The sequence below is a fragment of the Nyctereutes procyonoides genome, unplaced genomic scaffold, assembly GCF_905146905.1.
Source record: "Nyctereutes procyonoides isolate TBG_1078 unplaced genomic scaffold, NYPRO_anot_genome, whole genome shotgun sequence".
NCBI classification, from domain to species: Eukaryota; Metazoa; Chordata; class Mammalia; order Carnivora; family Canidae; genus Nyctereutes; species Nyctereutes procyonoides.
In genome coordinates this window covers 4,827,663-5,116,020 of record NW_026575160.1, presented here as the reverse complement: position 1 = coordinate 5,116,020, position 288,358 = coordinate 4,827,663, and the positions used below count along the sequence as shown (strand labels likewise).

The window sequence follows — 288,358 nt, the reverse complement described above, 5'->3', positions numbered from 1 at the left end:
AAGGACAAGTGTCTATCACCTTTTGCTGACTCAGTAATAACCTGAGAATCTTGGAGGCCAACAGAGGAAGAACAGGATAGTGTGATTCCAAAATCCCCAGCACACCCCCTCAGGAAAAATCCCTGATCTAAATGACCTAGTAGTCTTCTCATCCACTGTACCCACAGGAAAATTTTACAGAGGATAGTTTACTTTGGCAGCATTCTTGACTTTTGTGCAGATCTCTTCTGGCATTACACATTGCCCTCGACATTTCCCACTACCCAGAACCCCTCCTTCCTGGACAGGCATTGGGTAATAAAGCCTTACTTCAGCAACTTTTGCTCTTCTTAAGATATTTGTGATTAATATTTCCACTTGAGCTTCTGTGTTTAACAATGGAAGGCTGGAGATTTCAAAGCTCTAAAGGTTCCAGGTACTAACAAGTGGGCTTTCACCTACTTCTTAAAAATCACCTGTTCTATCTACCTGAAAAACCTGCATCTGTTATCATATTGATGTCACTTTCTTCCCATTGCATTAATCCTAAGGGACACTTAGTAATTTTATTTGCATTAATCATGTATCTTTAGTATCCTAAGAAAAGTGTCAGAGTAAAGCAATGTGCCTCTAAAGAGCAAGTTTAGTTTGATCTGCTTTTATATTTGTATTTTGCAAATATCCTGTATAAGTCATCCAATAATCATAGATAATCATGTCTATTGGTTCAGGCATGTTAATACCAATCTAAAATCTTCATAAAAATTCCTTGAAAATTTGTTTTAAAACTTTCAAATTCTAAAATATAGTAACTAATCATCTTTTCGTGTTTGTTTTGTGGTAACGTCTTCACAAAGGACAATTGCAGAGACAAGCCCTATAGGGGAATGCTTTATGTGACTTGAAATTCTGAAATCCTCAAATTTTTGTCGTCTGGAAGTCTTCTTTAAAAACAATGGCAGGGGTGCCTGGGTGACTCAGTTTGTTAAGCATTTACCTTCAGCTCAGGTCATGGTCTCAATGTCCTGGGACTGAGCCTTGCATAAGGCTCTCTCGGTTCAGTGGGAAGTCTGCTTTTCCCTCTCCCTACTCATGCTCTTTCTCTCTCAAATAAATAAATAAAATCTTTTAAAAAAAAAAAAGGCAATGGCAGCTCCTTCAAGAACAATGCTCCACTACAAACTACTAATTCATTTTTCAGATTCTGTAAGTTTATTGCTAAGTAGCAAGAGCAAGTATTTCAGGGAGAACACTAAGGTCAAGTATCCGCTAAATGTCTTATCAGCTAAAATGAGGACTTAAGGTAATTTAAAATGACAAACCACTGTGAGTAAAGTGTCCTTTTGCATTTTCATTCTTTCCACCAGTGAAGATTTCTCCCAGCTAATGTGGACAATCAGATCTGTTGTCATAATTGCAAAACTGGGGCGATTTATTATTTTATTTCATTTCTTGCATCAGACCGTTAACATGAAGAATTCACAAATGCACCCACCTACCCAAAACTGATGGGTTTTTTTTTTAGCCTCCTTTTAAGCCAATTACTGTAAAAAGATTTCTCTAAAGAACCTGAAAGTGATCTTTACAGGTTGTGAAAATGTACACACCCTTTTGTAATTTTATCAGGGAATCGTAGCATGGGGCAGCTCAAACAAAGCAGGGCTCTTTAGCGTCAGCTGCCTTCACTTAGGCGCACGAGGAACAGGATACCAGCCCATATCCGTCTCCTTCCAGGTGGGTGTTGGCTCACTGTAAGCAGATGGTGGGTTTATGATTCTAATGTATTACATATTTCTCAATAGACAAATATTTGCACTGGACCAGAATAAATAAGAAAAACATTCGTCAGCTTAGTTTCAAAGACTATCTGAAGTTTTAGGACACCTCAGCACTTAAACTGGTGTAGGAAGTGGCTGAATGTGCCATGAGTCCTTTCTTTCCTTTCTCTTGGTTTAAATCCTGCCCTAACCAATAAGGGAAAACAGAAAGCAGAAAGGTATTGAGATATATTTGGATTTCTCCCATTTGGAGAGCTCTTTGAAGTATACAGTAAAAGCATACTTTAGCTCTAATAAAAGGACATTAGTCAACTTCCCAAAGAGTGTGACCATTCTAATTTTCTTTGTCTAATGAGTATGTTGTTTCATGAGATGCCTGGGTGGGCTCAGCGATTGAACGTCTGCCTTCGGCCCAGGGCGTGATCCTGGAGTCCCGGGATAGAGTCCCACATTGGGCTCCCTGCATGGAGCCTGCTTCTCCCTCTGCCTGTGTCTCTGCCTCTCTGTGTGTGTGTCTCTCATGAATAAATAAGTAAAATCTTTAAAAAAAAAATGTTTTTTTCTTTCCACAGTATGACATGGTCATATTTTATCTTAAATGTGAATGCACTGATGAAGGAATGAGTAAGTGTTCAACAAGTTTAACAGATTATTAGTCTCACATTACGCCTTTACAACACAAGAATGCGTACCTGTCACTTCCATGTGGGCCTGGCTTTTTTGCTTTTGTTTTTCATTACTTATTGAAAGGGTATTTAATTTGGCTTCCCTGCTGAGCTAGAAAGAGCTGTCCCACTGTAGGGGGAATGAGACAGATGGATTTCAATAGGATGATGACATTATGGAAAACAAATAATCTTCTCCAAAGCAACAACAAAAGAAAAGCAAGAGTCAGCCACTGGAATAAAAATTAATTTCACAAATGCAGTAAATTTCAAGTCCTCTCAAATGTGGTATTCTGACTTTTGAAAATGAGTAACAGTGGGAAAGTTTATTTAAATGTATACTCCTCCAAAAAGCAAAATAATTTGGCCCATAAAACCTATCCAACATGACTAGAAAATTAGATTTAAGAAGGAAGATAATTTGATTCATCTGAATTTCTCTACAAGGAAAAAGCAATCCAAGTGAGATACAATTTCCAAGTGGCTTCTTGCATTTCCCTTCAGAAAGAAGGTCCAGAGGAATGCAGTAATTGGATCTTCCAATCGTCCAAATGTGGCCTGAAATGGCTACTACTAGAACCAAAAATCTCAGCATTCACTGGGAGAAGGCAATGTGGTGAGAGGCTGAGGAAGGTGGAAGAAAAGAGAAAGTCAAGGATGGGTATCTGGGAAAGACTCTGAAAATACTAGGAGAGAGAAACACGCACATTTCCCCCACCCTCCTCTCATTCTCTCTCTCTATTTGCTACAATTTTGAGAGAATTAAGGAGAAAAGATAATTTAAAATTTGAGGCTATCAGTTATTACACGAATCTCCATTAATGTTTTTTAAGAAGTGCAAGTAAGAATGGAAATCATTTTTAATTACTTTTGTGGGATGAAGCCTTTTAAGACCTGGGAGTTATCTTATTAGAATAATTACTGTGATCAAATATTCTGTTTAATTATGATTCATAATCTATGAGCTATTACGTTTAAAGCATAGATATTAGGGCACCTGGTGACTCAGTTAAGCATCAGAGTCTTGGTTTTGGTTCAGGTCATGATCTCAGGGTCTGGGGATGGAGCCCTGAATGGGGTGGAGTGGGGTGGGGGGGAGGGTGTATCAGCACAGAGTCTGTTTTAAATTCTCTCTGCCCCTCCCTGCACTTCCCTCTACCCTGACCCTCTCATGTGCTCACACAACTCTCTCTTGCTAAAATAAATATATCTTTAAAAAAAATAAAGCATAGATATTAGAACTTACCTGTCTTAAGTAAGTAAAAAATACATATATTCTTTGGTTATTGAAAGCCCTCTAGTATCTCAGATTTCCATCATGCCTAAATAAATGGGCAGTTCTCTCCCTACAACTTGGACTCTCAGGAGAACTCCGCAGAATGGATACCTCTCTCAAAATATTTTCCTTTTTTGTTACTTCAACTCTTCATACTGCAGATTTTCCACTTGCCTTTCTGGCCAATCCTTCTTCATATCCTCCTGTGTGCTCTAAACAACTTTCAAGCTTTGAAAGCACTAGGAGTCCATACCAGGCTCTCCTTTATTTTTTTATCCACATCTCTCTGTAAGTTACCTCATCTAATACTATTTTTAAAAAATCTGCCAGTAAGCTGATGACTTGCAAATTTCACTTCCAGCCCTGATCTCTCCACTGAACGCCAGACTCATATACACAACTGTATGCTTGACATATCCTCTGTAAAAAACAGACAAGACAAAACAAAACAAAACAAAAAAAAGTTATCTCAAATGTTGACACATCTCAAACTAAAACCCTTGTTTTCCACCCAATCCTCCAACTCAGCTGCTTCTCCATTTCTTTGAATGGCACCATCTTAATGGTTACCATCAAAACCTTCCCAGGGTTTTAGGGAAGTCATCCATAATTGTTCGTCATCTCCCACAGCCAACCCTTCAACAAGTTCTATTGATTGCACTGCTAAGATATATTTCTTTCTAAATGACCTTTCCTCTATCCCAATGTCACCCCCTAGGCCTATTTGCTATAATCTTTCACATAAACTACTACAGTGGCATCTTACTATTTTTCTTGATCCAGGTTTTCCTTTTGTAAGTTAATTAACCCCCTTTACTATTTAACCTATAATAACCTTTTTAAAAACTGGAACTAAGGTATCCCACTCCCTGACATAAAACCACTTAATGGCTTTCCAGTGGGACTGTGGCTGTGCATACTGAAATAAGAAAACCCAAATCAAATGGGCTTAGACAACAAAGGGAATTTGTTGATTGACATTTTAAAAATGTAGAAGTAAAGCAGCTCAAAAATCTCATCAAAGTTCTACTTTCTGCATTCTTCTGCTGTCCCCAGTGGTCAATGTCGCCCAATAATAGCTCATAAGAAGCCTGTAAGACACAATCAGGAAAGCAGATTTTCTTGTTTAGGTCTTAAAAGAAGAAAGAAGTGTCCAGTGGTTTGCCCTATTGTGGTCTCTTGGGTCACAAGCCCACCCTCGAAACACTAACTATGACCAGAGGATTGGAATAAGCTGATTGGCCTCAGCCAATGAAGGCCCCTTCATGGAGCTGGAGATGAGGTTAGCTTCCTGCTGACATACAAGAGTAATGCATGAAGATGGATATGAGCCAGAAATTCAGGATGCCTTAGTTCAGGCTGCTATAACAGAACACCACAGACTGGGTGACTTAAACAACAGTCATTCATATTTCACAGCCTGGAGGCTGGAAGTCTGACATCAGAGTGACAGTGTGGTTGGATTCTTGGTTAAGGTCTCTTCCGGGTTTATAGACAGCTGTCTTCTCCTTGTATCTTCACAAGATATTGAAGGAGGGAGAGAAAGAAAGGGAGAGTAAGAGAGAGAGATATGGGGGGCGGGAGGCCACTCTTGAGTCTCTTTTCTAAGGGCACTAATTCCACTCTTAAGAGTTCCATTCTCATGACCACATGGCCTCCCCAAAACCACTCCTCCAAATAGCATCATTCTTGGAAGTTAAGATTTCTACATATGGATTAAGGGGACACGGACATTTAGTCCATAAGAAGGGGAAAATGGAAGTTAGGTAGGCAGTCACCAGTGTCCACAATTCATCACCTATAAGATACTAATGATCCCTTTCCCTTCTTCTGGCCTTCTCTCTAGCACTCTTTTTTTTTTTCTTTAATTTTTTTTATTGGAGTTCAATTTGCCAACATATAGCATAACACCCAGTGCTCATCCTGCCAAATACCACCCTCAGTGCCCATCACCCAGTCACCCCAACCCCTGCCCAATTCCCCTTCCACTATCCCTTGTTCATTTCCCAGTTAGGTGTCTCTCATGTTTCGTCACCCTCACTGATATTTTCACTCATTTTCTCTCCTTTCCCTTTATTCCCTTTCACTATTATTTATATTCCCCAAATGAATGAGAACATATAATGTTTGTCCTTTTCCGACTGACTTATTTCACTCAGCATAATACCCTCCAGGCCTCTCCACATCGAAGCAAAGGGTATTTGTCATTTCTAATGGCTGAGTAATATTCCATTGTATACATAGACCACGTCTTCTTTATCCATTCATCTTTCGATGGACACTGAGGCTCCTTCCACAGTTTGGCTATTGTGGACATGGCTGCTAGAAACATCGGGGTGCAGGTGTCCCGGCGTATCACTGCATCTGTATCTTTGGGGTAAATCCCCAGCAATGCAATTGCTGGGCTGTAGGGCAGATCTATTTTTAACTCTTTGAGGAACCTCCGCACAGTTTTCCAGAGTGGCTGCACCAGTTCACATTCCCACCAACAGTGCAAGAGGGTTCCCCTTTCTCCCCATCCGCTCCAACATTTGTGGTTTCCTGCCTTGTTAATTTTCCCCATTCTCACTGGTGTGAGGTGGTATCTCATTGTGGTTTTGATTTGTATTTCCCTGATGGCCAGTGATGTGGAGTATTTTCTCATGTGCTTGTTGGCCATGTCTATGTCTTCCTCTGTGAAATTTCTGTTCATGTCTTTTGCCCATTTCATGATTGGATTGTTTGTTTCTTTGCTGTTGAGTTTCATAAGTTCTTTATAGATCTTGGATACCCTTTATCTGATATGTCATTTGCAAATATCTTCTCCCGTTCTGTAGGTTCTCCACCACTCTTGTACCAGTGTTCCTCTCACTCACCCCAGGTACACTGACCCTTTTGTTTCCATCTCATGCCAAGAAGCTCATTGGCACCTCAGATTATTTGCACTCACTGCTCCTGCTGAAAACACCCTTCTGGCAGCGCTTCCTGTAGCCGATTCCTTCTGTTCCTCTGATCTTAATTCAGAGCACTGTCTCTTTTGCTATGGTGTATTTCATAAAGTGTGACAGCTGTACAAATCACCTCTCTAACCTTAGGGGTCTTAGAAATCACTAAATTTCTGAGAGATCTCTTCACAGTCACGTAATGACTTAAAAGTTCAGTCTATCTTTAATTCTGGAATTTATATATTATTAACTGAAATAGAGGCTTCAAATAATTTCAAAATAGTTATTTGCCATTTTTCCCTTTGAAAGGAAAGGAAACTCTCGGAGAGCATAAAAGGAACCAATATTGAAAACTTGCTTCCTCTCAGACAAGAAATCCTATTATTTCAGCAACAACCCCACTAAAAGAAGACATATAAACTAACACATTTGGAGCTATTGAGCCAAGACATGTTTGCAATAGCCAGAGCAGATGCAATAACCCTGTTTACAGGTGGACATGTTGCCATCTGATCAGAAGTTTTGTCTAAATGCATCCTAACTCTCACTATACTATGAACATTCCTTTTATGAATATCAAGAATTTAGACTGATCCATTGTAGTGTATAAAATCATTAAAACTTTTAGGAAGATGATTAAATTTTGAAAATTAGATACTGTGGATGAAAACAATCTGCAATACTTAGCACATTTACTACTATAATAATTATAAAACTATAAATTGGTACAAAAGCTTGCAAACATGCTGTGATATTTTGGAAAAAGCTGAAGTTATGATAATTGATTTAGAGGAAAATAAATTTTACAAGCATAATATCAACATGAAATGAGATACCAGAAACCTTTGATGCAAGAGATGCCTTTAATTGCAGAAGAGGGAAGTAATGAGCAACATGAGCAGTTATCCTAGTAAATTTCACTGGGTCTTGGGTATATATACCTATGAGACCCCATTCCAGCAGAGCCCCAATTAATATTGATTACCAAGTGTCTAAATGATGACAGTTCTTGGAGTAAAAATACATATATTTGCAAGCCAACAATGGAACACTAAAGCTGGCCTCATTTTAGAGCCCACTAGATCTTTGAGTCTTTGACTATTCAGCTTTGCATCGCTCCAGCCATTTAAAATGGTTCTTGAGCTGTTATTTTCTTGTGTACATATCCCATTGCTGCAACAAGTGCATTTCCCAGATTCTAGCATCTGTTAGGTTGAAAATATAAAAGAAAGTGTAACGTGCATTTTACCAAAATAGGATATAATCTATTATAAGAAAGCACTCTCTCTCTCTCTCTTTCTCTCTTTCTCTCTCTCTCTTTCTCTCTGTGAAAACAATGAAAAATGTTGTTAATCCAACTATAACACATGATCAATTGTAAAAAGCATTCCCCTTTCAAGCTATCCAGGTGCCCCAGGCGTCTTAACCATCTTAAGGTATCTTTACTCATATGTCTGGCATCTGATGCTAGTTCCACCTGGGACCTCAGCTGGTCTGTCAGCCAGAAAAGTGTATGTATGTCTCCTTGTGGTCTGCCACTGTGCACTAGTGGGGGTATCCTCACATATAGTGGCTGGGTTCCCAGAGCAAGCACCGCAGGAGAATCAGGCAGCAATTGCATTGCTTTCATGATCTTTCTTCGGAAGTCACATAAAGTCACAGAGCACCACCAGATTTACGAAGGGCAAACACAGAGCCCACATTTTAATGGGAGGAATGTAAAGTCACATTGAAAGAAGAACAAGTGAAATGGGAGCTGTTGTCACAAGCTGTTTGGAAAATACTGTCTGCCAGAGAGAGTGAAACAAAGTAAGAGAGACAGAGACAAACATTAAGACAACCTGAAAGACAAACACTTCTTATGGCACAGCCATGCACCCCAACATCTGGGAGAGCCACCTAATGACATTTGGAAATGTCAAGCAACCACTGCCCTGGTACGGAATCTCACTCAGAACTGTCAAAAGATTATTACATTCATATACTTGGAAAGAGAACAGATGCTAACAAAATTTTCAAAGTTGCTTTTCAAACTAAGCCTAGCAAAGCTAAGAAGTAAAGTTGTTTTGATATCTATAGATATTCAGGGCCTATCATAAACTAGGCAAGGAGAGAAATTCAATAGAGCTAATGTGTGCCTAGAAAAGGAAGCTAAAACACCTCTGGTCATAAGGGTTCTGATTTTTTTTTTAAATATTAAATTAAAGAATCTATATGATTGGGCGGCCCCGGTGGCTCAGCAGTTTAGCACCGCGTTCAGCCCAGGGCATGATCCTGGAGACCCGGGATCAAGTCCCACGTCAGGCTCCCTGCATGGAGCCTGCTTCTCCCTCTGCCTGTGTCTCTGCCTCTCTTTCTCTCTCATGAATAAATAAAATCTTAAAAAAAAATCTATATGATTTAAAAAGTTATCTTCTTGTGCATTTATATGCAAGATGCTCTAGTAGACTATTTACTTTTTTATATCTTATCTTTGAAACATTATGAGATTTGTATAATTGATCCCATTTTATAGGTAAGAAAGCTGAGCCTTGAGAGGCTGATCCCTAATTCTATGCACTTTCCCTTACTACTCAATGCTTTTGACTTGACTTATCTTGTAGAGGACATTTAAAGTACCAAATACACACTTCTGAGCAGAGTTTGAAACAGGGAAATAGAATTCAAAGTATTGTAGAAAGCTTTATATTTTTAACATGCCAAAACTTTCAAAAGAGGGCATCGAATGTCCCAGTCAACAAGCAGCTCAATGGGCCTTTGGAGGAACATGATTTGAAAGGGACCCATCACACAAAGCCTAACTTGACTGAAAGGATTTTTGTGAGGAGTGTGAACCAAGAGAGGAATGTGATGAACTCCAAACAAACAGAAAACAGACATCTTCAGGGAATATCATAAAATGACAAAACATTAATTTTTGAACAAAAAAACATAAATATTCATAAATAGTTTCAGAAATCATTAGGGACAAATGAATAAGAGAAATATAAATCTGAACCTGACTGTGCTAATTAGCTAGAAAAATAAGTAAAGATGTTGAATGCCTCTGAAGTTTCTCAGTGCCATTTAAAAATCAACAGTGACAGTAAATATTTCAAAAGTTTTAACGTGGCAGACTCTTTTTAAGAGGCCCACTTTTTTCTTTATTTTTTAACTTCTTAAACTGTAACCTGAACCCTCCTTAGAGAGATAGCTAGATTCGCATTTTCTCACAGTCTGATTGATGTGTCCTTCCAGATTTCTGTCAGATAATAAATTATTTTATTGAGCTAGTGAAACTTCTTTTATGGAGAAAGCTCTCTTTCCAGACAACGGAATAAAGGTATTATTTTGTGATTTACTACTTAAACTGGAAGGAATCTTGGGTGTTTTTTAAAAACACGTGTCACAGCACAAAACAAAAGATAGAACTGAACGTTAAAAAAAAAAAATCTAATCCTGATACTCCCATCTAAGTAGTGCATTAAGCTCTCCTACAGTGTTGGCTACTATCTAACATCTTACTCAAGAAATTAGGGGAAATATTTCATTCTTATGTTACAAAATGCAAACAACTCACAGGAACAGTCCATAGCAGAAAATGTAAAAGCAAATTGAGAGATTAAGCTACATTCTTCCCACAAATAATCCAGTTCTGAGTATTTAAGGGAGGAAAGCCATTTGTTGAAGCCTCTCTCAGTAACAGTTTACATAATACCATTGTATAACAAAAGGCCAGATTTACCTAGGCTATTAATTGCACAGATTTAGAAATCTCTACATGAAAGTAATTTTATGCTGCATGAGCATGCACGCACACACACACACAGTAGAGAAACAAGAGGGTGCACTCTTTCTCTTTTAGATTTTGAGAGAGCACATGCACATGGCACACATGGTACACATGAGGGGAAGCAGGGGCAGCAGGGGCAGCGGGAGAGGGAGCAGCAGACTCCCTGTTGAGCAGGAACCCAATTCAGGGCTCCATCCCAGGACCCTGGGATCATGACCTTAGCCCAAGGCAGACTGCTTAACTGAGCCACCCAGGAGGTCCTCTTCTTCTCTCTTTCAAGCATCTTTATATATTACCTAAAGTTAGCTACTGGTGATTTATATCCTATTCAAAAGCTTTTATATCGGTTACATGATTTTTTAAGCTTTAGGTTCAAAATCTAGAATAACCAATTAAGAATGTATTTGGGGCGCACGAGTGGCTCAGTTGGTTAAGTGTCTGCCTTAGGCTCACCTCATGATCCCAGAGTCCTGGGATCCAGTTCCACATCGATGAGGAGCCTGCTTCTCCCTCTGTCCCTCCCCCTGCTCATTCTCTCTCTCTCTCTCTCTCAAATAAATAATAAATAAATAAATAAATAAATAAATAAATAAATAAATAAATAAAATCTTTTTAAAAAGAATGTGTTTGTTTGTTTTACCACTTGACCATAATGCTATCATTTGGAGAGGGCAGGGAACAACATTTAAAATATTGCTGCAGCCAGCAAGAGGTCACCAGATCTGTCTTTGTCATTTCACTTTGGTTCATCTGACCCAGGAATGGATGGACTGGAAAAAACCACCAGAGGCCAATCCACTGCCTCCTGGTTTATGTAAGTGCTCTGGCTACTATAACCTAGTCCCTACAAAGAGAGATAATTTTAGATCTTGATACTTGATGAAGGTTCACCCCTATAAATGATGGCTAGTCAAAGGGCCACACTTGACCATTTTCAACGTACCTTCAAAAATAGGAAACATGTTCTCTTTGGAAAATGAACATCATTATTCATTTGCACCCAAGGATTTAAATTCAAATCCATTATTAAGAAGGGTATACTTTGAGCCATTTTTTCAAGCTTTGATTTGGAACTATAACTGGGACTCAAGGGGAAGGTTAACTAGTTAGTTAGCAGAAGCCTATCCTCATATGCTGAGCACAGCTTCAGAGAAGCCTAAGAACTATTAGAAAAAATTTTTTTACAAGGAACAACTATATATACATAAAGATATGGAAAATCCCCTTGGATTAGAAATAGTGCCAGGCTTCCCAATCCAAAACCTACAAATAGTTTTTTGTTGATTTTGTTTTCTGCCTTCAGACCTCTCAGAGCCTCAATAGTTAGTAGACTGATCAAGATTGTTAAATTGGTTAAAAGACCTGGAACTCTTCTCAGATTCTCAGTGAATGAAATGCCTCATTCATACTGTACAACATGAAATAGACTAGTTAAAAAGAAAGTAGTTTATTTTCAAGATTAGATAATTGTATCCTGCTATGAAATGGATAGAGAATGTATAAAAATGGTCTGTTTTTAATTTATGAGATAAACTATATAAGAAGCATTTATCTCAACCTACTAAGTTTTATGTTAAACTGCTCAAGTTTTTAATTAGTTTGTCGTCTTTTTTTTTTAAGCTTTTTATTTTAATATTTATTCATGAGAGACAAAGAGAGAGAGAGGCAGAGACAGAAGCAGGCTTCATGCAGGGAACCTGATGTGGGACTTGATCCCAGATCTCCAGGATCACACCCTGGGCTGAAGGCAGCACTAAACTGCTGAGCCACCCAGGTTGTCTTTAAAAAAAAAAAAAAAAAAAAAAAAAAAAAAAAGATTTTATTTATTTGAGAGATGGAGAGTGAGAGAAGGCACAAGCAGGGGCAAGGGACAGAGAAAGGGAGAAGCAGACCCCCCTGCTGAGCAGGGAGCCTGATGCAGGGCTCGATCCAGAGTCCTGAGATCATGACTCGAGCTGAAGGCAGACGTTTAACTGGCTGAGCCACTCAGGCACCCCTAGTTTGTTGTCTTAAATAGGTTAATGTTCCCACTTGAAATCTTATTTACACCATTTTTTGGCATAGACTCACTTTTCCAAAAACATATCAAAGTTTAATGTCAAACTCGCCAGATATTTATTATGATGAAGTCCAAGTTAATGATAATTGACAGTGTGACTTCACGGCAAAACAAAGGCACTGTTCCAAAGTGGTATTTACCATTTATACAGTTGCATTACAGAAAGTGTTCAACCGAAAGTTAACCTTCTTTTCCTTCGACTGTATGTAAAAGCTCAGATTCATCAATGGCCAAGAGTTGGATTGAAAAAACAAAAATGGACCAGAGACAAACAGTGGTATGTAAAAATGATGCTCTCACCTTGGGAGTCATGAAGCTACTCTAGAGCTTTCCAGAAATAACTCACAGACTAAAATAAACTTGGGACAAATGTCATTGGGTCTTAACATCAAGGCAAACTACAACCCTCCTTAAAAGGTCAAATTTGAAGTGCCTGCCTAAGTGGCTCCACTGCCAGGTGTTAATTAACAACATAATCTGATTCTTGGCTTGGGGCACCTGGGTGGCTCAATTGGTTAAGTGTCCAACTCTTGATTTCAGCTCAGGTCATGATCTTGGGATCCTGGGGTCAAGCCCCACATCGGGCTCCACACACAGCGCAGTCTGCCTGAGATTCCCACTCTCCCATTCCCTCTGCCCCTCCCCGTGTTCGAGTGTTCTCTCTCTCTCTCTCTGTCTCAAATAAATAAATAAAATATTTTTTAAAAATCTGAATTTTGGCTTAAATAAAGGACAATTTACAGGAATGTTCCCTCACTGCTTTTTTTATGGTCACAACTTTGGCTTTTTTCAGCAATTCTTGGCAATGTGTGCTATAGTCAAGCACCCATATTTTGAGTGGTGCTGGACTCAAATCCTAGTTCAGCCATCTTTTAACCTATGTTAGGGTTTTTTGTTGTTTTTTAAACCTAGATTAGTTTAGATAAGTCATCTAATTTGTCTCAAGGCTTCTGCTTCTTTATGTAAGAAATAATAATACCCACCTGACATATTGCTGCAAGGGAGAGAAACAGTAATAGTAAAGCACCTAGCTCAGAGCCTAACAAGTGTTTGATTATGATGATTATTTATTCAATAAATGTTTATCCAATATTACCAATGCTACCATTTATAATCTACAAAGAATCATGAGTCATTCAAATGGAACTGAATCCCAACCTAATATTTATATATTTAGAGCTCTTCACTCCAACAATCCAGTGTAAAAAGGGGGAATATTGTACTCACCTACCAATAGTAGGTATATTTTCTGCCAGCCTGTCCATGTACTCCAGCACACACTGTCTACATATGAGGGATTCATAGAATATTTACACTTTCACATTTGTGTCATTTAATAATTGTTTGAAGCTAGGAGCCCACATTTTCTATGTGCAGGTTCAGCCTCCTTCCCTGCCCCCCTGCCCTGTATATTTTGGTATATAAACAAAAACTCAGCCTTTAGAATCAGACAAAGGTTTGATCCATTGCTCCAACATTTACTAGATATGAAATCTTAGGCAAATTACTGACTTCTAAGAACTTATTCACCTCATCTATAAAATTGGAATAATGATTGCCTTATAACAGTATTGTGAGGATTGGAAACAAATAATTGTATGTTCCTGGCACAGAGTTGACTCTCAATGGATGGGAATAATATCATTACAGTTCTTTGTGTTATTTCTGCCTAATTCTAAGCTTAAATCCTAAGCTGAGCTATTTCAGTCTTTGCAAAGATAAAGATCTCATTCTGAACTCCCAGTTTGGGAGAATAAAGTGTATGTGCTTCTCTTCTTTCTCTTCCTAAGTATAGCTAAAAACTATGGATGTTATATTTTAAAAAGAGAAAGAGACTGAGAGAGACAGAGAGAGACCAAGAGAAACAGAGACCAAGACTCTAAAGACAGAAAGAAGAAAACAAAACAGATAGAGACCTCAGGACCCAAGGAATGGCACTGAATTGGGCTCCCTGGGTTTTCTTTTTGCTTCAAACACCCGAAACTTGGGATTGAAGAAGTTGGCAACCTGAAACAACTAATGAATGCAGACAAAACAAACTCCAAGAAAAACCTGCTCTTCTAGTCAAAAGACCAGGAAAGGTACAACCTAGCAAGACAGCAAACTTTTAGACAATAACCACTCTTCTTTAACCAAACAGTATGAGAAAATTTGTAGCTTCCCTATTACCAATGTCAGCAAAGGCTAAGCTAAGCCAAAACTTCCACCACTATCTGGTGATAATGTGATGTCTCTCCCAGGTGTGATGGTGTCAAGAAGACCAAGTGGGAAGTGAGGACTTTCACCCATCTTCCCATCTTTCCACCCTTGGGTTGTCAGTAAAGGCTATGTAGGGAAGAATAATGAGGCACTCTTTCCTTCCCCATGCAGGAGGAAGTCAGTGGGAAGGACTGAAGTCCCACTCCTACACAGCCATAACAAGGTACTCAAACCCAGAGGTTGTGTTAACAGAAGTTGAGCAGAAAATGTGGATTTCTATCACCACTGAGCAGTAAGGAGATGGTTCCCCAATTCCCTCATCCATATGGTATCAGATGTTCCACTAATAAAACAGATTTAAATAAGACCCAGAATCTCATAGCATAATATCAAAACTATCCAAGATCCATTAGAAAAATAAAAATACTCATCATAGCAAGAACCAAGAAAATCTCAACTTGAATGGGAAAAAAAAGACAATCAATAGATGTCAATAGTACAATGACACTAATGTTGGAATTATCAGACAAGGAGTTTAAAACAATCATCATAAAGATACTTCAATAAATGAAAAGATACTTGAAATAAATGAAAAAAAATTGGTAAGTCTCAGCAAAGAAACAGACATGAAGAGATTTTTGAATGGAAAAATGCAACTGAATTCTAAAAAAAAAGTGGATGGACTCAATAGCAGAATAGAGAGAAACAGGAAAATCAGTAAACTTGAAGAGAGAGGGTAAAAAAATCACTTAACCTAAACAACAGAGAATAAATATGCTGATATGCTGAAAAAAAATAAATGAACACAGTCTCAGGGACCTGTGGGATTATAGCAAAAGATTTAACATTCATGTCACCAAGATCTTGAAAGGAAAGGAAAGGAAAAAGACTTTTGGGACTGAAAGTCTTTGAAAAAATAATAGATGACAAATTTCAATTTGGCAATAGATATAAACCTACAGAACCCAAACAGGATAAACCCAAAGATATCCATACCAAGACAAATGATAATGAAACTTCTGAAAACTAAAGACAAAGTCTTGATAACAGAGAAATGACACATTATCGTGTCTATTTGTAGGAGTAAAACAATTGAAATAACAGCAGATTTTATCAGAAATCCTGGAAGCCAGAGGAAGGGAACATTTTTTAAATGTTGAAAGGAAAAATTATGAACCAGGAATCCTGTATTCCATGAGATATTCTTCAGGAATTAAACGGAAGTCAAGATATTCTCCAGTAAAGGAAACTTGAGAATTTTTTGCTAGTACCTACTCTAAAAGAATGGCTAAAGAAAACCATTGAAACAATGCAAATGTTAAAAGAGTGAATCTAGGAACTTCAAAAAGGAAGGAAGAATATAAAGAGTAAGAATATGGATAAATGCAAGGGATGTGCTTTCTTCTCTTGAGCTTTCCCAATTACGTTTAATGCTCAAAGAAAAAAATTATAATATATCATGTGGTGCTCAAGATATGTAGAGGAAATATGTTAAGACTACTATATTAAAAAAAAAGATAAAGGGATGTAAAGTTTGTACCCTTTACTCAAATTGGTGAAATACTAATGGCAGTAAAATGTTATGTATAGATAACTTAATGCCTAGAGCTACAACTAGAAAATATAAACAGATACACTCAGAAATACTATAGATATCTCAAAATGGAATTCTAAAATGTTTAAGGAGCTAAAAATAGAACTACCCAGGGCGGCTCCCGTGGCCCAGCAGTTTAGCGCCACCTTCACCCGAGGTGTGATCCTGGAGACCCAGGATCAAGTCCCATCAGGCTCCCTGCATGGAGCCTGCTTGCTTCTCCCTCTGCCTGTGTCTCTGCCTCTCTCTCTCTCTCTGTCTGTCATTAATAAATAAATAAAATCTTTAAAAAAAAAAAAAAAGAAGTACCCTATAATCTGGCAGTTGTACTAGTAGGTATTTACCCAAAGGATACAAAAACACTGATCTGAAGGGATACATGCACCCCCATATTTAAAGCAGCATTATTAGCAATAGTCAAACTATGGAGAGCAGCCAAATGTCCATCAACTGATGAATGGATAAAGAAGATGTGGTATGTATGGAATATTATTTAGCCATCAGAAAGAATGAAATTTTGCCATCTTGCAACTATGTGGATAGAGCTAGAGTATATCGTACAAACAAGAAATAAGGTAGTGAGAGAAAGACCATATGATTTCACTCGTATGTGGAATTTAAGAAAAAACAGATTAACATAGGGAAAAGTGAAAAAAAGAGAGAGAAATTAAAGCAACCATAAGAGACTCTTAATTATAGAGAACAAACTGAAGGTTGATGGATGGAGGTGGGTGGGGGATGAGCTATGTAGGTGATGGGCATTAAGGAGGGCACATTTGTGATGAGCATTGGCTATTATATGTTAAAGTGATGAATCACTAAATTCTACACTTAAACCAACTTTACCGTATATGTTAACTAGAACTGAAATAAAAAATTGAAATAAAAATTTTTAAATGTTTAAGTAACCTACAGGAAGACAGAGGGAAAAAAATCTTATTCTGTTTAGTTGGGTAAAAATTGCTAGTGGCATAGTCATGTTGTTCATCAATACAAAGCTGTTCCCCAACTTCAACCTCCCTCTACTGTGATTATTGATTCTAACACGTGGGTCTATAATCAGTGGGCTCCACTAATAGCCACTACCATCCTGTTGGCTTCGGGGTTATTACTCAATGTCTAGTATTTTTTCTGAAAGGTAACACTTCATAATGACCAATTTTTGTAAAATTTTTAGTGTGTTAGTGGTGTCGAGTTATTTCAACTGTATAGAACATACATTAACACCACTGTTTTCTCACAGAATATTTATTTTTCTATTTTCAGCTTCATGGTCATAAACTGCTCTTTCCAAATCAGATGTCATTAATGTCTCCCACTATTAATGGGAACTACCACAAAGGATGTTGACAGATCAATGCAAACCAATCACCATGATGAAAAATATAACTCAATGACAAGTACCCCTAGCAGTAATTCAACACATTTGTGAAACAAAGTCACAGCCATCAGCATAGCTCTGGATATCTGAAGAGATAGAGTGACACCACCCTTTTGAGTTATAATTTTCGTGACGTCAAGTGAGGTAAAGATAGCTGTCCTACTTTCTCAAACAATGATTTTGAGAGTCACATGGTAGGATGTACATAAAAGAACTTTATGCACACAGAAGCATACTGGAAATGCGTAAGTAGCCCTACCTTTCTAGGAATAGGCTTCATATTATCCTATTAACTAAGTGGTAGTCTCATTCTATAAAATATCATTCTATAAAATATTTATATATAATATATAAAACATGATAAAACATGTTGTTACACTAGTGCAAGACTTCCTAAAGCTTGTTGCATGGAATGTTAATAGATATTATGCAAATAATAACAACAATAAAACCCCTTGCAAATTTTAGTTGATCAGATAGTTTGAAAAAATGTTTGGTTCAGTGAAGTTAAAAGACCTCTTTCCCATGGAACTTCATAATGCCTTTAATATGCAAATGAGCAACACGCCTAGGGTACTGTATAATGCAGTGACTTCTAAGCTTATTTGACTACAAAATCGTTTTCCTAGGGAACATCTCTTGACAATAATGTCCACTGAGTATCATTAGGAAACAGAGCCCTAATAAAAATTGGGGGGTTTCCTGCAACTTGCTGAATGAAGCACAACCAATTCAGCATGTGCCTTGCAGCTGGAATTCTAAACATCAGACACACAGGAAGAAGCCAGAGTAGCTAATGCTGATTCCAGCTGGTTAATTACTTTTCTAATAACATTAAGCTAAACACAGCTTCTGGGCAGCAGATATTTTAAAGACAAGCCCCTTTTTTTTCCCCCTAGGTTTTAAAGTAAAAACATAGATAAGCTGGGATCCCTGGGTGGCGCAGCGGTTTAGCGCCTGCCTTTGGCCCAGAGCGCGATCCTGGAGACCCGGGATCGGATCCCATGTCGGGCTCCCGGTGCATGGAGCCTGCTTCTCTCTCTGCCTATGTCTCTGCCTCTCTCTCTCTCTCTCTGTGACTATCATAAATAAATAAATAATAATAATAAAAAAAAACATAGATAAGCTTATGTCTTTTAGTCAAAATCTATCTACCCACATCACAGAGTTGCTCTCCCTTTTCTCCCAACCCTGAACCCATATTCTATGATCTCCTGTTCTAGTTCTTTTGCTAATCTATTCAACATTTAAGATCCTAAATTTTCTGGGACACAACTGGGCATCCTAGTGAAAGACAGCATGTCACAGTAAATATGAACTCACAAGACTCTGGATTCGAGTCCTAGGTTCAGCACCCACAATATACAACTTGGTGGCCTTAGGCAAGTTATTTCACTTTCCCTGGCCTCAATTTCCTCCAAGTAAGTAGAATAAAATAGGTATCCTTACTATTCAAATTTAGAAAATGAATACATTAGAATAAATCCTTTCCTATCCAAACTCTCACTATTGCTGTCTGAAAATCAGGAACCAAATTGATTTCCATAATATGATATCCCTTGTTATCCAACTTTGCTACTCAAATGCTAAGTAAATTTGATAGCTAGGAGTATTTGTGGTACCTACTTCATAGAGTCATTGTGATGATTGAAATAGTGAATATTTGTAAAGCACTTTGAGACTGACACATAGTATTTCCTAGTTCTGTTGTCCCAACCAATACAACATAAAAATCCCATGAGTACTAATGATAGACCTCCTCTAGGCAATTTATTTTTACTTAACAGAGGCTCTTGGTACTTTAATCCTTTTACTAAAGGACAATCCTCAAATTGTATTTATATGTTCACTTGTTTTTACCAGGGGATCTTTTTTAAGAAGGAAAAAGAACATGGGGTATGAATCAGGAGACTTCTTTTTTAGTCAAACTAATTTGTCGCAGGGATCCCTGGGTGGCTCGGTGATTTAGCGCCTGCCTTCGGCCCAGGGCCTGATCCTGGAGACCTGGGATCGAGTCCCACCTCCGGCTCCCTGCATGGAGCCTACTTCTCCCTCTGCCTGTGTCTCTGTCTCCCTTTCTCTCTCTCTCTCTCTCTCTCTCTCTCTGTGTCTCATGAATAAATAAATACAATCTCAAAAGAAAAACTAATTTCTCGCAAAGTACTAGTCATAAAATGTTAGGCAGGGATGTATCTTGTTTCAATTTCTTCTCCAGAAAAATGGAACAAATACCTAGACTTCTTACCTCATAGAGTCGACAGAGAAAATGAATGTAAAAGTGTTCTGGAAATGATAACATGTAACACTTAGGAAAGAGACTGCTTTTTGCTCTACTTAGGCCACTATTTATTCCATTTGTGGGATATGACCTCAGGATTAGGATACTAAAACACATACGAAACCCACAGTCATGAACAAATCCATTTATGAGTGTATTTCACACTGTAACACACTGCTGGTTGTACCATAGGACATGTTGGAAACAATATTCACTCAAGCCATAAATACTTTATTGAACATCTACTAGGTACCAGGAGCTGTGCTTGGTACAACTGTAGTTGAATCATGGAGTAAGTGACTCATTACATAGAGAAACAGATGGTCATGTGAATTTTCCCTCTCACCTACCACATTGCTGATACTTATCAAGTCACTTATATTCTTTGCTCCAGCCTCCTTCTTTGTAAAAATGGCCTCTTGTTTCCTGAGAGTAGGACTATTCATAGGATCATGTTACTAAAGTGTGTGTGTTTCCTCAAAAGGAAAAGTATAACTGAAAACCAGTCTAGTTATCAGTAAAGTACCAGGGGACTGATTTCCAACTGTAAATGCCTGCTTTGTTGTTCATTCATTTTCTTCCCTCAGAAATTTAATAAACTTTATCTAAAGGTCAGGAGTTCTTCCTGAATAGCAGCACCAAAGGTATTTGTATAGTATTTAATATTTAGCCAACCCTTTACAATCTTACTGTTTATCTTCCTCCTAGCAACCCAAATTAGTTCACTACTATCATATTCTTCTTAGAAATGAAGAAGCTGGGCCTCATGGCCTACACAATTGATCAAGCATAACCATCAATGTTATCCTTACCCTATCAGTCAAGTGAGAAGGAAGCATCAAGTAGGACATTTTTAGCTTTTTAAAATTTTTTATCCCCAAAGTATTAATGACTAGGCAAAGAAGATTTAATCCTACCAGGGGAAAAAAAAGCTCAGATAGAATATGAATCTAGTGCCATACAATTAAAAAAATGGTTGTGTTATTTAATATAAAAGAAATTCTTCTTTCCCTATTTTCAATACCTTTTTCCCCTTGCTCCAGCTATCTGCTAAATTATCCATGAAATATGCTCTCAGCTTATCTCATACTAGTGTGAAATTGTGGAGAAAAAAGAGAGAGAGAGAGAGAGAAATAAAACCCCAGGAAACAAAAAACTTATGTTAAAAACACATAGGCAGGGATCCCTGGGTGGCGCAGTGGTTTGGCGCCTGCCTTTGGCCCAGGGCGCGACCCTGGAGATCCGGGATCGAATCCCACTTCGGGCTCCCGGTGCATGGAGCCTGCTTCTCCCTCTGCCTGTGTCTCTGCCTCTCTCTCTCTCTCTCTGTGACTATCATAAATAAATAAAAATTAAAAAAAATTTAAAAAAACACATAGGCAAAGTCACTAAGAGTGAATTGCAAGTGCCTCTGCTGTGTGATTTGTCTCATTCAAAAACAATCTGTTCTTTGGAAGAAAGATTGGTTAGCTGTCTGGGAGCATTTATAAGTCATGCTCTGCCCCCAGCTCTGCCCTCTGCCCTTGTTTTATACATTCTAATTGTGTCTTACCCCATTCACAACTTGTACTTCATCAACACAGAGATTGTGCAAGTTACCTTGATTTGGGCTGAGTGGATTTTTGTCATTTATGATAAATGAATCTTTTCCTTATCCAGTTCCCAACTTCAAGTAGGCAGAAAAAAACACCCCTTATTTGAAAGGATACAAAATAAATCACATCAAGTTTCATTAGCTACCCTCTCCTTCCCCACATTTCTTCCTGCTGCAAAAGAAGTCCACTCCTTGGCAAGGAAAACCCTTCCACCAAAGTACCTCCACTGCTTCCCTATGGCTGTTTTCAGTCTTTATTTCCCATCACCCCTCAGACACACTATATGTAACATCAATAAAAATTAAATTCTAGGGACATCCGGGTGGCTCAGTCAATTAAGTGTCCAACGCTTAATTTCAGCTCAGGTATTGATCTCAGAGTTAGGAGTTTAAACTCCATGTTGGGCTCCATACTGGGCATGAAGTCCACTTAAAAAAAAAAAAAAAGTCCACTTTAAAAAAAAAAAGTTAAATTCTAGAAGCTAAGTTTTCCAGAATTTCTGTCATGCTTAACAGTTGGGAATTGAGAACTTTTCTTCCCAAGGTTTATAGGATCTCTCCATATATTTCTCTCTCAAAGCTTCCAGATTATTCCTAATGTTATTTATCTATGCAATAAATGTTGTCAATAAAGATAGTGTAACTAGAGAATGGTAATAGTTTTAAAAGGGTAAGGAGGAGGGAGTCTGTTGCTTGGGATAATATGAAACATTTGCAAAGGCCCTGCTATGTTCCAGGGGCTGTACATTAGAGATGTAATCTCATTTTTCCCTTCTAAAACACTCTGTAAAGTAGCTGCTATTTTATCCCTAGTTTACCATGAGAAAACTGAACTACGGAAAGATCAGTAACTTACCCATGGTCCTTCAGTTAATAACAAGGATTCAAACTCCTGTGTCCCATGCTCTTAACATGGCATCACACTGTCCTGTAGGACTGCACTCCATCCAGGCTGATGCAGGGCACTGACGATCACAGTTCAACATAGAGAAGTTTTTACAGTTACTTACATGTTTATGTTTTAAAAATTACCAGTAAGTTTTCACTCCCACAGTATATCTTGCATACTGTTGGTAAGCATCCCTGAAATTCTGTCATTAAAATCTGTGGTTGTTTGTACACGTCTCTTTCCTCCCGCATCCCTGTCTTATACAGTAAATTCCCTGGGAGTAGGTCTTATGTCTCCTTCTTCTCTATACCTCCCTGAGCAACCTAGCACAATGCCACACATGCAATTAAATACAAAAGTCAATTTCTATGTGCAAAGGCTCAAATTAAACGCTCTTTGAGTCTTAATGGAAGTTTATTCTCAAGCATCCTAAAGAGGCATAGAGGGTGACAACGTGAAATTAATATCAGCCTAGGCAGGAACAGGCTTATCAGGTGACTGATCACTGCAGAGCAAGGATCCTGAGGCAGTGCTGCAGGGATACAAGACAGGCTGGGCCTGCTGAAGTGGGGAGTGACGTGACTTTCAGGGAGAACTTGACAGGCTCTACCATTCCTAGGACTAACCCTGGGAACAACACACTCTCTCCAACAGCCACCCAGAATTCTCCTCCGCCCTTTAATCTAAAGAATTAGTTCACACAAACGTTACAGTGCTTTTGCCCAGCGTTCTCTGTTCCATGGAGACAGGATGTAGTGCCTTCTGCTGCAACAGGAAATTTCGACAGCCCCTTGGTGTACCTCTGGCTTTGTCTCCTACTCTCCTTTCCTAGTGCACTCAGCTCCACCCAGATGGCCTCCTCCACTCCATGGACACTCCTTCCTCAGCACTTTGTCCTGGCTCTTGCCTCTGCCAATACCCTTACTTTTTATTCTGGGAAGTCTTCCCTAAACACCTGATTTAAAATTGCAGATGCCCACCAATGCTCCATGTCCCTTTCCTTGTTTTATTTTTCTCTTTCCTATTTACCTCCATCTAACACACTGTATGTTTGGCTAACTTATTTTATTTATTACCTGCCTTTCTGCACTAGAAATTCATGAGAGCAAGAATGTTGCTGTTCTAATCACTACTGAATTCCTATGCTTATAAAAGTACCTGGGAATGGTAGCACATCACAATTACTTTTTGATTGAATAAAGTTTCCATCACTTTTATTAATGATTCATTATCACCAAAAATACTTATGTACTTGATATGTACATATATAAACAGAGTCATACACACATATGAATATGTATATATATATATGTATGTATGTAGATATCTATACACTACATGTGTACTCCTGGATAGTATATTAGATATATTAAAAACATGGTAGTATTAAACATTGAGTGTTATTGGAATAAAGATACACATCCCAGGAAATGTTCTAACTCACTCTATGTTCCATTAGCTTACTTTCTTAGATGTTTACACTGGGGCACACGTATCCTGGATGTTATCACTTCTCATTCTGAGAATAAATATATAAAAGCAGGAAACCTTCTTCTACTCTACCAGAAAGAATTAGATAGTTTTGTCATTTTACCCACCCCAAATAAGGCCTCTATGTGGGTACCCATCTGCTGTGCAGTACATTTGTAATTACCACCTGGCTCATCCCAGGCTTGCTGCCAGCAGCCCTCCTCACCTGCTTCCCTTCCTTAGTCTCCCTCTCATCAATCAATGAGTAAAGCCTAGGGCTGGACCTTAAATAAAGACACTCCCTCATCACCATGGCAATAATCACTCCCTAGACAATACTCTCCATACTGTCCCACTGGATCCTCTTTTCCATCAAGCAAATACTGAGTAAAAAGTAATCACAAGAGCTTGCATGAGCATAAATCAATTCAGACCTGGATATAGCAGGATACCAGGTTGGTTTTACACCCTGCTCATCTCCAAATGACAGTTCCAGACAGTGCCAAGTAGTTCGGGAAAAGTGATTTTGATTCAAGATAGAGAGCTAGAACAGAGCTCAGCTGAAACTAGGACCCTGGGGAAAAAGGACTAGAAAATACCACCCGTGGCCAAGAAAGACAGGAAAATAATGGTCTTTGCAGAGACCTGGTAAAGGAAGTCAAAATAAAATGTAGTCTTGAGAAAAAGCAAAGTTCTTGGCCTGTCTGAGGTGTGGGTATGGTAATGAAGTTTACACTATCCCCATTGTGGTAGAATCTTCTAAAGGAGAATAACATAAAAATTACCCTCACCAAAGATACTACTCAGGCACCTGCCACACATAAACTCAAAGTTCCTCTATAGAAACTTATCTACAGGGTAGTCCGGGTGGGTCAGTGGTTTAGCTCCACCTTCAGCCCAAGGTGTGATCCTGGAGACCTGGGATTGAGTCCCACGTCAGGCTCCCTGGATGGAGGCTGCTTCTCCCTCTGCCTGTGTCTCTGCCTCTCTCTCTCTCTCTCTCTCTCTCTCTCTGTGTGTGTGTGTGTGTGTGTGTGACTCTCATGAATAAATAAAATCTGAAAGAAAAAGAAAGAAGAAAGAAAGAAACAAAGAAAGAAAGAAAGAAAGAAAGAAAGAAAGAAAGAAAGAAAGAAACTAACTTATCTACAACCCAGCCATTGGATTCATGTGGAAAGATAATCCCAATGGAAGATGAGTTCACAAGTAAAGAATACAGTCTCCTTCAAGGAATGGTCCCACAAGAGAAAGTCAACAAGGAAAACAAATAAGAGGTCTGCTTAGCACTGCCAATTCAAATAAGTAGGTTTAAAATTGTTAAAGAAATATTTAAAAGGAAAGAAACAGTAATGATATAATGCTATAAACAGATGGATTGATAAAGAACTCAATTAAACTTCTAGAAATGAGAGATAACATCATTTAAAAATAATCAGACCATACCATATCCATGACCTGGGGTGGTGAAAGTGAAATATCATCCTGGTGCTCTCCAAGAGAACCTGATGTGAGTCCATATGCATTCTATTTTTAAAAAATGTCAAGATGTCAAAGGGCAGCACTCTGCCCCAATTCTAGCAATAAGAAAGTATGATACTTCTCTTCAGAGCTCCAGTGGCATGATACTGACAGGAATGGCATAGGAGATCCTGACTCAGCTCTGAGTTTACACAACTACTTGTTGTAACATAGTACTCTCTCTAGTGAACTCTTTGGAAGAGGAGTTCTGAGGACAGCAGGTTTAGCTGCTGAGACAGATGCTGAGGGTACAAAGAGGGCCCAGGGATTTTTTGGGTTTTACTGGTGGGTGGAAGAAGCATTGTCTTATTTCTCCTCCTTTTGCAATAAGCACTGAGTACAGATATGACCCTGGAATTACTTTTTTCTTGGACTTTAGATAACACAGCCTAAACAATGCAATTTGTAGCCATATCTTCGATGCTGACCTGTGATTGGTAAGAAACTATTAAACTCTTTATATTTAACCAGCCCCTGGCAATAAGCTAGCATAAAGTTGTCCCCTGGGCACCACTTTTGCATTGGGAATATCCTCCTTCTGAGCATAATACACCTCTATTGCATTATCTTTTAACCTGAGATGTTCCTTCAGAATGGCTTGCAAAAGGGATAATGGCCACAAAATCAGAAACTCAGAATGATGTGCAAAGCTCCCTGTGAAAGCTGTCATTTTTTTAAAAGATTGTGAGCTAGTTCAATCTGTAGCTCTACTAAAACCTGAAGTGCTTCCTAGTGACAGGATTTCAGAGGATATACCATTGTTTCCAGTACGATATGCTTTGGGGATTCTTTTTTTTAAGTTTAGTCTTTCTTTTTCTATTTGTTTTTGTTTTTATTGAAGTTTGATTTGCCAACATATAGTATAACACCCAGTATCTCCCTCTCTAATTTTTCTCACTCAGTTCCCCTCCTTTCCCTTATAATCCCTTTCACTTTTCTTATATTCCCTATATGAGTGAAACCATATAAAGATTGTCCTTCTCCGACTGACTTACTTCACTCAGCATAATACCCTCCAGTTCCATCCACATTGAAGCAAATGGTGGTTATTCATTCTTTCTAGTGGCTGAGTAATATCCCATTGTATACATAGACCACATCTTCTTTATCCATTCATCTGTCAAAGGACATCATGGCTCCTTCCACAGTTTGGCTATTGTAGACATTGCTGTTATAAACATTGGGGTGCAGGTCCCAGCATTTCACTACACCTGTATCTTTGGGGTAAATCCCCAATAGCACAATTACTGGGTCATAGGGTAGTTCCATTTTTAACTCTTTGAGGAACATTCACACAGTTTTCCAGAGTGGCTGTACCAGTTCACATTCCACCGACAGTGTAAGGGGGTTCCCCCTTTCTCCACATCCTCTCCAACATTTGTTGTTTCCTGTCTTGTTAATTTACTCCATTCTCACTGGTGTGAGGTGGTATCTCATTGTGGTTTTGATTTGTATTTCCCTCATGGAAAGTGATGCGGAGCATTTTCTCACATGCTTGTTGGCCATGTGTATGTCTTCATCGGTGAAATTTCTGATCATGTCTTTTGCCCATTTCATGATTGGGTTGTTTGTTTCTTGGGTGTTGAGTTTAATAAGTTCTTTATAGATCTTGGATACTAGTCCTTTATCTGATAGGTCATTTGCAAATATCTTCTCCTATTCTGTAGGTTGTCTTTTAGTTTTGTTGACTGTTTCTTTTGCTGTGCAAAAGTTTTTATCCTGATTAAGTTCCAATAGTTCATTTTTGCTTTTGTTTCCTTTGCCTTCATAGATGTATCTTGCAAGAAGTTACTGTGGCCAAGCTCAAAAAGGGTGTTGCCTGTGTTCTCCTCTAGGATTTTGATAGATTCTTGTCTCACATTTAGATCTTTCAACCATTTTGAGCTTATCTTTGTGTATGGTGTAAGAGAATGGTCCAGTTTCATTCTTCTGCCTGTGGATGTCCAATTTTCCCAACACCATTTATTGAATAAACTTTTTTTTCAGATTTTATTTATTTATTCATGAGAGACACAGAGAGAGAGGTAGAGACAGGCAGAGAGAGAAGCAGGCTCCATGCAGGGAGCCCGAAGTGGGACTAGATCCCGCGACCCCAGGATCACGCCCTGGGCCGAAGGCAGGCACTCAACCACTGAGCCACCCAGGCATCCCTGGACTATCCTTTTTCGAATAAATATTCTTTCCTGCTTGTGAATATTAGTTGACCACAGAGTTGAGTGCCCATTTATGGGTTCAAGTTGAGTCTTTCTTGCATCACATGCCAAAATAAATATTTTATTACTTCATACTAGATCTCTGGTTTAATCTAGCTCAGAACATGTAGTTAATCAACAAAGAGAGGCAATTTTGCCAAAATTCAGCAAGGTATACTGTTTGAAATGGTTGCAAAAATAACACCCCAAACCAATAAAAATAAAAATTTAATTCTACCTATGGGAGTAATTTTGCAGAAAAAAAACTCTTTATTAAAATTCATGTGTTAGTTTAGTAGTCACAGAGCAACCATTTTACGCCCTTTTATCCACTTTTCCATAGTCCAGTAGTACTAAACTATCAGATGACTCCAATAGGGAAATTATGCAGGAGAAGCTTATGATAAACATTGACAAATGAAGCCACAAGGGGGAAATGTTCTAACCACAGCACCCAATTTACTACCAAGAATCAAGAGAATATTCAACATAGGATGAATGGCCAATTACATTTTGAGAAAATTGTGCTGGTGTCAGCACCTTAAAATTTCAGAAATCACTGCTATGGTTATTAATAATAATTTAAGACATACACTAAAATGTATGATTTCAGAAGTTGTAATTATTTCCACAGATTTTTTTTTTCTTTATTCCCTTTCCCCGTCTTCAGAAGGCCATTAATCCCAGTTTCCTAAACTAATCTGAGCTGTAGATGATACAAATTTTGGTCATGTTACATAAAAGCCTTTCTGCAATCACTGTGAAGAAATGAAGATTTTCATTTAAGAGCAGTATAAGGTGAGCCTGAATAGGACTAGTGAAATGAATCCGATAAGACTCATCTTTAAGTCGTAAATAAGATGCCCATGTAGTCATCTGCATTTTTAAAAATTCCTATCCATAGTTTGGTGCTTAAAAAACAAAAACTATCATAATACTAATTCTGGTATTTTAAACAAAAGACCTGAATGATTCCATATGAAAATCTCTTTATAGGATATCTGCATTTCGTGCCCTGGAGACACTCAAAATCCCTTAAACTATACTTACAACCTCAGGAAATCGACCAAATTTATCAAATGGCTGAACATTTACAGTAATTAGTTGATAGGATTTCTTATACTTAGAGATTTTCATTTGGCATACCAACATAAAATAAGAATAATAGAAAACTGGTTTAACTGTAATTAAGACACACTTCTAAAATCACATCTTCAATATTCACTGAATTAGAACCCATTTTTTCCCATTGTGCCCAGTTGAAAAGAATAGAAATAATGAACAAATGTGGTATTTCCTATAAGCACAGATTAGGAAAAATGCAACGTGACGAACACCACAAAATCTAGTCTTAAAATGATGACGAGGTTTAAAGAAATCTGGAAGAAAGTAAATGTTCTCTGTTTGCTTTCAGGGCTGACTTACTGCTGAGGACTAGGAGAATAAAGTTATTACAGAATGAGTCACCTGGAAAACACAGGCAAACAGAAGAAGACTGAGAACATAAGTACGTGTTACTCTTTCATTGGTACTTTAAGGATAAAACATAAAAAATCAGACAGCGCAACGTGTCCCAAAAAGATCAACTTGTGAAAGCAGTAAGTGATTATATTTCTTTAAATCATCATTAGTGAAGGGTTGTTTTTTTCTTGAAAACCTCAAAATTATCCAAACTCAGATTTTGAGACCAATTATTCCATTTGGAGAAACAATATAACAGAATTAATTGGTATATAAAAGACACATACAAGCACACTCAAGGCAAATCTGGAATCATACAAAAAGATGCCAAGAAAGTTCAATTTTATGCCCACTTATATATTCATTTATATGCACCACAAAGTTGAAGTTTTGGGAAATTACTTATTAGTATTTGACAGTTGAGAAAATTATAAACATAATAGGACTTTCTTTTTGATCCCACTTGTTTAATAGTAGAGTGTTTTCTGCTGTAGGTGAAAATACTAAAATTTACAGGTTTTTTACTCACTAAAGAAAACTTCACTAACTTTGAAGCATTATATCATAGGCTAGAGTATACCATGTGTTTTATTTACCAAGCAAATATTGATACGTAATGTTTTGTTGTTTCCATATTACACTTATATTCATTTGCCACTGTCCCTTACAAAACACATGCCACATCAATGCACAGAGAGCCAGATCATAAGATAGAAAACTCAAGTCATGACCACAGACAATGTGTCTGTTCACTCTGGATAGGAAAAATAACGGTAAATAGTTTTTGAAGGAGAAAAGTTTAAAAAATTACCAAAAGAAATATCCTAGAACTGAAGTCAGGGTAATGCTATCTCAGAAGGCAGGATTAGGCTTTTAAAAAATCACTTGCATAAGGAGGAATGACAGCTTCGGACGGCATCTCTGCTTGTTCAGGACTCCACCCGCAGAAGTGTATTTGTCATGTAACAATATTGACTCTAGGGTCAGACTCCAACTGCTAAGGACACGTCTCCTTAATGAATTTGAACTCCTTTCATATATGGCCAAAGAAGTTACTAGAACCAAATATATATTTTTAAATTACTCCTGTTTCCACCCTATTCAAACTCATCAGTAGCATATCACTTCCACAGGAGAGTCTAATTATTTATGAGATTATTCATATCAATTGGGAATGAACTTCAATTCAACATAATAGGATGATATTAGTGTTTCCTTTATACACACTCAATTTCAAAAAGATTAGAATTCATAGGGAAAGCATTCACCCACGCTGTATACATTTTAAATTACTTTTTATGTCTTCTTCCCTATAAAGCACATCTCTACCATGATCTAAAATGATTTTGGAATGTGGATCTTTATTCAGGTAAAACAAGAGACTTTAATGCCTAGAAGACTAAGGATTCCTTCCAGTTTAGTACAAAGTATAAAATTCCTGATAACCAGGAAGAAATGTTAGACTCTGCTATAAAACAAGTACGAGAGCTAAATGCAAAATTTCTAAAGCTGCGGGCTCCTTGAGATGGCTAATAGACATATGAACACTCGAGCAAGAGTATTTAAGCTGGGGTTTATGGATTCCTCAAAGGAGAAACATGTGTGAGCATTTTTCCTACAGAGCACATTGATAGATTTCATCATCTAGACAATATGATTATTACCCAAATTATACTACTTCCGAGAGTAAAAGGGGATATTTTTAATTATTATACTCAGCAACAGGCCTAAAATGAGACGTTTCTGGACAAAGTGGGACATATAATCACTTATTCATGACCCAAGAAGATAATACACTTCTACATCAGAGAATTTGGCTTTTCAATATTTCAACCCATGCTACTCATGAATTTTGACTTAAAGCAACTAATTTGACCCAATCAGATGTCTTCTCCAAGTGTCTGGCTACAAGTCAGACAGCTCTGGAAACCATTCAAATGCTTTAAAGCAGTGGGTACCCTTCTCCAGCCCTAAACTATCTCACCTGCATTACATGCAGGTTGACTCCTGCTCATAGGTCCTGCTACACTTGGATTCGGGACATAGCACTGTCTTGGATGTCCTCATACTCTTTTCTGTCTGCTTCTTTCTTTGCCCTACAAGCACTTTTTTTCCTCACCTTCCTATAAGACTCAGTGTAGAGCCTTCTGCTCTAGACTTTCCCTTGAGAAATACATCTAACGGTACAACTTTAAATTAATATGTCAATAACTACTTTGCAGCTTTTGATGCATATCATAGTCCCAAACGTTAGACCCAGGAACCTTTGACCATGTAAGAGGTTAATCTGCTCCCTCTTTGCTGGCCCCAAGAAAGAATGGAAATAGGAATAAAATTGTTGAAGTTCCTCAGATCTCAATATTCCTCAGATCAGGATTAAGATTTCTAAGTGTGAAGTTGAAGATTAAGTTTTGAGTTATTGAGATAACTTTTATGTGTTTGCTATTTAGGTGTTTATAAGATATGAGAAAAGCTAATATTTTAAAGAATCTGAATATTAGTCTATGAATAATTAAAAATAAGCTAGAATTAGAATCTTAATTGAAAACATATTTGACTATTTGTAACATTAAATGGTTAATAGAAATGAAATTAATATTCAATAATTTCTGTTCATGATTTTATAAGAATTGGTAAAGTGCTTAAAAAGGTTTTGCTCATTATGTCTGCACATCTGCCCTGTTGGTCATTTTAAAAGTTTAAGAGAATTAGAGGTACTGGTTTTAAATTTGTAAATTATAGTTAAAAGTATTTGAGAGAGTTCCATTAACAAAGTTTGTAAAAGGGGTTATTGATCAACTGAGTTTAAATCTGTTGAAACAAAAGAATCGATTTGTGATCTTTAATTGAGTCTATTGAAGTCCATAGGTTAAATCTAATCCGGTAAATTTAACCTACTGAAATTAATTCTTAAACCTGATTTAGGGAAAGTGAGCCTTAAATTTTTACCTTTAACACACTGAATAGCAATTAAACCCCAAAAGTGGGAAACAATTTTTTTAAGACTTTATTTATTTATTCATGAGAGACACAGAGAGAGAGGCAGAGACATGGGCAGAGGACCCCCGGATCATGCCCTGAGCTGAAGGCAGGAGCTCAACCACTGAGCCACCCAGGTGTCCCAGGAAATAATTATTTTTGTACACAAAAGCCCCCATCAAACATCAAGATAAACTAAAATGGCAATCAACTCATCCTATTAGTCAAAACACTAATGCTATATGTCTATTTCTCTAAGCTAGAGTTTAGGGAAAGCTTCTTCATTCAGCAATCTGATCTGCAGTTAGATAAATATTTTGAAAAGCTTCTGTTAGAGACAAAGTCCTTGCGGACAAGAAGCTATTCTCATTTTCCTCCACATAAAGCTCATTATTATTCTGTTTGGGGAGGTTAACATTTGCTTACAGTTTTCTCTCTTTACTTTCTGACATCAGAAGGCAGCTTGGTAGACTGAAAGGAATATTGGATTAACCATCAGCAATTATGGAGGCTTTCTGTCATCCCTCCATTCATCAGTTTTGAATCATTGAGTCAATTGCAATCATACATCTTAATTTACTTTCATTATTTCTAAAAGAATCATGTCTGACGAGGTTGTTATGATGACAAATTCATTTTTCCAATAGTGCGTCTTGAAAGTCTAAGCCCTGTGATAGGCTATAATCAAAGAAGAATCAAAGATTCTGCTGTCATGGAATTCACAGACTTAACATTACATAATGGAGTTAATGGGCTGAGACCTAACTGATTGTAATGCAGAGAAGCAAGTAATACATTCTATAATAATAACTGATATTTCGGAACCCTTACTACACGCTATGTAGCATTCGAAGCACTCTACCTCAATTGTTTCATATTATCTTCCACAGAAAGTAGAAAGCAAGTCTTGCTATCTATCTCCATTTTACAAGCAAGACAACTAAAACACAGAAAGTTTAAATAATTTGCAGGGGTTGGTTAGTAGAGAATGCAATAATCATAAAGCTGGATTTGAACTTAAACCAATCTGAATCTACAACTGGCCCTCTTTACCACCACAGGACATTTCCTTCCAAGGGTGAAATCTAAACTCCTTCTAATGACATCCAAGGACACAGGTATTTAGCCTCAAAACACCTTTCTGAACCTATTGTCCATGAGTTACCAGGATAGATCTCACTTTAGTAGGTCAGTCCCGTTAAATATCCAACAAATAAATGAACAAACAAAAAATATCCAACAAACATATTTTGCAAATTCTTTAACCTTTCCTCCATCTGGAAATCTTGCTTTCCACTATCAATGTAAACATTATAGTGGATATCAATCTCTACCTTCTCTTTAAAATAACAACAGCTGATTACTTGTCCCTTACTATATGATATTTAGTGAGTTTTTATCTTCATTTTTCAGTCAGATCATAAGTAACCTTAGAACAGGGGCAATGTCTTCAACTTCTTTGAGTTTTTCCATGACATGGCTTAACGCTCTGAATGACAATTGTCTATATATATGTCTGGCAACCTCAATAACTGACCATTTCCTTTTCACCTTTTTATCTTTAATGCCTGGCATACTATTTGCTACACAAGTACATTCAATGACTATTTGGTGAAGAAATAAAAGAATGTGCAAATAAATAAAATAATATAGTCAAGTTCCCAGTGCCTACTGGATATTCAATAATTGCTAGTTATTGTTATAAGTCTCTAAATTCTGAAAAATATAACATAATCTACTTTGAAATCTGCATGAATAAAAGCCTCTGAAAGTGTGATGACATAAATGTATAAAACACAAAGGTACAGAGTACCCTTAATTAAACTATCTTTAGCGTTATTGGTACTATGTGTAGTTTGACATACATTGTCAAACATTGTTGACAAACATTATCTTATATAACACATTATGAAATCTTACTTGGGGAATCAAAATGGTTATTTATTGGAGCACCTGGGTGGTTCAGTTGGTTGAGTCTGACTTTTGATCTCAGCTCAGGTCTTGATCTCAGAGTTATGAGTTCAAGCCCCAAGCTGGACTCCATGCTGTGTGGAGCCTATTTAAAAAACTAAAACAATTTACTAACAACAGATTTTCACCAAATCTAAAACACTGATTACATGACATCACTGTTAAAAGTAATGACATTTAATAACATATAAGAAACTTGTACCATTTACAAAACCCTCATTGTTCCACACCAAGAAAGCTATGCATGCCAATCATAGCTTTCATCATCATCATGATGTGTATAGGGTATATTCTAATAATTACTTCCTCCCTGTCATACCTTAGTACAACAAGTACTGGCTATTTATTGACACAAGATCAGGCATAGGAATAAAGTTGAACAATTACAATACCATTGTAATTAATTATAACAAACCCGAGACATTTTTCTTTTTTTTTTTTATTTTTTTTATTTATTTTATTTTTTTTTATAAATTAATTTTTATTGGTGTTCAATTTACCAACATACAGAATAACACCCAGTGCTCATCCCGTCAAGTGTCCCCCTCCGTGCCCGTCACCCATTCACCCCCACCCCCCGCCCTCCTCCCCTTCCACCACCCCTAGTTCATTTCCCAGAGTTAGAAGTCTTTATGTTCTGTGTCCCTTTCTGATATCTCCCACACATTTCTTCTCCCTTCCCTTATATTCCCCTTCACTATTATTCATATTCCCCAAATGAGTGAGAACATACACTGTTTGTCCTTCTCCGACTGACTTACTTCACTCAGCCCGAGACATTTTTCATTACCAAATGTATGGACTGAAGTATTCTCTCAAACTTCAGATGTTTAAATCATAATCCCCAGTACTTCAGAATATGACTATATTTGGAGATAGGGTCTTTAGGAAGGAAATTAAGGTAAAATAAATCATTACAATGGGCCCTAATCCAAGATAACTGGTGTCCTTATAAGAGGAAATTAGGACATAGGTACAGAGGAAGGCCATGTGAAGATGTAGGGAGAAGACAGCTTCAAGAAGCCAAGGAGAGGCTTCAGAACAGTCATATATGGTAATAGCATCCTTGTTTTATAGAAAAGGAAATCAAAGAAGTAAATGGCATCTCTGCTTGTCCAATGAGCATGCACCAGGATGCAGGACTCAGACTGAAATCTTGTGACCCCAAATCCTGCCCACTTTCCACTCTGAGCAGGTGATGGACTAGAGGACACCTGAGCTTTGGTCCCAGCAATGCCCTAAAGGAATTGTTGGACCTTCAGCATCATTAACTTTTTAACATATTTGTTTCTTCATCTGCACAGCTGAGGGGATTGAGTTGAATATTCTAAGGGGTGAATAGACTAAGGGTTTATATAAAAGCCTTTTCAGTTTTAATGTTTATCTCAAATCATTGTCTTCAAACATTTTTTTTAAGATTTATTTATTGAGATCCCATGACCCTGAGATCATGACCTGAGTAGAAATCAAGAGTCAGAAGATCAATCTACTGAGCCAACCAGTTTTCATTTAAACTTCTAAAGAAGGGATCCCTGGGTGGCGCAGTGGTTTAGCGCCCGCCTTTGGCCCAGGGCGTGATCCTGGAGACCCGGGATCAAATCCCACGTCGGGCTCCCGGTGCATGGAGCCTGCTTCTCCCTCTGCCTATGTCTCTGCCTCTCTCTCTCTCTCTGTGACTATCATAAATAAATATAAAAAAAATTTTTTTAAAAATAATAAACTTCTAAAGAAATTACCTCTGTAAACTCCGTTAGTAAGGGAAAGAAAATTCAGTATTTTGGGAACCACTACTTTGCCCATTGGAATTTTGGCTTTATCAAAAAATATGTATACTTAAAAATGTTTTGAAATATTATAATCTTAACTCATTTTATTTTTTTATGATAGTCACACACACACACAGAGAGAGAGGGGCAGAGACATAGGCAGAAGGAGAAGCAGGCTCCATGCGCCGGGAGCCCGACGTGGGATTCAATCCCGGGTCCCCAGGATCGCGCCCTGGGCCAAAGGCAGGCGCTAAACCGCTGCACCACCCAGGGATCCCTTAACTCATTTTAAAAGTAGGGTTTGTATACAATTAGTTAATTTTCTGTGCCTAAAGATTTATCCATTCGAGCTTTTAAGGATTACATATAGCTTCATGAACAAAACTCAAGATTGAAATTTTTTACAGAAAATCAGAGTTCAGTCCTAAAATCTTTAGTGAATGATTGTATGATCTTGAGTGAAAAAACAAGTTGCAGACCTGTTTCGCGGTCTGAAAAATGAGGTGAATGGCTTCCTGCATGCCTTGCAGAAAAGTTTGCTGTTAAATGAGAGAGTATCTGTGAATTCCTTATGAACTTTTTCAAGGGAAGTTGCTGTATATATTCAACTACAGTGTATTTAACAGAAACTCACATTATTAGGTGTCTTTTTTCAATAACTTCCTCAGCTTTGAAATACTCCGTGAATGCTTGACTTGTAATCTCTTCGTAGCCATTGTGAGTGTACATTTTGTTTGCCAGGAAGAGGAAGTGAATGGTAAAAAATAATTTGTACTACAATGGAGGGTGGCAGGTCAAATGGCTGGAGAAGTTAGAATTGTGAATCATCTCGTGTGTTCTCAACTAAATAAAGGCAATCTGCCCAAAGGGGAGGGGAAAAAAATCTATAAACCACACGCTCCATCCAATCATGTAAAGACAAATCAGCCTTCAGACGAATCAAATATCTTCATTTAAAGCTTACCTGGATTTGGCACTCTGCCCATCTTTTCCCAAGTCTCTTCACAATATATTTTCACAAACAGTCAAAAACATGCATACTGAAAAGCATACCCTGTACAATGTTATTTTTAAAAACAAAGAATTCTTGGCCCAGGGAAGATCGTTCCTGGGGAAAAGGAAAGTTCCTTTCGGAGTTTGCAACATGTAAATACGGGATTAGTGGGTGGGATTGAGGTGTGCTCCGTGCATAAATAGAGGCTTGGGTTGAGCTAGCACACTAGGAGGCTTGGACTGCTTTGAGGCCGGCTGGCTCATACGGACAGGTGGGTGGGGAAAGCAGGTAAGACTCCTAACAAGACTGTTTACAAGGCACTTGCTAGAGTGAGTTTTGGGCTCAGATTACTGTGTAAAGTTTCAGGAATCAACAGAGAGAGAAGGGCCAGGTAGTTCCCAGGACAACGAAATGGGATTTGCAGAACGAATAATGGAATTTCCATCAACAGCTTATTAGGGCCTTTCTTTGGCCAGACCTGGAAGAGGGTTGTGTTCCTGAGCTGTTTCAAGGTAATACTTTCTCTCTCTAGAAATAAGTGGTTTAAGAGTGGGTGAATTCTAATTAAGGGTGCTCAGGCCTAGGACAGGACCCAGTGTCTTCTATTACTGTGTACTGCTCACCATTTAAAGCTCTGCTTCTCACCCACTGGCTAGAGCCCAGACCCACAGGACTGGCAAATCTCAGATCAGACTGCCCACTAGGAACTGCAATTCACAATTCTACTGCAAATCAGAAAAATAATTATCTTTCTGCAACCCTTGTAAAGATATTCTTGTTGCATCTTCAGTCTTGAAATTCATGGGCTGGGCAGTAAGAGGAGAGATCTGGCTGCTTTCCTGAAGCATTTCAACAGGGGCAGGGAAACTTCCTGCAAGTTCATTCCCTACTAAAGATAAGATTAGACATACAGTGACCAGTAAAAAGTACTGGTTTCAAAGAGGTTGTGCATGTGTCCAAATTCTCACTATCTCCCATGATTAGCATTCTGTTTTGAGGTGGTTTATGCAGGACCCTTGCAGAGCAGAAGCTACTTATTATAAAAAGTTGATGGAATGAATCTCAGAACGTGAGCCCGCAGTAGTATATCTATACAGCAGGAGTGACATTAGGCTTCAGTGAGTCATCCTGCCATAAAATACATACATTATGTCAATTGTTCCAGCTGGTATTCTGCAGAGCTATGACAGGGGTCATGCAACAAGAACCATCAATGAACCAGATAGATAAAAATGCTCTACCACCGATTCACAATTTTTTCTAACATAGAGGCTATTGCTATAAATAAAAGACAAAATCGAATGTTTATTGATATATTCCAAGTAGTTATTTGCCAAGATATGTTTCTGAATCAACTGATATTTTACAAGTACAATTATTCTCATATCAAAGTTCTTTTTTTTTTTTTTCTTTTCTATGTTAAAAAAAAAAGTCTTTGTACTAACAAGGCTGGGAACTGTTGACCTATGTAGATATTCTTATCTGAGTAGAAAATGAAGAAAGTATATCCTTGCTTTTTGTTTATGTCTTTTTTGAAGCAGACATTTTGTGGCTACACACCATGATTTGGATAGATAATAATTGGTTAGTTTAAGCCAAGGCATCACCTGGATTTATAACTTAAAATGCTTTTTTTAAAAAACAGCTAATGCTTAGTAAAGATTCCCACTCAAGCCATCAGAACATGAGAAACTTCCCCCCCCCTTAAAAAATATTAAGTATTAATAGTCCATCCTGCTTCCTTTGCAGTTTATTGAGACCTACACCAGTATCAGTGAGGTATTTGTTAAGCAATTTCAATCTTTGTCTTTACTGGAATCTCCAATTCTGCATGTGATGGATAACCATAGTGATTTGCTAGTGCAACTCCATTCACTAATTAGCTCCCTCCCTTGCTCACTCCTGGATCTTACCTATAATGTTCACTTTCCTGTTTATAGGCATCTGCTTTGTATTAGTATAACTTTCCTAAGGAATTAACTTCAGTCTGGTTATACTATGCATACTTATACTATGCAGTCTTAGGAAAATTCTGTGGAAGGAAGGTTTTCATACCAGCTGCATGTTTTCTGTCTCAGCTAACTGGAAGGGGAAAAAAAATTAACAAAGAGACACACACAGAGTTGATTTCTGTGTTATGAGCCCCACAGAATGGTTTTTGTGCACTAAAATATATACCCACAGTCACCTAACTATCCAGGCCCATGGACAGAGTCAAAGAATTGTTTCAGGAGACTGAACTTGCATAGACATATTTTAGTCAATTCAGAAGTAATAAACGGAATTTGAGTAAATGTCACACAAGGGAGAGAGTTATATGGATACAAATTTTCAGTTAAGTGACAAAGATGGCAGGTTTTAATTTAAATAAGGATTAATTTTACTTAGATCTAATTCTCTAAGGGCAATATCTCCATTTTAATAGAAGGTGAAAGAAATATGTACGTTTAGGGTAATTGTTTCAGGATGGGAAAATGGGAGCCAGCACAGCAAAATGACAAGATCCAGAGGACTCAATTCTGTACCCATCTCCCAAGCCCTCATCTCCCTGAATTTCAGATTCTCCATCTATAAAATGAGGCATGGGGAGTAGAAATGGAGGTGGTAACACCTAAGGCACCTCCCAGTACTAAAATGTTTGAAATTTAAAATTTTGGGATGCTTGTGTGGCTCAGTGATTGGGCATCTGCCTTCGGCTCAGGGAGTGATCCCAGAGTCCCCAGATCGAGTCCCACATCGGGCTCCCTGCACGGAGCCTGCTTCTCCCTCTGCCTATGTCTCTGCCTCTCTCGCTATCTATATACCTATTTCTATACTGTAGGTTTCTATCTATGGATAGTTATATCAGTATATTTACATCTACATAGGTCTATTGATAGACGGATGCAGAAGTTGATAGATACTTATACTATGCAGTCTTAGGAAAATTGTGTGGAAGGAAGGTTTTCATACCAGCTGCGTATTTTCTATCTCAGCTAAGCCTCAAGTTCTTTATATGTCAGGGTTGTGATGTAGTCTGAGGGTTCTAATGGCCACTAATTCCCTTTTGTGTTACTGACATTTTGCCTGTTTGTTTTCCATATCAGATTTGCCATGGAGAAGATCTCGGTGTCAGCATTTTTGCTCCTCGTCGCCCTCTCTTACACTCTGGCCAAAGATATCACAGTTAAATCAGGAGCAAAGAAAGATACCAAGGACTCAGCCCCCAAACTGCCCCAGACCCTCTCCAGAGGTAGGAGTCAGCCTCCAGTTGGCTTCCAACACTGCCTCATTGAGACGCTGAGACTTGTGTGCCAAAAATATTTTTTAATGTGTTTCTTCTAAATTTATCAAAGTTTATAATTGCTTCTACTTTCTCTAGAGGGTTTTGCATTCAGTTAGTATCCAGTATATATTTATCCCAGTCTTTACAACTGCTTTTCAACAGCTTTAGCCTGAAATTGTAATAGCTTTAAATATACTGGTTCATTTTGTTCTAGGTTGGGGTGATCAGCTCATCTGGACTCAGACTTATGAAGAAGCTTTATACAAATCCAAGACAAGGTAAAGACGAGGGCTACAGAGTTCTCTTGCAGCTCACAAGAGCACCATCTAGTGATAAGTAGCTATACATGAAATCTTACTCATTAAAATTACCCAATCTCTCTTTTGTCTCTTACAGCAACAAACCCTTAATGATTATCCATCACCTGGATGAATGCCCACACAGTCAAGGTAATCTGTTTTTTTAACTATACTTTTCCTTATAGGCTTTTAGCTATAGGGCCAAGATTCGGGTCTCTCTCGTGCCTGGCACAGTTAAATAAAACAGAATATCTAAAAATAAAACAGAATATATAGTAAAAACATAGTTTAAAGTAACTTCAAATATTTCCATACTTTGTGTTAACAGCTGGTGCACATTTCAAAAAACAAAAACAAACTTTAAGATTCATCCTTGACTTCTTGCTTTCTCTTATATCCCATGTCTACTCCATCAGCAAATAGCACTGCTTTACCTTCCAAATATATCCAAAGCCAGCCCCAGCTTCATGGACGTGCAAGCTGTGCAGGCATCCAAGGCCCAGTGCCTGGAAGGTTCCTCTGCTAGATTTAAATCTCTGGTTGGTGCTGTCTTAAAATACATAATCATTTTTGAAGAAGAGGCTCCATAATTCTGTTTTTCCTGGGCTCCATATATTATGTAGGTCTCGCCCAAATCCAACCACTTCCTATTGTCATTTCTACTGCCCTGATCCAAACCACGGTCACATCTTGTCTAGGATACTGTGAAGCCACCTAAGTGGTCACCCTCAGTGAGTTCTCCATCCAAAGTCAAAGGGAGGCTGTTAAACATAAATCAGATCCTTTCACTCATGTGCTCAAGCCACTCATGTGGCTTCTTATCACAAGTAAATTAAATCTAGGGCAGCCCAGGTGGCTCAGCAGTTTAGCACCGGCTTCAGCCGAGGGCCTGATCCTGAAGACCCGGGATTGAGTCCCACATCAGGCTCCCAGCATGGAGCCTGCTTCTCCCTCTCTCTGCCTGTGTCTCTGCCTCTCTCTCTTTCTCTGTGTCTCATGAGGAATAAATAAATAAAAATCTTAAAAAAGAGAGAGGAAAAAAAAGTAAATTAAATCTAAATTCTGGATCATGGTCTACAAGGCTGGACATAATCCAGCCCCTGGCTATCTTTGCTTTCTTACCATTCTTCCTTTGGTTTTTCTCCACTCCATCTAGCCTGGCCTTTGTGCTTTTCTTCCAGGACCTAAATGCATCCTGCCTCAGGGCTATTGCTCTTGCTCCATCTAGTATGGCATACCCCATAAATCTTAGAACGGATTCTTTTCTCCTTTAACGTCACCTTCTCTGATAGGTCTACCCTGACCATTCTATGGCTCCTAAACCTCTTGCCTTTCTTCGGTTCTTTTTCAAAGTACATATCTCCATCTGAAGTTATTAGATTATGTATTTACTTGTTTATGGTCTTTGTCCCACATAAGCATTTGAGCTCTAGGAAGACAACACATTACCTTTCTTTTTTTTTTTTTTTTTCCACTGCTATACTCCCAAGTGCATAGAACAGGGTGTACCACATAGGAATCTCTCAATAAATATGGGTTGGAAAAAAATGGGTGGATGAATGAATGAATGAATGAATGAGTGAATGGCAAGCAGCAAAGGTAGTCACTGGCCTAGATACTACTTCACTAATTGTTTCTTCAAAAGGCAAAGTTAGTATATTAAATATACAGTTCATCATAAAATATAACAGAGAACAATGGCTTCAACCAGCAATGAGATGGATACTTCATGATTCTTTTGTATTTTCTAGCTTTAAAGAAAGTGTTTGCTGAAAATAAAGAAATCCAGAAATTGGCAGAGCAGTTTGTCCTCCTCAATCTAGTTGTAAGTTCACTTTTCATCATCACTGACCTTTCTCCATGGCTCATTATTTGAAATGGATGATTCATTTTTCCTGTGCATATTAGTCCCACTGCACTGACTGGGGTCTATCCCAAGGATCACATCTCACAGATTACAAAGAAAAAAAAATATTTTATTCATAATCTATTTTGCACAGCTATTCTTTTATTTAGTAATTAATCATTTTAGGCTATCTGAAAAATAGGCTCCTGTGGTCAGGGCTTTCTCTGTTGCTATACTAATGGGAAGGTTTTTGTCTTTACAAATCTATTCCCAGGCCCCTTCCTCTACAGTCTTGAGGTTGTACACCCCTTCTTAGGCCTTGTCCCCTCTCTCCCTGGGAGTGACAGTTTCCCGGCTGTCTAAAGCACATCACTGCACATGGGCTTTAGCCTCATGCATTCCCACCTTACTTCATCATCAACACCCTTCCTGATGGCTGACACTTCTGTCTGCATGTTCTTTCTACTCAGATACAAACAGGTTCCACTTTCCTTCCAAAAGGAAACAAGCAAACAATAAACAACTCACAAGATGACCTAACCCTATGTCTTCTCCCTCCCTCCCTCCCTTCCCCTTCACCTCCCTCCTTCTCTCTCTCTCTACCTCTTCACAAGTTGACAAAGGTTGACTTCTTCAAAGAGCATTCACATCAGTATCTCTTTCCATAGGCTTCTCTTCCTCTTCCTACCTTTTAATATTAGTGACTTGGTGAATCTCTACTTGACTTCTTAATATTTTATATTCTTTTTAATATTTTATATTCTCTATGAACAATTTCATCCACAGCTGCCTTTAATCAATGCCCATGCATGGTTAATTCCCACATCTTACCCAAACAGGCAACAATTTCCCACTTGTGTGTGCCACTGTGGTCCAGATATTGCATTATTAGCTTAATCTCAACATGTCCAACAATTAATTTATTAGCTTGGTGCAGGATTTGCAAATAGCTCAATTTTATTACGTGTTTCACTGAAAGTTTCATTCAAGACTGTGTTCTCCTCCAGGCCTCCAGTAGTCAAAAAATGCTGTTGTTCTAATGTCTCAATATTCTTGCTATCGGCCACTTCCATATAAAGTGAGGCCCACTATTTAGTGTAAGAATTTCTCTTTGCCTGATTTACTACAGTATTACTAAATGGCTCACTGCCTACAAAATAAATCCCAGCTAATCCCACATAGCTTTCAGAGTAATGATTCTAAAAACCAAACTGGGATTATGGTACTTCTAAATCCCTCCAGTGATTTTGATCTATTTCTGAACACGAGCAAACACTGGCATGGTGTGCAAGACCTCTCATGAGCCGGCCCTGGAAGCAGTTCTCCAGCATTTTCTTTCTCCACTGCATCATACATCCCTATATTTCAATCCTTCCTAAACTCATGGTCATACCAGAAAGTGCTATGCCTTTCCTTTACCTTTGTGCCATCTCTACCACTGCCTGGAGTAACCTAATTTTTCACATATCTGACTCCTATTCATTTTTTAAGATTCCCACTTCAGAGAGTCTTAGTGAAACTTGCATACAAACTTAGATGCCCTGCTCTGGTCATCTAACCTGCCCGCTGCACCTACTGGTCTTCCTTCATAACACCACACCAACTAGATCCTCAATATTCATTTTCCTACCTGTATCTCTCAAGTGACGTGCATTCCTTAAAGATAAGTGCCATAAGATAGGCCTGTTTGTTTCTGTAATTTCTTTGAAAATGACTGGTTTTCATTGTTCTATTTCCTCCTATCTCATCCAAGATGTAACTTCCCAAATGCTGTAACTCGCTCTATAGTCTCCCTTCTTGAACATTTTTTGCTCTTCATCATATTCATTCACTCGCTCTCTACCTCAAGTTCTGCATTAGTTTGCTCTAGCTTATTTACTACTTCATGTGTATAGCTTGCCTCCCCATCTGGGTCATAAACTCCCTGTGGAAGAGATGTGCCTTACAGCATCTCAAGAAGCCCAGCCCAGTAATGGCCACATTTCTGTATTAATGAGTTTGAAAATAACTAAAGAATAAACAAACTAAAAGCTGTCTTTTCTTTTAATCTTAGTATGAAACAACTGATAAACACCTTTCTCCTGACGGCCAGTATGTCCCCAGGATCATATTTGTAGGTAAGTAAAGATGGCAATGAGATCAAGCACAGTGATAATTGCCCAAGTGCTGCACTCCCTCTCTCACCTGCCACTCCATTTTGGCCATGGCCATTGTCACACCTTAGCCAGGGGTCTAACATTCCTTTACATTTCTCAACATTTCATCATTAGAAAATTCAAACGTATACCTATTTACAGGTTTGTTTCTCATCTGCTAATGTAAATGTACCGTGCCCTGTCACAAATACATCTGAGAAGAAAGCACTCTACTAACTGTTTAAATGTATTACTCATTTTCCTGAATACATCACCAGGTCTATAAATTCATATTTTTCTTTCAACTTGTATGTTGGATTTTTTTTCTGACATTTTTTGATAATTTTTTTTTGGGGGGGGGCACATTAGGAATATGGCTGGAAAAAATCAGAAGAGCCATGCTCCTTCCAGCCACTGGTACTTTTCATATGCTGTTCCCTCCACTGGCAAGCTTTTCCTGCTTACCTCATACACCTTGCCATTGCCTAATTAACTCCCCAGTCATCACTGTCATTCACTGACTGGACACAATCCACACTATGTGCTCTTGTGGCACCATGCTCCTCTCAGTAGGCACTCTCTCCTCAGTTATAATTTTGTATTTATCAGGTGATTGTTCAGTATCTATTTCCCCCATAGGACTACAGCTCTTTGTGGCTGGGCCTGTGTCTATTTCTTCTGACCATCATAGTTTCATCATGACCCTGTGGTAGGCTGGCAATAAATACTTGTTAAATGATTAGACACATGAATTGAGATTGGCTTTGAGCCAAGTTATAGTGATTCAAGGACAATGTAGAAATAAATCTATCACATGGCAGAGCTCACACTCATCAACTGGTTCACCTATGTAATCCATCCAAGTTCACACTAAATGCACATAACAGAGGAAAGAAACAAGTGAAGGATAAAAATGAGGAAGGCTGACCTCAAGCTAATTTTATAGATTCAGTTTTGTTAGGATTTAGAAAATCTAGAACACTTAATTTGGGACTTTATAGGTCATCCAGTTACACTGTGTGCAGTTCTTTTCATAGCATTATTCCTGTCTCAGGGCATTTTAACCCACATTCAATTCCTTCCAAAAGAACCAACTCAGCTCAGGAATGTAGACACTGGCTACAGGTTAGAATCACCCAGAAGATTTTAAAAATCAACAGCCCAGGCCACACCTAAAACCAATTATATCCAAATCTTGCAGGGTGGGAGGCTGGATGTCTTTCTTAAAGCTTTCTAGGTGGTTCCACTGTGCTGCCTGTGGTATTGTGAGCCAAAGATTGGGCAGTTAAAAAGCTTTTCTTATGTTAATTTATTACAAAGAGTAGACCCTGTGTTTATATCCTCTGCACGTAGCAGAAGTATAATAGGTTTTAAGTCTTTGTTGAACAAATAAATGTCTGCTTTTTGTAATTAATGTCAATTGGGCCCATTCCAACATTCTGAAATGACAGATTGTCCACTTAAGTACCAGTGGCAGAATTTGCATACAAGCAGCTGGTTCTCCCGTGCCTACATCTAGTTTTCAGGACATGCACCTTAGGCCCCTTCAATCCTCTCTCACGAGCCAAGGTTTCTAGACCTGTGTAGATCCTAGTAGCTCCCTTTTTGATACACCTTATGTTTAAAATGCCTTCTTTTCTCATTAGTTGATAGCTTCAAATTAAATATAAAACATGGAAAAAAGGATTTAAACCTCTAGGGACATATGTTTACAAAGGGAAAGACTCCTAAATCTTTTTTAAATGCAGCTAGATAACAATATAATGAAAAAAGAGGGGCCCTACAGGCTTGTTTGACCTTTGATGTTCTTAAGGGTTTGCATTCTTCTATTCATTAAAAACCACCCTTGGTTTTGAAAACTAGCATTGGATGTGGGTTTCTAATTATCTAGGTTGTTCTTGGTAACAGGTTGCAATTACGACATAATCATTTCAAAAGTTTGAAATAATTCTTTAGCAGAGAAAGCCAGTGTTTTCACCAAGGTACCCAACCCATACCTCCCTGCCAGTATGGATAATTCTGTTTTCAGGTTGCTATAGATAGGACAGCAGGGTTCATAACCTTTCCCACAAATAGCATTGCACAGCTGTCAAGTGCTCCAGGCCTTGCTTTGGGTACTGGCAGCCAGGCCGGGTTGCAGAGTAGATAGACTAGAACTCCACAAGGCAGATCACACGCTGTGTTCTTTACATTGGCCGTGGATAAGTACCTGGGCTTCCTCATGCAACAGAGCTTACTCGGGAACAGAAACTCCATTCAATAACATATCAGATAAAGGGCTAGTTTCCAAAATCTATAAAGAACTTATTAAACTCAACACCAAAGAAACAAACAATCCAATCATGAAATGGGCAAAAGACATGAAGAGAAATCTCACAGAGGAAGACATAGACATGGCCAACATGCACATGAGAAAATGCTCTACATCACTTGCCATCAGGGAAATACAAATCAAAACCACAATGAGATACCACCTCACACCAGTGAGAATGGGGAAAATTAATAAGGCAGGAAACAACAAATGTTGGAGAGGATGCGGAGAAAAGGGAACCCTCTTACACTGTTGGTGGGAATGTGAACTGGTGCAGCCACTCTGGAAAACTGTGTGGAGGTTCCTCAAAGAATTAAAAATAGACCTGCCCTACGACCCAGCAATTGCACTGTTAGGGATTTACCCCGAAGATTCAGATGCAATGAAACGCCGGGGCACCTGCACCCCGATGTTTCTAGCAGCCATGTCCACAATAGCCAAACTGTGGAAGGAGCCTCGGTGCATCTGTTTGTTTTTTTCTTTATAGACCCATCCCTGACAGTTAGAGCTGACATCACTGGAAGATACTCAAATCGTCTCTACGCTTATGAACCTTCAGATATAGCTCTACGTAAGTGTCCCCTCCTTGACATGGCTCTTTGCTGTTGTGCTACGAGTGGAGTCCATGATGAGGAAGAAGAAAGCTCTGCTCAGACACACAGGATGTTTGGCCTTAACTAGCCTTGTGCTCTCTGGCAAATCATATTCACCTTGGTCTCATTTATTTAAATCTCAGTGAAAGACTCTTTAGATTGGGTATCTTTTCCTCTAGGAGGATTCTATGATCCTATTTCCTGCTTTTCCTTAGACACCCGATCATACAAACTCCTTCTACCATAGAATCAAGTGCAAGAGTAACTGTACTATTATAACAGGAATCTGCATGCCTTAAACACTTTCTCCGAATAATGAAAGTGAAATAATGTAGTCCAGTTTGTTGATATTGAGTTTAGGTTCAATTTTAAAGATCAGAAGGAAAGATTTTTCCCAATAGTTGGTAAGATACTCACTTTCCCTGGAGTTGCCATAAAATGGAAAGAAAAAAAAAATGTTAAGAGACTCAGGACAAAGCACCTCAAAGGGAGACTGTACCTAGTTATGGCATCTAATTAGTCCTTCTGGGAAGAAAATTGGGTTTTGTCCTAAGAACCAATTCTGCACAATGACTGGAGGCTGCCTAGAACTGTACTGCCCAACATGGAAGCCATGAGCTACACATAACTCTTTAATATTACATTAATTAAAATTTAAAATTCAGTTCATTAGGCATAGTAACCACAGTTTAAGGACACAATGCACAGGCACTAAATATTTTTCATTATCACAGATATATCTATTGAGCGGCACTGACCTAGAACATTATGCCGGGGAAGACTTGAGGCTGCATCTGGGCAGCAGCCAAGATTATCCTAGGCCATTAGCGATGCCTCCAGGGGGTGCAGGGAGGACCAAGGAAGCACATTTCACGTACTGGCCATTCTCAATATATATTTCTTAATAAGACTTTGGATTCCTTAAAGGCAGGTATCCTGCACAGGTGATATTACAGTGCTTTGTAGAAAAGACATGTAATAAATATTGGAAGACAATTGGCTTGTGTAATAAAAGCTAATTCACCTACTTTTAGAAAAAAATTTAGGGATCCCTGGGTGGCGCAGCAGTTTGGCGCCTGCCTTTGGCCCAGGGCGCGATCCTGGAGACCCGGGATCGAATCCCACGTCGGGCTCCCGGTGCATGGAGCCTGCTTCTCCCTCTGCCTGTGTCTCTGCCTGTCTCTCTCTCTCTGTATGTCTATCATAAAAAAAAAAAAAAATTATAACAAATTTACCAATTGTTCACCCTATCATGAAATAGCACCCCATTCAACAATGAATAAATATCTACGTTTAGGGCTTACTAAAGCTATCAGTATAATTTCTGGTGACATCTTTGTTAACTGTGGCAACCTTTTTCCCATTAGTGCTCGACAACATGAAGAAAGCTCTGAAGTTGCTAAAGACTGAATTGTAGAGAAAAAAAAGTCTGCAAACTTTTTTCTGTGTCCAGCCCTGAGACTTGGAACCAGAGGAGATCCTAGAAGACTTTGGAAAATGTAGGAACAGTGATGGACATCTAATTAGATTATGGTTATTGTTACAACAGATATTTTTTTAAAATCTTGTTTCAACTGTACATGTATGAAAATAATACTGCATACTACCATAGGAAGTCATGCTTTTTTAAAATAAATAAATCCTTTTGGGGGTGTTCAAACTGTTATTCCCCCCCCCCAACTTTGTCCTTCAGAGAAAAGCTATTATTTCGGACACATGAAGTATTCGAAGACAAACTCAACAGGATTAGTGAAGACCAGAAAAAGTTCTCATCTCACTTCACTATTCGCTCACTCAGTGACTAAAAGTAGACATGAGCTAATTCAACAGAAGTATCAAAACAGAATTTGTGTGACTGTAAAAGAATATGTAGAAAGGTGTCCCAAAAAATTAGGTACCTAACTGAAGAATTCCCCAACCCCACCTCCCTGACTCTAGCCAGACTCCTAAATACACGCTTACCTTCAAGAATTCAGTTTTAGTTAGATTCTGCACAATTGAACTCTCTCAGAGAAAATCTCTGACAGCTTTCTCCATCAGTGCACTGATTTTGTGAAAAGGTCATTCAAAAAGCATTTGCACCTATGAACGTACCCTCAAAAAATCCTAAGAATTAGCCTTGTAATACATTTGCCCTCTCAAGGTTTTAGAGTACTGCCCTGGAGTAAATTTAGTTGAGTTGTTCCCATCTTCACCAAAAGATGGAGAACAGCAAAGGGCACAGACATCATGTCTATGGAACAGAGATCAGAGATCACTACTTACCTCCGGAGAAGTTGAGAGAGGTAGTGGCATCAAATAGGGGAGCAGCTCTAGCTACTTTCAGTTCTTTATTCTGAATGACAAAAATTAGAACTGTGTATTAATTTCTTAACTACCTATTTATTTAATCTCACATTCACTGTCACATGGAATTTCTTTATCACTCAGACCCCACTGACCTCTTTGGCCTGTAAATGGCTGTGGTGGTCCGTACAATGTTTTAAATATTGATACATTGATTATCTATTGCTTGTCTTGACAAACTTTTTTTTAGAACCATTCTGAATAGATCCTTTGGCATTATTATCTTTTCCAGGGCAGAATATATATTTTAAATTCTCTTTCATAGTACTACCAAAGAGCTATATACTAATAGGTTCTGTGTACATATGGTTGATTTAATAATATACAGATCCTCAGTAAAAATATCAGCAGAGAGATTCATCTCTCTTCTTAAAGTAGGTACACATGTTTAAAAAGGTTAAATATATTTAGAAAGTTCTCTGAGAGCTAATGAAGGGAAAACTAGTATGCATTTATATAAACAAATATTTTGAACGACAACTTCTAAGATATTCAGGTTTCCTCTAGCATACATTAAAATAAAAATTAAAAATGTTTTTTTAATTTGGCTAAGATTAAGTTCTTAAAATTTATTGAATAACAAAGTGTTATTTTAACAACACATATAATTTTTAAGTCATAAATCAATCTCTGGGAAGTCAAATGTTAAGGTTACAAGGAAGTTGAATCTCCCTTAGAAAAGTGTTAAGCAGAGCCACGGTCTTCTCTACTTCTGAAAATTTGTCCTAATGCAGATCAGAAAATCATTCAAGAAAAATATAGAGTTCTGTGAAGATGCTCATGGCAACATTATTTAAACATACTTTAAAAAATGGCAACCACCAAATAAAATGATTACATAGTTTATTAACACAAAGCACACTATGTTGTCATCTCTACACATAAACATTGTGAAGAAACAAAATGAAAGATATTTCCTTGCTGTGCTTTTAATCCCAGGAAGTGTGTGTACCCAGCAGTTAGAATGAGAAGTGAAGATGCAAAGGGAAGAACTTCTGCTCGAAGCTTACGGAATTATTAGCAAAGCCTTTTCTTGTCATTTCACAATCTTTGTGTTCAAATAAATTGAAATAAAAGCATATATTGACTATTTCTCTAGCTACAGAGAACTAGAAGAATGCTGTAAGTCTAAAGAGTTATTTCAAACAATTGAAGAAAAATGTAACACAGTGGAAATCTAAAATTCTGTGAAGCCACTGTGAAAAAAAATATATGACTGTTCCTCAACAAATTAAGCAGAGAATTGCCATACGATTCTGAGTATGTACCCCAAACACCTGAAAGCAGGAAAAGGCTACAGGGCACTCATGTTCATAGCAGCATTATTCACAATAGCCAGGAGGGGGAAGCAACCTAAATGTCCATCAGTGGATGAGTGAATAAACAAAATGCAGCATAAGCAACCAATGGAACATGATTCAGCTTTGAAAAGGAAGGAAATTCTGACACATGCTGCAACATGGACAAACCTTTTGAAAACATTATGCTAAGTGATTGAATAAACCAGTCACATAAGGCAAATACCTGCTTTCCACTCACAGGAGGTATCTGGAATAGTCAGAGTGGTAGTTGTGAGAGCTAACAGTAGAGGGGAAGGGGGTGGGGCTACGGCTGGGGGAAGGAGAGGGAGGGTTACTTTTTACCAGGTACACACTGTCAGCTCTGGAAGATGAAAAACCTAGTGGGGATGATGGTTGGGCCACAATGTGAATGTACTTAATGACACTGAATTACACACTTAAAAATAGTTAAAATGATATTTTGATATTATGACACATCTTATGCTCTGTGTATTTTACCACACCAAAAAGAAAAATAATATTTTATCAGTTTTATCAGAGGTCCCAAGGCTTAGGAGGGAAAAGAGAAAGTAATTTAGAAAAAAGCTGGTAACATAAATCACCTGTGAGTCATTTACATGGATGACCAACATGCCCGGTTATACCATTTTCACCTGCTTGAGGACTGCAGTCTTCAAATGAACATCTACAACTGTTTAACTCTGCTATGGTTTTTTGTTTTTTGTTGTGTTTTTTTTTTTTTTTTTTTTTTTTACTGCTATGGGTTTTTGTGTGTTTCAGGCATTCAGTAATCCTAAATAGCTTCTAAGGTCCTTATATTTAACAGTCACTGGTGAGCACAGGAGCTGGGGTAGGATTAAAAAAAAAAAAAAAAAAAAGCTCTAAGGCAGGAACAGAACCCCCTTCAGTTTGCTCACCAATAAGGCAGGCTTCAAAGTCCAAGTAAAGTGAGCCTGACTTTTTAAAAAGCCATTTGTCAAGTTATGACCTCATAAACGGTAAAAAGCCAGATGCTGAAAGTAAGCGATGGTGGTTTCACCCTCCACGTGATACCACAGTCTATTGTTTGTCGTATATTTTAACTCAGAACTCCCTCCCGCCCTCATTGGAAAATGAATGCCAAAAGCTGATTTTCCAGAGGAGAGTGGATGAGAAGTAGCCTGGCATATGGTAGAAGAGTCTGATTTTTCTCCCCCCTGCCCACTTTCTCAGGAGGTAGGTCAATGACTACAATTACTCAGTTGTGATTGTGACGAACAAGAAGACCTTTGTTCTCTCTCTCTCTTCCTCTCTCTGTCTCTGGGGTTGAGTGGAGGAACAGGGTAAAGGGCATTATTAGGTTGTTCCCTTAAAACTATTTAGAAAACACTGACCAACAACACATACTATAATTGCATTTGGCATAGATAACCAGGTGTAAAAATTAACTGCCAACCCCCCAAATAAGAAGTGCATAGCAACTTTACACAAACCCCCTCACATTTCCAGAAACCTGAAAAACTTGGTCTTTAACTTTGTCAATTCTAACAAAACAATTGACATGTGAATGATCCTATTTGTACAATTATGATGTCTAAAACTTTTCCTATGAAATACTATGAAATAAAAATGTGATTCTAATTTGTTCAGTACCAGCTATAAAATGAAATTGTTTCATATATTTACTTAGTGCATTTTCAAAAGGATGAATAAACTTAAACAGGGTTAAACAAATATTTAAAAAAAAATTGTAGGAGGAGGTTTTTGCCTTAAGGAAACTAAGAACTTGAAACCCCACTTCTGGATTCTTTTCCCTCTCTGCAAGGTTGTACTCAGCAGCATATCACTGAGGTCGAACATGCAGAACTGGTTTTCATACCAAACTTGTTTCCATCAGAGAATCTGAGATGAATTTATGCCACATGAACTCTGATTTGCAGCCTAACATTTTTCCTTTGCATTAGCATTATATTAACTGAAGTTCTACCCTTAACATCAAGTCTGATTGGGCAAATGTTCTAAGAAATATTCCTCTAAATGGAATTTGTAAATAGGGAATAAGAGACATTTAAAAAATAAGTAGAGCTTCTTTTTTAAATCAATGGGAAGTGAAGAGAGAGGAGCTCCAGGGTCTGGAGTATGCATTACAGACATTTGTTGCAATTCAAAGACAGACCCTGATCTGAAACGCCCTCCTTGGACCCTGTGTGTTTACAGGCAACAGTTCTAAGCACATAGACAGTGGCCCTCCTATAATCCTGGGATCAGACTGACTTCTGCAGCCTCATTAGCAGCCACTTGGGATTCAGAATAGGCCATTCCAGTGGGTTTATAATAAACTGTGCAATGTGAGCTGTATCTCTGCACGCAGACACAAAGATCACAGGAGACCTCCCAGACATGGCAGGGCAATGTATCACCTTCAGATCTGCCTGAGGTAACAGAAAGCCTGAATTAATCTAACAAGGCTACTCTTGGTACTTGAAAATGTATTATTTCTTGAGTGGTTAGCCATTCGTTACCACCCATTCTTAGAATCCTATAGTTTAGAAGCTCTAAAGGTTCATGCTTCCCAGGCCCCGCTTTGTAATTGGGTTGACCCAAATAAGGCCACTGCAATTAGAGCAGAAACCACGGCTGTGGAAGAGCTCTTTCCAATATAATCCTTGTACCAAGGAAAGTATTACAAGACATGAGAATCTCATGGGAACTTCAAAATGTGACAAAGCAAACAAAGAAAATACAAAAGGCCTTAAAGACATTATTCAAAAATCGCACTTACTTCGTGTGTCACTTATAATCACATCTTATGGCCTAAGTAGGAACATTGTTAGGGTTGCCCAGAGCTGAATATGCCATGGAAGAAGAACAGAATGTGCCACTCCCTGGCATTAAGATTGTTTTGAGCTCATTATTTCTGAAAAAATTAAAGCAGACACAGGAGTAGCTTTGTAAACAGAGTAGAAGTTAACCCTTCTTTAAGGGAAATTTATGCTTGTAAAGGAAATCTCTATACGGAAGAGGGTTTCCTTCTCTGTACCAGGAAGAGAAGGATAACTCCAAATCACAAGAAATTTAGCACTGCAGAAGTCACTGATTTAAATCTATATGACAAGCCTTACCTTTATTTATAGTGCTTTTTCTGGTAACTCTCATAACTGTCTTTCCTTCAATTCCCACATCCAAATATACACACACCTTGCTTTCTTTGGTTTTTAGCTAAGATAGTATCTAAGATGGTGTCTTGTGCCATCTTGGAGAATTACTCAGTTTGGGGTAATATCTTAGCTATATATAGATATGCATACAGGTTAATAAATATTATGGATGTTAATAAACATGTTTTTCTCTTGTTAATCTGACTCGTATTAGACTGAGTCTAAGACAAGAACTCAAAAAAGGGAAAATTATTTTTCCTCCTTTAAGGTATGATGGGAATTGCAGAATTTGGTTTTCTTAAAAGATAAAGCAGTCTTCCAGAGTCATGGAGATGACACAACCACAGAATGCTCTAAAATTCTATAGATAAACCATTTGTCCTCTTTCTTGGCCTAAAACCCATCAGCATGACAATTACCAATAAAATAGTATATGCTACATAGGATACAATAACTTAATTGTTAGTAACATGAAAGAACTTACATATTTTCCCCCAAATAAATATGAATGACTTCTCTTCTAAAAAAAAAACAATTCTCACTATAGAGAAAATATTAAATACTGAAACACTTCAAGAAAGAATTTGGGGTGGGCTGGCAGGAGACATTAGTGCTGGAAGTTCATTTCTGTGGCTGGATTATACACTCAAACACCGGCACTCAGCTCTAGGTCAGAGAAAACAAAGCGAGAACAGGCACGAGTGGAGGAGCAGGGTCCTCACCTCCCCCCGCCCCACCAACTTACCTAGGTTACTTTCCAATCGTCCTGGACACCTATGAATTCAACCTGAGATTTAAAGAGAGAACAGCTGGAACACTACAGAGAGAAGGGTTTTTGCTTCTAACAAGGTAGGAAGGAGGAAAAATAAAATAAATAAGAATCCAGTGGGGGAGGGGGCCCCCGCGAGGAGCCGGCTAAGGGGGGCGGCGGGAGCCTCCAGGACAGGAAGGCCCAGCCCGGAGAAGTGGGAACTTGAACAATCCACACCGGATTCTCCCCGGAGGGAAAGGTGCTTAGCAGGGAAACCAGGCAGGATCGCAGGAGGGGCCGTGGAGCCCCAGGCTCCCGGGGTCACTAACAGAGGAGGTGCGCCCCGGGGAGAGTGCCCTGCACCCCGCGGGCCGAGCGGGTAAAGGGCTGGAGCAGCAGTGGGCCCGGGAGCAGCTCAGGCGGGGGGTCCGGGGAGGGGGCTCCGGGGAGGGCGATCCCAGCAGCGCAGGCCCCGGAGCCCAGGGCGCGGGGGGACACAGCCCAGGATCCTGCACTCCCCCGGGAACAGGCAGAGGTGGGGAGGGCACAGGACAACCAGGATGCTCCTGCCAGGCCAGTGCGGACTGGGAGACTGTGGTGGTTACTGGGGGAGCTGACTCCAGGGCTGGGGACCTGGACGCTGCCAGTGGTGTTGTTCCTCCTGGTGTCACTCTGTGCCTGGGACGGAGTGGGGCCTCCGGAAAACAGGGGCCTCACGGGGTCAGCAGCTCCCACGGAGCCATGCACCCGGTAGGGGACGGGCAGCTCCCCCAGGTGCACACACCTGAGAATCAGCACAGCAGCCCCTCCCCCAGAAGACCAGCGGGAAGGACAGGAGAAGAGCAAGTTCCTGACCCAGCAGTGCTGGAAAGCTCCAGGACCAAGGGAAAATTGAGAGAATATAGTATACAGAACTAGAGGGTCCCCCCCACTTTTTTTTGTTTTCCTTTTTCCATTACAACTCTTCTTTATATCAGACTAAAAATTTCCAGTATTTTTCTCTTTTCCCACCTTAACTACAATATTTTACCACCTCTTCATTTTTAAGATTCTTCCTTTTTGACTTTCATATTTCTAACAATTACAAGTCCTAGATATATTTTCCACTTCTAGATTCCCTTCAACATACTCAACTTAATTTTGGGATATATACAATATGTGTGTGTTTTGTTTTGTGTTTTTTGTTTTCTCTGCCTCATTTTGTTCTACAATGGTAGAAGTTAATACCTTATAAAACATGATCAGTATACACCTAGAACCAAGTGGTATACTGTGCTGGTTCATTCTGTGAGATTCCTCATTCCTATTCTGCCCCCCTCTTTTATCTCATTTGTGTTTTGGTGGTCAATGTTGGGGCCCCCTACAAGTATTACTGGTTTATATAAATTTGGGACTGAGCATCTTCTAACATAACTTAATATACTCAGAAACAAGAGGATCACCCTCTAGAATCCCTCAGGTAGACTATAGTCCCCCTCCACTACAACTTCATCACCACCACCATCTCCTAGTCCCCCCCCCCTTTTTTTTTTTCATTTTTCTCTTCTTCTTTAGGATTCTTGGCCTTTTCTTTTTTACTACTTTGTTTTAAAATTTGTTTTTTACTTTAGTGGTCTTTTGTTTTATTTCATTCTGATCTTTGCTTTCAATTTCTGGTCTCTGACACCTCGGCAGAATCATCTAGGGTGAAATTTACTTAGGTCATGGTTGATTTCTGTATGAGCCCGCTCATACAGCCACTCTGCACTGAGCAAAATGACTAGAAAGAACTCACCACAAAGAAAGAATCAGAAACAATACTCTCTGCCACAGAGTTACAGAATTTGGATTACAATTCAATGTCAGAAAGCCAATTCAGAAGCACAATTATAAAGCTACTGGTGGCTCTGGAAGAAAGCATATAGGATTGAAGAGACTTCATGACTGCAGAATTTACATCTAATCAGGCCAAAATTAAAAATCAATTAAATGAGATGCAATCCAAACTGGAGGTCCTAACAACAAGGGTTAATTAGGTAGAAGAGTGAGTGACATAGAAGACAAGTTGATGGCAAGGAAGAAAGCTGAGGAAAAAAGAAAAAAATATTAAAAGACCATAGGAAAGGTTAAGGGAAATAAATGACAGCCTCAGAAGGAAAAATCTATGTATAATTGAGGTTCCAGAGGGTGCCAAGAGGGACAGAGGGACAGAAAGCTTATTTGAACAAATCATAGCTGAGAACTTCCCTAATTTGGGGAGGGAAACAGGCATTGAGATCTAAGAGATAGAGAAGTCTCCCCCTAAAATCAATAAAAGACCATTCAGCACCTCAACATTTAATAGTGAAACTTGCAAATTCCAAAGATAAAGAGAAGATTCTTAAAGCAGCAAAAGACAAGAGATCCCTAACTTATATGGGGAGAAATATTAGATTAACAGCAGACCTCTCCACCGAGACCTGGCAGGCCAGAAAGGGCTGGCAGGATATAGGATATATTCAGGGTCCTAAGTGAGAAGAACATGCAGCCAAGAATACTTTATCCAGCAAGGCTCTCATTCAGAATAGAAGGAGAGATAAAGAGCTTCCAAGATAGGCAGAAACTAAAAGAATATGTGACCTCCAAACCAGCTCTGCAAGAAATATTAAGGGGGACTCTGTAAAGGAAAGAGGAAGCCCAAAGAAATAATCCACAAAACAAGGACTGAAAAGGTATTATGATGACACTAATTTCCTATCTTTCAATAGTAACTCTGAACGTGAATGGGCTAAATGATCCCATCAAAAGACGCAGGGTTTCAGACCAGATAAAAAAGCAAGACCCATCTATTTGCTGTCTACAAGAGACTCATTTTAGACCTAAGGACAGCTACAGCCTGAAAATGAAAGGCTGGAGAACCATTTACCATTCAAATGGTCTTCAAAAGAAAGCTGGGGCAGCAATCCTCATATCAGATAAAGTTTATCCCTAAGACTGTAGTAAGAAATGAAAAGGGACACTATATCATACTTAAAGGACCTATCCAATAAGAGGACCTAACAATCATGAATATTTATGCCCCTAATGTGGGAGCTGCCAACTATATCAATCAATTAATAAACAAGGTAAAGACATAGTTAGATAATAATACACTAATACTGGGAGACTTCAACATGACACTTTCTGCAAATGACAGATATTCTAAGCACAACATCTCCAAAGAAACAAGAGCTTTAAATGATACACTGGACCAGACGAATTTCACAGATATTTACAGAAATTTACATCTGAACGCAATTGAATACACATTCTTCTCAAGTGCACATGGAACTTTCTCCAGAATAGACCACATACTGGGTCACAAATCAGGTCTCAACTGATACCAAAAGATTAGGATTGTCGCCTGCATATTTTCAGATCATAATGCTTGAAACTGGAACTCAATCACAAGAAGAAATTTGGAAGAAACTCAAACATGTGGAGGTTAAAGAGCATCCTGCTAAAAGACGAAAGGGTCAACCAGGAAATTAGAGAAGAATTAAAAAGATGCATGGAAACTAATGAAAATGAAGATACAATCATTCAAAATCTTTGGGATATAGCAAAAGCAGTCCTAAGAGGGAAATACATCACAATACAAGCATCCCTCAAAAAATTGGAAAAAAACTCAAATACACATGCTAACCTTGCACTTAGAGGAACTGGAGAAAGAACAGCAAATAAAACCTACACCAAGCAGAAGAAGGGAGTTAATAAAGATTTGAGCAGAACTCAATGAAATTGAGACCAGAAGAACTGTAGAACAGATCAATAGAACCAGGAGTTGGTTCTTTGAAAGAATTATTAAGATAGATAAACCATTAGCCAGCCTTATTAAAAGCAAAAGAGAAAAGACTCTAATTAATAAAATCACGGGGCAGCCCCAGTGGCACAGTGGTTTAGCACCGCCTGCAGCCAGGGCATGATCCTGGAGACTCAGGATTGAGTCCCACATCAGGCTCCCCGCATGGAGCCTGCTTCTCCCTCTGCCTGTGTCTCTGCCTCTGTCTCTCTCTCTGTGTCTCTATGAATAAATGAAATCTTTTAAAAATAAATAAAATAAAATCATGAATGAAAAGGGAGAGATCACAACCAAGGAAATACAAACGATTTTAAAAACATATTATGAACAGCTATACACCAATAAATTAGGCAATCTAGAAGAAATGGATGTATTTCTGGAAAACCACAAACCACCAAAACTGGAACAGGAAGAAATAGAAAACCTGAACAGGCCCATAACCAGGGAGGAAATTGAAGCAGTCATCGAAAACCTCCCAAGATACAAAAGTCCAGGGCCAGATGGCTTCCCAGGGGAATTCTATCAAACGTTTAAAGAAGGAACAATCCCCATTCTACTAAAGCTGTTGGGAAAGATAGAAAGGGATGGAATACTTCCAAACTCATTTTATGAGGCCAGTATCACCTTAATTCCAAAACCAGACAAAGACCCCACCAAGAAGGAGAATTACAGACCAATATCCCTTATGAACACAGAAGCAAAAATTATCAATAAGATACTAGCCAATAGGATCCAACAGTACATTAAGAAGATTATTCACTATGACCATGTGGGATTTATCCCCAGGATGCAAGGCTGGTTCAACACTTGTAAAGCAATCAAAGTGATACATCATATCAACAAGAGAAAAAACAAGAACCATATGATCCTCTCAATAGATGCAGAGAAAGCATTTGACAAAATACAGCATCTATTCCTGATCAAAACCCTTCAGAGTGTAGACATAGAGGGAACATTCCTCAGCATCTTAAAAGCCATCTGTGAAAAGCCCACATCCAATATCATTGTCAATGGGGAAACACTGGGAGCCTTTCCCCTAAGATCAGGAACACGACAGGGATGTCCACTCTCACCACTGCTATTCAACATAGTACTAGAAGTCCTGGCCTCAGCAATCAGACAACAAAAAGAAATAAAAGGCATTCAAATGGACAAAGAAGTCAAACTCTCCCTCTTTGCAGATGACTTGATACTGTACATAGAAAACCCAAAAGACTCCACCCCAAGATTGCTAGAACTCATAAAGCAATTCAGTAATGTGGCAGGATACAAAAATCAATGCCCAGACATCAGTGGCATTTCTATACACTAACAATGAAACTGAAGAAAGAAAGATTAAGGAATCAATCCCATTTACAATTGCACCCAAAAGCATAAGATACCTAGGAATAAATCTACCAAAGAAGTAAAGGATCTATTCCCTAAAAACTACAGAACACTTCTGAAAGAAATTGAGGAAGACACAAAGAGATGGAAAAATATTCCATGCTCATGGATTGGAAGAATTAATGTTGTGAAAATGTCAATGCTACCCAGGGCCATTTACACATTTAAAGCAATCCCTATCAAAATACCATGGAGTTTCTTCAGAGAGTTGGAACAAATCATCTTAAGATTTGTGTGGAATCATAAAAGACCTCGAATAGCCAGGGGGCTATTGAAAAAGAAAACCAGAGCCAGGGGCATCACAATGCCGGATTTCAAGTTGTACTACAAAGCTGTGATCATCACGACAGTGTGGTATTGGCACAGAAACAGTCACATAGATCAATGGAATAGAATAGAGAACCCAGAAATGGGCCCTCAACTCTATGGTCAACAAATATTCGACAAAACAGGAAAGACTATCCACTGGAAAAAGTACAGTCTTTTCAATAAATGGTGCTGGGAAAATTGGACAGCCACATGCAGAAGAATGAAACTAGACCATTCTCTTACACCATATACAAAGATAAACTCAAAATGGATGAAAGATCTAAATGTGAGACAAGAATCCATCAAAATCCTAGAGGAGAACACAAGAAACACCCTTTTTGAACTTGGCCACAGTAACTTCTTACAAGATACATCTATGAAGGCAAGGGAAACAAGCTAAAATAAACTATTAGGACTTAAGATAAAAAAGCTTCTGCACAGTGAAAGAAACAGTCAACAAAACTAAGACAACCAACAGAATGGGAGAAGATATTTGCAAACGACACATCTGATAAAGGGCTAGTATCCAAGATCTATAAAGAACTTATTAAACTCAACAGCCAAGAAACAAACAACCCAATCATGAAATGGGCAAAAGACATGAACAGAAATTTCACCAAAGACACACACATGGCCAAAAGCACAAGAAAATGCTCCGTATCACTGGCCATCAGGGAAATACAAATCAAAACCACAATGAGATACCACCTCACACCAGTGAGAATGGTGAAAAGTAACAAGAAAGGGAACAACAAATGTTGGAGAGGATGTGGAGAAAGGGGAACACTCTTGCACTGTTGGTGGGAATGTGAACTGGTGCAGCCACTCTGGAAAACTGTGTGGAGGTTCCTCAAAGAGTTAAAAATAGAGCTACCCTATGACCGGGCAATTGCACTACTGGGGATTTACCCCAAAGATAGAGATGCAGTGAAACAGCAAGGCATCTGCACCCCAAAATTTATAGCAGCAATGTCCACAAGAGCCAAACTGTGGAAGGAGCCTCGGTGTCCATCGAAAGATGAATGGATAAAGAAGATGTGGTCTATGTATACAATGGAATATTACTCAGCCATCAGAAACGACAAATACCCATCATTTGCTTTGAGGTGGATAGAACTGGAGGGTATTATGCTGAGTGAAGTAAGTCAACTGGAGATGGACAAACATATGGTTTCACTCATATGGAGAATATAAAATATAGTGAAAGGGATCATAGGGGAAAGGAGAGAAAATGAGTGGGAAATATCAGTGAGGGAGACAGAACATGAGACACTTCTAACTCTGAGAAACGAACAAGGGGTAGTGGAAGGGGAAGTGGGTAGGGGGTGTTGGGGTGACTGGGTGATGGGCACTGAGGGGGGCACTTGATGGGATGAGCACTGGGTGATATGCTGTATGTTGGCAAATTGAACTCCAATAAAAAATATACAAAAAAAAAAAAAACCAACAAAGCAATAAAGAATTCCACTTCACTTAATTCGTTTAGCAATTCTACCATTACTTTCTTTTAATCAAAACATTCACACATGATGAAAGGTTTCCATTATTTAATATTTTAACATAATATACAGAACCACAGTACTATTTCAATTTCAAATTATGGGAGCTCACATTCAAATATGCTTGGATTTGACAAGTTGCTGTTACAATACTGAGAAAAGTCATGAAAAAGGTACTTAACAATTTATAAGATAATCAAATATCTTTTTGCTACGTGGGCCAATGCATTAATAGTAACTTGTTTAAAAATGCAGTCTTTTTGGACCTCAAATTATTATAAAAGAATATGAAGAATATATAGCTATACTTTCTGAATTTCTCAGACCCATTCCCTTTCAAAAGCTGAAGGCAAATATTACACATCAGAACATTCGTGAGATCCTTTCTCCTCTGTACTTACCTGTAAAAATCAAAAACTAAACCACACTTTCCTAAGGACATAGCTATTTCTAGGCTACATTAGTGTAATCATAAAAGACTACTAGAACTAAATTATCACTTTTATGTTAACAATTTTCACCACAATACAGCTTTCCTAAAAAGACAGAATAGAACGAGGGATTTTGGATTTCCCTTACTGAATTTAACATAATAGAATCTCATACCTTCTGGCTTTCATAAACTTCAACTCATTTTTTCCAATAGGAACTATCTACACAGCACAGTGCTACATACAATTAATTATTCCAGTGAGATGTATATTTAGATTTACAATAGGATCAACACAATAGTGCCATACAAAGTTCTTCTGCAGGTAAAAATGCTAAGAAAGGCCACAGTGGACAGTGCCAGACACTGTGAGGACAGTAGATTCCAGGTACCACTGAGGTTCAGAGGGGACCACAAGTTTCTAATTTTTTCAGCAATGGGAAAAGAAAAACATTTAGAGAAACATAAGAGTAAAAATATATAATTCCACTGTCAATAATAATGTAACTTTTCAGATACTGCTTCCTTAAACAGGCAAATTAGCTGAACTTTAAGTTAGAGAAAGTGAACAAGATCCGAATATGAAAGATATTCCTTGTTTTCTCATCAAAGGAATGCACTAGGATTAGCACGAGGATCTTTCTGGTTCCTGTATCTGTAGGTCAGCCAAACACCCAGGATCTGGAACAGAAGACAAAAAAAAAAAAGAAGAGAAAGTAAAAGTTTTACCTACTTCTTCAGTGCACCAATAAATATCTGGAACCCCTCAAGTGCTTGGCATCATTTGTTCAGAGAGGAAGATATTTCTTTTTCCCTTTCAAATGTAGTAATTGTCTTAATTTAGATGCTCTGAAAACAATTAACATGAATACTGGCCCTCCAGAGATTTCTGCATCCTCAAATCCCAGGACCTGGGACAAAGTTACCTTATGCGGTAACAGGGACTTTGCAGGCATGACTGGGATAAAGATCTTGTGACAGAGAGTTTATACGGGTGGGCTCATTGATGTAATCACAAGGGTCCTTATAAAAAAAGAGGCAGGAAAAAAACAATGTCCACATCCTGTAGACAGAGAAAGTCCACAGGATGTCAGAAGCAGCAGGAAGCAGAGTCAGAGAGAAGGTGCTGCATAGCTGCCTAGAAGGTGGAGGACAAGGCCATGAGCCATAGAGCACAGGAAGCCTCTAGAGGCTGCAAAGGGCAAGGTGACATGTTCTCCCAGAAAGCCTCCCAGAGGAACCTGCATTTTAAGCTTCTGACCTCTAGCAGTATAAGGTAATAAATATGTGTTGCTTTAAGCAACTCTATTTATGATTGTTAGTGCAGCAAGAGGAACTTAATACAAGAACTGAATTGTCTGGACAATTACTAAAATATCACATTATTTTGATAATTCAGAAACACTGGGTTGAGGAAAATTCAGCAATAACAAAACCCCCACAATAACAAATTTTGCCAACACAGATATTTAAAAAATATTTTAATTCCTACCTCATGGGGATCTATACTTTTAGGAAAGTACTAAGTTGTTAACATGCCATTTGCCAAGCCAGGTTCAATGAAGTGTTAATATATATATATTTTTTAAACTAGGGAAGTGTCCATTCTATTTCTGCTACCTCAAAGTTGATTTACTTAAAATACCCAAAAATTTTTAGACCGAAAATGACAAAATTTTAATGGAACAAAATGAATTTCACATTATATTTTCCATGTTAGATCTGAGCCAGCTTTTTATCTAAATTTGTTGACTTCATAACTACTCATTAGTCCTTTAAACTATTTCTAGAGAATTATGATCAATCCAAAATGTTCTCCATTACCACAGTAAAATCTCTGTGTTACTGTACCATTCACTGTTGGATAAATTATTATTAAAATCCCTAGCCAGGATTCAAAGGACATGGTATATAAATGATAGACCAGGATTCCATGAAAGATCACTAAGTCTTCTTAGCTCTTAAGACACCGAAGACTCATGAGTTTATAGTCTTTAAATAATAATAATAAATAATAAATAAATAAATAATAATAAATTATTATTGTATTATATTATTATTTATTTATTTATTTATTTATTTATTTATTTTAGAGAAAGAGCAAGCCAGAGTGTGTGAGTGAGGAGAGGTGTGAGAGGGAGAGAACCTTCAAGCGACTCCCCGTACTGAGCACAGAGCCTGACATGGGGCTTGATCCCATGACCCATGAAATCATGACTTGAGCCAAAACCAAGAGTCAGACGTTCAACCAACTGCACCACCTGGGTGCCCTTCATGAGTTTATATTCTTAAGAGAATTAATATTTTTAAAAAACAGTAGGGGGAAAGTGAATAGACAGAACAGAGAGGATTTCCAGGGCAGTGAAAATATTACTTAGGATATTAGAATGATAGATACATGTCATTACACAATTATCCAGATCCATAAAATGTACAAAAGTAAACACTAATTGTAAACTATGGACCTTGAGTGATTATGATACGTCAATGTAGGTTCATCAACTGTAACAAATGTCCTACTCTGGTGAGTAATGGCAATAACAGGAGGGACTATGCCTGTGTAAAGACAAGGAATATATGGGAAGTTTACATATACATTTACTGTACTTTTCTCTCAATTTTGCTATGGACCTACAACTGCTCTTAAGAAAATAAATTCCTTAAAAAAAATAGGGACAACTGAAGATAGTGTAACTTGATGACGAGAAAATAGAGCTGCTCAAAAGAATTAAATTCACAAAATAAATTCCAAATATAAAAAGGAAACCACATGGCAAGATCTGGCTATTGGGGGATATGGAGATGGTTCATCCCAGTTTTTCTCCTATCGATATTTTTAAATTTTCATGGAAAAAGATCCTACTTTAACAAGAAACAAAAGAATAATGCACAGAATTGTTTTTAAACAGTATATCAATTTTCTTGAATCAATGTCATAACCAACCCACAAGTAAGACAGCTCTTTTCTGAGAAAACATGAAATGAAAAAACTGTTCAGAATAGAGATGTCAGGGGAGACTTCTTTTAAAAAATGAATATTAGGGATCCCTGGGTGGCGCAGCGGTTTAGCGCCTGCCTTTGGCCCAGGGCGCGATCCTGGAGACCCGGGATCGAATCCCACGTCGGGCTCCCAGTGCATGGAGCCTGCTTCTCCCTCTGCCTATGTCTCTGCCTCTCTCTCTCTCTCTCTGTGTGTGACTATCATAAATTAAAAAAAAAATTTTAAAAAATGAATATTAACTTTGGTCTTTATCTCGACTTTGTTAATACAGCCAAGTGCGAATTTTTCATTCTCAAGGGAAGAAAAGGAAACTGAATAGAATATAATATACCCACATATATAATGTGCTATATATTGACCATACATCATATACATATATGCTATATAGATCAGATATGCAAATGCAGTATATGCATTATATATACAATATTAATTTTTCTAAATATTTTATTTATTCATGAGAGACATAGAGACATACAAAGAGGGAGAAGCAGGCTCCCTGTGGGGAACCTAATTCATGACTTGATCCCAGGACCTTGGGATCATGCCCTGAACTGAAGGCAGACATTGAAATACTGAGCCACACAGGCATCCCCTAAATTTTATTTTCTCCTGTCAGTCATTTCTCACGTCTTAGTCTAGATAGAAGGAACTTGAAGGGCTGAGAAACTGTTCCTTCCCCAGCACTCTAATTTAACCAGCTCATTACTGAAGACCACAAGATGGTCCACGGGTTTGCTGTTACAAGCAATAAACATTCCTGTCTATTCATTTTACATAGCTATAGGATTATCTCCAAGAAATAAAGCACTGTAAGTAGAATGTATGAATTTTTCAAAAATTAATTTTGATACACACTGTCAACTCAGCTATATCAAAAAACATCCAAAGATATCAAGAGCCTCATAAAAACACTGCAAAAGGAATTAGCATTCCTCCAAAACTAACCAACAATGTGAGTGTGGTTTTGCTTACAGACACATATATTACATATCAATGTATTAATATGATATATATATTAGTATTATATAAATATCAATATATATTAGTATTATATAAATATCAAGTAATATAAATAAGAAATTAATACTGTTTATCTGTAAGTTTTGGAAAGCTAGGAATAATGAGGGATGGGCTTGGAAGGCAATTTTTAAAGCATATCTTTATATGTATGTGTCTGTTGTATAATATTTATATTTAATAGTCTGAATGTCCTACCTATTCCAAAATGAAATCTAAAATTTTAATTTATCATAAAACTCTACAAACAGAAGACTCTAGAAATAACTTGGTCTAAACTCATTTCATTTGTTCATTACATTTTACATAATTTAATAGTCAAGCATCTTGCCCTGTATAAAATTAAACCTAGATCCATGAGGTCTTCTGTTTTCAAGCCAGGGCTCCTCTGATTATAATCCTAGTTCTCCATGAGAATATTCATTGATACATTCCAAAAGTTAAGGGCCATGCTAAGGCAAAATGCCATGCCCTCTTGCCATATAAAACAGAAATCCCTATGACAAAAGTGGAAAGATAGTGAGTTATTTGCACCCACCTCTGTAAAGCTGAAGAAGAGGCCAATGCCACCAACAAACCTCAAAACCTCTCCAGCGTATTTTCCTATTATTGGAGCACACAGTGAGCATGGGTGGCTGCTTTTGGCACAGCTCTGTATCAATTAAAAGAAAAAAAAAAAAGGACTTTTATTTCAAAGTACAATTACAGACAGCAGATAAACACTGAACACACCTAAAAATGAGTGACTAGAGTATTATACCCAATTGGGACCTTGGCTGTTTAGTAGTATCCTAAATTCTTAGATGGCTCCAAAGATTCCCAACCCCAGCTTACACTCCCCAAGTAATCACACCCCCTTGAGTGTGGATGGGTTTTGTGAAAACGATACAGTCACTGCAATGTTCACAGGGTGGTTACACAGACATCATCTTAACAGAATGGAGAGATTATCATACTGAACTTTGATGCTGCCATATTACAAGATGGCTGTATAGTTAGAACCTGAGAGCAGCCTCTAGGAACTAAGGAACACCCAGTAAGAAAATGGGACTTCAGCACTACGACCACCAGGAACTGAATTCTGCCAACACCCACTGAGGTTGGCAGAGTACCCCAAGCCTCAGATGAGATTGCAGGCCTGGCCAACACCTTGATTTCACCCAGGTGAGACCTTAAGTGGAGGACCCAACTAAACCATTCTCCTGTTCCTGATTCATAGAAACTGAGACAACACATGTGTCACATAGCACTAAAAAGCTAATAATCCCACAAAAGAGGCCTCATCGAGGGAAAAATCCAGCTCCGGTCTCAGAGAGACAGTGATAGGGGTTTCCCCGGAATATAAACACGTGTGAACTTCCTAGGAGGGTCACACTCCAAGTCTATTCTCATATAGGGGTCTGGCCTGGGGGGCTCCAACTTGTCCATTGCTAGCTCAACTCCCACACAGAAAGAGCAGGAAGTTGTCATGGGGAAGAAGGGAGGGAGTTAGGTCCCTTGTATCCTCCCTGCTGGGGATGTTTAACTGGAGCCCAAAGATTTCAATAGACTACTCTCCTACTACCCTGCTTCAAAACCAAGTTATTTACACAGCTCTTCTGTACCTCTAAGGCTAATCTGCTTATTTTTCTTTCACAACTTGTTCCTGGAGGAATTGAATGGGAAAGGAATTAGGGGTAAAGTACCATAAGCACCTGTGTCTGGCCGTCTCTGGAATATTTAGTACTCTCACAAGAAGATACTTGAGAATAGACAAATGATACAATAGTATACACGGAATATAATATAGGTATATGCAAAGCATTGTAAAAATACAACTCAGCATCAGAAATTCCATTTCTTTCAGGTTAATCATTATTTGTTGTATGTAATACATCTCCAAAAAGTATTTTATATTTTGTACTTACAGCCAGACAGGTGTCGTTTGGGTTAAAACTTCGAAACCCACAGCAGTTTAAATTTCTCTGGATGTCATTTCGAGCACTTGCTGTATTGTTCCAACCAACTTCCAGAAGCTGACCCTAGAAAATGTATTTAATATATATATTAAAATGTGTTACCCCTGCACAAAATGTATAAAACTAGAGCCTGCAACTTTTAATAACCAGTGTACCTTAATAAATAGTCTTTGTAAGATGATTAAAAGTTTTCAAAGGGTAATACCTAAATTTGTAACAAAAAGGAAAGCACCATTTCTATCTCAAGAATGAAAAGGCTTAATTTTTACATGCATTTAAAAAGAAGCACTTAGGGGCAGCCCGGGTGGCTCAGCAGTTTAGTGCCGCCTTCAGCCCAGGGTGTGATCCTGGGGACCCAGGATTGAGTCCCACGTCAGGCTCCCTGCATGGAGCCTGCTTGTCTCTCTGCCTGTGTCTCTGCCTCTCTCATGAATAAATAAATAAAATCTTTAAAAAAAAAAAAAAGAAGCACTTAGTTCAAAAGATTGTTAGACTGAAACAAGACACATTTTCCACTGCCATACACCGAGATGCATATTCTTTTACAGATTAAGAGTTTGGAAAGTGTCACTGCTAGAATGGAATCTCAAACATTTCATTGTATAGTGGTAGGAAAAGACTGGGTGAACATCTTTTACTAGTAGCACTTTTTACCCAGTGAAGAGAAAATTTCATTTCAAGGATGCAAAAAAATAGCAACACCTGATGATGTTTCAGGGCTCCAATCAGTCCCACTAATGCAACCAGTAACAACAGATTTTAGCTGTGAACAGTGAAATGCCATTCTGAGCAAGGAGGAATTATCTTATATCCCAATCATTTCTCCCCCATTTTTCCTACACATACTATGAGGCATAATAAAGTAAAAGAAAAAAAAAATTTGCTTACCTGTTGCTCCTCGTTCAGGGCTAAGCAAGCACATGATACAGAAAACTGGACGATAAATACAAGTAAGAGAATAATCATGTACTGAGAATTCAAGTTAAGGCATTTCTCAATACTCTTAACATAAAATAGAGGTACTGACAATTTCAGAATGTACTAGAAGGAATTCAACCAGAAAACAGAACAAATGGCACCTGGAGAAAGTTCACCGAGAACACAATTATTATTTTCATTAATACACTGTAGATATTTCATAATAAAAAATACTAATATTTAACTAAAAGCTGATCTGTTAAATTTCACTTAGATTAAAATAAAAATTCTTACATATATAAAAGAAATAAATATAGATAAAAAGTATTTAAGGTTTCTTAATATTAAAATCTAAAAACGAATCATTGAAATTCTCAACCACATATTAACCTTCTGGAAAGGATCTAGAGGTCACTGATCAATTCAATTAACTCCAAATTTGCAATATATCAATAGGATTATACTGAATTTGCAGAATACATTCTTCATGATGTGCAAAGGATAAAGTGGGAACATATACAGTAATTTCACCTGGGATGCCTGGGTGGCTCAGTGGTTGAGCGACTGCCTTTGGCTCAGGGTGTGATCTGGGATGGAGTCCCACATCAGGCTCCCTGCATGGAGCCTGCTTCTCCCTCTGCTTATGTCTCTGCTTCTCTCTGTGTGTGTCTCTCATGAATATATAAATAAAATCTTTAAAAAATAAATTAAAATAATAATAATAATTTCACCCTAAGAAACATTCCTAATGTTAAACAAATACACATAGGGCATGCTAAGAGTTACTCCCTGACAATTTTTTATTTTAAGATTTTTATTATTTATTCATGAGAGACAGAGAGAGACCAGCAGAGACACAGGCAGAGGGAGAAGCAGGCTCCACACAGGAAGCCTGATGCGGGACTCCAGGATCTCGCCCTGGGCTGAAGGCAGGCGCTCAACCGCTGAGCCACCCAGGTCCCCTCCCTGACAATTTCCTAATGATAATTCCAAACCAGTTGTAATTATCAAAAGAATAATCAATAAACGTTAAGAACAAACTCAATTGAAGTAAAAATTCTCTTTTAAAAAAGGATACAAAAAAAAGCAACACTTGATGGTGTTTTACCGCTCCAATCAGCCCCACCAATGCAATCAGGAACAGGAAGATGCCCACTGCAATGACCACACCAACCACTCGGAGGCTCGAAATCAGCCCAAAACCAATGCCCCATGCTGCGATTCCAATTAGCAACAGACTAACCAACTGCAAAAACAACCAAATGGGCCAGGGATGGGGCAGGGGGAAGAGAAAGAGGGAAAGAAAATATCAATTTATATAACATCAAGAATACTTCTCAGTATCTTACAAATGACTACTCATACTCAATACTAGAGTACACACAAGATCTTAGTAGATAGTATTGTATTGTATTAACAAATTAATCCTCACTCACGCTTTAAAAAAAAAAACTAATAATCTATGAAATTATTATGAAGCCTCAGAGGTCATCTGGTTTACTAAGCCTAAATAATTTCTACCTAAGCTTTTGAAATCATGGCACATGTAAAACTCCTAGATGCCAATATCTCAGTCCAACTTATTGATTACTTCACATGGAAATCACTTGTGTTTCCTTCAAACACAGGCAGACTGTAACCCCTATGATGCCTTCCTCAGCCCCTGTAAATGGTTCTTCAAAGACAGTTCCATTGTTCCCCTCATCACACTCTCCTTCTGTCGCCAAGCCTTCTCTCCTAGGAGACTGGGAGAACCTTGGGAGGAAAGCCCCATTTCTCGCCTGTCTGTATCCCCAGGACCTATCATGGAACCCGTGCCTTGCAGTCAAAAATTTCTCAAAGTGTTGAAAACAATTGCTTTCGGTGTCACCATGCATCCTATTAGAATTCAGAGAGAGATTATTAAAACTTGTAGGACAATGTGAAACATTTTAGCTATTTTGAGTACAGTGGTATTCTGAGCAAGACAAAACTATTTTATACTCCATATATTTATATACTGGTAAAATAAAACCAAGAGGCAGGATGCATGCCTCAAAGTCAGTCATTACCTGTAAAACAAAGTTATGATTATTTCTTTAGAATAGCAAATAAAGAGCATGCCATGTAAAGATTATGATGAAGTGATAGAAGATAAAGCTGAAACAGGTATGTGGGAGGGCTGGGGGTGACGCTGTCGGACAGGAACCAGGCAGTATCTTCAACTGAGAGTCAACCATTTCCTGGAGTGAGTGGATGACAGTACCATACACAGCTGAAAGGCATCAAAATACCTAAAATATACTTTCTAGCACCATTTCAAGACTCAATAAACATTGTTTCAAAATATAAATCACCATTCACTCCAATGGATTTTTACTCAAATATCTAAGTTTTTATACATGTAATCATAGTGTAGGAACACAAATTTTAAATATTTTAGTATCTCCAACTTCTTACATGTGTACAGATACAAGTAAAACTGAAATATTGACAAATAGAACAACTATTGGTATTTTTTTTTAAGATTTTATTTATTTGAGAGAAAGAGAGCATGCATGGGAGAACGCACAAGCAGAAGCAGAGGGAAGGGCAGAGGGAGGGAGAAGGAGGCTCCCCGCTGAGGAGGGAGCCCGACATAGGGCTCTGGGGCTCAATCCCAGGACGTTGGGATCATGACCTGAGCCGAAGGCAGATTCTCAACCAACTGTGCCACCAGACAACTCCATCTATTTGTATTTTTATCCATTGATTATAAAGCAGATCTTGAGAAGGAAAGAAACTGTCTGTAGCATGACAGAACCAAGTTAGGGAGTTACATGGACTTGGTATTCTCCACTGCAGTTAGTATAACCAGAAACTTTTGTTCTCAGTGGGAGAAGGGAAGAAATTCTCAGAAACTGCCACCCAGAAATTGTTTGGTCCCTCTCATTTTCTTACATGCTCCTTATCAGCAGGTCCATTTGCTTCTGTCTCGTTTCTATCGCTTCACTCTCCATCTTCTCATGACTTCCAGCTATCCTGGGTTGAGAAAAAGTCCTCTGCACCACCAGCAAGCTTATTCCTGACTCTGTGTTATCCAAATATAGCATGTTTCCTTCCACAAGTGAAAGAAGGTAAGAGGATGCGAGGACAGGCCTTCACCTCAGCATCCGCACTGCACCACAGGACCAAATGCTGAAGGTGTTCCATATTTTCAACACATCAGAGTAACTGGCTCTATCAGTCAGGGTTCTCCACAGAAAAAGAACAGGATATGTACTTAGAAATAGAGATTTATTTTAAGGAATTGGGTCATGCAATTGTGGGACCAGCATGTCCAAAATTTGTAGGAGGACAGCAGATTGATAATTCAGGCAGGTCTTCCATGATCCAGTCTTGAAGCACAATTCTGTCTTCCTTAGGAAACCTCAGTTTTTGTTCTTAAGGTTTTCAACTGATTGGATGAGGGATCCCTGGGTGGCGCAGTGGTTTAGCGCCTGCCTTTGGCCCAGGGCGCGATCCTGGAGACCCCGGATCGAATCCCACGTCGGGCTCCCGGTGCATGGATCCTGCTTCTCCCTCTGCCTGTGTCTCTGCCTCTCTCTCTCTCTCTCTCTCTCTCTCTCTCTGTGACTATCATAAATAAATAAAAATTAAAAAAATAATATCTTCAACTGACTGGATGAGGCATACCACAATGGGAGTAATCTGCTTAACTAAAGTCAATTGAGTGTAAATGTTCAGTCTAAAAAATACCTTCAAATCAATAGCTACACTAGCATTCAACCAAACATTTGGGCACCACAGCCTAGCCAAATAGACACACGAAATTAACCAGCACACTTACCAACCTTAATTCCTGAGTCTGATGCTTATTTCTTAATTCAATTAAATTTGGAAGCAGGATTATCACTCTGAGTCTTAGAGCCAAAAAAGATCAGAAGAATGAATAATACAGTAGTTACAATTCTTCTAACCTCATAGTTCAAAAAAAAAATCCTTTTGGGAATCATACCAAATCCTTACTATATTAACGAAATTCTTACAAGTCAAATATTCAACAGCAAATGACTGGTGCCCACTACACACTAAAAGCCAGAGACAAAATATCCCTACTAGAAAAAAGGTTGGCAACTTTCCTCTGTAAAAGGTCAGATATTTATCATTTACCCTTGTGGATCATACAAGAGGCCTCTACCACAACTGTTCAACTATGCTATTGTAACACAAAAGCAACAGCAAACGAATGAGCAGGGCTGTGTTCCAATAACACTTTATTTACAGATACTGAAACTTAAATTCATGTGATTTTAATCACAAAATATTATTCCTCCTTTGATTTTTATTAATCATTTAAAAATATAAAACCATTCTTAGTTGGCAGGTATACAATAACGGGCAGTGGAATGGATGTGGCCCATCAGCCAGTTTGCTGACCCTTGCTCTAGAAGTCAGTGTAGGAGAGAATAAAAAATTATAATGGGACAAAAAATTGCTTTACCAGTATTTTTACAAGATGGGTTGGAGGACAGAATAATCCAAAAAGTCCAGATAAACAGAATAGGCCAAAGACTGCAGAGAAATAGTAAAGGCACAGGTAGTAGGCTGAAAAAAATGAACATACTGTGAATATTACCTTATAGAACAAAAGAAGAGAATATAACTATTATTTATAATAAATATATATAATGAAAGAATATAAAATATTTTGTAAATATTATTATATATAGCAAAAGATGTGACTAAATTAATAATCTTAAAAGGAGGAGCTTATCCTGAATTATCAGGTAGACTCTAAACGTCATCACAAGTATCCTTGTAAGAGAGAAGGAGAGGAAGACACTCAGGGAGGAGACAGCCATGTAACAACACAGGCAGAGGGTGGTATGGCTCCAAGCCAAGGAATGCCAACAGCAGCCGGAAGATAGAAGAGGCAAGGAACAGCTTCTCCCCCAGGGCTCTCAGAGAGAGTGCAACCCTGATGGTACTTTCATTTTGGACTTCTGGTCTCCTCAACTGCAGGAATAAATTTCTATTGTGTTTAAGCCACCATGTTTGTGGTAATCTGTCAAAGAAACCCTAGGAAACTAATACAGAACAATTCACACAGTGAGCCCTGGACAAATCAGGAGCCTCTGTTACAGAAAGCTGTCCTATATTTTACCACTAAGAGAATCCTACCATGCAGCTGAAGTATTCAGGTATCCCTATCAGCACCCTCCTACAAGACCAAATCCTTTATTTACATCTCAACAACATCTCAGCAAAATGAGAAAATTGTCTTCTGCTCTGTTACCAACTTACAGCCTCCTTAATAATGAAAATCTTTTCCCTTTTGAAAAACAGTATCTACAGCTGAAAGAAAGGGATACTTTATCATATCAATAAGAAATTCCAGGTCTCAGATTAGGCATTATGCTATTATTGAAAACAGTATCTAAAGCATACACAAGTTTCTCTGCTCTAATTTTTTTTTTTAAGATTTTATTTATTTACTCATGAGAGACAGAGAGAGAGAGAGAGAGAGGCAGAGGCACAGGCAGAGGGAGAAGCAGGCTCCATGCAGGGAGCCTGATGTGGGACTCGATCCTGGATCCCCAGGTTCATGCCCTAAGCCAAAGGCAGATGCTTAACCGCTGAGCCATCCAGGTGTCCCTGATTATTTTTTTTAAGAGAAAAAAGAGGATACTCCCATCAATAGACCTCTTTGTTAGAAGTATTTTTCACCAAGTTCACTCCACTACGTCTCTACCATTGTTGTCAGTCTATCCTTATCACTAATACCAAGCACTCCTGTAAAAACACTGAAGAAAGTATATCAGTTTCCTATTGTCACTTTAGCAAATTACCACCAGTGTAGTGGCTTAAACAACACAAATTTATCCTGCTGCAATTCTAGAGGTCAGAAGTCCAACATGGGTCTTACTAAGCTAAATCACAATGTCAATAAGGCTGCATTCCTTCTGGAAGCTCTTGGGCCAATCCCTTTCTTTGCTTTTTCCACCTTCTGGAAGACACTTGCATTCCATTGCCTGCAACCACTTCTTCTATCTTCAAAGCCAGCAGCATTGTATATTCAAATCCTAGTGTACAACCTGTTTCCCTAAGCACATCTCTTTCTTTGAGTAGAGCCCTCCTGCATCCCTCTTATAAGGACCTTTGTGATTACATAGGGCTTTCCCAGATAGTCCAGATTAATCGTCCCATCTCCAAATGCCTAATCACATTTCAAAGTTCCTTTTGCTATGTAACATAACAATCCATATCCAAAGATTAGGATGTGCCCTTTTGGGGGCAAAGGGATATTATTCAGCCTACCTTAGAAGGTCCTAGGGTCATGGGCAACTGAGCTACTATAGAATCTTCCTTGCTGCAAATACTTTAAAATATTGAAAAAGATTATAATATTTTATTTAAATATATACCTGAGCACCAAGAAACTATAGGAAAGTCCTATAGGCCAGAAAGGAAGGGGAAATGCAAAGTCAGGACTGTAAGCATACAACTGGTGGGGTGGGGGTGGGGGGGCAGGAGAGCAATAGTTCTGGACGGCAAGGGTAGAAAGGAGTCTCAATCAGAACAGTCCTTGAAGAGGAGGGACTTGAGTTTCAAACCAGGCAGGACTGGGAAGGAGAACTAAGACCCTTACATAACGAGCTTTTCTAGAAAGCTGTATTTTCAGTATTATACAAAAACTACACCACCACCCCCAGGATGATAACAAAGATTTCCAAGTGCCTTCTAAAAGCTTTTTGCAACAAAGAGAAACTCTAAGCTTTGAAAGTCTGGAGTCTAAATGTCTGGAGTCTAAATGTCACTAGCCAGGCATGCAGGAAGCTTCAAGCCAAGCAAGTTAGATAAAAGCTAATCAAAGGCAGTGATGGGATTTAGAGAAGGAAAACTCACAGAAGCAAATCCAAAATGATTCAGGAGGGACATTTGCAAATCCTAGCCCTCACACCATTCCCAAAGAAAAAAGTAAAAATTTTTCTATCAAAAATCACAAAACACATAAGAAAAAAGAAATTTTCCAGTAGAGGGATACAACAGACACAGCAAGAGTTAGAACCCTCAAGACGTTGAGGTAATAGAATTAACCAAATGAGACTAAAATTATGTTTAAACTGACTAAAAAGATAAAAAATAAAAAACAATATAGACAAAAAAAAACTATATTTAAAAATGAGACTTGAATGGCACCTGGGTGGCTCAGTCGGTTAAGCGTCTGTCTTCGGCTCAGGTCATGATCCCAGGGTCCTGGGATCGAGCCCTGCATCAGGCTCCCTACTCAGCATGGAGCCTGCTTCTCCCTCTCCTCTCTGCTCATGCCCTGTCCTGCTTTCTCTCTCAAATAAATAAATAAAAATCTTTTAAAAAAGAGAGAGACGCTTGAAAAAGAGCCAAACAGAGCAAAACCAAAGAAAGTAGAAAGAGAAAGATATTATAGGAAAGATAAATCAAGCTTCCTTTAAAAAAAAAAAAAAGAAAAATATAATAGGCCTTTGACAAAATTACTTTTTTAAGAAAAAGAACATAAGTCCCCAAAATGTCCTTAACTGATGAAGAATAGCTATCAAAAACCCAAAGCAAAAAATCATACTCAATGATAAAACGTGAGAAACATTTCCTTCAAATTTCAGGAGTAAGACCAGGGTGCTATCACGCTTTCTCTTCAGTGTTGCAGTGGAGATCTTAGAAAACTGAGTAAGAATGAAAATTAAAGATGAGGAGGAAACACAGCTGTCATTATTCATATTAATAGGAGTATCCACATGGGAAATCCAAGAGACTGCAAATATTAAAACTGGTAAGAATGAGAAAAGTTACTATAAATAGGAACATTATACAAATGTCAATAACATGCTTATGCACCCCCCCCCAAGACTTTCTAATTTTTTTTTTTTTTTAACAATGTGATTCATAATAGGCCCTGTAAATCTCAGGTACATATAAGTGAATCTAAGAAAAGTATTAGAAGACCTTCATGGGGAAAATTGTGAAATTAATTGAAGAACATAAAAACCTGCATTAGGGACACCAGGGTGGCTCAGAGGTTGAGCATCTGCCTTCAGCTCAGGTTGTGATCCTGGGATTGAGTCTTGCATCAGGCTCCCAGTGGGTAGCCTGCTTCTTCCTGTGCCTATGTCTCTAACTCTGTGTGTCCCTCATGAATAAATAAAAATCTAAAAACACTCCAAAAAACTGCATTAAATAAAGATATATAACATGTTCATGAGTGGAAACATTATAATAAAGCATCAATTCACCTCCAATTTAGCCTACAAATTCAATGTATTGCTAGTCAGTCTCTAAGATATTTTTGGGTGGAACTTGATACAATAATTCATTAATTTTCATGAAAGAAAAAATGTTACCTGTCACCAAAGGGCTAAGAACATTTTTAAGACTAAATAGGCTGAAATAGAGAAAGAAAGAAAGAAAGAAAGAAAGAAAGAAAGAAAGAAAGAAAGAAAGAAAGAAAAAAGAAAGAAAGAAAGAAAGAAAGAAAGAAAAGAAAGAGAAAGAAAGAAAGAAAGAAAGAAAGAAAGAAAGAAAGAAAGAAAGAAAGAAAGAAAGAAAGAAAAAGACAGGCAGTGTCTTCTCCACTCTTTCTTAGCCCAGCTGCAGTGTCACCAGCACCATGCATAAGAAATGCTCTTAGTAGCAAATCAACCTTTGTCAGTGCTTACAACCAACCATCCTGGGCTCTCTCTGTTGTTGCTTTCACCATGCTCTGTAAAACGTGGGCCTACCTGGCTCCACATCTTTTGGACAGGTTATTTCATTTTATATTTTAAGATTGTATTTATTTATTTGAGAGAGTGTGAGAGCAGCAGGAAGGGCAGAGGGAGAGGGTAAAACAGATTCCCCATGAAAAGGGAGCCTGATGTGGGGTTTGATCTCAGGACCCTGTGATCATGACCTGAGCAGAAGGCAGCCTCCTAACTGACTGAGTCACCCAGGTGCCCCTAATTTTTTTTAATTAATAAAATTAAACCTAGAAATAAAACTAAAAAACTAATAAGTTAAAAATCCAAATATCACAATTTATTACAAATGTTCAATAATCAAAATCAAGTAGTTGACACAGATCTAAATAAGCCAACAGTGTAGGCTTTGAAGGTGACAGAATTCCAAATCAGTAGGGAAAGAGGTGACTTTAATTAATAGCTTTGTTGTCAGCCCCGGTGGCTTAGCGGTTTAGCGCCGCCTTCGGCCCAGGGTGTGATCCTGGAGACCCGGGATCGAGTCCCACATCGGGCTCCCTGCATGGAGCCTGCTTCTCCCTCTGCCTCTCTCTCTCTCTCTCTCTCTCTCTCTCTCTCTCTCTCTCATCCTCTGTATCTCAAATAATCTAAAAGAAATAAATAAATAGCCTTGTGACAATTACCTAAGCATTTTGAAAAGAATAGTAGTCCCTACCTCACACCATTGATTTAAACCCTAAATATAAAAGCAAAACTTAAACTTTTCGGACAAAACAGAAAAATGTTTTGACTTTGTAGTTAAAGAAAAACTTCTTACACAAAACCCCCCAAATCAAGGATCATACTAATGTAGTGTTTACTACATGCAAGGAGGTATTCTAAGTGCTTTACATTCAATAACCAATATCATCTTCACAATAACCCTAAGAGGGAGGCAATACTACTGCCTCCATTTTCCAGATAGGGAACATGATGCACAGAGATGTTAAGTAACTTGGCCAAAAGTACATAGTAAGGAAGGGTTAGAATTGGGATATGAGGGATCCCTGGGTGGCGCAGCGGTTTAGCGCCTGCCTTTGGCCCAGGGCGTGATCCTGGAGACCCGGGATCGAATCCCACATCGGGCTCCCGGTGCATGGAGCCTGCTTCTCCATCTGCCTGTGTCTCTGCCTCTCTCTCTCTCTCTCTGTCTCTGTCTCTCTGTGACTATCGTAAATAAATTAAAAAAAAAAAATTAAAAAAAAAGATTTAAAAAAAAAAAAAAAAAAAAAAAGAATTGGGATATGATCCCAGGCTGTATGGCTGCAGATCCTGTGTTCTACCTATCACACTATACACCACATTAAAATTTTCAAATTCTATATAATAAAAATCATCAGACAAATGTAGGAAAGCCTAGAACTAGACGCTATTTCCAGCATATATATATATATATATATATATATATATATATATCCGTTTAAAAGGACAAATCTGGGATCCCTGGGTGGTGCAGCGGTTTGGCGCCTGCCTTTGGCCCAGGGCGCGATCCTGGGGACCCGGGATCGAGTCCCACATCGGGCTCCCGGTGCATGGAGCCTGCTTCTCCCTCCGCCTGTGTCTCTGCCTCTCTGCCTCTCTCTCTCTCTCTCTCTCTCTCTCTCTCTCTCTCTCTGTGACTATCATAAATAAATAAAAATTTAAAAAAATTTTTTAAATAAAAAATAAAATAAATAAATAAAAGGACAAATCCATTTAAAAGGACAAAAAGCACACAGTAAAGTAGCCAAAGGTAATAAGAGACAATTCACCAAAGAATCATCCTAAAGACAATCAATACCTGAAAGATGTTAAATCTCATTATATAACAGAAAAACAAAAATCAGAACAATGGGAAATCATCTCATATGCACCAGAATGGAAAAAATTAAGCCTGATGACACCAAGGATGTGGAGAATTTAGAACTCATTGAAATACAAGCATAAATTTTTATAGCCACTTCATGGAACAAGCTGGCAGCAGCTAGGAAAATTAAAAATATGTATCCCATACTAAGCCAGCAATTCTGCTTCTAGAATAATACCCAAAAGAAATACCCATGTCCCTAACTAGACATCATACGTCAGGATTTTGCTGCAGCCTTGTGTGTCGCAGTAAAAAATGTTCAACAACCTCAGAAACCATAACTATGACATTTGTAAACTCTGATGCGATCACAGAATACAAATGATTTTGATCTTTCTATTAAATCAATAAATTTCAAACAAATGAAGCAAATTACATAAATACGGTAAGACATACCACTTAATTTTTAAACGCACAAAAAGTCACCTTATTTATGTCTTTTAAGGTGGGGGGGGGGGAGGAGAGAGAGAAAGCATCTTAAGCAGGCTCCACACCCTGTGCAGAGCCAGACACCAGGCTCCATCTCATGAATCTCAGATTATGACCTGAGCTGAAATCAAGAGCTCCCTAGGCATCCCAGAAAAGTCACCTTATATTCTTTGTAGTTGACTAATAGGTCAAATTGTCCAAAATATATAAATGTGCATGGAAACAACAGATGTTGATTTTAGGACAGTGACAACTTTTGAGAAGGGGAAAAATGGGAAAGGGGATGGCACGGGCCTTGAACTGTGTTAGATCACCTAACTTCCAAAAAAAAAAAGGGGGGGGGGATATGTGGCAAAACACTGGCATCTGAGGAATCAGCCTGTTGGGTTCACAGGAGTCCACATAATATTTTCCCTGCACATGAAATAGTTCCCTGCACATGAAATCTTGAAAAGCTCCTTTCTCACCACGGCACCAACTCTAAATTCTCCTGCTTTGCTTTCCTCTGTAAATTGATCCAACTTTCCTCATCCAGCCTTTGTTTCCCTTATTCCTCAAACACAGCCACATAAATCAAGATATTCTCATTCATCTCTCAAATATTTCATATTAATTTTCATCTCTGCTTTTTCAAAGACTGTCTACATTCTCTCCTATGATGTGCTCCCATTTAGGAAAAAGGAAGGCTTTCAGACAAAGGTGGTATACACTTGAAGGCAGGAGCCAATGACTGTAATAGCTCTACTCACTTATAACAGAAAGCAAAGCTCTGGATCAATCACATTTGGATGGTCTCACGTGGGAAAAAACCACCACCCTCTCTCTCTCGTACCCAACTCCCAAGCACAAGGCATGTTGACAAACACACAAATACACATTCTCTTTGTAAGGTGGAAGAGAACACAGAGTTAACTGTCCAATCCCAAATAAATTTTGCAGTTATGACCACAACGATAAAACTATCCAAACATAAACTTATTTGAGCTAGTCAATTTTCCAAAAATCCCCAAATTGGTTAGTTTTTTAACAAAATAATTGGGAAAAAATAAATGTTATGTTCTGTGTGGCTAATGTTTCTAATACATTGCAACACAAAGCCCTCAAGTATTCAAAATTAGTTTTTAAAATTAGAAAGAGCACCCAAAGTTTTCTGATATATCTTTAATTAAATTTGCTTATCAGAGTTTCTTTAACTTTTACTGAAAAGAAGCCCTTTAAAGATAGTAATGAAACTATTTCTGAGTAGTGGTAATTATATGTTATGGTTGGTTTGTCATTTTGAAGAGAATAGGGCTATATGAAGTCTTCCAAACTAGTGATCTGAAAATTATTAATGCCAATAAAATTAATTCTAACTGCATAATTCAAAAGCCTAAGTTTGTTACTAGACTTGGTAGACAAAGGAACTGCAAGAATCCTTTGTTCAATAATAACAACAGTTTCCTATGAGACCAATTGTAATAGAAAGTAAATTTAGACCTATGACAAATAGTTTCCTTCCTTTGGGAGACAGAATACTGATAAAAACAGATTATGGATCTGTTAACTCGTTGATAGCAATGTTTTTATGAGCAGGAAGCACCAACCTTTCTTGTTTTTGCTTTAAAACAAAGAGAAAAAAAAAGAAGAAAAAAAAAGAAAAAAGAAAAAAAAACAAAGAAGTGTATCATATAGAAAGAACTTCTAAAATGAGAGATTCTAAGAGCTCTAATGGAAAAAGCACACTTAGAAAAGTATCTATGACTGGCTTTACTTTCCCAAGCAAGTCCTGAGAGGAGAAGGTGGTGGCAGAAGCAACAGTTCACACAGGGATGGATTCTGAGTAAGATTCTTGTAGAAGGGACACAGCAATTGCCAACCAGGGCTCACATAACAGCACAAACTCATAGAATACCAAGACACAAAACTATCTGGCCAGTGATCTGTTCTCTTCCATTTTACAGATGATAAATCTGAGTAGCAAAATTACATGCCCAATGACAGAGGCCAGAACTGTGGCAAACTTTCTGCCTGGTGCATTTTTTTTTCTCCCTGTAGAGCCCTATCATAGTGCATAGCATTATATTTAAGTAATTGTTAACACTGAGATATAATACTAACAACAACATTATAATGCATAAAATGTAGTTCTTCCTTTGTAGCCAGATTCTTGTGGGTTTGCATAGCATCTCTTTAACTTACTCCCTAGGAAACCTCACTGGATCGCCACTTAAAAAAGAACAGTGAAGTCTTCTACTCATAGGACTTTTCTATCAGTTAACTACCAAATGCTAGCTTATTTATTTTGTGCCTTTTATTTTCCTTTTACCAAACCTAGAAATGTTGTCACATACACCTACATTCACACAAAAGGGCACAGTGCACAGCCCAGAGTAAGGGAGCAAGAATTTAAAGTGTTTAACATCACTCTTGCACATAACCTTTTTTTAAAACTAATAAACACGTGTTTGTACACTTAGGGATTCATGCAACGCCATGAGAGAACAAAGAAAAACATACATTGTGCATAATGATCTTTATAATCTAGCTTAGGAGTGTGTTGGAATATTAGGCCACTACACTAAACTTCTAAAATGATGACGTTGCTAGACTATTCTAGAATTAGGAACAAAAGAACCAAATTACTGTCCAAAAGAGGAATGGCCTCTGTAATAGACATATGTTGCCTTGATAACCCAGAATACTCATCTCTTGTAAACCTCAATCACAGTGTTTCCCAGGCCTCATAAGACCATTACTAACAGCAGACACACACAACACAGGCCTATCAATCATGGTTGCTCATCCTCCTATCCACAGTGATTGGTCCATGGAAGGTCCATAAACCAATGGTGTCAATTAGTATGTTCCATTCCATAATACAATAATATTGAAAGAAAAATAAATGGGTTCCTCTGGCATAGCAAGCTATAAGGACAATTAAAATTGAGTTTATCAGTGGCTATCTTGGCACATGGAAAGAGGTGTCTTTAAAAAGAATCTAAGCAGCATCAAGTTGAGCTAGTATATAAAAGAAGCAAGAGAGTTCTGACCTTTTCTGAGACCCCTGATCCAGCCATACTTGACAATCCAACTATTTGGATGTCCTAATTCTATGTATGCTTTCAAAAGTTTGTGCTCTCTTGTCAACACATTCTTTTTAGCTCATCTATGACCCATAAAGAATTCTGATAAATACAAGCTTCATTTCCAATGTGTTTATCATAAATTTTTTAGTATCTTCAAACTTGCAGAGATTTTATCTACCTGTACAATTGAGACCACCTTCCCTACAGAGACTTTTTTTTTTCCCATAGACTGTTAAGTCCTTCACCTTAAATATAGGCTTTTAAAAATATGTGCACTACCTTTTAGATGAAAAGACCTCCCAGAAACTTATCTCTAAGGACAAACAAGAAGGGAAATCTTGTTTCCCAGGGATATGCCCTACACCATCTTCTGTCTGCAAACATCCTCCTAGACTTACCAAATTTAACTCCAGACTAAAATGTACCACAAAGCAAGTCAGTGGTTGCTTGCAGTAGGAGCTGGGGTTGTGCAGCAGAAGAGAGGGATTACAAAGGAGGATAAGCAAACTGTGGGGGGTAATAGATATGTTCAAGGTCTTGAATGTGGTAATGGGGCTCAGAGGTTTATATATATATATATATATATATATATATATACACACACACACACACACACACACATATACATATATATATACATATATATATCAAAACTCACTAAATTTATACTGTAAATATGTATAGCTTATGGTATGTAAACAATCTCAATAAAACCGTTTCAACAAGACACACCTTTCCAAGGAAAAGCATTTTACAGTATCATCCTTCTTCTGGAACGGAACAAATTAAAATGCCTAGAGTTGCCAATGCAATTTGGTGAAAAGGAAGAAAGTTACATAACAGTAGGGCAGGTAAACAATGACAACTGAGACCTTGATAAGATCCTTCAATTATGCCCCTGCTCTGGGCTACCTACTTCTGGACATCTACCTACATGCAAATAATAAAGATTATTTTAAGCAGCAGTAGCTGGGTTTCTATTACCTAGAGCTGGACTCTATTCCTAATATGGTGGTCTTTGGTTTTTGTGGTTTTTTTTGTTTTTTTTTTGTTTGTTTGTTTGTTTGTTTTAAAGCCAGTAAGATCTGCTCATTCCTAGGCTGGGGATCTGTTGTTTCTAATCTTAGAATAAAGTCCAAGTCCCAAGCTAACACATCCAAGGATGTGAAGAGCCTGGATCACTGCTGGAGGTAATTCATTAGCCACTATTCCCCACCTCCAGCCATACTACAAATTCTTCTAATGAGCCTTCTATACTTTAGGTGCCATATAAGCAAGGCACATGTTTTTCTAATATTCCTAGCACCTGGCAAAGTGTCTGGTAGAGAAGAGGTACTCAAAATACACTGCTGAATGAAAGAGCTCATGATATTGCTCATTACTCTTTAAAGACAGATAAATGTTTATTCCCTAATCGATTTAATATTTGAGGGAAAGAAATTTAGCCTAATGTTTCAGATTATCTTTATATATAACCAACAAAAAAGATCTACATTCTTTCATGAAAATCCACATTTCAAAATAAGATGCAAAGAGAAACTTGAATTATCCCTAAAATAGTTCTAATTACTTCTACATTATTTTTTTTTTAGTATCTGAATTGTACCAAAGTGAATTGCTTTGAGGACAAAAGAGGAATATAGAACATTTGAAAAAACTGTATTCAATTTTGTATTAAATTATTTAAAAATGTTTTGTCAGGACAAAAATAGGAGAGAGAAGTTGTGATAGTAGTGGAGGGTAAGAAATTTTACATGGGAATCAGGTTTAGAGGGACTATACCACCAAAATGTACACAAGCATCCACAGACACATAAAGAAAGCAAAGGCCCCAGACTATCTTCCCTGTATATGCTTTAATATTCATCATGAGTAATTACATTTGAATGCTAAACTATCCCTCTGAACTTCTACCTAATGTGAAAAACTGCAGAACAACTCAGGGATGATCAGGCATGTGTTTCTATGATGCCAAATAGCTGGATAGAAATTTGAAAATTCTATAAATAATCTAGATATTGCTAAATGTCCAGACATTTAGTGTTGACGCCAGGACCTCAGTTCCTTGTTTCATTTGAAGAATGAAAATGAAACAAGGAAGCCTGAAACGACTTTGCCACGTATTTTTCTTCCTTATGTTTTCCATGGTGCCAAGCAGATTTGATATTTCATCGGGCACGAAATACATATACATATTACATAACATCTGCTAAGAAGAAATTATATAACAGGAATTAAAAGTAAGGGATCTTGACTTGTCGTGTTCCAAAGATACCAGTTTGAGGTGGCACTCACAGCTGCCAACCAAGTTCAAAAGGCACCCTACCCCTTCCTGCTGTGGAGTTCTGGGATATAAGAAGTGGAGTTATGGGCACAATAGCCCCGCACTGATTCTTTCATTCAGTTAATTCAACATCAACCATATGCCAGGGCTGTATTGGGCACTCAGCAGAGGAAAAGTAATTAGGACCCCATATTATTGAGGGGCAGAGCATTTGTCACATGAAAAGCAGGTTAGCTGCTCTTTCCAATGACTTCACTGACCAATTCAAGGACAAGTCTTAGTCCTCATCTTACTTAGCAGCATTGGAGACAGATGTTCAAATCTGTCTCCATAAAATGACTTGCGCTTGGCTTCTAGGGTACCAACTTCTACAGGTTTTCCTCTTACCTTCTCAGACTCCTTTCCTGGTTCCTTCTTGTTTCCTGAAGCTCTTCCTGAAGTCATTCCATAGATGACTGCACTTCTCCATCTATCCTCACTACCCTGTGGATCTCATCCAGTACTAATTCTAAATACCACTGTCTATGTTGACAGCTCCCAGGATTTAAACATCCAGGTACTCCTTTCCCCTGAACCCCATTGTTGTTAGTCTAACTGCTTTATGACATCTCCATTTGAGTATGTGATTGGCATCACATCTAATACTGAACCCCCCCTCTTCCTCCCAAAGCCTTCTCCACCCACAATCTTCCTATTAATAGAAGATCCATCCTGCCAGTTGCTTAGGCCATAAATCATGAGTAATTCGTGCTTCCTCTCTTTTTCTCATGCCCTGTTCCAATCCACCAGAAAATATGTTGGCCCTACTTTCAAAATACACCTCAGATTGGACTATTTCTCTTACATTGATATCACACTGGTCCACACCCTCCACATCTCTTAATTACTGCAGTAGTCTTATATGTGATCTACTTCCCCTGTTGTCCATTATAACCCATTCTCAATTCAGAAGCTAGACAATCTCTAAGTGAAAAATCAGACCCAAAGCTACCAATAGCTACCCATTTCACTCCATATAGAAACTCTAATCTGTCCAGTGGTCTCAAGGCCCTTCATCATCTGCATCTTACACTTTCTCCGACTCATATCCTACACCATTCCACCCGCTAATCCAGTCTCAGTCACAATGGACTTATTTCTGTCCCTTGCATAAACCAGGAATACTCCTCTTCCTCGATCTTTTCAAAGCTTCATCTCTCTGGAATACTTTTCCTAGATATTTGTCTTTCATCGCCTTCAAATCCTTGTCCCAGGGTTGTCGTCCCAAGCAGGTTAATCCTGACGATATACTAAATACACACTTATCCTCCCTACCCACCCACAGCCTCACTATTTTTCATTCTTCTTGCTCTATTTTTCTCCACAGCACTTTCTTACCTTCTCATCTGATGTGTAATTTACTTATTTGCTTATCGTCTACTCATTCCATACATGTACGACCCATGAAGGCAGCACATTCTGGTTTTGTTTACTGCTCTTGATGCTCAATTAATATTTATTATGGGAATGAAGAAAAGAAATAAAATTATTTAGGTTCATCTTATACTTATTTTGGACTAATAATTACATAGTAGACTAATAATGTAAAAAACCCTAGCCAACTAGGATGTAGAGTACAATTTTATAGAAAGTGGATTTGTTTATAGGAAACATTATTTGAAAACCTGAGAAGTATATGAAAGATTGGCTAACAACAGAGGCTAAAAGTGTATTTCAAGAAACATATTAGATCCTACCAGGGATATATAAAAGTAATGCGTACTTATTATTATTTTCTTTTTTTTTTTTTATTTATGATAGTCGCACAGAGAGAGAGAGAGAGAGAGGCAGAGACACAGGCAGAGGGAGAAGCAGGCTTCATGCACCGGGAGCCCGACGTGGGATTCGATCCCGGGTCTCCAGGACCGCGCCCTGGGCCAAAGGCAGGCACTAAACTGCTGCGCCACCCAGGGATCCCCTTATTATTATTTTCTAACCCAAAGCTGACTTTCAAGTTTTAAAATACTTGGCTGCCTTCTAGATTTAATTTTGAATAAATTATCTTTTTTAAAAATATTTTTTTCATTTTTTTATTTTTTTATTTAGAGAGAACAAGCATGAGGGCAGGGGGATGAACAGAGGGAAAAGGAGAGAGAGAGAATCCCAGACTCCACACTGAGCGTTGAGCCTGATGCAGGGCCCAATCTCACAATCCTGATCATGACCTGAGCTGGAATCAAAAGTCAGATGTTCAGCTGGTTGAGCCACTTAGGCACCATAATCTTTTTATGATTAAATATAATTATTTTATCATTTTTATGAAGTTTTCATTAGGTATGTTTTGCCCCTGGTGAAAAGGGGGCAACTGATTCTATAAATTCAAGGAGTATTTCGAGTATAGCCTCTTTTTTTTTTTAAGATTTATTTATTTATTCATGAGAGAGAGAGAAAGAGAGAGGCAGAAACACAGGCAGAGGGAGAAGCAGGCTCCAAGCAGGGAACCTGACGGGGGACTCGATCCCGGGGCTTCAGGATCAGGCCCTGAGCTGAAAGCAGCGCTAAACCGCTGAGCCACCTGGGCTGCCCCTAGCCTCCGTTTTAAAAAAAAGGATGCTACACACTGAAGGATCCAACAAGGAGAAAGTTATAACTTCTGTGAACAATAACAAAAACAAAGGGGGGGGGTAATGTTTTAGCTAGAGTAAAAAGCAAACACAAAGCTATCTACAATATGGAGAATCGGTATGGTCAAAGGCAAAGACAAAGTAAAACAAAATCTTACAATAGGGACTCTCAGCCCTCGCTGTAATTTAGAATTAGGTAGGAAGTTTGAAAAAGATTTAAAAAAAAATAATCGCATGCCTTCCCTTTCTCCCTGGAATTGACTTAGTCTGGAGTGGTACTCAAGTATCAAGTTTCCCAAGTAAAAATTTAAGGAGGGATCCCTGGGTGGTGCAGAGGTTTGGCACCTGCCTTTGGCCCAGGGAGCGATCCTGGAGACCCGGGATCGAATCCCACGTCGGGCTCCCGGTGCATGGAGCCTGCTTCTCCCTCTGCCTGTGTCTCTGCCTCTCTCTCTCTCTCTGTGTGACTATCATAAATAAATAAAAATTAAAAAAAAATTTAAGGAAATAAGGGGCTGTATCTGAGGAACTTCACAAAGATGGAGCAAGGTGTTCTAGGTTGAGGGCAGGGGATCAGCAAAAACAGACAACAAAGAGCATTTTGTGTGGAGAATTCTCTGTGGCTAAAATATGTAAAGGGCTGCAAATGAGAGGGGCAGATGGTGAAAGATCTTGAAAGGCAGGCTCAAGAATTTGGGTTGATTCTCTAAGAGTTTTCATCTGTTATCACAAATGGGTTTGGATCACTCATTTTACAATGGTAAAAAAAAAAAAATTGGAGTATAAATTCAGGTGAAATGTGACATGAACAAGGAGGATCTAAACCTAACCTACCTTCACCAGTCCTTCAAACGTGTTTGAAGTGATAATGGCCCATTTTTAAACCACTTTAAACTGTATGTACATCAAGCCACTGAAATACACAAATCTCACTTCTCAAATATGGGCTGATATACAATTTTTCCCAAAATGAATTGTTTCATTCTTTGCAATGCCTCATATGTTGTTAAATTTTATGGAAAGTCAATAACCTCACTTCAAGTGAGAAATGGCCTAAATAGCACATTTTTGTTTCTGTTTTTAAATCAAAAGTTGGGAAACATTACAAACATGTTTGGCACAAAGGCAGCCTATAAATATCAGCCCAACAGCATCACATGAAAACTCTCAGGTTCTATAAACAGTGAATCATTTTTAAATCAAAATACAAGAAAATAATTAGCAACCAGTTAAATATTTTAAATTCATTCAGAGTCCGAAGGAGAACACAGAAATAACATAAACCTAACCACACATGAAAATATTAAAAAAGAGTAATTTGAAAAATTATGATCAGATTTTTGAAAAATGACATCAGTGCAATCATTTGAAAGTAACAGCAATAAGTAGATTTTTTTTCTTTGGCTGAAGTACTAGTGTTTCTTTTATTTTCAAGTTAAGACTAAACAAAATTAAAGTTTTCCAACACTCTAATGACCAGAATGGGACTCAAATAAATGTACGGGTTAATCATTCCATATTTATACTTACTATACCTCAGTAATTTTTTCTTACAACTAAAAGATTAATATTACTACTTTGAGGGCATGAACTCCTGCCTCCATAGGGCCCGCCTGAGTAAACAAACACCAGCTAACATTAAGTGCTAGAAATCCCAACAGCTTGTGTTCCTTATCATATGCAGGTTTGTAATTAAGAAATTTAAAATAAACTTTTCTTCTTGAAGTTGTAACAATTTATTTTTTTTCTCTGTAGTGTACCCAAGCATTTATCCATCTTTCCATCTTATCCTAAAACTCATGAGGCAAAAATGAAAAATATCATCACTAGCTTATAAATGGAAAAACTGAAGCTCGAATAAAGTAAGCTGTTTGCCCAGGGTTAAATTCCAAGTAAGTTGTAGAGTTGGTATTCAAAGTTTGGTTTTCTTCTGAACTCAATTATTTCTCTCCCTGTTCACTGTAGAGATTTTTTTTTTTTACCTTTACATATGGTATAGTTTATCTGTTTTAAGACCATACAGTTTCAGATATTCAAATGTAAATTATAAATCTAGGTCTTAGAATGGATGTAAATTAGTATAACTTTTGAGTCTGTATGGAGATTTCTCCCAAAGCAAGAAATAAAAAAAATTAAAAAAAAAAGCAAAGGTATAGGAAAAAAATTCCAAAAATAAAAAAATCATTAAAACAAACTTGGAAAGGATTTAGAAGAATACAGAAAAAGAAACAAACTTCTGAAATGACCCTTCTTATTTTAAGATCACAGTTATTCATGTTCTTTATATTCTCAAAACTATGCATATATATGAATAAGTATTATACATAATATTTAATACCTGTGTTAAAAATCAGTAGTGCAACTCCTAAAAGTCTCTTCTCCTCTGCTCAGGAAGCACATGGACATAAATTATCAATCTTCTAAATGTTAACACATTTTAAAATAACATTTATTTCATATTCTTAAGATTCCCCACAAATCAAAAGTATTTTTAAAAAGTTGTTTGTCACTGTCAAAACATTTCCAATTAAAAGTATTCTAAAATAAATTATTAAACATGAAACAGACCATTTTCCCAAAGTAGTTTTCATTTGTGTTTATATCCTAAGCAATATGAAAAAGAGTCCCGCTCTTTCTACATTTTCCCCAATTTCATTATACCTTTTTCACTCCAACTTCTCTAAGCCACAAAGCTGTCCCCTAGTCCTAAACTGTATGGTACCTACAGTCAGTCATTCCCTCAAATCACATTTAATTGCTCCACTGCATGTATGCAAACTAGATCCTGTTTTCACCAAGCAGGGAGGTATTTGCCTTTGTATGTGTTTATTACTCCCCACAGTTCTTAGCAGAGTATACCCATTAGGCAAATATTTATTGACTGAATAAAGCTCCTGAGGTCATATGGAGAAAAGACAGTAAATTAAAAAAAAAAAAATTTAAAGGCTTCATAAAGCCGTATTGATTTTAAAGCCCAGTTTGGTTCACTGCTGTCTTCCTAAACTGAGAACAATGCCTGTCGTAAATAAAGATTTATTGAGTAAAGAAATGTTCAGCTTCTTTAAATATGCAGAAGTTCTGAAGCCAGTCTTTCTCTTTCTTATAATACCGTGAAGGTGCAAGGAAGAGAATTCTATTTCTCCTCTTCCTACCTTATCTATAAATAGTTTATATTCACTACACTAATTTAAAGTTATTCGGTAGTAGGGATCCTATTGACTAAAAAGCCAAACCATAGATAACAAGAATCAGCTGCCTCTTCGGTTAGTGACCAGAAGTCCACGACAAGTTTGGGGGATGTTCCTTCCAAGCCATCTTAGTGACATGCTTTCTAGCCTGATCCTGAATTCTGCTCTCATCTTAGGTTCATCAGCAGGCCCCCTGAGCATGTGGACAGTCTGGTTTGGAGAGTCCTAAGTTCCTCAAGAAAATTCTTCAACACCAGAGCAGGCCATGGCCTTTACACCTGCCACTCCCATATGCAATCGTGGTTTCACTAACAGTTTTAGAAATGACCTCAGACTCAGTCCTGAAATGCTGTGCATACTTCAAAGGCAGTTACCCTGGTGGGATTGGAACTTGTGAAAGGTCCTTTGTACCTTAGAAAGAAATGTCTCCTAGGTCTTCAGCTTCCACCCTACCCCCAAATACTTCACACTTCTCATCTTAAAAATGTTGAGGGAGAGACCAGGGAAGATATGGAATCTTAGTAACAGCGGCTCAGTTTCAGCATCTATTTAAGACCTGGTCCAACTTTTACCTTCCACTTAGCTCCAATTTAAACTGCCGGCCTTACTTAAGCTTTTTCACAATGTATAAGTCGACAGTAATTCATTTCTTAAAATATCTTTCTTATCTAAAAAGTCCAGGATTTAGAAGGATGCTAACCATTTTATAGCCTTGTGAATTTCTAATTAATTAAGGCTTACTGCATAGCTATTAAGATCAATAGAATACACTTTGAAGGTCAAGTTGGATTAGATATAAAAGTCAAAATGTTTCTTCAGAATCTCCTTTCTCGGGATCCCTGGGTGGCTCAGTGGTTTAGAGCCTGCCTTTGGCCCAGGGCGTGATCCTGGAATCGAGTCCCATGTTGGGCTCCTCGCATGGAGCCTGCTTCTCCCTCTGCCTCTGTCTCTGCCTCTCTCTCTGTGTGTCTCTTGTGAATAAATAAATAAAATCTTAAAAAAAAAAATCTCCTTTCTCCTTGCTTTCCTGATACACAGTAAATACAACTAGAAATGACATACCTTGAAAACAGCTAGACTTAAAAATAACCTGCCTTTAATATATATAGCACATTAATCTGTATATCTAATGCACATTAATTTATATAGACCTCTCTCAGTCAAGTAAGCATGCAAGCAGACATTATGGGGTAAATGCCTGGTGAACAGATGACTAAATCATGGGGTGGGGGCAAAATTCAGGGCACAAAATGGTGAACTTGAAGTTCTAAGCTGGCTATTAGTGCTAATAAAAGAAAATACCTGGAGAATTGGTCAGCACTTAATAATCAATATGATATATATGCTTCAGGTGAGACAAATGTGGATACCGATCTGAAACTTGACATGAGTCTCCAATTACAAGGCCCTGAATCACCAAGTGTTTTACAATTCCCCTCCCCCATGTCTACTATCAGTGACCATGTGATTAGATTCCTAGAACTAGCCAGAGAAACATACTTTATTCCACTGTCTTGCCTTCAAAGCTTTGCCAGCATGTTCATATACAAAAGAACAGTAATGGTAAAACGATCCAGCCTCTCTCTCCTGTTGGTGGACCACAAGGCAGCCTCTCCATTCCAAAGATGTAACCTAAGCTTGCACAGATGGCCTAGCTCTCTGCTAATGCAGGGGAGCTGGGTTTGTTTTCAGGGTGGGTGCTGCAAACCTCCAGGTGTATTTATAGAAGGGAGCAAGACTAGGATGGAGGGATGATGACAGAAGAGGAAGTTTCTTCCACCTGAGAGAGAAGCCTGTGGAAGGATCTGGATCCCCACAGCCTAGGTCCTATTCCCGACTCGCCAACCACCAGCCTTGAAAACTTATTAAGCCCCTTTTTTGGTCTGTTATCTTACGTATACAATGTAGACAATACCCCCTCGCCTCGGACGGCTGTCAGAATGAGGAATGAAATCATGAATGCAAAACCAGGGATGTGACAGGCAATCAATAAACAGCAACCTGCTCCCCCATCCCTCTGTTTGCCCAGAGCTGAGCCTCAAAAATCACACAGACTGTACCTTAAATCTAAAAGCCCCAAGCTTGTTAGCAGAGAAAGAAATGGCTTGGGTGGAGGAGGCTTGCTTATTCACTGGAGGATTTGGCTTAAAATGGAGTTAGGACATTAATAAGACGGGAGACCACATGGGAAAAAGCATCCAGTGTGAGCAAACGGACCACCCCCCCCAAAAAAAAAATTTTTTTTAGATAAATAAAGACAACCCTTTATGTAAGCACGAAACAAACTTCGGAAGCTGCGGATATCCTGTGAACCTACTCGGTGACCTCAGTTCAAGCCACAAGAGCACGGAGAGCTAACCGAGATGCACACTGCCCATATGCCGCGGTGTCGGGTTCGGATCACGCTGTTTTTGCAGAACTGTCCCCAAAACCCCGAGGCGGCTCTCCCGCCTCCAAACCCGCCCCCCACCCCACCCCGGAGGGGTTAGTTATCAGAAGGGATAGGGATGGGAGAGCGGGAAGGTCTGGTCGCAGGACTGAAAAACAAGGCGGTGGGAGAGGGGGCGGGGTAGAGAGGCGGCCGGGGGGCCAGAGGGACGGCGGCTTCACAATGAAGCAAAGGGAGAGACTGCGACAAGCGGCGGCTCGCGGTCCGCGGGGACGGCCGGGGAGGCCAGGGGCGCGCAGCGTGGGCGGGCGGGGAGGGCCGCCGAGCAGGTGCAGAGCCCCCCGGAGGAGGGGGCGCGCGCAGGGCACTCACCGTGTACAGCAGGTTGAGCGCGCACAGGCAGTTCTTGGAACACGCGAAGCCCCCGCAAACCATCTCTGCAGCCCGAGCTGCCTGCCCGCAGCCGCAGGTAAACGTGGCCCGGGCGGGGCCTCCGGGACAGCCTCTTTGTCCTCGCCTCCGGGGCCGGGCCGAGGCCGGGGTGGGGGGGCCCTGGGCTGGGGCTGCAGTGCGCTGCGCGCCCGCCGCGGCTCGAACCCGCTCTGGAACCTGCGGCCGCCGCAGCTGGAGCCGGAGCCGGAGCCCGAGCCCGAGCCCCGCCCAGCCCCCCCCCCGCTCGCCCCGCGCGCTGATTGGCCGCCGGCTGGGAACAAAGGTAGAAATATGCAAATAAGTGCGCTCCGCCGGCCCGCAGCGGGGAGGGGCGGGGCGGCGCGGGGCGCGGGGCGCGGGGGCGGGGGGGGGGAGGGCGGAGGCCTGGGGACCTCGCTCCGGGCCGGGCCGTGTGACAGCGACCGGGCTGCGGCCTCCCGGGGAGCAGGTGGGGAGAGGGCGGGGCTGGCCGCAGATCCACGCTGGCAGGGAGGACTATGACAGCACCTCTCCGTTCTTGGCCATGGGGATGACGTGGCACCATTTTGAATGAGGTTTTAAAATTAAGCACCTGGCCTTGTTTGGATGCAATAGTGGGAAAATAAATGAAGGAAGGGGAAGGATTTAAAAGAAGGGGGAAGGGAATGAAAGGGGTAAATAAGTCAAAGAATAAAAGGAGAGAATGAAATCTCTGCTTGTCTCAGAAAATGCATCAAGTACGTGGCCTATGCATGGGACTCCTGTCCGGGTCACATTTATTCCACGGGGATTTGCAAACTACCCAACAGCGACGAGGATGTGCATTCAAGAGAAAATCAGGAGAGATCATTTTTGTCTTTCAATCTTGAATTGCCATAAGCGTTTCTTTTCTCACAAGTAAAGGTTGCGAGTCTTTTAAATGCTAGAGTCTTGAGTCTGTTAACGCTACGGAGTGACTACTGTGGAAATACATCTTGTATCCTCAGATTCCTCAGCCACAAATTGAGTTATTATGGGGAGCACTTTTTGCAAGTGCCTGGCATGTGTCAGCTAGGATTAGTAAGAGGTAACAGTTTTTTAACCTACTGTGTTACAGCCACTAAGCTAAACCAATAAAGGCTTGCTTGTGTCATAGTACCTTCTACCAAAAAAGGTTCCTATTATATTAAGAAATGTTCAGATACGTATATGGAACCTAAGGGTTCTTGCTGAGTAAATTATGTGATAGGAAATGCTAAATATACGTTAAGTAGAACACTGCAGCTAATTGAAATAGCATTCGTGTAATTTCCTGTTCCCCTCCCACCCTCCCCAAACCTCACCGTACCAAGAAAACTCCATTGATTATTTAGCTTTTGTATTCCACATTAACTTTTTGTATACACCCAGAAGTATTCCAAAAATCAATCTGGAAAATGACCTTCCAACCCAAACAATAGGTGCTGCTCAGCTTTCCATTTTACTTTATTTTTTAAAGATTTTATTTATTTATTTATTAATGAGAGACACAGAGAGAGAGGCAGACACGTTGAGGGGAGCCTGATGTGGGACTCCATCCCAGGACCCTGGAATCAGGACCTGAGCTGAAGGTAGACACTCAACCACTGAGCCACTCAGGTGCCCCTCAGCTTTCCTTTTTTTTTTTTTTTTTTTAAGATTTTATTTACTTATTCATGAGAAACACAGAGAGAGAGAGAGAGAGAGAGAGAGAGAGAGAGAGAGGCAGAGGGAGAAGCAGGCTCCCTACGGGGAGCCCTATGTGGGACTCCTGGGTCTCCAGGATCAGGCCCTGGGCTGAAGGCAGCACTACACCACTGAGCCACCCAGGCTGCCCATCCACTTTCCATTTTAAAAGCCAGAGACATACTAAGGAGGTGCTAGCAGGGAGGTCTGTTCTTCCTCTTCTCATTCCTGGATGCCACCAATGTTGATACCACTTAATTGCTCCCCCAACCATGACAACTCTTCTTTGTCTTCTTCATAATACCCTCTCCCATCTCCTTGCGGGTTGAATCTCTTTCATCTCAGAGAAATGCCACCAATATATTGGTCAGGGGTCCAGCAGGAAGGATATGGCTCATTCAAATAGCATAATTGCAAAGAGTTTAATAAAGAGACTGTTTTAAAAAGTGTGGACAGGGTTAAAGGAAGCCAACAAAGGATAGTGGGACAGCTCAGATCTAGCAACAACAGGTATTTACGATTTCCCTTAAGTCTAAGTGGCAATTGAGGGAACAGTTACAGAAGCCAGACAAGAGCTGTAGCTGTAGAAGCATTGTCTGATTAAGAGTTATCGGCTTTAATAGAGAAAACCGAGGAACTACTGCAAACTGGAAAAAAAAAATAATGAATTTCTCTTTAGGATTTATAAAAGACCACCATTTAGGCCCATCCTATTAAGAATAAGCCAGATACACTACAAATTCATAGTTAAAAAATCAACAACAACAACATGGGGAATCTGGGGGGCTTAATCAGTTAAGCAACTGCTTTCAGCTCATGTAAGTCATGATCCCAGGGTCCTGGGATTGTGCCGCACATTGGGATCCCTGCTCAGCAAAGTCTTCCTCTCCCTCTGCCCCTCCTCCCAGCTTGTGTTCACACACTGTCTCTCTTTCAAATAAATAAAATCTTAAAAAAAAAAAAAATCAGAGAACTGAAGACCCAAAAATACCTAAAAGAAAAAAAATCCAGGAAGAAATAAGACATTCTTAGGAAGAAAAGTTCACAATTGCTTTTATCTCACATGGATTGGCTGTAGAAAGAAGACTGTGTGGAGTGAGAGACAAAGAGAAAATAGTTGACCATTTAACCATCTTTTAATGCCCACGTGTGAACTAGTGTGACAGTTCCAGGTTGCCTCAGCCCTAGAGAGAGTTTACAACTACTTGCCAGCTTTAACCCATGAGGGTGTTACACATTTTAAAGTCTGTCTAGGCAGCCTGGGTGGCTCAACGGTTTAACACTGCCTTCGGCCCAGGACGTGATCCTGGAGACCCGGGTTCGAGTCCCACATCAGGCTCCCTGCATAGAGCCTGCTTCTCCCTCTGCATGTGTCTCTGCCTCTCTCTCTGTATCTCTCATGAATAAATAAATAAACTCTTTTTTAAAAAAATAAAGTCTGTGTCAGAGAAGAGTGCTCTTTCCACACCTCTCTCAAGGTTCACAGATCTTCCCCAAATAAATAAATAAATAAATAAATAAATAAATAAATAAATAAATGTTGTTGTTAACAGCTGAGGTCAGGACAGGAAAGATGAGAAAGACCCCTACAGAGTAATCTGGGTTTTTAATGCAGGGCATTGGCTGCTGAAGACTAAGGGAGTAGCAGAAGAAAAAATTTCCTCTATGATATACTGTAACAGCCCTCCAAATCTAAGAGCATCACGATAAGGAGAGATCTCACAAGGACATGACTGAAGAACAAAGACCACTCCTCAGCAAACAAAATGGTAACAGCTAGATTGTAAACCACAGGATAACTTCCAAGGCTCAGAAAACTGGTGACTGGGCATAAAGTACAAAGACCTCCTTCCTATAGAAAAAATAGTCCCCAACATGCCCTCAAAAATATTTGAAGCCAATGCTGATTGAATCTAATTAAACCTGTAACAAATTCTGACCCAGCTCAACTATAGTTTAGACTGCGTTAGGCACCAGAGTAGCAGCCTGATAGAATAAGGCATGTACCATTTTCTGGGGGTAAATATTATTTAATTCACTCTCAGCAGTTCTTTTATATATACTATGACACAAAATCAAAAATTATGAAGGGGGGGGTGCCTCGGTGGCTCAGCAGTTGAGCGCCTGCCTTTGGCTCAAGGCATGATCCCAGAGTCCCAGGATCGAGCCCCACAATGGGCTCCCTGCGTGGAAACTGCTTCTCCCTCTGCCTCTCTCTCTCTCTCTCTGTGTTTCTCATGAATAAATAAATAAAATATTTAAAAAATTATGAAGGGTGTGGATGATCAAAAAATTTTGGCTTAAAAGAAGAAATGGTCAATAGAATCAGACCCAGAGATGATCCTAATGTTGGAATGATCAGACAGCTCCTGAAAACTCAAAGATAAACTAATGAATTTTACGTGTAATTTCTAGGTCCTTAAATAAGTCATTATTTAAGATTTTTACTTATTTATTTGAGAGAGAGAGCATGAGAAGGAGGAGGATCAGAGGGAGAAGCAGACTCCTCAGTGAGCAAGGAGCCTCCTGGGACCCTGGGATCATGACCTGAGCTAAAGGCAGACACTTAACTGACAGAGCCACCCAGGCAACCCCTTGAATAATTCTTTAATATGAAATGATTTTTAACAATTCAGGAGATTGGTGCACTCCATTATCCTCCTATGATGTTGCTGTTGTTGTTTTAAATCAAGGAAACAGCATTCTTATGCATTAATCCGAATCCGAGAAGAAGACACAAAGACTGGAAAGATGTACAAGAGATTTATTGGAAGAGACATATGACTTCCATGAAGTAGAAAAGGAAGGAAAGAAGGGACAAAAGGAGGGAGAGAGGGAGCCAAAGGGGAAGAAGAAAAAGGAAGGAGAGAGAGAAGAAGACGTTAGACTTCAGGGTAGTTATAAGATTTGGCAAGGCCAGAAGAGGGTCTTGGAGCCCAGATCAGATGTCCAAAAAATTTAGCACACTTCCCTGTAATGCAGCTGCCTCAGTATCCCTGCCTCAGTCGATCAGTGGATGAAAACACCAACACAAATGCAATGATGAATATCAGAGTATAACATTGGGACTAGCTTCAATTATGTTCTCCACAATTGACGTGAGAGGTGGATTTTCTTAAAAAATAACTCTAACTACATTTTCCCCTTATGTCCTAAAAATATTTCTGTAATCACATTTCAAACCATCTTTCAATTTTTCAGTCCTCATCATTTTATCAGGGAAGAAAATTCTCTAACTTCATCTGGGTAATCGATTTCAAGTTTTAACAAACATTTAAAAACACTTCATAAAAAAATAAAAATAAAAATAAAAATAAAATAAATAAAAAATAAAAACACTTCATGGGGGTGCCTGGCGGGCACTGTCAGTAGAGCATGTGACTCTTGATCTTGGGGTCATGAGTTCAAGCCCCATGTTGGGTGTAAAGTTTACTTAAGGAGAAAAAATAAGAGTCTGTTTTTAAAAAATGTTTTAATAAAAAAATAAATAAAACCCCTTCGTGGTTTAGATTTAGCTTGACATGTCTTAATTTTTTATTATTTTTTTTTTGCCATTCAAGTTTAAGGTCAACTTTTTTTTTTTAATAATTCAATACAAGGACTTCATTGTGTTCCATAAATCTTTTTTTTTTTTTTAAGATTTTATTTACTTACTCATGAGAGACACAAAGAGAGAGAGGCAGAGACAGAGGCAGAGGGAAGAGCAGGCTCCATGCAAAGAGCCTGATGCAGGACTCAATCCCAGATCCTGGGATCATACTCAGGGCCGAAGGCAAGCACTAAACTGCTGAGCCACCCAGACGTCCCTGTGTTCCATAAATCTTAAGCAAAATGACTCCCAAATTTTTGTACAGCATTAACTGCTCTACCAAAAGACTTCCTGGACTTCTCAGAAATATGAACATGAAATTAGATAAACATGAAATTGTTCACATGCATCCTATAGTCACATGAAATATCAGTGATATAGCGAATTTTAAATCACTTCAACTAAGTTGCTATAGCTAAATCCCAGTATATTTCCTGAAATATTATTAAATAAACCAAATGCCAATTCTTAAAATGTCTGTCAAGGATTTTAATGAAAATTGATCCAGGTAAATGATTTCTAGTGACAACTAGATTTTTTAAACACATTTTTTTGGCCCATTATTCCTCTGATATTCTGTCTCCAGGACAAATAAAGGAAAGAACTGTAGAATCTTTCCTTTGAAATGATTTGTAATCTTTTGAATTCAGTGAAGCATAAGAAGGGAGTTTCTTGGCCAAGAATAAGACAAAAGAAGCTGATCAATAGCTGCTTCGCTCCTTCCAGGTCTATCTCTCCCGCTATTTTCCCTGGTATCCTTTTTGATGTTTTGCCAGACTTTAGCAAATGAATGCGACATATTCTTCTGTCCTACAACAATATTGTCTCCCTTTTGCTATGTAGGATGTTTGACTAATTTTTTTTTATAAATTTTATTTATTTATTCATAGAGACAGAGAGAGAGAGGCAGAGACACAGGCAGAGGGAGGGAGAAGCAGGCATCATACAGAGAGCCTGACGTGGGACTCGATCCAGGGTCTCCAGGATCACGCCCTAGGCTGTGGGCGGCGCTAAACCGCTGCGCCACGGGGGCTGCCCTAGGATGTTTCACTATTAATGCCAAAGGATTTCAAATAATAATTCATTTTCAGAAAATTTCTTCCAACTTCAAATTAAACTTGAAGTTTTTTTTTTTATTTTTTCTTCTTTTTTAAAAAAATATTTTATTTATTTATTCATCAGAGACACACAGAGACAGACACAGGCAGATAGAGAAGCAGGCTCCCCACGGGAAGTCCAATCCGGGACTGGATCCCAGGACCTCAGGATCACCACTGAGCCAAAGGCAGATGCCCAACCACTGAGCCACCCAGGTGCCCCTGGTTTTTTTGTTTTGTTTTGTTTCTTTTACAAACCTTTTTTTATTTCCACATAATGTCAATGGGACTAAAATGTATGCATATATAGGACTATCTTGTCATATACTATGGCACTAAAATCTCAATTCTGAACTTCTGCGACTATTTTTAGTGGCATATTCAGCTATTTTACAATTCTGGGGCCTAATGGGCAAAACCAGCTTGATAGCCAGACAAATCCAACCAGACTACTTGATCAGCTGGCTATAATGAGGGGGGACAATCAGTTTTAAGGATGGGATAATCTGCTTACTCTTTGCCTCTGTTTTCTCCACATCCTCCCTTCCAGTTTTTTTTTTCATGTGATATCTTAATGATGTACCAAAGAGTACAATTTGAAATGAATTGACATTTTCAAGATTCCATCATACCTAAAAGAACTTTCTAGAAATCTACCCTATTGATTTGAAGGCCTGAATCTGTTTCCATTTTGAGTCTTGTAAAGCAGCATGTATTATATTTATTTAGTCTGATGGCTATGTCAGTAAATAATTTTTTATATCTGAAAACTAATAATAGTGCCTTAGCTAATACACGTATATCAGAGAAAAACAGGTAAAAATGAATAAGAAAAGGTGCAATTAAAGGAGTCAACTGAATTTATTTAAATAAACTGTCATTATGTTTGAGAAAATGGAAGGAAACCTGACATTTAGAAGGGTGATCAAATGTATTTAATACTTTTTAAAATTATCTTTCTGCCTCTTACCTATAAACAGTTTATGAATTCTAAAAGGAAGATTGATGTAGTATAATGTAGTTCCTGGCACACTAGAAATCATTCAGACTGGAAACAACTCAGATCCATCAATACTGGAAATGGATAATGAAATCATGCTACAATCACATAATGGAAACCTATCTCCAAACTGAAAGAGAACAGGATGCAGCTACCTCAACAATATGGATATGTCTTGCAAATACTGAGTTAAGAGAAAACAGAAGTACAAGAATGTATATTGTATGATTCCACTCATATAAAATTCAAAAATGTCTATTTTAATGCAGTATTTAGAGATGAATGCTGAAGAGCAAGACTAGAAACAAAAGCAGGGGATTGATAACAATAAGGTCAGGTGAGTCATGCATTTGAGGAAGTATGTGTGGAAACAGTGAGTGGAAAAAGGTAATGGGGGACTCCTGGGGTGTCAATCATGGTCCTAGAGTATCTCTTTGTGATTATACTGTGAAGAGTGGCGGAGCAGAAAAAAACTTACAGCATGAAGTAATCTCAGATTTTATATTATATAAATAATGTTATTGTTCTTCTAGAACAAAATAGTAAAACCACCTATGTATTTTCAAAATTGGTTTCTTGCACAAATTTTCCATTTGAACGGTAACTTTTTTAGGGAATGGAGCTAATAAGTTGATCTTTGTCACTTCACATCAGAGGGTTTTGTATATTAGCCGTTACTGCCATAAAGTGCCAATTGTGTCTTCATGATATTTTTGGCAAAGCCTACCAGGTACAATTTAGGGCAAAGAGACCTAGTTTTTGGAATTAAAAATGTGCCGAGTTAAGTCATATCCTGTTTACACAAGTTTAAATATACTGGCACAAGTTGTTAAAACTTTCCTGAAATAGGGAGCATGGTAAATTTTTTGAGACCATAAGAGTGGTCAGAAAATGTTTTCATTCTTTGTCATTTTATTAATGGATCCTAGTATATTGAATTCCAGGTTGAAATTTGTTTCTTCCTATGAGTTGAAAGGTCTTTCTATAATAAATTTTATATTATGGTGCTTTTGAAAATTCCGCAGTCTTTCTAATTCCTGATACTTTGAAGATTTTTATTTATTTAGGAGAGAAGGAGAGAGAGTACAAGCATATGGAGGAACAGAGAGAGAGAATCTCAAGCAGGCTCTTCACTGAGCATGGAGCCTGAGCAGAGCTTGATCCTATGACCCTGAGATCATGAACTAAGCCAAAATCAATCAATAATTGGACACTCAGCTGATTGAGCCACAGAGGTGCCCCTCCTGATACTTTGCTTATGACAATTTTTATTTTTTATGCTCTTTGGAAGCTTGTAAAATCTTCCCTTTGACCTCAGTTTTCTGAAAACTTGGAGGAGCTCTTGAAGAAAAAGGATACCAAAGTACAAAATAGAATGAACCTAGGTACAAAAAACAATTGTCTAAAATGGAAAAAAAAACACAACAAATTTTTAGATTTTAGATTTAATTTATTTTAGATTTTTAAAATAAGTACTACAAAATGCCCCCCAAAATCATATTGTTTGTATTAATTAACCACCTTATACAATTCTATAATACATTTCCCCTACATTTTGGTCTTACTTTATGATCTCTCCTTTATATTATAATCATTTTGTAGTATTTTCCACAAAAAGGATAGAAACCTAATTCAGTCTTTCTGCTAGCATGGTTGATCGAAATCTATTTATTATCAATAAGTTAGATTAACATTTTCTACTTTACAACTTACAGTCACAATTTATTATTGGTAATGCTATATATATTTGGGGAAACCCCCTAATCATTATCTATTTCTATAGAACACATTACCCTTGAATTTAATAGCTTAAAACAATAACCATTTTATTATATCTCACAATTGTATAGGTCAAGTATTTGAGCGGGGCTTGGCTGGCCAGTTCTTTTGCTCTATACACTATTAACAGGGCCATTTGGTGATATTCATGTAGCAGCCACACTGGTCTGGAGGGTCCATCTTCACATGCTGGGGTTCGCCTGGAACATTCTTTCTCCATGTCATCTCAAGAGCTCTCCATGCAATCTTTGTGAATTTACAACCTAAGAGCAAGGTGGACACTAACAATCCTCTTAAAGATGGGACTCAGAATTGGCCCAGTATCACCTCCACTGTACTTATCAAGCAGAGCAGTCATGGGCCAGGCCAAATTTAAGGGGAGAGAAAAATAGACTCAAACTCTTGATAGGAGTGTGGCAAAGATTTTTGTGGCTGTCTTTTTTTTTTTAAGATTTTATTTATTTATTCATGAAAGACACAGAGGAGAGAGAGAGGCAGAGACACAGGCAGAGAGAGAAGCAGGCTCCATGCAGGGAGCCTAATGTGGGACTCGATCCCAGGACTCCAGGATCATGGCCCTGGGCCAAAGGCAGGCACTAAACCACTGAGCCATCCAGGGATTCCCTGTGGCTGTCTTTAATCATAACACAGTGATTCTTGTCATGTATAAGCTACCTAACAAACCACCCCTAAAGCACAGAAGCTTAAAACAATAATTTATTATCAATTCTCATGGTTCTGTGTGTTTTGTATACTCAGCTTGGCATTTTCTCACTTGAGATTCCTCATTCTGTTGCTGTCATTAGGAGGCTAAAGTTAGAGTGATCTGGAGGCTCCAATTGGCCAGACATACATGATGGCTTCCTCACCACAGCCTCAGCTGGGATGGCTGAAGCAGGTGGGAATGGGGGTGAGCGGGGAGAGAGGGGAATGCAGGCTCTTCACGTGACTAGCATGAGGTTCGTCACACAATCTCAAAGTAACTGGACTTCTTACACAATATATAGCTGCTCCTGGAGTACATGTTCCAAGAGATCCAGGCAGAAGCTGCAAGAATTCTTAGAACTTAGCTTCAAAGGTCACCTAATCACCTCTATTCATACTTTATTGGTCAAACCCCTGATATGGGGGAGGAGACTCAGCCCTTATATAAGGGCAACCCCCCAGGAGGCCCTGGTGGCTATCTTTGATGCTAGCTGCCATTCCTTAACAAATTTATTTCATTTCAAGGCATTTCATAATTGTTTAATATTCTTGAATTGACAATACTCCATGAATTTGCATTGATGTCCGTGTGTAGTGAAATATGATGAATTCCATGTAATTCTGTCTGATATGAGAAAACTTCCATTTTGATGAGGTGTGGTTGAGACAGTAGCTTCCATTTACAATTTTACATATCTGATAACTGAAAAAAATTTTCTACAGATTTCTGGCCCTATAAATCACAAACCTTCTTTCTTTTTCATAGTCTTTTTGTGCTAGGTTCCATAGGAAAAATCCATAACACATTATGACTTCTGGCACTGCACCTTCATGTTTCATGGGGTGAGTTGACATAGTGTCAGTATGAATTCTCCTGGAAGCCATACCTACATGGGAATAGCTAAACTATATGTGAAATATATATGGACTAACTAACTACCTATGGAAATGGCTGCAGGCTACAAAACTATTCACACTAAGCCCAAACTAAATATATCCCCAACTCATCTTCCCCTAACTGAATCCAAATATGTTGACAGCCTCTACAAAGCCATTCAACAGGAAGAAGATTAGCAGAGGGAAAGTTGGAGTAGAGAGTCAGCTGATTAGGGTTAAAATATCTTATGTTTGTAAATTTTACAAAAACATTAATCTATTTGAACACATTGCTAGAATCCCTCCCAAAGCCTGTGAAAAAGATTTATTTCTATTTTTCTCCTCCCCACTCCCACCTTTCATCTCTAGTCTCCCCATAAATCCAGGATAGCTTTCCTGGAGCCTTGCTTTGCCAGCCTCTATAACTAGCTCCCTCACCTCAAATTTTGACCTGCTTCAGTCTATTCTCTGTCCTGCAACAAGAGTAATCATCCTAAAACATAAATGTGACCTGATTATCATGTCAGCTTAAAATTTTCAATGGCTCTTTGTCATTTGTCCAATTCCTTAACACGGTTTACAAGGCTTTGGACCTTACCTACCTAGCTCTGGACCGTACCTACCTCTCATCCTAGTATTTCTCACTGCCCTTCAAGCACTTTTTAATCCAATCACACTGAATTATTTTAATTCCCTGATATTTTTTTACTCTGGGTCTTCCTAACTCCTAGGTCTAGGTTGGGTATCCCAGTAGTCAAGTACAGTATACCAAGCTGCAATAAAAGTTTGACCATTGAATTTCATAATCCTAACAATACAGACATTTATTCCTCATACATGCAAAATTCAAAGTCAGAACAAATGTCCTCCATGCAGAGACCCAAGAGCCTGGAGAACACACACCTGCTATTAAAGCCTCCACTCAAAAGGGATTCATGAAACTTCTGCTCACTGTCCCTTGACTAGAATGAATTGAATAATTGAATAATTGGTGAACACCACTAACCTGGTCACATTATTCATCTAAGCAACCCCCATCACAGCCTCTACCAGCCCATCACCATCTTTATAACAATACTCCCAGGTCTTTTCACTCATCTCTCTACCCTTTATTAAAGGTATCATATGTTTATTATTAACATATGATGAATTCTGTGAGCGAAGGAAGCATGTTAGTATAGTTTAACATTTTGTTCTCTCCTAGTCTCAGGAAATTCTAGGCATTCAGTTTGTGTTTACTGAATGAATACATAAATGCACAAAATATCGACACGATCACATTTATTACAAGGTTTCTAGCCCCTACTCCCCAAAATCACCTGAATAAAGTATAAATTATAAAACTTATTTATATCTATTCTTTCACTTGTTTTTTATTATACTTCATGAGATCATGAAGTATGCTTTTTTATGCTGTTTATTACATTTTAAAGATCACAAAGTTGAGTTTTTAGGGATCATGAGGGATCCATTATTGGTCATAGGGCAGAGTTGCTTTGTCCTAATCCCAGATCCCATTCTATATCTAGGGACCAAAGCATTCACTATTTTGTGCAGGCCTGAGTCACTCAACCTGCATTTCAAAGAAAAGCCAGTCTTGAGGACTGCCCTAAACCAGTTCCTGGGAGATGGCCTGAGCCCTTGGAGTAGTTTACCTATGTGTGTTTGTATGCCTGAAGCCTCAGGCTATGTGTTTTTATAGTAAATGTCTGTTTTGTTCTGGCAGGGGATGGGAGCAGGGGGGAACTGGAGTCTGAGTTGTGGTTAGTCACTCTGGGCTGCACGTTTATACGATTGATTCCCAATAAAAAATCCAGGTCATTGAGGCTTATGTGAACTTCCATGGTTTGTAACACTTTGCATGTGTCATCACACATCATTGCTGGGAGAATTCAGTGTGTCACTGTGAGACCCCACCTGGGAGGGAGCTCCTGAAAACTTGTACCTGGTTATTCCCGGGCCTCTCCCTAAGTACCTTTTTCCTTTGCTGATTTCAATCCATATCCTTTCACTGTAATAAACCACAAGCATGCATATATTAACCTTTCTGGATCCTTCCAGTGACTCGTGGAACTTGAGGGTGGACTCAGGGACCCCCAGCACAATATCTAATACACTGTGCAGCTACCTTGCCGATTCTAAAGTATGTTCATCATAAACTTAGGTCTTCAGTTGCAAAATAAGTACTTTTTATAAAAAACATTTTATAATAAAATGTTACAATGCTAATTTTCAGAAATAGTTTTAGATTTGAAGTTTACTTACTAAATGGCACAAATAAGAGAGTTTTTCAATCATTCTTGTTGCAAACATAAAACTTCCATTTCTAACCAATTAGCTTAAGACAAAATGCAGTAAATTTATGTTGCTAAAAGTAAGACTAATTATTGCCTCATCTTTTTAGAAAATCATAGGAATGCAACTATTATATTTGTTTAGAGAAGTGGTTTTGACATGTGGCATGATATAAATACCACTGATTTAATCTTGGATTAGACCTTGGTTAAGTCTGACCTTCAGTTTACTCATCTATAACCTGCAATTACACTCTTCTGTAATACCTTATTAATCACAGTAAAAAGAAAAAGGGATAAAAGATACAGAAAATTGTGTATATTCTCAACTTAGTGGCAACAAAGTATTTTCAGTGTAGCAGATCTGTGCTCTTAAGTGTACTTTCTTATAGTGGTAACTTTAATCCTTAACCATGAAACTTAAAAGCTTAAGCATTTTAGTAATAAAAATAACATATACTTTCATAGTTAAACTATAGACCCATTGGCAAGGCTGGGTAGAGAAAGGCATATATTATATACTAATTTATAGCCCTAAAAGAAACAAAGATTGAACCATAAGAGAAAATATTTCAATGAACCAGCAGTTGACTCCCAGCAATATAAATATTATTTTATAAATATGATATAAAAACACTTGAAAGTTATAATAATGCTCAGATAATCACATATACAATATAATAATGATGTAATATCGAATCAAGATAGGCAGGTTGTGATGTGGTAATATTAACCTGGAAATCTCATGGATTAACAAAACTGAAGTTTCTTTCTGTTTTTCTTTTTTTTAAAGATTTTATTTATTTATTCATGAGAGACACACAGAGAGAGGCAGAGACACAAGCAGAGGGAGAAGCAGGCTCCATGCAGGGAGCCTGACAGTGGGACTCTATCCCAGGACCCCAGGATCACGCCCTGGGCTGAAGGTGGCGCTAAACTGCTGAGCCACTGAGCTGCCCTGAAGTTTATTTCTTGTTTATGCTGTCCCATCAGAGACTGCAGAGCCTTCTGCTCTGTATTGTCACCCGATTTGGGTTCATGGAGGCTCTATCACCTAGCAATGTGAGTATCCCAACATGAGGTTTCTAAGGTTCTCATGACACAGGAAGAGGAAGCGCGGCAAATTTATACCAGTTCTTAAATGCCCCAGCCACTCTGTATAGCTCATTTTCTTAAGTAACTACTAAAAGAGACTATGAAGTTGCCCAGAAAACCAAATGTAGTCAGTACTATTCCTATCATGCACATGCATGTCACATCGTTATGACTCATTGCTAGTATGATAATACTGGTATGGGAATATACACAAAGCAGACATACCCTGAGTCTCTCAAGAACATAGTAGAACACACTTATTGATTCCTTAGTAGATTGTAGATTGTACAGACATGTGTTGACCTATACTATGCATTATGGGTTGAGTACCTCCCCAGTGTCCATTTACTTCAGCCACCTTCTCCCTTGATAAAAGTATACACTAATTTCCCAAGAAGTACATCTAACACAGAGGAAGGTCATCTCACTCTATCTACAAGGATGGGTCTTCAGTGGTTTATTAGGCTTCTCTTGGCCAGGAGCTCTGATTCAGAGGTAGACATGTGAAAAACAGTGGTCTGATTAAGGAGAATCTCAGTAGTCTTACATGAAACAGTTGGGCAAAAGTTTCCTGTCATAGTAGGAAGTTGTAAAGCATAGAAAATGCCATGAGAAGCCTGAGGATGATAACACAAAGAAGTTACAACCAATAGACTAAAGACAAAATGGAGTCTGAGTCACTGGATTCAGTCAGTCATGAAGCCCTGTCCTACCTCTAAACTGGCAGATAGAGGAGCTAACATAAGTCTTCATAAGGCCATTGAGTCACATATTCTCTGTGCAACCAAAGATGTTTTAACTGATTAAACACCTAAATTCTGAAAATACCTGTAGGCCTACAACATTCACAGTATGTTCCAATATATGCAGTGAGATGACCAATGAAACTTCATTCAAAGGCCTGGATAAAACTAAGTTTACATAGGAGCACATGTGTTTGTGATCTTAATTGAGTTAAAATTGGTAGTTCTATAGGAACATTGTAATGAGTCTCATTGTCTTAGTCCAAGTTATCCAGAAAAAACAAACAAACAACAATAGGATAGAGAGGGAGAGAGAAGGAGATTCATTTATAGGAATTGGCTTATACAATTATGGAGACCAAAAAATCCCATGATTTACCATCTGAAAGCTGGAAAAACCCTTGTGTAATTCAGATTGAGTCTCAAGGCCTGAGAACCAAGGAGTCCAATGGTATGTCTGAGTCTAAAACCCCCAAAATCAGAGAGGGGCCAATGGTTTAAATCTAGATCTGAGTCTGAAAACTGGAGAACCAGAAGTACTGATGTTCAGGGGCTGGATGTCCAACCTCCAACGAAAGGAGTGAATTTGAACTTCCTCTGCCATTTGGTTCTGTTCTGGCCCTCAAACAATTGGATGACCCCCACCTGTATTGGTGAGGAAGATATTCTTTACTCATTCTACCAATTTATATACTAATTTCCTGTGAAAAAACACTTAGGGAACCACCAGGAGATAAGATTTTTACCAGCTCTCTGGGTATCCCATAGTCCAGTCAGGTTGACACATAAAATTAACCATCATGCCCATTAAATACTCTCTCAGACTAGCTTAGCCCTGATCCTTTTCTTTTCTCTCTTCACCTTTTGTTATTGACTTTTATTTTTTCTTTCTTTTTACTCAAATATCATCCCTTACCCACTCCATCCTAGCAGTCTCTGACTTATGCAGCAATATTTAAGAGGTACACATATTGCTTTTACAAGTGGCATCTACCAATTACCCATACTTCATGAAAGAAGTTAATTTACCATTAACTGAAATTTATCTTTAGCAAGCAAAACTTTTGGTAGAAAGGAGTTAAAACTGGCTGAACATTTTATTTATTTATTTATTTATTTATTTATTTATTTATTTATTTATTTTAGAGTAGGCTTCACATCTAGTATGGAGCCCAATGTATGGCTTGAACTCACAACTCTGAGACCAAGACTGGAGCTGGTACCAAGGTCAGAGTGTGATCCTGGAGTCTCAGGATCGAGTCCCGAGCCTGCTTCTCCCTCTGCCTGTGTTTCTCTGTGTCTCTAGTGAATAAATAAATAAAATCTTTTTTTAATTTTTATTTATTTATGATAGTCACACACACAGAGAGAGAGAGGCAGAGACACAGGCAGAGGGAGAAGCAGGCTCCACGCACCGGGAGCCCAACGTGGGATTCGATCCCGGGTCTCCAGGATCACACCCTGGGCCAAAGGCAGGGGCTAAACTGCTGCACCACCCAGGTTTCCCAATAAATAAAATCTTGAAGAAAAAAAAAAGAATTAGATGCTTAACCAATTGAGCCATTCAGGCACCCCTTTATCTTTAAAATGTGGCTACTGTATCATGGTATAAATTGTTGGGGAAATAGAATTAAAAATAAAATCTTCTTTCAACCCAGAAATACTCTCCACAAAGGAAGTAGAGAAACATTTATCTTTTTAACCAGATTAGCATTAAACCAGGATGATATGAAACTTGTCATAGGCAAACCCTCTAAGTGACTGCAAGATCAGAAAGGACTCACATTCCTTTACGTAGCTAAGCAGATACAACCCATCACATACATGTTTGCAAGAAAAGTAATAACTAGTCTTCACCTAAGAAGATGTGACAACACCATTTGCCACACATAGTTCATTCTTACTTGGTGATTGGTGACTGTCTATGTTAGCTAATTGGCTTTATCAAGAAGAAAAATAGGGTCCTAGGTGGCTCAGTCAGGGTCTGCCTTTGGCTGGGGTCATGATCTTGGGATCCTGGGATGGAGCTCCACATTGGGCTCCCTGCTCAGCCAGGAGTGTGTTTCACCCTCTGCCCTTCCCCTCACTCATTCTCATGCTTTCTCTCTCTCTCTCAGATAAATAAATACATTTAAAAAATCTTTTTTAAAAGAAAAAGAAAAACACTGATGACAGAAAGTAGATTTGCAACTTGGAACAAAGTACCCACCTAAGTTAGGCTACCTTCATCCCAGGGAACCTGGAAGCAAGGGATCCTACCTCCACTGATGTTCACATTTCAAAGATGACTCCCAGGTCCTTGAAAAACACATTAACACATTCTCTGTCATACCGCCGACCAAGTGCCAATCTAGTCTTCAAAAGGATTCATGTACACTTCAAAGAAAGGAGAGGGTACTTCCAATTACAACTTTCCTGGAAAAAGAAAGGGAGGAAAATCTCTTATTTTCAACAGATAGAATCAAGCCTCTTATTTTTAATTTATATTTATCCTTACATGATACTAAATATTAAAATGCTAAAATATTTTATTTTAGTGTTAAAAAAATAAAGCAGATAAAATTCCATTCAACACATATTTCTAAGAATGCCTACTATGGGCAGGCATGTGCTGGGGAAATCTAAAGACTTTTATCCTTATTCTAAAATTTAAAAGGCTCTGAAAGTTATAAAATCTTTCTAAGTCTGGTGCAGAGATTCTTTGTGCAGCAAAACTTGACCTAAAAGGACATAAGACTAAGTATAGTATTTTATTTATTCTACTTGATGTGAATAATTTTAACATTTTCCTGAGAATTATTAATGTGTTTGAATACCAGATGATATCCCAGACTCTACTCAGTTAGCCTCAGTGATTGTTTTATTTTAATTTTTGAAGGAAAAAAAAAAGCATTAAAACATGGCATAGTGAAAAGGAGATTAGATTCAATACACATAAATTGCATTTCTAAAGAATTTAATTCCACATTACAGCCAGTTAATGGAGATGTAAGAAGTTAAACAACAGAAGTTCAACTGAGCATATTTTAAAGATCTAATTGGCTTTATTAATTGATTCATGAATCAGGCAGCATCCGAGCTAGTAAGCAGAGGGCAGCTTCCAAGGACTACAGAAAAGGAAAGGTTTTTGAAGGTAGAGAGGGTGTGAGAAAAAGGAAATTATTAGCAAAGAATCCATTGATGTTTGATTTTATTTATTTATTCAGGAGAAACAGAGGGCAGAGACATAGGCAGGGAGCCCAATGGGGGACTCGATCCCCACACCTCAGGATCACGCCCTAAGCCAAAGGCAAAGGTTCAACCACTGAGCCACCCAGGCATCTGGCGAAGAATCCATTGTTTCAGGCAAGGTGGCCCTCCTAAGGGAGACAGAAGGAAACTATCAGTACATTTCCTAGTGCTGGCCAGGAAATTCCCATGTTTGCTGGTTAAAGGTTACATTTCTAGGGGGTTGAAATTACAGCTAAGTTATGTGTGAAATCTTGGTTTACTGACTTGAGGCCTCGACCTTAAGGCCTTCATTCCAGGCCTATGGTTTTCTTTTTAACAGAATAGAAAGAAAAGGTAGACAGACCGAAGGAAAGGGAAAATGCAAACATTATATATATATATATATATATCATGGGTAAGGCTCATGTTTCTTTTCTTTTTTGTGAAATATCCAGAATTTAGCACAGAACAACAATTTAGCCTAAAACAAGGTAGAAACTCAATAAATATTTGTATCATGAAAGGTACAGGAAGAAGGACAGCTGGACAAGAACAGAAAATAGAAAAAGACGTTCATAGAAAAACCACAGAGGGAAAAGGAATGAATAAGCAAGCACATTTCTTACACTGGCAGGGGGGTGCCACCCTCTAAGCCACAGGACAACTATGAAGAGGATGGAAGGAAGGAAGGAAGGAGACAGGAGTGTCTCAACTATTAGCCTGGTGACAGCTCTATAGAGCTGAGAGAGACTTCAAGGTCTATTATCTTTGATCTTTGAAATGCTAATTCACTGATTAAAGACTTTCTGACACTTGTTATTTATACTTGAATTTTCAAGCCACAGCAGCTCACCAGGCAGGAAATTAATCTTTTAGGAGCACTGACAGTGACTCAAGAGCCGAGTGATGGGGTGAAGTCCTGCCAGGGTCTGAGGCTGTCCACCTTTTCTTTAGAATGAGTAACCGATACCCCAGTATCTGGGACATTTGCATTTGAAAAGAGATGTTACACAGCCTGGCAATGGCATTGTTCTTTTCCCCCGTGATTCTTTGTGTTTGGTACTGTCATCCACAGGCATTCATTCTCTGAAGAGACCTCTGAATAGTCATTATTCAGAAGATCCTTAAACCTTAAAATTGTTCCATGGATGGTGCCCCTGATTTTGATTTTTTCCATTGTAAAATGTGGTTGTTCTTGTTAGACCCCAGGAGATTTAGTCCAGGCAATAGGGACTAACAGAGATAACAGAGACAAAAGAAACCGTCTGTGAGGAAATGAAGTTATCATCAGTTAGGTGACGTTAGCACTAAGATTCACAAGAATATGAGAAAATTTGAACATAAGGTGAAAACCAACTTAATTTTAGCTTTTCCCTCATCTCAGCCAGTAATTCTTAATTTTGGTGGCTTACTAGGATCACCTAAGGAAGCTTTTATTTTTTATTTTTTTAAAGATTTTACTTATTTATTTGAGAGAGGTAGAGAGAGCACAAGCAGGAGGAGAGGTACAAGGGGAGGAAGAAGCAGGCACCCCCCAGGGCGGGACACTGAGAGCATGACTTGAGCCAAGGGCAGATGCTTAACTGATGAGCCACCAGGTGCCCCAAAGCTTTTAAACATACTTGTTTCTTGGCTTCACTTCAACATACTTTGGGCCAATTCCTTCAGACTACATCTTGAACATCCATATTAACCACACACACACACACACACACACACACACACACACACACACACATTCCTCCAGGTGATTTTAATGAAAATTGAGAATTGAATACCTCTGCCCTAGGCAATCAGCTAATCTCCTGTTATACTGAGTACTGTCTACACCACCACAGTTCTCTTCTAATTTACACACTTGTAACTACATGTGTTGTTTTACTAAAACTTAATTCTCGATTTTTACACCTCCTCCCAAAATTCAACTTCATTCTTCTTATGTCTGCCCTCTCCTCCAAGGTATCTTTCTCCCTGCAAAAAAACATCATCACCACTGACTCATGGGATAAAGCTCCTGACATCTTACTGTACCTCACACTACCCCCATATTAAGTCATCAGGTCCTGCTGATTTTACTTTTGGGAAATCGGTCTTCCCTGGGTCGCTTTTGTATTCATAGAACTCCAGTGCCCCCTCATATGCACCTGGGTTACTAGGATGGTCTCTGGACTACTTCTCTTCTTCTACTCTTGGTTTCCTACAATTCATCCTCCACATAAATTTGGTTAGGACTCACTCTTGCTCAGGAGCTTTCAAGATCTTTCTTAGACTTGATGGTTACCAGGGTTGGGACGGAGGAATTGGAAAAGTATTAGCCAAAGGGCACCAACTTACAGTTATAATATTAACAAGTTCTGGGGATCTTTGGGCAGCATGCCGATTATAGCTAATAAAACTGTATTATATACTTAAAAGTTGCTACAAGAGTAGACCTTAAATATTCTTACAACAAAAATGGAATGGTAATAATGTGATAGGAAGGAGGTGTCACTAATGCTATGGTGGTAATCATTTTGCAATATAAAAATGTATCATGTCAATATGTTATACACTTTAAGCCTACACAATGTTATATGCCAATTATATCTCAATAAAACTGGAAAAAAGATATTTGTTTTTGCTCTAAGAATGAAATCCAAATTGTTTAACTTTACCTTCTAGGCCCAGTTCATTTTTACAGGCTCATTTCCCAACCTCCTCCCCTAACTCACCCTGCTTCTGTGTCTTCACAGACCTTTATTCTTTTTGTATTATTAAGCCACATCAAATCTGGTCTCCTGTGTGGCCTCCATGCAGGATCATTGTTCATTCGGCCTGAATCAAGCATCCTCCCATCTTTTCTCTCCCAACCCCATACTCCTGTTTCCTGCACCAATTCCCTATCACGTTAGCCTGACTAAATTCTGTGTACCCTTTGCTTTTCAAGTTAAATGCTACCTTCATTCTAAATTAGGTCCATTTAATAAATGCTCGAATACCCTATATTCTTCCTTCAAAGCATTTTCAATAATTGCAATTAAGTATTTATTTTTGTATTTACATATTTTTCTTTCCCAGTAAAACCTGAGTTCCACGAAGTCGCAGACTAGGTCTATCTCATTAGTGCTGAGTCCCCACCATGGATCACAGTTCTAGTCCTTGAACACTAGATATTTGTTAAACAAATGATTAAAATTGGAGCTTCCTCTTTTCATGGTGTCAGTATCCATGAGATTCTCTTGATTGGAGATTGATAAGTACTTATGATTCCCAGTTTGGCTCTTATGGGGAGATGCTGAGGATGAGCTCAAGATTTTAAGAAACTTTATTATTATTATTTTTTTAAGATTTTAAGAAACTTTAGACATGATCCTCACCGGATAGGTATAGCAGTGAGGTTTCCTAGTAATCTGGGCCCTTTTAACCAGCCTATTTTTGATAGATAGTCTTCCTCCATAAAAGTATGTGCTTGTTTGCCTAAAGGGTCCTAGTGGATTACTGTTGAGTATTATTTTAAAGCAGAAATCTGTCATGCGAGATGGGATGTAGCTCATGGAATATGAGCTGAGGGGGAGGAATGATAGCTAAGAATACCACTTGAGTCACCTGCTGACACCAGGGGAGCAAGAGATTTCCCATCACTAACATACTTCGATGACTCCCTTCACTGGTCCAGCAACATCAATACATCTCTTCTTGAGGAGCTATACAATCTAGAATCATCCTTACCTTCCACCACATGGACATTACTAAAGTTCCTCCAGTATAATATTAGCTATTTAACTACAGTTTCTATTCAATGAGAATAGTTGAATCATTTCGCTTCACAGGCTACTCATAGAAATATAAAATGCTTCTGCCAGTTTTATTCTGACCCAAAGATATTAAAACAATCAAAAAGAAATCCATTCTTTTTGGCAATCATCTAATAATCTAATCATTGATAAAAAAAAAAAACAAGCTACTTTTTTTTTTTCCATGGCAAATAGTCAGTGTAAAAAAAAAGGTAAGATCGTGCACCTAGAACTAGTAGGAGACAGTGTAGACATGATTTCTAACCTATCCAGCTTCAGCAACTTGGCACTGACACAGTTAACTAGGCTCTAGAATTCACCAAGGAAACTGCTGGGGAAAGCATAACCCAGCAGAAGAAAGGATAACCTTCATCCTTCCAGGCATCTGAAATCATGAACTCATTCATCTGCATGAGGAGCTGCACATTTCAATATACTGACCACCTCCAGACAGCAAATAATGCACAGGAAGCAATCTTGGGGCAGTCAACCAAGAGAGTCATCCACAACTTGGAGACCTATTTTCTGGTCTCAGGGGAGCCCTGGAAAATGAGACACATCATGAAACACCTGTGGACACCAGTACAACAGCAGTCTAAGCTCCCATGAGCAAGCTGGGTCTCTGCTTAACTTTCTGGGTTATCCCTATTGATAAAGAGGTAAAAGTACAAAGGTGTACAGGTATAAAGAAAAAAAAAGAATTATATATTTTTAAAAATATTGAGCATAGGCCAAAGATTTATTTCCCCTTTTTTTACCATTCTTTTATTAACTATTATCAGTGTGTACATAATTACCCACTATTATAAGACAAATGTCTCTATCCATTATTTAAAGAATCTTGTTGCTATTATTAACAGCTAATATGCAGTCAGTGCTGTGTGCCTGCAGTCAGTGCTGTGTGCATATTATATGCATTTACTCATCTAATTGTGACTACAAGTTTGTAACAGGTTAAGTAATTTGCATAACTTTATATATGAGTTATTGTACTATGAAATAATTTTCATCTCATTCAGTTGTGACCCTGTGAGAAGTTAATAAACTTTTGTAATAGGGACTATAATAACATTAATAAGGGGAAGCTTGGGAGACATTTGTGAGAAAGCGAAGTCAAGTCAAAGAAAGTAAAGTCAGATTTCCATGATTTGTTTTCTGTAAGAATTTAGATGAGTAACTTAGCTTTGCTTAGTTCATCAGCAGCAAAGTCAGATTAATAATAGCTCTACCCTACAGTGTTGCTTTGAAATTAAAAGATAACAATTATTTGGCCTTAGGAAGTGAAGCCTCATTACTGAAACGAAAATTCTATTTGCTTAGCCACATTTATAGAAACCTTATTATAGGTTTTAATTTAGCAAATATTTAAATTAGCTCTGCATGACAAAATTCCCAATTTTAAAGAGTTTTAGAAAATGGTCTTTGCTGCATATTTAATAGTATTTGTTATATTCATCTGTTTCCAAAAGAAATTTCTGATCAATTTTAGGATGCTTGAAAATTGGACATTTAATCATAATCATATCCAATACCTTGAAAGAAATTTTTATGTAAACTTGGTTTCAGACAGCCAGCAGAGCTGTTGGTGCTTCATCCAGAATTCCACCTGGATTACCTAATATATTAGTTGGTGTCTTAGCTCAGGCTGCTGTAACAAACTCCCATAGACTGGGTGGCTCACATAACAAGCATTGATTTCTTACAGATTTGAGGTTGAGAAGTCCAAGATCAGGGTGCCAGCATGGTTGGATTGTGGCAAGAGCTCTCTTCTTAGCTTACAGCTGGTCACCTTGTCACTGTCTTCACAGCATAGAGAGACAGACACTGCAAGCTTTCTGATGTCTTTTTACAAGACCACTTATCCAGTTATGGGGGCCTCACCATGAAGATCTCATCTAAACTTAATTACCACCCAAAGGCCTCAATTCTAAATACCATCACATTGGGAGATAGGACTTCAACGTATGAATTTGGAGGGACACAATCATTCAGTCCATAACCTTTGGCTAGGGCTGCCATGACACAGTACCACAAACTGGGCAGCATCAACTGTAGAAATTTATTGTCTTCCAGGTATAGAGTCTGGGAGTCTGAAATTGATATATCATTAGGGTTGGTTCCTGCTCAGAGCTATGCAGAAGAACCTGTTCCGTGCCACTCTCTCAGCTGTTGGTGGTTTGCCGGCAATCTTTAGCATTGGTTGGCTTCTGCTGGATCACTCTGATCTCTGCCCTCATCTTCACACTGTGTTCTCTGTGTCTGTGTTCAATTTTCCCTATGCAAGAATGATCTCATCTTAACTAATTACATCTGCATTTATCCTATTTCTGGATAAGGTCACATTCTAAGATATTAGGGGTTAGGACACTAATATTTGAGTGGGGGCACAGTGCAATTCATAACACCTAGTTACCTTTAATATCTATAGCACTTAAAGTATGAACCAGTATCTAGTTCAAGTACTTATAGGCTATATTATTTTTTCACATTAATATAAAATATTATTTAACATGTTTTGAAGTCTAGGTTTTCTCCCTTGATATCTTCTCTTCTGTAACAAGTACAGGCAATTGAAATAAAATTCTGACCTTTGTGAAAGAAAGGCAACACTCATTTACAGAAAGAAATTGAATCCTAATGTCATTCGAGAACACTTTACCAAATCAAATTAGTAATTTGTTGAGTTTCCTGGTATGATACCTCCAGTGTTTAAAAGTGATTTCTAAGTTAGCTATTAAAAAGCATTTAATTTTGCATAAAGCAGCTTTCACTACAGAGCCTTAATTAAAAGTCACTATTCAATTATTTATGTACCACTCAGGGTATTCAAATGATTTAGAAGGAACTAGTAAGTCACATCTTAGAGATTTGGGCCCACTGACACATGACAACCCATGGCAAATTCAAAATACTGTTATGGCTTTCCTTCTTTGTGTGTGTATTCATTAGCCTTTAGACAAAGCTGCCAGAGAATGCAATCTCTAGCAAGATCAAAGCCAAAAAATGCTGGAAGTATTCTGAATACTCAAAAGTGTAGACCAATTTGGATCTCCAAAGTTTTACCATCTTGCAGGAGGACAATAACATTGATAATACAAACTTTTTTTTTTTTTTTTTTTTTTGAGTAGGGCTCCATGCCCATGATGGAGCTTGAACTGAAGACCTCGAGATCAAGTTGCATACTCCATCAACTGAGCCAGCCGGGTGCTCCAATACAAACACAATTTTAAGAGCTAAGTAATAATCACACCGACAGAAAGAAGACTCTCTTATTTAATGCAACAGGGCATCTGCAGCTTCTTGGTAACCAGGCAGGCTCTGGGGCTGGCAGAGGCCCCAGTCCAGTAGAGCCTCCAGCCTGGGTCAGTCACCTTAGGGGGTCCTGAAGAGAGAAGAGTTTAAGGGCATCCATGGTCTCCCAAAACAAGAAGCAAAATGAATGACATGGGTATTCACCACCTGCCTTGATATCTTGATGGCTGTCCGAGAGGTGTTCTGCTACCTGGACACCTACTGCAGTGGAAAGCTACAGAGGGTATGCTGCCCACCACAGAAAAGTAGCTGGGGCAGGAGCTGTAGGTATTATATTCCAGGTGGAAGCAAGTCAAGTAGTTCCAGGAGTGGCTGTTGGGGGGTGTGAAGCCCAGAGGTGCAGTGGGGGCTCTCACCAGGTACAGCTTCAAAGGGCAAACTTGAATATCTCTTTTTATTTTATTTTATTTTTTTAATATCTCTTTTTATATACACAGTATCCCAAAAGTCTTAGTTCAGTTTTAAGTTTTAATATCTTCAGTAATATGGATATTACAAACTTACAGAATTAGTATCACTTGGGAGACTGAATAACTATAATTAGTTTTGAAATATTTGAAAAATTAATGGTTAAATATGTTTTAGTCCCTCTAAAGATGGTAGACATGGAATAAAACCAATGATTACATTAAAATATATTCTTTGGCCAAGAAGCATATAAAAATCTGCTCAACATCATTAATCATTAGGAAGAGGCGAATCAGAACCACAAAGACATATTACCTCACACCCATTAGAATGGCTGCTATAAAAACCAGCACAACAAAGAAAAACAAAAAATAACAAGTGTGGACAAGGACATGGAGAAATTACAACTCTTAAATTTAGTTTATTTTTTAAAAATATTTTTATTGATTTATTTGACAGAGAGAGAGAGAGACAGCAAGCTGGAGGAGCAGCAGGTAGAGGTAGGGGAGAAGCAGACTTTCTGGTGAGCAAGGAGCCTGACTTAGGGCTGGATCCCAGGACTCTGGGATCAAGACTTGAGCTGAAGGCAGATGTTTAACTGAGCCACCAAGGCGCCCTCCCCCCCCTCCCCCCGCTGCCCCGCTTTTTCTTAAATATTGAGAAAATAGAACTCTTGTTCACAGCTGGTGGGAATGCAAAATGATCCCACGCTATGGAAAGCAGAATGGCAGTTCTTCAAAAAATTGAATACGGAATCTCACTTCTGGATACGTATCTAAAAGAATTGAAAGCTGGGTCTTGACGAGATACTTGCATATCCATATTCCTGGCAGCATGATTCACGATAGCCAGGAGGTGGAAGCAACGCAAATGCTCAACCAAATAAATGAAGGAACGAAATGTGAAACACATATACAGTGGATTTTGTTCCACCTTAAAAAGGAAGGAAGTTTTGACACATGCTACAATGTGGATGAACTTCAAAGACATTATGCTAAGTGAAATAAGCCAGTCACAATATGGTTCCACTACTCTGAGGTATCTACAGGACAAATTCATAGAAATAAAAAGTAGAAGGGTGATTGCCAGGGGTTGGGGAAAGGGAAAAATGGGGAGTTGTTTATTAGGTATGGCATTTTAGTTTTGCAAGATGAAAATGTGCCAGTGATTGGTTGCACAATGTGAGTATATTTAATGCTACTTAACTACACATTAAGAAACAGTGAAGAAAAAAAAAAAAGAAACAGTGAAGATGGTAAACTTTATGAGTTTTTTACAACAAAAAAATTTATCTTTCAAACTTTCTCAACTCTGTGTGAAAGTATAATAAATGTAAATGAGTTCATTTTTCAAATGGTTTTTTTTAGATTTTGAGACATTTATACTTTTCAGATTATCAAAACTTAAAATGTCACTGACTTTTGAGCTATCCTATGTTTTGGAGCTTCCCTCGATTTGTGGTTGATGGTGTGCAGTATTAGGTTTAGGCTAGCTAATGTGCTGCTGCTTTAAAATCCATGTGGTAAATAAAAGCTTTAATGTTATTTTGAAATACCTGATATTTTAGAAGTTTATGTGGATTTGAAATCCACTTGCATTATCACAGAAATTTCAAAATTACATTTGTAATTACTTCCCAGTAGATTCTAAAATAAAATTTTAAGTGTATATTTTACAATAGTTGTAAGAATAGTTTAATTTTTTTTCACTTTGAATTATGAAAAATTTCAAATACCTAAAAAAGGAAGAGAGATACTGGGACAACCGGATATCCATATTTAAGATTCACTTACATGCTACTGAGAGTTGATGGATCAAAAGACTCATAAAAATACTGTGCTACTGAGGAATAAAGGATTTTGTTATGTTTTGAAAACAATTGTTCTTAAAATCAACAAAGTGTTTACTTGCAAAATTAAATTTTACCAATAAGAAGGCTATAATAGGACTCATTTAATGATTAAACTTTTATTTTTCTATTGGCTGAGTTGCTTCCAACAGGATAGGTTAAATTACAGTAATTATGAGTGCTGGTGAATAAATTCAACCTCCTACGACAAACATTGTTTATACTTTAAGTGAACAAACACAATTCTCCAAAACAAATATTTTCACAAACACTGCTTTTCATAAAAGAAAATAGTTCTAAAGTCAACAGTGCTTAGAGCATATTTAATTTAAAAAAATTAAATATAGGGACACCTGGGTGGCTTACAGTTGAGCATCTGCCTTAGGTTTAGGGCGTGATCCTGCTCCGGGAATCAAGTCCCACATTGGGCTCCCTGCATGGAGCCTGCTTCTCCCTCTACCTATGTCTTTGCCTCTCTCTGTGTGTCTCATGAATAAATAAATAAAATCTTTAAGAAAATCAAATATAAATACATAAAAACAAATAAAAAATTTAAATATTAGGGGAAGGTTTCCTTCTTTCAGTAAACAGACTAAGATACTCACTTTAGGATGATAAGGAATAGACTAAATGTTGATTTAACTTACTTTTTATGGCAAGTAAGGGCTAAATATTCTCTGTTCTTTATCTTCCTCATCTCTCTAAACATGTAACAATGACCTGGTGCTTTGAGTTCTTGGAGTTAATTTGTTTCAGTACTAGTTTATTATTCCTCTCAGGTTTCACTTCAGGAATCATTACCTACAGTGGCTTTTTCCCTTTAACTTAATCAAGACTGAATTAAAGTACCTTGGACTAATCATTTCTTTTTCCTCTTAAAATGGTTCATTGTGAATGAGCATATAACCAAGCTTCTTTATATTCTATTGGCATTTTGACAGTTGTTGTATATTGAATAATACTCCACATCCTATACCCCCTACCCTCCCCCAAAGATACCCATGTCCTAATATCCAGAGCCTGTGAATATGTTTCTTTATAGGGCAAAGGAGCTTTGCAGATGTGATTAAGGATTTTGAGATGGGAGATTGTCCTGAATTATTCGGGTGTCATGGAATCACCATGGAATCACGAGTGTCCTGCAAGAGGGAGAGCAGGATGCACAGAAGAAGAGGCTATGCTGCTAACTTTGAAGAGGGAGGAAGGAACCACAAGCCACAAGCCAAGCAGACAGCTTCTAGAGGCTGTTAAAGGCAGGGCCCTGGACTCTTTTCTAGAGCCCACACAAGGAACACGGTTCTGCTGACCCATTTTATACTACTTTTATACTTCTCACACAGAAGGGTGAGATAGGAAATCTGTATGGTTGTAAACCATGACGTTTGTGGTGATTTGTTACAGTGCCAGTAGGAAATTAATATCAGAATAGTCTGGAAGAAGCTTTCACTCCTCTCCTTCGTGGGATCCAAATATGTTGCCTATGCTGTTGCTTTTAGGTGTGTGAGGCCAGTGCTGCTCACACAGGTGCCTCCAGTTAGTGGTCTAAAAGGCGGTTGAAACATGAGGGCAATGGTGCCACCTAAGCTGCTTTCTAAAAATAGCTGGGTTTCTAAGAACATCCTACGTGTGAGGGCTTCAGATATAGAATAGAAAGCTGTTCACTAGAATAAAAAACACTAACAAATTAATTTTAAATAAGACAGACATCATAGAGGACAATTGAAGGAAATGACAATACCTAAATGCAATTAGTGACGCTAATCAGTAAGTTTCAAGTGTTCTTCATCACTGCTTAATGTCATTTGAGTTTCCCGTAAATTTGAGTAGAATATACTCATCTTGGACCTTTATTATCTCAAGATAAGTATGGAACAATCAGTCCAAAATGATATGAAAAATGTTACCCGACTGCAATACTTTTATTCTCCTTAATTAAATATCGATCTTTGAGGTTTTCTCCAATTATCTATCCTCTTTCCCATTTGGTTCAGAGCCCAGATTGTCTATGGCTTACTTGGGCTTCCATGTAGAATTAGGAATATTATTCTGTTTCCTGTTATTCTTCTGAGCTGGATTCTCTGATTGCTTTTTCATTTCATCTCTCATCTGCCTTCCAAGATAACAAACTCAGGACTGATTGTGTATGTGTGTACATGTGTGTCCATGTCCTCCAGTATTTTCTGCTGAAATTCTGCTGAGAGATGGCCTGTAGGAGAAGAGATTTTAACAAGGCAAGAAGTTATATTTAGTTCACTCTGGGTTTTACTATTCTAGATGTTAGCACCACCTCCAAACATCCCAATCAAGTTTCAAAAATTAGATCTTTTGCACTGTGTTTTAATTTTAAAATTTTATTCAGTGTTAATAAGGCAAAGAGAAAAAATCACCTCAATTTATCCCAAACAGACACTAGTCTATACAGCCTTGGTTAATGGTGAACAGAGCTGCTTTTAAAAAGGAGACTCATAAGCCATATTCCTTAGTTTGTTACTGTTTTGAACAATTCAAGTTTATTACAAGTTTTAATTTTTATTTATTTATTTATTTATTTATTTAAGATTTTATTTATTTATTCATGGCATATATATATATATATATATATATATATATATATATACACATACAGAGAGAGAGAGAGAGAGAGAGAGAGAGAGAGGCAGAGACACAGGCAGAGGGAGAAGCAGGCTCCATGCAGGGAGCCTGACATGGGACTCGACCCCAGGTCTCCAGGATCACACCCTGGGCTGAAGGCAGCGCTAAACCACTGGGCCACCGGGGCTGCCCTACCTGAGTTTTTAAAGTAAAAAATGTACAGTGAGTTACATAAACTACTTCATATTTCTTAGAAAATGGGCCACGGCTTTTTCTGAAACAGTACCTTGTCATGTTCTCAGGCCATCTCCTAACAGAGATGGACAAAGAGTAAGTGAGTCACTAGAGCAGGTGCTTCGTTCCATCAGGCCTGGGCCTTCCTTTGCCTGTCCCTTCACTTCTCCATACCTTGAGATCCCTTTGCTCTTCATTTTTTCCCTTATGAGAATACATCAGAAAGAAGAATAGCACCCAGGACAAAAATGTGAGGAGAGTGGGGGAGTCGATGATGCAAACATATTTCATCTGGGAGTTAGGCTGTCCAGCTGTAACTGCCAGGAGTTAACTTGATACCACTATTGGGCAAACCCTAGCCAGCTGGCTGCTATTTTTTTTTTATTTTTGAATCCACATATTCTTGCATGAGTTCTATGTACTTTTCCTGAATGCACACATTTCTAACATATTTTGCAGTTCAATCTTCAGAGGCATCTACTGTATTCATTTAGTTATTTGCAAATTTCTCACTATTAGAATTGTTCTTTATTTTCAGCATGAGTTGAAGGACCAGAATATTTTCCCCACATCTAAAACAATGCACCAATCATACAAACCTCTGGGGAATTAGTTTGTTTGAAACGTAGTTGGCCATTGTATATGGAAACTGTTTTTTCTTTTATACACAAGGGGAGGAAACAAACCTTTGGACGTTATCTAAAACAACTTCAGGAATTAACATTTGACTCAAATATTTTTAACCACAAGATAGTGGAGGAACTGGCCAGTGGCTTTTATGAATTTTATGGAGCATTTTTAAAAATTGTGATTTGTGGCCTTAGTAAGTCTTTAAATCTTTTTATTCTAATATTCTTTTACGGTATCCTGAGAGCATAGGGATAGGGTTCAAAGACGTCAGAGTTCTGGAATATCTCCAAATCTCAGGTCTTACTTACGCTTGAAATTATGGAATCACGCACTTAGAAAGATATGTACTCTTAGAGTTCATCATCATTAACTGCCTGATTTTGCAAGAGAAGTAACTCAAGTCAAGAGAAGGTAAGAAAGAACAACAGGGAAGATATGGCCTCTTTTTTTAATTAAAAAATTTTGGGAGGCGATTGTAGTCTCTTGAATCCCATGTGATGCACTTGTCCCAAAAATGACATTACTTTAGACTCTGAACCTAAACAAACATAGTCTTCCAAAGCTATTATAAGAGTAAATCAGTGATTATCTATCTATCATCTATCTATCTATCTATCTATCTATCTATCATCTATCTATCATCTTCTAGTGGTTTTATTTCTCTGGTAGAATTCTGACCAACACAGATTTTGGTATCCTTTATTTTAATATCATTTTAGAATAAAAACAATCATTGAATAAGTTCTGTAATATAATGACCTCATGGTCTATTTTTAAAGTTATCAGTTTTCCGGGTAAAACTATGAGGAAATCTGGTATTATTTATAATTTTGTGTTTTTCCTATCAACTAGAGCATAACAAGATATAATAGCTTTTAAAGGTGCCTATCAGGATATAAAAAACAATCAGAGGCCTGACAACTACCCGCATATCCCATGGTGTGATATTGATGCTCATTCACTGTGTGTTATTAATTTTATTATATGAATTATAACCTAAAGGAATTCTCTCTTCTCCACAGTAGCCTAAATTCCCAGTTCCTGATTTTTTTTTTAAATAGTGGTAAGCATAGCTGCCTTCCTGTTTAAGTTTTAATAGAGATTTTTGTCCTATGGAACTTAAAAATGATGTAAAAAGAGGATTTCTAGAACCAGAGCCTTCTCCTTGGATCTGTGAACAATCAAGTTGAACATAAGGGACTTTCATAATTATTTCTGAGTAGGATCTAGGCTTGGAATAGAATGTGAATTATTGTTTGAGTTTAGGAAAGTCAGGTGCCAAGTTCACAGCAGACATAGGTTCTTGTTATCTCTTAGGTCTTTCTTGACTTTTGTGATGAGCTGAACCCCACTTTAATCCCTTAACAAGAACCTGATAAATTGTTTCTAACATTAGTTCTCCAGATGTGGAAATTATAGTTTTTTACCCCCCGGGGGTTTTAATGAGACAAATGTAACAAAGTTGAAAAAAGTTTACATGTAATAAATATATACATGAACAAGGATAGGTGTGGGTGTTGTATGTATATAGCTGTAAGTTGGAATGATGAGCTGGTCAATAAGATTCCCAAAATAATTCATTGTTAAAGTTCCTGCTTCTGGTAAGTGCCAAGTAGTGTCTATAAGACCAAACTCCTCATAGGAACCAACTCCAAACTCCAAACAAAGTAAGAAAAACAGGGACACCTGAGTGACTCAGTGGTCGAATGTCTACCTTCAGCTCAGGTTGTGATCCTGGAGTTCCGGGATTGAGACCCGAATCCGGCTTTCCATGGAAATCCTGCTTCTCCCTCTGCCTGTGTCTCTGCCCCTCTCTCTCTCTCTGTCTCTCTCATGAATAAATAAATAAAATCTTAAAAGAAAAAAACAAAGTAAGAAAAATAATTATTAGGAGGTACTGGAGAATGACAAAACAATAAGGCAGATACTGGTGGGCAGCACACATTGTGGGGAGTTGATACTTAGAGGAAGAGAAGAACACTGGATGAGTGTGTCTCTTCCAAACTTTTAAACATGTACATGCCTCTGTGTGTGTGTGTGTGTGTGTGTGCACATGTGTATGCGTATGTAAAAGCTTTGAGTGTGGGGGCAGTTCCAGCACATTGATCTGAATCTCCCCCTACCTCTGATCAGAAAAAATGGAGGCCAGAATACAGTGAAACAAGCTCTTTAAAGTGCTGAAAGATAAAAATTGCAGTCCCAGAACACCAGATCTGGTGAAAATATTCTTTAATAATCAAAGCAAAATAAAGACATTTTCAAGTAAAAGATAACTAAGATAATTTGTCAGCGGGTCTATACTTGTAGAAATTCTCAAAATAGGGCTTTTTGGTTTTAGTTTTACTTTCTCATTAAGAGAAATGATACAAGGTTTAAAAACTCAGATCTTGGGATCCCTGGGTGGTGCAGCGGTTTGGCGCCTGCCTTTGGCCCAGGGCGCGATCCTGGAGACCCGGGATCGAATCCCACGTCGGGCTCCCGGTGCATGGAGCCTGCTTCTCCCTCTGCCTGTGTCTCTGCCTCTCTCTCTCTGTGTGTGTGACTATCATAAATAAATAAAAAAAATTTAAAAACAAACAAAAAAAACTCAGATCTTTGGGAAAGAAGAGAAGCCAGCAAAATGGTACATAAATGGATAGGTATACAAGTTTTTTTTTTAATTAAAAAAATACATAGAACTGTTTTTTTTTAAATTTTTATTTATTTATTCATGAGAGACAGAGGGAGAAAGAGAGAGAGAGAGAGAGGGGCAGAGACACAAGCAGAGGGAGAAGCAGGCTCCATGCAGGGAGCCTAACGTGGGACTCGATCCCGGGTCTCCAGGATCATGCCCTGGGCCAATGGCAGGCACTAAACCGCTGAGCCACTCAGGGATCCCCCAAAATACATAGAACTGTTAAAACAAAAGGTAATGGTATTGTCTTCTGGCGTGTTTACTGTTTATAGATGCAGTATATATGACAACTGTTACAAGAAAGGATAGGAGAGAGGGTAAATAGACCTGTATAGTTATAGTACTTATATTTTATGTAAAGTATTACAATATTAACTCTAACTAGACTGAAAATTTGTGTGTGTTCATTGTAATCCCTAGGCAATCTCTAAAAAGATAACAAAAAGGTATAGCTAGAAGGCAACAAATTAAAATGGAATTCTAAGAAAATTCAATTAGTTACAGAAGTAGGTAGGAAAGAAGGACAAAAGAGTAAAAACCAGAGGGGAGAAGTAGGAAAAAAAGTTGTAAAATTGTATACTTAAATCTAACTGTATTAGTAATGGACCAAACATGCCATTTAGGAAGGCACAGATTATCAAGATGAATTTCTTTTTTTTTTAAACAAGACTCAGGGGGCACCTGGATCACTCAGTCTATGAAGCATCTGCCTTCAGTTCAGCTCATGATCCCAGAGTCCTGGGATTGAGCCCCACATCTGGCTCTTTGCTCAGCGGGAAGCCTGCTTCTCCCTCTCCTTCTGCCTGCTTGTTCCCCCTGCTTGTACTATCTCTTACGCTCTCTCTGTCAAATAAATAAATAAAATCTTAAAAAAAGAAAGAAAGCAAGACTCAGTTGTATATTGTGTACAAGAGTCAACCTTTAAATACAAAGACACAAAGAGCATGGATGAAAAAAGATATGCCATATAAATTGTATGCCTAAAAAGGGTGGAGGGGCTATACTAACAGATAAAGTGGACTTCAAGATAAAGATTGTTACTAGAGGTAAAGAAGGACATTTCATAATGAAAAACTGTCCAATTCATGAGAAAGACATAACAATCATAAATGTATATGCATCTAATAACAGAGCTTCCAGGTATATGAAGCAAAATTGGTCACTTTAAACAGAGCATGGACAGTGTACAATTAAGGTTGATTTTAGTGCCCCTTTATCAGCAATTAATATAATTACTGGATAAATAAATCATTTAAGAAAGAATCTCTGAACCACTCCATCAACCACCTTGATCTCATATATATTTATAGAACATCTCATCCAACAACTGCAGATTAAACATTATTTTTGAGTGAACATAGGACATTCACCAAGACAGACCACATGCTGGGCTGTAAAACAAACCTTAATAAACACAAAAGCTCTGAAATCATAATGTGTATGTTCTCTGACCATAATGAAATTATGGCAGAAAGCAATAACATGTTCTTTATTTATTTTTAAAGATTTTATTTTTAAGCAATCTCTGTACCCAAAGTGGGGCTCGAACTCATAACCCTGAGCCACACACTCCGAGTCAGCTAGGCACCCCAACATCTGGAAATGTTAAAACGCACTTGTAAACAGTCACTGGGCCATTGCCATTGTTCATGATATTTCAGAAGCCACTGAGTAGTCTCATGCTATGATGTGAAACATGTTTTGATGTGAACAAAAGTCTAGAGACCATATGGGCAAAGTAAACAGCTTTTCTAAGCTCCATGGCAAAGCTTTAAGGTTTGGCCAAAAGAAGATCAGTGATCAGATAGTCCATCTGTTATTTCTCCCCAGCATTAATGAGGTATCAGAACTTAACAATCCTTTTTTTTTTTTTTAAGGTTTATTTATTTTAGAGAGAGAAGGGAAAGAGTGAGCAAGCAAGCAGGGGGATGGGCAGAGGATGAAAGAGAGGGATAATCCTCCAGCAGACTGCCCACTGAACATGGAGCCCAATTTGGGAATCAGTTCCAGGACTCTGAAACCATGACCTGAGCCAAAACACTCAACCAACTCAGCAACCCAGTCGCCCCTTAACAATCAACAATCTTTTGTTACAAGCTACTTAGCCTAAATGTAATTCTCCTATGTATGCATGTACACGCAGAATTCCTCTTTCACTACTCCATTGCCCCTATGTTCCACTTTATTACTCAGAAGTCTATTTTGAGATATGTTTGGGAATACTTATCTTCTAGATTCCATTGCATTTGAAAAAGCTGCTGCTTATTACTACAGAACCTGCTGTTGTGCTTGTTGATGAGCATATTGGAAAGGAGAAAAAAAATGAAATATATTTTCATTTCATTGCTCAATAAGAAGATAAAAAGAAAAAAAATCAGTTTTCAGAAGAACTATTTCTTTTCAGAAGGCATTCCCACACACACGGGAATAAGTTCTTATTAGCTGCCAGCTCTTCCATGGCTTGATCAATGCCATATAGCTACAGGGCAGGGACATCTTCTATCCCCTTCCCTTGTATCACTGAAGCATGCCACGTCATCTTGCCTCCAGAGATAGCTTTCAGTCTCTGATCAACCTTCAAAAAAAAATTATATCACCTGACCACCTCTTACCTTGTACCAAAGCCTGTCCTGCTTCTGTTTTAATTGTCTTCCTACCCTGCGTCTTTAGGGATGTGTGCCACGGTGGTCTACTTGAAGTTCAGGTCCAGCTAGTCGATCTTAAAACTAAGCCTGCATCAGAAACACCAGGGTGCTTGTTAAGATAGATTGGAGGGTCTATCCCCCAAATTCCTGATTTAGCAGATCCGGAGTGGATTCTGACAACAGCCATTTCTAACTCCCAGATAGATGATGCTGATGCTGTTGGTTCTGGGGGTTCCACACATAGAAAACCACAGGATTTTCCTGTTCAAAGGGAAAGAGAATGCTAAGAAATGGTCCGGTATTTACTCAACTGATTTTCTCTGGTAAGAAGTCAAAGCTATCTGGATTGAGATGTGTCAAATCCTTTCACACCTCTTAGGTTATTTTAGAATTTCAGAGGAGATAGGAGTTTGAGAGAGCTAGGGAAGAAATTATAGAAATTCAAAAGCTTTCCAGCTCGTCTAACTTAAGGTTCCATTCGATGGGATTGGGTTGCTTCAACATCCCAGTTACTAAGGGATCAGAAGCCATCTATCCCAGTGGTTCTTAATGTATGGTCACTGGACCAGCAGCAGGAGCAGCAGGACCTGGGGCTTGATAGAAATGCAAATCCTCAGGCCTCACCCCAGGTGTATGAGTCAGAAGCTTTGGGGCTTTATTAACATGCCCTCCATATTTGGATGCACACAAAAGTCTGAAAGCTAATGATCCTACCTTTTGCCTTTCTTAGATCTGTTCTAGGATGGGAACATAGACTAAGGAGCTCACAGTTGTTCACTACGGTGTTGTCAACTCTCAGAATGCACTCTCACAGAGTCTGGCTAGAAAATGCAAGACTATTTTTGCTTCTTTTGGAAACAGATAAGGGATAGTGTTTTTTTATTTAATTTAATTTTTTAAAATTTCTTTTTATTGGAATTCAATTTGCCAACATATAGCATAACACCCAGTGCTCATCCCATCAAGTGCCCCCCCCTCAGTGCCCATCACCCAGTCACCCCAACCCCCCCCCGCCCACCTCCCCTTTCACCACCCCTTGTTCGTTTCGCAGAGTTAGGAGTCTCTCATGTTCTGTCTCCCTCTCTGATATTTCCTACTCATTTTCTCTCCTTTCGATAAGGGATAGTGTTAGGATCATTTTGTAAGTTATGGGCCTATATTTTATTGGATCTGTTTTAGAAAATGACACAATCAATAATGATGCATTTCTGTAAAGTGCAATAATCCAAATTCTTACTGAGTAGCAGTCAGGCTGCGGTCCCAATGCTGAACTTTTAAAAGAAGATATAGGAAAACACTAGATGGAATTTATGATCAACCCTTTCAAAGGGAATTCTTAAGGCACATTTGTGGTTTATTTATTCAAACATTTACTGAACACCAACTTCTTGCCAAGCTATGCATTGTGTTGTATGGCAATCAAAGATACACAGTTGAGCAAAATACAACCCATCCCCACTGTTGAAGACATCATAGACTGCAGGATCAGCACGGAAATGGGCCTTAATAACCATCTACCCTGGTGGTTCTCAGTAATATCCTGATACCGGGATGATCAGTTATCACCCCAAACTTGTGTGCAGACCTTGCCCAGGTGACCTACTGAGTCAGAAACTCCCGGTACTGGGGTTCAGGGAGGTGCGGGCAGCAATCCAGGTGATCCCTTTGAGTGATCTGGATGCATACTGAGCTTTGAGAACCATCAACCTACCCTAATTATAGTTTACCTTTCTTAGGTCACAGACCACTCAGAGAATCTGCTGCCAGCAGAGTCTTGCATATAACTTTGGGTAGTGTGAGCTGTGAAGTCCTAGCTTAAGGAATGATTTTATTCAGACCCTTATTTTACAATTAAGCAAAGTAAATACCAAGAATTAAGTGACTCGCTAATTAGTTAAACAGCTAATTAATGGCAGAATGCTGCCTCTAAGCCCAAGCCAGACAATCCCAAATTCATCTCTGTACTCCTCTGCCTACACACCAGCAAAAGCAAAATGTGGGAGGCAGAACATGTAATTGAAGCCACAGTAATCTCTGATTTAATTTTTGAAGAATCGATCTTGCCCACATAAAATGCGACTACTGCTTCAGAGAAGGCAGGCATGATTTTCTTTTTGTAATAGCTACCATGAGGAAATGTGTGCATTCCAAAACTATCTCTGAAAAACAGATATTATTCTCTGTGCCAAAATAAAATAGTGCAACATTTTGGCTCATTAGAAAAAGAATGTTCTTGGGGCACCTGGGTGGCTCAGTTGGTTAAGGGTCTGACTCTTGATTTTGGCTCAGGTCATGATCTCAGGGTCATGAGATTGAGCCCTGCATCAGGTTCTAAGGTGGACATGGAGTCTGCTTGAGATTCTCTCCCTTTGCCCCTCCCCACTCCCTCTCAAAAAAAAAAAAGTTCTTGTGTTTCACATGTTCTTGCTGAAAGAGCTGGGTATTATTGTTGGTAGAAAGATTGTATTTACTTAATTACATACCAGAAAGGAACTAAAGAAAGGACAACAAAATAGGTAAAGCAAAGTTGAATGAAAGAAGGTTATAAACAAAATAACACTGTCTGCAACCACTTCGAAGACAGGCAAAGTGCCTCTATGCTGTCAGAATGCAAGGTAATGCTTTATATTGAGGAACTGAAGGTGGAGATTGGGAAAGGCATGGGGGGGGGCTTCTGAGACTCTGCTAATGTTCTCTGTCTCATTTGATGGCTGATTACACAGGTGTGCTTTTTCTATTCAAGACATAGACTATGCATTTTTATTTATTGATTGATAAATAATTGAAAGACACAAAACCAAGATGTAGAGATTTTAGATGTGCAAAGACTAGTTCTTAAAAGGTGTTTTTCATGGAAGAATTGTTTTACTCACATTCATTTTACAAGAAGAGGGCCACAGCAGTGTAGAAAGCATCTATTCGGAAGGCCCTTGAAGCCCATCATCTTTCAAAGATAGAGTGGAGAGAGGTAATTGCCATTCGCTGGGAGAAAGTGAGGTCAGAGATGTTGAATCACCTCAGGTGAGGACACCACGTTGGCTCAAATCAGATGATTCTATAGCCAGACAAGACCTGAGGTGTTTCCAGACTGCTGGTTTTCTTGGCTTGAAAATGAAATATTTTACTTTTTCCTACTCCTACAGTTTTATAAATCAGATCTGCTGAATTTCAGAAGTTTAAACTTTCGTATCTTTAAAGGCTAACCGAGAGTTTTAAAATGTTAACATTTCTGACTAAAATGATACTGCCTTGAACTATGCCCAAAATGGGAGTAAATGCATTCAGATGTATAAATGCAAATTCAGAAAGTAAGACCACATTGTGTTAAAAATATTCAAATTATTTAATCCCAAATTCCATTTCTATTTTTCTTAATAATCATAAACAGACTTAAGTAAATATATTTTGAATGGTTACGCTTTTAAATATTTTTCAAATATTTTTGAATGCTTTTTAAAAGCAAAGAGTTATAAAATGTCTTGTATTGAACCATGGTTATAAATATGGCCCATCCATAATAAGAACAATTACATATATTGTAAAATCACGTTTTTGAAGAGTTATTGATGTGGTAAAAATGTTACAGAATAGTATTTAATGAAGGGTGAGACATAAAATTGATGTAGAATGGACCTATTATTTAAAGAATTAAGCAAAACTAGTATTTGTAAGAATATAAAAAGATTGGAAGTATTCATCTCTGTAGCAGAAAACTATGTCATTGTTTCTTTTAAAAAGATTTTATTTATTCATGAGAGACACACAAAGAGGGAGGCAGAGACACAGGCAGAGGGAGAAGCAGGCTCCTTGCAAGGAGGCTGATGCAGGACTCGATTCTGGATCCCAGGATTACACCCTGAGCCAAAGGCAGATGCTCAACTGCTGAGCCACCCAGGCATCCCTTCCATGTTCTTTCTAAAGAAATTCAAGTATACAGAATAAAAAGGGAAAAATTCTTTTTCTTCCAGCTCTGCCCAAGACTAATACAGAAATAATTAGAAAATATCATTCCCTTTCTATGTATTTATAAAGGTATATTATATACACAGCTCTTCTTAATGGTGAAAATATTCTTAACTTTCATTTTCTTTTAATCATATATTATGAGCAACTTTTTGAGTCTACCTCATTCCGATATGGCTTTATCATAATTTATTCCACTAGACAATTTAAAAATCTGTCTATTCCAGTTTCATTATTAACAGAATGATCACTGCACATGTCTGTGGGCACACCTATAGAGTGGGTTCCAGAATGGAAGTGCTGAGTCAAAGAATATGAGATTTTTAAAGTGTTAATATTTATTGTGAAGTTTTAGCTCTAAAGGTCATGTGATTTATTTGCACATGCTTTGATTGAGCGTCTTTCCATATTGTCTGCCCATTTTAATGGACTTTTCAGTCATCTTGGATTTTTTTTCACTTTTTCGTTATTTATAGATGCTCTTTATGTTGATTATTTTTATCAAAAATATTTTCATCTAATCTGTTGAAACTCTGATCCCACATATATTTGGTATTTATTACTCATGTATGAATGCTTCAATATGAAAAAACATGTTGACATTTTATAATCAGATTTTGGGGTTTTATTCTGTTACGCTTTTCCCATGCCTGTTATGTAGGTATTTCCTACATTTTCTTTCAGTGTTTTCATTATTTTAACATTAAATCAAGACTTGTGACTATCCAGAAACTTTTATTTATTTTGTTAGTTTTAAAAATACTTAAGATGCTTTTTTCTTTTTATTTGAATATAGTTGACAAACAATATTACATTAGTTTCAGGTATACAGCATAGTGATTCAACTCAATACATTATGCCAAGCTTACAAGCGTAGCTACCATCTATCACCATACGCTATTACAATACAATTGACTGTATTCCCTATGTTGTACCTTTTATTCCGATAACTTACTCATTCCATAATTGGAAGCCTTTATCTCCCACTCTCACCCACTTTGCCCATCTCCCACCCCCTGGCAACCATTTATTCTTTGTATTTATAGGTCTGTTTCTTGTTTTTGTTCATTTGTTTTGCTTTTTAGATTGCACGTATTAGTGAAATCATATGGTATTTGCCTTTGTCTGACTTATTTAGCATAATACCCTTCAACTCCATCCATGTTGTCACAAATGGCAAATATCTATATCTATGCCATATTGTCTTTATCTATTGATACAGTCCTTGCTATTTGAACATTTTCCCCCTTCATGCTTGCTTACCTTAAAATCACTATCTCAAATTGTTTGGGAAAAAAATATTCTGTGCTAGAAAATGTTAAGTATTGAGTATCTTACCAGTGCTACTTTTTATAATTTAGAAAAGTGATTTTCTGGAGTTTCTAGATGTTTATTCATCTAGAAAAAGTGCTATTTAAAAAAAAAAAACACTTGCTTGAATTGTAGAGACATATTTTCATTATAATTTGACAGAAGAACATAGAGGAGAAAGAGTATTAGGTGTGGGACTCAGAAGATGGGACTTTTACTTCTATCTTGGTCACTAACTTTAAGGCCTTGGACAACTCTGTGCCTTTCTAGCTCTGTGTGCTCACCTTTGATATAGTGAAAACAAAATCAGATATCCTCCAACACACTTTTTGTTGTTTCCCCAAGGTGAAGGGGAAAGTCTTTTACACATTGACATATAAAATTAAACATGATATATATGAAATAAGACATAAAAATTGACATAAAATTTTTATTACAAATTGCATGTCATTTTCAAAATTTTTACCTTTAATAAATCTATTTTTGTCAAAATATCAGGTACAGATTTAACTTATTTCCACTTCTGAAATATGCCATGTATCCTAATTGGCAGTCAGCACTTATCAAGTTAGATGGCCAAATTTATGTTCGGACTAAAATTTTCCATTTTTTTCAATTTAAACAAACACACTTGCATGTATTCTAGGATGTGACTACCATTTCATAATACTAATTTTTAGGTAGGGGGAAGAAGGGTAGCTAGATAATGGAGGCTTGTCATGAATTGATAGCCTGGAAGGTATCAGACCCCTCTCCCTTCAGGTTTTTGCTTTTCTTTCAAACGTCTATCCTAGAAGAACAACACATTCTAGAATTGTCCCAGTACCAGCTGGTTTTCATCTCCAGGGCAGTGTACCATAATTGGATGAGGCATTAATACTTTCTTTTATAATATAGGGAAATTGTGAACAAGCAGACTACAAAAGAAATCTAGTTCGGAAGAGGGGCATCGCTCAGCAGAATTTCAAGAAAGGATAGACATACGTACAACCAGGGGTATTCTAATCACTTCAAGGTGCTGTAAAGCTCTTTCTTCCTGGCTTAGTTATTCAGTCATTATTCCTGTGTAATGAAAATGACATTCTCACATACAGAGGGTTTTTTTCAAAAGGATCTATTCAAATTAATATTTCCCTAATCCATTGTTGGGACAGAGAACTTGACAGTGCTCTAATGGGGAGAAAGGAATCAATCAAAGGCTGAGTGTTTAAAATATAGGAGGAAACCATCATGTTCAGATTTAGGTGTGTAGTTGTCATATGGAAAAGATTCCCTTTTCTTCCTGAGGACAAATAGATTGACTAGAAACATCTTTTGATACAGGATGGGGACATGACATGATAAAGTTCTTTATACACTTAATTTGCTGAATGTTGTTTGGCAAGTATCCTCCTTGTTTCAACTCTTATACTTAGATAAAACGTCTTGGAGATAACCATTGGTTGCCCCAATAGCAACAGGTGCATTCCTTAAGTTTTTCAAGAGTTAAGAAAGAACCCTGTAACAAAACTAAGAGCTTTCCCAAACAGTAAGATGTTTCCACATTGTTACTACTGAGGACAAGATAATTTAAAGACAAAACTCACCTAGTTATAAATATAAACAAAGATCTTTACATATGTATATCAATTACCCCTCCAAACAGGGAGGAAATAGTACTGAGAAAACATGAGAAGTGTGGAACTATATATTTACATACCTAATGATTATAAAATACTATCGCTTCATGGTATTAGTGCTAATGTGCATGTATTTTGGGTTGATTTTGCCCATCTAAGTACTAATCTGGCCCGACCCTGCTTAGCTTTTGAGATCAGACAATATTGAGTGTGTTCAGGATGGTATGGCTGTAGACTTTTGGGTCAATTTCTATTGCAGTATGAAGAAGAATGAAATGTACTACTTATGATGGTGAAAGAAGCAGAGTTGTTTCTATAGATGACAAATGTAACCATTCACAATTTTGGTTGGAGGGAAAAAGCATAATGATGAAAGGTCATCTGTGTAAGAAGTCATGTGCACTAAAGAAAGCTCTGAGAATAGAAGCCCAGATTTTTAAAAAGCCATTTATTTTAAAAAACTGGTTTGTCAAATCACATATACGAGCAGATACACAACTACCAAAGTGGCCCTGTAATAGACACCAGTGGGGCGTTCACCACACAGTACCTGAAAAATACAGCTAAAAAAGAGGAGTCTGTTGAGTATTTAATTTCAGATACCTACTTGACTCCTTGTTGAATGGCTTTAAGTTAGCATATAGTGAGTGAGAGGTAGAGTCCCAAGTATAATAGCTGATGCCTCAGGGCTCCATTTAAAAACAAAACAAAAACAAAAACCATTTCCCCCTCTGCATGAGGGAAACCTATCCTATTTTTTTTTCCTTTGTGAAAACAGAAGCCAAGTTTCTCCTCTCAAATGGTTCAGCATTCCCAGTAAAAGTGTTGTGTGGTAGCCTAGGTATTGTGCTTCTTGAGCCATCTAATTTTCTTCACCTTCCGATTCAGATTCTGGGGAGAGAAGAGAGAGAAAAGTCAGGTTTTTTTTATTAAGAGATTCCTTAAAAAAATAAAATAAAGATTTACTTATTCATTTTTAGAGAGAGAGAGAGAGAGCAAGCACGGGGGGTGGCGGAGAGACACTCATCAAGTCTGACTCCCCGCTGGGCGCAGATCCTGACCAGGGCTCCATCTCACAACCCATGAGATCATGCCCCAAGCCAGAACTAAGAGCCAGAAGCCTAACTGATTGAGCCACCCAGGCACCTGTCCTTTTAAAAAAAAATTTTTATTATGTAGTGCTCGCTTTGGCATCATATATACTAAAAAAAAAAAAAAAAAAAAAAAGTAAGTTGTAGGCCAAACATGGGACTCCAACTCATGACCCTGAGTCAAATGCTCTGCCAAGTAAACCAGCCAGATGCCCCCAGAGATTCCTTTAAATAAAGTCATGGAAGAGTTTCTAATCTGCCTCACACCCCAACCTCCCAAAGAAATTTTCTTGCTACAGGCATACATTTACTAGGGAAGAGAGTCACACGAGGGCAGTAGCAAACTGTTTTTTGCTTTTCAATGAACTTTGCCTTTCTAAAAATGTACCATACTCATAAATATTATTCTTTCACTGAGTACTCCCATTGTAAGTACTAGTGAACTGGTTAAGGGGTTATAAAAACCTACATAATCCCATAATGAGTAATGTAGCCAATTTTTCCCCCTTTCACAAAAGCCTGATGATTTATTCCTTTGTTCCCCATTAGGATGGACAATTTAACAGGTTATCTCTTTTTTTAAACCATGTAGGACATTTCATTGCTTTCATTTCAGAAAGGAAGGCTAAGTTTGTAGGCAAGATGTTCGATATTGAAAATACCCTAAGAACTTTAGTTTTAGGAGAGCCAGAAAAACCTGTGGGAGAGGTAGATACCTTTAATTATAACGAGAAAGTGTCTGCTAAAATGGTTGTTAAATGGCATCATACCTTCTTCTGCGTTTTGTAGCCACTCAACGAATTTCTTCATCTGGTCAAGAAAGACACTTTTGCCTTTGGCAACGTGAGCTTCCTTGTACCATTTCAGTATTGCTTCTTCACTCAGTACATCAGCTGCAATTTCAAACCAAAGATTTCAAAGTTACTACATAAATGTCATTTTTTTTAAAATGTCATGTTTTAAAGCAATTTTTGTCTTATAATTTAATAGAAACCAATCACTTTAAAATACTAAAAGCTCTCTTATAAAACAAACAACAAACATATCTGAAATGTATCAAGATGAACAGGAATCAAGCTCATTTCCATATAGCAAACACAGTGCTGTATTTTGGGAGTTAGCTTAGCAAATACTTAAGTGATGAGGATGATGATGATGATGATGATGATGATGATGATGATGATATATCCCATCAGGTATGATATATTGCAGGCTCATCTGTGAGTCACTACTGGGACTTGGAAATCTTTCCCAGTGCTAATTTGCTGGTAGGAAAGTGGGTTATTTTGTAATTTTGCAAATGAATCAGCAATTCCAGCAATTCAGAACACTCTGTGTTCTGCCAACTTCAAACATGTCTTGATTAAGCAGTAACCTCAAATGACTGGTCTTTTAAGAGGATTTACTCTCTTAGGAGAGAAAAAAAAAAGGCAAATAAAAACACATAAGTAGAACGTAATAGTGCTATTAACAAACAAGTATGAAGATGAGCTATCTGGGTGTATCATAGGACCAATATACATGTTACTCAAAATTCTACATTTATTCTATCACAAAGTCATGAATTTCTTATAATATCCTAAATCACAAGAGCAATGTTTTCTTTGTACTCCATTAAGAGAAAAACAGGGACATTAGGTAGACTCTTATAGGTTTCTAGCAAAAAGTAGTATCTATTAACTACTCTACCTTAAATTCTAAATCCCACAGATGTGCCATGAAACCCTCAAGTTACCACTAATTTAGACTACTTAATGTTAGGAACAGGAAAGAGAATATGAAAATAATTGTCTATGTATTTTGCCAACATTCCAATGGGTTGTCTTTTGGGATTTCAGGGTAAGAAATGAGATGGGAAGCATATAAAAAGAATTTATTATTGTCCCCAACACCCACCCAATCCATTATAAATGCTGATAAATCACACTAATGAGGTTTTGCAGTTAAAATATAATTTTAACTTAAAAAAAAAACAAGCAAAATAATTTGATATTGTTTTCATTGAAAACTTCACTAATGTTTTCATAACCCAAACTGGAAGTCCTTTTCAAAATTAATTGGTTTGGATTCAGTGGAAGAGAGTGAATTGACTAAAAATGCACACAATTGATTGTAGAAAATATCAAGTTTGTTTTCCTTATTTTCATCATTAAATACACTACATTTTGCAAGGGAAGAAGAAAGTCTGGATTTACTCATTCATAAAAGCTGGGTGTAAAAATCATAATCAAGAGTCCTATAGAATTACTCTTAGCATCTCATCTTTTCGCTCCCATTCCCAGCTCCTACTCTTCTCTCACAATGATAAAAAGACTTTGGCCAATTGCCATCAAAGCCCAGTGTTTGCAGAGGTGAGGAGCACACAATTCATAGCTGAAGGACATGACTTGTTCTTGTGCAAGGCTGCTTTGCACAGATTTTTCAAGAACACTTATCGACTCAAACATGGATTTTTTAGTCCTTTTTAGAGAATTTTTTATGACATTTTTTAAGAGGCTTATGATTTAGATCACTCAATTTCCAAACTGTTTTGGTCATGCTTTCCTATCAGATCACTTAGCATGTAAATCTAACGTATGTATGTTTTTTTTACAGGCAAGCACTACAGAACTATTATTATAAAATAAACAGATTTTAAAATGTAACAAACACAGAGAAATGCTATTTTATCTCCTTACTTTAATGAACTATGTGTGATGCAATGCTCATGTTGGAAACCTGATGGAGACTGCACTTTTTCCCTCAGGTTTTCCTTCTGAAGATTAAGAGCTCCTCCGTGCATTTTATTGCCCCACAGAGGCTGCAAGAGGCCATGTCACTATTAAAATGCTGGTCACACAGACACTAAATCACTAGGTAAAACTTATCAGAAGCACTGTCCACAGAAAGTGAGACAAACTGCAAAGTTGAGTTCCTAGAAGAGCCTAATTTAGTAATGAATACTTGCTGCAAGACCAAATTTCTAGTACCAGGGAAGAAATCATAAAGAGGGGGCAAAAACAACTACACAGGGCAGCTTAGGAAGCAAAGCGCAGACATCAAAAAGTTGAAGAAACTCAACGTTTGTTTAGTGAAAGGCCTAATCCAAAGAGGAAAGAACTTCCTGAGGTACAAAGAGAGAACTTCCTCCCCTACTAAGGAAAAGTGGGGAGAGGAGTTCATTAACACTGAAGAACAACAGTGTTTGTCGGAATCTCCCAGAAATGCCTGCTAAGAATATAGAATATCAGTAAAAGTACAGTAAGAAAAACATTCTACAAGTGCATGTAGAATTCTCTCAGATTACAAAATATCTTCTTCCATTCTATCTGGCTTAATACTATGTGCCTCTAACATCCTATCTCACTTCTCATCCTCCTCTGTGTGAGTCTTATTTTAGAAATGAAATGGTGACTTTAATGCTTGGTTTTCTTCTACACTCTAAAATTTAGGATCTATTCTGTTCATCGTCTCATTCCCAGCATTTAATGGAAGATCTGCCATCTACTACGCATTCAATAAATGTATGATGCACAAATCCAACTTGATGAGAAAAACTACATATTTCTCAATTTGCAGAGTTATAATTTAAATGCTGGGTTTTCACTAGGATCAAAGAGAGAAGACTGTACAAGTGGTCTGAGAATGGCAAAGCTGTAGGAAAGATTACTTAGATATTTACGTTAAAATCTTATGTCACTTGCGGGGGTGCCGGGGTGGCTCAGTGGGTTAAGTGTCCCACTCTTGGTTTTGGCTCAGGTCAGGATCTCAGGGTTGTGGGATTGAGCCCTTTGTCAGGCTCCCCGCTCAGCATGGAGTCGGCTTAAGATTCTTTCTCCCTCTCTCTCTGCCCCTCCTCCCCACTTGTGAACTCTTGTATGTGCTCTCTCCCTAAAATAAATAAATAAATAAAATCTTTAAATTAAAACTTATGAAGTTCATTATTTTAGGGATGTCACATAGACATACAAGTCAAAAATAATTTACCTTAAGAATGCTATGGTGAGAAGGCCACTCACCTTTTTTTAGGATGAGAAAAGAAAGTTTCTTTCACAAAAATGTGCATGAGGGACAGAACTTAACCTCAGAAATATCTGCAAACCACACATTCCATGATAGAGGTACTAACAGGGTTTGAGAAGGGAGTTTTATATTTTTCAGATCTACATGCTGAGAATATGGTACGTAGCTTTGGGACAAAAGGAAGAGAAATTATATTAAGAGGTGACTAATGTCTGAAAATTAGTGATGGGCTTACTATCTTACTATTTTTCTTACGGCATAGAAATGTAAAAATCTAGATTTTAATACTGAAAGTGAATCTTAACTTAATGACCAATCTCTACTTTTTCTTTCATTCCAGAAGAGCACTATTATTTATAGTTTATTCACTTTCATTCCCTTGTTATTTACATGTTTGAAAAAAAAATCTTTCAATTTGGCATTCATTTAAAAATAATTAAGTTTGTCAAGGAGACAGGGCAAATCATACCCCCAAGTGTCTGTTATCCTCACATTCTAGAAACATTCTAGAAATACAGGGAAGGTATGTGTGTATATTAACAGAGAGAGATTAAAAGTGAAAGGAGAAATTATTTATTTCTATTACATTTTTAAAAACCTGCTTTAAAGCAAAATATTCCTTACAATAAATAAAGGGAATCCACATTACTACATAAAAGAAGCAAAACAGATACTATTTGGTATTTGTTGAATGTGTATGTGTACATGGAATTAAACAGAAGTATAATCTTGGAGCATGCATGTTATTATAGTTCATAGAATTTGTCAGTTCTGGCATTTTGTAACTCTTTAGACCACTGGTCCTGACCAACAGTCACAGCATCACCTGGAAATGTGTTAAAATGCAAATTTGTTGGGCTTGAACCTGGACCTTCTGAACCAGAATCCCTGGGGAATCTGTTTTAATAAGCTCTCTAGGTGATTCATATGCACAGTAGCACTGGGAAGAGTGCTTTAATACATACACACTATTCCTGAAGCATTTCTAGGCATATGAAATACAGAATAAGAACATCCAAGTCCTCGTAAAACAAAAAATGTACATCTCCTGGTGCACAGATGTTTGTTGGATAAAATTAGGTCAAATAAAAAACCACTATCCAAAAAAAGGTAAGAAGGTAAACACAAACTCTTAATAGTAGGGTGGAAAGATCATTCCTCGGGGATTCCATGTTTCCAAGAGGAAAAAAAAAATCTAATTATTTCATCCAGTATAATAGCCTATCTGTATAATTTTGTGGGAAATTATGAAACTACCTAGGAAATAACACTTAGTTTTCATTCCTCAGTGATGTATTTTCGGTTTCCATTTTATGGTTTCCTGATTTCATTTACGAAAATAAGCCAGAATAAAACTGATGTTGACACCTTCCTGTGTTCCCTTGGGTTCGCTCATACTTTCCACAGACCTGACTTTTAACTACTTAAAACCTGACCACCTAGTTAATCAATGGCCTTAGGAAGAGCTATTGTTTCTTCTTTTTTCTTCTTGGTATCCACTTCTCTGTTAATTTTATAATTCCAGGTCTCTGTTCTTTTGCATGTGGAGATGAAGAATAAGAAATCACTCAAAGCATCCAGTTTTGTTGTCAGTAGATGTTATAAGGAGTACAGTGGGAAAGAATGTTGACATTAATGGTTAAAATGAGAAATCTGAAAAAGAATTTTAATAGATGCTATTACTGACAAAGAGTAGTATGTGTATATGTGTATGTGTATGTGTGTGTGTGTGTGTGTGTGTGTGTGTGTGAAAATCAAGTTCAATAATAAAATGAAGTGCTCCTGCAGATAAGGCTCAAACGGTATGTCTCTGTTACAAAAAGATTTGGTTAGTTGGGTTAGCTTTTTTTAAATATAAATCTATTTTTTATTGGTGTTCAATTTGCCAACATATAGAATAACACCCAGTGCTCATCCCGTCAAGTGCCCACCTCAGTGCCCATCACCCAGTCACCCCCACCAACCCCCGCCCACCTCCCCTTCCACCACCCCCAGTTTGCTTCAGTTGGGTTAGCTCTTAAGTGACAAGAAAGTAAACTGTGTGCTTAGGCTAGAAGTTTACAAACAGTTTGCTTTTCTATAGGGGATAATCCTGGCCACTCACAAAGCAAATGTGAAACCTGTCTCAGAGGTCTCTCTCTACCAGCTTACAGTGAAGTGAACAATGGTTAGTGTGGACAGAGTGGCCACGGGCTGGGTGGGCACGGTTTCTCTTTCTTGGCTACTGGGTACCGCAGGTGGGTAGGCATATATGACCCTCAGGTTGGGTTCTGACAGGTCACCTTGGGCATCCTCTAAGCCCTAGTTTTAGGACATCGATATCTCCTGACACCATGTCCAAGAGGACCTAATTCAGATCTGGCCAGAGAAACATACCAAGTACTGAACTTCAAATGGGACGTGGAAGCACATACTCCTACTGATATAAAAATTGTGCTGAATACCCTCATGCTGAGAAAGTAAAATATTACCCAAACACTTGTAGCCAAGATATGTGCATCTGAAGAATCTGTATAATTAGAACTCTGTGAAATGCTTGAACATTTTAAAAATAGCTATTAATCAATAATATAAAATTCTTACACTCCACATGCCCAAATTATCATTCAAAATAGACAAATTTAAAAACACATAGAAAGGAAAAGAAACATTTAGTTGATGTTGATCATTTTATAATGTTCAAAATGTATCATTTCTTAAGTGCTCCTTCTTCCCCCCATAAAACTATGTGAACTCAGAACAAAGAATAGCCCAGGATCATTTTTTGTATACTACAGGTATAGAAAATGAGATCAGTTAACACTCTAATAGTGTTCACTTATTAAAGGCAGTGCTAGTTGTCATGACAACCTAATCCTTCCAAATACAATGAAAAGACAGTAAAGTGAAAATTCTAAAAATAATCATTTCCATGAAGAACAGGAGAATGGCTGGACCAGATAATTAAAATACAAAGTAAAAAGCTAATTATTTCAGTAATTTCAGTCAGCTTTTTAGCATCTGAGCAGGTCTGAATATACTACAGGCAGCCCTCACTAGTCACTGTTATTAGAGCTAATCCTTAAAATTCAAAAGCAGACCTCATTACTTTTTGTTAGTACAGTCTTTTTCACCATCCCTCCTCACCCAAAATAATAACCAGTTTATCATCAGCCTTCTGGCAATGGGCCCAGGGGCCTAATCATGCCTATATGGCATTTGCACTTTCTCTTTTCACATAATATGGTTGCCTCACTAAAACTTGCAAAAATTAGCATGAACCCCATTTCTCTCTTTGCCTCCCCCAACCCTGTGCTGGGCCTCAAAGAGCTTCAACAAAACATGGAAACGTTGTAGAGTAACATGGACAGATACCTTTATAAAAGAGAACCACGATCTTCTGAAAAGCTTTCATGAAATGGATGTTGTCGTAACAGTATTCTTGAACCTTCTGGAGGAGGATCAGTTCTGACTGGCCCTGGGAACTAAATACAGCCAGCAGTGGAGCATATTGCTGGAACAGAAGTGGGGAATAAGACCAACCATTAATTTTCATGGGAAGTACAGGGCCAACCATACTTGAATCACAGCAGGAATCTGGGGGATTTGCTTAGAAAGCATTTACTTTTAGGATTATAACAGTGTCCAATCAGAATTTATCTTTTATCTTAGCGTCATATCAGATTTCTTCACTGTACCCACTAAAAGAAGAGATCAAATATGAAATTCTGACTTTATTAAAGGCCATGTACTATGTCATCTACTGGGCACTATAAAAAGAAAATAGAGTGGTCTTGGAGTGGCCACATTCGGTATTGGTGGTGTTTTCTTTTCCATATATCCCAGACCCACCTCACAGGTCATCTTTGTGGTTTTGTTCATTTTGTTCATATTGCTCCCTTTGTCCCAATTGTCCCTGGTTTCCGGTCCCTGATATATAGCCACCGTTTTCTCTTAAAACCTAACTAACCCCATTCACAAATTTCCTCCAAGGAGCTCTCCCGGATCAAGTTAACCTGCAGATTTTACTCACTGCTCTGTTCTAAACACTGAGAGTTCTTTAATTTACATTCTACCTAATTTCTACTAGGTAGTTTTTGACTTACTAGTTCAAATGTAAACTCTGAAGGAAGGATCTAAGTCTTTCACTCATCTTAATATAGTTTTATAGGGAGTAAACAAGCAAAAACATGTATCCATGAAAAAAACATGCAATTTACACAATGAATTGACTTCGGACCAATCAGACACTTCTTAAATTCTAATGCCAATCAGTAGTCTACTTAAACAAAATTACCAAGAATTTTTGTCATGTAGAAAAACAAAAACAAAAACAAAACAATAGGCCATATTTTTCTTTAAATACTGAATATGATTATTCTGTGAATTTTCTGACATTGTGTTTATTTTTTTAAGGTTATTTATTTATTTATTTGAGAGCAAGAGACCATAAGCAGGAGGAGGGCAGAGGGAGAGGAAGAAGGAAACTCCCCACTAAATAGGAAGCCCAACACGGAGCTTGATCCCAGGACTCTGGGATCATGACCTGAGCCAAAAGCAGACGCTTAACTAACGGAGCCACCAAGGTGCCCCCGACATTGTGTTTAGTAAGAATTTACTCTTTGATATTTCATAGGCCCTTACCTCTGAGACATTTTAGATAATGGCAAATTTGAAATCAAAACAAAACAAAACAAAAAATAAAATCACAACAATAACAAAATTAAAGAAAAAAAATGGACATCTATCTTTGGCCTAAACCTGGGTGAAGTGCAGTTAGAACCCATGTGTCAAATGTAGAGTTGACAGCTGCCATAGGTCTGCAGCCACGACTGTGCCCTCTTGAGTCTGTACCTTCAGGTGCTTAAGGGCCTGCTCCGCAACCAGTTCTTCCTTCTTGTTCCATTCAACAGCATTCATTATACAGGTCCACAGAAGTCCAATCACTGCTGTCTCTGGAAGATCATTCCTCTTCATTTCTTCTTTGACGTAGAGCACCACCTACATTTCAGGGAGGAAGGGGTCAAACAGGAACAGGCAGATAGGATGTTCCCTCTCACTGTGCCTGGTCAGTAAAAGGTTTTGGGTGGATAAATATTCTGCTCAGTTCCTCTTTTCCTGGGACATATTCTCAGAGGACAAGAGGGAGGAAAAACACAATGATGTGTTCTCAAAGCAGATTTATTTTTAGTCCAAAAATTAATAGGCTCAGCTCTGGCCAGGAGCTGCTGGGTAGTAAGAAATAAGAGGGAATCTTTGTTCCTTAGGAGTTAATTCTTTTACATGCAGCAACCCCCCTTGGGTCCAGCAGAGCAGATTACGTGGGCCAATTTGATTCTCTCATGGGGTTTCAAACAAGGGGATGGAGCCGGGACTCTTTTCCTCCGATCCTCAACTCTCAACTTTAAACCCATTGATGAATGATGTCTTGGGTTTGTGCAAGTCCATTCACTATAATTTATTCCTTAATGATTACTTCTGATGACCCTGATTCCTTATGTGAATAAACTATAAAGTGCAGAGGCAATTTTTTTATATGATACATATTAATCCAACAACAGACAGGTTATTTTCTCCCTTAGAATCATGTTTAAATATGCAAATTTATCCTCCAATCAGATAGCCTGGAATAAAAGGTCTGCCTAGCTTAATCAAACTTGTTTAGAAAAGTCTTTTCCCTTTTGAAATATAATCATAAAGACAGGTGTTAGGTCCTCCAAAGTGATGAAACACCATAATCTCTATCAAGTATACTACTGCTTTTTGAATAGCACAACTCCCGCCCCGTCCCCACTCTTCAGTGAATACCATAGTTTTCTTTCCTCCTGGCTGGTGTCATAAATGGGTTAAGTGGCCTTAGAGAAGAGAGGGGACTGGGAGGTCCCAGTGCCTGAGCTGGCTGGAGGAAGCTGCCAAGATAGGTAACATCCTTGCATCCAGAAGCATCACAGTGTTATGATGTTGGTTTTGCTTTTTTTTCCCTCCATCGAAAAATCATGTTCAAGTTCTTACTTGGAGAAATGTTCCTGAATATATTACTGACCTTACTGCCGTGAGACTTAGAAATATTTTTGTCACAACACCTCCATCTGCTGGATAGCACTGGTCCAGAATTCTCCAGCCACATAAGGTGCCGGGTGGGGCTTAGAGCACAGAGTGCTAAGCACTTGGGACTTGGAAGTGAATGGCAAAAGGAAAGGACTTGATTTAATTTTGGATTATCATGTAAAAACTGTTAAAATTCAGATAGGAGGTTTTCTTCAGATGGGAGTTTTTTTTTTTAAAGATTTAATTTATTTATTCATGAGAGACACACACACAGAGAGGCAGAGACACAGGCAAAGGGAGAAGCAGGCTCCGTGCAGGAACTCGATCTCGGGATCATGCCCTGAGTCAAAGGTAGATGCTCAACTGTTGAGCCACCCAGGTGTCCCAGATGGGAAATTTTTTTAAAATTAAAAATATACAGTCATAGTTATACAAACTACCATTATAAAAAAAGGTAGTATTTACATTTACAGGGATACACAGCTATTGCGAGTATGATCAAATAAGCCACTGGCCCAACTGCTCTTTTCCCAAGATATAAATTAAAAAACCATCAAAATTTTTTGTCTTAAAATTAAAAAAAACTACATATTCATACCCAGTGATCCCTGAAATACCCAGTGTTGATTTCAAATACTAACTATATACTTAGCCATATTATATTATCTGCGATAAAATGGAAAACCCACTCTATAATGGTGTATATGGAGTGTATGGCAACTCTATTTAACAGATGAACTATTCAGCTAATCACAGTAGCCTGATAAAATAAATCACTTGCGTGGAAATGACCATCAATTTCTGGAACACGCTAGAGGATTCTGAATCAAAACTTTGCAATTAAGCTAGTTTAAATGGTATAAACAAATACATAAAATTCACAGAAGTAAACAAAGGAAGTCTCCTTCAGGAAGGTCAAGTCTGTGACACATGATGTTACTGCTCCCATTCATGTGTTTTGCAGTGATACAAGCCGATGGTTTCCTACCTCCTTTATTGGGCATTCCTGAGAAAGACGCTCCTGGAGCTCCTTCTGCAGCTCCTTCCTGGTGCCCAGGGACTGCTGGACTCGGAGGAAGTCGGAAAGCTCCTTTAGGCCTGCGTCAGTGAAGTATTTAGCAAAATGATCCACGCTCTGCCTATTAACTGGAAAGAGTTCCTGAAAGACAAAAGGACAAAGACTATTAAACAAAAAACTATTCATATTTCAGTAAGCATAAAGGACAACATTTTCATATTAAAATAGCACTCAGGCCATCTCATATTTGGAAGACCAGAACAAAGGATGATTGTCAAAAGAACAAATCTTGGGTATATTTCTTGAGCATTCGCTAAGCACCTTATATAAACTGGCTTCACTCATTGTGAACCAATATTCACTATCTCTTTCACTTTAATCAAAGTGTAGCATGTATGAATACAGAAGTAAACTTGCTAAATTAAATGCAAATAATATGATAACTTATGAGTTAAAAGGCAAAAGTCAGTTTTAATACTGCTGAGATGTCTTGAGATAACATTAGAAAAACAACATTGACTATTATCTCAAGAACCTCTATTCACATTCCGAGAAAATGCTGCTATTATTCTAATACTAGCTTGGAGCGAAAGAAAATTTTTGTCTATTAATGATGGTGGCTCTAAATTAAGTCACAGCAAGATCTAATCTAAACCAACCCTATCAACTCTTCAGTTCATTACACAATTCTGTTGGAAATTTTTAAAGAGAGCAGTATACCATGGCTGCTTGCATATTTTTACCTCATTTCCATTTTACCTTACACAGCTTGGCAGAGTCTCAGTAACACTTAGTCATGTTCTAATCCTGTGTGACTTTAACACCCAACTAAGATATTAAGACAGTTTTTAAAGCTCTCACATTTTTCAGACTGCTGCAGTCTAAAAAAATAGATCCAAACTTTCATGGTGGCTAGATTTGCATATGTATGGTCAACGGGCTATATTGCTCCAGTAAAAATCTCGGTGGAAAAATCTGTTAACAGGTTTGCCACCAGGTAGAGGGACAGAGCCAAAGCCTTCTATGACATGACTCAAATTTCAATATTCTCTATATCATCATCCCCAAACTTGTCTTGTTGAGTTCCGAGTTTCAAAATGTCAGAAGAGTTGATGGGAGCAGCTATTAAACACATATTCAGAGCAGCCCCAGTGGCTCAGTGGTTTAGCGCCTGCCTTCAGCCCAGGGTGTGATCCTGAAGACCGGGGATCAAGTCCCGCATCAGGTTCCCCACAGGGAGCCTGCTTCTCCCTCTGCCTGTGTCTCTGCCTCTCTCTCTCTCTGTCTCTCATGAATAAATAAATAAAATCTTTAAAATAAATAAATAAATAAACAAACAAACAAACAAACAAACACATATTCATGTTAAAGCAAACATTTCATATCAGACTGAAATTCTGGCACATTTGTTCTGTCATTGAAGAGGTCTTCCAAATCTGAGATGCAGGGAACTAATTTGAGCTTCTTCTATGAATCAAAATGTGATGGGCATATTCCTCATAATTATGTAAAGTAAAAATTTTTATAGAGGATGATTGAAGTCTCAACAAGGCTAAGGAGCTTGACTGAAATTATGTGGCCAGCTATATTTAAGGTCACAGCTGAGGACACCCAATTATTCTGTTACTCCACACAAATATTCAATATTCAATTTAGTAAGAATGGGACTGCAAAGCTTGATCTACCATTATGTTCAGAGCAATATATCATCAAACATATTACTGGTGGCTTATTTATGAACTATATCCATAGCCCTTATAAATGACACATAATATGCTGAAGATTATTATTCAGATTAAACCGAAGTAAAGTTGGTCTAAATCCTATCATGACATTTATTGGCTTGGAATATGGTTTGTGTTTGTTAGAAAAACCCTATCTAGGTACAAATGTCCATCAGATTAAAGTCTCCCCGCTTCTGCTCTTGCTTCTGAGTCTATTCCCAAAAGCAAAGCCAGAGTGATCCCGTTTAGACCCTAAACACAATTATACACAATTCTGCTGAGAATTTCCCAAAAGTTTTCCATCAGAATAAAAACCAAAGTTACTAGATGTTATCGGACCTGCTACATCTCTGAGCTGATCTATTCTTTCACTCTTACCAACCAGTGTCCCCCTTACTGCCCCCAACATGCCATGCCCCAAAACCTTTGCATTCTGTTCCTTTGCCTGGAGAACTCTTCCTAGAGATACCTAGATTGCTCACTCCTTACCTCCTTCAAGTCTTTACACAAATGTTACCTTATCAGAGACCTTCTCTTACCACTGAAAATCGCATCCTACTCTGACACTCCTTAGAGCTTCCCTAGTTCATTTTTTCCTCATAGCACTTTTAATTTCTTATTGAACTACATTCTTTTTTAAAGAGTTTATTTATTCATGAGACACACCAGAGAGAGGCAGAGACATAGGGAGAGGGAGAAGCACGCTCCATGCAGGGATCCTGATGTAGGACTTGATCCCAGGACCCCAGGATTCACAACCTGAGCAGTCGCTCAACCACTTAGCTACCCACGTGCTCCTGAACTACATATTTTAATGGTTGATTTAGTCTGTTGCCTTCCATCCCCTCTTTTCAGAGTTGCTATAATTTTTTTGTGCTTCCATATTACAGAAGTGGGTAACTTGAACTTTGAGATATGCTTTTTTTCCTAAAATGTACTAGTACAGTCAGAGAGAATTTTGTTGTGTTAAGGAAACAAAAAATTTCCTCTTTGATGGTGAAACTGAACCTCTAGTTTCCCCTTCATTTACTGAGTTAGCAAATAGCAAGTGGCACGGTCCACAGAGAAATACTCTGTTCTTATCAAGCTTACAGTGTTTCCTGTAGAAATGTCTACCTGTGCTTTTCATATCCAAAACATATGCCGACATGGAAACCTCGTAGGAACAGTTAAATAATATACTTTTCAAAAAGGAAAGACATTAAAAAAAATTAAGTGACTTAATAAAGTTAACCAAGCTCTGACTATTGGCATCTTTAAGGAATCATGGCTTAAGAAATAACTGAGTCTTTTGTGGCAAGTTATAATAGACTGTATATTTGTTCCCAATCATTTGCCCTCTCTCCTTTAAGTAAGTATTAAGAAAGCCCCTCCTTGCTGTGTCTGTGTGCAGAGGTGGAACAGTAGGTTACGACAGAATGAACCTTCCCACACACCCCACTTCTAGGCTTCACGAGGACTTCTTTCGGCCAGTAAGAGCTGAGCTTTTACTACACTGGAGTGATTCACTTCTATCTCCTGTGCTCCTGGTCCTTTGCCATGAGGACAGAATGGCCCACATGGGAGGTGCAGCTGCAGGCTAGGTCTCAGAATGAAAAGGTATATGGATCACAGTGGGACGTGGCCCAGATATAGCTTATCCACAGACCTAGGAACAAGAATATATTGTCTTCCCATGAAATTCCATTCAGCTTTGACACCTATCACTTATGTTTTCTCCTTCTGTATATAGGATCTACTTGAAGTCCTTGAGAAAGTAGGTTCTTTAAGGCAAGGAACTTTTCTATCCTGTTCTCTCCTGGCTCCTCAACTTCTAGGACCATGCCTGGCACAGAACAGGCACTCAAATATAGGCTGAATAAAACTTATTATTAGGGACACCTGGGTGGCTCAGCAATCTGCCTTTGGCTTAGGGCGTGATCCCAGAGTTCTAGGATAGAGTCCCATATTGGGCTCCCGACAGGGAGCCTGCTTCCTTCTCCCTCTGCCTCTCTCTGCGTCTCTCATGAATAAACAAACAAACAAACAAACAAACAAATAAATAAAACCTTTAAAAAAAAAACCACACACACAACTTATTATTAGCTCCAGAAATTAGCTAGATTCTGTATCTTTAAAATTTTCTTCTTAATCGTATTAAGACTTTAAAGACCCAAAAGGGCTATTTTAAGGTAAGCTTTAAGAGATAAGAAATTTTAAGTGATTGAAAATAAAAGCATTGGGGGACCCAGGTGGTTCAGTGGTTGAGTGCCTGCCTTCAACTCCAGTCGTGATCCCGGGGTCCTGCTGGGAGCCTGCTTCTCCCTCTATGTTTTTGCCTCTCTCTCTGTGTGTCTCTCATGAACAAATAAATAAAATCTTAAAAAAAAAAAAAAGGACAGTGAAAGCATTTATAGTTAAAATTATCCTTGGGTTTTCTGAGGGGAAGAGCCCACTTTTAGAATTACCCTACAGACAGGCAGATACCCTTGCGCACTGGAACACTTCAGAAGTGAAAAACAGGAAAGACCAGGTGAAGAGAAGATGATAAAGGTGTCTTTCAATTTTAGACTTTGTCCTAGATTTCAAAAGCAATGTCACTTGGAGAAATTTCTGTCATTTGCACATCTGTTGCTTCTAGCAGAAAGAAATTATAGTGAGCTGATAGAAATATAAGAACAAAATTTTTCTCTTGATTATTTTTTAAATACAAAGAGAAATAAAAATATAATCAAGTAATTGTGATCACAGAAGCTTAGAATCAACCACAATAAACTTATTTGCAGTTTATTGCAAATACCCAAGTATTTCCAAGGTATCTTGGTATAAACAAGGAATCCTGTTTAAACTGTTATTTTGTTAAGTTAACAATCATGTGAGATCAGTGTCATCCATCTCTAACCTAACACATAAATGTTTAATTAGGTGGGACTGATGGGACTTTATAATATTACAACTTAAAACTGGACACCTTAATTTTATCATTCCATTTATTTATAAAGATTAAGTTGGAATTAGTTTCGATCTGCCAAATATACAGAAATAAAAGGAACCACGCTCCAATTTAACATAGACCCAAGCATTTTGGTCATGGATCGACAAACCCACAACTGACACATCAAGCATACAATCCCTTGTCTAGACAACACTTACAAGCAGCCTCTTGTCTAAGTTGGCTTTTCTCAAAGAAGAGGTAACAGAGTTGGCATCTTTTTCTGCCATCCATGCTTTAAAAAGCTTGACAGCAAATGAGGCTGCAATACCTGTTTAAAAAAAAAAAAGAAAAAGAAAAAGAAAAAAAGTGAGAGTTTCATTCCTTTCATAAGCAAAACCACTTGTGATGATGGTCAAGGCCACCCTGCCCGTTAGGTTTCCTGAAATGAGTAAACTGCTCAAAGACTTGAATTGGTTGAGTACAAATGCATAGCTCTCTAGGTGCACTTCTCTTCTCTTCATTAGGCACAGTTTTATTTTCATTACTCAAGAGAGTATTTTTTATAAGAGGGAAAAAGTTAAAATATTTTTCAAAGTGGGACTCCCTAATCCCAACCTGGTATAATTGTAAATTTATTTATTTATTTTTACCTTGGTTTCAAACAGATTAAAAGCCCAGTACTTTCTAGTGCTTTTGCCTCCATTTCACTATGTGGCTCACTAATATTTTATGTGTGTAATAGTAATCCTGAGGTATAGCAAATAAAAAAATGAAATGGCAACATGTCAACTATTTTGCTGATAAATAAAACCAGTCAAAAACCATTGTTGGTGATGGCTATAAATACAGCTCTGCAAGAAAGTACATTATTTACTTTACAATTTTACTTTTTATAAAAAGCATTTGAAATACTCATGAGCTAAACTATAAAAGCATTGAGGCTGTTTCAAATTGAACTTTTTTCGGGATATTTTTAAAGAGATGACTAAAAGAGCCATGGTAATCAGAAAACCACTCGATTACATATCCATACTGACATTAAGATTTATTTCCAAATGTAAGTAATTAGATAACTAGTAGACAGTTCTCCTGTGAACACTTCAGATTTCCAAGTTAATGTTACATTTACTTAAGAGTTAAAATGTAGTTGAAATATTAAATTGATTTTTCTCAATTGAAGCTTCACTATTATTGGTCTAAGCAGCTCTATTCCCCTTTTCTTTTCCTAACAGTATTCTAACTTTGCTTAGGCCAGGTGACTTCTAGTCTAAGTCCTGGTACCACCTCCTTCTGCAATGATTAGAGACCTCATGGGTAGCTAATCTGTCCAGGGCATCTCCCTGGCAACTGCTACTGAGCCAAAACGAATCATGTGGCCTATGACAGCCAATTAGGTGAAAGCAAGATGAATTAATTATCCTATGTTGAGAATTACTCTTTCACTGAATCTGAACAAGAAAGCGTGTGCCAGCAGACATCTTACAATGACAAGGGAAATCATACTTGGAATGATGCTATTAAATGGTAGTGAGAAATAATGGGAGAAAATATCTGAGACCTGGATGACATTATTGTTCACCCTGAAGTCGAGGCGACTTCTATACTTTTTGTTACATACGAAATGTTCTTATATGTCAACAAATGTTCTTATATAGCAATTTGAGTCTTGTATTCGAAATTAGTTGCAAGTAAAAGCATCCAATTGATATATAATTTAGGCAAATGCCAACTTTATCCAGTTTTCTCCACTTGAGTAAGCAGAGGAACTAGTCAAAAAAGAAAAAAAAAATTGAAAACTATGGCTAGGACAATAGAACAGGTGCTATATGCTAGGGAATTTTATATTTGTTGACATGAATTTTTAATACTCTCAGTTCACCAAGTCAATGTAAAATTTAATATATATTTATGTCATTAAATAAAAAATTAAGATGCAGTATAATCTGTATTTCATTAAAAATAATGTTTTAAACCAGGAATGTAAATCTTGGCTTAAACCTATCACTTTGCATTAACAGTGGTTCCTATTGGAAAATCTGGGAAATTTCTCTATACTCAAGATTCTTCTGAGTGGAATAATCCTCTCTCCTTAGCTATTGTGTGCAGTTGAGAAAAAGGTGTAATTTATCAATATATTCCTATTGAAGAAGGAAAAGTTTAAGCCTCTAGCTTCTAAAGATGGTGGAGTGTCAGAAAAAATTATATGACACAAACACTATGTCATTTCGTAGCAAATGTATTTTTCTTTTCCCCCTCTTTCTCAAATTTCAATATAAAAATTTTCAAATATAAAGAAAAATTGAATAAATTGACTATAAACACTCATATACCCACTACCTAAATTTTATACCTGTTAGAATCTTATTTGCTCCATCACTGTCCATCAGTCTAATAATTTTTGATACATTTCAAGGGAAGTTGTAGGTATCACTTAGAATTTTACTACAACTAGAAAGAAAAGTATTTTTTTATGAAGCCTAGGATAATCTAATATAATTGGCATTTACTGTTTACATTTTACCTTGTTTTATTTAAGTGTAAAATGGCTCACAACATAAATAAGATGTGAAGTATCACAAATTCTCTTTAGGAAAACACTTTAAAATGTCATATTAACAACACACTAATAATCACAGAATCTGAACTGTCACAAATCTAAGCTATGTTAAGTCAAAAACTATAGAAAATCTCTAAATTAGATCACTTGATTCTAAATTTACTAATCTTTTTTCAGCTGCAAGGAAACTAGAATCCATTTCACTGTAAGCATGAACGAGGCTGGGACTTCAAAATTTATAGGAGAAAAACTAAGTTCTAAGAAGCAGATGTTTTCACAAAAGCTCTTTTATTTTTAAGAAAAAAATAACTCTTTGTTTTGTATGGCATTATAACTCGAATATCATTATCCTCCTCTAAGAGCCCACTTTTGTTTTATTCTATAACCAAGTGATTGTATATATGCTTATCAAACTCTTAGCCTTAAAATTAAAGCAAGACTTTGAGGCAACCATCTGGACGTTCTTTCTAAAACTGAGATAATGAATATCTTAAAATGTGATAAAATGAACATCTGAGCACAAGGTTTTGGGAAGTAATGGTTTAGAAGAATGGTCCTAACCAGGGAAATAACATCCTGGTGGGGGGTGGGGAGGAGTGAGCATTTGGGAACATGAAGGGGCCTTTTTTCATTATACTAGAGGTGGGTGCTACATGCTGGTATTTTGTGCCTAAGGGCAAAAAGGTTAAATTCCCACAAAGCACAATGAAGCATTTTCCCAGCAAAATATGCCAGTAGCAACTAAATTGAGAGAAATGGCTTAGACTACATCAACTTCAGGGTTATCTGACCTAGACATTAAAGTCCTACAGCCCAAATTTCAGGTTATTATTAGTTTTTATTTGTCTTTGTATGAGTGGGCATCTTCTGTCTTCCAGTTCCCTACAATAAGCACATACAATTCTTATTGTTTAAAGATAAACAGAAATTCTCTTACATGAAGGATGGCTGGGTAGCAGAACACAGTAAGAAGAGGTACTGGTATTTTTCTAACCATCCGTGGCATTACTTTTTATATCTGCCAGGTAAGAAAGCACGAGAGTAATTACCTTCTTTGACTAAGCTGTCGGTGAACAGACTGGTGAGGATGGTGGCAGGAAGGGTGCCATTGCCCAGCAGGATCCCCGACAGCATTGCCAACTTTGTCTGCTCTGTTTCGGAAAAGGCTTTAAGGAAGAGGAGAAGCTGTGGGTCAAACAAAAGAAATTATGTCTATAAAGCCAAGGACTAAAGTAGGAAAATAACAAATGGAATGTGCATGCATGGCTAGATGGCAAACAGCTAGCTGGTCATATGCAGAGCATAGTTATTATTCATTAGAAACACACACATATGCTCACTCGTAAACTGGATGCTAAGGAAAGTGATTTTCTCAGGCATGGTTCCTTTCTTCCAAGTTTACTTACTTACACATAGCTACAGATAACATCCACGGAAACAAAAAGAGACATTTGAACAGTGTAAATAGGCTACATAAAAAATTTACATTTGACTTTGTACAGGACAGAGGGTACATTTTACATAATGAGCATAGCATTTACTGATGTATATTGCTGTCCTTCACATTTTTCATTTTTGTGGGTATCCTGTGCCCCCACTAGATCTACCCATTTTATTTGGGTTTGTTAAGGCACAATAAACAAAAAACAGGAAAAAGTCAATAAGCTCTGACATCATCATAGACTTTTCTGAATTCAGAGCATATAATGTTCTTCAAAGCAAGACTGTTGAGTGAGAAAGGGGCTTCTTAAGTTCTTGATGCTCTTGTAAAAATAACAAGACTCAAACTTGGTATTTCTCGGATCATGCAGTTTTACCAGCCCTGGTGATGAGGTAACGGAGGATCTGACACAAGTTCTTAATGGAGAAAAGACTTCTGATGTGTTAGAAAGAGCAATTTTGGAGGGGTAATTGAAAAAGTAGCAACCCCAGAACGGCTAAAGGAAAACCTAAGCAAAAGCGATTATACCTCACTTCCCATTTTTAATTCTAAGAGTATTCAGTCATGTGCAACGTCCCCCTCTTTCCCCACCTAGTGCTTTGACTCTATTCCATGACTATCATAGTCCTTGAGCATGTTACCAAGATCCCCAGGGCTCAACATCACAACTGGGGCATTGCTGACTTTTTCATTACTTTGTACCAATGAAATTCCATTAACTCTGTGCAGCACGTAGAGCAATATTAATTTACCATCCCTGACAGTTATAGGATTATTACATTACAGAGCAGTTATGTGATTCTAAATGTTTATATTATGAGTAAGTGGCAGAACTGGAATCAAACTTGTCCATTTCACTCCCAGGTTATGCCTATTAAAGTCGCAAAGAGTTAAAAACAAAGTCACCTTCAAAATTTGTAAGAAAACAATGAGGGAATGAGAGCATCAATGGGTACAGCTCCAGGGAGCACCAGGAATGAGGCAGAGTAAAAGGGCTGACAAAATCATACACACCTCACATTAATCTGGCCTTTTCCTCTGATTGTAAAGATGATTAAGGTTCAAGTGGATAATGAAAGATAGTTTCCAAAATAAACTTTTAAACAGTACTTTTTAAGCACATCAATACACTTGCACTCATTAAAAATACTCATTTTAACAAAACAGTACAAAAGTTAGATCTTTTATAAAAGTAATATTCACATCGATCAATTATATTAATCAATGTTAAAATCAGATGCTGTGTGTATTCCAGAATGTTCCTTAAAAAATGGATATACCGTGAAAAATAAATCATTTTTGAAAGTATATTCATCCTATGAATGAAATAACTAAGAAAGCTTTCAAGGTGCCAATGAGCTAATAGAAGTAAAAACATGACAGGTAATACATTAGACAAAAGTAGTAAAGTGCTTATTTAAATGCTTTACATCATTTCCCCCCATTATTTCCATTTACTTATTTATTTTTTTTTAAAGATTTTTATTTACTTATTCATGAGACACAGAGAGAGAGAAAGGCAGACACAGGCTAGGGAGAAGCAGGCTCCATGCAAGGAGCCTGATGTGGAACTCAAACCCGAGAATCCAGGATCACGTCCTGAGCTAAAGGCAGGCGCTCAACCGCTGAGCCACTCAGGCATCCCCCATTTTTTAAATTTAATCAAGCATTGTTATTTTTCTAGGCACCTAGCAATGTAATGGACCACATTTTTTTCCATTTAAGTTTTTTCCTATTTAAAAAAGCTTAAATAAACAAACAAACAAATAAATAAATAAAGCAAGCAAGCTTTAGTACATGCAAGTAAGAATAAAATCTATCACCTCAGAATATAGAAATGTGATCTCCTCTCTAATCTGGCTTCCTTAGAATTAACATTATTAATTAACTGTTTGATAGGTATCCTTCCAGATTTTTAAATGCACTTATATAGGTCTAATATATTACAAATTATTTTATATATAAAAATGTATTGTTTCTACTGAATTATACGTTTGTAACAGCTAAAACTTGCCAAGGGTACCAGCTACTTTTCTGAGTACTTTGTGTGTTACCACCTATAAAAGCCTGGATCCTCATTTCACAGAAAAGTAAACTGAGGCACATAGAAACTGAGTGATTTGCTGAGAGGTTAAGCTACCAAAAGGTTGCTCTGCACCCTGTAGAATTTATCATGGATATTCTCCTTAACCAATTCAAGTGGCTACCCTTCATTGTTTGAAGAAAGATTTTACTGTCAAAATCTTCCATCATGTATGGATCCACTTTTTTTTTTTTTTTTTGGTATGGATTCACTTTGAATAGAGGGAAGTAAGTAAGTAGCAAAATAGATGTTATGGTTCCTTTATTCTCTTGGTTTATAATTCTGCAGTTATCTAAAACTGGAAACAATGATAAAGCAACATGCACATCTATAACAGGTTAATGTAGTGAGTGCTACATATAAATACACAAGATTTAGAAATTGGAAGAGGGAACATGTTGCAATTACTGAACAGAGCTCTTCCTTAATGAGGTACTATTTATTTCCATATGTACTAGAGGCTACTTACTCTATTAAACTACCTTATGTGTTATCTCATTTCTTACAGCAACCATGAGGTATGTCATATTATTGCAGCTATTTTACAGTTGAGAAACCTCAGTGAGATTGCCACTCATATATTATCTCCAAAGACATGCTTTTATCCCTTTGCTAAACTGTACTTTTGGAAATAAAATAATTTTGCTGGGTATTAGCTGTCCATATATTCTCTCATACGCTGTAACTGATTAAATCACCGTATCTAGACTCTTCCCTTGATATAATCATTTTTCTTGCATATTTGGAATCTCCAGTTTTTATTTTAAGCCCATATAGGTCAGGGATCAGATGCTATAAAATCATTTCTTGGAGCAAAGCATGCTATCTGACAGGAAACATGAATGAACAAAGTCTAAGTTAATCATGTATTTTTTCCTATAGTTATTAGCTAGTGATCTGTCATACTCATTCAACATTTATTAAAAACTTTACTATGTCCTTTACTATGCCCTGTTGCTGTAGATGCAAAATTTCCATCCCCTCCATTTAGTTACTTTAAGCAGATAAGGCATTACATTTGAATTTTTACCTTTTTCATTTCATCCTCAAATGCTTTTTCCAAATACTTATATCTCCTGATGAGTTTATTGAAGACCTAAACATACAAGAGAACCATTCAATATTAGGTAAATAATTTTAAAAGGCAATAGGTATAGAAACTCACAATAACCACAACATGGACCTCTAATAATAAGAAAAATTGTAGTTAAATTCAACCGTGTAGAATAAAAGAAATTCAGTCAAGAGTATAATAGGTAAGAAATAAAACATGACTTTGATGAAAATACAATAATGTTAAAACTGTGGGATGCAGAGATTGAAAACAACTGAATTGAATGGGGTTGCAGACAGAATCATATAAATCATGGATCTGATGGAGAGGAGAGCAGACCTCAGAGAAATTTGACTCTTGGCTGACACAAACATGTTTTTTGGCAGACAAGTAAAAATTGGTATAACATAATAGTTATAAAAGAAAAAAAAATAGTTATAAAAGATTACTGGCCCCCACAGTCTTGAGAACACTCATGCAGGGTTTGCAACTGTGTCAGTGGATTTCTGGGCTATTTTTTAAAGTGGAATGACGTTTGCTACGGACTGAATGTTTGTGTTCCTACTAAATAAACATGTTGAAGCCCTAGCCTCCAATGTGACTGTATTTGTAAGTAAGGACGTTAGGAGGTAGTGAAATGAGACCATAAGGATGGGGCGCTAATCTCATAGGGCTGATGGCCTTGTAAGAACAAGAGAGACTGTACCAGGAACTAAATTGGGTGGCACCTTGATCATGCCTCCCCAGCCTTTTGAACTGGAAATAATAAAATTCTACTGTTTAAGCCCTCCTTATTTTGTTATTGTAGCTTGAAGAAAATAATATAATGTTCTTATTTAAATAGAGATTTTATCAATATAATATTTTTCTAACTGAAAATGATTTCTGAATCTAATTCCTTTCTCTTAACATCCATATAATATACTCTCATCTAAAACAGTATATTTATTCCTTAATGTGATCAAGATGGAGTCCAAGAGTAAAAATGGCAGTGCGGTGTTGCCCTTTATGAAGAAAGGACAATGACCCAGGCCGGAAACTAGTATGCAATAAAGAAAAAGAACAAATGGCATTAAAATCCAACAAATTGGATTGGATTGGCACTGAGAGTAACAATGACTGTGAAAGAGTCAGTACAGAACAGGAACACACCAATCCTAGATTGGCTGTGTTCAATGCATGTATGTTCAGCTTTACAAGATCACATTTATCAGGCTGTTCGATTTTATAATCCCACCACTTCCTGACCTTATTATTATTATTATTATTTTTCTACCAATGTAACAAATGCAAAAAGATAGTGCATGATTTTATTTGAAGTTTCACTAATTACTAATAAGTTTGAACATGTCTTTATCTGTTTTGGGGGAGACCTGTGTTTCTTCTCCTCTGAAATGCCCATACATCTTTTCCTAATAAGGATGCTTATCCTTTTCTTACTGACTTGCAATTCTTTAGTTTAATCTGGATATGAATCCTTTACAGACTCTCTATATCACAAATACCTTCTTTCTCTTTTTTTAATAGCTACATAATAATCTATTAATATGAATTAGAAAGTTTTAACGAGTACTCTACTGGTAAGACTTCCATGTTGTTTCCACCCCATGATGCTAGTACAAGCATCACTGATTACTCCCACTGTCTGTGTCACTCTACACACATGCAAACATATCTGTAGGATGCAGTCCTAGAAATGGAACTGCTGGGTCAAAGACAATGTGTGATTTTAGTTTTAAAAGATAGTACCAAATTGCTCTCCCTAAAGGTTGTGCCAATTTATAATCCCATGAGAATTTATGCAAGCATCTAATTCTCTGTCTGTATACGTGAGAGGTAAGAAAACAAGTCTACCTTTGCGAAGTTATAATGCCCACTGCCTTATTATGAATGCAGTTGAGTATCTTTTCATATGTTTAAGAGCTAACATTCCTATTTAAAAAGTAGCCTGTAGAATTTCTGAACCTAATGTTTCCCTAACTCCTGCTCAATTGTGTCCCTTCTTATACAACAATCTCTCAATGATGGACTCTACCTGAGCATAATTTCGGATGGTTTCATGATCTTCATTTGCTGAAAACACACAGTGGTTGGTCATCTTGGTCTTGTCACCATCATCTATGCGTGTTCCTCCGGGGGCTGAAAAGGGAAAGGTGATTACTATGACAATTGCTGAAATGACAGGAGCATTTGCAGACCAGATCAATTCCTGCATATCAAGAACAATAAAAGTTGGGATCCCTGGGTGGCGCAGTGGTTTAGCGCCTGCCTTTGGCCCAGGGCGCGATCCTGGAGACCCGGGATCGAATCCCACGTCGGGCTCCCGGTGCATGGAGCCTGCTTCTCCCTCTGCCTATGTCTCTGCCCCACCCCACCGAGTGACTATAAAAAAAAAAAAAAAAAAAAAAAAAACCACAATAAAAGTAGATGTAAAAATCTAGAAGCACAGAAAAATTCATAGGATGGGGTGTCTTTGTAGATGCATATGTTGTTACATATTTGTATATGTTTCTAATACAATGTAAACTGGTTGTTCCATTTTATACTACTGCCATAGTGTGTGAGATTATTGTTCTACCAGGATACTATCACTAGAAGTCTGGACTCAGTTATTTTCAATGTAGTTCCTGATGTGTCTGACATTAGGATATGGTTCACGTTTTCCAGGCTTGATAACATTTTGCTGGACTCCAGGTCACCAACACCGAGGTTCACCAGACTTGGCTCTTGTAGCAGACCTTATGACTTTCTACTTGAATAGACTTGGAACGGTTCCCTTCTTTAACAAGGCAGTTATCCACACAGGGTTGAACAGTATATACTTTGACTCCTTGTTATTTGTATTTGATCACTTGGTAGCTATGCTAGCTAGGAAAGGGTATATTTTATTCTCTCTCATCTTTCTTCCTTATTTCCTACACAATGTCATGGAATAAGCAGACTAGAACAAAATAATGTCTTTTTCTATGACTCAACTTTGCACATTCAAAGCCTTCTCCTGTAAATTTCAATGATGGCCATTACAAACACTGGTTGATTAGAACAGAATCAACGCTAGATATTTTCATTTTCTGATTTTTTAAAAAAAGATTTTTATTTATTTGACAGAGAGACAATGAGAGAGCAGAAGCAGGGGGAACAGTAGAGGGAGGGAGAGAGAGAAGCAGGTTCCCCATGAGCAGGGAGTCCTACACCGGGCTCAGTCCCTGGACTCCGGGACCATGCTCCCAGCCGAAGGCAGCTGCCCAACCAACTAAGCCACCCAGGTGCTCCTTGTTTTCTGATTCTACATTGTAATTAGGGCAGGAAGTTTGAATAAGCCAAGTTAGACTAATGCCTTTTATACACTCAACAAATATTTGAAGAATATATATCAGCTACTTCTTTTATATAACTGCCTTGATTTAACTTGTGATTTCAGATCTTTGGATGAGAAGTGCTATACCTAGCCAATCTTTTTCATACTCCTGCATACAGTTTTTTTTTTAATTTTTATTTTTTTAAAGATTTTATTTATTTATTCATGAGACACACACACACAGAGGCAGAGACACAGGCAGAGGGAGAAGCGGGCTCCATGCAGGGAGCCCAATGTGAGACTTGATCCTGCACCTAGGCTGCCCTGCATACAGTTTTATAAGCAAATTACTTTTCAGAAAAGTCAGCTCGTTCAGAAATCTATTTTCATGCAATTAATTTATGCATGATTTAATTAGCCCTATGTAATGAATACAGCCACCTGGAACAAAATTTTATTAAGATGATAATCTAAAAACTCTGGGCTAATGACTCCTGTCTGACAGAAGTTACATAACTGAAAACTCTGATTTTGAAACTAGTCTTTTTCCTTAAGAGGAAGTTTTGTTTTCTAAAAAAAATTTTAAAAAAGATTTTATCTACTTATCTATTTGACAGAGAGAGAGCACAAGCAGGGGGAGTAGTAGGCAGGGGGAGAAGAAGAAGCAGGCTCCCCACTGAGCAGAGTACCTGATGTGAGGCTCAATCCTAGACCCTAGGATCATGACCTGAGCAGAAGGCAGATGCTTACCAACTGAGCCATCCAGGTCCCGTAAAAGATAAGTTTTAAAAACTGCATTATTTTACAAAACATGTTACACATTAATAATACTGCTATAGCTTGCATTAAATTTTTCACTCTGATTCTAGAACCAAATATTAATTGCTTTTTCTAAAATTTTGGTGGGCCTGCTGTTTTTCTCAAAATAGAAGTGAAAGAAAAAATATTTCTTGTATCTACTCTTCAAAGAATACAACTGAAAACCCATGAAGACTATTGTTTTAAGAACAATGCAGGAAGGTAAATTTTTTGTGTGGGTGTGAGGACAATTCCCATACTCAATAAGTAAACAAAGTGTTTATATAAAAAGACTATTCCTGGCTGGCTTTCTCCGTTACATCATAGGCCTCAACCTGGTAGGTATCCAGGGGTTGGACCTGCTGTGCTTTTAAGTCTTACCACATAGTTTACCCTACCTTCTTGGATATATGCATGTAGAGTGAAGAAGCAAAATTGGGGCCACAGTTATTAATTTGCTGATCATCATTATACAGATGGTGAATGAAGCTTTGAGATTATCAATGTGAAGTATACAGGTCATGTAAGGGAAAAAAGTAAACTTTTCCAGCACGACAGAAGGTCAGCACTAAGAACTGAAAATGGTGTCTATAGGATTGACTAATAGTCATGAGTGACTTTGGCAACAATCAAAACTTGCCAAAGACCATTATTTTTTTTAAAGCATTTTTTTATTATTATTTTTTTAAATAACACACACACACAGAGAGAGAGAGGCAAAGACACAGGCAGAGGGAGAAGCAGACTCCATGCAGGGAGCCAGATGTGGGACTCCCAGGGTCTCCAGGATCACGCCCTGGGCTGAAGGTGGCGCTAAACCTCTGAGCCACCAGGGCTGCCTGCAGAAGATCATTCTTGTAGAGAATTTACCAGTACATCAACCAAAGTATATCATAATTAATGAAATACAAAGCCAACCATCTCATCAGAAAATGTTCAGCTTCACCATTGATTTAAAATTTTTGAATGAAAATATCACTTACTTAATTGGCAAAAATTTTAAAACTGACAAGCTTGAGAGTACCTAATATTGCTAAAGGTATAGGTAAATTGTAGGAACACGATTTTTGATAAAATGTTAATTAGAATATTGCTTTTGAGGGCTGGTCTTCTCTCTCAGATAGGTAGACAAAGACAGAGATATCCTTCAATTCATTAATTCTTGCTAAATATATAAAGATATAATAAGAAAATATAAAGCTACGTGTATACAGATACTGATTATATTGTTGTTTACAATAAAGACAACTAGGAACAAATTAAATATGTTTCAAAATTAGTATGGTTTTGGTTCTTCTTGGAATCATCTAAAGTAACACGCATGGACATGAAAGGCAATAATATATTGTTGAATAAACAAAAAACAGCCACGCAGAGTATCATACTTCTATAATACCATCCCATTCTCAAAAATTAGCATAGGTAAAGAGATTTCAAGAAGGGAATTAATCAAGATATTAACAACTGTTATCTCTGGGTCATGGGAATTGAACACATTACATATAGATCTTATACTTGGACTTGAATTATCCAGTGGAAAGGTGAGATCTTTATTATGAATCACAGCAACAAAACTAACGTGGTATGTAGTGAAAACCAGCTATACAGATCAAAAGGGGGCCTGGGAGTAGTGGAGGCATGTACCAAAATGGAGAGATTTTTCAGAGGGAAGAGTTAAGGTATGGCTCTACTTCAAAATGGATGAAAGTATGTATCTTGTCCTAAAGTAGGCTGGCTTAAACAGTGTTTCTCAGTGAAAGGTGCTGATATCGCATAGGACAGGGCAATTTTTCATTATATTGAATATCCCTTGCATGGGAAAGTAAGTGGCATACCTACTTCCACCATCAAGTCTTTTCAGCAACCAAAACATTTCTACACATTTGCAAATATCCTCTAGGCAGTTGAAAATCACTGGCCTAGCAGATTTGACCACTTCTCGTGATTTATGATTACCACAGAAACTAATTATAAAAACTAAGTTCTAAGGAATAAATATGAGACGAATGGGTCATTATGATATCTAATCAACATTTAGGTCACTCAAATAGTATTCTAAAGCTTTCTTCTCTAATGCCTCTGCTTTATAAGATTATTTTGCTTTTAATCCATCTCTAATAATTTTTTAAACTTTTATCTTTATTTCTTTTAACTCTATATTTACAACTGTACATTTTTTAAAAACCAGATTTAAACCATATTTCTGATATTTTATTATTTATGGATTAAATGGCATTTAATGAAAAACAGAGGATTACTTGTAAATTTGTTGACACAGTTACATTTCACTACAAGAAAAAAGGATGGCTTCAAAAGAAAAGGTACTAGGTATTCGGCGGTTAAATACATATATTGGAAGGAACTAGCGGACATACACCAAGTTATACTCTACTACAGCAATTACTCTTCCTGTATCTGTTCCAGATCATTTAAGAATTAGAGATGCATGGGAACCTGGCCTTTCACTATACAACAAAGTGGCCGTGTTGTGACATCAACAAAAATAGTAATTTCTATGCCTTTCTTTACCAGTAACTGTTTCTACAAACTACTATCACCCCAAACTGTAAATTAGGTAAAAATGGTAGAGACTCCCATTTCTATTTTTTATTAACTCTCACTAATGTAAATTTATAAAGATTCTATCTTGTAAGGAAACATTTCAATGGAATTTAAAGTACTACAAGAAGAATCTATAACGCCCGGCTTACCAAGCATACTGCCAGCCACCAGGATATCGAAGAGTGTGTCTGCATAGCGGCGATAATCTAATCTTGAGCCTGTGGAATCCAGAAACTTGGCTACAGCTTCAAGGTCATCACCAGCTTCATTAAGCCCCTGGACAAGTGTATCCCTGAAGACTGTGGGTTCGAATTTCTCTTTTTCATCTAAAATGAATAAGTCACAAAATTATTCCTTTTATTTACAATCCTATTCCCAAATGCAACCATACATTTCCTTTGTTCATTGGATAGTTTGATATTATATTTGACAGTTTGATTATTTAAAACTTGGAAGACAACTAAGCTTTTCTGCTAGATTTACAGGTTTTGAAACCCCTTGTTTAAATATTTATTTGATCAAATAATTTATTTTTCTATTTAAAAGGACCAGAAGAGTATATTAACTCTAACATACAATAAAATTGATAATTGATCATTTCTTTCATACATATGATTGGCCAATGTAATCTATTAACCCTAACTATCTGAGAAAAAATAAGGTGTAACGATCAAAACTTAAAATTTTGTTTCATTTACGATAGAAGAAAATGACTCAGGAAGAAGTACCTAAGAATAAAGGAGAATACACAAATGAACAAAATAAAGATTAGGAGAGAGGAAATAAAGAGGGACATCTCTTTTTTTTATTTTATTATTTGTTATTATTATTATTACGGACATACATTAGTTTTATCAGTATATCAATTATAATCGACATATCAGTTTCAGATGTGCAGCATAATGATTCAGTAGTTGTCTATTTTGCAAAATGATTACCACAGTAAGTCTAGTTAACATCCACCACCATACATAGTTAGAATTATTTTTTCTTGTGACGAGCACTTTTAAGATCTTCCCTCTCAACAACTTTCTATTGTACCATACAGTATCATTAACTTTAGTCATCATGCTGTACATCACATCCCTGGAACTTATTTATTTCACAACTGGAAATTTGTTCCTTTTGACTACCTTCACCCATTTTGCCTGCCCCTCACTCCCTGCCTCTGGCAACCACCTGTCTGTTCTATGAGTTTAGGGTTTTTGTTTTGTTTTGAAAGATTCCACACATAAGTAAGATTATATGGTATTTGTCTCTGACTTATTTCATTTATCATAATGCCCTCAAGGACTATTCAGGTTGTCCCAAGACTTCCTTATCTTTATGGCTCAATAATATTCTATTATATATATGTATATATCACATTTTCTTTATCAATTCATCCACATTGATGGATACTTAGGCTGTTTCCATACCTTGGCTATTGTAAATAATGCTGCAATGAACATGGGGGTGACTGTATCTTTTCAAAATTACTGTTTTCATTTTCTTCAGATAAATACCCAGGAGTGGAATTACTGGATTATATGGTAGTTCTATTTTATTTTATTTTTTTAAAGATTTATTTATTATGAGAGAGAGAGAGTGTGTGTGTACATGAGAGGGGAGGGAAGGGGAAGAAAGAGGAAGAGAACATCCTCTAGCAGACCCTCTGCAGAGCAGAGTCCAATGCGGGGCTGGATCCCAGGACCCTGAGATCATGACGTGAGCTGAAATCAAGAGTTGGGCACTTAACCAACTCAGCCATCCAGGAGCCCCTTTAAATTTTTTTTGAGGAACTTTAATTCTGTTTTCCATACTGGCTATGCAACTCTACACTCTCATCAACATTTCATGAAGATTTCCTTTTCTCCACATGTAATGAACACTTATTTCTTTTTATAAGATAAGTTATTCCAGGACACTTAAATATTTAATATATACCATGAGCTATATATATATATTTATTGCTTCAGAGCAGATGTTCTCAGTCTTTTTGGTCTCATGACCCCTTGCCACCGTTAAAAAAATACTGAGGATTCCAAAGAGCTTTTTTCTGTAAGGAGGTTATTTTTATGGATACTTACTCTATAGAAATTAAAACAGAAAATTTTAAAATATTTATCAAATTAAAATAGTGTGAAGACAGGCTTTTGTTTAATCTCTTTAATGCTTGGCTTAATAGCAGACAGATGGATTCCCATATCCACGGAGTGCAATCTGTTGTGATATCACACATCATGGAGCCTCTGGGAAACCACCATAAACCATGAGTGAATGTGTGAAAGAGGCAAAAGGTATCTCACTATTATAACGAAAATAATTCTGAATTTGTAGAATCCCAGAAAAGGCTTCAGAGGATTTAGGGATATAGATACATGGAGCTTCCTACCCTCAGCAGACTCAAAGGCTTCTTGTGGAAGGTTAATTTGGAGTCAGATCTTATTTTTTATTTATATTTTCATTAATTCTTGTGCCCAATGTGGGGTTCTATCTCTTGACCCTGAGATCAAGAGTCCCATGCACTACCAACTGAACCAAGCAGGGCTCCTGGAGCCAGATCCTAAACAAAGCAAGGATCACATACTGTTGAAAACAAGTGAACATGACAAATCAGAGGTCAGAAGAGGCATAAAAAAAAAATCACTAAATTAAAGGCAAAGGTAGGATTCAATTCAAAGGACTTCACCTTCACTCCCCTTTCAGAAAATGATTTTAGATGTGGAAAGGAGGGGCAAATGATGAACCAGAAACTTCACAAAAATCCTATCATAAATACCTTTAGGGAGATAAGTGGACACTGCAACTGTTAAGAAGGAGGAGGAGGAAGAGGAAAGGAAAAATAAAATGTCAAAAAACGAAGAATCCTTTCATGAATAAAGAAGTTCTGGGAAATGGAAAGTATGATAGAAAAAGTTAAAAACTAAATACAAGAGCTGAAAGAGAAAGCTGAGAATATCTTTTAGAAACTAGAAAAAAAATCAAGAAAAAAAGACCTATTAAATAGGAGCAAAAAAGATAAGAAAAAGGGCAGACCAGTCAAATGTTCAAATAATAATAAGACATTATTTTTAAGATTTCATTTTTTTTTTTAGTAATCTCTACACCCAATGTGGGGTTTGAACTCACAGCCCCCAAGATCAAGAGTCGCATGCTCTGTCAACTGAACCAATCAGGAACTCAGAATTTTTTTTTTAAAGGAAAGAAATGATTTAAAAATTCCAAGAAGGTTTAAAGAGTTGAAGGACATGAGTTTCTCAGTAAACAGCTGTAGGACACCCAGCACAAAGATTCAAAGAGGACACTGGATAAGACTCCTATCTTATCATGTAATCTCAATGCTGGGAACAAAGCAGCTATTGGAAGTTTAAGGGGCAAAACCCCAAAGCAAATACAAACTATCAAAAAACAGAATGACATTAAATTGCTCAATAGAAATACCAGAAACCAGAAGAAATTTCTTCAAATTTCTATGGGAAAATGACTCCCAAACTCTTAAGTCTGAGATTCAGTCAAACTATCAACCAAATGTAAAGGCAGAATAAATGGATTTTGAGACATTCATGGCCTTGAAAATGATGTTTCTCATACACTCCTTTCTAAAAAGCTATTGAAGCAGACACTCCACCAAAATGAGAATCATTCATGATCTCATGATCTTACTAAGTCATGAGATCCCAGGAAAAAGAGAAAAAAAATTATGAGCCAGGGAACAGGACTCTCCTGGAGAGTGGTAAAAAGACATTTCCAACATTTCATACTGCCAGCTGTACTGCTGACCTGGAAGGCAAACCGCCCGGGAGGGTATTTCCCTCTGATAGTATAATGATATATGATGAGAATTCCTAAAGTTTTTGTATTCAAAGATTTTTACGCAATGAAGGGAAATGTTAGTATTGAGTGTTAAGATACGGACAATGACGACTGACAAAAAAGGATAAATTAGGAAATGTTAACTCCAAAGACAAAATGAAGTTCAGAAAAAGAGGAATAATCAAGGAATAGCTGAACTGTGACTAGCATGCACAAAGTCACAGTAATATAAACCCGAAACAGTGGTCTGACTAAAACCAACCCATAGTAAAGAGAAACAAAGAGACATCTGCAGGTGGGTAGGGCTGTGTAGAGAGCTAAATCCTTATCTTCCATAGTATCAAGTGCAGACCATGTAAGAATGTTACGTGGTCACGTGAATGTAAAAATTTTAAAAAGCATATAAAGAGTGGAAGGCATTCCTCTGGGGAGACGATCTGCTGTTGCTGTAACATGCTTTGCAGGATGGTTTGAGCATTTAAACCAGGTGACTCTGATACATTTCAAAACTCCTTGAAAACCAGACAGTGCCTGTCTGGTCTGTACAGACTGACTGCTTAGACTGGTCAAGTAGAAAGGGTGAGTTGTAAGGGGTTAAACACCACAGCATCAGAGAAGCCAGAGAAGAATGGCATTCCCAGTACCAGTCAGAGTCACACTGCGTAAGATGCCATAAAGACAGACGTAACTTGAACATAATTTTTCATGAACAAGAGATAAAAGTCCTTTTGATGCCCTAAGCAAAACACTATGCAGCCAAGAACATGCAAATGTTGACGGTGGAAAAAAAAATATAATTAAGGGCTTGTTTTGTAGAAGGGGAGGAAGAGAATGGGAACTCCAGAGGAACAGATGACGAGAAGCCAGAGAGGAGGAAATGGTGACTGCACAGAAGGAACTCACTGGCAAGCATGGGACACTACCCCCTAACCCTTGGGGTCCAGCCAAAAGATAATTCTCCTTCCCCCTTGACAGAAAAAGTTTTCTTTCTGTTGATGAGAACAGGAGAAGCCAAAATGCCACAAGTTGTTTAGGGTCTCGTAACTGGCTTTCAAAACCAATTGAGGCCATTCCCGGGATGGCTCTACAACGTCCTTGAATGCTGCCCCGGTGGAGAAGCAGACTTTGATGGTTTGAAAATGATGATTGTGAGGCATTGGTAAATGAAAGTTAGTAAACAGGTTAAACTCTAGGCTCTGCTAAGAATTCATGCAGAGGATTCGGTTTTGAATGGGAGAGACAACATAACAAAACTTGTGTTTGTACAAAGCCCTTCGTTTCAGTTCTGTTTTCCCAAGAGATTTGCCAAGGAAGAGGAAAGTAAGAGAAGGAAGACAGTATGTCATGGCCCAAGATACTTCAACAGTGAGCAATCATGCATCAGATCGAGATAATCCTGTGCAGTTTGGGAATCTTACAACGTAGTGAAGGCATGCGAGGATTAATCATTCTTTTCTAGGTTGAAAAGAAGCTCGCACCTGATAAAATGTCCATCCAGAGGAATACAAAATTCCCCAACAAGAAAATGGCAAGAACACTGATTAAAGTTTGGGGAAACAGGACATTTTACTCCCAAGTTCCTTTTTTATCTGAAACATTATACGTACTTTGTATTTCACTTGAGGACAGTCTAGCAAAAAATACTAATAAAATCCTAGTGAAAATATGCTATAACTTCCTTGAGTTTCCGTTTGGCAGGTCAAACCTCCCTTGAAGCGGGAACTATATAATTAGGGTCTAAAATTTACACTGTGTTGGTGAATCACAAGGGTGACACTACAGAGTTAGTCATGCTGGCCCTTATACTGACAGAGAAACAGGCTTACTTCTGATGCTCAAATATGCCTGTAAGTTACCTAACCATATTTCTTTCTCTGGAAATCTCCGTAACTGGTTAATATAACATTTTCCCTATTGTTAATTAAGTGATAAAAACAAAATCTACATCCTTTTTTGTTTTGTTTTACATCCTTTTTTGAATGTCACTGAAGTATAGTAAATGAACAATCATGGGTTTTCTAACTATTCACATACCTGTATAATTTACATATTTATATTTACATACAAACATATATATTTCAACATTTGAAGGTATACTAGATTAGTTGCTAACACTTATTATAAAACCAAGAGGTGACTTAAAACTGCCAAGACAGATGAAAAATCTCAGGGAGAACCCAGGGTATATGCTCACTCTTTATGCCTGCAGTTGTTCCTTTTTTTCTCTCCTATTTTCACTAATTTTAATCCAATTTCTCTACAAAATTTATAGGGAGGCTAGTTCTGTTATTAAATATTTCATTTAGCTAAACATAATAATGGCTCAGGGGAGAAATTTCCATTGTTTCAAATTCCCACAAGCCACACTAGAAAACATACTTTCTTTGAAGTCGTATCATAAACAAGATGTGTATATTTCATAAAGAAAGAGTCTGAATGGATTTCTAAATGTGTCCTATCATAATGTTTAATTTTGATGTTAAGCAATAGAAAATACATTTTTTTTTTTTTACTAGCTTGGCACGGAAGAGCATTATTAGCTTTGCTAGCAAACAGATTTAAACTGAAGACAGAACCTCAGAAGACAGCCTATGAAAATGACCTTGAAATATCCTCACTAGATTTTTTTTTTTGCCTCAGCTCTACAAAATTGCCAACCATTTATCTGAAGTCAGATTTATCATAATAGCAAAAGAAAAGCCAAAACATGATAAATCATCAGGAGGCAATTCACCATTGTGAAGTGTAGAAAATGAGGTTGACTCCATTTTTTTTTTCCCAGCCAGCAATTTGGCACAAAATAGCTCAAGTGCCACTTAAATCCCCAATAGACTTGAGTTATATAAATCCAGATCAACTGACAAATAATATATATTTCCGGGTAGCTCTCTCAGAGTATTCCAGCACAGCAAGACAGAGGCACAATCTTGCCCACCAAATGAATCAAAGACAAACCATCTCAGAATCAGAGAAAACCTTTCCAGTTCAAAACTAAAGACTGACTCTAAGGCCAGTTTACTTGTTGAATCAAGTCTGCTGTTGTGCAATCCTTGGGCCCTCTCTTGGCTTTTAAGCTCAGTTACCGTGAATCAGCGTCGCACGAATACAGCTGTTCTAAAGCTGTTCGAGCTGGAGATCCAGGTCTGAGATTAACACGTTCCCCCAGTGGGCAGGCAAAGGCGAACCTTTCTGCACCTCACAGTTGGGCATATGTTAGATATTATCACATTACCAGGCTCAACAATACCCTAACTATAATTAGCTTTCTGAACTACATCATTCCTTGCTGATGAAGTCCTTTTGAAATTATCCATATCATTTTTTCCCCCATGACAGCTTTAAACAATGAGATAATGAAGGTGCGTTGACTGTAATGCCTTGTATTGATACCAGCATCTGGATTTCAACCGGGAAATGTAGTGGGGACACAGTTCGTAAGACCAAGATGAGGACTTAGCAGAGGGAGATGGTTCAGGCCATGTGCATTAGCTTATAGGGATGAGACAGGAATGAAAAAAAAAGGAAAAGGGGAAATCACAAGACATACTGTGCCAAATGACCACCTTTTGGCTACTTCACAGTTTTTTAATGTTCATTTTTTAGTAGGAATGTGAATTCCCAGCAAGCAGCACTTAAGAGTTAAATGTAGCCTCCACTGCTATCCAGTGACTCTCTGGTGAACTCCTCTACTCCAAATGACTGATTGCATTGAGACTTCCTTACCTTTTGCCAGGTTAGACTTGCTACTTATGCAGACATAGTATTTACCCAAGAGAGCATAAGCTGCAGGGGCTACCTCAACGTTGGAAATGCCAAAGTCATATAATATGGGTTATTGATTCAACAATTTAGCACTTGCTGTCCATTATATGCGGTTATGCTTCATAATCAGCAATGAGGCCTACAGAGGGATATCCAATCATCATTCATCTTTCTATATGATACTTTATTAAATGTTTCAGTTATTGTCCTCAGTGTTAGTCAACATAATAATTTCATATTACGTTTCCCTTTAAAAAAAGTTTCCTTATTAAGTTATGGCTCAACTATTTTTTTTTCTAAGCCCAAAAGGACTTCTATATAATTATGCAAAACTGATGAAAAATGTAAAACTATTCTTTACACAGAAAGGATGGTAAGATGAACATAACAGAAAAAGAAACCACTCATACAAATAGAAATGTTACCGGTCACCAAATGGGGCCTCTTACTACTTTTCCCACAATAAAAGACACTTGAAAATATCCTGAGTTTTAAAGATATTTAGGTAGTCAAGCTTTACCATCTTTGTTCTCAACATTTTCTTAAGAGCAACAGAGATAGCAAAACTCAGATAACAAATGCTGAGATCAAAAATGAGTAGATTTTATTATCTATTATCTTCATAGCTTCATAGGAGAGTGAGGAAACCTGCCAGATAGAATCATCCTCCTTTAGTAGATAGACACCAAGTTCAGACAAGTTAAATGACCTGTCCAAAATCAAACACAAATAACTGGCTGTTCAGAGGCTTGAACACAGAATTTCAGATTCTACATCCAGAGCTCAAAAGAAGATAAGTAGGGAGGTTCAGTGGAAACAAGGATAATTCTAATCCTTCCCCAATCTCATAACTTGGTCAGAACTTAACTCACTCTCAAAAAGCCCCATACACACGTGAATACACAGCACAACCTACCCCTTTTCCGAGTTTTGAACCGCTGGCCTGTTAGCACTGGCTTCTGATGCTTATTCATAAAATTTCTAAAAAAAAAAAAACAACAACAAAGAAAATAAAGATTATGTATTTCAAACAAGCAGTTCACATAAAAATTGTATGGATAATAAGCATACATTCCACCTCAGCTATCCTGAATACACTTTTTTAAAGCAAGGTGTGATTGTTAACTGTTGAACTAGCCAAACTTTTAAAATTGAATAACATCTAGTGTTGACAAGAGTCAGAGGGAAAGCAACCACAGACATAAAATTTGGCATAGGGAATAAACTCCATGCTGTACTTGGGGGAAAGCATTTGGCAAATGTAAATATTTACATGTGCATAACCTGAGTTCAGCAATTCTTTTACAAGAAATTTACTATTTCACCCACACAGATATGCGTATTTATGCCCATATGCACTCGTGTGTAAAGGGATTTAGTTGCAGGATTGTTGAATAAAAATGTGCAAAGCTAAATGCCCATAAACAGTGGTTTGGTTAAATAAGTTGTAAGAAGCCATCAAATGGAAAGTTATGAAGCTTTACAGAGGAATGAGTTAGGGTCTAAATGCAATGCTACATTTCTTGCCCTGGTTGCCTCTCTGATCATGTTTCAGACATCTGTGTCTCTCCTACCACTCACTGTGCTCCAGCCATCCTGCTGTCTTCTTCAGTGTGCCAGACAAGGCTGCCTCTCCTCCGGGCCTTCCCCAGCCATTCCCATGGCTCACTATCTGCCCTCATTTGAGTGCTTCCTTTTTCAGAGGTCTTCCCTGGTCACCTCTACTAATGGTGCCCCTTGTCAAACACTCTCTCTCCTTATCCAGCTTTATTTATCTTCACAGCCCTTAGTAGCATTTCACTGTGCTACTGCCATTCACTATGAGCTGTTTGCCTATGGTCCATTTCTCCCACTAGAGTGTAACCTCCATCTGAGCAGGGACTTTGTAGGTTTTACTCAAAACAGTATGTTTGGCACCTAAAACAACACCAAGTGAAGAGTTCGCATTTGGCAAATAATTGTCAAATAAGCTGTTGCACAGACATAGATGTTCAAGGCATACTGTCAATGGAAAAAAACAAGCTGAATAAAAGTGTGGAGTGTAATTTTTTGGTTAAAAAGGGAATATACATAATATTTGCTTTTCTCTACAAGGAAAATTCAAGGATGACTAACTTATCTTCAAAAAAAGTTTAAAACAAACAAACAAAAAACCCTGCCCCATAAGACCTCTTACAAATTAAGAATAACCTTGTGACATTAATACTATAATTTGAAAATATATCCAGATTGCCAAAATTATGAAGACCACGTAATTAAGAAAATGTCAAGCAAATTATTTAATTGCCTTTCAAAGTTCTTTTTAAATTGTGATTTGAAAATGTCTAGATTTTTTAATTAAGTCACTATTAAACAATCAAGAAAATGTACTGTGTTTAAGCAAACTAATTATGTCTCAAAGTTTAAAAAGACCCTTAAGAACATGTAAAAATTATTCAATTTATATGCCAAAACTTTTCTACACCATGAAAGAAAATCTATCCTCATACAGAAAGTAATCTGTTTATCACTTGAACTTTAATCATAATTTTAAAAGCGAAATTGTTTAAAAAATAAAGTAACAAGCACAAAAAGTAATTTCTTTTATGGTTTAAGGAAAGAGAAGCTTTTTTAATCCTATAGTGAACTTAATATATCATGCTATGAGATATAAAGATGCTGACTAAGCCCAAATCCATGCCCTCAATGTGCACAGGGTCTGGCAGAGACAAAATCCACAAACATTTACAATAGAATAGCATTACAGATCTAGAACAAAGAGTAGAGAAAGTGATCCTCTGGGGGGGGGGGGCACAGCGGGGGTGGGGTGGTGTAGCAGCTACATACTGAAATAGTTATAAATGCAATAAATGTCATCAATGAAATCTCATTTTATTTGCTGGAAGTTGGAAATACAGCTGCATTATTTACATTCACTACAATACACAGAAATTTCCTTGTTGGCATTTTTAGTAGATTCATTTTAGATTAGCAAACATTTCATTGGGGTACTTATAATGAATGTGTGTGTTTCTTGTTTCTACACCTCCCAAACACTACAAATATCATAAAATATTTTCTTGGGCTAGCAAAGAAAAAATATCTGTTAAAGAGTTTAGATCTCATACTGCAATATAACAACAAAAATATACTCCAAGTAGCCTGAAGCTTTTCTAGCAAGTGAACATGCTGCAAAGTTACTGTTTGCTAAAGATGTCTCTGCTTTGGAACAACAAAAAAAAAATTTAGAACTGCGAGCCTTTTCTAAAAGTTTTATTTACAGTCCAGAATATAAACTCACAGAATTCTCTAACTCTACCTTGGCATTCTGTTGCTGTTTTTCTGATGAAGAATTACCACAAAACAGCCTATGACAGAATTACTCTATTTCAAAAATCTTTAGCTCCATTTACACTTTCTTCAGTTCTAAATACAAGTTTGTTTCTTCATGGTTTAGTTTTGTGACCTTATTTCTCACAGCCTCCTATACTGCATGTGGAAAACAAAATAATAACGTGTAAACAAAAAAAGCATACAAAGATTTTGAGTGTACAGCAATAACATTTAAAACAAACACAAACAGAAACTCACCTACTGGTATTGAAAGATTAAATGGAGATATTCTGTTCACCAAAAGTCTGTATTGCTCAGCTGTTACTATTTAGAGCAGAAGCTTGGCTTGTCTCTAAATTTAGCAGTTCGTGCTACATTATAATCTGCTTCGGTGAGGGTCAGGCTTTATAAGGCACTCACTGAAGCCCTGGTGGAAGAGAAGCAGGGGCACTCTGAATAAGAAACTGTGCTAGCTTAAACCTGGGAAAGTAACAAAGAATAACAAAGACAGTTCTAGGAGGCCAAAAGCTTATTTTTATTAGGTCACATTATAATTTACAACTTGAAAACAACTAACTAAAAATACATATACACATATGTATATATGCACTATTTTATTCATTTATTATTTATTTATTAATAAAGATTTTATTTATTCATGAGAAGCAGAGAGAGAGAGAGAGAGAGAGAGAGAGAGAGAGAGCAGACACACAGGCAGAGGGAGAAGCAGGCTCCATGCAGGGAGCCCGATGTGGGACTCGATACCGGGTCTCCAGGATTAGGCCCTGAGCCAAAGGCGGCGCTGAACTGCTGAGCCACCTGGGCTGGCCCTACCTATATGCACTTTTTAAATCAGAGTTTAAGGGATCCCTGGGTGGCGCAGTGGTTTGGCGCCTGCCTTTGGCCCAGGGCGCGATCCTGGAGACCCGGGATCGAATCCCACGTCGGGCTCCCGGTGCATGGAGCCTGCTCCTCCCTCTGCCTGTGTCTCTGCCTCTCTCTCTCTCTCTCTCTCTCTCTCTCTCTCTCTCTGTGACTATCATAAAAAAAAAAAAAAGTTAAATCAGAGTTTAACAGAATCCTCAGAGGCAAAATTTATCTGGCGTACAACATATGTGTATATATACACACACATTCAAAAACTATAAGCCAAACAAACAAAAGTTCATGTCCTCCTCCCCAAATGGAAAAGCTCCATTTGGGGGGGGGAACATGGTTTAAAATAGTATTACAATATGTAAAATGGTTAAAAGACGAATGGATTTAAATATTTCATGTTACCTAAGAGACTAAATTTCTTGGATATTCCACAAAAGATGATAAAATATTAAAAAGATTCAACCCATCAAAAATTCAAAATTAAGTACTTTATTAATTAAATAAGCATTTTTGAATAAACTCCTAAATTGAAAGGCCCAATTGAAACATTTTTTTAAGTTTAACATATTACAAAATAAATTTTCACCCATCTCCCCTCTGTTAATATCCTAACTGCCCTGGGTCCTTTGTAGATTCTATCCCTTACTCCCAAATGACTCTGGGCCCATGTGTGACAATGGATCAGCAGTTCAAATGGATTGGCCTCTTTGGCAACTGTGTACTAATCCTGCCGGTTGCCCAGCACACTTTGAGTAGATTGACACATTGTGTGTTGCCTTGCCTGGCATTTTTCTTCTTTAATTCCCTTCATTTTGGAAAGAATCTTATCTACCAGAGAAGGACTAACTTTCTTGTTTCTAGAAGGGGATGACTGTTCTTTGGGTCTGGATCATCTTTGAACTACGATAATCTGCCTTATATCATATGTTATACTGCTAATATATACATATAACTATGTGATTCAAAGAACTTCAACATTATGAATATGATATGCTACATAAAGTGAGGTAGCAATCTTCTATAAGGGAGAAAAGAGAATAGTTTAGGTCCTGTGAGCCACATGGTGTGGCTCTGCTGTTAGAGCCTGGAAGCAGCCATAGACAACATGTAAACCAGTTATTCCAATAAAACTTTATTTACAAAGTAAGTGGTGGATCAGACTGGGCTCTCAGGTTGTGGTCTGCCATACCTGCTTTCTAAAGCAGTGTATCCAACAGAATTGTCTGTGATGGTGGAAATGTTCTGTATCTGTATTGTCTAAAATGGAAGTTACTAGATGCATATAGTCATTGAGCCCTTGAAATGTGGCTAGTGTATCTGAGGAATTTAAATTTATTTAATTTTCATTAATTAAAATGAAAATAGCCAATATGACTAGTGGTTATGTTGGTCAATCCAGTTTTGAAGAATTCATTATGGGCCAACACACGTCATTCGATAATAGAGGTGAAAGTATATCCAAAGAATAGAAAGATTTTCATTAATTAAAAAAAAAAATTAAGTAGTTCTGAGGAACATTTTGCCCAAATTTCAAAACCAGGTGGCTATCGTGAGAAAGAAAAAAATAACAAACTTCAAAGTGAAAGTCTCTGTGTGTAGTAAATAACCATGGGAGAAGGAGGAGGAGGAGAAGGAGGAGGAGGAGGAGGAGGAGGAGGAGGAGGAGGAGAAGGAGGAGGAGGAGGAGAAGAAGAAGAAGAAGAAGAAGAAGAAGAAGAAGAAGAAGAAGAAGAAGAAGTCGTCGAAGAAGAAGAAGAAGAAGAAGACCACGACGACGAAGACGGCGGAGGCGGCAGCGGAGGAGGAGACCACGACTTTCGATTCTAAGATAATAAAAGTTATAGGGCAACAATATCATCTCCAAAATATAAGGTGTTTCACAAAGATAGTAATACTAGCACACAAAACTAGTAATATAACTGAGCCACTTCACTGCAACATTCTCAGGAAGTACTTTGTGTTTAGGAACACAAAACCACCTTTTATTCTATATTCCAAAAGAGCAAAATAATGTAGCTTTTAATAAAAAGAACTAAAAATTGCCCATAGTTATAAACTATTCTCTTTTCCATTAAAGCTAAAACACTAAGAACATACATCAAATCCTTCACAGAAACAAAGTTGTAATGTCCAGGAGTCATTTGGGTTGATAACAATGATCTCAAGAGAAGCAAAAATAATTAAGCTGCACTCAGAAAGTGTAAATTATAATATTCTAAAGCAATAGACCAGATAAATGCTTACAATAACACTGCACTTTGTTGCCCAGAATAACATTATCTTGTATAATGTCCTTATAATGATTCTGTACCAAACAGCCTCTCTATAATCAAAATCACCTAGCCTCTACAAAATGCTTCTTTGTATCTCCAAGCAAATTCTATGTGGGTTTTAGTTCTTATGATAATTGGAAAAAAAATAACAACAATGAAATTTAAAACAGTAGCCTACCTATAAAAGAAAAATGTTTCTAAATAAAATCAGGTATTCTCTTTTTTAGTACAAAAATACTGTTATATTCATATCCCCTTACTCTCTTATCCTTTTTTTTTTTTTAAAGATTTTATTTATTTATTCATGAGAGACACACAGAGAGAGGCAGAGACACAGGCAGAGGGAGAAGCAGGCTCCAAGTAGGGAGCCCGATGTGGGACTCGATCCCGGGACTCCAGGATCACGTCCTGGGCCAAAGTCAGGTACCAAACCACTGAGCCACCCAGGGATCTCTCTCTTATCCTTTTAAAAAAAAAAAAAAATTATTTATTCATGAGACACAGAGAGAGAGAGAGGCAGAGAGATAGGCAGAGAGAGAAGCAGGCTCTCTGTGAAGAGCTTGATATGGGACTGGATCCCAGGACCCCAAGATCACAACCTGAGTGAGCCAAAGGTAGATGCTCAACCACTGAGCCACACCCAGGTATCCCTCTATTCTCTTATCCTTAATGGTATAAAAGAAGAAAAATAATCTTTCTTAAAGAGCATCACACTTAATAGTTTACTCCTCAAAAATTTACAACTATGTATTTCCAGAGGGACATTAATGGTGGAAACTAGATTGTGCTAAGCAACCACCTTACAAGGAAAGAATGGCCAATGCCCAAAGGAATCATGCTGTGAAAAAAAGAGTACTAAGAGCTGTTTATCTAAATCTTTTAAGATATAAAGGCATCATGGTCAAATTTTCATTATCACATTTCACAATTTTACACCTTAAATTTATTAGTATACCTACCTTATTTCTGAATGCTGATATTTTGCTTTCCTTTTAGCAAAAACAGAAATATTCTAAAAATTACATTTGAAGCATAACATATAACCTTTTCATTGAAATAAATTAAGATAATGTGTAAGCTCATTTATTTTTTTTCTAGTGAAGTTAATTTAGAATACTTTCAAGAATTGGAAATAAAGTCCTAAAATACTTTCATCCTATCAATCCATGCCCTCTGCTTACTTTGACTTTTAAAAAGTATCCTGGGGGCATGCAAATTCCCTTTTCTGGGCTTCCACTTGCCCTAGGTGCAATCTCTCCTAGGTCCTTCCCTTCTCTTAATAACTGACCAAGCATCTCCATTCGGCTTTACAGATGGGCTAATCTTGCTGATGTGATTCTTAAGTCTCTCAAATCCTGTTAAGGTGGAAACAGGCAAACACACCCACCAGACATTGCAGCACACTTTGGCTTTTAGAAAACCCACCCCTCAAATAAAATGTTTCAAAGTATTTTAACAGCAAAATGCCCTCAAGCCTCTGTTCTTGGTAAGTGAAGACACTTGGAACTTTTGTCTACCAGACAACAGCATTGTGATAACTGTATACCTACAAGATTTCAAACCATAAATTCTGAGAGCTTAGAGGAAATAGTGGTATAAAACCAGGAAATGCCCAAAAATTGGGCAGTTGTTGTTTAAATATGTATTAATTTGTATTTTGGGGTGCTTATGTGTTAAGCATTGTTCTAGGGCAGGGGTCTCATCCTGGGGTAATTCTATCCCCTCAAGGAACGGGTGGCAATGTGTGTAGACATTTATTTTGTCATGCTGGGGATGTAGGGATGCTACTGATGTCTCCTAGGTAGATGCTATGGATGCTGTTAAGTAATGGACAATGCACAGGAGAGTTCCCCAAAACAAAGGATTCTCTGGTCCAAAATTTTAATTGTGCCAAGGTTAAAAAATCCTACACTAAAAAGGAAAAATACTATTTGCAAAACCAGAGATTTGTTCACACTATTTAAAAACTATCCACATATATGGAAACATACCAGAGCAACAACCAGGCGGATATTTCCTCGAATCACTTATTTGTTTGCCAAACAGTGACGTTAATTTTAGAGAAAACACATCTATCACTGAGTAGTTTGTCATAGCTAAAATCAAAAGTGCAATTAGTATACAAAATAAATTATTCCCGCAGTCTTTAATACTAATAGCTGTCTTTTCACATTGATAATTTTATATCCTCTGATGATCAGGGGAAAGATGGAGTGTAAATAATAATATGGGATTGAAGAGGGAGGCAGAAAAGGAGGAGGCCGAGCAAATAAATGTTTCCTACTTTTGGATATCACAGTAGTGAGGATAGAAAGACAACGAAGATTGAAAACTGCAATTGTTTAATTTTTCAAACTTGGAAAAAACGATATGTTAGGTAAAAACAGCAAGAATACCCTGAAAAACAAACAAAAAACAGAAACAAAACAAAAACAACGCAACAAATTCTCTCTCTCTATATATATATATTTATAATGTGATCTAAGCTACATAAAACACACTAGCACTCAATAGTGGTCAACATGAGCACTAAGTTCAAAGGGCATTTTATTCCTGTTAGATTAATTGTCTATATTTTCTATAATATAAGGATATGTATTTTTTTAATTTAAAAAGTTATATGTGTTTAAACAGAAACTCTTCAACCTCTTTTGAAATTTAAACCAATCCCTAAAGGGTCACAAGTAATAATATTATCTCTGCATAAAAAGAAATATGACACAAGATCCAAGTATCATTTCCTACTAAAAGAAATAAAGATCTTTTGGATAAATGGCTGATTCCAAGGCTAGAGATGTCTTATATCAAAAAACAGTGAATTGCTTTTAACAAAAAAAGAAAAAACAGATCAAACTACATAGAAATCATCCTGAGGATAACTGAGATAATGTGGCCATCGAAATAATGGAAAACAGCCTGGACAATAATTCAGTGAATAAAAGAAGAATCTATATGTCTATACTCATTTATTTTATTTTTTTTAAATTTTTTTTTAAATTTTTATTTATTTATGATAGTCACACACAGAGAGAGAGGCAGAGACACAGGCAGAGGGAGAAGCAGGTTCCATGCAGGGAGCCTGACGTGGAACTCAATCCCAGGACTCTAGGATCATGCCCTGGGCCAAAGGCAGGCACTGAACTGCTGAGCCACCCAGGGATCCCCTATACTCATTTATTTCAGAGAAAGAAAAATCTATCAGGGCACAAGGGAAAGGAGGGTAAATGGGCAGAAATGAAAGTTTCTTTTCAGTAGAATGCCAACTGATACAGAGAGAAGGAAAACACGGAGTAGGAAATCATCATTTTGCAATCATTGTACCAAAAATGGATCCTTGCTAGAATCATCCATGTATACTAAAAGTGCCCTGACATGTGTGCAGGCATGCTTGATGATCAACAGGATATTCAGAGAGCCTCCAGTATCTTTGCATAAATTACAGAAAGAAAAATGGTAACTCCACAGTGGAGAAACAAGATAACACCTTAACCAAGAGACAACAGACATCACGTGGCTCTGGATGTTTGCAGTTAGAACAGAATATTATTTATGTTGCATTCCAAACAAAAATGAATGAATGATCTGAATCTAATGATGAGAAACAAATGCATATCTGTGGACATTCTTCAAAACAACTGTGTTCTTAAAAAAAAGTCAGTGTCTTAAAAAAACAAAAACAAAATAAAAATCAAAGAACTGTAGCAAATAAAAGGAGAATGAAAAGGACATTACTAAATGCAGCATACAATCCTTGAGTGTATGTGCTGTGAGGTAATCATACATGTTACATATATACAATTTTCATATTTTTATGACATTACTAGGGCAATTGATGAAATGGAGTATAGACTATGGTGATAAGTATGATATCTATGTTAAATTCACAGGATTTTATTATTGCACTGTGGCTCTTTAAGAGAAGTATCAAAAGTATGCTCTAATAATAGGGGCAAAGGGTACGCAACCCACTCTCAAATGGTTCAGAAATAAAGTGAACATATACATACAGAACCAAGGAGCAAAGGCAAACATCCATTGGAAGTCCTATGTACTTTCCTGAATGAGGATGGGCAAGGAGAACAATTCAGGGGGCTGAAAAAGCCAGGAACTTAAATAACATGAGGATTTTCTATTTTCTGGGACTGCTTAGAAATAAAGCTTGTCATAACGAGACTTACTCTATCTCCCCAGATACTTCAGAATATGGTCAGCTGTGAAGTAAGAATTAACCCTGATGTACTGACTGCACAGTTTAGCAAAAAAAAAAAAAGCAAGCTAACAAAGCAAAAGTCAAATCTTGATTTGAAGATGCCTATAATATACTACTCTGGTTAGCATATTTCCTTGTATTTGACTATCTGAAGATACAAGAAAACACTCCCCTCAAATATCCTTACTGTAACATCAGAATGGGGATTCTTTATACTGTTGTATACACAGACTACACAAAATCCTTGGCATAAGCAAGCCATGACCTGTTTAACCATGTCCTGAACTACATGTATTATTCCTGCCATGGAAATCATCTTCTATACTACAGTCTTGACTGAGGAGAGTTTGAGAATTATATAAAATGAAACAGAGTATTATTAAAGATTACCATCATAGAAAGAATAAAGGCAACAGTGAAAAAAAAAGTTTGTATGTATGAATGTATGCAAATTAAGAGGTGAGGTTTTTAAAAGTAAGAAGTTCTAACTTTTACTGATTCAAAACAAATACCTAAAGGCAAAGCTACAGTTCCTGAATGGAAAAGGCTTTTAAAAATTTTAAATAAAACAGTCCATTTTTGTTTCTGTATATATAAAAAAAATACTTATCAAAGCAAAAAACATGCAAGTACAAAATGTTATACAATAACTGATTTAAAAAGATTACATCCCAAAATTTACCTGTCAAATTATTTCCCTCCTTCAATATAGGATAACTATTCATTAAACTAATTATGCTGCCACTAATCAAAATTTAATTAATATTTAAAAAATTTCCTCCTTTGTATAATGTTCTAAGGCAATGAATATATTTTTTCTAAAAAAATTTTATTTATGTATTTACTTGAGAGAGAAAGAGAGAATTCCAAGTGGATGCCGTGCTGAGCATGTGGGACTTGGGGCTGGATCTCATGATCATGAGATCACAACCTGAGCCAAAGCCAAGAGCCAGACAGACACAACCAACTGAGGCACCCTGGGGCCCCTGAATACACTTTTCAAAAAAGTAATTTAAAACATTTATTGAGGGAGCCTGGGTGGTTCAGTGGTTGAGTATCTGCCTTTGGCTCAGGTTGTAATCCCAGGGTCCTTCCTGGGGTTGAATCCCGCATTGTGCTCCACAGGGAGTCTGCTTCTCCCTCTGTATGTCTCTCATGAATAAATAAAATCTTTAAAAAAATAAAACATTTATTGATGAGGTGTCTGCCTAGCTCAGTTTGTAGAACATGTGATTCTTGATCTCAGGGTCGCAAATCAAGTCATAGATTAGGTGTAGAGATTATCTAAAATAAATAAATAAATTTAACACATTTTTGATCAACTGAATTATCAACAGGGTAAATGTAAAATCTCACAAGGTGATGATCTAGAAGGGCAAAATCTACCAAGATATGCCTTTTATTTTACCCATTATTTATCTCATTAATATATGGTCATATATTTTATAGATTATAATGCATGCCATTTGATTACTTGAATAAGGTATAAAAATACCTTTTTTTAATTAAAGATTTTATTTATTCATGAGAGACACACAGAGAGAGGCAGAGACATAGGCAGGCAAAGGAAGCAGCAGGCTCCCTGTAGGGAGCCCAACATGGGACTCGATCCCAGGTCTCCAGGATCAGGCCCTGGACTGATGGCGGCACTAAACCCGAGCCACCTGGGCTGCCCCTATTGGTCTCTTTTAATCTGTAAAGTATTACTAATACACTGATGGTAAAAAAAAAAACCTACTACAGTATAAAAGGGCATAACAGCAAAAAAATAAAGAACACTTTCCAACTTTCACTCATGATATATGTCCATAAAGTGGAATCCCACTCATAGAAACAGTTAACAAATAATTTGACATTTTCTTATGTATCCTTTCAGAAAATGTCTATGAATTTATGTCAACAAATACACATACATGGTTGTATAGAAAATACATTGAGTGGTGCCTGGGTGGCAAGTTGGTTGAGTGGCTGACTCTTGATTTTCATTCATGTTGTTATCTTGGGTCTGGAGATAGAGCCTGGCGCCAGATGCACGAGACTTCTTTAGACTTTCTTTCCCTCTCCTCTGCCCTTCCCCCACCCCTCAAAAAAATAATCTTAAAAAAAAAAAAAAAAGAAAGAAAGAAAATGGGTGGAAGATTTACAATGGGAACTCAAGATATGCCAGACCATGTGCTATCAAATGATCCATAAACTCATCAGTTGTACCAAATGTACTACTCTAGAAGGGGATGATAATAATGACAAAGACTATGTATGTATAGAGCAGAAGGTATATAGTAATTTCTGCACCTTCCTCTTGATTTTGCTATGAAGCTAAAACTGCTCTAAAAAAGTAGTCTTTAAGGGATGCCTGGGTGGCTCAGCATTTGAGCACCTGCCTTTGGCCCATGGTGTGATCCTGGAGTCCTGGGATCGAATTCCACATCTGGCTCCCTGTGTGGAGCCTGTTTCTCTCTCTGCCTAGGTCTGTGCCTCTCTGTGTGTGTACCTCTCATGGATAAATAAAACCTTAAAAAAAAAAAATAAAAGTAGTCTTAAAAAAAAAAAGAGAGAATCAGCAGGGAGTGATGCCAAATGCCAGAGAGCAACCCAGTTAATTGAAGCTGATTTTCTGTCAGATGAAAAACTGGTAAGAGTGTGTATTATGACTACTAGTTCAAGTGGGAAGTTAGAAGATGTAACTATGGCAAAGGGGATTGAAGTATATTCCATTCTTCTCAGCATTTTAATAAAGGGGAGGAAAATAGAATCTTTTAGAAAAAAGCAAACAAACAAACAAACCACCCTGACTAGTAACCAATGGGAGAATTTTGCTTTGGAGCATTCACTTAAAAAACATGATACTGGACCTTCAGGAAACTCAAAAGTGGTGGTGGGCAGGCATCCAAATATCCGCATTTATGAGTTCTCTCAACCAAGCCACTCCTGCCACCAATCCTCCCAGGGGGGGACCTGCCCAAGCCTGTTTAGCAGATGAAGCCTTATTTGAAGGGTTGCACAACAAAAACACTTACCATACATGAGTATTTCACAATGGGCAGAGCATGAACTGTATAGAAATGCCAAAGCCAAGCCTAGGACTTAATGACACACAGCACACTGATGATATGCGACTGCCTTCCCTGACATAATTTTATAGCAGTGGACTACACAAACTCAAGATTGAAAATACAAAAAAAAAAAAAGCCCCCCAAAACCCAAAAGGAAACAAACCAACAAAACAAACCAGCAATGACCTATAGATTCTCTCAAGTACATTTTTTAAAGGCTCAAACATAACAGGAATTCAACAGGGGCCAATCAGACAAGTTGCATGGTGCTTACTTTCTAGCAGATGGAGATTGTACTCAAGCACTGCACAAAGCCTGGCAAGTATGAGTTCACAAGAAGTAATGGTTTTCAAGATGTTAAAGTGATCACACAATCCACTGGAGCTGCAGTTGTGTTTATGAGGGTTTTAATAATTAAATACATGTTTTTTATGTTTTAACTTATAATTGATATCCATGAAGTATTGCAACACCTTGAAAACCAAGGACTTAAAACCAGATCTTCATCTAACAATCCAATAAGGCTCTGGGGTACCATACCATTTGCCTGAGATCACACATTCCATCCTAACATTGGTGATAAAGCAGAGAGAAAAGAAAAAAAAAAAAAAAAAGAAAGAAAAATCCTGTGTATCAAGAGCTTACATACAAGGAGCAGTCAGGGCCAGAATCTGATCAACCCAGACTCCACTTAGTGCACTTTCCTAAAAGTCAACCAGAATTGTTGCCGTGTCTTGGGCAATTATTTCTATGATACTCAAAGGCAGCCTTTTTATTATTTGCCTCATAGATTTTAGGGTTTAGAATTAGATAGAGTAAAGCATAAATATTAATTTTCAAGTCTAGTTCAGCACTTGGATAAACTGAATTGGCATTCGTCATCTCCTAAATGCCAAACAGTTTTCCACAGAGTTCTATTAAGGAAAAAAAAATTATCCTTAGTGAGAGGATTTAACAAAAGCCCTGCCTCTGAGGGACATGTAAACAATAGGAAATTTATGGCACCATGGTTTCTAGTACTATAGAAGCTGATTATCATATTGTTTCCTGTAGAGGCTCACCTCTACCAAAAACAATCTTCCCACTCCTGAATAATAACACCACATCCCTTCCCCTAGCCAGCAGTTTCCTCTGTCCCAGCAGTGTGGGGTTCTCCTTCTTGTTTATAATAATCCAGTTCTATTACCTTGTATACTGAGGAAAACACACATCTTTTATTTTTTTCCCCCTTAGAAATGATCACATGGGACTTCATCAAGATAAAAAGCTTCTGCACAGCCAAGGAAACAATCAACAAAAGTAAAAGACAACCTACTGAATGGGAGGAGAAATTTGCAAATGACATGTCAGATAAAGGGCTAGTATCTAAAATCTATAAGGAACTTATCAAAACTCAACATACAAAAAAGGAAAAAAATCCAGCCAGGACATGGACAGAAGATATGGACAGACATTTCTCCAAAGAAGACATACACATGGCCAACACACATGAAAAGATGGTCAACATCACTCAGCAACAGGGAAATACAAATCAAAATCACAATAAGATACCAACTCACAGGAGTCAGAATGACTAAGATAAACAACCCAGGAAATAACAGATGTCAGGGAAGATGTGGAGAAAGGGGAACCCTCTTACATTGTTGGTGGAAATGCAAACTGGGGCAGCCACTCTGGAAAAACAGTATGGAGGTTCCTCAAAAAGTTAAAAATAGAACTACCCTACCATCCAGCAATTGCACTACTTGGTATTTATCCAAAGGATACAAAAATAGTGATTTGAATGGGTACATGTGGAAAGAGCCCAAATGTCCATTAACAGATGAAGGGATAAAGAAGATGTGGTATATATATTTATATATATATATAAAAAACTTATAATTGATATATATATGTGCACACACACAATGGAATACTACTCAGCCATCAAAAAGAATGAAACCTTGCCATTTGCAGTGACAGGGATGAAACTAGAGAGTATTGTGCTACGCAAAGTCAGTCAGAGAAAGACAAATACCATGTGATCTCACTCATTTGTGGAAGTTAAGACAACAGATGAACTTAGGGAAAGGGAAGGAAAAATAAATAAGATAAAAAACAGAGAGGGAGGCAAACTATTAGATAGTCTTAACTATAGGGAACAAAACGAGGATTGCCAGAAGGGAGGAGAATGGGTATAGGGGTAACTGGGTGAGGAGCATTAAGGAGGGCACTTGTTGGAATAAGCACTGGGTGTTGCATGTAACTGATGAATCACTAAATTCTACCCCTAAAGCTAATAATACACTGTATGTTAACTAACTTGAATTTAAAGAAAATCTAAAGAAGAAGAAGAAGAAGAAGAAGAAGAAGAAGAAGAAGAAGAAGAAGAAGAAGAAGAAGAAAAAAGAAATCACAAACCCAGGAAGCTGTTGTAGTTAAGTTTGAAAAGCAGTAAGGTCCTCTGCATGAATGTATAAGAACAGGATAATAGTAGAATATTTTAAAACTGCTCACCCCACAGTGGCTTATGATATATTCCCTGCAGTGTTTAAGGGTTGGTATTCCTTCTTATTACTCACCTCTGCCCAGTAGTTTTCTTGTGATTTATTTAGAAATCCTCAAATATAACAGCACATCTAACAACTGCATTTCTCTGTCTATCCATCCATCCATCTAATTTATTTATGAGAAAGAGGGAGAGAGAGAGAGAATGCACATGTAAATGGGAGGAGGTGCAAAGGGTTAGAATCCGCAAGCTGACTTCTGGCTGAGCCTGGAGCTGTAGGTGGGGCTTGATCCCACAACCCATGAGATCATGTCCTGAGATAAAACCAAAAGTCCCACGCTCAGCTGAGCCACCCAGGTGACTATAACAACTGTTTTTTGAAAGTCCTCATGTAACATAAAAATAACTTGAAATATGAATAGACTAAATATAATTCTACATCTTTCACAGATGTAAGTTACTGTTTTCCTACTAAAATGTTATTTGCACAATTAAAAGAACTAAAGGTAGCCCCCAAACGACTCTTTCTTTCAGATCCCCATGTATTTATTTGAGATAGAATGTGTGTGCATGAATGGGGGTGTGCAGAGAGAGAGGGACAAGTGGGCTACCAGCTTAGTGTGAGGCTGGATCCTAGGACCCTGAGATCGGGACCTGAGCCAAAGTCAGATGCCTAACTGACTGAGCCACCCAGGTGCCCTAAGATACTATCTTTACTATTAATGTGGGCCATTATGCTTTCTTAAATGTTATAATTACATTATTTTTTGTTTCTTTTGACATAAAAAAGATACACCTGATATTAAAAAATCAAGAAAGAATAACAAAAGCACTGTCTCTTTTGCATTTGCCAAAAGGAATAGCTCATTCAGTGAGTTACTTAAACCTTTATTTTCGAAGTAGATAGTTTACAAATATGACCCTCAGAACATTTTTTTTGGCACTCTTTGGTCAATGCATGTCAAATTCAGAATAAGCCCAATCATTCCATTTGGCATTTAACTATACAAAAAACATATTCTAAAGAGACTCACGGCATCAATATCAACATTAGAGTGCGCTAAGAATGAAAAGTATTCTTGTGTATATTCTGCTAATATTAGTACAATTTTCTATTAAAAACCCAGAATTATTCTAAATCATCAAATATTTTATTCCCTAATAGACACCATGGGAAAATGCTGCAGAAACTCCTAATGACAACCACAATCCTGCATTAAAGTGATTCACATTAGTCTGATTATCAAATCCCTGTCATATCTCTCAGGTTTAACTGCTTCAGCAAGGCCTTATTCCATTGAGTAAAAGTGTAAAAAAAAAAAAAAAATCGAAATCAAAATCAGAATAGTCCAAAGGGAAAAAAAAAGGCAAATTGGGACAGTAAAAAGTCCTAAAATTCATTTAAGGTACAGATTTTTAAAATTGCTTGTACTAGGTCTCTCTGTCTCTTTCAAATAAATAAATAAATAAATAAATAAATAAATAATAAATAAATAAATAAATAAATAAGCAAGCTCTTAAAAAATTAATCTCTTTTCCCAAATCTAGGAAGATAGGCATATAGCAAATACTAATGGCAATACAATTTTACATTGAAATGTTTTATCAACTGCTCTAATTGTGTTTTTTCCAACTGTAAACAGACAAAATTTGCCCTAAAAAGAACAACTTGTTTTATCTAACATTTTACAGTACAGGATTATCCTCAAGCATCCTCAAAGTCACTCTGTAAGTTTGGTGAGCATCTCTATGGTGTATATATATGAAGAAACCGAAAGCAAGGGAGATTGCTTTGGAAAACGTATCTCATCCCAGAAGCTAGAGCCATAGTTTTCTCCCTCCAATTCCCAGAGCTCTGGTTGTGCTTGGCTGTCTCCCAGAGACCATCCATAATCATTTCCTACCAGATCAGAAGAGGCTACTTAGTGGGCCTGCTTTATTCCACGATCAACAGACCAGGAAGAAATTCTACTCAGAGGGTGATCAATGTAGTAAGAGCTGCTTTGTCTTCTAGGCTTAACACAATCCCACAATAGACAATCAAATGACAAGAGACAAAACCATCAATTTTCTAGCCTAATATTGGGAAGGGGAGTACTAACTTTTTCCTTCTGATACAGAAATAGCTTTCTATTTTTAATTATTGGAACAGTTCTGTTACACTCAGATAAGAGGCACCAGCATAGTTTTAAATTGCACAGTGATATAGGTAATGTAAATATGAGATGAAGCTAGAGATATACTAATGTGTACTTCAGCAATATCTGGCAGTGATATTGGATTGGCTACATTGTCCTTAGACATTGTGAAGACTACACCTTGAAGCTTAATTAAATCTTTAAAAATCCGTCAAAGTCTGGGAAGACATGTTAAAAATGATATAAAAAAATCTCCATGTCGGCCTTGGGAATCATTAACATTTAAAAAGTCCAAGACATAATAAAAGAAACCTAAATACCAGGATATATTAAATTATAAAGTTGTAAGAATCCAGGAAGTAAGTGTGAAAATAAGCATTTAGTTAAGCAAACCCTGAGTAAGAATCTTGCAGGCACAAGTTCTGAGTCTTATATTCCTACATTAATATACTTGTCCTAAAAATGCTGATATTGCTCACAACAGTTTTGGTACTTCTTTTTCGGAAATGGTTTATAAGAAATAGAAGAAAATCGGTATCTCCACTTCATTCACATCTTGCTTTTTTCCTTTAAATTAAATATATTTGCACCCTTTATTCAGACTCGTCTGCAAATTACTTTGTCATTTTCCAAAAAAGATAAAAATTAGCTTCCAGTGAGATATTCATAAGCCTGTGACACAAGCACTGAGCAATGCCACCTACCTCTTAGTTTTGTGGAGAAGCTAAAATGTGATGTGAACAGTTTATGGAAATGCATTGTTCACAAGATCATCCTTTGCAGATTTAGGTATAACTGTTTTAACATTAAATGAATAATTGCATAAGCTAAATTCCAAGTATAGAGAAAGAACATTTGCATTCACATTATTTCTTCTGCTTTGTTAAACAACAACAACAATTTTTAGAGGCTGTAATACTTCCAAATCCTCCTCTTAAAAACTTCATTATGGAAAATTTCAAACATACCCAAGAGTAGAACAGTTTAACGAAATCAATGTACTCATCACCCAGCTTTCAGTGTTAACACAAGTCAATTTCCTCATTAATACTCTTACTCGGTGGGATCCCTGGGTGGCACAGCGATTTGGCGCCTGCCTTTGGCCCAGGGCGCGATCCTGGAGACCCGGGATCGAATCCCACGTCGGGCTCCCAGTGCATGGAGCCTGCTTCTCCCTCTGCCTATGTCTCTGCCTCTCTCTCTCTCTCTCTCTCTCTGTGACTATCATAAATAAATAAAAAAATAAAAAAAAATTAAAAAAAAATACTCTTACTCGGTGTCTGTCTCCTACGGTCACAGAATTATAGTGAAGCCAATCTCAGATGCCATATAATTCTCTCAAATAATTCAGAGTATATCTCTAAAAGACAAGGGATCTTTTAAAAATATAGCTACAATAATTCTTTCAAACCTAAAATAAAATAAAATTCCTTTTTTTAAAAAAAGATTATTTATTTATTCATGAGAGAGAGAGAGAGAGAGAGAGAGAGAGAGAGAGGCAGGGACACAGGCAGAGGGAGAAGCAGGCTCCATGCCAGGAGCCCAACGTGGGACTCGATCCTGGGACTCTAGGATCGCACCTCCGGGGCCAAAGGCAGGCGCCAAACCTCTGAGCCACCCAGGGATCCTCTAAAATGAAATTCCTTAAAAGTGTCAAATATTCTCTCCAAAAAAAAAAAAAAATGTACCTAAGAAAAGAAAATCGAATGTCAAGGAAACATTATCCTGAAAGATGTAACGCTCAAAAACAAGCTATTCCCCTGCAACAAAAAGGAAACAGCATTCTCTAAAAGCAGAGAATTGGAGGTCTGGGGCTTTAATGGGGGAAATCCAGGAATGGCATGCAAAATGTGTAACATGTGCATATTGACATTTTTTTTTCCTTGGTTGACAGCATTCATCAATCAGAATGTCAAGAAGCCTGAGAATGAAACATTTAAAGACCTTCTGCCCTTGGTTATGGCTGTGTGCACTCCGTGCCACATCACCTCATATTGCCAGGAAGGATTAGTCAAGTAGGGAAACAAATCCACCTAAAATAACTCAGAGATCAAACTAAATTCAACTCAGCAACCAGTGAGCATACACTGGGTGCCAGACACTAGGTTACGATTTTGAGAAACAAGGGTAAATTAGTCCTAGTTAATTCATAGTTGAGAAGGAGGAGGGGTCAACCAGATTAATAAGAACTGCCATAGAATGTCACAAAAAAGGTACTTGCTTCAGGTATTTTCATGGGGAGCCAGATGAAGAAGCAATGATTAGGGTAGAGACTTTGAGCTTTTTAGTTACCCCCCCTTCAAACATACGAAGTAATGTGTTTTCTAGCACCTGTGATGCCCTCACTGAACGAGATGGGAGAGGTGATCATGAAAGCTGGGCAGAAGAGTTTACATGTAAGTGGTATTTTGAAAGTTAAGCAGTCCATCAGATCTGAGGAGACAGAGAGCCTTGTGGTGAGGGAAGGGAGGGCATTCCAGGAAGAGAAAAGCAGGAACAAAGAGGTGGAAATTACTGGCATGTGAGGGAACCAGAAGTGTGGTGACCTTAGTGTGTGGGAGGGGCTGGCTGACTGGAAATGCCGGCTGGGACCAGAAGTTGGAGCCTTCCAAGCAAGAACTGAACCTCTGTTCTGAGGCCAGTGGAAAGCTATTGACATGTTTTAAGTGAATCAATTCCGTCTTTACAGAGTATGTCTCATCATGCTTGGGTGGATGATGGGTGGGTGTTCAAGGTTTAGTGAACTGGTGGCATCTTGAATTAGCTGGATGAGGAGAGTTGAGAGAGAAGCAGGCTTCTTAGGAACCCGCTGGAACAGGCCAGGAGAGAGGTCTAGGGTGGCAGTAATAGAAAAGAAAAGAGACACAACACTTTCAGACATTTCAGAAAATATTATTTTTTAAAAGGTGACAAAAGAAACAGAAGAGAGACCAAAGCAAATTTTTAATGCAGTGTGGAAAAGTGTGTTTGTATGCTCCAGTTTCTTTCAAAAAGTGGGAATATACATATAAGCTATAAACATATAAACTATGTCTATATGAAACTTCTCAGGAAGGATCTGAGGGAAACAGATACCAATGGTTGCTGGGCATGGAGAAAAGACTGGGAAAAGAGGTAGGGAGGAGGCTGTTGTACCTGTGGCATGCTGAACCACACGGATGTGTTCTCTACTAACTACTTGAAGATTACAGAATTTCCCCCTTACTGCCATCCACGTAGGCAGAAAATAGCAGAAAGAGAAAGGTTTTGAGGACACATCTGGATTCCAATTCTGGCCCTGATACTTCCTAACTGTGGGGCTGTGGGCAAACATACTAAGTTCTTTTAGTTTCTGTCCTCTTTATTTGCTGAGATAGAGGTAACAATGACTAACTCAGGTCACTATAACAATGGTAAAAGTAAATTCTATACAATAAAGCATCTGCTAGAATATCTGGCGCAAGCTAAAAACTCCGTAAGTGGGTGGTAGCTATTTTATTACCAATAAATCTTCTTTGACATGAATACGTTCATAGTACAAGAAAAGTTCCCTGATCAAGTTTAAGGTATGCTCATTAGCTAACCTTATTCCTACATTAAATATTTGCCCTGTACAAAACGATTAATGTAATCCATCAGATGGATGCCATCCATTACGCACCCGTTTCTAGGAATTTAAACAACATAGCATTCATCTGCGTTTCTGGGTAGGTGTTAAGTTTTTTAAATGGCATTGACTAAATTCACTGAAGTCGTGTATTCAGAGGACTAAATGCCAACCAGATGCCATAAAGCAACAAGAAAATAGGTAATAAGTTGCTATCCTTGAGGAACTGACAACCTCAGTGAGACAAACAGGTGTGACCTTCAAGCAACCATGGCCCCAATTTGGCACAAGAGGTGGAAATGCTGGCAATGAAGTACCCAGTTCTAGAGAGGGATCCACCGAAAATGTTAGGTCACATGTTAGAGGAGGTTACTCTGCAAGCACTTGTGGGTTTCTGAATCTTCTGCGTGCTACTTATGTTTTAAATCAGTTGTAACTGTAGCAGTAACAGCGTTCTGAGCGTTACAAAAGATTGGTCACTCTCAAAAGCCTTACTACTTGGTCGTTTGAACAGGGACATCATTATTAAAGCATCATCACACAACAGTTTCTTTGTTATACACTGAGATGAATAATTACAAAGTATTTTCATGTGAGATGTTCTGGCTCGGATCTGCCTCAGCCTGTAAAGACGAAGCCTTAAAAAGAAAACAGCTGGAGTTTAGAAAAGATTCTGCTAAATGCAGGAAATAATGATGAACATCTTCCAGGATTTCAGAAGCGTTCGTGAATGCTTTAAAAAAAAGAAAAGAGAGAAAGAAAGAAAGAAAGAGAAAAAGAAATAGAAGCATTACAAGGCCAGAGGAAAATGCATTTCATTTCATATGTGGCACTGTGGGGAGAAAGAGTGGTTGGTGGGGATGCTTGACAAAAAAAAAAAAAAAAGTCTACATAATTATTCAAATATTTCTCTTTGAAGTAGATGCGTCTAGGAAGAAAAATCAATACTAGTCGGCAGAGAAAACCACAGTAACACATAAACGTTAATGTCTAAGGAAGCTTTCGTTGATGCCGTAAATATGTTACGGAGGCGCGCCCTGGAGGAACGACTGACTTCGTATTAGCCACTAAGTCCCGCTTCTGAGCCGCAGGAGGGTTCACACTTGTATTTACCCCCCCCCCCCCCCCCCGAGCTGCCTACGGTGGAAGCTCAAAGCTCGCTCGAGGCAACATCCAACAGCTGAATGAAGGTTGGATTAGCAGGCTAATCTACGGCTATATATAGACAGCAACACCGATTTAATCTCCGCCCTCTTCCCCCTCCCCTCCCTATTTCCATAAATCTCAAGATCTGAGTTACAAAGAGACCGGGAACTCTAAGCCGAGCGGAGGCCCTTCCTCCCCCCCTCCCCCCAGGCCATCGCTCCTAAACCAAGTATTAGTTCAAGTGTAAATTGCTCCCAAACATCCTTAACTGGCACCACAGGGCGCTCAGATCCGGTTTTCCTCTGCAGCGTCCACAGGGGCCGGAGGAGATGACAAGTGGAGTGTGTGTGTGTGCGCGCTTTGGACGGAGGGGGGTGGGAGGGGAGGGGGGGAGGGGAGGGGAGGGGAGGGGAGGGGTGGGTGGGAGGCGGTCGAGGCTCGCCGAAGGAGAACTACCTCCTTTAGGGAGCCTTCTCGCGCAGCCTTCAGCTCGCTCGCACTCCCCCATCGCGCCCCTGGCCCGAGGCCCCAGCCCCGGCCTCGGGGGGCCGCATCTGGCCGCGCCACGCACCCGCCCGTCTGCACCCACCGCGTGGCCCGCCCCCGCCGCCTCGCGGTCCCGGGGTCTCCCCGCGGCGGCCGGACGTGGCGAGCGGCGGGTCCTCAGCCTGGGGTGCGGGAACGCGGCATCCGCGACGGCCGCGGGCGGGGGGGGGGGGGCGGGCAGGCTCCCCCAACCGGGGGCCGGGAAGCCGCCCCAGCGGGCACATGCTTCCTGCCCGCCGGCTCCGGCCCGGAGGGAAGCCCCCGGCGGGCGGCGGCCGCGCTCCCCGCAGCCTTCCACGCGTCCCCTGCCCCGCCCGAGCTGCTGCTCACCTGTCCGAGGAGGTAGCGGCGACGCGCGAGGCTGCAGGCTGCGGCGATCCCGGCAGCGGCGGTGGCACCCGCGGCAGTGGCGGCGGCAGACAATGGAGGAGTGAAGGACGGACACATTGACACCGACCCACGGAGCCCGGCGCCGCCCCGCCCCCCGCGCCGCCCCGCCCCGCCTCCCGGGCCGCCCCCGGCTCGGGCCGCGCCACTCCCGGGGGAACGCTGCGGCCTCGTAGCCACAGCCAGGGCCCTCGGCGCCCCGAGCAGCCCGGGCCGGACCCAGAACTTCAGGAGAGGGAACTTAAACGCTGCGTGTGCCTAGACACCTGAACAGCGCGGCAGGACGCGGTGGGGAGGGCGGAAGAGGAATTCCATCCCCCCCCTGATTTTCTCCGTTGGGCTTTTCCTTGCCGGGCTGCTCCAATGGGGGCCTCCGGCTGCCGCCTCCTGGGGCTCCGCCCCCCGGCCTGGCCAATGGCAGGCGGGCGGGCGGGGCCGGCGGCGGGGCCGGGCCCACGGACCTCCCGGCTCGCCGGAGCTCGCCAGCTGCTCGCCAGCCCGCGGGACGGAGCCAAGAATTCGAACGCTTCCGCGGTTGGCGGCTCAGCGTCCTGGCCTCGAGTTGCCCGGCTGCGCTTGGCGTTCCGAACACACGCACACACGCACACACGCAGTTTCTTTTTTTAATACCTCCAGGGAAAGAGAATCGTCCTCAAGCTGGCGGGAGCAATGGTGCATATAACGAAAGGCGAGCTGACCCAGGAAGAAAAGGAGCTGCTAGAAGTCATCGGGAAAGGTATGGGCGCCGCTGGGCTGCAACGGGGCGCTCGCAGGCCTGGTCTTGGAGGCGTGGCGGAGCCCTGGAGGCGGCCCTGGCCGGGCGGCCCCTCCGCCGCGGGTCCGGCGAGGTTGGTGGCCTCGCACCGGGAAAGCAGCGTGTCTCCCGGCGTGGCCCGGGACCGGGTGCGGGGGTGGCGAGGAGGGGAGCCAGCAGCACTGCTGCGACAGGAGCTGGAGGCTGCAGCGGTTCGTCTTCCGAATCCGATTTTTGGAAAGAAACACATTTGCAGGCCCCGGCTCAGGTCGTAACGAGCGACCCCCGGGTGTGGGTCCCATGATGCGCCTTGTGCAAAACTCTCAAGGTGATTTTGACCCTCGCCTGTCTTGGCGACAGGGGGAGGCCTCGGGTTCTTGGAGGGGTGTCCGTCTAAAGGGCCGTTTCGACTTCCGGAGGCCGAAGAATCTGGATGCCTTGGCCGTCCCCGCCCCCGCCTGGGGGGTGGTGGTGGGGTGGGGTGGGGCGGGAAATCCTCTAGAGAAGGGTTCTTTATAAGGGCACAGAACTGGGTCTGTCCTTTGCTACCTGGAGGGATCTGCGTCCCGGCCTCCGCGGCCTCCTTCCAACCCGCGGGGAAGCCAGGAGGTTGGCCGGGCGCCCGCAGCCCTCGGCGCCCCCGCACAGCTGCGCTCCCCCCGCGTGCTCGTCCGCGCCCGCCCTTGCACTCTCCCGACCCCTGTCCCACCTCCGCAGCTTCGGGTGCGGGGCGCGGGGAGCGAGGAGCGGGCCGCGGGGACCGGCCGGGGGCCCCGTTTCCCCTTCTGTCCCCGAGTGGACGTCCCGGAGGAGTCCCCTGCCGAGTCCCGTTACCTGGCAGGTGACAGCAGCGTGACTACGCGGCTTCTCCTGCACAGTCACCGCGGACATAGTTTACGCTCCAGGGTGGAGGCAGGCACATCTGTCCATCTGTCCTGGAACGGCAGAGAGGCCCGTCCCTGCAGCATGCAGGCTCCCCACTTTCCAGCCCTCTTCCTGTCGGGCAGCCTGGCTCAAATCTGGGCCCTCAGAGAATAAGCCAGATTTATTCTTAATACTGGCAAGGGGAAGCCTAAACGGAAAAGAGAAAAAAAAAAATCGGATTTGAACCCCACTGGTGCTGATGAGCCAAGGCCACCTCGTCTGATCTCAACAGTTTTAAATCAGTCACAGCTGCATTTATCCTAAGTGATCTTTGCCCAGGACTGTAGGACATGGAGTTGGTGCTTTTATCATTTGTGCTGCACGATTCTGGCCCCCTTTTTTTTTCTTTTTTGGTACTGCATGCTTTGTGTCCTGCGGTTACTTTCTCCCTTCCCCGGGTTGGCTCTGGGATTCAGTTCTAACACGTGAGCGCCAACTGTGAGCCAGGTACTGTGCTGGGCCAAAGGAAACAGGATCCGCTCCGAATCCACCAGAGATGCACGTTCTGCTTTTAAACAGTACAGAGCTATCGGTTTGTCAAAGTATAAACAAGTGAGCAGCTTTATAAAGTGGGTTTCTGGAAGGCGAGGGAAGCCTTGGATGCTTTTGTGGGTTTTTTTTTTTTTTGGGGGGGGGTGTGTACACCAGTTTTTATTTTGAAGATGGTATAAAAGAGAATTAATGTAAAGTTTAGTCTGGTTAGTGCTGCTGTTTCTGGATCCACAGTGTACATCACGTTGCATTTGTGCACAGACAGTATGGTTCACCAATTTCATTGGCCCAAGCCATGAAGAAATGAGACTGGACTTAGTCGGTGATACATTCTTTTCAAGTGAAGGTCCATGGGACATCACTCTACTCTCAAAGAAAAATAATGGGAGATATGAGAAAATAACAATTATAATCAGCCTTTATTGAATATTGAATATGAGCCAGACATAATACTTAGCACTTTACATCATAATACTTAGCACTTTACATCTGTTGATATATTTGATCTTGATGCCCTAGGAATTATTTTTAAGCAACAGCATGATGAGACCACTTGGGGTGGTGGTTCACCATGCAGATCTGATTTGGAATCCTATCTCAATCACTTGCTGGTCATGTGGCCTTGGGCAACTTACTCTTACTGAGCTTCTGTTTCTCCATGGTACCTACCTCACACTCTTGTTGGGAGGATCAAATGAGTTAGTGCCTGTAAAGCATTTAAAATGCCGTTTGTGTTATCTGTTTTTATGGTAAGTACAGTGATCTCCACTTTATAGTCACAGAAACGGAGGAACTGAAAAGTTAGATAATTTGTCCAGTGTCACACTGAAAATAAGTGGCAAAGCAGAGATATCATTTGGCCTGTGGTCCTAGAAATACCCTGGACTTGAAAACAAACTAAACTAAAACTGAAACCAGAACCCATTCCATATTCACTTCTAGAGGCAATTTAATCTAACTTATTATTTAAAATAAAATATTTTAAAATAATTTAAAATTAACGAGTATTTAAATTAATTTAATTTTAACTGTTACTGATTTTATAGTTTTGTGTGCATTTAATTTGTGAATTTTTTTGCAGTTGAATGAAGATCATAAGCAAAACTTATATTAATATGCATAAGAAACTTTTTAAAGTGGGTGGATAGAAGTTTTTAATTCTTTTTTTTTTTCCCCTTGGTTACATTCTTAACTTTGGGAAGTGCTAGATTAGTCAGCACTAGTAGTTGGAACTAACAATAAATTTTCAGCCAAGTGTGACCTGTCATTTTGGCCAATCCAAAATAAACTCAGCAAATTATTGAGTATCTCTTTTCTGCCAGTTGCTGCCCTTCAGAAGTTAAGCTGACTGTGAGTGAGACTTACAATCCAGAGAATACAGCACATTGCTTCTAGACACTTTCAGAACACTTTCTTCTTCAAATCAAATGCTAGGTAGTTTATAGATTATCTATTTGTTGGAATGCCAAGAAGTTCCAGATAAAACTGAGAAGCTCTTTCATATATACCATTCATATCATAGTTAATGATGGCATCCATTTTACGTTTAAGAAGAGAAAATTAGGATCACTGAAGCACAGCTGATGAGTTTATGTTACGTGTACATTGACCCATTCTTCTAAATTCTGATATTGTTTTTGTTAAGCACTGAAGAAGCACTATTTCAAAATACATTAAACTTTCCTTAAAGGCATAAATCAGAAAATCTTCCATTACTTGTTTAGTACCTGAAATCTCTGAGATTGTTGACTAAATGAGAAAATAAATTTACTACTTTTTTTCATTATTTACATAAAAGGATTTATGAAGTAGATAGACTTGGACAATAAGGTTTTATTTCACCAACTATGTTTAGTTATAATTAAAATATGATAGATGGTGCATATTAGTGTATTTAGACCTATAGTTTTCTACCAATGTCATTAAATTAGGAAAATAAAATTAGAAATCATTACACATTTTCCTTATTTGCTCATTTGTTTTCCAAAATCTGGAAGCCCAAACAGTTGGAGAAAAAAAATTCCATCCTGGTCCCTGCATTTCAAAAGGCTAACTGGTATTCAGTGGTATATGTATACACGCCTTGTCTTTACTTACTTATTTTAAATTACTCCCTAACAAGACAGATTTAACTTAGACTGTTGGCCATTGGGATAAACATTTCATAGAATCATTGACCTGTTCTCTTCACGTGAGCCAAATGTTTATAATCGGAATCCCTGTCCTCCCCCTAACATGTGGCATGCTTTGACATGCCCACAGTCCCTGTAGTATTGTCCCTTTACTGAGTGAACACCTGACTAGGTGGAAAAATAACTTCAATTATTTCTCACTGAATAATGGATTTCAGCCAAAGTATCTTCCTGAAGTGAAATTGGGGCGCTGGAGTTTTTGTTCTGTTATAATTCCTTTCTAAAGGTGGAGGAGAAAGTCTCTGATGAGAAGGCCAGGTGTGGATAATGTTCCATATAGAACTTGCTTACATGCTTGAGGGCTTTACTCACTCTGTAGCCCTTCAGAGCTATAGCCAGTGGTATTACCTGCCCTCAGATGGAGTAGTGTCAGAAAAATGCACTATTTACAAGATAGCTGCTGTCATGATCCAAGGACTTGTAAATCATTCACTTGGCACATTTCCCCAGCAGAGCTATTTCTCTGTCAATCTGGGAGACATTTCTCTGTCTTTTCCCTCTTGGTATGAGGCAACCAGATGCCTAAGGAGCAGGTCAGGGAGAGAGAAGCATGCTAATATTTATTCTGCATTCCACATTTAACTCTGGGCAACTAGCAGAATTTAGCACATTCTGCAACTGTAATTTTCAGTTTATAGAGAGAAATAACTCCTAGTTGTGGGATGCTCCTTTTCTTTTATGTCCTTTTGGAGGAGAGGCTTATCTCATCCTTTCTTTCTGAGAACATTCAATTTCATTGTTCCCTTCCCTGTCAAACCAGAAATTTTTTGGCAGAATGAGTGGGCCGACTGTTATTAATGATAATAGCAACATTCTCTCTTTAACTACTTGCTTGTGTCAGTATGCCTTACAGAAGACTGGAAAAACCTGACAGGTGCAGCCCAATTACAGTGTATTTCCAAATTTACAAAGGACTAACCTTCAGGTTTATGTTAGAGGACGTTCAGTATGACAGTCTGAGTGCTGACCATAAGGCACTTTTATATGGAAGCAGGCTTTAAAGAAATGTTTACCTAAGCATTTCTAAACCAAGAATTCTATTATAAGAATGCTCCTATCAATTCACAGGGCCTCGTGATGACAGGGCATATAAATACTGACTACATTTTGAACTCCAGTTATTACATTGATTGGAATTTAAGCTTCAGATGGTGGGTTGGACTACATGCTCTTTAAGATTTCAGTATTAGGAGTCTTATTTATGCTTTGTGGTTATTGTATCACTGCCAAAGGGAAAATATGGCCAATTTAATATACTTTAAGGTCATTGGAAGTAAAAACAAGATGGAGCTATTTTGGCTTCTGTAAATCAATTCTTCTGGATAATTACATTGTGGAAAAAATACTACATGTTGATGCTTTATTTCCTAACAAGCTAACCAGACTAGTTTTAGTTTTACATATAAACCTTTCAAATTTGTTTCCATGATGTTAGTTTTTTTTTCTGTTGTAATGATAAATAACTAATTTTGTATTTCTTTCCTTTCTTCCTTTTTTTTTTTTTCCCCTTTCTTTCTTTTTTAAAGGTACTGTCCAAGAAGCTGGAACATTATTAGCCAGCAAGAATGTTCGTGTCAACTGTTTGGATGAGGTAAAATTTAAAAAGCTGAATAAAATGCTTACTTTTTATAAGAATTGATACTATATAAAATGCAATGTAAGAGTTGTTTTCTAGCATTTGTGCTCAAGTTATACTCCTCTCTAAACGAAATGTAAGCAGACAGTTTACAAAAGACAAAAAAGTATGTAAGAACATGTTTAATTTTATTAATCAAATAAGAACAAATTAAACTAAATCATCATTTCTGTAAAGTATGGGAAATATTGGACTTCTGTATACTAATGGATTAGGTGTAGATTGGCATCACATTTTGGAGAAAATTTCAGAATTGTGTCACTTTTAAATGTGCATACTTTTGATAAAGTGATTCTACTTCTAGGGAAAGCTAACCAAACCTAAACCCAACTTTCTAGAACAACCGCTCTTCAAAATAACTTTCTGTGATGATGGTGATGTCTTTTCTGAGCTGTCCAATATCAGCCATTAGCCATGTGTAACTAGTAGCTACTTTATGATACAGTGTGGCTCTAGTACTAGAAAGTTAACTGAATGTCAGTTGCTCATGCAGAAAGGGGAAGGAGTTTTATTGAGTACCCAAAAATTAATGTCAGACACAATAAAGTTTAAAGCAAAAAATTTTTAAAAATTTAAAAGAAGATAAAATGCCTTTCTCATAGATTAAATTAATAATCAGTAACCCACCAAGAATATAGTAGGTGTAAACCTTCACTTATAAGTTCATAAGCATTGGGATTCATAAAGAAAAAGAATTCAAACAAGTAATTTGTAAGGCCACAACAACACCTTTGAGAAACCACCAGATTAAGTAACAAAAAAGTAATATAAGGAACAGAAAATTTGGATAACTAATTGATAGTCAATGCACTGTATGTAAGATGGAAAAAAAAATAGTATATTTTCTTTTACATGGAACATTGATAAAAATTAGTCTATGTATTATATATTGTTTTATAAATGAAACTAGCTAATTTCAAAGTTCGACTAATACAGAATACATTGAAAATAAACAAAAATATGATCCAAATAATAAAACAACCTGAAAGTTTTATTTTAATTCTAGATAATTCTTGGGTAAAAGAAGGAATAGAAGTAGAAATTGTCTACTATTTAACACTGAAAATACAACATTCATCAAAATCTAGTATTTATCAAAAGCTGTGCTATGTGGCCAGAGTGATATTCAGAGGAAATTTTTCAGCGTTTATTATTGTACTTCCAATCTATGTGTTCTCAGCTTTTACCTTGGAATTTTAAAAAAGGATTAGGCTATACTCGAAGAATAAAGAAAGTGAACCAGTGAACTAAAATAGAAATAAACAGTTTAAAAAGCCATCAGGCACAAGCAACCAAAGAATAAAATAAAATAAAAATTTTTGTGCTTCAAGGTATATCATTAAAAAAGTGAAAAGATAGCCCATAGAATGGTTTCATAAATCATATTTGATAAAGGCCTTATAACTATAGGTTATAAATTATTACAAACTTCTGCAACTCAATAAAGAGACAAATAATCCTATTAAAGAATGGGCAAGGGATCTGAATAGATATTGCTCCAAAAAGATACTCAGATAACCAATGGGCACATGAAAAAATGCTTAATATTAGCTGCCAAGGAACTGCAGTGAGATACCAGTTCACACCCTTTGTGATGGCTATAATAAAAATGCAAATGAAAAAAATGCTCAGTATTAGCTGCTATCAAAACTGCAGTGAGATACCACCAATTCACACCCACTGAGGTAGCTATAATAAAAAAGATAAATAATAACAAGTATTGGTGAAGATGTGGAGAAATTGGAGCCCTCATTAATTGTTGGGGGGTGAATGGCGCAGCCACTCTGGAAATAGGTGGCAATTCCTCCACTGATTAAATACAGAGTTTCTATATGACCGAGCAATCCTAGGCATATACTTAGGAAAAATAAAGAATATGTCAACACAAAAACTTGCTTATAAATGTTTATAGTGGCATTATCCTTAAGAGCCAAAGCTGGAAACAACCCAAATGTCCCTTAACTGACCAGTGGATAAACAAAATGTCATATATTCATACAATGGAATATTTATTCATAAAAAGGAATGAAGTCCTGGTAAGTGCCATAACATGGACAAACCTTGAGAACATTTGCCGAGTGAAAGAAGCCAGTCGCTAAAGACTAAATATTATATGATTCCATTTATAGGAGATGTCCAAAATAGGCAAGTCTATAGGTACAGAAATTAGACTAGTGTTTTGCCTAGGACTGGGTTAGAGGGTAGGGGCTCGGGGTGGGGGGGTGGTACATAAGAATGACTGATAATGGTATGTGGTTTCTTGTGGGGTTAATAAAAATATTCCAAAATTGATTGTGATGATACTTGTATAACTTCTGCAAATATATTGAGAACCATTTAATTGTATGTATTAAATGGGTGAATTGTATGGTATGTGAGTTATATAGCTCAATAAACCTGTTTAAAAAGAAAAGAAAAAACAAAGTTATCAACCTAAAGACCAAAATATTAGACACAGTTTGGAAAGTCTAAGAAAGAAAATAGTGAAATAAACACCAAGAAACTAAGATCATGACTGTAGTTATAAAGGAAATTTTCGTAAGTTTTTTGTTTAAGCCAGGACATATGAAAACTCGTATAAAAGTGGCTTCATAGAAAAATAAAAATGAATATATTCACCTTATATAGAAGCAGAAAAACTGGAATAATTAAGGAAAATTTGTATAAATGTATTTAAATGCTAACCACTTTCTAAAGCTGCAAACCTGAGTTAGCTCTACAAAACCTTCAAGGACTTCTCATTTTACACAAACTGTACTGTTAGGCCATAAAAGGAAAATACCCAACTCATTTGATAAAAGTAGCACAACACTAATGCTAAAATAGGAAAAAGCTGAAGAAAACCCCCAATTCAGTTTATATTAGGCACTCAATAAATGTTTGCTGAATGAATGCTTTAGGTAACGATAGAGAATTGTAACATAATTGGCTAATATTGATAAATTCTTTGATATAAGAATTATAGGAGAGAAGCTTCAATTCTTTTTAGGGTCATTAATATCAAAGGAATTGTAACTGCTTGCTTTTCATATAGTTCAGTGAAGCAGACTTCTTCCAAAGTTGCCTTAGGGAAATGACAGGGAAGCAAGGATTTTTAGTCTTGGTGTTTCATTGAATCTAAGATGCCATAGGTTTTAAGACTCATCCAGATTTCAGAGCTATTAAAAAAAGAAGGGGGTGGAGATTGGTAATAATTTGTAAGATTCTAGTGTTTATAAAGTACAACTCAATTTCAGATATTAAAGATATTAAATATTAAGATATTAAAATATGAAAATAAAACCCTTATAACTGATGAATTATATATAACACTATGATAATATCTTATGAAACATTTTCTTTCTGCCTTCCTAATTTGAACAGGGATGGACATTAGGTATTTTATTTTTCTAACTGATACTAACTTAGTCTGTTTTTATAACTAGAATATGACATTTTCAATTTAATTTCTTTTAATCATGGGAATATTCTATGTCTGATAGATTGACAGCTTTTTAAATTCTGTAGTTCCTTCTCTTGGTATATTTATACTAGAATACATAAAAATACTAGAAAGACTAGATAATTTATAGGATGGTAGATTTGTATCTGTGTAGAACATCAAAACTTATTAATGTTACTTCCTTTTTTCTTTGCCCATTGAAATGCTTCCACAAATAACAAACAGTATTATAAGTAAGATAGTGCATAGTAATCATTGAATTCAAAATGTGTAATTTTTTTTTGTTCTTATAACCAATTAAACTAAGAGATAGGAAAGTATATGTGATATCCACTTACTTGAAAAGCTTATATACGTTTTATAATATATACAAATATCAAATCATTATGTTGTATACCTGAAACTAATACAATGTTGTATGTATTTATACCTCAGTAAAAAAGAAAAGAAAAGAAAAGCTTAGTGTAAACTATCACTTAACACATGTTTGGCTTCTATTACCCAGGATCAACCAACCCAGCACTGAAATTTGACATGAGAAAACATACACTGTGTTATAGACATGACAGAAATAACCAGTTCGGAGATTGTACAAATGATTTGATTGGGTTTACTCATTGCCTCTTTAAAAATCTCTCATGGATTGGCTCTAAAAATCAATCCCTGTTAAGATTGCTGGTAAATAAGAAAGAAAAAGAGAAAGAAAGAAAATTAAAAAAAAAGAGGAAACAGTATCAGGAAGCAGGGAGGCAGACAGGTAAATGGACAGAAGTGATCAATACAGAGGACAGTTAAAACACAAGCAGACGTAAATAAATGAGGACACTTTGCAATGTAACATCCAAAAATTTTGCACATTTTCATTCTTAAGCATCTTTTCACATTGTGTTGAAAGCTGCTTTAGATTTATATGTGTGTGTATATATATATATACATACATATACACACACACATATATGGCAGTACTGCAGTGTCAGGCTATTCACTCAGAACTAGATAACCTTTCCTTGTAGGATGAAATTGCTGTGTGATTAACTGCCCACCTGCCTGTACCGTGTCCTTCCTTCCCACTCCCCCCACCCACGCTGCATGCTAGCTTCTAACATTCAGATTATAGCATCCTTCAGGGGCTACCACCCTAGTCCTGTTCTGAATACATTTTTGCCTTATTCAAAAGGTAATAACCATAGAGTTCATTCCCACTTCCTCAAAACTGCCTCTGTAGTAAGATCCTGATTACCTATATCCACCCAAGCCACTCCTAACCTTGAGATACCTCATCTTTGTATATACTTATGTAAAGGGAGTCTTAACATTATAATCTTATTAATGTTTTATTACTCTTACGAAACATTGACTACTACTGAGATATCTCCTGGAGAGCCACTTGAAAGGTTCCAGCCTTCCTATAATTCTCACATTAGTAGTCCTTCAAGAATATTGATGGCTTATGTTCATAATAATAGTGTGGAATCATAAAGAATAATTCAGAGTATTTTAACATTTAACATTACTACAGCAAGAGATTCTATGTTTTGGAGTGTTTTGTTTTTGTTTTTTTTTTTTTAAATGAAAAACAGCTTTGAGATTGTAGCATTTATAAAGTTTATCCTGATTTACTTTGGAAATTCACTTATAGAGAACAGCTTGTTCATTTATCTACCAAATAGTGTCAGATACCCAGAACAAATAAGGTTGGATGTTACACTGTATATGCACAAAACATATGAAGACTAAACAAGGTAGTGTAAATACCACCATTTCTCATATTTATATAATCACATGTATGACCAAATCATATATATAATTAAAATATATATTTGGTTTGGGGATCATTGTTTTAATTTAATTTAATGTACATTAATTTAATATACATTTCCTGCGTCTTGTTTTTCTCATTGGCAGTAGTAATTTATGGAAATTTTCCCAGTTCAATAGAGACAGATGCATTCAGTCAATAGCTTCATGGTATTCCATGTTGTGGATATAACATGCTTCATTCAACTTTCTCTTTGATAGGCATTCTAATTGTTTTGAGGGTTTTTAAAAAAAATATTTATGTATTTGTATCTGTTGGTTCATCTGTTTTCCCAGGAACTAAATATATGTGATAGAGATGAGAGCCCTGATGATCTAGGTTTGGTGCCTGCCTGGCCATTTTACTGGTTGTGTGAGGTTGAGCAAGTCTCTAAATCTGTTTGCTAAGCCATGAAAAAAAATCAGTAACAAAACCATTGATTTTCCTCAGCAGTTTATGGAAGATCCAAGTGAGGAATCAATATAAAAGTACTTAACAGATTATAAAGATGAATTTATTAATTCATATTCTTTTTATGTTTTTAATTTAATTGCAGGAGCTGTTTATAGGGCAAGAGGTGAATAAGTAAAATTAATACTTTTTTTCCTTTCTGTTAAAGAATGGAATGACCCCTCTAATGCATGCTGCATATAAAGGAAAACTTGATATGTGCAAATTACTTTTACGACATGGAGCTGATGTAAATTGTCATCAACACGAACATGGATACACAGCCCTCATGTTTGCTGCACTTTCTGGTGAAGTTTTAACATTTATTCTGATACATTAATTTTAGTCACCCATTCTAATTTGTTATAAGTACATGAATACTTTTAAAGTAAATGTTTATTTAGTAATTTTAAGATCAGTTCTTATAGAAAAGGTAGGAATTGGTTTTTGAAAAGTTATAATGTGTGAAATACGTTATATAGTTAATTTGGTGTTATATTTCTTTATGTATTTAAATTACCTGATTGTATTGACAATTTATTTTGTGTAGAGTTAAGGAGTTGGATCATTATTCTTTCAGGTTAGTTATATTGATGCTCTGTATCTTTGTATTTTGAAGTAATTTGAAAACTTCTTTGTTGTTCTCTTAAGAAAATAGCTGCTATGATAGACCTCTTTGCTTCACTTAGATTTATGTACTAAATTATGCTGATCTAATCAGAAACTCTTGTTGCTTATGATTTTTAATAAAGACAACTGGGAAATATTTAAAATTAAGCGGAGTTAATCTGTAATTGTACATTTTTTAAAGAAAATTAAGATGTAATAGAATATTCTCACACTTTAAAAACAGTAATCTGTATTTTTATAAGCCTGGAACAGGAAAGCATTTCTGAGTATGATATATAAATATATAATTCAAAAAGGACAAAATTGAGTGCCTCGGTGGCTTAGTCTTTTAAGCATCTGCCTTCAGCTCAGGTCATGATCCCTGGGGTCCTGTGATCTAGTTCCACATTAAGCTCCTTCCTCAGCGAGGAGTCTGCTTCTCCCTCTGCCCTTCCTCCTGCTTGTGCTCTCTCTCATGCTCTCTTAAATAAGAAAATACAAATCTTTAAAAAAAAAAAAAAAAGAACAACATTGACCAATTTGATTATATATAATTTTAACATTTCCAAATATAGAATATACCATATATAGAGTAAAATGCAAGTGAAAAACTAAGGAAAATATTTATTTCATGTCTTATGGGGTTATATCAGTATATATTAGGAGTTCTCATAAATCATATAGAAACAAGTCCTGCAATAGAAAATTGGACCAAAAGTTGAGTAGAGAACAAAAGAAATACAACTGGCTAATAAGCATATAAGACATTTTCACTAATAAGCAAAGTAATGCAAATTAGAAGAATAAATGGTCGTTTGTCACTTACTGTATTGGCAGAGATTAAGAAAGAGTGATAATATCCAGCACTGGCATAGGGACTTCTCTGTACCATTTTGGGATATGCACATTAGCCCGGCCTTACTGGAAGTCAGCCTAGCAAAATGCATTTAAAATATGCATAACTTTGATTCTGCAGTGTTTTCTAGGAACTGTTCCTAAGGAAATCATAGTTTGAACTTGCAAAAATTAATGGAAAATGCTGGCCACTGAGTATAGTTTATAATAGCAAAATATCTGTAACGATTACATTAGTAATAGAATGCAAATAGAATAAAGGCAAATGGATGTTTAGAGAGAAAAGAATATAGAAAAATAGACCATCACCTGTTAAATCATTATTCCAGGGCCTGTGGGTATGAGGGTTGGGATGGGTTAGTAGATACTAAATTGAGACTTCATTTTATCTCTCTTTATTGTTGATACTTTTTGTTTTGACTTTACACTAAGCATTATATTTAAGAAACATATATTTTGTTTTGTTAACAAAAAGTGATAATTCTATCCTATTTTTGTATTGCCTGAAGGGGCTTTATAAAAAATTAGGTTAATTTTTATGAGGATTTTTATATTATTTTCCTCTATTGTAGTTATGATGTTTTAAAAAATGAAAATATTCACAAGATAGAAACCTAAAACTAAATGGAGAAAAACGTACAGGTAAATTAGAAGGGGGTATTTGAATTATTCATTTCTTAATATTAACTGATATGTTCCTTTTTAATGTCAGGTAACAAAGACATCACGTGGGTAATGTTGGAAGCTGGTGCTGAGACAGATGTTGTAAACTCTGTAGGAAGAACAGCAGCTCAGATGGCAGCCTTTGTGGGTGAGTTTTTATGGCAATTTTAAGTTGTATCCAAAGTGTCCTCCATGAAAAAATATCATTTTGCTTCTCAAAGTGCAAATGCTGTCATGTTTGTTTATTATTTATTTATTTATTTATTTATTTATTTATTTTTATTTTATGTATTTATTTTTTAAAGATTTTATTTATTTATTCACGAGAGACAGAGACAGATAGAGGCAGAGACACAGGCAGAGAGAGAAGCAGGCTCCATGCCCGGAGCCCTATGTGGGACTCGATCCCACGTCTCCAGGATCACACCCTGGGCTGAAGGTGGCGCTAAATCACTGAGCCACTAGGGCTGCCCTGTTTATTTTTTAAAAAGAAAAATGTTTACAGTTTACTAGGGTTTATCTAACTTAGTAAACTATCCAGTGACACTTTGGAGAAAATGAGAAAGCTATTTTGAATTTCTACTTCATGAAATACAAAGAATAATGGGACCATTTTAGTTGTAGTTAAATGCTTTGAATGAGTATCTTTTATTTCTTTTTTTTCTTTTATTTCTTTAAGGGAAGTAGTTTAATCTAAAGTCAAGAACATGAACTGTGAAGTCAATAATCCTCAATTGAAATTCCAGTTATGCCACTCAGTAGCAGGTTACTTAATTATTCTAAACTTCACTTTCCTCATCGTATCTTGGTTCATGGTTATTGAAAGGATTAAATGAGATGCTGACCTAAGGAGCTTTACAGGTACCACTGAATGGATGCCATCAATTACTGTTCCTAATAAAAATTTCAACAGTATAATTTTTTTCATAGGAAGGAATATTAACAATAATATATAGCCACTTCATTATCTTCCTCATCAAGCGCAAACACTTATTGTGTGTGCCTAGTATTTCTTGGTATATTAATCCTTTTACTGGGCATAATATGAGGGGTTTAAAGAAAGTGGCATGAGTATCTGATCATTGGTATTTTGGTCCCATTGAGTTGGCAGTTAAGGACGATGGCCCAAAAATGGAGAGGCAGATATATAAATATCTGATTTGTTGAGAATGCAGCAAGGGGGCTTTTGTGAGATTAATAAATTGTTAAACAAATACTTAATGTTCATAGTCTACACACTAAGCATCACTTTAGGTACTTTGGTTACAGTGGTGTTCATAGCAGTTAGAGGCTGACAGCAGTGACAAGCATTGTGGAAATATACTTCAAGGGAAAACTTAAGAGTTTCATAGAAATAGACCAAAGAGAGGGATCTTTTATCCTATTCCAAGGGGGTTTCGAGAGAAATTACATTTAAGTTGAGATCTAGTGGGAATTAGTCTGATATAGGAAGCATTAACCAAATATTTTGTTTAATTTTGTTATTAAATTATTTGAAAACTACTAGATGGTAGCTAATGGTAGCCACCAGTGTATAAGTCAGATAGTCACTGAGTCACTGTATGACACTTCTGTCAGAGCAAATATTATTTTATCTCAATTTTAGGAGGATTTGAGAAGAGTATAGTTTTTCAGTACAAACTTCAGAGGAATAATATTTATTTGCCACAATTAAGGGTGCTCTGGTTGTCCCTAACTCACCTCCAAGCTAATTTTGAGGGTGTCAGTACAAGACTAATCTGGGAATCTTGATTCTCATATTTTAGTTCATGTCTGCTGCTAAATCATTACAAGATCATAGGCAAATTCCATTCCCCTCCAGAGACCTCCATTTTCTGACCTGTGCCATGATGCTCAACAATTAGATCAAAGAAAGTTCTACCTAACTCTGTAAGTTTTCATTATTTCACAATGTAGCAAAACAGAGCTCAGACAGAGATTTGCTGACTATCCTCAGATCACAGGGCTAGAAATGGAGGAGCCTATTTTTCCAAAATAAATCCAATGCTCTTTTCCTTTTATTTTTCTTAACACTACTATATCCATAAAAATCTAAGGTAGAAATTGGCCACAATCCCATCTTAAAATGAAAGAACTTAAGAATGATGTTTTCATTCCATTTTAATCTGTATAGATTAATTTCATGGACAAAAATTAAACTCTTTGATTGACATATTTTCCATTATGGTTACTCTTTTTAAAAAGTCATTGTCCCCTTTTATTGCCCTCCAGCAGGGGTTTACATAAATATGTGCACACATGTGCAGGATTTTTATCTTTTAAAAATTTTTATCTTTTAAAGATTTATCATACAAATATATTCCCTGTAACTTGTATCCTTCACTGACCAGTATGCCTTGAAAGTCCCTCTCATCATCTCAGTAGCTCTCAATTCAGTGATGCCAGCAGCTACCTAATATTCTCTGATACAGGCACCCAGAGTTCATTTAGCTCTCCCCTATCGCTAAATTTTACAGGTTATTTTTTTAAGATTATATTTATTTATTTAAGAGAGAGAGAAAGCATGTGTGAGTGGGGAGTAGAGGAAGAGGGACAGGCAGACTTGCCACTGAGCACAGAGCTGGACGCAGGGCTCAATCCCATGACCCCAAGACCACAACCTAAGCCGAAATCGAGAGCCAGATGCCCAGCTGACAATTTTTTAAAAATCACTTCACAATGAATAAAGTAATAATGATCCTTGATCTTCCATTTTTACATGGTGATGCTTTAATATGTGCAACACATTGTCAGAAGTACGTGCAACACATTCTCAGAAGTACAATGACTCAAACACAGGGTCTGAATATATTTAATTTTAGTATAAGTCTTTATTGCTTTCCAAGAGGACATAGCAATTCACATTCCTATTAATGTCTTCATCAGAACTGGGTGTTTTCACTCTTTCATTTTTGCCAATCTAATAGCTGCAAAGATGCTACATTGTGAATTTACTTTCCCCTTATTATTCATGAAATTCAGCTGCTTTTGTTGTTGGTCATCTGTACTTTTCTGTGGGTGGCTGCTCATACTCATTACTTATTTTTTCTTTGGGTTGTCTTTTTTCATATTGCTTTGAGGAGCTTTATGTGTATTATGGATGCTTTCTTTTTTTTTTTAATATTTTATTTATTTATTCATGAGAGAGAGAGGCAGAGACATAAGCAGAGGGAGGAGAAGCAGGCTCCATGCAGGAGCCCAATGCGGAACTCGATCCCAAACTCTCAGATCATGTCCTAAGCTGAAGGCAGATGCTCAACTGCTGAGCCACCCAGGGATCCCTGGATGCTAACTTCTTATCAAATGTGTTTCAAATAGTTCATTTTTATGTTTCCATGTTTCTTGTCTTGACAAAAGAGTTTTTGAGTATGGGTTAGATAAGTATTCTCCTAAATGTTCTTCAGATTATGTGTGTGTGTTTTCAAGATTTAATTTTTTAAAGTTCATTTCCCCCTGGATATTTAGTTAATTGTGACAGTACCACTTAGGAAACCACTCAACATTTTCCCACTGAAAATGAAATACCACTTTTGTGGTACATTAAATTCTCTTATATGTGGTATCTATTTCTGGATCCCATATTCTCTTCCATGGGGCTGCTTGTCATTTTCTATATTAATACCACGTTGTCTGATCACATTGACTTTATTTTTTTTTAATTTTTATTTTTTAAAGATTTTATTTATTTATTCACGATAGCCATGAGAGAGAGAGAGAGAGAGAGAGAGGCAGAGACACAGGCAGAGGGAGAAGCAGGCTCCATGCAGGGAGCCTGATGATGTGGGACTCGATCCCGGGACTTCAGGATCGCACCCTGGGCCAAAGGCAGGCACTAAACCGCTGAGCCACCCAGGGATCCCCCTTGATCACATTGACTTTAAAATGTTCCCTTCAGTTATTTCTCTTTGAATACTTTCCTCCTTCATTTTTCCCCCTGTTTTTTTGTTTTTGTTTTTTGTTCTTATTGGACTTTCATTAAATGGTTATGTAATTATTGGCAGAGAATTGACAGCTCTATGATAAGATATCCTATTCAATTGCATGGTATACCTTTATATTTTTGTTTGTTTCTTTTACTTGTTTTTGGTCCTTTGGTCATATTCATCAGATTCCCTTCACATAAGTTCTTTCTTTCAAATAAAACTACATTCTTTTAAAGTTTATTTCTAAATAGCTTATAGTTATTGCTCATGTTGTAAGGAGAATTCCCCCCACTACTTCCACACTGTCATTTCTAGCTGGTTACAGGTAATAAGGACAAAACTATGGATTTCTGTTTTTTTCTTGTCATTTTTATTAGAATCTCAATTTCTTTCTTTTTTTTTTGTATATATATTTTTTAAATTGGAGTTTATTTCTATTCGAATTAGCTCCAGGCTTCCAAGTAAGAAGAAATAATAGTGAAAATTGGCATGTCTGGTTTTTTTTCTCCTATTTTTAATGGAAATATTTTTAGCTCTTTATTTTTTATGATATTGCTATTGGTTTTAGATTGCTGAATGCCACTCTTTGTCTTGTTTTAATTTTTATTTCTACTTTTTCTGATAGACTGTTCTTTTCTCTCTCTCTTTTTTAGATTTTGTTTAAATTCACGTTAACATGTAGTGTATTACTTGCTTTAGGGATAGAATTTAGCGATTCATCAATTGCAAATAACACCCATCAAGTGCCCTTCTTAATGCTCATCACCCAAATTACCCTGCCCGCTCATCCATTGCCCCCCCCAGTAACACTGGGTTTGTTCCCTATAGTTAAAAGAATCTTATGGTTTGCCTCTCTCTCTCTGTTTTTCTGTGTTTTTTTTTTGTTTTTTTTTTTAAATTTTATTTATTTATTCATGACAGATGCACAGAGAGAGAGGCAGAGACACAGGCAGAAGGAGAAGTAGGCCCCATGCAGGGAGCCCGATGTGGGACTCGATCCCGGGACTCCAGGATCGCGCTCTGGGCCAAAGGCAGGCGCTAAACCACGGAGCCACCCAGGGATCCCCTCTTTCTCTGTTTCTATCTTATTTTATTTTTCCTCCCCTTTCCCTAAGTTCGTCTTTTTTTTTTTTTAACTTCCACAAATGAGTTAGATCACATGTATTTGTCTTTCTCTGACTTATTTCTCTTAGCACCATATCGTCTAGTTCCATCCGTGTCATTGCAAATGGCAAGATTTCATTCTTCTTGATGGCTGAGTAGTATTCTATTGTGTGTATGAGAGTGTATATATATATATAATCTATTGTGTGTGTATATATATCACATCTTCTTTATCCATTGGCTCTTATGGACATTGCCGCTATAAAAATTGGGATGCATGTGCCCATAAAAATCACTATTTTTGTATCCTTTGGGTAAATACCAAGTAGTGCAATTGCTGAATGGTAGGATAGTTCTATTTTTAACTTTTTGATGACCCTCCATACTGTTTTCCAGAGTGGCTGCACCAATTTACATGTTATAGCCATTCTTGATTCCTTCTTGAGTTTTTGCATTTATCAATAATCTCTTTGCCTATCTCTTTATTTTCAATCTTTATTATTTCATTTTAGGGTAACTACTGCTATACTCCTATGTTTATAAACCCATGTAGGTGTGCTCTCTTCTCTAACCCAAAATGATAGTCTCTGTTTTTTAACAGATATTTAGCTTATGTGTATATAGGATTACTGATAAACTTGATTGCATTCCTCCTCTTTTACCTTATTTTTTTTACGCTTTGTTTTACTTCATGGTTGGTGGTTGTTTTTGCTTGTGCTTGCGTGTAGTGTGTGTGTGTGTTTCCTTAACATGGCTGGCCTGGTCATATCAGAGTACATCTTTTTCTTCTTTTATTAATTTGAAAGGTCAAGAATGCTTTCCCATTCCACTAATGCTTATCTCCTATTCACAGTACTCCTAATTAAACCCGTATTTGTCACTTCCTTGAAAGCGAAAACAAAACTATCCCCATGGCCCACCCCCAAGGCACTGAATTTGCCTATTTAGCGGTTCTAACATGAGAAAATCCTCCTAAGTCATGTATTTCTTCACAATTTCTGTTTTTGCCTTGTCAGACAACACGCCTTTCCTTTCTTCTTCCACCACTGCTACCAGCTGTGGACTTTGCTGAGAGAGTTTAGTATTTTTAGTATCAAAATGTTATTAGACTGTCATTCACGATGAGTTACTTCTCTTTCACTAATCCTCACTATCAACACAATAATTTCTGAGACGTGTTGCTGCCACCCATTATTCGGGTTAACCATCTCTGCTGCTAACGGCTGGTGTGCTCCATTCCCCCACCATCTTAAGCTCTCTGTTCCCATTTAGGTTTGGGTTACAGGACCTTCTCAGATTGAATATGGTTGGAATATGATTTGGAACCTATCATAACCGAAATTTACTTTTCTCTCTGGAATGGGAGCTGTACCAGGGCTAGTTTCATGGTCCTTGTATCTGTTCTGTTCCTCAGTCATATATAGAAGTTACTTCATGCTTTTGTAAATGTTTGGAAATGAGAATTTATTTTCTTTTGTAAACTTTCCATTTCTCATTCTGGAAGGGTGTTTCAATTTCAGTTTATCCTAAAAAATAAAAAAAAATTTACTAAGATGTGTTTAGTTGTGTGTATGCATGTTCTTAGTAATCCTGCCTAGGACCAACTCAGTGAGCCCATTCAGTCAGGAAGACTCAAGTCTAGAGAAGGTAATACTGGCCCCAGATGATACACTGACCACCCACCGTCCCGCCCAGCATTTATTTTCTGTAATAGTAGTACTATTTTATTTGTATTTATCCAGAATTAAGTAATTTAATTTAACACCAGTAAAACTAAATATTTGTTTCAATTATAAACACAAATGTAAATTAAGTTAAAATTTATGAACTTTAAATATATATCACTCTAATAACATTGTTAGCAGATTAGTTAAAATAAAATATTAAGATAATCTAAGCGTTATCTAAAATGTAAAAAAGATTAACCCTGAAGTTAAGTAAAAATAAAGTAATATTATGTTGTCCTTCTTACTAAAGAGACCTCTAGTCCAATGATAGTGTCATTGTTATGTAGCCAGTATTTTTACGTATAAATATTGCCAACTGTTCATGGGGATTTTCCTGACTATATTAGTGGAGAGATTGACAAGAAAATATAGCAACAAGCTTAGTCCATATTTCCCCCATTTCCTTTACCTTCAGCTCTTTCTCTATTGATTTTGATTTTTTGTAGGAGCTATTTTATTTCTTTAATTGAATTTAATTTTATTTAAATTCAAGTAACATATAGTATATTATTAGTTTCAGAGTTAGAGTTCAGTGATTCATCAGTTATATGTAACACCCAATGCTCGTTACATACATGCCCTCGTTAATGCCCATCATCCAGTTACCCCATCCCTTCACTCCCTTTTTAGTAGATTTTAGAACGCTTTTTAAAATTATTATTATTAAATAGCATCACACATCTGCTAATGGAAGCTGGATGTAGGTTGTGTTTTAAGAAAACAATGTAGTTTGTCTTCATCTCTTGTTCCTTCCTGTACATTATAAATTCCCATACACAAGGACCTGTGTTAATTTTGATGCTGTCATGTTCATTTCCTGCTTATAGTAGGGGATTTGCTTGATTCTCAGTGTCTTTCCCTTTATGAACATTATGGAGATGGAGATGATTGTTTGCCTAACAGAGCATCTCATATTTTTAACATATGCTATTACTGTTTGACTTCTCAAGATACATATGTTGGAGCTTTTTGATTAAAAAAATAATAAAAAAAGGAAAGGCAAAAAGGAAGAACAAACCAACCAACCCGGTGTTTCGGTACTTAAGAACAGCATTGAATGCCAAAAACGAGATTGTGATCACCACTAAAATTTCCCTTCACATGAGGGACATATTTTTCTATCCTTTGTTTAATTATTAATTCCCTATCCATTTCTCCTTTTCTCTCAGGGATTTCTATTATTTTTCACCTTTACATTTCCTGGATCCTCCCTACAGCTCTCATCTCTTCCATAATGATTTATTTCCATTTCCTCATTTTTCTCTGTTTTAAGATATTACATCTACTCCATCTTCAACATTACTATTCTAGTCTTCAGTAGTAACCTGGATTACCTCTTTCAGTTTGTTAATTTTATTTTAATTTTTTTTGTCTATTTTAAATTTTCAAATCTTTCTGTAGTCCACGAAATTTTACATTTTGTAATTGGTCTACTTAATTTCAGTGTTCTAGTTTGGTGATACAGCTGTGGTTCGGTTGTGGTTGTGGTCCATGTTGTAAGTATACTTCCCACCACAGAAGCCATCTGTTGGAGGCAATGCATAGTCTTCTGTGATGCTGGATCCCCTTAGGTACTTTGCTCTATATCTTCTAGGCAGCCAGGTAGAGCTGACATAATTATGGAGTAGTGAAGGGAAGGGCCACTGTCTCTACGCCTGTGGGCCCAGGGTCAGCAAATCAGTAGATATTTTGCCCTCACTGAGACATAAGTGGGAAACTGCTGTACTCTATGAAATCCCAGGCAAGCAGGGCTCTACCAGCCTCAAGTACCCAAGTCCACCCTGTCTGCAGTGAAATCCCCCTGCAGATCACCTTTGTCAGCTGGATCAAGCAGACACTCCTAAGACTATGCACAAGTGGTTAGGGACCACACAGGCCACCCAGGGCAGACTACTCTCTGGGAGCCCCAGTGCCTGAACCCACTTCCCAGGACTCTCTGCTGCTGGGAGGCAGGTTCCTCTGCCTTCTGCAGGCAGAAAAGAGGAAGAAGTCTCTCCTCCAGAGATCCCAAAAGAGCCTGCACCTGTGAAAGTGCCTTGCAGGTTCGGCCTGCTTGCCTAGAGTGGCCACTTCCTTGCCCCAGAGAGTTAGTGGTGAGGGAGCTGGAGATGGGGAAGTGACAGGAATATACATTCAGGCTACCAGCTTTTCCATGGACAGTTTTGCTTTCATAGAACCAGTTTTACCTCTAGAGATGGCTTAGACAAGTGGCATAGGGATGTTTAAGAAGCCATACTGTGAATTCCAAGCTTATGCCAGCAAAACTTTTTCTCTAATCCATTTTACAAAGAGACCAAGCTTTTCTCAAATTTGGGGAGATTAGTATATTGTTATTATTATTGTTATTTTTTTATAGAATATATATTTTGTGTAAAGAAAGCTAGATGTGATTAGGAAAGAATGACCATCATTTCTGTAAGGGTGTAAGAAGATACATTTAAATTTAATTGAAAACAAGCAACTTATATCAAATATTTAGGGTCAATTATAAATTGAAATCCATTTTTTTGTATCCACATAATCTTCATATGTACTATAGATTCTGTGTCTTTAAAAGGGAATTATGTTTTGGACTTCACAAAGCATGCTCATAAATGTTCCTCAAAACATTTTGCCCCTCCTTCTCCTCTTCTACTCTCTTTTCCTGAAAATTAAAGATGTTGATGCATGTTTACTTCATGAGAATACAGCAACATAAATAATAAAAAAATGGAAAATGTCACATTTTGAATAATAAAATAACAAATTTCCTATTTTTCTATTAAAAGGTCAACATGATTGTGTGACTATAATCAACAATTTCTTTCCTCGAGAGAGATTGGATTATTACACTAAACCCCAGGGACTGGATAAAGAGCCAAAACTGCCTCCAAAGTTGGCAGGCCCACTGCACAAAATTATTACTACAACAAACCTTCATCCTGTCAAGGTAGTGTTTGCTCTTTATTTAAATATTGCTTCAGAGTTTAAACTGCTCTTAATTATATAAGATCATCGTCGTCTTGGTTGGATCTTGCCGATGTGGATCTTGAAATGGGGCCTGTTGTTCAGTTGTTACGGTGAAGGGGTGCTCTCAGTTGAAACCTGAAAGAGAGTGAGGGACACAGACTGGACCAGGAGGAAAAGCTAGGCAAAGAGGTGGATTCAGCTGAAGCCTACCTTCCACCTCATCTCACTGGGAGCTCTGAACTGTTAGTGCTCCAGAGAGGCAAGGGAGCAGGCTTTTGTATCACTCAGTTGCCATTAACTGAGGCCTGTCCCCTGAAGGAGAGGACATGCTCCCAGGTACTGCCAACCAAGAAGGCAACTACCGATGGATAAAGGCAGGTTTCTGGAGCAGGAGGCAGCTCTGAGCCCATAGCAGCCAATACTCGCAGAAGCTGGAACCTGGTACACAGACTGGTGTGGGGATTTTGGAAGGGTAGGATATAATAATTATCCTACCAGCAAATGTTCTGAAATCATGAGCACGTATTTTAATACAAGTAGCTATTTGATGCCTTTAAGTAATATAGCTCTTCCAGTATTAGTCAAATCACACAGATGATCCAACTTTTTAGACCAACCTGGAAGTTCATTTGGCTTAACAGAGACACTTCAAGAGCCATTCTGAACTATTTTCAGTGCTCTTTCCTTCATAGTTTACATACAGCCTTTTTTTGTTTACAAAATTTTTTTTAACTTTATTTTTTATAAATCAATCCAAATGAGTATAGTTTTCTCAAGGAATCGTTACAGAAAACTCTGTGTGTGCTACCCATAGAATTCTTTTTCAAAAAAAAAAAAGAATTCTTTTTCAAATTTCAATTATTCATATCTTTCTTCATAATATATGTAGATTTGAAAGTAATTCAGAACTTTCTGGTGAGCAAGATGGTAAATTGGATCAAAGATTGAGGTTTTCCCTTAATACAAAATGTTACTCTAAATGCAATGCAATAGATTTCCCTTAAAGTCTATTATAGTGAATCTGTGGAACATCCGGAACACCATTAAAATAAGTGGATAGTTCTCATAAAGTGACTCTTTTGAAGACTGACACTCATTTTGAAGGTATAAGTTCCAAATTATATGTCCGGTTATTACTTTATACATACAGACTTTGCATACAGACTTTGAAGCTCAAGAAACAAACCAACAAAACATACCTGTCATATGGCATTCCACCCAAATGAATTTTCTTGGCCAGCAAGAAGGACGACAAACTAGCAGATCCTCTTCCATAAGATAGACTAGTGGAGTCTATTCTGTTTTTTATTTCAAAACTCAAATGTTTTACTACACATCCTGAAAGAACCCCAGGAGGTAACACTTGCTGTGAACCTAAGTGGGGAAAAAAAGAAATTCAGCCATGAACTGAATGTTTATATTTATGATGGAGATTACATGGAACTTAAAATTTAACCTTTAAAAAATATTTAGCTTCAGTATCAATAGTTTGTTTTTTTTTCCCCCAGCATATAAAGGTGAAAAGAGAACCTCTATATAGGAACTAACTCCTTGTCCATGGCATTCTTTTTTTAGAGGTGGGACAGGCTAGGGTGGGAAGACAAGAATTTTCCTAGGGATATAGTATTTCTCGATGTAGAAAATATGTGTGGTTTTACAAGGCCCTTGTGGTCCTTCCAGCCTGAGCATTATAGGATCTTCTAGTTTAGACTAAAGAAATTCTCTGTTTTTCTGATTCACTGTCTTTTATATCTATGTTTCTACCCCCTTGAGCTTGCAATAATCTCAATAATTGTGATAATTGAGCCTTTGGGGTATTTTTTTTTATTTTACATGGAACCTAGACTCTCAGGTTAAATGGCCTAAGAATTATTGTATCTCTAATTATTTTTAAAAGCACATGTTTGAGTAAATTAAAATAAGGGTATATTTATGAAGGCAATAAATGGTAAAGATATAGAAACTGAAATAGCCTACATTTTGTTTTTTTTTAGCACACTTGGTCTTATAAGAGACATTATTCTATGATTATAGTTCCTTTTTTCACATCAGACCTTGCTTTTTGTAGGTATAAATGATCTATTCACTTGAAAACCTTTTTTCTCCCACACTTTGGATAAAAGTTGTACAGTGCTTTTGTGGTGCCCTATTTTCAATGCTTTACCCCTTTCCAAGCCAGCCACGGTCTTCCTGGGGTGTATTATAAAAAAGTAACTAACAGCCATTCTATAAAGTCACAGACCTTTTAAAAAGCAGCACAGAAATCTTCCTCGATACACAATTCACCTTTTCACTACAGTGCACTTAACACAGCTGCATTTGCGTCAAGGGTAAATGGCTCTTGTAGCGTTAAGGATGTTTGTTTTCAACAGGGACTCTGGGAATTGTGCTGATGCCTGGAATACAGAGGTTATAAAGGAAAAAAAAAAAAGAATCACAGAAAAAATGACAACAGAATTGAGCAGGGTCCCTAAGTAGTCAGGAGACAGATGTACCCAAGTGATCCTGTCTTTGCTTATTAACTTTTTAAGCCCAGAATCGTTGGTTTGGTAATTTTTTCTTAAAGGTATTTAAAAAAATAAAAATAATTCAAAATGCCACTGTATGAGCATATTCTAATGTTCTTTGGGAGATGAGTGGTATCAGGCTTTTATGCTTAATGGAATATGTTTATTTCTCTTCAGTAATTAATAATGAGATTTTCTTTATAATGGATGGCTTTATAATGCTACAGAGATTAAAGGAAGGAAACTAGTTCAAATGTTATTCTTTTGTGTGTATCTATGAAATGTTTCAGTAAGCTCATAGTAGAGCGGTAGTTATATATCATTTTTCTTCAGGTATAGGGGTGGATATTATGAAATAAGGCCTACTGTCATAGCAAAGAAAAAATCATTAGTCTGGGTTCTGAGATTTTTTTTTTACGTTTTTACTTTTAAGTTTAACATCCTATGGTTTGATAATAAATGCTTTACACAAAAATATTGAATAGTTTCAAATGGTTGCAGTTGACAGTAGAAATATAAACATGTAATTAATGAGCCTTTCCTGCCAAAAGTTAATTTTTGATAAGTCATCGGCAAATTTATCAACAAGGCTTTTCATTATACTTATTTCTTGACCCATCATTTATTTTTGAGTGCTATACTTTAAGTAAAATATTAGATTATATATCAATCTAGTAGTATCAAAAATAAGTACAAATAATATTTTAATTTCACAAGAATACTTAATCTATGTTAAATTTCCAGGTAGGAGACTAGGCATGGGATTTACATAAGTTAACAAATGGTTTTTCTTCATGTCTGAAGAAAAGGATCTAATTCATGAAATCTGTTATCTGTAATTCCCTGACATTTACATTACCCAGGATAGGTAGTTAGCTGTAACACATAGGTTAGCAAACACTGACTTCTCTGTGAATACAATTGTGCCCATGTTATGCATGTGTTTACATTACTGTTATGTCATACCCTGTGCAGACCTTCAGGTAGGTAATTATCCGATTACAAAGCCAGTAAAAAATACTCCTTACACTGATTTTGTACTTAATCTGTGCATATATAAGATGTGTGGGACTCATAATGCATCATATTTGATAACTCTCTAATATTCCTCTTTTTAAGGCTATTTTTGCTTTCCTCTTTGACCTATTCTCATCACCATAGAAGATTAGAAGCATATCATAAAAATTTCCACAGAGAAATATAGTTAATTGGAAAGTAATACACTTTTTATTTTTAGGCTTAGTTCCTTTAAAATTTCATTTCCTTAGAATTAATAAGAATTAATGAGAATTATAGTACTCCTAGCTGTGAAATTCTAGTAATGTTGGCTATAAGTAGTGATTGCTTGAATTGATTCTGTATATAAAGCATATGTAAATATGCCGTGTTTAGCTTTAGTAAAAGTGCTTTTAACAGAGAATCTAAAGCCATAACTCTCAGTGGAATACTAACACCTGGTTTAGCCTGAGGACAGATCATGGGACAGCTTATATATACAGATTTCAAGAAATCTCATGATGCCAGGGTCCTTCTATATTAGTTTTTTCACTTTGATCATTGGCAATTTGCATTCTAATTTGAATTAACCTAGTAAATGTATAACCCTAAGAAAGATTTTATTTGGTTATCTGTTGAAATCAACCAAAACTAAAAATCTAATTTGTACAATGAAAAGCCTCTCATGGAATTTCTAAGGTCATTGGAATTTCTTCTAGATCGTGATGCTTATAAATGAGAATCCTCTGCTGGCAGAAGAAACCGCTCTGAATAAATGCTACAAAGTGATGGATTTAATTTGTGAGAAATGTATGAAGCAAAGAGACATGAATGAAGTATTGGCTATGAAAATGCATTACATCAGCTGTATCTTTCAGAAATGCATTAACTTCTTAAAAGATGGAGAGAATAAACTGGACACTCTGATCAAAAGGTACTGTTTCTACCATGTCATGTGTAAAATATACCCAAATGGATAATGTTTTGTTATATGAAAACTCATTATAGATTAAAATATTAAGCATTTTAGCAGCAGTTGTTATTGTTGGGTTCATAGTCTGTAGGAAATAAGAGGCAATGCTATATTTAGATTGAGTGATTTTTCAGTACTTTACTTTTTCAATGATGTTTTTGTTATCCCCAGTTTACAGGTGAGGAATCTGAAGTTTGGAGAAGTTAAGTAGATGTGTAAAAGGTAGAAAGTAACCCAAGTCCAACTTTGAGGATGGGTATGCCATGCCATAGGTTGTGGCTCTGGATTCATAATGGTGCTCAGCTTATCTCCATTACTGAACCTGGGAGAGCTGCATGTTATCTTTGTTCTCTGACCACCAAGGGTCAAATTCCTCCATAGTTTTACTGAGAAAAGTGAACTATGTCAGAAGGGTGTGACTTAATGAGAGTTTTCACACTTTGTACAAATAACTGGCATGGTAATAAGTAACTAGCTAATCCGGTAATGGTGGTTAGTGTGTTTTATGGCAGGGGTCACTTTTATAAATACATATCAGGGCCTGTAAACCTGATATGGGCTAGCCTAACATTCAGGTAGAACAGCAGTTTGAATTAGTCTATCCTCATGATTTGAAGAGACAATGAAAATCTTAAGTAGCAAAGAAACTAAAAGTTCATGGGTTCAGTTGGGAGGAAATGCTTCCAAGATTCAACTTCAGTTACTTTCTAAAAAATATCTTTCAGCTTGTTAAAAGGCCGAGCTTCTGATGGCTTTCCCGTATATCAAGAAAAGATCATCAGAGAAAGTATCAGAAAATTTCCTTACTGTGAAGCCACACTCCTCCAGCAGCTGGTGCGAAGCATTGCTCCTGTTGAAATTGTAAGGCTCCTCATAACTAAGTTAACTCTACCAGTTAAGACCTAATTACCCTATTTTGTACAATCACAGGCAAGTTCTCTTTAGCATTAGTTTATTAATAATTTATTTACTTAACAGAAAAATAATTATTTGTTATTTTGGACAGTTTTCAGGAATAGACATGGCAATGGATATACCTGTTAACCCTGTTTCTGTTCATCTGTTTCCCACTCTTGATCCCCTTCTTTCATTTTTATATATATAGCTCATGGTTTAATAAATAATATTTTCCTATGTTGGAATGTAGATGGTTACATGGAAAATTACATTTTAAAGACCTCTGTGAAATCTGTAAAGGTGGGTACACTTGCTATGTAATACAGATACACACATGTACACTTGTAACTCATGGAAAACCAGTACAAAGTCCCACACTGGATGAAAGTAGGAAATGATTATTGATGGTGTCTGCTTGGTTGGAGATATGAAGGGATGAGTCATGGGGAGGCTCATTGTATGTCCTCATACACAGTCTCAAGGTATGTCTCAGCTTCTTATATTCTACCTTAAGGCCTCTGATACAAATTTTCCATACTTATCAAAATTACATTCATACTTCCCAGCTATAGGAAGTAAATGTCAACTTATTATCTGTTCTTTGAATTATTTATTGCCCTTTTTCTATATATTTAAGTAGTATTTCCTAAGATACTCCCTGTTTGAACACATTTCTGTTCACTGTAGCTATACCAGTCATGCTTTAATATATTTCAATCAAAACCTTTATCAGCCTTTTTCTATTGGGTAAGAAATTGATCCTGACACTAGTCCCATCCATGGCTTCCTCCTGCTCTCAGGCAGTGTGGGTTCTTCTCTGCCTCCTCTAGGCTGTCCCATCCTTCTCAGAGAGAAAAATAAGGACAAGTGGATTCTAGATGTTTCTTCCTACATTAAGAATCTATTCAGAACCATGAAATAAGGGGATCCCTGGGTGGCGCAGCGGTTTGGCGCTTGCCTTTGGCCCAGGGCGTGATCCTGGAGACCCGGGATCGAATCCCACGTCGGGCTCCCGGTGCATGGAACCTGCTTCTCCCTCTGCCTATGTCTCTGCCTCTCTCTCTCTATCTCTCTGTGACTATCATAAATTAAAAAAAAAAAAATTTAAAGAACCATGAAATAAGAAAGACCTCAAGAGACTGGATGGTTTCATGAAGTTCACGCACTGATTTGTCCCTGAGAGTTCTCCATGATTTCACATAGAGATTTTTTTTTTACCCTTACTTTTTAATATAGTTGGCTATTTGGTATTTGGGCATTTAGAAGATTAAATTTAGCAGCTTATGAGGGTGGTTTGTCAATTATGAATGTGTTTTGGTACACCTATCAAACTCTAGCTAACCACGAATTAAATCAGTAGGGTTTATTATTTCCCATATACTCAGAAGTGTAAAAGTAGGTAGGCAAGATCTGTCACAGTGGCTCAAGAATAGATTCCCATTTTTCCACCCAATATTCTTTAGCTGTAAAGATGATTATACACATGCTTATGACCTCATGGTTGCAATGTATCAGATGTTCTTCCTCCAAGCTCACATTTTTATCTCAGGCAGGCAAGAAAAAGGAAAGGGGTCTATCGTGGCAAACACGAGCTCTCTCAGAAACCTGTGCAATGTGACTATTCTTAGCTTCACAGGTTGTCTGGGGGGCAATGAGCAGTTTCGGCTGGCCTAAACCATGTTATGCTGAATGAAATTATGCTTCTCTTAGTGCAGTGGTTATGGGAACAGATGCAGAGAAGCAGCTAGCACTGCCTCCAGGGGGTGTTTCCAACACTAACAAGAGGTAGCTGACATTCCACCTTCCAAGGGGAAAACAGCAAAACTAAAAATAGCCCAGATGTACTTTAAAAAAAGTCAAAGCAGACCATTGTGGGGTTGAACAATTCATTGTAGCTGTGTATCATGGAATGATTATCATTCAAGTTTATGCAGTATAATTGTTAATGTTTGTCTTAGTGATATGAGTCATTGAGAAAAGGTTTATGAATAGAGATGAGATGGTATATCATGCATTTTAGAAAACTTTCTCTCCTTAAAATTTTTGTTCTTTAAGAGTTACATATTCTCTCTTGAAAACTTTATTTATCTGGAACACTTGTGGTTGTGAATGTCCCAGTTAGCCACTCTTTACTTTCTAATGCGTTTTGTTCAACTCATGAGTTCACAAGCCTCTGAAGCAGTATTATTTCCTGTGGCCTGGTAATTCTCAGGGTTGGCTGCTGTGCCATGAGGATCCCCTGTGGCACTTTCCTGCACCGTGGATGCCTGGGCCCTCCAGAGCTTTTTGGACCTGTCTGCCTCCGGTGGGTCTCTGGCCTCTCCCTGTCACAGAGCTCAGCAGGACGTGTGGGGCATGGCTGCATTTAAGAAGTGTTGCATCAGCATTGTAACAGAGAATTCTATTAAAGATGTTTTGCTTTATCAACTGACAGCATATATTTTAACTTCTGAAAGACTAGCTAATGTCTCTGATTTTATAGGGTATGTTGAGTAAAGCATCCTGTTCATTTTTAAGTTGAATATCTTTCCATGGGAAGAGCTCTGGTAACCTAAACAAATTCTTACTTAACAAGGTAGAGGATGAGACTTTATGTAAGAAAGAATTCGGGATCCTTGGGTGGCTCAGCGATTGGGCGTCTGCCTTTGGCCCAGGGCCTGACCCTGGGGACCTGGGATCGAATCCCACATCGGGCTCCCTGCATGGAGCCTGCTTCTCCCTCTGCCTATGTCTCTGCCTCTCTCTCTCTCTCTCTCTCTCTGTGTGTGTGTCTCTCATGAATAAATAAATAAAATCTTTAGAAAAAAAAAAAAAAGAAGAAAGAGTTCTTGCCACCTAACAGTGACAAGATGCCATGTCGTTATTCAGCCATACCATCAATTCTTTTCTGAAGCAGTAGTTCACACAAACAGCCATGCTTTTAAAGGTAATGTAGATAAAGTCTGTGTCATTGCTAGCCATATAGATATTGTCTCTGTGTGCCTGCTTCTAGACAACATTGTTTATGAAGTGTCATCTCTGTAGTCTTTCCATGGTGATTTTCAAGTGTGTTTTTCTCTTCTTCATACCTATTCTAGGGTTCTGATCCTACTGCATTCTCTGTACTTACCCAAGCCATCACTGGTCAGGTGGGTTTTGTGGATGTTGAATTTTGCACTACCTGTGGCGAAAAGGGAGCAAGTAAAAGGTGTTCCGTATGCAAGATGGTAAGAGTGAAGTTCTTTGAAGTTCATTGATCTGGCTTAGATTTCATATCCAACTTGAAGTTTTAATATTCTCTAAATAGAATGGTTGAAAAAAACATATAATGGTTGACATTAGTTTTCTAATACATTTTAATATAGTGTAAATGCTAATTCAGTGCATCTAATACTTAAAAGTAATTTTGGAAGAAAGTAATTTTGGAAGAGAAGTATGGGATAAGTGTAGGTCTTTGCCCTATCTTCTGTCAGACTTGTAGGCTGCCCCAGCTTCTGCACAGACCACTTCCAGGAGAGAAAGAATATGAGTAAATGAAGGAATGAAGGAGGGAAAGATTCTCTGTAAGGGATTGAGACGGGTGCTGATATAAGGACCTAGAATAGGACAGTTCATAAATATGCAATCTTAAATCTTCTGATGGTGACTTGAACTGTATTCTCTTCATCATCTCTCCCTTGTAAAACTACAACTCCCTTCCTACGGCCACCAATCTTTAAGCTCTCTGAACTATACTCCCCACTTCTGGCAGCATTATCTTTGGAATGCATGTATCTTCTCACACATACTATCATCACAAGCATTCATCTGTACATTCAGTGTACCCTATAAATTATGTTAATTAATTAATTGAATGATATTAATTTCCTATTGTTTGTAAGGTTAGCATTCTTAAGCATCTTCATCATACCCATTACATTTTGATTTAACTAATTAATTAGTCCTCCAGCTTCATCTCCTTTAATTACTTCTTTGAACCTCAATTTCCTTGTATGTGAAATGGGGTTGTGAGAATTCATTGAGACCATCTACATTGGTTAACTGTCGCTGCATATAAAACACTTAAAACAATCATTTGCTAATTTCCCATGTTGGCAGTTGGCTGGGGTTAGCTGGGGCACTTTTTCTCCACATATCGCTTATCCTCTTTGGACCAGCAGACCAGGCTGAGCCGGCTCTAATTATGATGGCAGAGGTAAAAGTGGACAAGTAGAAACACATGAGATCCCTTGGAAGTCTAGTCTTGAAATTGTCATGCTCTGACATTCCTTTGGCCAAAACATACCACATGGCCAAGTTTAAAGTGAATTCTCCTTCCCTTCAGTGAAAAGAACTTTGAAGTCACATGGGAAAGTGTATACATGAAGGGAAAAATAAGAGTCAGGACCAATGAAACAATCTACAGTATATGTTCTTTTTATATAAAGGGCTTAGCATGGTGTTTGGCATATAATCTTGCAAAATTCTAAACTCCATTTACACAAACTTTTTGCTGTCCTTCAACATATAATTCACTTTCCTAATTGCATTTTTGTGTAAGATAATCTCTCTGCTTGGAATGCTTCTTTCCCATTTCTCCGTTGACTGACTCCCTTCATTTAGAGTGAGTCACTGCTTCCTCTGTGCTCCTATTACTGTTATGACCTATACTAGGATGTAAATCATGTTGTTGAGTATCTGCCTCTCTCAATGCTGCTCCATCCAGCTTTTTCTCAACCCTAGTTTCCTCTGAGACAACTATCTTCCTTGTCATTGTATAATTCTGACACATAGTAGGTTCTTCATAAATCATTTGTTAGTCTTTGGTAGACCACTTATTATCTATCCATTGTTATAAAGTGTAACCTAAAAATTAAAAATATAAATTAGTGTGCACCATGGTTTTAACAGAAAGCTTAGGGCTACCTGGAGGGTGTAGTTGGTTGGATGTCCAGCTCTTGGTTTTGGCTCAGGTCATGATCTCAGGGTCGTAGGATCAAGCCCTGTGTTGGGCTCCACACTCAGCATGGACTTCTTGGGACTCTCTTCCTCTGCCCAACCTCCTTCCCCCTGCTCTGGCATGCTCACTCTCTATCAAAATAAATACATCTTTAAAAAAATAAAAATAAAGGAAAGCACGGGAAACAACATTTTTTTACAGTATAGTTCTTGGTTTAATGACGTAGTTGGAATATCATGCAATCACAGCTCTTGAAGTGAAATAAACTTACAACTGTTTTCAGGTAATATATTGTGATCAAACCTGCCAGAAAACACACTGGTTTGCACATAAGAAAATCTGTAAGAATCTAAAGGACATTTATGAAAAACAACAATTGGAAGCTGCCAAAGAAAAGAGTGAAGAGGAAAACAGTAAGTATATAAAAAGCAATGTATATACTGCTCCTCATTGGGAAGAATGATATTATTATTGATATTAACACAGGCACCAAGGAACCAAGTCTTCCCGGGTGGAGGGGGAGGGAACCAAGGAGACTTGGAGATGACCAATAGAAGAATGACATTTAAATGTGTCCTTATTTAGGGTTGTTGGGATAATGTATAGAATATGGTTAGCCTAGAAGTCACTGGAAGACAGAGATAGAATTCTACGGAATAGTTTATTCTGTATTCTACATTCTGACTCATGAGAATGCTCTGCAGCAATGGGACTCTAGATAAGTATTTACTTTTATTTGCTCACAAAGGATGTTAAGGTCTTTGACTAAGGAAATAATTAAATTTCCCCTCATGGCTACCCAAGGATTTTAAGGTTGGGAACATTTATTTATTGATTTATTTTAATTAAAGTACAAAGGTTTGGTTAAATTACAGAGTAAATTTATAAATTACAGATTACATTGCAGATCAGATGTACAGATTAAGTTTCTATCAGTGTCTGGGCATTGAGTTCCATATTATTTTTTTCTCTCCCTCCCTTATGAGGTATATGACTCATTTTCACCAGAAAGTGAATTGCTTCAGCAATGATTCACAGACTATAGTAGAAAACCACCTCCACTCCTGTGCCTCACCCCTGAGAATATATCATAGGTTCTGCAGAGTACATCTAGTTTGAAAAAGTTGCCCAGTTGACTCTGATACAAAGTACTTCCACATCCCCCCTCAGAAGACCGCATTGCCTTTACGACCTGCTTGAGAAACGCTATTAGAATTGAATGATTTGCACAAAATTAAACTTAATTTGTACAAATAAATTGTTAAAAGAATAGTCAGGCTTTCTGACTGCTGTGCTTTCTTCTGTTTTCTGGACCAAGGGAACAACCCTGCACAGGCAATAACCTACCCAAAGACTTCAAGCTAATTCATGGCAAAGCTGGATTTGAATGCACATTTTGTCAGATCCCAGACAAGCATTTCGATTTCAAGGCCTGGCTGTGGAGCCAGAGGCCTGAGTCCAAATCCTGCTGCTGCTGCTATACTGGCTGTGAAATTCTGAGCAAGTTGCCAAACCCTTCTTCTCTCAGTTTCCCCATTTGTTAAAAATCGTGATAATAATGATAGCAGAAATCATTTACCTCACATGGCTGTTGTGAGGATTAAATAGTTTAATACAAGTAAAGCATCTAGAAGAGAGACTGATACCTGGTAGGAATAACAAAATGACCTTTTTTTCCCCCTTTTTATCAGATGGCAAACTTGATGTCAATTCTAATTGTGTTAATGAAGAGCAGCCAGAGGCTGAAGCAGGAATCTCTCAAGAGGATTGTAACCCTAAGGATTCTGTGGAAGGGGAGAAAGAACACCCTCAGAATGCAGCTGGGCTGGATGGCTTACAGGATGCTCCTGCAGGTCCACAGGAATCTGAGGAGTGAAAGCCAGAGCAGGTGCCATTGTGGACGGTTCATACCCTGGCAGGTAGCTGGAAAGCTCATGTGACTGTGTCCTCACTGCCTCATGACACCGCATGGCACCATGGCAGGATTCCATGTTTCCTAGAATAGATGCCTTCAAGCAAAGCTCTGTCTACCATGCTCTGATTTCCTAATGATTGCTGTACTGTAATTGGACAGATACTCCAAGGGAAAATTTTTATTTCAAAGTATCAAAGAAACATTTTTATTCCCTTTCTGAGGCCAGCTTCCCAGCCATTGTTCTCAAAGCCAAAGAAATCCCTTTAAAGAAGAAATATAGGCTCTGGGGAACAAAGGGACAAGCAAAACAGGTGTAGGAGAGAGATCTTTAGAAAGGATTTTCTAGCCACTGAGATGGGTAAATGAATCATAACGTATATGTGAATAAGATGCATATAAATAGCATTTACAATAGTGAAGTCTTACTTATTTAGATGCAATGACATGAAGAAAAGTTGTATGTTACAGGATCTGTCACAGTTCAGCTCACTGTAGTTTTATATAGAAACGATCCTGAGCAATCTAAACTTTATATGGTTCTTGCAGTCACGTTTTATCTTTAGTATTTGTACCTTCAGAAATGTCAGAACTAAGGCCTAGCCACAATTATCTCAGCATGTGCATTAAAAAGGATGTTTCATGAAATTTCAGATTAAATAATGGCTAAACATAGTGTGTCCCCAGTTATAAAACCAATTCATGTGCCATATTCTACTTGAAAGGCTTTTATCTTCCTGTAAGCTTTTCATTGGGCTCTTCCTGCCCAGAGACTGATTTATAACTGTCACTTTTAGAATGTGCTGGCACCAGTTTTTAGCATATGCAGTACAGAAGCAGAGCTAGGGCCTGATCGCCGAAGATAGCACTGCGTTTCAGAGTTTCTTGTGATGATTGTCAAATAAATCGTGCCTACTGATATAACCAGCTCCACATCTTGTTTCCTGGCTCATTGCTATCGAGGGATGGCAGATATTAGAGAAATATTAAGAGAACTTACATTTTGGGAAATTCAGCCAATACTAGAAAACAGAGTAATGAGTATTTTCATGTGTAAAATTGTAAATCAACATGACTGCATTTCCCACCTCACTGCACTGGTCATATCCTTCTGAGTTGCTGGCTCTCTTCTTCCTTCCTCTCAGTGACTTCTTCCAGCCCCAGCACCACACCTTCTGCACGCCCTCTAGCACGCTGCTCCAGAAAGACATCAGGTGAGCGAATTCAGTGTGAAGGGTTAACTGGGTAGGAATTCAGCAGGCAGATTGCACCTAAACTTGTCAGTTGTGACAAGCCTCACCAATCTTTTTTATGTGCATTATCTGGTTTTTAATTGTTTTTGTGTGCGTGTGTTTGTGTTACCGCCATTTTGTGTTAACATGATGCCTGTCTTCGGATACTATGGGGGGTTATGAAAAAGCAGGAAGAAATAGGAAAAGCAAGAGATGTGGCAACGTAGAGGTACTTTTTCCCTTCATCGAAGGGAATGCTGACATGAATCAGAGCTCTAACACCGCTGTAACTGCCAGTGGACGAAGGGGACTTGAGGTGTAAGCCATGTCAACATTAAAATTTTCTACAGATATATTTCAGGGAAGAGGTGGTCTGAAAATGGAGTTTAAGAGACAATGATTCTGATTATACTCCCTTCCTTTATTATACATAATTTCAAATAGATGTTTCCATTATATTATAATACCGTCAAAATAGGTGGTCATCTAGTTCATTTTTTTTTTAAACCATGTTGAGTTATTTTCAATAAGCTATCAAGAAATTTTTCTTGGAGCACCTGGGTGGCTCAGTTGGTTAAGTGTCTGCCTTCAGCTCAGGTCATGATCCCTGGTCCTGGGATGGTACCCCCCACAGGGGCTCCCTGCTTACTGGGGAGTCTGCTTCTCACTCTTGCTCTGCCCCTCCCCCCTGCTGCATGCTCGCTCTCTCTCTCTTTCTCTCTCTCTCTCTCTCAAATAAATAAATCTTTAAAATAATCCAAACACTTTTGCTTCTGGGAAGCAGAATAGACATACTTCCCTCTATTTCTTCTACTAAGTAAAACTAAAATCCTGGATATTATATATCAAACAAACATAAGACTGTAGGATAGAGAAATGAAGCAGACTGGCTGGGGACCTCAGGATCCAAGCAATGACATTTTGTTTTTTCTCTGAGGCTTTTGTTTTTTGTTTTGTTTTGTTTTGTTTTTTGCCTCATATATCCAGTCATGATGCTGAAGAAGCTGACAGGATGGACGCACCAATAGTACAGATCAAAATAAGTCCCAATAAAGGACTGCCAGATTTCAGACTCAAAACTGCGACATCAACTCATTCTTAAATTTCTGGCCTGTCTTGGCCTGCCCTGCAAATTCTGTATTTGCCAGCCCCCAAAATGTCATGAACCAATTCCTTAAAACACTCTCTCTCTTTCTATGCATATACCCTATTCAGTTTCTCTGGAGAACCCTGACTAGGACACCAGGTGTCTTACTTTGGGCTGCTACAAAACAAATTACCATAAATTGGGGTGGTTTAAATAATAAACATGTATTTTGCATAGTTGTGGATGCTAGAAGACATCACAGTGGTCAAGCTTTTGGTGAATACCCTCTTCCTGTCTACAGAAGGCCATCTTATTGTTTTGTTCTCACATAGTAGAAGGAGGGTAGCCAGCTTTCTGGCCTCTTAAAAAGGCATAATCCCCTTCATGAGGGCTCTACTCTCATGACCTAACTACCACCCAAGGGCCCCGCCTCCAGATACCATCATGTTGAGGGTTAGATTTCAGTATACAGATTTTTTTGTGTAAGGACACAAGCATTCAGTCTATGACATCAGATACAATTCCTAAAGGACACAACTGCTCTTGGTAAAAGAATGAGAGTATTGGCTGACATATACCAAGCACTGACTGAGAAAGCCACTCTACCTAAGACTTTATGTCCATTGTCTAACTTAATCCTTGAAATTTTATGAATTAACTGTTATTACCATTAAGAGGAAATGAAAGCTTAGAGAAGTTAGCTAACTTGTCCAAGTAACAACTAGTAAGCAGAAGAACTCAGCTGGGTCTGATTGTAGAGCCCCAACCATTAGCCGCTACCCTGTATATAGATCTATAAGTTGATATTTTCTGTTTCTTGGTCATGAGAGCTGATGGATCCTGAAATATTCAACTGAAAACTTCAGTCAGCTTGAATGGTTCTCTGTTGCTTAAAACAAAGAACTTAGAGCACCATCTTAATTGTGTGTTGCATTTTGTAGAGTTTTAGGTTACTTAAGTCAGGATCGTGTCTTCTCTTTTGTGTTTGTCCCTACATGGTATTTATTACAATATCTTCAAATCTTCAGTCACAGCCACTCTGCGGCCCTTCGTTACTGAGTATGAAATATGAGTGCATTTTAAGGAAATCTTTTTCTTCATATAAAGGAGACGTTCTCTCATTAGTTCTTTTACAAGGAGATTAAAATTTGCTAGCCGTATTTTTGTAATTGGAATAATTTTTTCATCCTTTTCAGCAATTGCAGGTTTAAAAATAAAATATCAAGCTACACACTTTCACAATTCTTTTAGTTGTTAACCTGGAGATTATAATATCTAACTTACTGCAATCTAATTCAAAATGAATATTGCTTATGCAATGTATGGGCCAGCTTGAATCTAATCCCAAATATACCACCATTTCCATCATGAAATAAGTTGCTGCTCTGGCCACCCACCATCTATTGCTTGGTGGGTCTGAGAGTACTCAGCTCATGATGAGTAGCTTTGGTCAAAGTTACCTGATGTTCATTGGTCAGGCTGTTAGTATTAGGGCAGATGCAGTAATTTGCCTAAAACTGCTCTTCGAACAATGACTAGTTCTCTGCTGAAGGTAGTATGGCCTTACTCAAGAACCTTTTGAGACTGCTCCGTGACTTTCTTAGAGTTTGCCAGGCTTCACCAAGTATCCTTACCTACCACAAATACTTCTAGCACCATAGGTTATACTGAGTTATTCTATTAGTTACCTATTGCTGTGTAAGAAATTAGCCCCGAATTTATCAAGCTTGAAGCATCAATAAGCATTATCTCATGTAGTTTCTGCAGGCCAGAAATACAGGAACAGCTTAACTGACTGATTCTGGCTGGGCATTTCTCAGGAGGGTGCAATACAGCTTTCAGCCAGGAGTGCAGTCATCTGAAGATTTAATTAGATCCAGAGGACCTGCTTGCAAGATGGCTCACTCATATGGTTGTGGCAACAGGATTCCCTCACAGGGCCTCAGTTCCTCCCCGATGAAGCTCTCCAGAGGACTGCATAAATGTCCTCACAACATGGTAGCTGGCTTCTTACAGAATAAGTGATCCAGAGGAGAGAACAAGAGAACATTTCAATCCTTTCTCTGACCAAATCTTGGGATCCACATACTATATCACTTTTGTCTTGAGCCACTCACCCATGCCAATGACCAAAATAAATCTCTTTTCCTTCCCCCAGGTACAACACTCTGTCAGGGGCCATTCCTGAATTTTCTGGTTTTGTATAGAATCCTAAGTGCCACAGGTGAAAGAAGGTTACAGAGTCTCAGGGACAGTGCACCGTTCCCCCTAGGGCTTCCATCCCCTGCCTGCTTGGTTTCAGCCTCACTTCTACAGTGTGTCTCTATTCTGTGTGTGTTACATTGTGGTGGTGTCTAAGTACCATCAGATAGGAGGAAATGTTACTCTGCTTTTTATAAGCTTTTGGTCTAGCTTTTTAGCTTAGCTGGGGAAAACCAGCTGTGCATTTTGTCTCTTAGCACCATGCAAATGCTAAAAGCTTTTCTGGTCTCTCTCCTAGCAGCAGGCTTCCAGCTAAGCCAACCTCACATCATTAGCCCACACCCAGAACTGGCACATGCCTTTAAAGGTGACATAAAAAGACAATAGACTGGATAAATAAATTGTGGTGTAATCATACAATGGAATACCATGCAGCAATGAGAATGATAAAGCTATTGTCTCTAGCAACAACATGGGTGAATTTTATAGTATTGAGTAAGAGAAACCAGAAAGATTTAAATGAAATCATTCAAAGACAGACACAATTAATTTACAGCTTAGAAATCATAACAGTGATTACTACTAATAGGTAATAGGACTGGTAACAGGAATGAAGAAGCACTTCATGTGCTGGTAATAGTCTATTTCTTGATCTAGGACTGCTGTTACATGAACATGTTCATTTTTTGAAAATTTTGTCGAGCTGAACACTTGATGATTTGTGTACATTTCTGTATATACATTTTACTTTAACAAAAACATAAAATGTATAGGGATTATATTAGTGGTGTTGCTGTTTACATTCACATGTTATAATAGAATAAATATATAATATGCCTAAGAGAAGTTTAGGCAGAGAAGTTTAATAACAGAAAGTTTAATAACAGAAAGTTTAATAACAGAAAACCACTAGGATTTCTAGAAATATCAGAGGTTATCTCAGAGTAACTGTGAGCATTTGAGGCTCTGTGCCTTTCTCATCAAGGTATTTTTCCTCTCGTGTTGGAACTGTGTCCCAGTTCAGGGAGGTAGTAGCCATAGCTGATCTCTTCATGGACCTTACGAACACAGCATCTTCTGGGTCATCAAACACAGTTCTGCAAAAATGGCAATATGTCAAAAAAAAATCCATTAAGCTACAGAGAAATTTTAATTTAAACAAATAAATGCCATATTTTTCTATGCTCTTTGGAGCATCGTACCACTAACAACTTTGGGCTTCTACTGACAAATGACTTTCAGAACTATGAATGTTATTTTTCCTATATATATTGTTTATTTTTAAAAATTCAGTCTTCGAACATATTTGGGATCAGCTATTTCAGTTTAGATCTCACACATTAATGTGTTTATGATTTGAAATCAGTGTTAGATGATTAAAATATTTCTAGATGCCATATGCATATTAGTATCTTAAATACATTTTGTTAGATATTATTTCTCTATGTTATGTATTATTTTAAAAACGTGTTTGGGGATATATTTTTCAACCCTGAAACCAAAGAAAAACCTAAGTGCAAAATTGAAAAAGAATGATGATTTTAAAATTCATCAATATGCATGAGTTTGAAAAGTTTTCCATAGTTTAATGAAGCATTTGCTTTTGAAAATGTGAATTCCCGGCAGCCCCAGTGGCTCAGCAGTTTAGCGCCACCTGCGGCCCAGGGCATGATCCTGGAGACTCGGAATCAAGTCCCACGTCAGGCTCCCTGCATGGTGCCTGCTTCTCCGTCTGCCTGTGTCTCTGCCTCTCTCTCTCTCTGTGTCTCTATGAATAAATAAATAAAAATCTTAAAAAAAAAAAGAAAATGTAAATTCCGGTGAATATAAAATGTTTATCTATATAACTGCTCTCACTGAACATATTTAGAGGAACATTATACATTTATAATTTGCTAGTAAGTCTTAGGTTTTTTATTTTATGCATTGAATCAGACTTTAATTTATTCCTGGTTAAAATAATAATATCCAAAACCTAAATATGTCAAATATGAGTAAATAGCTTGTGCTTATTTGTCATAGAAAGACAGTAATTTTTCCCATCCATCAGTTAGTCATTCTTTAAATGTAAATTTAACTAACTAAAATGTATTTTGGGAAGTAAAGGTAATTTAAAGTACATACAATTATGAAATAATTTGATAATAAAAGTAAAGTTTAAAAAATCACTTACTTGTCTACATTATTCGCAAATGCAAAGTCTAAAAAAATACATTTCTGTTAGTATTTTTCAAACATTTATTCAGCATTTAAAAACAATGGAACAGTGCTATAAAGGAAAAGTCTAGAGCACCATCAAGGTATCATCAAGGTATTTTTGATTTTTGAATGGTCATTTTTTCTGATTTTTGAATGGTCATTTTTTAAAATTTAAATTCAGTTTGCCAATATATAGTATAACACCCAGTGCTCATCACCTCATGTGCCCTCCTTAATGCCTGTGATCTTGAATGGTCATTTAGATGAATAGTTCAATCCTTCAAAAATGCCTTGATACTACCTAAACTCAAACTGAACTTTTCTTAGATATAGTGCCTTGGATTAGCTTAAATTCTGAGGCAAATTCTTTAATTCAATACAGATCTCAAAACTCTGGGAACAGGAGGCTTAATCAATTAAGTTTCCAGTGGAATCCAAGTGGGTATTTTTGTAATTAAGATATGGAGTCTCATACAGAAACCAATCCTCTTTTTTCAGATAGACACATGCATCTATAAATGAACTAACAGACCAAATGAGGAGAAATATTTAGGGCAGTTTAAACCATTTGGATTCTTGGCATTAACTTCAAAGAAATAGAATAAACAAATCCTAGATAACAAGAATCTCCATCTTCCCTAGCTTTGGGAGCTCAAAGGCTGTCCTCAAAGCTGGGATTTCTTATGGTATCTTCCAGAGACAGTCATTGCTTTGTTCATTCCTCTCCAAAGGCCTAGTGCCAGGCTAGGCATGGAATGTACCAGCACCTGTTGGGCCACTGAAGTCCACAATATGAGTCTTGCCAATCTGCAAGCAGCAGGGAGCAAACAGCCTCTGCCTTAGAAGAGCTCATGGCATCATTCCCTTCACAAATGATGCTTCCTTACTGGTTTAGGGATCACACTTTGAGAACCCCTGCTCTATGCTACACTTCTGCATCCTGAACATGTCCTACAGACATTTTTTTTTTCTTTCTCTTCTCTGGGACATGTAATGGATAAAGGAACAAGTTCAATGACATCTTGTGAAAACAAGCATAGAGAATGATGGATTCTACAGTATAACTGCCCTGGTCCCTGAAAAAGTCATGGAAACAAATTTAGAAATCTAAGTTTAAAAAGAGTAAAGGTCCATAACAACCAAATATAATTATGAACCTCTGACTGGATTGTTTTGAAAAAGCAGCTATAGCAGCCATGTTGGAAATACCGGGAAACTTTAAATATATATTATTATATATTATGTAATATGAGTACACAAATTTTTTTTTTTTAGGTATGATATGGGAATTTTGGATATATAGGAGAGCATCCTAGTGGTGTAACAGCCACCTTGTAACCAAAAAATACCCAAAGAGTAGGACAAAAGAGATATATTCTTGAACACTGATGATTACCACTGACTTTTGCACTAATACCGTACCTTTGTATTCTTTGCTTTGTGAGAAAAATCGCTATTTCCTTAAGTCATTGATGTTGGATTTCTGTTGCATGTAAGAACTTAAATTCCAACAGATGAAACATCACTGAAGATATTCAAGTTATATTTGTATATAATGACTGTATATGAATCCAACCCAAACATTAATGGTGGTTATTTCTGGGTGAAGAAATTGTAAATGATCTTTATTTCTTCTTAACTCTTTTTTCCATGTTATCAAAAACTTATAGCTTTAATTGGTGAAACTGGTGATCATGGTAATAGTAAGTATAGCTTATTTACTGAGTATTTCATACTACACTAGATACTGAAGTGAGAACTTCAAGGTAATATCTCATTGTTACCACATTACTTCACTTAATATTTGCAAATGCAGATAAAATTGCATATTGCTTTAATTTGACTAATAACATTGGGAATATTTATTTCAGTATGTAGGTGCTTAGCTTATTGTAAATTTCAGTTGTTACTATTAGATCAGCCAAAAGTTGGAGGAATTTTAATTTCATCTTTTTTTTTCCCCCCCCAAATACCTGGAGGTACTCTCTGGGATGGTTTTTGCTTAAATGGTGCTCTAGGATTCCATGAGGCATCTACTCTTCTTTGGAATGCTATTGATTGAACAATATGAGTCCTTCTATGGTTAAAAATGGTAATCATTGATCTTCTTTCTTTTTCTGTAACTTCTGACAAATGCAAAAAGTAATGTTATTGCATTGCATTGTAGAGATGCAGAGTGATTCAGAATACAGTTGAACACTTTCAATAATGCGTTTATCTAAAGTATGTTATATGTGAACATCCTGTCAAAACTGTGAAGGGCAATCACAATTATTTCCATAATCTTATAAATGCTTAATAAACAAATGCCCCTCATGTTGTAAGGCACAGACATTCCCAGTGTACTCCAAGCACTTTCTAACACATCACCATGGATGATTGAAATCACATATATGATACATTCCTTCAGCTCCTCAGGGCTGTGAGGAATAACAGGAATAATAAACATTAGGTTTTATATTTCCTCATTAAGAAGTTAGTAATTAATTATTAAGAATGTTCAAACCTATAGAGATAGAAGATAAGTAGAGAGATGGGTAATATACATTTGGAGGTAAAAGAAGCTCCACCCAAATGTAAAGGGTAATGCAGTGAGGTTGATTATTTTTGTGACTTGTATAAATCAGACATACTAGTTTATCTACAGTGTTTAAACTGTATTCATAAAGAAATCATTGAGATAACAAAGAATACTATTTTTAGAATTTAAATAAGCCTTAAGAGATTTAGTCCAATTCTCTCATTTTTGAAATAAAACACTAAAATGCCATGAATAGATGATTTGGCATTCAACACATTCATGTCAAACTCAGGAACAGAAGACCTTTCCTCACACTTAGATGGCCTTTTCAACATAGTGATCAAGAGAAATGAAATCCTAAACTAGGGCATATTTTACAGGTCAAAAACTTCAAAACTAAATAATTGAAAAATTTCCTTTACAAAGATGATTATTTTCAAAGACCTTCTGCATTTTTAAACTAGTGATTTATAAAGCTGCCTTTCAAATATTTCTCTGAAAGATGTATGCTTACGATTTTGGTCAAGAAATTCTATTCCTGGAAGGTGGTTGATTATATATAAACGGTACAGGTTATATTGGCACAAAGGGTTTTGGTAGAGACCTGCAAAGAATGAATCCAAAGTAAGATGTCATATTTCAAAACCAGTTTCTTTTATCATTTGACAAAATATAGGAAATTGCAGAATTAATATGAAACCTAAGTACATGTAAAGCTTTTGTTTCGTAGACCAAACCAATGGCCTAACCAAATGCATTTATTCAGAGCAGCACTTATTTCCCATTTGTTAAATTCATTCATTCAACAAATATTTTCTGAGTGCTTACTATATACCGAGAACTATGTGAGGTGCTGGGGACATAGTGTTGGCCCAGATCTACCACAAATGAAGAAAATTTTAACATGTCCTTAAGTTAATTAGTAAAGGAAGGACAAGATATCAGCTCTGTAGAGGTCTTTTTTTTTTTTCTTTTTAAGATTTTATTTATTTGAAAGAGAATAAGCTGGGAGAGGGGTAAGGGAAGAGGGGGAAGCTGACTCCCCAATGAGCAGGGAGCCTCATGCAGCACTGGAGCCCAGGACTCTGGGATCATGACTAGAGCTGAAGGCAGCTGCTCAACTGACAGAGCCACCCAGGTGCCCCTCTGTGGAGGTCTTGATGCTGTTCTTCATTAAAGAATTTTGTTCACTTGCTTCTCTTCTTCCAGTCTCAAAGGTCACAAGGGTGCCCTGTGGAGATGGGCAGAGGTGCAGTACACTGATCTGATACAGTTTTCTTTCTCCACTTAAAACCATTGCACATGGTTCAGAGCATGTAAATACCCCTAGCAGCTTCAGATCTCAGCAGGAGCAGAGCTGAGCAGGTGATGATCTTGCATCTTGTCTACCTCTGGCCAGAAGCACATGCCTCTAACTTCCTTTGCTCAGGTGCCGCGATACCTAATGAGTCACGCTATCACAGTGGCTGGAGGTGGGAGGCAAGCCCATGTAGCAGAGCTCCTGTCGTTTCTGACGTCACATTCTTTTTTTTTTTTTTGATGTCACATTCTTTAGGCATCTGTATGCAGGTATATTTTTTTAAAATCTTCAACTAGAAGTGAGGGTTTTACTTTTATGGAAAAAGCAAGGAATCTTCTCTATCCCCCCATAGTATTAAATAGGGTTACTTTAGTACAATGTGAAATAAAACTTTTATGATTTCCACGTGGGTGTCTTTAGCTATTGGATTCTATCTACATGCAACTTCTAGAAAACACTTTTGGAAAATACATTCGGTGAGGAGAACCACTAGGTGGCAATAGTAGAAAGAGTTCCAGCCATTGTACAACTGCATTACTCTCACAAAATGGGGCTCATTTAGGGTACATGTTAAATTTCTGAGTAGTGCTGTAGCATTTGACTATAAAATAGAGAGAGGCTTGATAAAAGCATGAAAATATTAGGCATTAGAAGCCCAGGAAAAAACAGTTGGCAAGATAAAGAAGATGGGTGTGTGCTTAAAAGACAACAAACTATTTTGCCAAAACTTGAAAAAGTTTTAGCAAAATCATCTAGATGTTTTCCCTGTAGGTTACATAACATTTTGATTTTATCATATAAACACAAATTTTTCTGGCTAATAAAAGCATTACATATAACTACTCCCCGGGGAAAACTTGAGCTTTAGAGGGACTTAAAGCAGGCATCGTCAGAAGACATCTGGTGCATAATAAACAAAAACTATGAGAATTAGGCATTAAAGAAAAGGTAAAACCAGGAGCAACAAAGATTTTAAAAGATAGGAAATATGTATGCAGTGGGGGAAGTGAGAGGAAAAGTGAAATGGAAGCTTTTCAAAATTTCTCGACTGGCAAAAAGGGTTTAAATTTTAATCTAAAAGGGAAGGAATTCACAGTGGTAATGAATAATTATAACGACTGGACAAGGAGTAGAATGGGTGGATGTATATTAAGCCAGTAATAAGGACAGATTCTAAAACGGGGATCATGCATTGTAGTTTAAGCCAGAAAGAGAAAAGCACCTCTTTCAAGGATGTAAAAGCAAAACACAGTTGTTGTTAATGAGAGTTTAGGAGGAAGAAAGCATTACACATGCTTCAGTGCAGAAGTCTGCTCTGTGGTTACTGTGTTGGAGAATCACATCTGGCACCTCATAACCCCATCAGACATTCAAGCAGCCAGGAGTAGAGTCTGCTCTTGCCTATGATGTGAATAGTAAATGTACCAATAACATTTACTCTTTGCACCCTCCTTCATATTCTCTTTTCCTTCTCAGAATGTTCCTATTTCATTTATTTTCTTGGCTTCTCCTCCTGGTCTTTAAATAAGTCATTTCTATATGTAAATTGAAAACCTGCTGGCTTCAGCTAAACAAAACATCAAATTTGGATTTACTACTCTTACATGAGTTATTAAGAATGCATCTCAAGACTGAAAACTTGATGTGTTTATTGCAGCTCACCATCTACCTCATCCTGATGTAAAATCTAAAGTCAGAACACTGGGCTGTTAGGCCAACCTCTGCTTAAATTAACTTTAAAAAAATAGAATTAAATAATTTGAGAGGCGTTTCATCTTTATGATTTTTCACTTTTTTCCTTGCTCGTAAGTTTTAGAAAGAAGCAATCTTATTTTCAACTCTTTTTGCCCCCCTTCCGTACTATAAACATTTATCATTTTGGATTTATGAGTTTTGGATTGATGCTATAAAATTACCATAAATTAAGTTTCTAAGATATGAAATTGGTTTCCTGTGTCTGAAAGTTCTGAAAGCCTTCCGTGATGTATGGGTACATTCCTTTAGAAACTATGAAGTGAAATTGCTTACACTTTCACTTTCAATAGGTTAATACTATTTAATTCACTTTCCCTCTAGGCTACTTATAGAGCACACCTCGGTGGCGCCAGCACTGTCTTGCTTATCTTAATTTGGGATTCTGAGTCTAAGCAATTTACATGTATCCAATAATATATCAAAATGTCTCTACTACCTTACTGCACAAGCTTGAATTACATGAGTCACATGTGTGAAGCTACTTATTATTGAAATGGAGGAGAAAAAAGTTACCTCAGTAATTGGCTTCAGTCAATTTTTAAAAACTTTTAAAGCTAAATTAGAAACCATCATTAAAGTGAACATTAGTTTTTAAGACCACCTTTGAAAAAAGTTGATGTGATTAATGATATACCAAACACCCATTGTTTTAAAAGATTCATTTATTTACTTGAGAGAGAGGGAAAGAGCAGAGGGAGAGAGAGAGAGAATCTCAAGCAGACTGTGTGCTAAGCGTGAAGCCCAACATGGGGCTTGATTCAAGGACTCTGAGATCATGACCTGAGCTGAAATCAAGAGTTGTGTGCCTAACCAACCAAGCCATCCAGGTTCCCCAAAACATCCATTTTAATAGATAGGGAAAATGATAGGTAAGTTTAAAGCAGTTATGTTCTATATCTATACAGAATAGCCTGTGGAAGTGAGCTTAGCTGTCAATGGTCAGACACTATGAGTTTGAGGTTCTGGCTCAAGGTTACTTAGTAGAGTCAGCATCTCCATTGTTTCCACCATCTTGCTTTGAAAGCTGTGGGCCACTGCACACCACATGTTTGTACTGAATATGGAAATCATCCCTGACTTTTAAAAGATAAACTTGGACTAACACAGGGGTTAAAGAGAGTTGGAGGGTCAGAATATCCTCTTCTTTGACACAAACAGCAAAGATCCACTTGGCTCTTTTTTATTGTGTGATTCTTCTGTTTTGTTGTTTGGGAGGGATGATCCCACCTTGAAGGGCATTTCAGGTAGAAGCTCGAATGAAGGGACCATTGAGATCATAGTCCTATCCTGATTTCGGTGTCCCTCTTCAGCCCCTGGCTATTTGCCCTCAGCAGTGGACTCGGGCCAAATGTAGGAGGAAAGAAAACTTTTAAGAACAGAACCTGAAGAAAATGGAGGCCCTCTCCTGAGAGGGGCACTCTATCGCTCCTGGTGAGTCCTTAAAGCACTGCTAGGAAGCAACTCTTAAAGATGATGGAATGCAGGTGTCCAAGTGTCCTTCCCAACAGTGGAGCTTAATGAAACAAAGCAAATTTGAGAGAAATGAGGAGAGCAAAACTTGAGGAACAGGAGAGAATGTAAGTATTTTGTGGCTCCTGCTGGTGGTGGTGTTTTGCCCACGTGCTGGGAAAGAAGCAGAGAGATGGAAGATCAAGAAAAGTCATCTCAGCCAGGAAGTAGGATTTGGACACACATTAGATCCTGAATTAGAACGACTTTGCTGAAAGGCAGGGAAGAGGAAGCAGGAGCTGGGGAGGGAGGGTATGGAAAGGTAGACCTCCTGGAGAGAAGAGGTGGGGCCCTCCTGACTCAGCCTGGAAGTCTGGAAGTCAGGAATTCCAGGTTCCAGGACCTCACACTTGGCTGCTGGGTTAGGCCTCCCTGAGGCTCCCAGCCCTGTGTCTCCTGGGCCATCTCTTGGCAAACCTCGTCACAGACGCCAGTGGAGGGGGAAATGCCGAAATGAATTAGAGGTTTCCCCTCCAGGCTATTTTCTCACCCTCTGAAGACCTTGTAATTGGAGTGGAATAATAACAACGCTTTAGCATTTTATGCGGGTTTTATGGCTTGAAAAGGCAAAAATGTTAACGCTTGAAAGTGCATGAATCTCTCATTTTAATTAATGAACTGAATCTAATCTGTGATTGCAAATGAACCTCAGAGAAACTTAATCTGGGCACATTACTGCCCCAATACAATGAGTAGTTCATTACCTGGGAACTTTTTCCCATAGAGTATCTTTAACCAAAATGAGGCAAGTAAAGTGTTCACAAAGTGCGTATTTGCTCCCAAAACTTTTCTCAAAATGCTTCTTTGGGGGAAATTGGACATAGCATTCTCTCCATTTCAAAAAAATAATCTCACTACAAAGATTCTCAGTTGGAACCATTGTAGTTATGTAACCTGAATTATAATCACTATGATTTTAAGGAGAGGTCACTCAAACTGTTGTGACAGATAATGATAAGGACTTGAAATTAAACTACCAGGCTGGCACAACAGTCTTTCAGAGAACTAGGAAAGGCACTCCTGTACTCCAGATCAGGGCTGACACAGTTCTGTGCTCATGCACACACAGTGAACAAGAGAGGCATGGGCTGGATTTCAGACTACCCACTCCCGGGCCAGGCACCTTCATTCAGGGCATAATCCTGTTGACTACGATAGGACAAACTTGAGTGCTAGCTTCCGAATCTTGTTTTGTAAAACTGCTTAAATTATTGAGTTTTTACATTTAGCAATAATCTGATTAGTTTCATATCAAGCTCCTTCAGCTCTCTAAGAAATAATTAGGTCAAAAGACATAAAACCATAAACCATGGGACTGTTGTGTCCCCTTGTATTGGGGTGTCATGTAGTGAATGCATGATAAATATTTACTGAATGAATGAATAAATGATAAATATTTATTAAGCAAGTGAGTGAATAGATGTGAAACAAAGAAATAAGGCATGAGTTTAAGTTTTGGCATTTCTTAGTAGTTTGGTTAAAGCTCAAAGACTTGCATTCCCACCATTCAAGAGGAAATCATTCTAATCACATCATAGGATTGCTGTGAAGATTTAAATGAGACTATAATAAGCATTTTCTCAACGGGAAAGACATTCAAATATGTTGTTATAATGATGATTATTTCAAATGTCAGTTATGTTGTTAAAATCTATTTACTACTTAGCAGACTTTCTAGACTGTGAGCATATTAATTCATCGTCTAATTTACATAATCCACAGTAAAACCATTTTTGAGTTTGTTACTGCTTCCAAATAATATTAATGTCAAGAAATGCTCTTTAAAAACATGTCTTACAGAGGTAGCTTAATATTTAACGTGATCCAGAGAGCTAGTTCGTTCCTATTATATGGAAAAATGAAGATAAATGAGAGTTCCAGATCTAACATAGACAGCCTTTTCATCACTGAAGCATTTGTTCAACACACAAGGGCCAGATAATTCCAGTACACAGGCAGGCCAGTCCTGGGTCTTTCACAGACCTTATCATGTTTCAAAAATAAGCATGGGATTATTTGGCATCTAAGGGATAAGGCAGCCATGTTGCCAGATCCACGAGACACCATTCAGGGTGTAGTCAATAGATACGTGCCCCTTGGACCTGTGAACTGAGAAGAATAAGATGGGAATAACCAGAGATAATGAAAACCTATTTAAATGGGGGAAGAGGAGAAGAAAGGGTGGTGATAGATACATCATAACTAGTGAATGGGTAAGGATGGTAAGTGGGGTTGAATGGTCTTGACCAACTGCCCAGTTTCTGGCCTGAGTAGATTTGCTGAAGGGAGGTGTGGGATATGGGAATCAACTCAGATTACTGTATGTTTGTGAACATCTGTCTCCAACTTCTTTCCAAAGGGAAAATCAACATGATTTTAGATTAACAACAAAAAAACCCCATGGAATTCTCATGAACTTGGCATAATTTTAATATTTGGCTTTGAATAATCTACGTATAAGCACATGAGTCATTTCTCCTCAATACAGTAGATGTTACTGATTAGCACTGAAAGCAAATGAAAACTATAATTACTCTATGTATCGATCTGATCAGAACCTCCACCATCAACACCATTTGGCACATATTCAAAACATTGTTTCAGGCAATTCTGAGAAATGAACAGAAAATGAAGAGGAAAGAAAACCACATCTATTTCATGACATTATATAAACAAGTCTCCCAACTCTAAAGTTTGGAAACCCACTCATTGGTCTGAGCGTCTTTTCCCTTGGTACACCCAGAACCATTTATCCTCTGTTGCAATCATGCACGGGTTATTCACCCTTCAAGATTATAAACTTATTGAGCAAGAACTGTGTATTATTTATTTTTCCAACCCATTTCCACTTTCTTCCACTACGTAGGTCACTTCCTTGCTGGGTGTGATTAAATATACATGAATAAAATTTTCTGTTCACCCACTTAGAAAGCTTTAAAAAAACTTCATTTTTTTTTCTTTTGGTGTCAGCTTTATTAATATAATTCGTATACCACATTATTAACCCATTGTAAGTATACAATTCATGTTTTTTAGTATATTCAAAGAGTTGTGCAATCTTCACCACAGTCAATTTAAAAATATTTCCATTACCCCTGGAGGAACCCCCAAACTTCTTATTCTTTAGCTTTGGCTCCCCAGACCCCTCTGTCCCCCAGCCCTGGACAAACAGGAATCTATTTAAAAATAATCACCTCTCAGTGTTGTTATCTCCTTAGATGTGTCTATTCTGGACATGTCATGTAAATGGAATTATAGAATGTGTGCCAGAACTTAGTTCTGAGATAAAACCAAACATACAGCTTTAAACATGTAAACCTTTTGGCATTTTTGTCACTTCCCTTTGGCATGCCATGTCATTTCTCAAAATTTTTTTCTACCTGTTATTCTTTCAAAAGCAAGTTTTAAAAGAGAGTAAGATTAAATCTTATTTTCAGGAATATTTAAGTACTTAGTTATAAACATTGATCAATATTAACCTTAAAAAATGAAACCTGTCCCATGTTATTACTATTTTAGCTTATGGCCTTATAAACAGACAAACTGATACTTAGGATCTTCAGATTTGGCATCCCCTTTAACTCTTTCACTGTGGCATCAATGTTTGTCAGCTCATTGTGGTGTAGCAAGAGTATGTACAATGAAGGCAAAGAGTGCAGGCCTGAAAGAGATTTTGTTTTTTATGAGATTTTAAACATTTGTAATGCTAATTAAGCATCCTAAGGAAAAGAAAACAAAGAATACATTTCAGCTGGTAAAAGGAGTCATTATTAATAATAATGTGACTTATCATTAAGAATAATACAACAAAGCATAAGAATTTGAATAATTGAGTGTGATGTGGGCCTGTGGAGCCAACTTCTTTCCACTGTTATTATTTTATGTTTTTTTTTATTTCCTGTAGCAATAATTTTTAAATTTGATTTCAGAAGGGTTATTTTCTTTACTTTTCTTTTGGTTGTGTTTTGTTTTGTTGATGTTACTTAGATTCATGATGCCAGTCAAGGGAATAATTACATATTTAATTCAATACCTTCCCCAAAATTGCTCAGGTAAATATTTTCTTTACACCACAGGAAGCCACATATTGATATCATTTTTGTTGATTCTAAATTTCACATTTTCCCACATTTTTAACATAAATTAAAATGAGTTGTGTCTTTACAGTAGCTGGCTGCATCATAGGTAAATTGGCAAGATTTTCTTTCTTAATGGCACATGGAATCATGATGGTTCTTTTGGCTCTATGATATGTGATATTTTAAAAAATGTTGCATGCTGAACCTCTTTGTATTTCATGATCCTAGTAGATCAGGTACTTTCATCATCAACTGAAATTGTCAACTTGACTTGAAATTGTCAACTTAGAGATAGTTACACATGTAAAATTAAAAATTTAACATGTAAAATGAAAAGAGGAATTTGGCTGGCAAAAATTATCGCCCCTAAAAACATGAAAACCATGTATAAAGTTGTTATATTTATTAATGCTCCCAAATATTGTTAAAATTTGTTTCCATAATACCCAGTTTGTGCCCAACTATGCAGGAGAATGGCAAAATTTCTATTTAAAACAAGATTCTTTTATATTTTGAATAAGGCACACGACAATATTACATTAAAATTGTAATCTAAAGCACATTTCTCAAAATGAAATATACATAAGGACATTTTAAAAAATAGATTTCCTCACATATTTTCAACAGAAACATTAAAAACAGATTTTTGTATGCCATTAGTGATAGGATAGTTATCAGTTATTACTTAATTGAAAATCTATTCAATTAGCTGAAAAAAAATTAAGACATACCTTTTATCTCAAAGATGGCATTGTTGTTTAGATACAGTTCTGTCAGACAAGAGTTTCTAGTTAGAAAGGTTATTCCTTGGAGCTGAAAATGAGAATTAGAGAATAATATACTTTCTACAGTAATTATATAGAGATATAAATAAATATGTGTGCATATGTGTGTGTGTACATAGACATATTTATAAAATTATAATAAGGTTATAAAGTTTGATGTTTGTTATTATTTCTGACCATTTGGTCTGGGCTATGAATTTCCTTCTGGATTGTCTTTGAGGGCATTGTGATGAAAAGGATGTTTTTCGGTAATTGAAGACAAACCTCTCATCCTGTCTCTTGCAAACTTCTTGCATAGTTTTCCATGCCTCGGTAATCTGGCCTAGCCCCTTTGCTCTGACTGTGCTCCTCACACTTCCGCACCCTGCAGTTTCATTGGATCTGGCCCCACATACCCACCAGGTGATGATCGCACATAATTTAGTGACTAGTATATGCCGAGGCCTCTCTCCTCAATGCTGAAGCCATTTCTGCATCTGTGCATGAGTCATGCCTCTCTTTTGCCTGCATGACTTTTCTCCCCAGTACATTTCTGATAGTTCCTGAGGCTCACCCTTGTCCAACAGGGCAATACCAACCAATACCAATACCACTCGAGGGGTGCCTTGGGGCTCAGTCGGTTCAGTGCCAGACTCTTGATTTCAGCTCAGGTCATGACCTCAGGATCATGAGACTAAGCTTGGGTCTCACACTCAGAAAGAAGTCGGCTTAAGAGTCTCCCTCTTCCTTTGCCCCTCCCCCATTCACGTGCATGTGCTCTCTCTCAAATAAACAAAATCTTTAAACAACAACAACAACAACAACAAAACTACAACAACCAAAAACCCCCCATGCTTGAGTGAGCTTCCACAGGAGGTTTCCATTGCTCCAGAGATTTGTTGAAACAGTTCTTTGGTCTCCTTGCATCTCACTACTGTCTTCTCATCCTGTTTTGACCCACTTTTTGTTTCTCTAAACTTGCTCCTGCATCAGCACTTTGAGTCTATGAGTCGTCTCCTCTTCTCCAGCTTGCTATCCTTTTGTAAACAGATCTCCTCCATTCAGCAGAGGATTCCGTCACCTGAATACGCACGGGAAGTCAGGTGCAGTGCTAAAAGCCCCACCAGCCACAAGCCCCCTTTGGCTTCACAGCTCCTCTTTTTCAACAAGGCCTTTCTTGACTAGCCTCCACACCCATGAACCTCCCCATTTTCTCGACCACGCCAATACTTCATTTGACTTGTACAATGAATCAACTTGCCTGCTAGTTTTATGTCTTCATTAAGGAAAAGAACCATATTTCTTTTTAAAAAAAATTTATTTATTCATGAAAGACACACAGAGAAAAGCAGACATAGGCTGAGGGAGAAGCAGACTCCTTGCAGTGAACTTGATGCGGCATTCATTCCAGAACCCCTGGATACCTGAGCCAAAGGCAGATGCTCAACCACTGAGTCACCTAGGTGCCCCCAAAACCATATTTCTTCAGTATCTTATCCCTTCCCTTCCACCCCCCATTTTCCTGGCAGTATGGTAAAGTCCCATCTTTTTTCATTTTTAAAGATTTTATTTATTTGAGAGAGTGCGCAAGAGAGAGTGCGCAAGAGAGAGAGAGAGCAAGCACGAGTAGGGGAGGAGGGGCAGAGGGAGAAGGAAAAGAGAATCCTTGCTGAGCAGGGAACCTTGATGTGGGGCTCTTGATCCCAGAACTCCAGGATCATGACCAAACCAGAAGTCAGAGACCTGACTGACCAAACCACTCAGACACCCCTCACATCTTACTTGTAAGATTAGATTGGGAAGTTAGTTCTATTAGCTGCAAATAGTCAAAAGCAGTCTTGAAAAATTCCTCGAATGAACTATTATCTATAAAGGAAATGGGATAGTCAACTCTAGACTGAGGGTCAGAAGTCACTCTGTTACTCTGCAAAGAGAACTCCATTTTTTAAAAAAATATTGACTCTATAACTTTGATAAATTTTATTTTTTTAGATTTTATTTATTTATTTATTGATGAGAGGCACAGAGAGACAGAGACAGAGACATAGGCAGAGGGAGAAGCAGGTCCTCGCAGGGAGCTTGGTGCAGGATTCCATCCCAGGACCCCAGGATCACGACCTGAGCCAAAGGCAGACACACGCTCAACCACTGAGCCTCCCAGGTGCCCCAACCTTGATAAAATTTAACAATTTGCTTGAGTTATAAGGATGGTAGAGCCATAGAGGTGGGGCAGGTATCTTCTAAAAGCAGCAAGTAAGTTAAATAGAAAGCTATCTTTCCACTTAATACAGGATCTATTAGGGAGAATATTCCTATTAAATAGTTATTGACCAAGTGTTTGGTACTTTCTATATAGAATTTTCTATACTAAAATATATGCTCATGATTATGAATTAGTTTTAAGTGTTTATTAAAGCTAACCATAATGATTATTGTTATCTGTTAAATAGAACTGTTTTGACCTTCGATGGGCTGATGCAGAGAGATGCCAACTCATATGATTTATTGAAAATTTTAGTTATGAGACATAGCTCAGAAAAGCTATTTTAGATTTGTATCCAAAGTTTCAAAATGGATTTCTTGAATAATTTTCTTTGATTTTATTGTTATGTTTGCAACATTCACAAATTATGAAGCCATAAAAGGCACGTGTGCCACTCATCTCATTTCACAGATTCATTTGCACCAAATTATGCCAGCATCCATGCAGGAGGACCACCAATTATTTCCCCATAGCTTTTATTAAGTCATGCAAGGGATTATGTTCCTCCCAGGTAGGCCATACAATGCAATGAGGGGTGGGTCCCAGTTGGCTTCCTATCCCTTTCTCCTTTTCCTACTGACTTCCTGACAGCAATTCATTGTCTTCTGTCCTTCCTCTCACCATTCCCTGATCTAATGATAGGCACACCTGACACAAGTATAAGAAAAAAACCCCAGTGGAAACCATGAGTTCCTTCTACTCTTTTTTTCCAGTTGTCTGCCCGACCACACATCAACAGAACATTTCTAATTACTCAAGACTTTAATTTCTCTTGCATTACTTATTATCACAAGAAGAATGCTAATAAACTCAATAGTTTAATCTTGATTATAGAATCATGATTTTCCTAAGAGCATTAACATCCTTTGGACCATGATTACTGGGATTTTAAGACTGCACTGTTTGCTGGGGGGAGATGAGTAGGGAAATGGAGTGGAAAGAGATAAAGCCAGTTCATGAGGATCCAGGAAGCTATTACAAGATTTTGCTCAGAGGACTGTTACTGTCCAATTTTATTTTAGAAAGAAAATAGCAGGGAAGAACCTGCTTTAGAAGGGACAGTAAGTATAATGGCAGGAGTTAAATGAGAAGGGTGTTACACTAATTCAGAAGATTATGTGGTGGCCCAGAGTAGAGTAATGACAGCGGGAGAAGAAAAGGAGAGGGAATTGAGAGACAGTTCCAAGGTAGAATTCACAGGACTGAATGGATATTGCAATGTAGCAAGTTGTTGAAATCAAGATCTAGGAATGAGAAATGGAAGACATGCCACTGTTCTGACACTCAAGCCATTGTTAAAGTAAACGTTACATATTATATATATATATATATGTGTGTGTGTGTGTGTATATATAGTGTGTATATATATATATATATAGTGTTATAATTATCCATTTAGAGAAGTCTACACTATTAATTTGAAGGATCACCATAGGATTTATGTTGAATGTGACATTTTACAAATCATTTACTTTAGTTCAGGGTTTAGCACATAACAAGTGATCAATAAACAATAGCTATTATTATTTTAACCATTATTTTTTATAGAGAGAGAGTTGAGAGTACTTACATTTAATGTAAAGCACTTACAGGTGCCCACTGAGGTACTACTGGAGAAAAAAATATGCCAGCATGAATTTAAAATAAAGGAGGAGGGACTTCTGGGTGGCGCAGTGGTTAAGCGTGTCTGTCTTTGGCTCAGGGCATGATCCTGGAGTCCTGGGATGGAGTCCCACATTGGGTTCCCTGCATGGGGCCTGCTTCTCTTTCTGCCTGTGTCTCTGCCTCTCTCTCTCTCTCTCTCTCTCTCTGTCTGTCTCAAATGAATAAATAAATAAAATATTTAAAAAATAATATAATTAAATTAAAGAGGCATTCTTTAGAATAGGGCTTCTCAACTTCCATAACTATTGATATGTAGGACCAGATTATTCTTTGTTGAGGTTGAGAACATTGTCTTGTGCATTGTAGTATGTTTAACAGCAAATCTAGTCTCTACCCACTAGATGCCAGTAGCATACACACGCTCCACTTGGTACAATCAAACGAGAAAGATTGCCATAAGTCCTCTGTAAGGGAGAGATGGTGTGTGTGTGTGTGTGTGTGTGTGTGTGTGTGTGTGCAAAGTCACTCCTGGCTAGGAACTGCTGATTCAGAATCAAGGGAATAGAGGAGAGTCATGTCAATGAACAATTGCTAGTTATCAGTTGGCCCCTGTGCTAGATGGTTTCACAGGCATTATCTAATATGATGCTTTACGGTAGCCCTGTGTTATTCCTTAGGAGGGAACTGGGCTCAGCAAAGTTAAACAACATTCTCAAGGTAACAGAGCAAGGATTCAAATCCAAGACTGTCTGATTCTCAAATCAAAAATTGGCATATAGTACATGATAATTAGGTTCATTAAAATAGAGGAACCTCCATATAAAGTAACCAGAAGACATTAATTTAAATATACTTTGAAGTAATGGAAAATATTATTACTTTGAATAATGTAAAATATTCTATAAATTATTTTTTCTACTATTTCAGAAATGTTCTTCAAAAATCATGTTTAAAACACATCCCAAAATATTTGGCATGAAATGGAAAAAAAATAGAAAGTAATCTTTTAACATGTATGTCTAGCAAAGTACTATATATATATATATGTATATCTATGTATATATATATATATATATATATTCAACCAACTAAAATTCCATGATGTATATTGTAGAACTATTTGAAAAAAAGTTGTAATTCAAAAATTCTTCATAAATATTTAAAATAGAGCATTAAAAAAGTAAAGAAACATTAAAAATTATCATTTAATTTTTCAAATGCTCTATTTCTAGAACAAGGTATATTAGGTATAAATGAATAAATAAATATATATGTATTCAAACCTTATTGAAGGAACCAACTAAAATTATATATATAGGCATATGGAATATTTTCCAATACTCAATCTAAAATTTTCTATTGCTCAAACTAATATTTTCTATTACTTCAAAATATTTTTGAATTAATATCTTCTCAGTGGTATACATATTATATATATATATACTTATTTAATCTTCACAACAAACTCATGAAGGAGGAGCACTATGACTACCTTATTTTAAGCAATGAAACTAATGTACAGAGCTGCTGAATAACTTGTTCATGATCACACAGCTAGTATGTGGTAGCACTGAAGTTTGACCTAGGCTCCAGAGTCCTTGCTGGGAACCACTACACTTTATTGCCATCCAAAGTAGGAAGATAAGCTATCAGTCATGCTCATTTCCAGACTCAGCTTGAGTCACTAGCTTGACTTACCCCATTCACTTGATCTAATGTTGATCTCTTAAGTGATCTGGGTTTCTCTCAGTTGCTCCAAACTTGGATGACCTACAACCTACCAAGATTGAAAAAACCAGGGGCAAAGACCCATTGAAAAGTGATTATAAAACAGCATGGCGGCGTCTGGGTGGCTCAGTCTGTTGAGTGTCTGATTTTTAATTTCCACTCAGGTCATGATTTCAGGGTCATGAGATTGAGCCCAGTGTTGGGCTCCCAGCTCAGAGTTGAGTCTGCTTGGGATTCTCTCTCCCTCTCTCTATGCCTTTTCCACCACTTATGAGTGCTCTCTCTTGCTAAATAAATAAATAAATAAATAAATAAAATCTTAAAAAACATGAAATTCTATGATTATGAGTTATTTAAAAGGATTTCTTTTGAATATTGAAATCACAGTATCTCTTAAATGTACATAAAAGTGTAAGTATTAGTTGGGTAGAGTTTTAATAATATATACTGAATTAATACATAATTTATATTTAATTTAATTTTATATAGAAAAAATTCTATATAGTTCCAGTATTCCTTTGTCTTCTTCAAAAAACTTCATTTTTGTGGTGTTATTGCCCAATAAAGGAAAACATTACATTCATTTGTATCTTAGCTTAAACTATGTACAATTTTTGAAAATATAATCTACACTTTAAAAATATTCGGGAGTCACTGTATTATTTATCCAATACAAAGACTTTTATTCTCATGCTTCCTCTCCTTATTCTATGTTATTGAAATTTTTGTATATGCTTTTGTCCAAAAATAGGTTACATTTCTTGGTTAAATCATTTTAAATGATAATGAGATATATAGTGTAGATATCTATGAATTTCACAATCATGCAGTGAAGCCTTATTTAGGTTATTTATGTTGGTTTACTTTTTTTGAAGAGGTTTTAAATATTTGGCAAAATATAATTCTTTCAACAAAGTTGACATAAAAGATAGAATTAATGTTACCCTAAGGCAACAGAAACATGTAAGAGCCCAAATTATATGGAATGCATGTGAGTACATTTTATTCTCTAACAGCTCTTGTACTCTACTATGGGATTTGTGCTGCTCTAAATCGTGTTTTAGAACAAAGTATATTGTGTATAAATGAATAAATAAATATGTATATACCTAAACTTTTTGAAGGAACCAACTAAAATTCCATGATATATGTTATAAAGTTACTTGAAAAAAAGTAGTAATTCAAATAATTCTTTACAAATATTTAAAATAGCATATTAAAGATAATTATTTCATTTTTAAATGACTTGCTAATTTTTTATATCAATGTTCCTTCTTAAAATACACTTGCTAATTTTTTATATCAATGTTCCTTCTTAAAATATACAAATGTGTGCTATTTACCAAATTCTCAATATGTGCTGAATACTTAGGAGATAGGAAACAATAACATATCTTAATGGCATAGAAGAACAAATCCAAGATATTTCTTGAAGTGATTTTGCTTATTTTAATCAGAACATTCTCTGGCCAATTGGTATGGAATATGTTATTATAAATAAGTTTTTCAATTATTTTTTAGATGATGAAGCTTATAAACAATGACTTTGTCAGAAAGAGGTTTTTTTTATTTAAGATTACTTTGTAAAATTGGACACCTATTTGGTCTTTGCTACATGGCAGAAACTCAGATTGCATTTTGGATAGTTGCTTGGCTGTCCAGAACATTCTACAGGTTTCTCATCAAATGCTTCTTCCAATCTGAGCCAAATGAAACATACCAAAATATTGCTAGTTCTTCCAGAAATGAAAGACTACCAGCATGTGGCACTAATACTATGAGTTCATTTTGATATCTGTAAAGGGAAATTTTCGAGGTGATGAGTCAAAACACAAATAGATCAAATGTGTAGACCATTTTAAATTATAGTATTAAAGGCAAGTGCTTCAACTTCCCATGGAAGGTAGGAAAGGATTGACCATGGACCTAAAACTCCCTTGGTTGGGCTTGCTGGAAGATGAGACAAGGAAGGGAGTCTTTTTTTTTTTTTTAATTTTATTTATTTATTCATGAAAGACACACACAGAGAGAGGGAGAGACACAGGCAGAGGGAGAAGCAGGCTCCATGCAGGGAGCCTGGGATCACGACCTGAGCTAAAGGCAGATGCTCAACCACAGAGTCACTCAGGCATCCCAAGGAAGGGAGTCTTTAGGAGGCCTCAGTCAATATGCATTTAAGAGCAGCTGCCTCTGGCTAATTGCATGAGGGGAGCTGAGCAGAAGGTCACCCAGAAATGGAGGTGATGCAGAACTAGTGACCGACTATGCAGAGTGCATCATGAAGGAACCAGAATTGCCTGAGCAAACCTAGGAAATCAGGGACATTGGAAGCACCTCTACCTATTTAATCTTATTACCATAATTGTGTTATGTGCCCATTCACTGACTAGCACTCACAAGGGTGATGGGATTATCCTGAATGACTTAGACAGTTCAGGATCCACTCCCTGGAACTAGGGACAGGGTCACCTAACTCAGTAAAAAGGAGACATATATACCAAAACCTTAATCCAGATTCTGCTGGATAGGTAAAAGAAGAAAATGGATATTGAATGGACAACAATAATATCTAGTACATACACCTCAACAAAATTACTGATTGAATAAACAAATAAACAACAAAGATGGGTTCATTTGACTACATTGTGCCTTCGTTTTTCCCAAATAGAGGGTAGTTTAAGATATTCACTAACATAGGAACAATGCCGATCACAAATTCAGACCACTGTTAACAAAATGGTGTAATTCTAAATATTTACATTTTTATGTCAACATTGATGTTTTTCACCACATCACTCCACACCATTTCTATGATGATAAATGACCTCTTAGTGGTGACTGTGGTGCTATCTAGATTTTCACAAAAAAGTAATAATCAAAATTTTACATATGAATTTTAGTGAAGTACTATCATAGCTAATGTGCTCATCAGAGTCGGGATCTTGAATAAGACTTCAATTTTTCATGGAGCATGAGTATTCAGGCAACTTAGCAACTGGTTAATTACTGACCAATAGGAAACCTCATATGAGCTTATTCACTTATCCAGTTAATGCTTAAAACTTATTTTGGAGGGGTACCTGGGTGGCTCAGATGGTTAGGCATTTGCCTTCAGCTTGGGTCATGATCCCAGGGTCCCGTGATTGGGCCCCTGCTTGGTGGGGAGTCTGCCTCTCCCTCTTCCTTTGCCCTTCTGCTCATTCTCTCTCTCACGCTCAAATAAATAAATAAATAAATAAATAAATAAATAAATAAATAAAATCTTTTAAACAAACTTATTTTGGATAAGATCGCCTTTCCACATTTTATGCCCTAAATAAGTCTATTATTATAAAGAATAACAACCAAAAAAGAACAAAATTAAGTGGTGATGATTTTGGAAATAATATAGTTAGCTTGTCAAACAAGTGGCCAAGCACAAAAAGAGAATTCAGCCTCCTGATGCATTCCTTCCCCACTCACTGCCCTTCAGAAACAAAAGAAAGTGAAATAGTTGACGGCATATACAACCCCTTCCTATGTACACAGTGTATCTGTAAGTCAACTGTGTGAAAATTCAATGACTGGAGATGGGAGAGCATTCACATTACCAAAAGCCAAAATGTATTTTTAAAAATGTCTAATCATATCTCTCCCTTTAGACCTACTGCTGACATTTGTACATGTTCTTCAGAACTGAACACCACAAGAGGCAAACATGAAAAAGAAAGATTATTCATTTATGCCACGCTTTTGAGGATTTCCATCTTTTTCTGATCGGAGGTCGCACACTGTGACCCAGGATAATTTTTGGCAGAGTGTTGAAAAGAGTTTTAAGCTTGTGTGCCTCAAAGTGGTGTGTGCACTTTCCATTTCAGTTGCTAGACGCCTGGATCTTAAAGGTAATCGTGTTTGTTCTCCTAAAATGACTTCAAGCTCATGAGACTTATGCTTACTTACACTTAATATGGGAAGCACTTTCATTTTCCATTTCCCACTTAGTCGATTAAAACAAAAGAAGACCGAAAATGCCATGTGATATTGAAATGCTTTTATAAACATGGCTGCTTAGGGATGCAGCATTGTGTGTCGGGATGACTGTTTTGACAAGTGGACTACTGTTGAAACGGAAATTATTTCTTTTCAATCAGCTGGTATTTGAAAGTCTAAATTCAAAATGTCCAGATTGGATCGTCAATTCCTAACGAACAAAATACAATCAGTTGGGAAGTCGAATTTTTGAAAGTTGAGAATAATCAACTGACTTGCTAACTCTAATGATTGTTTGGGTTTGCATTTTAGTTCAGCCCTGCTCTTTGACATGGAGGGCACGGGGAGCCCAGTCAGACACCCTGTAGGGGGGCAGTGGGAGGGCATTGCCTCCTGAACCCTGGTCTCTAAAAGAAGCTTTAAGGGCCATACTCAGTGACCTTGATGAGAGCTCCCTGCACTTGGGGACATGTTGGCTTAGTGTCTGGTACTTCCTGAGAAAACTAGATCTGCTTGGATAGCAGCTGGGAGATACCGCCCCCTGCCCTTGGCTTCTGACAGCTGGACAGAGGTATGGGAGTGCTGGCAACTGCATGCCAAGCCACTGAAGGCATACTGATCTGGGGTACTTTACCAGGAATCCCACCCAAGATAGTAGTCTGCTCCAGCTGGAGGGCTGTCAGTGGTAGGTACCACTGGGATCAAAGGGGAGGGGAAGTCAGGAGTGGCCAGCAAAGAGGAATTAGAGTCAGAGGAAGCTCCTCTTGAATAATCCATGAAGAGAAAAGAAGTTGACTTTGAACATCTGTTAGTGCCAGAAGGTACAGATGAGATGAGAAGAACTTTGGTTCTCTCTTGCCATTCCTCTACACCTCACCACTCCATAATAACCCTGGATAGGGCTGGAGAAGGGAAAGGAAAGGAGAACAGCCAGCCACACCTTCCTAGCTCATACAAAAGGCAAGTGGCCATCTGCAGTCAGCCCTAGCTGGATAAGCAAGAGAATGTAGGGAGATGTCTCATTTACAAATAAAGATTGAAAGTGGGTTACTATACTCTCTTGGACATTCTCCTTTTTTTTTTAATTTTTTTTAATTTTTATTTATTTATTGTAGTCACAGAGAGAGAGAGAGAGGCAGAGACACAGGCAGAGGGAGAAGCAGGCTCCATGCACTGGGAGCCCGACGTGGGATTCGATCCCGGGTCTCCAGGATCGTGCCCTGGGCCAAAGGCAGGCGCTAAACTGCTGCGCCACCCAGGGATCCCCTCTCCTTTTTTTTTTTTTTTTTAAGATTTATTTTAGAGACTGAGCAGGCATGCTAGCATGCAAGTGGGGGGAGGGGGCAGACAGAGAGAGAAGTTTCAAGCTGACTTCCCCGAGGAGCCCTACTTGGGGCTCGATCTCACCACCCCTGAGATCCTCATGGAGGCAAAACCAAGAGTCTGACGCTTAACTGACTGAGCCACTCAGGTGCCCTGACATTCTCATTTCTGAACTTGAACCATGACTAGGACTCCAATGGACTGTAAGATTTTGAATTATGTAAGAGAGACGAGAAAAGTCACTAACACTGCTGAAGTTTTCTTCCAGGAATCCAGGAAGAAATAGCCTATGCTGGCCAGTTGTGACAGGACATGAGAGACAAAGTAGAGATTAAAATGGTGACTTAATAACAGAGCTATTTAAAGATAAAATATGCCACTACCTTGTTGTGCTGTAGCCATAGGTATTTTAATTTTTTAAACCTAGATAGATCGATGACCTCTGTCAGATCCCTGGAGAGAAAATAAAAAGTGAACATTAGCAACAATTAATTTATTCAAGGGTAAGTGGGGTTATATAGTAGGACTCTGGAATAACTGGAAGGGCCTCTCTCTTCAGTCTTTCAAAATTGTTGGCACACCTACCTACTAATTTCCGAAATACCATCATTAAAACTTCGTTCATTTGGATTAAGATTTTTGTCAGTTAAAGGAAATGTCGAAGAAAAACACTTTATGACATTAATAGAATTTATACCCCGTTATGATTACATTTATTGGGACATCAATTTGAAAAAAAAATAAGATTTTACTGAGGACAGAGCAGAGGGGAAACAGTAAGCGTGGAAGACATTGGATTTGTGCCTAATTGTGGGAAACACTATTGGCTCCCACTTGGAGCAAGGTTCTTACTTTGGGTGTGTCCAGATCTTGGCCATATTGTATTTAAGATGTGGAAATGGCTGTATACTAAGAGACAGAGATGAGGTGAAGTGTTTTTATTCTTCCTTTGATGTTTATTTAATATGGGGTCAAAATATTACCATCCTTCTTGAACTGTGTGGGGAGTCCAGAACCTTGTTGCTGATGCCGCTCTCTCAGCAAAAGGACAGGCGTGGGGTGGGGAGGGGGAGTGACCAGCAAAGTGGGCAAAGCCCTGAGGACAGTTGGTCCTTGATGGCTGTGGGCTGGGATATTCAGATCTCTTTTATTTCTCAGGGCAGAAAATGTGTGCCCAGGTCAGATATGCATACGTAAATGTCTCTATGCATCAAACAGCACACACACTTTTCTAAGCCCTTAAACCATACTAAAGGTATACTAATGTTACATGTATTAACTCATTTTTGGCAACATCCTTTCACGAGTTTTTGGGTTTTTTTAAACTTTGGGACACTGAAGAACTAATCCTTATTTGAAATAGTTTAATGAAAATTTTATGACATTTTTATGAAAACAAATTTTTTTAAATCAGCAAACAATATTTCTAAACAAAAGGAAACTTTCTCACCAACTTTTTTTAGATTGAAAGATCTCAGAATTAAGAAAAGTTGAAGGAATATTGCAATAAAAGGTTGCATTGCCCTTATAATTTTTAATATTTTGCCACATTTATGCTCATTCTCTCTTATCTACATAAAATATATACTTATAATTTTCTTGCTGAATCATTTGAAAATAAATTGCACACCTATCATTGTTAGGGCTCTCACTCCTAAATACTTCAGTATGCATATCCCTCACACAGGGACATCCTCCTGAATAGCCACAATAACGTTATCACACCTAAACGTTAAATTGAATTAATTTATCTAACATTCTTTTCAGATTCAAGTTGTCCCTGTTGCCCCTATATTTCTTTTATAGTTTGCTTTTTTTAAATCCAGAATCCCATCAAAATTCATGCATTGCATTTTCAGTTGGTATAATCCCTTAGTATTCTTAAATTTAGAATATTTTCCTTTTATATTACCTTATCATTGAATTTTGAAGAGTCCAGGACAATTTTCAGATTGAATGTCTCACATTTCTGATTTGTCTGATTGCTTCTTCATGATTGACTTCAAGGTAGACCATTTTTCAACGACAAAGGTGGTGATCACTACACCACAGAAGGAGGCAAGTGATGCCACTTTGTCCCACTCTTAGTGAAGAGACTTCAGTCACTTGGTTCAGGCCATGTCTGCCAAGTCTCACCATTGTAAAAGCACAAATGCTGTCACTGAGAAGTAAGATGTGGGGCAAAACTCTGACAACTACATGTATGTCTCATCCCCCCCAAAACTTATTCAATAGCTTTAGCTTCAGCTGACGATGCTTACTGAATCAGAAGATTTGGGTTTATAAAAATGCTGACTTTTCTCATGCTCTCATTCTTTTTACATTTATTAGCTGATATTCTGTTAAATAGGTGGTGGGTATTAAGGAGGGCACTTGTAGTGAGCACTGGATGTTTTTTTTTTTTTTTTAAAGATTTTATTTATTTATTCATGAGAATGCAGAGAGAGGAGAGAGAGAGAGGCAATGCAGGCAGAGGGAGAAGCAGGCTCCATGCACCGGGAACCTGACGTGGGATTTGATCCCGGGTCTCCAGGATCACGCCCTGGGCCAAAGGCAGGCGCCAAACCGCTGTGCCACCCAGGGATCCCTGGATGTTTTATATAAGTGATGAGTCTCTAAATTCTGCACCTGAAACCAGTATTACACTGTAGATTAAGTAACTGCAATTTAAATAAAAACTTGGCAAGACCATCCACCCCTCCCCTTTATTTCTTTCAATCATTCTCTTTTCCACCTTACTTGTATTTGAAGTTTTTTTTAAAATCCTTTTCCATTTTTAAAAAAATTCTCAAATTATCCCAAGCAAAGGACTTCAAGCAGACTACATATCCTTTGGTCATGCACTATTAGTCTTTGAGTTCTCCTCTGGCACAACAAAATATTCCAGACTCTTCAAAAGCAACGTCTAATAGAAGTTATACACATGATGCACTCCCCCCTCTATCACTGTAGATATGTATCCTATTTCTGGGAAGAAGCATTTGTATCCTAGTATGGCTAAATTATTGCATTGGGCAAAAAAAAAAAAAAAAAAAAAAACCAAAAAAACAACAAAAAAAAACATTAGCTTCATCTGTTCCTGTGAAAAATAAAACAATCATTATGTGGTAGCAGAGAAACTCAAGCCCTGCTTAGAGGATTTCCCCAAGGATTTTCCAGAAAAGTTATTTTAATACATTAATACTTTGAAATATCACCTGTGTCAAATTAATGTCATTAATTTCCTTGCACTAGTGATATTGAGGCTGAATTTGCAGCTATTACATAATGTAATAAAGTGATTCCCTTTTAAAGGGATTTTAACTCAAGTCAGAAGAGTTAGTTCTACACATAAACCTGTTTGAAATCAATAATGGGCTGCTGCATTACAAGGTGACACCAATGGAAGGCAAAGAGGAGAAATCCTACTGACAGCAATGACCTGTGCTGACAATAGGATGTCAGCACTGTTGTTTGTGTTCTCCATGATTACTCAAGGAGACATTGATAAGATTCCTTTCCTCCCACCACTTCCCACTGCCACCCCACCCCCCAACCCCCCACCACCAAGGGCAACAGAGACAAATAATAGGCAAATAACCTAGTTTACTCAGTTTATTGGTCTCTGGACCAAGAAAACTTTCAAAAACATTTTTTGTATCCAGATGGATTAAATGTTAACTTAGTTTTCTTAGGATATAAAATGTATTGTCCTTCAGTAGAGAAGACCACTAATTGCCCACTGTCCCAGGATCAATATTTCTAACTTTTTTTCTAGTGTGGTAAAGCTTTTCTTATTGTTTTCTACTTAGCCTTGCAGTGTACTGTTGTTAAAATCATGAAAGGCTTAGAGTAGCAATCTTTTCACCACATAAAATGTATATTGTTATTGTAAAACTAACTGATCTATAGGAAGAGTCACAGCATGACTTTAAGTGTGATGGAATTATCTACCATATTTGTTCCTTTCTAAAATATATATTTAAAAAAATCTTACATTGGCCACCTGTTTTTCCCCTTACTACCAAGATATTCAGGACCATTACCAAGATAAATATTTTTCTCTGCACGTATAATCTAAAAAATTTTTACATAAAAAAGAAATCTGTTTATCAATAAAGGATTTCCTCAAATCACCAGAGATAAAGTGATTAACCTCAATGATAATGTGGGACATTTTCTCTAAAAAATAGCTGAGTTCCAAAAACAACCACCAAAAAGAGTAGCTGAGTTCCAAAGATTACATATGAGTAGAAGTATGTCAAGCTTATTTTAAAATCATACATAGAATTCACAGAAATAAAAGCATGAAGGAGGGAAAAGCAGAGTAGGAATAGGATCATTGTTATTAAATGCAAAGTATAGTTGCACAGATGTCACTTGTTGGCAAGTAAAAACTGTGGTGTCAGACTCCCATCCAACCCATAACATCCTCTTCCTCTTACACATCAATTCTATCTCAGGCACTGTGACTGTTTTGTAGATGCACCTACTTTGCTGACTGCCACCCTGGGAAATTGGAGGGGAATGAAAGGGGATTGATGAGGAAGAAGGTTTCCTACTTACCAGTAAAATTAGTATAGGGTAGGGGTTGTTGGCTAGGTGTATGGCATAATAGGGTTATTATTATAGTATAGGGATATAATGAGCCATTATTCTCTAATAATAGTAATAATATTAACTGTATCAATGCTTTTTGAGTGCTTCCTTTGTACCAGGTCTGCCTCTACCTTCTACTAACTCACTTCATCTTCACCTAACAACCCTGTGAAGAAGATAGCATTGTTCTACTTGGAGGCAGGAAGTTTGTCAGATAAAATACAAGCCCCATTTACATGTGAATTTTAGAGAAACCCAAGGAAGTGTGAGACAAATTTAATATTAAGGAAAAGTTATATTCGTTTCTTTGAAATTCACATGTAACCAGACTTTATTTTTAATTGCTAACCCTGATAGCCCTAACAGGGAGGTTGATGGCATGCCCAAGATCACCCAGCTGGAAGAGACAGGGCTAGGCTTCAGACTCAGCCTGGCTCTGTAATCTTTGTTTTTACCCACTTCGTCTTGCCTCTCTAAGAGAGACTGTGGATGCCAACAAATGGTAAAGTAATTAGAGGGTGGTATTTTCCTATCTAGTCCTTGGGAAAAACAATGAAAAAGAACATTTGAATCTGTGAAACATTATAATATGATGCTCTTCTATTTCTTATATAAAGAAGACTTACTTTTGAGAAAGGAACAGCTCATAGACATCAGCATCCCTCTTGCGGCCACATATCTTTAGCTGATCTTCAACTGCCTGATAACATATAATTAATCTGTCAAGCCACATTCCACTGAGCAAAAATACAGAGACATTTGCAGTCAATAACAATAACGTCTACAAGAAGATCAAAAGAAAGGTGAATACGGAGGCAACCACTCTAAACTGATAAATTCCAACACTACAATTATATATTATTTAATCATTTTTGTGGTTGAATTTCATTATCCTTAATCCTGGGCACAGATGTATAAATAATTTTTAATCAAAGAGAAAAAAATACGTATGTATATATGCACTAAAACCAAGTTTTCGATTCTCTATGGATCAGAGTGACTTGGTCTTTAAATATTCTTAAGTGTACTTTTGAACATGAAGAATTCATATTTATGGAAGATATTTAGTATCCTGATTGCAGGTAGAGTAGGATACAATGCACATTATCGTACAGGTGCTTGACATTGTAAATTTTCAATAAATGTCAGATGAATATATGAGTGAATAAATGTCATTTCCCTTTCTTTGCAAAGGTACAGTATCTTCATTCTTCACTGGTTACTAACATACTTGCACCGTGGGAATTTTTGCTGAAGAATAAGTAATTTTTATTCCCATAGGCTTTGTTTTGAAAATACAAATCCAACAGCAGCAATTTAAGAGCTTTGCTTTTTCTTAAGAGCCTTTGCTAAATTACAAAATAACATTTACAAGCCACATGACCTAAGATAATATGGAAAAATTAAAGCCCATCTATAATTTGTCATGAAGGAGTAAAGCTAACAAGACACAACAAAAGTGGAAAGTATAATTGTTGCACTACTGGAATCTGACAAACATTGTAATTATCAGAGTCAAAACAATGACCAAATTTCAGTTGGGATTTGCTGTGGGTGGTGAGGTTGTGATGTCAGTAATTGATTTATGAAATTTTGACAATAGTTTTGTTATTTAGTAGAAGACTTTAAGAAAAGTAAGATTTAATGGGATGAACAAATATTGAAAGGAGCGAGGAAGATAGATATATTAGGGACTGAGTGTCACTGCTAATTTATATCTCAAACTTCTTTGGTATCTTGTCACACAAGCTGAGTCTTGGGGCTTAGAGAATTCATTGGCTCAGGTGGAAGCATTTCCATCAGCATATTTAATGACTCCATAAAGAACAGTCTGAATTTAGGGGTTGGGAAAAAAACCATTGGATCAGGCTTAGCCTTCTGGGTCTAGATATTTTAACTTAAACATCTAAACTATTAGCTTCTACCATATACAGTCAATTGCAACTGTGTCAAAGTTTTGAGATGTTAAAGACCACTTAAAGTGAACTAAAACTTTGCAGCTCAGGGATCCCTGGGTGGCTTAGTGGTTTGGTGCTTGCCTTCAGCCCAGGGCCTGATCCTGGAGTCCTGGGATCGAGTCCCACGTTGGGCTCCCTGCATGAAGCCTGCTTCTCTTTCTGCCTGTGTCTCTGCCTCTCTCCCTCTCTCTCCCTCCCTCCCTCCCTCCCTCTCTCTCTCTCTCTCTCTCTCATGAATAAATAAATAAAATCTTAAAAAGAACTTTGCAGATCTTTATTAAATTATAAATGTGCTTTTGCCTTGATACCACCATTCTACATCTAGTGCTGACAAATACAGCAGTATGTGTGTGTCTGCACACACACAATTTGATTTTCATTGTTTATCTCAGCATATATTACCTACATTTGTGAGATATGCCCCATTAATGGGGATATAGGTTAAATTAATATGTAACTTCACAATAGGATACTGTGTAGAACTTAAAATTATAGAGATAGATAATTAGATATCCAAAGTAAAAATGCCATTGGCATTGTCTAACACTATTTTTGTTACCAATGACCTTTATTATTTATTTACTTTAGAGAAAAGAGGGAGAGAGAGAAAGCACAAGTGGGAGGGGTCAAGGAAGAGGGAGAGAGAAACTAAGGCAGACTCTGTGCTGATCATGGAGCCTGATGTGGGGCCCAGTGTGGGGCTCAGTCTCACCACCCTGAGATCACGGCCTGAGCTGGTGGCTTAACCAATTGTGCCAGCCAGGTGCCCCACCAATGACATTTATATGCATAGAAATGTATACACTTCAAACTGTTAACAAAATTATTACTTGAGATCACATGGGACTTTCATTTTCTGAGCATTTAAATATTATTTGCCAAAAATAAAACAAGAATAAAAACAATATTTGGACATTTAAAAATAAGCATGTATTAATTTAGCAATGGGAAATCAATACAAATTTTGAAAACGTTAGCCATGGAATGAATACTTAAGGATTGAAGTCAAATTTCAAAAATTAAGAGATGAAAAAGGAAATTGAAGCTATCAGCATACTACGTAGATCACTGGTGTAATTAATTATTTATTTATGGAGCTTTTTATCATGGAATGCTTCTTCCCCACCAAAAGTTTCATATGAATCTAGTAACAAGTATTAGCGTCAAAGTGCCAAAGAACACGAAAATGTGCCAAGAAGTTTTGAGTTTTAGTGAAGCCATGGTGGACCAATTCCAGTTCCCAATCAACACACAACTTCACGAGCAGCCTATTCCTTTCATCTAACGAAGCACAACAAGCATTCCTTCCCTCAACTATTTTATTTATTGTGGTAAAATATATTTAATACAGAATTTACTATTTCAACTGTACAGCTCTGTGAAATTAAGGACATTTACACTGTTGTGAAACCATGGCCACCATCCTTTTCCAGAAGTTTTCATCTTCCCCAAATGAAACTGTGTACGCATCACACACTAACTTTCCATTTCCCCTTCCCCCCACCAGCCCCTGGCAAACACCCTTTTATTTTCTGAATCTATGAATTTGACTACTCCGGGTACCTCATCTAAGTGGAACCAGACAGTATTTGTCCTTTTGTGATTGGCTTATTTCACAAAGCATAACATCTTCAGATTCATCATGTTGTGGTGTCAGAATTTCCTTCTTTCTTAAGGCTGAATCATATTCGATTGTAGGTAGTATATGCTCCATTTTCTTTTTCCATTTTTCTGTCTAGGGGCACTTGGGCCACATCCAGCTTTTGACAGAGCAAGGCCTCAGGAAAGTGAGTCTAGGAGCAGCAAATGTATGATGGGTCGGGGGGCAAGGGAACTGCAGACAGGAAGCAAGACTGCCTCTGGCGGATCAAGGCAAGGTGCCAGGATAGTGGCAAGTTTGAGGGAGCATGAGCAGACGTGACATAGGGCATGCAGAGAGAATTGATGGAAACTGGCAAACAATAAGGCAGAGTAAGGGTGAGCAAAATACCAAATGGTGATGGTAATGCGATGATGGGATGAGGAGAAGAAGACCTGGAAGGGAAAATGAATTCAGCTGGAAACACTGAAACTGTGGCACCAGTGGGACACCCGTGTCAAGGTGCACACCAGAAAGCTGCAGGTAGAAGAGTGGACCTTGCCTTGGTGTGTGCAGCCTGGCAAGTCAGGTCAGTGCATAGGAGAGAATGGTACCCACTTAGACTGTTGGGAAGTACCCACATTTAGAGAGAGGAGGAGGAAATCAAGCTGGGAAGACAGAAGGAAGGTTTGGAGCAATGGTTACAAAGTGAGGAGAAACAAGAGCACAGTGGGAGGCCAGAAAGCAGATTTCAAGAAGGTAGGATTTCAACCTGCAGCATTGTGGAGGGTAGTGAAGGATATTACTCAAAAGAGGTGTTGAATTTGGACAATAATTTCAGTTGTCTCTTGGAGGGGGGGAGTGCAGTCAGATTTCAAATTAACTCATTGACCAAACAGGGCAATAAAAACAATCCAACATGGAATTGGGGTGTGGGCAGTTCTGGCACAGGACAGGAGCAGCTTCCTGGTCCACCACCCCATGCCTTAGCATCTACATAAAATAGGGGGAAAAAATGTTTGAAAATTGTTGGATTGTTAAATCCCGGAAGAATGAAGTCTCTATTAGAATCTATAGAAGAAAACATTCTCTTTGGTGATTTACCTTCGGTCACGATAAGTTTCCAGAGCTACACACAACACACAGGCACCACAACTTGGTTAGGACAGTGTGAGTAGCTTTCAAATCTTTTTTTTTTTTTTTCAAGATTTCACTCTTTTTTTTTTTAATTTTTATTTATTCATGATAATCATACACACACACACACACACACACACACACACACAGACAGAGACACAGGCAGAGGGAGAAGCAGGCTCCACGCACCGGGAGCCCGACGTGGGATTCGATCCCGGGTCTCCAGGATCGCGCCCTGAGCCAAAGGCAGGCGCCAAACCGCTGCGCCACCCAGGGATCCCAGCTTTCAGATCTTTATAGAACCCCCAGCCTTGGTTTACGTGGCAGCCCCAAGCCTCTTCGGATGGGTCCTGGAACTCTTCAACACTTGGGTAGCTCCCATGTCCGACAATTCTGACCCACCCCCCACCCCCAAGCATTCTTGAAGCTTTTATCTTAACTGGCCTCAACTCTACTGTCGGACAAAGAAACTTTCCTCGTCAGGGTGTCCCTTTGCACATTGGGGAATGGCATTTCTGGGTTACACGTATCTTTTGGAGAGTCAAGACTCCAAATGTATGGCTTTAGTACCTAATCTCTGAACTGCTGTTGTTATACATGTGGCAGAGGGTCAGCCGGGAAAGGTTCCTCCCGCAAGTCCGCTAGTGGGGCTCAGAGGCATCCCCACGCCCGACCCCGGAGGTCATGGGCCTCCAGCCCCGGGGAGCGCCCGGGGCTCCCCACGTTCCACCCCCTCCGGCCCACCCCAGGCTCCGGCATGGACCCGAGGGGCTCGCAGCCTGCAGAAGGTGGGGGGGGGGCGCTTACCTTACGGCTGACCTCCAGGGCAGCTTCCCGAGTCCTGATTAACCGTCGGGAGGCACCCCCGGGCAGATGGTTCGGGTCCCAAGCCATCAGGGCAGCGGGGAAGGCAGCGGCATCCAGCATCCACCCAAGCCAGCCCACAGCTCATTGTTCTGTTACCAACAGTTACGCCATCTCGGCATCTCAAAGCCAATCCAGACTAGGGAAGATGTGAAGCCAATCCCTGACCTCTGTGACGTTTTCACGTGAGGCCCTGCATCGCCCATCACGTCGGACCTTGGACAAACTCGTGCTTCTCCAGTGTGCGCTGAAGCTGGCTGTGGATGCCAGAGATCAGGTGATTACCCCAATGGCAATCACCCAACTAATAATAATTTCATTGATTTGAGCTCTAAATATCAGAAAATTTAGCCTTCTGAGGATTAGATGTACCACTGGCCACATGTGGGGGTGAGGGTGAAGGAATGCCCTGCAGAATCCTAGTGGAGCTTGAACCAAAAAAGAAAAAAAATCAGGACTGCTAACCCTGCCTTTATTTACATTTTGACATTCTACTCTTTATAAATGCTGTTGCATTAATTTTGAATTTCTAAAACAATATATATATATTGCAAAGGACATTTGTTTTGGTTGCTGAGTTTGAATGCCTTACATTTTTGTACTAAGGCCGGTGTCTTACTTGCCTCATCCTAGACCCAGTTCCAGGATGGAGGTGGAGGTGGCAGTATCCAGGAGCCCGAGATTCCAGGAGCACAGAACAATGGAACTCTTGGCTGTGAAGAGTAAGTGCATGTTGGTTCAGTAGCTGAAAAGTCTTCCCACTGGCAGGAAATGGGTAAGCTGAGCCATTATTTGGCAAGTTTTTTTCCAGTCTTTAAGTTGTTATTGTTAATTGATGGCTCCCCTAGTTCTATTGGAATCTCTTGCCTAGACTATCTTATGATCTTCTTTATGTGACTTTTGTTCCCCTCTAGCTTGGGATACTCTGGAGGCAGGAGTCTGTCTATGCCATCATTGTTTTCTGCTAGGGCCTACTAATATACTGCATTCAGTAAATGTTGATTCAATTGAATTAGTTGGTTTTTTGGGTCCACATTTGAACTTGAGGTCTAGAATTAAATGTAGGTTTTAGAAACGAGTCAGGTTACTTGCATTAAAAAAAAATGCTGGAGGGATGCCTGGGTGGCTCAGCGGTTGAGCATCTGCTTTCGGCTCAGGGCATGATCCCATGGTCCCGGGATTGAGTCCCACATCGGGCTTCCTACATAGAGCCTGCTTCCCTCTCTGCCAATGTCTCTGCCTGCCTCTCTCTCTCTGTGTCTCTCATGAATAAATAAATAAAATCTTTTTTTAAAAAAATGCTGGAGTTGGAATAGAGTATTTAAAAATGACTCAAAGAAGTCAAACACACACTCTTTTAATACTTCTGAAAATGTATTTGGGTCTGGTGGAGGTGGGTGGGTAAAAGTCTTCCAAGTTATCACAGAAGAAGTGATCATCTGAGAACGACTGTCAAAGTGGTTTTATATCCCAGAAATAAAAATCAGTTGAGTGTGGGATCCCTGGGTGGCACAGTGGTTTGGCGCCTGCCTTTGGCCCAGGGCGTGATCCTGGAGACCCCGGATCGAATCCCACATCGGGCTCCCGGTGCATGGAGCCTGCTTCTCCCTCTGCCTATGTCTCTGCACCTCTCTCTCTGTGACTATCATAAATAAATAAAAATTTTAAAAAAATTCAAAAAAAATCAGTTGAGTGGAATGATCCACTGAGAAAATGTATACAATAATTTACTGGCCTCTTGCCTCCCATTTTTGCTATTAATATGGATTACAGAATTTCAGATATCATTCATGTATATAATACGTGAAAAAAATGGAAATGCATACTATTTGTTCAACTCCGTACATGACACAGATGTGTTTTAGAATCATATGCAAAATACTTTTACAGAGCATCTTACATAAGTAAACTACTAACTAGTTAATTTCTACTAAAATCACATTTAAAAATAGTATCCTTTATTCTTTCATTTTACTCAATATTAAGAAGAGAAAAAAGAATTTTAAAAAACAGCTCTATTCTTCGTAAAGGAACTCAGAAACTCATTTATTATGAGGTCTTAATGTGTTCTCTCCTTGGGAAAAATTCACAATTTAACTGATCCTGAGGACTAAAATAATGCAAATTTAATTATAGACGGTCAAAGATGGAAGTTAGTGAAGTACTTTTTTGGTAAAAGGAACTTCCTAGAAATCCTCACATTGGTGGCATAAAATTTTTACAAAAGAGGTATCCCTACCAGAGTGAGCAGAGAGATTTTTTACCTCTATGAGATGGGATTATAGCCTCAGGAATTCAGCTTGAAATTTAAAAAATCCATGTAAAATGCACATTCTGCTTTACAATCAATCTTGTTTTAATATAAAAATAAAGTGGCTCCCCTAATTCCCCTCAAATCTTTGAGTAATATTTACATTGAAGCAAGACACCCTGTGTTTATCCTGTGGCTTTACCTCCCTGGCATACTGCCATTGCCTGCAGGGGTATGCATACCCCAATTTGAAAGCTCTATCATATCATGTATGTGGCTTTGGATAAGAAGAAAGAGCCTGTGCTCCAAGTCAGGGCATGTGGGGTTTGGTCTCAGCTCTGACATTAACCAGTTGCTGGCCATTTTCAAGTCACTTAATGTCTCTGGGATTCAGTTTCTTCAATATAAAATGAAGAAGTTGAAAGTTCAGCTCAAAAATCTATTGTTTAATTATACTCCTCTAGACAAGTAGTATGTATTATTCAGAGAGTAAAAGGTTCATGTTGAGATGTTGACATGCAATTGTTTTTTTAAAGAAGAATTTTCCAGTGGAAAATGTGTGAGAAAAAAGTTGTGTATGTGATGGTTATTATTAAAGCTAAATAATAAAAAAAAATCTCTCTAATTTTGCCTTGAGTAATTCTAGTAATCAGTCTGGATGCTATTCTTTCCAAGCAAATGAAAAATATTTATTACATGAAATAATCATTATCAGCCATTTTCTACTCTGTAGAATGTGCATAAAATGAGCAATACATCAACCACAATCAAAACATATTCTTACATATAAAAATATATCTTTTATGGTATTTCATAAGTACAGTATCAACATTCTCATTGTTATAAGTTTAGGTAAAATATTATTTTAGTTGACAAGTACAATTTTTTGTTTGTTCGTTTACACAAAATGAGAATGAAATGGAACATTGAGAATTCATGGAATTCTCCATGAGCTTTTCATGTTACTGCAAGTTTTATAGGAAGAGACACTGACTGCCTTTGTTCAGGACCATATTTAAAATTTTTGTAATGAACACCCTTGGAAGATATAGTGTTTACCTCCTGAGCAAAGAGTGAGTGTTTTTTGATATTTTTGTTTTTTTTTTCTTCACTAAGCAGCATTATAAAAGTAATGTCTCCTTCCCTTATAATAGTATATGTGCTGCCAAAGCAAGCACTCCTTCTCTTTTAATAAGGTTGAGATCAGGAAGGCTTTTACTGCCCAGTATAAAATATTTGGATTTTCTAAACTCAGTGTTCCTCTCCTCTAACACAACCCACTGTATGTGACCACATCACTTGGCCTGCTTCTCATTGCCCTTTGGAAATTGTGGCTGGAGGCATTGGCGCAAATACTGATACTCAGGTTGTGCTTTTACTGTGAGTAATAAACTGCCCTTAATCTCTGACCCAGAAGTCTTGTATCTTCTGCTAGCACCTATGAGACTGTGGCTTGCTAACTAAATTCTGCCTGTGTAGGTTTTGGGTTTTTTTTTGTTTGTTTGTTTGTTTTTTAAATGGAATGGGTCCGTATCATTTGTTCTTCAGCTTTCATATGTCTCCTTACCACCCCGTGAACTTCCATCTTATAAATTCAAACTACTGAGTTGAATTGTTGCGTTATGTTCCCTTGTAACATTTCTTATGGTTTATTTATTCATTACCCTATTGATGGACATTTATGTTGTCCAGCTTTCTTTTCTCTTTGCTATGATAATCAATGTTGTAATAGTGTTTTTGTGCTCCTGAGTATTCCATTAGGTGAAATTCCTTGATGGTTTTAATGAGTCATGTATGGGTGTCTTTTTCTCCATAGGATATATTGTTCAATCTTGCCAATCTAATTGGAGAAAATTTTTATCTTGATGTTTTAATTTATACTTATTGAGTGAAGTTGAGTGTCTTTCAAATACTTATTGGCCCTTTGTAGTTTTTTTTCCTGTGAATTGTCATTTCATGTCAGTTGCTTAACTTTGAACATGCAGATGAAAATGACTGAAGCCCTACAAGCTAGATCTATGGAGGTTCCCAGTCATTACTTGAATCATCCAATGACTCAAGTCATCTTGTAGTATCCCATGCAACTGTTTTCCCTTGTGCTCCTCTGCCTGGCTAATGCCTGCCACCCCTTCAGACTGCTGAGATAAACTTTATTTCTCTGTCCCTAAATTACTCTCACTGATCTCTAGAATCCATGCCTAGAATGCCATCATCTGCTGTTTTAAGTGTTATGGTTGTTTAAATTATCAGTGATGGTGGGTTCTGAGCTAATAGGGAAGCATCAATCTCTTCTCAACCCTGCGACACATTTTGTCATCATGGTTCTGGAAGAACATTGCCCATATATATTATTTCTTGAATTCTCATAGTCATTTCTGGTTCTTCCTTATCTACTTTATTTCCTCTCAAAATTCACACACAATCCTCCAAATAGCTACCTGGATGGAACGGAAAGTGGTTCTAATTTAGAAACATTTCTACACTGTCTGGAAAAGCTAGAAACCTGTAGATAGAACTGCGGCTTCACCAAATAATAAAATTTTCAATTCTAAACCTTTGCTGGTTTTGGTGTGATTTTACATTTTTTCCAAGATCAGTGGGTCCCATGTCTAACCTCTATCCATGCCCTCACATAGTTACCCTTTGACTATTCCATGTGCCTAGAGGAGCACATGCCCATCAGGGTTCTAGGTATAGAGCATGAAAAAGATGATTGGGCAAGAACTCCAGGTGGGCTCATCCTCTTGTCCCTTGGGGTGGGCAGGATTAGGGGGTGTTGAGTCCAGAGGAACATCTGAGCAGAGGTTTTTAAATCATGGAGCCTAGGACAGAAAACCTCTTGCCTGAAATTAGAAATAGTAATTGGGTGGAAATGCCATTCAATTCTTTAAAATTAATTTCCATTATAGGATTTCATTTTGTCATATCATTAAAATTACTAACCTTTTCATCACTTTGTTCAATTTAGACTTCATGAGTTATTGATAGGGAAAAATTTACCCTAAATTGGCAGAGAAGTCTTGTTAATACTAGCAGGAATGCTGTATTTTGTCACACATATAACAATCAGGCATTTGAAGCATAAATTCTCTTTTTATACTAATGTGTGGGGATATGTGTGTGTATATGTACACATACATGAACGTGTGGGTGCATGCACACATGCATATGTATATACATACATTCCCACACTTATGCACGTGTGTGCATGAGCACACACACAAACAATAGACAACCTCTGCAATACTCCCAGTGATCCCTACATCCTGGTTTTCACATCCTTCTGTAACTCCCTTCCCTTGCATGTGGGACAGATTCATGGGCTTCTGATAAATAGAATATGGCAGGAGGATGGGATATCACATCTGAGATTAGATTACAAAAGGACTGTGGTTTCTGTCTTGGGCACCTTTTCACTTGTTCTCTGGCCTGGTCTCAGGTAAACTTGCTATCAGTTGTGAGCTGACCTAGAGAAAGACCCACATGACAAGTTATTGTTGTCTCTGGCCAAAAGCCAGAGAGGACCTGAAGCCTGCCAATAGCCACTGGAGTCAGCTTGGGAGTGGATCCCCCACTGAAGTCTTCAGATAACTATACCTGTGGTCTGACTTATAGCCTTGTGGGAGACTCTGACCCAGAGGTACCCAGTTGAGCCACACTCAGATTCCTGACATGCAAAATGGAGATAATAAATGTTTGTTGTTTTAAGCTTATACATTTTGAAGTAATTTGTTCTGTAGCGATAGATAACTAATTATACATTTATATGTGTATTATTGTACTACATGTATATGAAATATGTACATATGAATTTAAGTTGTAAGTTCAAGGAGAGCTGAAAAGCTCTATTTCTGTAGTCTACTTGGTTCTTCTCAAAAGAATTCTTGTCCCTCTTACCATATGTAGTAAAAATTTGACAAATTCTCATCCTGACAATTTCCAGATTAATATTTAAATCTGGAAAGCCAAATTTAATTTTCGAATGTTAGCTACATGCAACCACATGTTTAGATGCAAAAATAAATCCAATTCTTTTATCATAATAGTTGGTAATTTAGTTGAAGGATAATTTTAAAAGTATTTTTTATTAAACTACAACTTAATCTAAGTTATGTTGACTTAAAAATCATTGCCTGAATGATTACTATTAGCAAGTCAATATTTTTTTCATCTCTTTATGAAAATTTTTTCAAATGTGATCTATACTTTAAAAAACAATGGGACAATATAAAGTACTATTATTTTGTCAAATTTGGGGTGTTATTTTGGGGCTCAGTTTCAACTCTCCGCATAACAGGTTTCTCTGAGACTCTTAACCATCTGAAACTGCTGATTTTCTTCTCCATACTTCCATAACTTTTAAAGAACAGTTCAGAATGAAGACTGAGATAAGAAGTCATTTTCCTTTATGGCCTGAATTAGTTTTGCATAATAAGATCACTGGTAGCAGTGGCATCCAAAATTCTCAGGGACAGATTATTTGTTGTTCTTATTTACACATACTACTGTGACAGAGAGAGACTCTCAAACTAGCTCCAGCAAGTTACCATGTGTGGCCAGACTTGGACCATCAAGCCACTTAAAGAGCTCTTCTTTCTGCATGCGGAAGCTATTTTAGATGACCCGATGTCCTTCATTTATGTGTTCATTCATTCAGTTAGGCATTTAAATGGACTGAATCCCTACCATAAATCACATACTCTGCCAAGGAATGGAGAATGTGAATAAGACACTCCAAAGAAAGACAGTTACGAAGCAAATAGTATTAGTACCCATAGCTCTAAACACACTTTAATTGTGTTTGGTTCTGCTTGATATTGGCTGGCATTCAAATGGATCGTTAAAGATGTTACTATTATTTGCTTAGAGCCTAAAGTGTTTCAATTACCCTTGTACAGAATTCCAGAGTGTCTTATTGACTGTAATAATTGTGTGCTGTTTATTGCCTTTATTCAGTTGTAAGGTTTTTATTAATGATGCTTTCATTACCAACTTTTCACACAAAGCAAATAGGAGACAAAGGTTCAATAATCATTTTAATTATAGACACTGCATTTTGGAAAGTAGTTCAGAAGAAATCTTTTTCAGAACTACAAAGACATGGAGAGACTTTTTGCATTGCAAATTTAATGCTTCTAAAGTCTTAGAAAATTTTTTGTTTGTTTCATGAATTCATTTTAGGTCATAACAAAGAAAGAAAATGTGGTTCCACATTTGGGGTACAGTTTCCAAGAAGTTTGGCAGTTTTCCTTAAATTTGGGTAGAAAAGATAGACAAATAGCTCATTTAGGCTTTGCCCAATTCTTTACCTTTTACCTAGTCATCTGGATTGTGCTGTAAGAAGCAGAAATCAAGCTCAAGTCCTACTTTTTGTAGAGGTGATGGTTGTGAGTGCGTTTTGCAAGCATGGACTATTAAAAACAGGAGGGGGAATAAGGGAAAGGGAGAGAAAGACTAGAACAAAGGAGAAGGAAGAGAGAAAGCAAAAGGAAAGAAAAACAGAAGGGAAGGGGGTGGAGAGAAAAGAGGAGATGGTGGGTGAAGACAAGAAAAAAAAAGAAGAAAACAAATGTAAAGAAACAGGTAAGAGAGAAAGGGAATTGAGTATGAAAGGAAGGGACATAATTGTGATTAGGAATTATATTATTGCCTTTTGATCACCTTCATCTTTTAAAAAGAGATGTCCTTCTTTGGGGGCACTGCTTTGTCCCTGATTGTATGGCCCAAGGGAGGCTGATAATTATAGCTCTCAAAGCTCTTGGCATCAAAGGTGGGGCATATAAGCCAAGATTAACTAAGCAGAATAATTACTCCTAGATTTTTCAAGTTAGAACTAAAGGGAAAAGAAGGGGTCTGTTCCTGGTGGTGAAGCTATGTGGTGGAAGATCTAAAGTTAATATTACATGTTGTCTTCAGTAATCACTAATTTGCTCTCTATCTTTAAGGATTTACTTGAACTGGATATTTAATATAAATGGAATAATATAAGTCTAGCTTATTTCACTCAGAAGGATGTTTTGGAAGTTCATACATGTTTTAGCATGTATCAGCAATTTCTTCTTTTTAAGGCTAAATAATATTCCTTTGTATTGATATACCACAGTTCATTTATTCATTCACCTATTGATGGACCCTTGGGTTGTTTCTATCTTTTGGCTATTGTGACTAGTGCTGCTATGTAGATTTAATTGTAAATCTTTGTTTGAGCTCTTGTTTCAATTCTTTTAGGTGTATGCCTAAGAATGGATTTACTGGGTCGTATAGAAATTTTGTTCAATTTCTTGAGGAGCTATCAAAAAGCCTCTCTACAGTGGCTGCACCATTTTACTTCCAGCCGCAGTGTATGGGGTTTGAAGTTCTCTGTTGCTTGCCAACATTTGTGGTTTGCATTTCCCTAATGACTAAAGATGTGTCTTTTCAGGTGCATGCTGCCCATTTGTGTAACTTCCTTATTAGAGAAATGTTTATTCAAGATTTTTGCCTATGCCCATTTTTAAATTGTTTCATTTGACTTTTTTTCTTTTTCTTTTTCAGCTGTAAGAATTCTTTATATATTCTGAATGCTAGCCTCTTGTCAGTTATAAAACTTGCAAATATCTTCTCCCATTCTCTAGGTTGTCATTATAACCCAACGATTTTCTGCGGACAGTTTCTACCCCTTCTTTAATACCAATTAGAACTTATCCTATGTGTATTATTATTGAGTATTCTTTTTTATACTTTATCCTTATAATGAGAAGTTTGGTTAAAGTACAAATGAATTAGAATAGGCATTACATGACCCTACCTCCCTGGCTAGTTTTTGGTCTAAATGTGGGAACCTAAATATAACTGGACTTCATAACCTAGCCACAACTATTGGTCAGCTACAGAAGCCAGTACAATCAGAGTTCCTGCCTAGAATTTTTTCATTGTGCTATTAGTGTATGAGCCTAGAAGCTGCTATTAGCCATGTTTCTACATAGAAAGTGGATTTATAGTAGAAGAGCTAAAACTAACATACACAGCAAGAGAAGGTTAAGTTTAACAGTCCCTGTTAGTCCCTCCTTTTAGCTCCACACTTGCTTCTGGTTCACTGCAGTTTGGTTATGCAAGTCAATATACTTTCATTTTGGTTTAAGGTAGTTTGCATTAGATTTCTGTACTTTAAATCAAGAGTCCAACCAAGTTAGTTAGTTGATGTAGTAATAATCTTAAGGATGTACCTCATAAAATCCTGGCATTTTCACATATATTGTCATTTCTTGGATCTAGATCTGGCCACACTGACCCTAATTTTTACCGTAACATTTGCTTAGAACTTGTAACCTCTCTGCCCCTGCCGTCCACTAATAACTAATAGGAAAATGTGAAATTATTTTTGGTAGCATTGTATCTTTCTATTTCTCTCTAAAAATCTACATTACAGTAATTGGATAGCTGCCAAGATGTTGAAGTACAGCTACATTTTTAAATTAATTATCATAATCCCGTTTGCAGTTTCTATCAGTAACTGGAATGAAGGTTATAGAAAGAGCATTGACAAAAAGGAATGTGTTGTGTAATTTAATGTATCCTAAATGTAGGTGGTCTAAAAACTATTTTACCGCATTCCTACTTTTACCCTAAACTTTAAAAATTCTGTCACTAAAGTGTGAATACCATTCAACAAAAGAAGTCAACTAAACCCTTTATATAACATTATTTTAAATAATCTTTTCTATATTTCGAAGTCAGATTGTATAGTTAATCCATCTACCTATTGTAATATTAGGTGGTGAAAAATGTCTTGCATCCTGTCTCTATACATTCTTTTTCCATTTCCTTTTGTTGACTTTAGTTATATTTTAAATCATAGCTTTAGTAACTAGGATTTCTTTGGGTGAAGAAAATCCCTTATTTCCGATCTTTGTCATTTACAAATTAGTGACTCAAAGTATTACATGTGCACTCCCATAATTGTTTATCTTGGTGTGGCCCATGCTGAATATTATTGCTGCTATCAAAATTATTTTGTTCTTTGACATGATCTCTTGGTAGTTTTTGGTTATGTTTTCTCTAAACGTTCAGGAATTGCTTGTCGGAAATCCCTTGACAAGAAAATTTACCAAGAACGTTACTGGATTGATAAGCTTGACAGTTTCTTTGCTAAAAAATTCTAGCTTCCAGAACTTAACTTCTTCTTACCCTACAGCTATTTTTTTCTTATGTCATTGTCTCCATATACTATTCTTATTTGAATAAGCTATTTTTTATTAATTTCATTTTATTACTTTGATATGGATCAAACCTAAACTGTATAACTATGGTAACATAACAAGTTTACACTTTGTATTAAGATAATTTAAGAAACTTTATTTAACTGGTGAAATGACGATGAGGCTCTCATCTAACTCTACCTAGGAGAGACCCATTGGAAAATCACAAAGTCTGGCTATAGCTTTTTCCTATGGCAGCTTCTATACCCTGGATCCTGTATAAATGATAAATGATCTTGATTGTTGCTTCTAATAACTCTGAGTATAAGTCCCTCTGATTCATCCTGTACAGAATCACTAGCAGACTTATTGTCAGGGACAGGTGCTAATTTTGGATAAAGGGATTGTCATCAGTTATAATGTTTTTCATTATAATATCAGGGAAGTTTTACATGCTTAAATAGCAAGGAAATATCTTGCATTTATTAACAAGAAGTCCAAAGGGAGGTCAGTTCAAGGTTCTATAAAGTCAGGGCCAGGGCTCCAGATCTCTGCTAGATTTAAATCTTACATTCCTCTAAGTTGGCTTTCTTTTTTTTTTTTTTAATTTATTTATGATAGTCCCACACAGAGAGAGAGAGAGAGAGAGAGAGAGAGAGAGAGAGAGAGAGAGAGGCAGCGACACAGGCAGAGGGAGATGCAGGCTCCATGCACCGGGAGCCTCACGTGGGATTTGATCCCGGGTCTCCAGGATCGCACCCTGGGCCAAAGGCAGGCGCCAAACCACTGCGCCACCCAGGGATCCCCCTAAGTTGGCTTTCTTTTCAGGTTTTCAGTTAGCCTTTCCCCTCACAAGATGGTAGTAGCAGTTCTGGGTTTTACATTCTGATATGCCACTATGGAGAGGAAGAAGATGGCTTACTTTATATTCACCTCATGAGAGGGGCAACATTTCCCTGGATGTTTCTCGCCCATGTATCCTAGGCCAGAATGGAGTCACATGTCCACCTAAAATCAGTCATCAGCAAAAGGAGTGGTATCACTAGGATTGGGTGAATAATCAAGATCCATTCTGATGTATTATCAGGTTGCCCTGCCAGGTGGACTCATCCCTCACTTACCTTGGAAGTGGATAGTTCACACCCATCTGCTTGGTGTGAACTTTTGGTGTGAACATCTCCCACATACATGCCCTCCCTCTCCTGCTAGAGCTTCTACACCACCCACTGGACTGCTCTTCTTCCACAGGACATGATCCTCATGTGGCTTGAACTCTGATACTGCACCCATTTGTCTTCTCTTTTACCCTCGCCTAACCCTTGAGGCTGCTCTGGCAATGTGCTGAGGCTCTGACCTCCATGTATGGGCCCAGTGTATGCATAGACACCTTCTTTCCCCACTTGGACTCTGACACATGTGACCTCCTTCATACCCCTGAGACTGACTGCTTGCTCAGCAGTATTCTGTTCTAGAAAGAGTTAAACTTTGCTCAATGCAATTTTATAGCAGTCTATTTAAAGAATAATAAATAGCTATCTATTTAAAGAATGGCAAATAGCTATGTACAGAGTAAAAAAAAAAAACCAATGAGATTTTCCACTCACAGAAAAAAACAAAGGATGTGTCAGAATAGAAAGCTGTGATAGTACATGCATACTGTTGCTATAGTACATGCAGTTAATAAATGTGGTTTTCATAAATTAAGAAAGCGTTATTTCCTCAACCCATCAGAAGGATCTCAAGTCACAGAAAGAGAATAGCAATTTCGAATGTCATTTTAACTTTTAAAACTGTGTAATGATCCTTGTCAATTGGGAATATAAGAATAAGAACGTGGCCCTGTTTTTCCCAAAAATGAATTTAAAATAAAATAGTTATTTTGAAGCGTTCATGGCATGGTACTTCTGGTCAGTCCCCAGCATAACTGCATTCCAAGAAGGCGACTTTGAGTGACCACAAGCCTTTTAGGTTGCTTTCTTACCTGCAAGATTTCCAGAACAGGCTCATCTTACAGATGAGAAGCCTGAGGCACAGAGGGTGAAGTACCCGGTCCAGGGTCACACAATGGGTAAGCGGAACAAGCAGGACCCACCCCAAGCAGCCTGGCTCCTTTGCCCTTCTTCTCTATAGAGTGTACTGATCTGTGGGGAAAGTACTGCGGTATTGGCTTTAATAGGAGAAAGCTGGAAGTAAAAGCATTAATGAATCATCCATTCTCTGGAAATGAAACAGCTGTTAAAGAATGATGCAATCGAGTCACATTTATTGACGGGGAAGACGTTTAGTTTATCACACAATGTTTGCTGTAAAAACTGAGGACCATCTACAGATTATAAAGCAAGTATTTGTATAAACCTGTAAATGCCCGAAGCAGGGTAGAAAGATTCCAGCCAGATTGTCCACAGGGTCAATCTGGTGAGGAGATCAGAATTTGGAATATGAAAGGAGGAATAATAGGGGTTGGAGGTATACCAACATGGCACAGAAAGGAAAGTTCAAACAGGTCAGCTGAGGAAGCGGACTGCTCAGGAGGTCTGAATATTCGGAGGATCAGTGGTGAATCCCACAGGCTGGAAGCTAAGACTCTTATCTCAGTTTCATGTGGGGAGATCAGGTGCCCCAACCAGCTCCAGGGTGATGTCAGGCATATGTAGGCCAGGTGTGCTCACCTGGGTCCCTCATCTTGTCAGGGTTAACAGGAACCCTGTGCCTACCAGCCCATTTCAGGTAAATGCTGCACAGAGCTTAAGTCCTTGGAGGGTCCCTCACCAGGTGGAAAAGCTCAAATGGATCCATGAGACTCAGGTGTCCCTTTTGGAGCTTCTGTTGGGGATTGACCAGCCCTCACTCATGAATGGTCTACTTAGAATATTCTGGCTTGGCTTCAGGAGAAGTTCAGGAACCTCTATCATATTCTGGGAAGGTGGCTGTTGTGGGGGGCTGCACACAGCATGGAGACTCAGTTCTTGGCCTGGGGAGCTGAGTGGCCAGGGTTAATTTTCCAGTCTGTTGACTTTGAACTTTGTCCCATTACATTGGAGAGATCATGTTTTCTTTTTGCCAGTAAGGGCCAACTTCTAGAATTCTAGGTCAATGGGTGGGGCAGGAGACTTAGAGCTCCTCTGTCATAGTAGCTTCTTCTGTTTTCATACCAGTTATCACATAGTGTTACTTGTCAACATATAAGTAACATTGGGTCTCTCTGCTGGAGTTAAACTGCACAGTGGCAGATCCTGTCCCCTGCAGCCCAGATCCTGAGCCCAGGATCAGGAGGGAAGACTCAGCCTGACCCCTCTGAGTGGCTTCCTCTAACAGAATCTCAATGTCCATAGGGTAGTTGGGAGAGTCCTGGTGCTGGTAAAG

The 288,358-nt window shown here is 37.8% G+C and overlaps 5 protein-coding genes across 10 annotated transcripts; 2 read left to right on the top strand and 3 right to left on the bottom strand.

Moving 5' to 3' along the window:
* The first annotated feature begins 36,963 nt into the window (after positions 1 to 36,963).
* Positions 36,964 to 48,825, top strand: AGR2 (anterior gradient 2, protein disulphide isomerase family member). Of its 4 annotated transcripts, XM_055314769.1 has the most exons (9): positions 36,964 to 37,010; positions 38,489 to 38,518; positions 39,826 to 39,971; positions 40,219 to 40,282; positions 40,401 to 40,453; positions 42,055 to 42,128; positions 44,203 to 44,266; positions 47,083 to 47,166; positions 48,556 to 48,825. In XM_055314769.1, exons 3-9 carry the CDS (start codon positions 39,833 to 39,835, stop codon positions 48,603 to 48,605), a joined length of 528 nt encoding a protein of 175 aa, XP_055170744.1. In that variant the 5' UTR covers positions 36,964 to 37,010; positions 38,489 to 38,518; positions 39,826 to 39,832; the 3' UTR covers positions 48,606 to 48,825. The 4 variants fall into 4 exon arrangements, with proteins under 4 accessions (XP_055170744.1, XP_055170743.1, XP_055170742.1 ...); XM_055314768.1 differs by lacking the exon at positions 38,489 to 38,518 and having other exon boundaries at positions 36,979 to 37,010; XM_055314767.1 differs by lacking the exon at positions 38,489 to 38,518 and having other exon boundaries at positions 36,984 to 37,027.
* A 12,924-nt stretch (positions 48,826 to 61,749) lies between these two features.
* Positions 61,750 to 94,173, bottom strand: TSPAN13 (tetraspanin 13). Its single transcript, XM_055314674.1, has 6 exons — positions 93,931 to 94,173; positions 70,122 to 70,289; positions 69,014 to 69,094; positions 68,075 to 68,188; positions 66,706 to 66,819; positions 61,750 to 62,827 (listed from the first exon to the last, which is right to left on the bottom strand). Exons 1-6 carry the CDS (start codon positions 93,991 to 93,993, stop codon positions 62,753 to 62,755), a joined length of 615 nt encoding a protein of 204 aa, XP_055170649.1. The 5' UTR covers positions 93,994 to 94,173; the 3' UTR covers positions 61,750 to 62,752.
* Positions 94,174 to 137,481: 43,308 nt separating this feature from the next.
* Positions 137,482 to 199,273, bottom strand: BZW2 (basic leucine zipper and W2 domains 2). 2 transcript variants are annotated; one of them, XM_055314497.1, is made up of 12 exons: positions 199,138 to 199,273; positions 176,093 to 176,157; positions 167,769 to 167,945; positions 162,997 to 163,100; positions 160,938 to 161,003; positions 157,433 to 157,568; positions 154,045 to 154,154; positions 149,159 to 149,329; positions 146,977 to 147,123; positions 145,498 to 145,636; positions 138,912 to 139,034; positions 137,482 to 137,941 (listed from the first exon to the last, which is right to left on the bottom strand). In XM_055314497.1, exons 2-12 carry the CDS (start codon positions 176,148 to 176,150, stop codon positions 137,913 to 137,915), a joined length of 1,260 nt encoding a protein of 419 aa, XP_055170472.1. In that variant the 5' UTR covers positions 176,151 to 176,157; positions 199,138 to 199,273; the 3' UTR covers positions 137,482 to 137,912. The 2 variants fall into 2 exon arrangements, with proteins under 2 accessions (XP_055170472.1, XP_055170471.1); XM_055314496.1 differs by lacking the exon at positions 199,138 to 199,273 and adding an exon at positions 178,747 to 178,889.
* A 397-nt stretch (positions 199,274 to 199,670) lies between these two features.
* ANKMY2 (ankyrin repeat and MYND domain containing 2) lies at positions 199,671 to 235,848 on the top strand. Of its 2 annotated transcripts, XM_055314493.1 has the most exons (11): positions 199,671 to 199,930; positions 205,083 to 205,147; positions 211,052 to 211,190; positions 213,059 to 213,157; positions 222,532 to 222,692; positions 226,935 to 227,149; positions 227,914 to 228,049; positions 230,298 to 230,390; positions 231,163 to 231,291; positions 233,287 to 233,416; positions 234,695 to 235,848. In XM_055314493.1, exons 1-11 carry the CDS (start codon positions 199,864 to 199,866, stop codon positions 234,877 to 234,879), a joined length of 1,419 nt encoding a protein of 472 aa, XP_055170468.1. In that variant the 5' UTR covers positions 199,671 to 199,863; the 3' UTR covers positions 234,880 to 235,848. The 2 variants fall into 2 exon arrangements, with proteins under 2 accessions (XP_055170468.1, XP_055170470.1); XM_055314495.1 differs by lacking the exon at positions 230,298 to 230,390 and having other exon boundaries at positions 199,672 to 199,930.
* Positions 235,849 to 235,992: 144 nt separating this feature from the next.
* LRRC72 (leucine rich repeat containing 72) lies at positions 235,993 to 274,597 on the bottom strand. The gene is made up of 9 exons (XM_055314498.1): positions 274,511 to 274,597; positions 269,656 to 269,729; positions 264,835 to 264,904; positions 253,531 to 253,612; positions 252,271 to 252,381; positions 244,671 to 244,760; positions 243,609 to 243,761; positions 241,610 to 241,637; positions 235,993 to 240,533 (listed from the first exon to the last, which is right to left on the bottom strand). Exons 1-9 carry the CDS (start codon positions 274,595 to 274,597, stop codon positions 240,371 to 240,373), a joined length of 858 nt encoding a protein of 285 aa, XP_055170473.1. The 3' UTR covers positions 235,993 to 240,370.
* Between the last annotated feature and the right edge of the window lie 13,761 nt (positions 274,598 to 288,358).

What these genes read in the sequence shown, in the direction of transcription:
- AGR2 (XM_055314769.1), top strand. Translation starts at nt 39,833, where the DNA reads ATGGAGAAGATCTCGGTGTCAGCATTTTTGCTCCTCGTCGCCCTCTCT. An exon ending in TTATACAAATCCAAGACAAG is followed by an intron (nt 40,283 to 40,400) that starts GTAAAGACGAGG and finishes TGTCTCTTACAG; the next exon opens with CAACAAACCCTTAATGATTA. An exon ending in CCCCAGGATCATATTTGTAG is followed by an intron (nt 44,267 to 47,082) that starts GTAAGTAAAGAT and finishes TTTTCTTTATAG; the next exon opens with ACCCATCCCTGACAGTTAGA.
- TSPAN13 (XM_055314674.1), bottom strand. Translation starts at nt 93,993, where the DNA reads ATGGTTTGCGGGGGCTTCGCGTGTTCCAAGAACTGCCTGTGCGCGCTC. An exon ending in CCCTGAACGAGGAGCAACAG is followed by an intron (nt 68,189 to 69,013) that starts GTAAGCAAATTT and finishes TACATTTTCTAG; the next exon opens with GGTCAGCTTCTGGAAGTTGG. An exon ending in CAAACGACACCTGTCTGGCT is followed by an intron (nt 66,820 to 68,074) that starts GTAAGTACAAAA and finishes TAATTGATACAG; the next exon opens with AGCTGTGCCAAAAGCAGCCA.
- BZW2 (XM_055314497.1), bottom strand. Translation starts at nt 176,150, where the DNA reads ATGAATAAGCATCAGAAGCCAGTGCTAACAGGCCAGCGGTTCAAAACT. An exon ending in AGGAATGCCCAATAAAGGAG is followed by an intron (nt 147,124 to 149,158) that starts GTAGGAAACCAT and finishes CCTGAAATGTAG; the next exon opens with GTGGTGCTCTACGTCAAAGA. An exon ending in AGGCCCTTAAGCACCTGAAG is followed by an intron (nt 145,637 to 146,976) that starts GTACAGACTCAA and finishes CTTCTGTTCCAG; the next exon opens with CAATATGCTCCACTGCTGGC.
- ANKMY2 (XM_055314493.1), top strand. Translation starts at nt 199,864, where the DNA reads ATGGTGCATATAACGAAAGGCGAGCTGACCCAGGAAGAAAAGGAGCTG. An exon ending in GCTAGAAGTCATCGGGAAAG is followed by an intron (nt 199,931 to 205,082) that starts GTATGGGCGCCG and finishes TCTTTTTTAAAG; the next exon opens with GTACTGTCCAAGAAGCTGGA. An exon ending in AAAGAGTGAAGAGGAAAACA is followed by an intron (nt 233,417 to 234,694) that starts GTAAGTATATAA and finishes CCTTTTTATCAG; the next exon opens with ATGGCAAACTTGATGTCAAT.
- LRRC72 (XM_055314498.1), bottom strand. Translation starts at nt 274,597, where the DNA reads ATGGCTTGGGACCCGAACCATCTGCCCGGGGGTGCCTCCCGACGGTTA. An exon ending in TATGGCTACAGCACAACAAG is followed by an intron (nt 253,613 to 264,834) that starts GTAGTGGCATAT and finishes TCTCATTTTCAG; the next exon opens with CTCCAAGGAATAACCTTTCT. An exon ending in AGAATTTCTTGACCAAAATC is followed by an intron (nt 243,762 to 244,670) that starts GTAAGCATACAT and finishes TGCATTTGTCAG; the next exon opens with AAGTTACAGAAAAAGAAAGA.